This window comes from Hylaeus volcanicus, chromosome 5 (assembly GCF_026283585.1).
Source record: "Hylaeus volcanicus isolate JK05 chromosome 5, UHH_iyHylVolc1.0_haploid, whole genome shotgun sequence".
In the NCBI taxonomy this organism is placed as follows: Eukaryota; Metazoa; Arthropoda; class Insecta; order Hymenoptera; family Colletidae; genus Hylaeus; species Hylaeus volcanicus.
The window spans coordinates 30,137,576-30,425,933 of NC_071980.1; the positions used below are offsets into that span (position 1 = coordinate 30,137,576).

Here is a 288,358-nt window from a genome sequence, read left to right on the forward strand (position 1 = left end):
TAGAATTTAGGAGTGGCGAGACGAGGCGCGGGAGGGGGGAGGGGCTACACACCAGCGGAGGGGGAGGTCGCGAGGAAAAAGAAGAAATCCCCACTCGTAGCGCGTAGATCGGCGGTAGGTTCGAATCGTACTGTCTTGTCGGTACTCGCGTCTGCGTCTGGATGTCTCCGTGTGTTAGTCGCCCCCGGAATCGTCCCGTTCGGCGTCGTCGGTGGCAGAGGTTGCCGCTTGGTGGGGAACGTTCGCTGGTCTCTCTACTGTGCGGGGGGAAGGTTCGTAGGCGTCTACGCCGCGAGGTTTCCGTCCAATGAGGACAACTGCCACCCCGGTGGCTCCGCCAACCGGATACTCGGTTGCGCGCACAGAACGCCCATCCTCCCCGTTCCTCGAGCTCCCACCGATGTTTTTATTTATTACATCTGTGACTGGGTAGGGAAATACTCCCGACTCGACCGAGAGAGCGTTTGCCACTTTGAGAACGAGCAACGCGCGTTCCTGCGAGTTACCGCCGCAGCCGCTTTCATCGTTGTCGTCGTTGTGATCGTTGCCGTCGTCGCGTACGCTGTCACCGTCGACAGCATCCTCGTCGGCCGTGGTGTACTTAGGTGTGCGTCGCGCGTCACTCGTCGTCGCGTCGCGTCGGTTCGTTCGCGTCCACGTTGGTCGTCGACAAACTCTGTCGCGACATCCGCGTTGTTCCAGTCACAGCTTCGCTCCGGTGTGCTCGAATTTCGCGAGTGAAAGAGGCTAGCAGCTACGCGTCCGCTAGGTACAACTCGGAGTTTTTGGGGTGTCGATCGTTAGGCGAGGGGCAGCTCGGCTGCTCCTCGAGAGTAGCTGCCCGACACGCGGAACACACGGACCAGTCCGCGTCGAGAACGAGCACGAGGTCGCGAGTAGAGTGACAGAGTGACACCGGCCGATTGTCATGGACAGGGCTGTTGGAGTGGTTGTGCACAGTGAAGTTGTTGTCTGCGCGTGCATGGCCCAATCTGCTACGTGAGCCGCGCGACAGTTTGGTTCAAGTGTGCAGTGACGTTTGCCTGGCCGATATCGTGGATCGAACGCGACGCGACGCATCTCGTCGGCTGGTTCCGGCAGCCGAGCGAGAATCGGAGTAGCGAGTCTAGCATGCGTTGACTCGTGGCGGCTAGTCGCTCGTTTCCCGTGGTGTCCACGTGGCGCGAGACAACCGAAACCAAACAATCGAAACACGTAGAATCGTTTCAGATCGCCGCAGCTCCGACACAACGTCTTCTACTAACGGATAGACGCGCGCCTTTCGGACACCCCATGGACCACGGAGCGATGGATAGCTCTTCCGACCACAGCAGTCGTGCCAGTCCCGTAACCGGCAGTCCGAAGCATCCCCACAGCCCATCGGGTCAACAGAGCAAGCAGCAGCAGCAGCTTCACGGTTCTCAGCATCAACCGCCGCCGTCGCACCAGCAGCCCCATCCGCGGGACCAGATTCGCGAGCAACAATCGCAACAGCAACACCGCGGCGTTCCCACGCCGGGATCGCCAACCAGAGGTTCGCCACCTCAAGGACTTCCGTTGAGTCCACCGCCTCTTTCCGCAGGAGGAGCACCCGGTGCACCTCCAGGAATGGTCCCACGTATGCCAGGACTACCGCCACCGGGATTAGGGTTGCTGGGACAGCTCGGCGGCATGCTCAGCGGCCACCATGGCTCGCCGCTCGAGCTGATGGCCGCGCATCACGCGGTTCTGCCTCCGAGGTCCTACAACAGCCCGCCGCCGATAAGCACCAGCGATCCCACCGCGAACGAATGCAAACTGGTGGACTATCGCGGTCAGAAAGTAGCCGCGTTCATCATCGCCGGGGACACGATGCTCTGCCTCCCCCAGGCCTTCGAGCTCTTCCTCAAGCACCTCGTCGGAGGTCTGCACACCGTCTACACGAAGCTGAAGAGGCTCGATATAGTGCCGTTGGTGTGCAACGTCGAGCAAGTTAGGATTCTACGGGGACTCGGAGCCATCCAGCCTGGCGTCAATCGGTGCAAGCTGCTCAGCTGCAAGGACTTCGACGTGCTCTACAGGGATTGCACTACAGCCAGGTAAGCGTAGACGAATAACGTTAGCCTAAGAAGATTTCTTGTCCCGTTCACGAATGGGGAGGGAGGCCGAATAGCCTTTCGAATAGTATTCGATGACACGCGACGATAACAACGTCGGTACATAGAGCCACCTACGGCTGATCGTCGGTTTTGTAGCTCCTGCTGCCGCGAACGGAAGCTACGATCCTCGCGTGTATTAATAACGCCCGGTGTCGCCTCTGGGCAGCACTTTATCTTCGACCAGCTACGTTACGTACGGCGCTACCGGTCGACCAAAAAATATTTTAATCGCGCGTCCGCTTCTTCTCGATGCCCAGCGTTTGCTTGCTACCGAGATCGTGCATTTCTTACAGCTACCCCTTTGCTACGTTTTACGCCTCCGTTTCGAGTTTTCTTTTCTTTACTGGACAGACTCTATTCGAAGCATCGATTTCGATCACGTACGATTCCAATTCAATATTCTCCATCCACTCCCTCGATCGCGTCCCAAACTACGGGAAGGAGATTCGGCCAGAGGCACGTGCCCTTGGCTCTCTGGAATTGTCAACGGGCCTCCGCGCCAACAGGTGTCCCTTTCACGGCAGTTTCTCTGAATGAATCGTCCCCACCGACGAGACAGAGAGAAGTGGCTGTAGTACAAGCTTACCCCACCCACGAGTCAGACGGCAGACGAAACGGAATGGTAAACGGAACGAGGGGATCCAGCGTTATCCGGGGAAAATATTGTCCCCGACTTTAGAGTCCTCCGACGCTTCGCGCGACCAGAGTGTTTCCCGATAGTCCTCGCCTCGGGGATGGTTCCTTTGCGTGGGGAGTCGATCGCGTCGTGAAATAGAGATCCTTTGAGAGGGTTGCGTCCAGAGAGGATCGATCGAGAGGTAGATTGGTCGTGGAGAACGACAATAGTATTGCCGGCGGCCTGGCACGCGGGTGGCAGTCGCAACGGAAACGGATTCAGCGCGACACAGAGAGGGCGATGGAGAAAGAGGGTCGAGGGATTCTGTGCTGAGGGAACAGGGATAGGGCGAGACAGAGAAAACGGGAGGAAAGAGAAAGCTGTAGGGATAGGGATCCAAATAATCCCAGTCGCAGTCACAGAACAGAGCTGACCGAGCCGTCGCGACGGCTCGTGCCTCGGTACCACTATATGTATCATTTTGTGTACATTCTTGGAATATGATGTAGAGGAATTGAACAGTGCTAGGAAGCGATAGATAGTTGGAAAAAATTATTCAAGTCTCAGAGTTAGGGAGGTTATTGGTAAAATTGCAGTAGTCCGGTAGCAAGATCGGTCCAAGAAAGGTTAATATAGAGTTAAAATAAATTAATTTTAGTACTGCGCTTCGATTGGCACGACTGTTATCGATATTGAACAAAAGAAATCAGGTGAATGCCATCTGTATTCATGAGGTAATAACGAAACAATTGAAAATTTGCAATTTCCCAACCGATATGCATAAAGATAGCCTCCCCTAAATATTAAAGACATATTTCCACGAGTTCTCGTTTCGATCATGCAAATGGACAATAATTTGTACCGAAATCCATAGAAAACTAAAGTACCTACGCAAGACTATACATTTTACAAAGAAACTGAAAAAGCTAAGTGGTCGAAATTGCTGCCCTCGCGCCGTATAATTTCTTTCATTTTTTACGATCATTCCCATCTTGTTACATACTCTTTCGTAACGTTCTTTTCATTTCGTCGAAAAGAGACCCTTTCAGTTATACTTTTGACGTTGCGCGCGTTTCTTTTCCATCCAAATAATGGAAGGTTTCATAGAACGCCCCGCGAAAGGTGGAAATCTGACGGAGCAACGTTGAATAATGGCGAATGATCGATCATTCTTGCAACGTTTCCTTTGCGACGCGTGGTGTCTATTGTTCCGTTGGAACAGAATTCAACGTCACGTATAGCTTGTGTTTCTTTTCTGGTGTCAATTTCCAACTCTCCAATTGTTGATATTTTATTAGACTAATTCGTAAGGGACGATTCCGTTCAGGCTTCTTTACAAATTTCTGATTCGATACCTTTACATCAAACGCAAAGGTTTATGTTATGCTTGTCCACGATGCCAGATTTTGTCTTTATAACTCGAGGGATAATTTTACAATACGAATCCAAGCAACAGAGGCCATCGCGATTTCGATTTGATCGTTTGCTGGACTTTTCGTATCGATTGGAAAAAGGACGGGCGAGGACGAGGGCGAGGGCGCGGGTCGCGGACGAGAGAGGGCCGCCAGGAAAAATCGGATGATTAAGAGACCGCGGTATGGTCGTCGTGCGTGCGGTGTCCGGTGCTGGTCGCGTGTACCGCTGACGTCGTTACATTCTGATAATGCACGGGCAGTGGTAACACCGGGAACGGCTACACACCGATGTTACGCCTCTACGCGCGCAACGTTTGCGCGCACAGTTACACGCTCCTCTGGCCGCTTCTATCGCCATCGATGCAACAGCATGCACCGAGAACCGCACCGATAATTCAGGGGGATTTTTCTTGCGGTCCCCGCCGCGGCGCCGGCTGCGTCGCATCGCTCGCGTCGCGTCGAGGGACCATCCTGTCCCTCTGTTTAAGAATCTTCAGGAGAAGGGAGCTATTCTGCTTTCGAACGTTAAAAATCGCCACATTTTCCAGCATAAATGATGCTTTGTAGGCATAATCATACTTTTTCACTACCAGTCAACCCTTTAGCCACGATTCATTCTTAGTTTTGTAATTGATTTTTTTTTATCATATACCCGTGCATCTAGAACCACGTTACTTAAAGATGACCCTACGAGTAAAAATTCCAGTAAAAATTGGAACGCTCCATGTTTAATAGCGGAGAAAAGTAGCGATGAAAGGTTATTATTCGCGTGCCAGTGTGTCTCTCTTACCGCGATCTCTCGATGATCGTTGACCAATTAAGTTATCCAGTCGATTAACTCGTTCGTCCCAAAGTCTCGGCGATCGTAATGGCTGTCGCTTACAAATCTCAGGCTTCACGACTGCCCACGCGTCGACCGATCGGCGACAAGAGAATCGTCCCCGATTTGCTCGTCGAGCACGCTCGTTTCTTCTCGGACACGCCTAATTGATGCCGTATACGTTCGCTAACGAGACGGGCCAATTATCCTCGTCAATTTACCTGACCACGGACGATCGAACTCGACGATCCTTGGACTGTCCAACTCGAAACCATCCTCGAAACAAGCTAAATCCTCTCATGAATTTTTATATCCGTCTCGAAACAGAAAACTTGGCTTCGAACGAAGGAAAATGCCTGACCCGTCTTTCTAGATCATTCACCTAAATTCACCGAAGAAATTGCGTGCTCGATAGAAACACGGTCCTCTCCTTTAATCCTCAGGAGACGCGACTGCTGCAACCGTGGTCGATAAATGCCATTAGCCGATCAGATCGATATCTAGCAAACGTACGCTTGTACTCGTTCCTCCTTTTCTTGCTTCTACCCCCTTAAACGCGCGTTTCGCGACGTATACGCGTAACCCACGAACGCTGTAGGATACGTGGGAGTGCGAGCGGCCCTGGACTATAATTCCATGCGCTATTAGCCGTTTAATTATAAAATTGTGCATAGATTAATTGGCTCCCGTAATGGCCCTAACAATGCACGAGACGCGCACTTGGTGAGCGAGAGAGACAGTGGGAGTCTACGCGACGGAGGGGAAGGGAAAAGAGCAGTCTAGTTGCAACGAGGGAAGCGCGTCGGGGAGAGAGAGAGAGAGAGGGAAAGCATCGTTATTAATATTTATTTTCTTGGCTCGTTCCTCCCGAGCTCCTCTCGTCGTTGTTGCCGTGCGCTTATGCACAATCGCGGCGAGTATGGGCGCTCGGTTAAATGGGTATGCGTTCGCAAACGCTCGAAGCGTCTCTTATGGAAAGCAGTACGATTTCCAAATCGGTACGCGCGTACAACGAGTGGATTTTGCGGACGTGAATCGTTCTCCATTCGAGGAAAAATTACGAGGGGAAAATATTCATATTTTATACTTCTTACGCCTCTTCCTCTTAACCAAAGCTTAGATCTTCGATAATGAATCGAATTAAATTGAGAACCCGTAATTAGTTTCAGTATTTACGGGAGCAAAAAGCGTAACATTCGTGGAGCGAGATAAACTTATCGCCTGATAAGGAAATAGATTAAGAGTAGCTGTCGTACGCAGTGCGAGTCTTGAGTAATTCAAATTTTAACTGCGTTACATATGTATATACTCGGGGGGTACTTATCGTGTAACTAGATAGTATTCCTACCTTTATATGAAAATTAACCAAGAGTCGTAAGAGTTGTAAGAAGTGTATAAATATTTATAATGCGAGAGTGAAAGAGAACTGGTTAGTATGCGGTATGGACATCTTTATGACATTCTCGCAATCATTTGGAGAGTACATTTGCAAGTATTTAAAATATCGAAGAGGATCAAATACTAGAGCTACTTGAGGGGAGTAATGAACTATTTCTACACCGGAATGATGCTCAACGAACGATGCTCCATAAAATGCAATCGAATACGCGATAAACCAGCCACAATGCGTTTCAAAACAATCGAGGTTCAGCTTGTTAAAGCTACCTCCACTCTAGAATTTACCTTCAATTATTTATCCATGAGCGATCTATTGTTGCCAACAAAAATACCGGTGTTTCTATATTTGTGCAGAGACGCCGGAAGAAGTCGAGGCTCCGCGAGTGGAACGATAGTTAACGAAATCGCGTTTTCCCAGAGACTATTCCCGTTGCTTGGAAGTTCCCGCGACGATCGAGCCTCGTTGCTTCCATTTATCTTTCCTAGAGAACGTATCCACTTTGCCGCGATTGTATCGGATCGTACATGCCGGCAGCTGCCACGGCCGTTTCAGTTTTTTTGGGGGGTTTCATAACCCACGCGCTCGCTCAACTGGCCCTGCTACGCAGCTTTACGTTTTTAAGGGCTTCTATTATTGCCGGTGGGCTGCTTTTGACATAGATACGCGTTCCGCCGCGGCGCCACGGCCACTCTGCTCCCTTCCATCCCCTTCGCTCTTCATCGTGCTTGCATCGCGCTTGCATCGTGCTTGCATCGTGCTTCTTTCTGTTACTTCGTTATTTGTTTAATAATATATCGAGTTAAATCGTTTCTTTCTAAATTGTGCTTACGTTGAGCAGTCTTTACAGAATCAAAGAAAATTATGGATTATGTTTCTTTTTGCCTTGTTTTCTTTTTTCGAATTCAACAGAAATCTACCAAATATTGTTTCCGATTTTCATTGCTTTTCGCGAGACGCGGAGGAATCGATCGAGACCAGCTCCGATGGTTTCTTCCTTCTTCTCGCCACCCTTCGTTCGAACAACCCCCCTCCCTCGGGCGAGTAATTCTCGGTAATTAATAATCCGCAACAAGTAATAATCGAGGCAGTAATCCGGGCGTAGCGCTGCGACAACCCAGCGTTCTTAATTCTAGATAATTAACGTAAAGACAAACAAGAAGGATTAACCGAACCTGCTGCCTCTTTCCTTTATTTTCCAACCTCCATCCCTCGCTTTAGCTCTCCGTACGCCTCCCCTTCGGAACTTTTTCCAGCGATCCGTGATCGTCTCTCTTCGTTTAACCGTCGTCGAGGAAGTTCTCTCTCCAGGATGCTTCCAGGAATTACTTAATTCTTCCTGCCGGAGGAAAAAGTATCCGATTTCTCCCGTTCACAGGAAAAATTCGAGTCGCGGTCGGCTCGCGGCGCCATCCTTCGTACCATCTAATAATAAACGCCGGGAGACGATGAAATCATTGCTCGTAAACGATGAGAATTCACCAGTGACGGTCTAGGTTGAAGAGAGGGGAGGAAAAGCGAGGAGGAAGTCGAACGAAAGCGCCCGCGGCCAGGATCGCCGATTCCGCTTCGTGCAGCCCGATACGGATGCAAGTCATCGTCAGGGTCGGCATTGTATCGGTGCGGGCGCTAGGCTCCCGTTTCGTGACTCCTCGTCTTTCTTCTCGGTTCGTGCTCGAATCGACGATGGTTCCATTTATTTAGGTGTCCATGGCTCTGTTTATCGACGCGGAGGTTCGCGGGGTCCGAGGTGCTCTAAAGAGAGGAATAGTAACCCTTTGACTACGGTCAATGAAAACTTAAGTATAGCGTCAGGAAGAATTAGGGAATTTTAATTGTTGTTCTTATATACTGGGACGTTGTACACATCCGATTGCAACATTTAGAGACATTATGTGTAGAAATTCGTAACGTTCAACTTTAAGAGCAATCCGCGTTACAGTCCAACTTTTCCACCATTTCAGAATTCGTTCGTATCCAGCATGCTCAGAACTAGATAAGTTACGCCTACCGCATGAATATGCATTTGCTCAGTCGTGTACGTGGCCCGTCGGCCCAGGAAATCGTGTTTCGTTTCGTTTTACCAGAGATACGTCGATCTCGCGATTCTTCGTCGAACAATAATTTGCGAAACGAGTCCAGCGCAAGTTTCTTCGATTTACATTCCGTAGATTTGACAATTTGATAACAGTGACACACCGTAATTACGATCCACCTTTCAGGTACAATTAACGACTCTTAGAAAACGCGGAATCATAGCTGTGTCGCTTTTACGCAAATTACAGAATTGCTGTGTTACGTGATTTGACACATTACTACGCTTTGAAGTTTCCTAGATTAGAAAAATCAGATAATCGTCGTTGTCTTTCATCGAGGACCATCTTAAGCTATTAAGAAAAGTGCCAGTAACTGGGCCCCTATCGTATGGATCTATAACAATGCAGATTTATTGCATTGCATATCCGTCTATATGTTCCGCAATTATACATCCTAGGTTCTTATTTAGTGGTTTTCATTTCATTTCCATTTGCATTTCCTTTGCATATTCATACAAATCAGGTTTACCCGACCTATTTTCATGCTGTATTTCTTTAATCCTTGTTCTTTATTTCCGTTTTATTTTGTCCAGGCTATGCGAAATTAAAGCTAATTTTTTGTTTATACAGATCGTATACAAATACCGTACACCAGAGGGACCAAATAATTCCAAACAAAAAGCTCTATGCTTGCACGAGCGACGTCATTCACATTTTCCTCGCATCTCATCCGACCGTGTCGAACAGCTTTCTCAAACAAACCTGTTATTACCGCCATTATGAATTCGTCGTGTCAGCGCGAAGGGGCACGAACATGGGCGCAAGAAGAGGAACGAAATCTGTTGGCGACACCGACGCCGCCCATCCGTTGGACGCGAGCCGTTATTTTTCAAGGCATTGTTCGCGCGAGTATAAATCATGGCCGAGCCGCGTCGAATATTTAGCGCGGTGATCATGGCGAGGCCCTTTCAGCGTCCCCTCGACGTTATCGCGATCGCGTAGATCGTATCGAAGGGCTCGACGAAAAGTGGACGAGCGGTTCGAGTGATCGATCGAGGGAGAGATCGCGTCGACGCGAGAAACGACGCTCGCGGACAGCCAGCTGGCTCGCAGCTTGACCCTGCTGTTAAGACATCGTAACGTTACGATATCCTAGATTCGCAGATTCTCGAGATGGAGTCGCGAGTGTAGAGATTCGAGTTAGGCCGGAAATCGATCGTTTCGCAGGAACTGGTGACCCACATTAAAACAGCTGACTGTAGAGACAGGGTATCTCGGGGTCCTCCACCCTCGTAACAACAAGGCCTACCCTTCTAAATCGACCCTTTCCCAAAAGACAACCACCCCCTCTCGATACTTTTCCCCCTCGAGCCCCACGTCTTCTATGTTCCAAGGTCCCGCGAACTCTATTCTCCGCTCGGTTAATTATTTTTCAAGCGGGGGTTGGAACTATCCACGTCTTTGGGAGCTAAACGTTCCCACTGCTGAGTTTTCGAAGCAATTGGTTCACATGGCGCTACCAACCGAGACTTTCGGATGTAAAACCTTTGAGATTTAAATTCCCCAACATCGTTTCCTTTGAATACACTACTCCACCAAAATTCAACCCTATCCTATGTCCGATCCAACTGGACACATGGCCCACAATTGGGAAATTTGTACTGCAAAGGGTCGACGAATGGCGTCGATCAAAGCACAATGGACAAGACGGATCCAACGAGAGGAACAGGCTCATCATCCCTCCTCGTTGGTCCGGCTTGTGTACCGGCAATCGCGACGATCATTGGATCGAAACGGCGAGAGTGGAAAAGCTTGGCCTGTAAGGCGGAGCGAGGGGTTGCTCGCAGGATCGAGGCAGGAGGAAGGCTTAAGGGGAAGCAGGGAGGAACACCGGGTGGGGTGTGGGTCGCAACGGTACACGGTAATTTCGAGTGATTCGTGGACGACGTAGAGCATATCGCACCCCCTTCTCGAGAGGGGTTTCGTGCGCACGGCAGCCACTCGAACTCGTTACACACGGTAATTAAACGACGCACGAGACCTCCCTAGTAGACGGGGTATTTTAAGCCACTGTTAAAACTCGATCGTTCTTGTTCTTAACCGTCATCGAACGATGATCCCCTTCTTGGACCCGTTATATACTCGCCAACGACGTTCGTCGAAACTTTTGGCCTAGAGATACCTTTCGTAACCTAATATTTGGTGTTCTTCTTCCAAAAACTAACGCAATCATTATTTTATGTACCTATGAACTTTCTGATTTCGATACAGTTTTGTCGAGTCTGACTCGACATAGGTCCGCAAAAAGTCCAAGGGTGAACCATACATAAACTCGGTGAAATTTTATCTCATTGCACCTGTAATATATGCGTTCTTCACTTGCGTAATAGAGACGCCCTAATAATAACGTAATTAGGAATAGTTCCCAAGTCGAATGGGAGTAGGGCTTCCCTGGGTTGATGACTATTGCTTACATAATTATCGTACAACGTTAACATGCACGGCATGACGCGAGAAATATGATGAAACACGGTACACGATTAGAACCTGGTACTTCGTACGCGGAACGTAGCGATTAGACGCGGAACCTTTCGGACAGCGACAGTATATTCGAAACAGTAATATGCATGGCACAAAGAGTAATATTAATACGTTACTTACTTAACAAACCCTGCCTTGAACCTGTTAATCGTTCTACTCGACGCTTTAATGCTACATAATTATTTAACCAGATTGATAGCGTGTAGAACATGATCTGCTACGTCTTCATCTTAAGGAAACTATCAACGCCACTGTATCATAAATTAACGCTAAACGTACCACGTTGGGTCTATATTAAAATAGTATAAAATTTTGATTTCTGACACAAACGTGTTCCTCGATGTCTAAAGATTCATATAAGCTAAGGTATACTTTATAAAAGTTAATAACACAAATCTCTTAACCACTTCTCTCTAAATTGAAAGTCCCTTAAGTAGGGACCCTTGACGAGCTATCGTACGTTTTATAATGAATATTCGGTCAAGTGTCGCGGATAGGAATCGTCTGACGACCTGGCGATGCTCCGAGCACGCCCCTGGAACAGGATGCTCCTCGCGATGATACGTTTGGGAGTTGGGCAATCGTAGGATCTGAAATTGTCGGAGTGGAATTTCCATAGCGCACGGGAGAGTTGCATTCGCGGGTTTACGACAGGGGAGGGGGAGGTTCCGGCTCGAAGCTACTCGTTCGAGCAGGTAACGTCTCGACGGACGACTGTAATCTAGCGATCTCGGTAGCGGGCAGGATACAGTCGGCACTATAATCGGCGCGGTGTTCCGCGGCGGGATTCGCGGGCAAGAGTCGGGAATGGAGGGAATCGTGTCCGTGCAAGTACCCCCGTTACCCCTTCGGCTGTGCTATCTGGTCGTAAGTCGGGATTGTTTGCCAGTTACCGAGGCGAAATCGCTACCAATCGGGAGCGATGTCGAGGCCAAGCACGTTTGCTCGGCTCGCGTGCCCCGTGAGTTTGGAGCAACGTCGCGCGTCAATCAACGCTAGCTCGAGCCCTCTCACGGACTCCCTGCGAGTATAACGCGATTCTCGACGTCTCGAGTCGATCCTTTCGTACATGGACAGCCGTGTGATGGCTGCCGACATACGTAGACTTCGAAGGGTAGCCCGGTTACAAGTAGACGGAGTCCAAGTCGAACTCGAAGTCGTTCGCTGCTCGTCAGGAGCCATCTATACACGCGTGCGGTCAGCTCGCGTGTTGCACGCACGTCTCTGTTCTCTGTCACTTCTTTCGGTGCACGTCACTCTCCGTTTCAAAGGTTCCACGAGGCGCCAGGCGGGGTTGACTCGCTCTTGACCCGTGGCCAAATTTTTTATTCGCGTGACCGAAGGTGTATATCGTTTTGCTAGATTTTTAGGACAGTTTCAATTACACTACCTATACGAATTTACAAACTTACACTCATATAAAAAATCATTTTCTAAATTATTGCCTGGTCGAAACTACACCAAAAGAACCCAAAGACGAAGCGCGTAGAGTATGTACTCCATTTGTCCAAGTGCTACAAACAGACTCGAACCTACAGGCGTACAGTTAACTGCAGAGTGGTAGGGTAGTCAGGAGGCAGGAAGATAGATCATTCGTCCGTCGATCCACCGACTCAACGTGTGTCTCGCGCGTAACTCGCGCTCTATGATACGAGCAATCGAGATAATTGCCAGCGACGTTGCAATTATATCATTGTACCGAATTACCTGGCGTTTCCCCGGTCGTTACGGTTGTGGACCTCGAGGAACTCGGTTACGTGGTGTTATTAAGCGCAGGCGCGCTATTCGTACATCTAGTCCTGGTTTGCAATTAAACATTTTTTTAGTTTGCTCGAGGCTCGAGAGAAATTTTAGAGAAACCGTGTGGTTGACCTGTTAGACTAGCGATAGTTTTAAAAACCTAGTTTGATACCTAAGAGTACATTAGTATAAATACTCCGATATTTAACTAATAAACTTGGTAGCAAACGAGGGAAGAAGGAAGACGAGTATCTTTACATTTCATATTCCGATGCATCAAGATTTCCAGCCTCATTCTCGATGCATACGGTGTTGCGTTATCGCGTAACAAGATCGGTTTTCGCACATTCGCGCATTTCTTAGGTTTGTTTGTGTTACTTTGAGCGTACTTTCGTACTACCACTGAGCAGGGATGGATAAAATCCTTACGTGGATAAAAATAATAAAACGAATAAGAAGTGAAAAATTCGTGCTGTCTAATTAAAATTACTATCTAAATTACCCAATAAAATAAACATTGCAAATGAGGTCTGTTTAAAACAATTCTAATCGTTTAATCTGACTTCTATCCAGAAGAAATCTCTCCACAATTTTCGCCCTACTTTACCGAATGCTTTATAAATACCTCAGGCTCTCCTGCAGCCGTGAATAACTCTAACAACCAAAAGGCACGAAATATTCCTTGCCGGACATCCTGAATATTTCGTAGTCCAGGGATAGGACAACGTTTCGAATCCCTGTTTGGAGAGACAGGAGCTCGCGGCGGTAAATGCACGCGTGATCCTTGAATTATGGATGAAGAGCATTCCGTACGCGGGTAATATCGTTGTTTCGACGACGAGGATAAAGATGACGCAGGGGTCAGAAGAGAGAGAGAGGTCTACGGCGATCGTTATCGTCTGACGCGAGCCATAAAGTACATTTTAATTCGAGCGCAGCCGCGATAGATAAAGCACGGAACGACAGGCTAGGTGAACCGCGCGCGCGTAAGAACGCGCGGATCGCACGTAGGGACAATCAGACTTGCAAAAGCGGGCCTTAATTGGCCTCTTAGCCGATGATTAATTGGCGCAGAGCCTGCCGCGAGGCCGCCACAAAAATCGCCGCAACGACTTGGCCGAAACTTCTCCGGATAATCCCTGACACAAGTGCAAAACTAGAGTAACCAGATGAACTAGAGAAATGCTCGTGCTTTTGGGGGATTATTCTAATTATTTACACTTAAAGGTGTCTTTGACTTCAACTGTCTCAACAGTGGGAAATGTGACGCAGGAACTCGGTTACTACCGTGGTTTAACTCCTATCACTGTTCTACGAGAATCAGATAGAATTTTTTGACGTTTGGTATTTCCAGTAAATTTTCCTCCGTTTACGAATACTTATGGGACCGACTATTTGTACATCGCAACGTGTATAAACCGCGCGTGGAACGTCGATGTGTCACTGGTTTCTCCAAAAAACGGTAAATTGATTTTGTAGTCGGCGGGTGTATTTTTTTGTCGGGCGCGTGGCTGGAAAAGAATTACATTTGATTAGTTTCCCCCTGTTGACATGAAACTATTCAGGACGTTTCATGGGAATAGATTGCATTTCGCGTGTACAGTTTTCACAAACGTATTTTTCATATTAAACGCAAATAGTGCCCGCTCGATTTTTCCTCGCGATTCGACAGGTTCTGCCTACCACTGGCATCTGAAAATTCTGAAATTCGTCACTTTCAGTTGCTAGAATCTACGGCAAGCTGCGAAGCGGCACAGGTCGTTTCGCCAGTCGAAAAAGTTTGCAAACGAGCTGCCGTTAATGAGGCGATATTTCAGTTTTTGAATAACTGACCTAGCCTGGGTCCAGACACACGTCGAACCGGTTTCGAGAGAAGTCTCGGGACTGTCTACCCGTAGAAACATATGTCTCGACCGCCTTCTTTCCTCTTTTGTCGAGCGTTTCGCGCTGCTCCCCGATTTTATCGCTCCGAAGCTGGCATAACCGCGACCTCGAGCCCGTCGACGTTGGAATACGCGATCACCTCGTTTCTCTCCGTCCACCCACTCGATTCGCGAGCCATCGAATCGACGCCTATCTCTCAATTAGGCCCGTTCGTCGAGTCATCGGGAGAGAATCGATGGGGAACGGGGATGAAACTCCCGCGCGGGGATGAAAGCCGTAAAGCAGGCAATGGGGCTAGGGGGAGGAAAGGAAGAAGAGATCCATCGACGAATCGAAATGAAAACCAAACAAGTCCTCCCCTCCGCCAGTGGTCTGTTCGTTCTCTCGCCAATAATTGATAGAATAAATTAAATCATTTGTCTTGGCGGGAAATTAAAAATGTAATTTATATACGGAGAGCCGGGGCGTACCTGGTCCGAGTCCCTGGCGAACAGGCGAACACGAGAGAGAGAGAGAAGGACGCTCGCGTACACCTACACGCTGGTTCGTTTTCTACCGTGGAATCGGACACACGGAGAAAAGGGTCCCGGGATGCATCGGGCGCTGGGATTACCGCGAGGGCGACGAAAGAGACGGCGCGAGCGATGAACGTTTCTCGGACGAGGACGGAGAACAAAGTTGGCGGGGTGGGTGGGAAAGAGGGGAGGACGTCGGCCACGAAGAGAACGAAAAGTACGCGGCGGTGGCTCGTTTTGTTTTTGGTCCGTCTTTCGATTTATTCCACGCTGATGAATCAGGTGTGGCGCTCTCCTCTTTCCTCGCCGTCTCGTTCTCCGTTCAGCGCGGGGTCGAGATTACTTTTGTGGGCGGAACGCTTTCTGTCAGTGCCTCCGAGGGTATATTCAGGTATAGAGACTCACCTCGTACGTTCCACTCGGCCGTGCATACCTTCTGCTCCCGTGACTCCTCGCCAGCGAACCCGAAGCATCCGTTTCTGCTCCCTCTTCGTGGACGCGGAACGCAAGCTTCGCGATCGGGGGTGGAATGAGCGATTGGGGCAAGTTTTGGTGGAGGAGGATTCCGAGATGCAAAAATACTCTTAGTTTACCAGAAAAATGCCACAGACAAGACTAACGCAGTGCAATAACTGAAGTGATAGTTATGCACTTAAAAAAACCTAAGCAATCTTTCATGCTTGTTCGCGGTTGTTCGGCCGCCCACGTGTTTGAAATCGCGATAAATATCGGCGGTAGGATCGGGAAGCGTGTTTTGACAGATGAAACGTCGAGTCGCGTTCGCCAGGGGCCCGTCGTGGCCTCCTTCGAGACCTACCCGTGATCGCGGCCATACTTTCGGCACGGCGAACCAACATCCGCGGCGCCGCTAACGATATTGGCTTAGGAGGATCCGCGGAGCGTCGCCGATAAATAACGCCGTTGCCTCGACGACGAGCGGAACGAACTCGTCGTCGGGACGGGGATCGCGTTACAGCCTCCGCCTGGACGGGTTCGGTCCAGACGAGGAGAGAATAGACGCTAGCCGGAGAAGGGGATGACAAGGAGGGAGGCCAGTTTGACGGGCCAGCGTCGGCTGCCAGTCTGTTTTTTCAGACAACGCCAGCAAAACGAAATATTGGGTAGGCACGCCGTGAAATTGATGTTTCTTCTTTTTCGAAATCGAACTTCAAAGGCGAACTGTCGTCTCGCGCCCTAGACGCTTTTGCTAGGATAGACACAGACACAGGAGTCGGTTAATTCTTATGGGACTGACTGTAACTCTTATAAGAAGAAGTATCAGAGAATCATTTTTCCACATTATTGTTCCTCCGTTTCTCCACGAATCTCTCCGACCTAATCTTCGTTGCATCCATTGTTACATCTTAATAAATAGAAAAACTAGGTATGGTGTAGCCACTAGTGTATCTAGTGATCGTTCACGCTAAGGAAATCGGCTCAGGTCTCCGTCGATCCGTAAAAAAACGGTGGTTCGCGATGATTGTTGGAAACAATGGTAGGAGGCAACGAGGAATAAATCGGGAAGCGGAGAAACAGAAAGAAGAAACAAAGCTGGGCCCGAAGCGGCAGCGCAGGACGATTTGTTCGCGCCGCGGGAGTCCGGCTTAACGAAAATAAGCCAACTTCTCACATAACTCACTGGGACTTGGCTCTGGGGGCCCCTCCGGTCCCCTTGGTCTCCTCGCTAAACGAACCAACAAACGAATACAAATAGAAATCATTAATGGTTTTGTTTCATGGGTCTAGGCCTCGGCGAGAGCCAACGGTAATGATTCGTTAATGATTCTCCCTGTAACCTGACCGACTCGAGCGTGTTCGGTTCCGAGCTTCGTCGATGGGAATATCCTCCTCGTTGTTTCGGAAACCGCGCGAGCGGAATACGTCGCCGGAACGAAAGCGAGATTTCACGCGGTATCGGTAAACGATTCGTTGAAACATTGAAACGCAGCGGGAGGGATCGGTTAGAGAAAATCCGCAGGTAGCCGTCTATAATTTCCGGCGTTTCTTTGAAGCGATCTCGAGTCTCCGGTAATCATCGAGTACGCGGAAAACGGGAGAAAGAGAACCGATCGTTCGATATTTATCGCGCGACACCGGTACGTCCACGATCTCGCTTCGTGCTCGCGCTGGAATATCCAGGGGGGCTTTTTCCCACTGTAGCACGTCGGGAAAACGACGTCGTATCGATCAATGACACGGGCGTTTCGAACAATGCAACCCCGTTTCTCTATTACGGTCATCAGTCATTCGGTATAAATATTAAATTCGCTAAAAAACTCGCCGACTCGCTGGGGTCGAAGTTGCACCGTCAGCCGAGTATACAAAAGGCGGGGCCAGCTGATCGACATCCTCGATCGAAGGGGTCCCGATCTCTACGGCTGGATCTCCCGACGCTGCTTCCTAGAATCGATCCTGGCCGATTCTCGCTGTTGATTCGACCACTGAATTCGTTTGCACTCGTCACTGACCTAGTTTTTGCACGTTCACGGAACCAGTGGAACATTCGCATCGAGTAAGGCCTAGGGTGTCAAGCTTGAACGTGTCATATGCTTTATAACGTTCAAATGCGAATAGAAATGGATAGGGAGGAATAGGTTACGTGTTTTCTAGCTTCTTTAGTCTGTTTCGTAAAAGTTCGAGTTGCACATGGTATTTCAGTCTCACTGGAACAACGAATTAAACATTTCCCACGCGTTACTTTGATTCGTTCGGTTACGTTTCGAATGCATTCGAGAGTTTACAGCCCCTACAGAGGCGCTTAGTACACCTAATCATCTTCTTGAGACGTACCGAATCCAAATGCCGCCATTTTTCCTGATCATTTGACAGGAAATTAAATACTTGGCAAACGCGAGCTAGTCGCGAGCAGACGTTTTGTTTCTGCTCTCGAACATCTGCTTCTTAACGAACAACGCTCCTCCTCCATTCTTCCACTCGTGCTTCTTCGTCGTGTCTTCGAGAACGCGAGCGAGAACGGGCGCTCATTGTCGCCGCCGCGGGAACAAAACTAATTTCGCAGGAGGGCCAAAGTGGTGGTATAGGCATTGTCGTCGAGGAGAGACGGTTTAACGCTCGATAATGAAGCATATCTCGGACAGGAGGATCGAGAGCGTCCGAGGTCCGCAGCCCTCCTCTCGAGAGGCTTCGAGAGCACTTGGACCCCAAGGATCGAACGGGTCGTGAAGAAACACGCAACTCCCCTTCTCGTCTCGGACAATGCGTTCGATTATTGTAACGCGTCCTAATTGCGACCGCGACCGATTACGAAGAATGGAGGCTCTTTCGAGAAGCTGCTTCTCCGTTTTCTTTGATTCGTTCCTCTTAATCGCCGTTTTCCGTTCTTCTTGCCTTGTGTCTCCCGGTCCGATCTACGCTCGCTGGAGGATGGTTCCTCCCGTGACGATGGAAAACAGGAAACAAGGCCGGAAACGCGGAATCGAAGCGCCTAAAGCAGTCTCTCTGACGCGTCGGCGGCACCGAGCGAGTAAATCGCTTCTGCAGGCATAAGCGAGCACAATGAGACTCGGCATTAATTAACGAGGAAATTAGCATCGCCGGGGTTAGCGAACGGCAGTGATTACGTTTTAATGATACTAACCGTCAGCGGTAGGAGCAGAGCTTGGCGGCAGGAACATCAGCCGCCGGCAACAGCGACGTCTACGATTCCTCGGGTTGTTGGCTGCGCGTCGACCCGCTCGAGGATCTATATCTAACATCTATGCCTCTTTTTCGCGCTATGCCTTCATTCTTCGCGGCGAGCACGGGCTTTTATCTCTACGCGATTGTGCGATTCACGCGTACGCGCTCCACTCCACGGTTCTCGACGAGATCGCGATGTTTGGAGGACGAGGAAAATGAGTTACACCGTTGTGTGCAGAATGTGATCTGATTCTTGAGAAGAGGAGGGATTGATTCTGTGGGAATGTGCTCCTCTCGGGTTTATTATTAGCTCCGTTTAGGATCCGTTGAGGAATTTATGTTCTCGAGTAGATTCTTTCATTTACAGTCAGTTCCATAAATATTCATACCCTTTATACCTGTTTTGGTCAATAAGTGTCACGTCGAAACACTTATCGACGACTCACTGTATCAATAATTCTGATTACCATGCTTTGTTAGATGGACTTTGTTAGCACCGAGTTATCGTTAGAAACGAATGTCAGTTGCAAAGTAGAAATGCCTTTCAACGGCTGGATTCGAAAGGAAATCGAAATTCGAGCGGTTTTCGCCAAGCGATTAAATCGCCCCGCGATCAGTCACGCTCTTTCGCGCGCTCGACATTTCGACGCAACATTTTGTGGCACGCGAGTATCAGCAATTCGAGCGATTCGCGTGCGTTAGGCTTTATTAGGTTTATTTATTAGGTTTCATCATTTCAAAACCATCAATTTTGAACTGACGCATCTTTGAAAAATCTACACGAGTCACAAATTGATCGCGTTAGATATTCTTGGGAAATTGGAGTTTTTCAAAGACTTTTGGCCTTATTTTCGTGAAAATTCGCATGCGAATCGTGCGACTGCGAGTCGCAACCGGACGGGAAAAATCGCGCGCTGCCGACAGGAAGGTCGGACAGAGAAATCTCGCGGTGTGTTCTTAATTAGCTTCCTCCGCTAAAGGGAAATGTAGTAGCGCGTCTCGCTTCGTCTTGTCTCGCGCGCTCGTGCGCTCATTAATATACGAGAACGCGTGAGTCGGGAATACGTTAACGCCGCGTTAACGCGTACGCGGCTACGCGCACCAATCTGCTCGCTTCAGCTCCGCCGAAATGGGCTATAATTTTTATTTGCTTATTTACTCCTCTATCAAGCTAGCAGTTATTTTCAATCCGACATATTTTTTCTCGTGGCGACAAAAAGTATTTTCAATCGATAGGAGCGCGCACACCCTTAGCCAATGTTTCTTAGTTCGAGAAAACTGTCTTATTTTTGTAGAAATACTCATATCGAGTATTTCCGAGCCGTATACATCAATTTGACCAACAAAACACCTAAAAAGAAATAACACATTGGCACAAACATTCTCCGCAATGCTATTTCTTAAAGCTACGAATCGACAGGCTCGCAGCGCGTCTTTCATTTCCTCGAACAAAAACCAAAATCTCGAACGTTCCAACGTTCGGGTTACACGTATTTCTTGCTTTGCGCTCTGTATTCAACGATAGAATTGCCGCGCGGCCAGGAATTACTCCGTCCAACGGAATATCGATAAGAAACGAAGTAGAGACATTCGCTTCGCTCGGAGTGGCACGCTATCGCGAAAGAGCAGGCTGGAACGATCGTAAAACAAAAGGTGGAACAGCAAACAAATTGAACAATGGAGGACTGGTGGGATCCCACAGCGGGAATAGTTGTCGAGGACCCGTTACGCGTGCCGCGTTCTCGGATATCGAGACTCCGATCCTGTTACTTGTTCGTTTCCCTTGGCGCCTCTGTACACGTACTTTCGTTCCGCGTGTTCCTCTCTGTTTTTTTTTTTTTTTTAATTTCAGCCACAAGATAATCGTTGGCTGGTAATTAGCGATTACGCTGCCCCCAGCTCCCGTACGCTTTGTGCCCCGGCCCGCGACGCTCGAAGATTTTCCGCTCGAGCCGCAAGACGGAACGCGCGGGGAGTCGTGCGTAACGAATCGCATGCTGGAAACCTGTTTGTCACCGTGTCGGGAGGGACGTATCCGCGAAGAGGGCCGGAACATCGTGTCACCGATATACCACTCTTTGCATGCATTATGTATGAGCGTCCTCGGCGTACCCATTCTCCCCCGGCTCCCCTCGCCATCAGACCGACCAATTTTCCGTCTTTTCGTGCGGACGCCTGGGCTCTCGATCTCGCCACGCACGTTCGACCACTTTAACCCCCTCAGGTGACGGCGGTACGTGCAGATACTCGAGGTGCCCTCGAACGGGGTAGGAGCTAGAAGGAACTTTCATCTGGATGGCAATTTTTTGGGTAACGAATGAGAGATATGCGATTCTTTCGTTCCTAACGTTACTTTGCCTTATCTGCCTCCTGAATTTTTGGTTTGTTTAGTCAGAAGTTAACTCTTGGTTCGCATTATCGTAACAGAACTCCGTAAATAACATTCCCATCCAATGCATGTTTCTGTTGGGGACCACCGACTAGCTCGGATACCTCGGGATCGCTAAACCCGTACTGTAGCTGCATATTCGCATACTACAGCCCCTGAGGGCGATTACAGTTTCGTTCGACCAACAACACAATTTATCGTTTCTCCCATACTTGAAACGCACGTTTCGAAGAAGACATTGGTCCACCCCTCTTTACCCTGGCGTATTCCGTGTAGAGCAGGAGACGTAACAGCTAATGTAGTCCAGGGTTGTCGAAGGGCTAATCCGACGTTTGTTCGTAGCATCCCGTTGCCCTGAAATTTTTTGCGTCGCGCCACGCTCGACCGTGCCTGAAAGATCGCGATGTGTAATCGCTCCGCGGGTGTCGTTCCGCGTCCCCTGTCCAGGAGAGGTGGCCAATTTCTCGCCCCCGTCGATCGCGCGACGGGTGGTAGACACTTTCGTTTGGCAACAAACGCTACCGCCGGTGGCAACTGTTGCCGCGGACAAACGTGCCCCGAAAATGTCCCGCGCGAGCCCTCCACATCCTCGGCCCTCTTTTTTCGCCCTTGCTAGAATCGCTCACGCCCCGATTATCGCGGCAAATAGAGCCAGAAGGATTTCACGCATCCCCGAATTATTTCAGACACGTCCTCGCGCGACCTAAACAGACGCACCCCTACCCCTCGTCTTCTGCTCGACAGAGAACGACCCGAAACTACTTTTGTCAACACTTGGTGGACTTGGTGTTAGACTAGGAGTAATTTTCATTTATTTTTATTGCACAAATATAGTAAACATAGATTTATAATTTGGAAGTATCGTCCAGTTCAGTGCCTACTCAGTACTTGAGAAAGATCGATGGGTGGTTATCGAGGTTACAACACTATAGGATTTTTTCACCTGACTATGAGATAGGAAAAGCGAAGACACGTCGAGCACAAGCGACAAGACGGAGGGCTGAGAAATAATCTCGCTCGCTCGCAATTTCATTCGGGATGCTCGAGTTTTTTCGCGAGGCTGCCCCTTTTCTCTTTGTTCGCTTTCGGGAAACGAAATGGAAATGCAATAAAAAGTTGTAATCGAGCCTTGGGGGCTCGACGAGAGCGCTGACGAGAAATGAATATTCGTTTTCTTGAGGCAGAGGGGGGTGGATCACGGCGCGAAGTCGTTCTCTATCGCGTACTCATTATGCCGACTCGAGGAACGCTCGACTCGCTTAAAGAGATGGAATTTAAGCCAATCTGATGGCAAAGTTGGGTCGAGTTTGACACGTGATATCGTGCTACCATTGGAATACCTAAATACAATTCCAAATACAATTCCCTTTGTTGGACCTACTTCTTTAATTCATTCGACTTGGTAATATATTTTACTCTTGGTTAACAAACCTTTCCTTGAGAATTAATCATTTCTTTAACATTCGTACTTTTACTTGTTTTAAAAAATACAGTCGAGCGTTCCCTAATAGAATACCCTTCGTTAGTCCTCATAAAGATCTCATCAACCCACTCTCGAAAATTAGACTACAACTTCCGTGCCTATCGTGTTACGTAACGTCCCGCGATCTCGAGATCGACGGAATCGCTGAAATTCCGGGGCTGGTTCGTATCGTAGCGCTTTTGGGACGCGCGATCGAACGTCGGTGTCGTCCAGCGCGTTCCTCGAACGGACGCGTTCCTGGGATCGGCAAGGACGTCGTTGCGTTATAATGCGACGTTACACCAACGAGCTGGCGTTTTCGTCGGGTTGTAATTTATTCGAGGCCACCCTGTAATTAGCGGGTAGCCCCAGAGCGTAATATCCCCGCTACGACCGCGTTCTCGGCATTCCATTTATCACGAATCAGCAGCTGCCTCTGAAAACTCGTGGAGCGGCAACCTTCTCTGGATCGCCTCGGTATTCGAGTGTCCAGCGACCACGGAAGAGAATCGCCGATCTTCCGTTAAAACTTTTCGCGTTAATCGAATCGTATAAATAACATTTTCTAGCGCAATTTTTCGTTTAGAAAGGTAACCGAAGTTAGCTATGGGGGAATGTACTTCTTTACGTGCAGAAATATTAAAGGAAAATTAAACGTTGTTTAATATGCAAATGTATACAAATTGTACGTACGAGTTGTGCATAGGGGTATGCATGTGCCTTCGCCTGCCTTCGATTTTTTATTGCGTACACGCTGTAACGTGAAATCACCAGTTGTAGTACCTTTAAGATTCCTTTTCTTAAGAGAAACTGTTATATTTACTTTACTTTATATCTGTGACGAATCACTGGACCAAGTGATTTCTTCTTTAGCTCACCACGTGGTTATATAAAAACGCGATGCAAAAGATATTGTCCAATTTTTGCCTGAATCTAAACATTGCTTCAGTAGTTGACGCATTGAGAGTTGCAGACGAAAGTTGCAGTACTTGACACTTTTTGTTTCAGTAGTGGACTCTTTGGGAAACCGCTGAGAAAGTAGGTGGCATTGCATGTTTTTTAGAACGGACTCTTTAGTTCTAAGGATGAAAGGTTAACTAGGCAGCTTAAGTCGAACCATTAACACACACACACACACAAGCTTTAATAACGTACGCTGCTATTTTTTTTCTCATATACAATCCTCGCTAGAGTAGTTTCAGGAACAGCTAGGGGTCACGAGAGTAATAGGTTTAATTAAATGAATGGTACGGGTGTTTTCTATTCTAATAAAACCTGCATATTCGCATGCTACAGTTCGCATTGATTCGAGAAGCTCCCACGTGGGAGTAAATCGTCCGACGAATTCGTATCGCGTGGCAATCGTCGGCGAGTGCAAGCGAGCGAATGCCTTCAATTTCCTCCAGCCCTCCACAGGCCCACCCCCGTTTGGTGGTGCGCGTTGTCCCCTTTCGTTTCTCCGTTTCTCTGTTTGACGCGGCCGCAGAGGGCGCAACGTAGCAACAGGTGTCCGCGGGGACATTCGCAGAAACGCGGAGGGTGCGAGAGACGGTGGAACGGTGCGGAGGGTGGTTCGAGAGCAGGGCGAGAGAATTCCTCCTCTTTATTTATGAGCTTTTTTATTCGACTTGTTGAGCGCGCCTTCCTGCTCTCAATCTCTCGTTCTCCGCGTTCTCTCCCCCTTTTTTTCCATTCGCGGTCCTCGAGCGGTCGCTAATTCCGCGTGGATCGCCTGGAACGACCGTCACCAATGGAAAAAGCCTCTTCGTCACCCTCTACGCGTCGAGAGCGGCACTCTCTCCGCTCCAGGTAGACACGCCGCTCCCAAAAGGGATGCAGGGAGCGGATAGACACGATTTGGGGCGTAATCTGTCAAAGAGTTCTTTCAACGTCCGTCGGAACGATTTATCTACGATCTCCATTAAAGTTCAGTTAACGCCCTCTTGCCTCCCTTCTTTTCCTCTTCGCCTCTTTCGCTCGTTTCACGTTTTTTCATCGCGCGCACTCGGCCGATCCGCTTCCGCGGAAAGCCTCTCGCGCCGCCTTTGGCCAGCCGAGCGAATCCTAGACAGAAAACGATCTCCCCTTTTAACATCGGCTTTTCGGATTCCTTTCGAGATCTCGACGCTTCGGCTAGTTGGGAAAAGCGTCGATTATCCTAGAGCTTTCGTCGCTTCGGTCAAAGATCATCCGATCTCCGTGGATAGGACTCTTCGGAGTTTTACGCAACGACGAGCTTCTTCTTACGCGGGTGGCGGACCGTTTTAACGCTTCATAATCGCAGCAAATCCGACCTCCACTTTGAGATGTTACTTGGACGAGAAATTGAAACAATCTAAATAAACTCTAATAAATTGTATTTATATTTTGTCAACATAATTAATTGTTCTTTCGTTATCAAATTGATGATACCGCAAGCTCAGAAGTAAAAATCGACAGAAGTCGTCCAACGTCGACAAGCATTTCCTTTTGGGTTCAATCGTAGCTCTCTTAATGTCGTTTTCAGCGGGAAAAGAGTGGGCAGGAAAGCCAACGTAGCTACGAAGAGCGATCTTCGACGAGATACAGAAGTAGCGCGCGGTCGCGCATATCGTGTAACGTTACGTTCATTAAAGGTGGGTACGCGTGTACGCGCATGGTTCTCTTAGTTGGGGGATACATCTCTGGCCACCCTTCGTTCTTACGTTAGACGTGAGCCCCCTCGAAAGCCCCGCCGGCTCCCCTTTCTCCCCGACCCTCCATTCGAACGCCCTTTCTGCCTACTCGGAAACGTATCGAGTTACTCCCGACATAATTCCGTTAATTATGATTTCGTAAGACTATTTTCCCTCCACGGAACACGCGTTCCCGCGAACTTATCGTTTCGCGCTGCCATGGAGATTGCGGACGTCCGACGGCTGGATCTCCGAATTAATTCCTTTTGGGGCAAATTTACTCGATTGTGATTGGTTTTAATGTAATTCTTATCATGTAGTGACTGAAGTCTAGTACTTGATGTACAATAAGAAACTGATCAATCAAAGAGACCATTCCTCGTTTCTCGTTAATTACTCAAGAATTTCTAAGCAACATACTTTCGAAATTTCTATAAACGTATCCCATATGATTCAAAAAATTCAAGTCAAACTCAGCCGTTGGCGCGGGCTGGACGCAATTTCCTGGACGTCTCTTTCCCCGTATCATCATAGCTCCTAGGGTTGACGCGTCCCGCGTAGCGAGGTGATACCAATAAGACGGTAGGTGGTAGCAATTTAAACCTCATAAATGCAGAATCGCGCGATGATTGCGTTCATAAAGGAGCGAGGCTGGCGTCTTCGCGAGGATCTCCTTCGGCGCGGGCATCCAGCGCGGCGCGGCGCGCCGAGGTAATTTACATTGATATTTATGCCGTGTCATAACCGGGGCTTCGCCGCCCGCAACGGAACGGATTGGTATCGCTAATCCCCCGTCGTGCCGGGGGGTTGTTTTAATTGAAATCTTACTCGTTGCCTCGACTCGCCTCGACGATTCGCACGCCGCGCCGTGGGGCGCGAGGGAGGATGCCGCGACTCGCATCCGCGCGCGAAAGGGGTTAACGAGGGAACGTTACACGTGTCTCGGGGTTCCCCGCGAGACGAAGCATCCGCCATAGCTCAAGAACCGGAAGCTGGCTTCTCGTTTCTGCCATTTACAACCAAGCAATTTCTAAATCCTTTATACACCGTTAAAATTAAAAGCAAAGGCCAAGGGGTTGTTTTTTTCTCACTCCAGGGTGGCAAAAGGACGGTTAAAATTTAAAAAGGGAGACTGAGATACTCTTTCTTACCAATTTATAGGGTTTCAGATACGGTATTGTCAGTATTTGAAATTATAGAAAATATGAAGAGCGACACAGATACGCTACGAAGACAAAATATCTGTCCCTAAAACATATTAATCTACGTGTTATCGACAAGGAGATTATTCTGAAATTTCGGTTTAATTATTTCAAGGGATGATCCTTTGTCAGGCTAAGAATCGACGCAAGTCGGATCTTGGGAACGGTGCGCAGGCGCGTCCATGCGTAATTCATAATGCTCCCGGCGGATATTCTGGCTGGGATTCCGTTTTTCGGAACGACGAAAGTTGCGCAATTCCGCGAGATCGTCGCGCGAGCCGAAATGTCAACCGCGAGACCACTAAAACGGGAGAAACTTTTAATTCGTTCATTTCGCCGGGCTCAAAGGGTCGGCGAATGAGGCTTATTAAAATTTATACGAGCCACCCCCCCCGTCAGGCTTACTTTCTACCCTTCCCTCGTTCTTCTTGGAAATGCTGTGTTTTTACTTTTCTAACTGTTATCGAAGTACTGTTGTCATTGATCATTTGATCCACGTTAATCTTTTTTTCATTGTTTTCCTTGATACTTTGATGTGCCTCGAGTCCAAAAGTGTATTTTTATATCTAAAGATCTTATTACTACATTCAATCTCATAAGTGGACACGCACACCTCTGCGGCCGATGTGTGTCTTTACCTTGAATAAGTAACTTTTAGAATTAATTTGTTTGCTCGTTTATTGAATGCTTTTTTCCCCGATTCAGCCATTTCGCGAGCGAAGTAGAAAACTGCGATTTGTGCCCTCAACGTCAGACGTTCGTCCTTTAATCCTCGAGACAATAACCGAAGAGAAAAGGAGATCGAGAGCAAAGGGTTGCGCGTTCGCATCGACCCCGAGGCCTCGTCTCATCCCTGAGCTCTCCTCTCTCTCTCTCTCTCCGCAGAGGCACTTTCCCGGGTGTGCTAATATTTTTCGAAGGGTTGAAATCTAATTTTTTTTTCAACCCCTGACAGGATTCTTCCTCCCCGTCTTACCCCTATCGCGGCAAAAGGGAGAAGCCTTGCTCGAGAAGAGCGGTTCGCTCCCAATAGACATAATAAAAACGCCATCTGAAATATGCATCCCTTAATAAAACTGTCCAATTAGGCGAAAATGGAATTAAGTATTTAGGGGGTGTCTGCGGAGACTTCTCCAGACGGGTTCTCAGGTGCTCCCGGAAACCCTTTTGCGAAAAGATTAGGTTCTTAGACTTCCCCCTTTGACCGCTCGACGCGAGAAAGGGAATGGGGAAAAAGCAGAGAGAGCCTCTCTCTCTCTCTCTCTCTCTCTGTCGAAAGAGGCAGCGCGATGCAAAGGGGGTTGCACTTGCTTCTCTGGACGGGAGTTGAATTATTTATGGGGAAACAAAATTCTTTCGTCGGTGTTCCTCGCATTCGCTGTCCTCGACTTCGATTTATCGCCCCGATCCCGTTTGCTTTATTTACGACCGCTAATTTGCCCCGTGATTCCGCGATCTCCGCGGCGACACGCTCGCCGACTGCAAAACGCGTGCCGCCGTTCGAATCGTCGCTTTCGGAGCATCGAGGACGACGTTTCGCCCCAGAGGGATTCGTCGTATTTATTTCGATCCGTCCCGAAAGCGAGCCGCGCGAAAGTACAAGGGACAAGATCGATGGAGTGGCGGGTCAGACCGCTCCCGTTGGCAGGGACAGGTTGGTCATTTATAAAATTAAATCCCTCGAATATTTCAGTCGTACAAATCCCCAGTTGCTGAGAGCGCGGGACGGGGGCAGGCAGTCAGGCAATCGTAAAAATTCCACAGGGTCTGGACGCATTGGAAATCCGCGTAATTAACCGAAGGAATTCCCGGGTATACGCCGGGGGGTCGATTAAAAACGCGAGCAACGCCTGCAATGGAGGGAAGAGCCTTTCTCGCTCGTCCCGCCACGTGCACTTCCTCCGTCAGCTCTTTCTCTCTCTCCTGTCTTCGTTTTTTTATTTCACGTTTCCGTGCCGATCGTTCCGCTGTTTCCTCGACGAGTGTATGGAGCCATGGAACAACCACACCCCCGCACACCTGCGCTTAAACATTCTGCAAGAGAGCGCGTGATAACATTTGCTTAACTTTGGAGATTTTTTTTGGAAGCTATTCGATACTATTTTAAATATTCTTGATTCACTGGAAAAATGAATCGTGGCCTCGTTTGATAGAGGATTCGATACGATCTTTGTAGGAGAATAGACAACTGACCCCCTTGAGGTTGGGCGTTCCTCTGGCGCCGCTTCGGCGACGTACGTAATGCGCACTATAACTCAGGTCGAGTTTAATTCATGGCAACACAAGCTGAATGAATGGAACGAATGAATAAAATATAAAGTGTGAGCACTTGTGAATGCTTGTGGGAAGAGGGAGACTCGTTCTCAGCTGTTTGCGCTGCTTTCCAGTAATCTAATCTATTTACATGAAAAATGACGCGAGCAGTTACATCGTGCGTTTCCTTCATGGAAGCGTACTGTTTGCAAATAAAACGCAAGTGTCCTATCCGTTTCTATAAAAGTCTAGCTTAATATCGTCGATGAATCGATTTTTGTCGATCGTTGAAAAGCATCCCTTCTCGTTCCTGGAGGTTTTCAAGCTCCGATTTGACCGCGCGATACCGGAAGCTGATTAATACTCGCGCGATCGAAGGACACGTTTATAATTTACAAGACGAGGTACGGTCGCCGCAACGACGTCGTTAATTTCGGACCGCGGGATACCATCGGGGCGACCGTAATTAATACAAATCGTTGGCATACCGGGCGCGAAGTAAAACGCGTGAGAAGAAGAGCGAGGGACGCGCGGCGGGGACGGCGTCGCGTCCGTAAACGAATCTAACGTCGTTCCCCCGTAGTAAATTTATACGACTAATACACGGGGACTCGAGGGGTCTTAATATCCAGCGGGCGTACGATGAAAGCAGGCGAGTTTAAAAAGTGCAATATCACGGAATACATAAATGCGAGATGAGGCGATTTGAATGAAAACGAAATAAATTTCGCTGCCGCGACTCGTTCGCTTCGTTCGCTCGTTCTGTGCGCCGCTCGTGTATCCAATTTCGCTTTCGCGCCGGTTTCCATTTATTTTATCCGGCCCCGTCACGCGTCTTCTTTCTTTCCCGGAGATTTCCTCGGTCTTAATTGCGGCGTTCGCGCGCGCCAACCCATATCTCCGCGGAGTCTTGTCTTCGATTCGCGGCCCCAGGCGGAAACGACGCCCGATCCTCCGTGGAGGTCGTTAACGCGATCCCTCTACCTGGATCGCACCCACTGGATCCTCAAAACTCGAAAACACAGCACGCAGTAACGTTTGAGTTAGCATTTACTTGAAAATATTAAACCTATCATTTAATTTAGACAAATTTCTTCAACGGACATAAAGGGTACGAATACTTATGGGACTGACTGTATATGCACAGTCCTCAACCAGGTGTAAAAAACAAATCATATTTCATCCTCTATTTAGCAAATCGAAGCCATCCTCGTTTGGAGATACGTCTACCAAAGATCATTTATTTCACTTGCCCACCTCTGTGTCCACGGCGACGAGAGGGCGTGCATTGAGGGTGAAGGACGCGTGTCGTTGGATTTCGTAGATTCGGTAGATTTCGCGCGTTACGTTCGACGAACCCCTCCGGATCGCGAGAGCGTGCTACTTTCGATGGATGCTCACTCGATACGACGAGATACGAGTATTACGGGGATCGAGATAAAAGAACCGAGTGGGTAGAACGTGACGAGACAATGGATCACCGGTCCACTAGCCATAATACAATCGCATCAGCATCTCGCCGTATTGTTTGCCTTGCTTTGATATCAGCCCCGGCGCTCTCGATTCTTTTCCTGACGCCCGCGCCTTCTTCCACCAAGATCGTCTCCCTCTGCTCGATGGTCTTCCTCTTTCCGATCGTCGACAGTCGATATCCGACAGCTAGACATCTCCCTTTTCTCGACAGCTTTTATTTCCCGACGAATCGCCACCGTTTCCATCGCGAACGGTCCCGAGGACGCTCCTTCGAGGACCGTCCGTTTCTCGGAGGCGAGGTTTCGATACTCCTTTCGATCGCCTGGAAGGCGATACAAGTACCGTGCGAGCAATCGATTGGCCCTTGCAGATATCAATCTTTTGCAGTGGGTACAAGTTTTCGAGAGAATAGGACTCTAAGCAGTTTTCCGAAACAAGCCCTTTCACACACGCTTGCCACTTCTATTTTATAGCCGTTTTAGGGAATTTTCGAGCCTCTTAGACAGTATTCACTTTTCCCATCCTTTACTTTGACTTTTTATATTTTTGTTGCTTTCTGCGAAAAGGTTCCTGCGAATAAATGAACAATGGTTAGCGAGGTCTTTCGAGTGCAAAGCAATAAATTATTACGCGAGATCGAGATTTCGATGAAGCACGAGCGGAAGCCGAGAAACGCGCAGAGGTGTCGCGGGTGCGGTTCGCGCAGAAAGGAGAGCAGCAGGAGGGAACGAAAGAGCCAGATAGTTAGCGAGTTCGTATAGATGATAAGCAGCGATAAATTCGTAACGTAACCGCGCGAGTATCCACGATGTGGGCGGGCCGACCTCGGATACTAGCGCGGAAGTAGCACGCTTCGTTGAAAAAGACTATTAGAAACAATTCCAACTGGCGCGTTACCTTCGATTCGAGTACTTTCGTTTCTACAAGCTCGATCAAGGTCACTCTACATGCCACACGGTTTCAGATCGATTTCATTTTTATTTTCGCTGGTCGTTCGATTAGGACGAGGCGAATTGTGAAGAAAATTAGGGGAGAGATCAAACGAGTGGAGGCTGCTTTCTCACGGTAGGCTGCTCCTTGCGACTTCGCGATCGAACCTATCCACGTCCCACCCCCGCGAGCAGCAGCCTTCGTCGGAGATTAAACGATAGAGAATTCCGTGGGCCTCCCTCCATCGTCGTTTTCGCGAAATCGGCGGCTCTCGACAAATTAGTACAATTAGAATCCCTCAAAGAAAATTGATAAATTCCGACGGAACAATTTCCCGACTCATTTCACCCGGTGCACCCTTCGTCGTGGCTCGGGTATCGTTCGTATACTTCGGGGTTACTCGCGCGAAAACTTGTAGGAAACGGTACCATTGAAAGTCGATCGAAAGACTGTCTACCTTTTCAACATCTAAAAATATTTTGCAGCTAGTTTGGTTGGATGAGTTATTAATTTCATTAACAGCGTGTAGATTTGATTAATTTCGTAAGTGTAGCTAGAGGAATCTTTCTGAGCAGTCGAGGGTAAAGGATCTCATTTAAAATTGAAATTCCCTGCTCTGATAGAGCCATGACGGAACCATTTTGTATTTTGTATCGTACACTACATGTATACTACTCCATTCTCAGGATTCTAGGCCTTCCAACACTCGAACAGACTAGATCTATAATTGATTTCAAGGTAAATAAAATTGAGACCGAACAGCAGACTTTATGTTTCGCGGAGCTTGCGAGTCCAAGCGAAGAATTCTTCTGAATCGCGCGCGCTCGTGACCAGATACGCTCTTTTCGTCGTAACGCCAGAGAAACAAAGACCTTTGTTCCTGTGGCGAACGTGAAAGTCGTTTGTGTATTACGGTAGCGCGATGCGTATCTCGACACGACTGTCTCGGCGAGGATTCGCGAGTTTCTCGATAATCGATGGGAGCATGCTTGAAATCGGCGCGTTTCTCGACCGTAGGAAAGAATATCTATATATCGGGGGAGATATTCGTCGGTTCGCACCCACGGGATTCCCGGGCGATTAATTTTAATACCGTTTCCGAGAGCGTGCGAAGCAGCTAGTTGTTCGCCTACCGTGCGAATGCACCGGTAACGCAGTCGAGAAGTCTTATCCGAGCGAGATCGTCGGCCACGAGTGGGGAGGATAGCAGGAATTAAAAGAAACATCCGACAATCGTCCTGGTTGCGAGTGCGCGCGTTCGAGCTACACTTCTGGACAAAATGATACCACCGAGCCGCGTGGTAATTAGCGCAGGAATTAATTAACGTATATTCCTTGACGTTTCGGACACATGCTTCCGCGGCCTTCTTCAGAAAATTACAATGTAACGTGAAAAGTGACGGGGCACGAATATTACGTTCCAAGAATCTTGTGGCACCTTCGTTGCGAGGATGATCGAAGGATAACAGCGAAAGGGATGAATATTGAATCTGTGAGTGAGAAAAATGAAATATATCGTAGAAAATTAAGAGAATGTTGGAACGAACCCATAAATCTACGATGGATAAGAAAGAACACATAACCTTTCTCCAGTGGTTAACACCACAAGATGAAGACTCTCCATTTCGTTCCGAAATACTACGATACCTTTGAAGTAAGAAATATTCCACGAGTACCACTGCCTTATCCAGCATTTCAGTCCAGTTAGTCGAAACGCTTTGTACTCGTGCAAAGTTCCTGGAGTTTCTTTCTCTAAATAGTTTCTGTAACCGAAACTGGTTCAAATTATGGGGCGATTCGAAGGAAGAAGCAAAGGCTGGCACGCGAGCTTCTCTCGGGCCCTTCCGGGGAACCCTTTTCGCTCTCCAGGGTTCCTCCACCCTTCCGTGGGTTTCTTCAGTCCCCTTCCTCCTCGCTGTTCAGCTTGCTCTCCGTCTGGAGTCTCGATGCTCGTTCAGCCTCGCTTCCGCGAGCCACCGGCAAGCATTAAGAGCTCCTAGATTTATTTATAACTACATTTACGCGCATGCCACGCTCGCGCAACCCCTTCGAGCGCTGGGAATTATTGCGTTTATGCCAACGGCGTGGGATGGGCCGCCCCTCGCGTTCTCGAGGCCCTCACCCTCTCGGAAGAACTCGTCGAAGAAGCCCGAGAGAGGAATAACTCCCACGAACTTTCCACCGAAGCTCTCGTTTTCGATTCCAATTTGCGGTCGAGATGCTCGGGGTTTATTTTAAATCAGCGACAAAACGCTCTCATCGACACCGTTTTATACGAGTCAGAACCTCTAAGGGAACATCCCTTAAAACATCTCTTAAAATCAACATCAAACGAAGTCTACGAGCTTCTAGATTCATTTCTCTCTCGTCCAAACAGTACACGTTCCCCAAAAATTGTGGTAGATCTACCTCAGAGTTATTCCGTACAAAACAAATAAATGTCGTCGAATTCAAAGGTCCACGGGTCTGTTTACGCGGACGGGATAACGTGATCCGCGTGTCTCAGCTTCACGCTCGGACGCGTGTGTGTGTACGCCGTCTCGCGGGGGTTAGTGAAGGACGGACGAACGTTAAACAACGTTACCTTTACTGCGTCACGTACATTTGCCCGAATAAACTTTCCACTTGACAAACAGTGTGGCTCACGGTTGATATATACGGGAGGGGGAGGCGTGTGTACGTATCGCCCTGCTACACGAGCGTTCCTCGTTCGTGGAATCAGCCTGCCCTCGGCTGCAATGGCGTACCTTAGGCATACCGTCCTTTCGTCGAGAATTATTCGGGCTTTACGTCAAGCCTTACGACGTCCCTCGAGCTAAGGAATCTAATTTGAGCGATGTACGACTACACTTGCGCGAACGGATCTTCCTTACGTCTTTCTCCCTCGTCCTAGCACCCCCTACATCTACAAAGGTGGTTCTGGAGCGTTTGGTTGAACCTTCGAATAGAAACTCCTAAATAGTACACTATTTAAAGTATCAATCCTAGACGAAGCTTCCCGATTTCTACACGCATTCAGACTCATTTCTCTCGTGGCCAAACAGTACACGTCCTCCGAAAAAAGTGTCGACGAAGCTTCCAATCGAACCGAAAAAGAATTTTACTTACTTTCAAATGGCCTGCGCGTGTAATCCTTTCCTACGTGCCGATCGAATGATAAATTCAGATTTGCATAAAGCGGTAGTGGGAAACAGATGCGGCTCGACTTCTGGCGTCGAGCTCGATAAGACGTCCCCTCGAAGCAGTCTGCAGGGTTTAAAACTTAAACGACTCCGGGAGTTGCGGGCACGCGATAACGACCCTCGAGATCTCAAAGACAAACGGAGAGTCGATAATGATTCTTCTATTCCCCGAATCGCGGAGGTTTGGGAGGATTTGCGTGATGTAGTACCGAGGATGAATGGTTTTTCTTAATATTTGGGTGTCTCGGGAAATATTGCACTCGACTGTTATTTTTTAACGATTCGCGATCGTTGAAAGACGAAGCAGTCTCTTCTCGCAAGACGGCCGAATCGAATTTCCAAACTTGCAGATTGGATTCCAACTTGCCTATTATAGGGTGCGTCTGTTCCGGTTAAAAGCTGGGGGCAAGGGAATTAATGTCGATACGCCAAGGAAGGCCGGAGGATTACTCCAAAGGCTCGTATCTCATTGTCTTAGATGTTGCTCCCTGCCCTCTAACCTTCGCTTCTATCTCCACCCCTCGTGGGAGATCCCCACTCCTCTATCCCGTCCCGCTGTGGCCACGTTTCCTCGACCATCGTCATAGTTGAACGACTTTGTTCCGAGCACCGAGCGTGGCGAGCTTCGTAACGTCAGCGAGATTATTGCGGGAGCGAAAGACTTTGGCCGTTCAAGGCCACCCTTTCAGAGGGTGGATTATCAAGGTCGCTCTAAATAATCAATAACAGGCAGCCTTGTTAAAAATCACGAATCACAAACTTCACGTTCCTTGTCGCTAACTTGAATTTTTTCTTTCTGTTTCAGGTAAGTCACGAAATCTTAAGATGAACGAATTCAAGACTAGTTTCCTAAGAGATCTCTCGTCGTAAGGTATTTATCGTAATTCACTCATCGATGACAAAGGAGGATAAGTTTTTAGCTTTTTATAGAGGGAGGAAGGAGTGTTATTGTTCAACATTGTAGGAGTTTAAAACGAATAGGGCACCGAGATTTGAATCTACGATCCTCGAATCCACAACTTTTCCTACACAATCAATCGCGCACCCTGCGATTCGTGTTCTCGTTTGACTCCATATTCTCGGAGAACCGCGATACTACATAAGATACGTACGTATATCTATCAGTCGCATACCTCGCGAAAGGTTGCGTCGATTCGATTACCAAGACCGCATCCAAAGTACACGTACTTAAACTGTCCTCTTCGCGGACGAGAAAACCACCCTTCCGAGAGCTTGAATGCTCTCTGCCCTTTCTGCTTCTCTTCTCTTCAGTTTCGAGTGCTCTCGAGACACTGTCTCCACGAGTCCTCCTTTCTCCGTTTGTCTGCATCCGAGGCAACTTTGTAATGCGTTTTATTTATTCACAAAGGCAAATACTCATTTACCGCGGCGCCACCGGGGTAAATGTCCGCGAGAGCGTCGTCTTCCCTTTTTCCAAAGCGTTTTCGCTGCGGTCCGACTGGCTGGCGGTGGAAAGAGAGAAAGTCCAGGAAACCCTCCATTCGCCTCAACCCTTGTCGCCGCACCGTCATTAGCTTTCGTCGCCGCTTCACCCTTGGCCGCGCAGCGTCGCGGCGCCTCGCCAGAGCCGCTGCTGAACTTTGAAGAGCGCAACGTGTCCCATCCCTTTGATGGAGTTTCTGTAAATGGAGCGGCGGAGATCGGACGGCGGACCCAAGGGTGAGAGGCGCCCTTCTTTCCTGGCTCTCTTTCAAACGCCTGCGGAACCTTTAAAAAACGCGGGCATTTTTAATTTCCGAGGATTACCGCGGAGAACAGAGCAGCGCGATTCAAACCCCGCGTCCTTTCTTCTCTATTTGCCACTCGACTTTCCGGTAGCCCTCGAGCGACCGTCTCGGGACTGTTAGGTGTATGTCTAACGTAACGAATCCACCATTTTTTTTATCGAATTCATCACGTATTTGGGGGTTTTTATGTTTTTTGGCTAGAACACGTGAGTTTCTTGTTTTTCTTTGATTCTAAAAAATAATATTCCTCGCGAGTCTCAGGTTGTAATTACGTTCGTATGTATCGAATATAAATCAAAATATTTCGAATTCGAGTTCCTCTTGCGAAACATGAAAAAATATACTGTCTCAAGGTGGATAGATGAGTGGTTTCAGAGTCGAAACATCCGCTTGCAGCAAGTCTGGTGTTGCGTGGCAGGTTGAGAGGCGCTGGCTGGGGTCCCGGCGGTAGCCTTTCATCGGGTCTTCATTAGGCCGCGGTAAATGTATTATGACTTCTGATTGAGTGCCGCCGCAGCATTACGCGTGTAGCTACGGGCACACGAGCGTGCGTGCGTGCGTGCGTGCGTGGTGAGCGAGCGAGAGTATGTATCGCTCGCGTAGCGCTCACGTTATCATTTTCCGTTGCTCTTTTCAGTGGTTTCGAGTTGGCAGGCTCCTCTAGTCGAGTCCATTCGAAATTTTTTCTCTTTTTCCACCAAATCAGTGGGAGGTCGTTCTAGGCGAGTTTCTCCGTGTCGAGGATGGTCTCACATTTTCTAGGAATTTTCTTTAGTAGTCTCCAAGTCTCCAATTATAGTTTAACTCTAATCTAATTCTAAAACGTATCGAAAGTTGCCTTTCCTTTCATCGTCCTCCCCCCCCCCCCCCCAAATAATTTCATCTCACCTTTGATTCCTCAGTATCCAAGAATTGGTTCATCTCCCAGCGTTGGACGGTTTTTACGTGAGAGTGGCGATCGATGTCGAGGCAAAGCGGAAGCGTAGGTCGAAAGGCGGTTCCTGGCGAAAGGGAAACCGTTTTCCCCGGGAAAGTGGCGAACTTTTGTTCGGAAATCGCGAGAATTTCGTGGACGATCCCGAAATCTCGGTGGCGAAACGCGGGGTTCCGGGGGTTGGGTATCGTTGACACACGGTACGTGGGCGTATATAATAATTAATGGTGCTCTCGCGTAGGTGTGGGAGAGGCGTGTGCTGGCATCCAGAGAGAGAGCGAGAGAGAGAGAGAGAGAGAACGCGCGACGTATATCTGCACGGGCAAAGATGCGTAATTGCGTTACCCATCGAATTCAGTTATACCGGCATGGCGAGTCTGATGCATAAAATGACGGGGCCAAATTCAGTTATAGTTCGCTTCACAAAGCGAACACGGTCGCGTCGTTAATATCGCGCCGTTCCGAACCAATGTGATATCGTTACGACGGAATTTCCGTCATCGAAGTGGGCTGGGGGCCAAAAGTCATCGAGAGAAACGCTGCAACGTTTCCAACGTTCCATTGGAGGAGGCAGGGTTTGGAGGACCAGGTCAAGATCTCATTTGTCGATTTTTTAATTTAACTGCCATCCTCCGCGATAATAAAAATTCCGTTTCGCGCTAGATTTCAGAACGGACCAGGGTCTCTTTGGAGCAATTATCTTCAGTTCTCGCTAAGTTTAGATCCGCCATTGATCTCGGAGGATCTCGCGAGGAAGACGATCCTGGGTATCCCTCGAGCGGATACGTCTCGAAGTAATTTTTCCCTGGGCTCGCTGGAACAGGGTTTCCTTCTTTTTTCGTTTATATCCAAGTTGTAACGGCCAGAAGGAACAAGGGCGAGCATGAAGGGGGAAAAGGAAAGCGTCGAAAGCGGGTGCGAGAGAGAGGGAAATCGATCCGCTTTTACTCTTATTTTTCCCGGAGCTCGCGACTTAATTAATCGCATAACACCGGGCCTAATGAAATCAGAACTCCCACCCCATCTCCGAGTCCATTCTCGCCCCCTCGTTGGCCGCCGTGCTACCAGCGAAAAAAACGGGAAATATTTGCCAGGAATACTTTTCCACCCCCGACTCTCGCTACGCCATCGAACATCCCCCAGGGCGTGCGACGCTTCCGAGGAATTACCATGGAAGTCGATAACTATTGCCGGCGATCTTGGCGACTGCCACCGGAACGAAGCTTTAGTAGGTTGTGTGGACAGGTCTTGATCGGGACTATTGCTAGTTTCACCCTAGCTGGGGCCATAGATAGGTTAGCGTCGAGACATAAGAAGCCCTCGCAACCTAAATTATAAATACATAGTTCGTCCACGTATTTCATAATCAGCGATACAATAACGATTTCTAGTCAGTTCTGGAGATTCGATCGCTGTTCGACGACGGAACTTAATCACTGCAACCCTCGTAGCGGGAGAAATCCGCGAGGAAGTCGAGGAATGCCGGGTAGTCGGCGAAGCGTGCACGACGAGGCAGCTCGACTAGGATATCTCGAGTTCCTTCGGGAATCATGGGAGGGGGGGGGGGGTACCCCGATTCGTTTGCCGATTGCTTCGCTGCGTTTCGCGGCGGTGTATCGAGGGCAAAGTAATTTCTTCGACGAGAAAGTCTGGATTGCCGTGCAAGAACCCTCCTCCTTCTCTCTCCGTGGGCGCGTTCCTCCCTTCCCCGAGGCTGTCTCTGTCTCTCCGAGGGATTAATTAAAATCTCGAGCGTGCCGCCGATTAATCAGCGGTGCTCGATGCGCCGAACAGCTTCGTAACAGCGATTAATAATGTACACCGCACCGCGTGGCTTGCTCCAGCGCGCGAGACCGACTTCTGCTGCGAGTTGTTTGTCGTCGATCCTCCCTCGAAAGAGTTCTGCAAAATTCCACTTTAGTTCTAACCATTTATCCATATAAACCACCATTCCTTTACATATCTGCTGGGACTCACTGTAGCTACAGTCAAACATCTCTACAGCTTTCGAGGATGAGGGTACAAATTAACAAATCGCTTCGTTTACGAGCATTTAAACTCTAATTGAGTTTCTTTTGCTTTTTTATACAAATTAGAGCTACCAAGAGCAAAGCACAGAATTCATCGAGTTGAATTCAAGTTCCATAAAATTGAAAGCGCAGATTTCTTTTTCTATCGGCCGCCAATTTCCTGCGACGGTCTCGAGTTAGGGGAAACTCGAGGAGTCTTGTGTAAGCAGAGTCGCGTCTAAAGGGGTTTCGAACGGCACCGGCGTCGTTCCCAATGAAACCGCCTAATCACGAAATTCATTAAACGGCTCTTGACGGCGATTGGAACGGTTTGGAAAGGCGAGCCGTGGCCCGTAACGCGGGACGACACGCTTTTCGACCACCTGACCGATTCACACGCGTTTAACACCGGCTACGAATTTAACACCTATGCTCGCACCGACAGGCATTTTCGACGTTCCCGCTTGAAATAATAAACGACGCGCGGCGGGCGTCGAGGAGGAACGAACCGATAATACGCCTTCGGGAACTATCGAACCGGTATCGCGCGCGATCAATTTCCCCTGCCCTTTCGGGATTTAGGGCTTTGCTCGGCCCGCGGCCACGCTCGATCCCAAGCTGTTGCGATTTTTACTCCTCTATCGATCCCTCCGTTTTATAGCGATTCCGTCGAATCGAAGATAGATAGCTGGGCTTGATTTATTGGCCTCGAGCGGAGAGACACGAAATAATAATGCGTCGCGATAGCAGCCGCCGACAGACGTACGAACTTTATCGTTTCGAGTAGGAATAATCACATCGATGCCGACAGATCTTTAGAAGCGTTCGTTTCTTCCGCGAAACAGTTTTACTTATTTGCATGGAAGGATTGTGGCCCAAAAATAACAGCGGAAATGGACGATCGAACCCTCGAGTACGGTTGCGTCGCTACCGTGCGTTACATCGGCGATAATTTGACTTATCCATGGATCAGTTAACGAGATGCAATCGCGAAAAGTTTGTCGCCGGTCACAGGTGTCGCGAGAGATCGACAACAGGTGATACGGGCACGGTTGTAACCGCTGCAACTGGCTAACATTCTCCTTAGTCATCCTGTATGTACAGAGATGGGCGAAATTCTTACTCGGATAGACATTTTTAACGATTAATAACGGATAAACCATTTACTGTTCGTCCATTACTGATTTTCTCCGCGATAACGCGTACTTTTTCAAACCAGAGAACGAAAAGACTAAAATTAAAATTAAAAGAATTAAATGTCACAAATAAATTGGTATTTGTTGTTAATTATTGGATTAGAATGTTGCCCATCTCCGGTCCCTGAATCTTTTTACATTCTCTCTCTGGTTTCCCTGTTCTTCTCGATTTCGTGCGATTTTAGATCGGTCGATTAGCGACCGATAAAGCTCCCTCTCGAGTGTTTGCGCTCGTCCAGGCCGGCAGGTAGATTGATTCCAGTCGAATAATAACAGTCGATAAGGTTCCCCCCGTTTCACCGCGTAGCGTGCTCGTTGTATTCGCACCTGGACGTTCGCATCGGTTTCTTTCGCCGATTGGTCGAAACAATGTTCTCGTTTGTCGCGGGAATATTATGTTTGACACCTGTATCTGTCTGTTGACTTTGCTAAAGCGAGCAGAGGATGTTCGCAAAAGAATAATCGTGGCAGACCTTACGTTTCTATTAAAAATATTCAATATGAGAATTCTTATTAGAATTAATCAACATTCATCTGATTATCGAGCCACCTTGGTATTTATTAATTACAATCAGGGACTTACAAGCAGAACAATTTCTGTCGCTTTATATAAATAATATTAATATTCCAATAAAAAGAAAAGTGGAGTCGAGGTCAAAGATGAATATCTCTGGACACCTCTCGACGTGCGAGGGAGTGAGAGAAACGACGATATTTTCTCCTTTCTATAATCAACCAAACAGGAAGTACGACTTGTTCCAATTACGTGACTCAGCCCGTTCGATACTCTCGGGTAACGTACGACTAGATCTAAATGCAACGAATCGTGAAAACATGCCCTGGCCTCTGTCCAACTCGTGTTCAGAGTGGATGCAATAACACAAATGCACAATACCGAGCGTGATTCTCGTCGAGACCAAGAATCGCGTGTTGACTCCTCGCGTTTCTCCACTTTTCCCTCCTGTTGGATAAAAATACAATGGCCGAAGTTCGGGTTTAGGATTACTGCCGCTTAGTATGGGCTCATGGAGCTGCTATTACTCGAGAAAGCCTTTGAATCGACCAATGTCCACAGGCAACTTTCACGTGAGAGAGAAATGAACATTCTTAAATAGTTGAAATTTACAAATTTACAAACAGAAATCTTTAAACTCCATCGAAGATATATTTTTAAATTGATCACCGACGATTCCAATTAAGGAGTCAAAATTAATTTACTCGACCACGCATTTGGCCAATACGACGATTCATCATTCAGGATGAAACGTTGAATCGAAGAAGCGAACGATTAATTTAACTGCGAGTGGTCGCGAGCAATTTCCGATTGATTCAATCGCCAATGGTCACGATCGATTAACGATTCCCCGTTGGAACCGTGATCGTCGATCGTCGCTTCGATTACCTTTTGGCCAACGAAGGCCTCGCGCACTCTGGCGCTGGTTTACATGCGCGAGTGCGTGCACGCGTGTTTGGCCGTTAAGGCTGGTTGACTCCCACTGGTCCGTTCGCACCACGGTATGCAGGGAATGACATTTCGCCGCGTTGTATGCGCACGCTTTCGCGCGAATCGCACCTGCCTGGTCTCGCTTCGAACCAGAGCTTCCCAGTCCAAAGGTGAGGCCGAGTAGGAAAGGCACAGAGGTTAAACTTTGTTTATTTCAGTCTGAAAATGTCACTTTAGTTATTGCACCGAATTGCCTTATTTGGCTTTTGAATTTTTGGCTTTCTAATACTAGTTTGGGCTTCTAGTGCTTCTAGTCATCCACAAACGTGAAGCAAGGTTATCGAACATTTCTTTTCGTCACTCACCCCATCAACTGAAGACGCCACCAGGGGTTGCTCTAGCCCTGGAGATCGCTGGTTTAATTAAATAACCATCAAGGAACCAGTACGGGTGTTTTAACTCGTTCCAATAAAATTTTGCTTACGCGTGACGACGACCTTTCCTCCTTTTTTCTTCCTGAGACTTTACGACATCGACCGCCCGATACGCCACGCAATTTCGTCACTTAACAGCCGTGAATACATTCGATCGGTCCATATTTTCATCGTTCGACGAGAGAATTACGAGGGCGCGTTAATCCGGTATTCTGACAGGACTCGCGCGGTCGCGGACGCGGCGTCAGGCCTTTTCCAATCCCGACACACTGATTGTTCGGATTCAATGCGCAGTGGCATTTGGCAGTTGGCAGTTCAGGAGGTGGGCAGACCGGTGAAATAAGCTGTCAGAATGTTGCACGCCCGATGAAAATTCTCTGCAAGGGAGAAAACGCTCCGGCGATTTCGCGTCTCTCTGTTTCACCCTCGCGCACCCTCGTCGTCTCGCTTCATCGCGAGTCTTGCGTCTCCTCCCCCTGCTATTCCTCGTTTGTATTTTTTCATTTTTATTCTCATACTGGATTCGTTTTGACGCACTTTTATTGGACAACGTCGACGCGTCGGCAGCAGAGGGAATAATAAGCGCGAGTTCGACGCGGTCAACTCGACACGCGGAAAGGCAATTTTTTCAACGAGTCTTCGGGCTCCTGCGTCGCCAAGTTCAGAGTAATTAACCCGTTTGCACTCGAAACCTTTTTTTCTGGTACTTTCTTAACATTGTGGTGGCAACAGTCTCGCGTTTCCGCGTCAGGTCGAGTCTACGAGGCTGAAATCGGTATCGATCCGGCATCGGTTGGCAACTACGTTCCAGCGTTACGTTGTAATCGCGTCCCTTCTCCGAATTCCGCGTAACTATCGGGTTCTTCGCGCGGGGCTCTCGATGAATCTCGAGTTAACTAACGCTACGGTGGGTAATTAATCGAAAGAGCCCTCCTCCTCCTGTGGACGTCGTCCGCGTGGCCCTAGAACAGAGGACGGACACGCGGGCTCGTTTCCGTTGGTCACCTCCGGGCTAATCATAGACCACAAATCCCGGTTCCCTTGGCACTCGACTCCTCTTTCCTGTCCTCGCGCGCGTTGCGCGACCTGCACAAGGGTGTCTGATTGTAATTACTTTACTCAAGTGCGGTAATTAAAGTTCTCCGGTAGCCCGTGTCCGACGATACCCCGCCCCTGTCTCCGCCCGACCCGCGATAATCCTAGGCTCGATTACTTTTCTTTTCTGCGCTCCGAAGAAGAGCTCGTTAACCCTTGCATCCACGGCCTTTTCAGACTTGGGAAGTACTTTTTCGTTAGTTTTGGAACAATTTTCTGGAGCGTAACGATCGTACAGAGACAAAATCACACCTAACCAAACCTACGCTGTACCAGCCTCTAAAAAAATGTGTAGTATCCACCTTAATTCCAACAAAAGCCAAAAATTCGTAAACAACGTTGAAAAATTTAGCGCCAGACGGATTAAAACAGCTTCAGATTTACGCGCCAGATTCGTTCTTCCGGCGAGCGAGCAGTACACGGTGCTCCTAGCCCCGCGTTTTAATTATACCGATTTTATTGTCCCCGCCCGTGAATTTTCGCAATTACTCCTCCGCCGTGGTCGTAAAAAAAAAAAGAAGAAGAAATGAAACTAATGGACGCGGCAGCTTTTTGTTGCGGCTTTCCTCGTCGCGCGTTCCCTCAAGTATCCAGGCGTAATTATTATCGTGGAAGAGCGGGCTCGGCGCGGCGTTCGGCACGAGCGCGAACACGACCGCAGATCGGACAGATAGAGCGTTCCTCGCCTCATCCCTGTCCCCGTTTCCCCTCTAGCCACCCACCTTTATCTCTCTTTTTCGCTCCTCACCTTTACGTCTTTTTCCCCCTCGACCGCGGTTCACGCCCCTCTCCCCTCGAACCGCGCTCACACTTTCGCTTTTATTACCAAGTAGCCGAGTATTCGTAGCCCGCAATTCCAGAGGGTATATCGCTCGTCGTAAACGCTGCTCCCGATCCTAGTAGCTACATTCTCACGTTAAAAAAAGAGAAACATCCCTGCCACCCACTCCTACGAGTTTGTCGCGAATTGGATGCAGTTCGCGCGGTTTATTGGAAGCAGGCGTCAAACACGTAAACAAACTTCTTGAATCGAGGTGATCCTTGGGGGTGAGCGAGGTTTGGAACATCCTAGTTGATCATTTTCGTCGAATCCATCTTTAAATTGGTCGATCGCGGCACGGCGATGAAGTCGTCGTCTTATTATTAGCTGAAAACGGCTCGGCTTACAGGTAATTTAAATCCCATCGAGAAATAAAGGCTCGCCACGTACGTAAGTACGTAGGTACGTATGTACGGTTACGATCAGATTACCAGGCGAAGCGAGGCTGTATTTGCATAAGTCAGCTTGTCAGTCAGACTGCGTGGCAACTGCACGACCCTCTTGCCCTCTCGCGGCCCGGAAACAACCCCATGAGCCAGCCTGAGGTCAGCGCCGCCAGGAAACGGGCCCGACATTGCTGCGCGCCGTGCTTTACAACGAATCCCTTGAATCTACTCGCTTCGCTGGACGCAGACCGGGCCAATCGAAGATCTTTCCTGGATCTGCGACCGAAAAGGGAACGGACATGCACTCCCGTTCCCAGGAACAATTTCCTCGAAGCAAAAACTAGAAAACTATCAGAGAAAATTCTATCTTATCTCTCGACGAAGGTATTTCCTTTAAATAAATCACAATGTCCTTCTTCTCGGAAGGCCATTTCGTAGGGTGGACGTCGATGAACTGCCCCGGAAATAGACATCGTAGGTGGTCGTAGCAAGCGTTGATCGCCGAAGAGGAGGGAAGAGGCCCCGTGAAAACGAGACCCGAGCATGGTCGATTAATCATACTTTCGTAGGAATTACCCTTGTATATGCGGCGACGTTCGCGAGGTCGAAGGGCAGTCCTCTCTCTCTACCGCGGTTCCTCCTCCCCTGGCTGACTGATCCACGGTTTTGCCCCCGCAGCTCTTACACTCGAGCAGGCCTCGTACACGCGAGCACGCTCTCGGCCAGACACGTGAATTACGTAAGGGTACGTCAGCGTGTACAGTCCCGGAGATTACGATATTCTCCGATTGGAGTGGGTTGACACGAGTTCAAGAGGCCGCGCTGACGGCAGGCAGGCACGCACGCATGCACGCACCTGAGTCTCCTCGCGCGTTTTTACTCTCGGTCTCGCGGCGAGGCGAGGCGGTACGTCTCCTGATTCTCTTATTTCCTTCTCGCCTCGACAACGTCGGGACGAGTTCCTTCTCGAGCCCCAAACGTGTTCGAGGTCCACGAGCACACGGGAAATACCTCGCGGCGGGGTACGGAATCAAAAAGTGGACGTTGCAACGCTGACCGCAGGAAAGAGCTCTCGTTTTGAATCCTTTGTGTGCTGTCGAACAAATGATGGGAAATTAGGAGGGATTACAAATTAGCGTTGTTATCTCCGTGGCTTCCATATCCAGGAAGAAGGACTCGAATGAAGATTCGAATCGTAGTGCTTTGTTTTTTGTTTACACTTGTGGTGCCTAGACTGTGGATTCCAGGATCGCGGGTTCGATTCTTCGTGCCTTATTCGGATTCCTACGATATTAATAATAATTGAGTTATCCCTAAGAATCTTTAACCGTCTCCCAGGAATCGCTGGGATGTCGATTCTTCCGTTTGTAAGATCTTGAAGTCAGGAGTTCGCAAGCTAGTGGAGGGACTGTTTCCGTTGCAAGCATTTCCTTGTTCCCGGTGGTTTCAGTACTGTTTGAACACGAAATGGACGACATATGTAACAGCCGTGGACGCGGCTGACCGATCGCCACGGGGACTCGGTTCTTGCCGAGAGAAAATAAAGCATAGGAAGGGGAAGGGACACGCTGGAGATGTTTGCCGAGCCATCCGCGCGATTGCTCGCTCGACGAGCTTCGATCGCCGCTCTCCTCCCCTTACTGTCCCGTGGATTCGTTTCGTTCCATCCTCTCGATTTCCCATCCTCGTTGCCGCGTGTTCCCGCCGGCCGCGACTTCGAGGAAACGCTCGCGAAACGGAATCGTGCTTCAAGGAAGCGCGATCGACAGCGGTTTGCGGTCGAGATGGACGCGTATCGAGATCGACGCACCCAGTGGCGGTTTCTTGCACTGTATGGAGGTGCTATCGAGAGTCAGACTCCTCGGTGCAAGGATCGATAGTCTCGTTTGGGGAGAAGATTGAATATTATTTAATTAAGAAATAAGAATGTTAGATCTTCTGGTTCCTCGATTCTCAGTTTGTTTTTGGCCACCTCTGGCCTCGATACCTCATATTACGTATATATAAAAATTTCTAGTGTTCCGGAACACAAAGTGAAACTGTCTCCTATTCCTTTCAAGGAGTTTCCTTTATTGAAACCCATTGAATCGACTTCCAAGCTGAGAAATGACCATTCGGCACCTACTGACCGTATATCTCGATTATTGGCTCAATTTCTAAACCTCTTTCCAATAATAATCGAGGTGCCACCTTGCCAGACCCCCGAGAGTCACCACCTTCTCGACTGGACACCAATTTTCTCGAGGAACTTCCTCCTCGCCCTAAATTTCAGGCTTCATCCCAGCGCCGGCAGTTACACGAAGCGTTCCGGTGATTCGACGCTGGGAGGGTGGAGCAGGGGCTAGGGTAGGGGAGCGCGAAATCCGGGAAAGCTACCCCGAGATACGACACCAATAACAAAAATCATAAACACTCGGACCGTTGATTAAGTCCTTTCGCGAGGATCTTCGAGGCTCTTTCCCCGGGTCGAGATGAGGATCGTATCGTAGCCAGGCGGGCGGACTATCTCGTCGGGTTCATTTCGCGTAATACTCTCGGGACGCGGCGGTGTGTGAATGTGTCGGAGAGCGAGGAGTCGTGTCGTGTCGAGTGGTGCGCGAGGCTCGCAGGATCTCGCGTAAGAGCGTCCATCGCGGCTTCGCGTCGTTCGATTGCCGGCTGTAATCCTGGCGTTACGACCTCGATCGCGTAAATACGTACAACGTAGTCTCTCGTCTCTTATCTACCGCGCTGGAATCGCGCGTGAGAGACGATTGGCTACTTCTGTCCACTTTAAGGAGGCGTTCGACAAGGATCAGGGAGAGACTCGCTCTTTATACGAAGTCGTAAGTGGGTAGAAGATATGAACTTTGTAAGAAGAGTTTGTAAATTATTTTATGCGTGTATAATGCAGTTTCTTATGCGGTAGGAGAATTATAACAGCACGTGATGACATTGTAATGCTGTCTCTTCTGCACGGGTGTATCGGTTATCCCTCGCGGGCTGTGACAGTCACTACTCTCAGCTTATCGATCGCGGCACTGTGCACGTCGGAGCCAGTGGTGGACATTAATCAATCGCATTCTCAATGAATCGATCAATCACTCGAAGAATTTCTCAGATTTCATTTTAACGGGGATTGAAAAATCGGGCTTGAATTCCAATTAACCTTAAATTCCAATTGACCTCAATTTCAATTATCTTAGATACGAATTCAGTTATTTACACCTTCGATTACAATCCAACCACTCGTAACTACTGCCATCGATAGATTTTCACCTCGAACGACAAATAGTTGAAGACCAATCGACCATGGCCAGTTCAATTAGATTTCTCCCGACACCGTGCAGAGCCCTCAGCATCCTCGGCGTGATCTCGCGCGGCCAAGGGACGAATCGAGCCGAGGCCGACGGTGCACGAGCAGAAACACTCGAGGGTCTGTCGAGAGGGCGACTCTTGGAGTAGGCAGGCCTAACAACGCGGAAACAACGGCGTACATTGTCGCGCACCGAGGCCGTACATTACAACGACACGGCACCCAGAGGACTCTCGTCTGGTTTTCCGTATTCGGTTCTCATGTCGCTCGGGCTACGCCAACCGTGACGAGATAGATACCGGGGACGAACGCGCAGCGGTGGACAAACTTTGGAATATTTGCGTCGACGACGACGGTGGCCACCGCCGTGTGTGCGTACCACGCCAGGATAGGCTGGCGTCGTCGACGAGTCAACGTCTGTGTACACGCGTCGGCCGAGCGCAACGCGTTCCGCCAACTGGCCGGTGCCGGTGTGTACGCCGCGTACGGACGATGTGCACGCGCATAACGAATGCAACGTACGGTACACCGTGTCGGGGATAATTACATCGGTCGAAAGAATGATACGGAATTGCGCGCAACCCGATGCCACCGGCGAGATAACGCCTTCGCGATGAATTTGTTACCCGTGGAAAAAACACCGGAATTTTTCCATTTTTTTTCCTTTTCGTACAAAGGGAAACGTACACGCTCGACTGTATCGCTGCGGAATCGCTCTCATACACTGGAGACTCGTAGTCGCCTTGAAGGGTCCTTTGCAATTGCGAGACAATAATCGAGGTTCTCTATCGCAGAAGAAATTTCGTCTTATCGAGTTCTAAAGGTAATCCTTGAGAATTCCGCTATCGTACATCTCCACATCCTTATATTCGGAAAATAATTTCCCTCTCTAGGAATTATCTCCCTAAAAGACTCGCGTTTCCTGCAGCGGAGGTCTTGTTTTCTATTTAGGTGCATCGCGAGCCTCGAGTGCTAGCCAGCTTCCTCGGTATCTGCTTTTCGTCCCCGAAAGAGAAGCCGGCTGGGACTTCTGGTCTTCTCGGCGCATCCAAAGCGACTGGCGCCACTCGAGGCTCGAGACGTGGCCTGTCAGTTCTGTCATTGTCCCAAAAGAGACGCAGACCCTTTGCGATAGCGGTATCCTTTACGAACGGGGCCCGTGGCCGAGGGGCCCTCCACTTTAGCTTCTTATGGGTCGTGAACTTTGTGGGCGGTGCGGTGAATATCTTTTAGGTTCAAGGATATGTCGGAAAGATATAATGTGTATTAAAATATGCATAACTATTATAATATATATTTTGTGTGACGCCAAATTCAAATTGTGTTCAAATCCAAAGAAAGATCACGCGACCTTCGTCCCTTCTATGGTCCTCCAATGCCAGCTTCCATCGCGAAAAGCTGATTTCTAATCGTGGGAAGTGGAGAGCGGAGCATTCCATTTTAAAAACGGAGCGATGGGTTTTCCGGTAGACGGAGCAACCGGGTGCGCGCGTCTTCCAGTGCTCGTTTGCATAGCCATCGCCGCGAATAATAAATAACGAGCTGGAGCGAGATGGAGAGAGAAAAAGAGAGCGGCGACAGTGTGTGCGTGCGACTTTGGCGAGCGTTCATGTACCAGACTACAAAGCGATCTCACAATAGTGGGAGCAACCGCGCGATATCCCGGCTGTGTTTCCGTTCAAATAGACCCGGAGTTCGTTCTCAAGGCGCAGGTGTCAACCGCGTCGCGCTTCCGGGCGAGATTTGTGCCATCGAGAACCAACGAACGGGGGTGGGTGGAGGCAGGTGTCTACAACGGAACCAGAGATACCTGGTTCCGCGTGGGGAGAGGTAATTACGAGTACAAAGGACGATAAAGGACGAGCCTTCGGTTTATCCATGAATAAGTTTCAATTTCCTTTGCTATCCTTTCAGCAATTTGTCCAATGCTAAGAATAGACTGATCAGAGTTTTATTTACGTATCACCAATAGAGAAGGCAATTTAGCTTTTTAAACGATCCTTAGTGTTTTCCTGCGCGAATGGAAAAAATGTGAAGCCGTGTCCCTTGCTCGCGGAAGCGGCGGTTCTCGAGAAGTCTCGATAGACACAAGTCCCCTTCCGTTGGAGTGGGATGGGTCCAGTCGAGTGGCTGCCAGAGCACACAGTGTCAATACTATCCTATCCTTCGGAGAGCGAGTTAACACCGTGGCTTTTAACCTTCCCCGAAGAGAGTCCGGCTCGATTGCCGATCTAGCTTTTACGATTCATAACTCAAATATAGCTAGGCGAAGGAAAAGGGAGCCGAGGAGAGGAAGGATCGTCCAGACCCCGGACATAAACCGTTTATTTATATGTTCTACATAATGTTCGTTCGTTCGTTCGTTCGCCACCCCACGGAATTTATTTAGTACGGCTGCGCGTCAGCGACGGGCTCGAGACGCCTCGAGCTTGATCAACCGACTTCTATCGAGGCTTAGTATGATCCGTAGTTTTCGTGGAAAGTCTTTCAAGCATCTGAATTTTTAGAGAAAAAGAGGACCAAGAGAAAACATCCTAACCCTTCAAACTAACATTTCTCAACCTTCTACGACCTCGCCCAACGATCCGGTGCAAATATGTCCAGATACAGAAGACGATCCACGAGTTGGAAGAGCCAGTCGCGGCGCGAGCCAAGCATTGTCCTCGGGACCAGCAAGTCGAACGAGGACATCGGAGACCGGCGACGCGGGTTCGTAGATAGCATTACGCAATGAAATCTAGTTGTCCAGCCAATGGATCCGCATCCTCTGCGAGCAGATTCACGCATCGGAGCCGGTTGCGCGCGTGATTCGAGCTAACCGGCTTTAACGTCTGTCACCGACGGGCTAACCGTCTCCTCTCGGTTAACGACGTCCACTTAACGCTAATAATTATTTTCATTGGGGGCCTCGTGTACACGGGGCTCCCCCATCCTACGGGGCCAACTTCCTGCACGAACGGATATAAAAATAGAGCTGGTACCGCTCGGACATTCTAAACGGGCAGACGCTTCAAACGATTTGTTTTGCTGCGAGCTGCCTTGCACGGACACCAGAGATAGAACAGGATTATACGCAAGATTATTGGCGCCACTGAGACTTGGGTCAGTTTTCTTACAAATGAAAGTTCATTCGACTTCCTAGTCTACCTCTGTTTAAGCCTGATTCAGCGCTTAAATCCAACCTGTCCAATACCACAGATATCTGAAATTTCTATTTAAAAATTGCGAAACGTAAACTTTGCTCCTGGAAACGTCTTTTTCGAGAATCTCTTCTTCAATCTTGCGTATTCACTGGAGATCGAAATCATGTTCCAGTAGTCGTTCACGATTCATCCCGCGACACGTCCAAGATGAGTTTTCCTCGGACGAGGGAAGGAGAGAGAGCAGGGGATAGGCTCGTAAATTATTTAGGAGCCCTGGCGGAGGTGTCGAGGCTCGTCGCCTCGATTGGGCCACGCTGCCCGATCCGGGAGAAAATTAAATAACAACAAAACGATAAAAGACAATTGTTTCTAAGTTTTATGACCCTGGTTCTCGCGGGCTGTCGGACAGCCCGACGAGACGAAGGGCGTTTTATTGCCGCTCGGGGTCTTTCGGTCCTGGACACCAGCCACCCCTGATCCATGGTCACTTTATTTAGGAGGAAAACGATTGGTGGGGCGACGCGACTGGATTTTTCTTCTCCGCTCGATTCTTCTCGCCCCTCTCCATCTTTAACGCGACTCCAGTTTGTCCAGTGTGAACCGGAATCGCGAAAATTTGCGATCACCGACCTCGTAAAACGCGTCGAGATTTATGCTGATTATCGGGTGGTCGCGCGATGACTGGCAGAGACTGCTCGGAGGCGGCTCGTCTCGAACGTTTTTCGAGGAAAAGCGATGTTCGATAAATCAAAATTCTCGATGGTAGTGTACACACTATCTCTGAAACAATTCGAGGAAAACAATTTAGTAATAGGAGTCGTAAAGGTAACGATTTATTCGATGGTAGATCTTGATGGATCGTGCAACGACTCCCCCCATCTTACAATTATCATTCAAACAAGCTTACATATCTATATGCACTTGTACAGTCGGCACGATTCTGGTGTTCAGAATCTTCTTAAATATTCCTTAGCTGTTTATTTGACTCCAAAATTAAGATTAAAATACGACAACTTCTGACAACCTCGAACATGGTCTCCAAGAAGCGTTTCCGACACCTCCCACGCACGAGTCCACGCCACCCAACAATTCCTCCACCCCGTGGGCTTTTTCCTCAACTTTCCTGCCGAGTCTGGTCGTGTACGAGCCAGCTCGGGCACGAAACGCTCGGCTAAAGTCTCTCTATCATCGCAGTCGAGGCAATAAGAGAGGGCTTACGGTTCTCGCCATATATTGCGACCACATTTTTATTTTGACACTAATAGCCACGTGGTATCGAGCACGAGCATGACTCGAGTCCGTCCGATCGTGCTAATCCCGACTCGATATTGCCCGTATAAATCCCCAGGACTCGCAGGACGCGCACACACACTCCCGAGACGGCGTGGAGCGCCTCGGCGAGAAAGAGATCGCGGATCCAATACGAAGTGGCGCCTAATGCTATCCTGATTTATCGATCCAACCGACAACGCTACCACCGGGGCCGTCTCTCGGCTCGAAGAGGCGCAGAACAGTTGGAATTAGAAGAACCTGTTCCACAAATCAACGCCCTTTCCTCTTCCACTCCATTGTTTCTTTTGTTTCGACGTATCTCGTGTGTTGCTCGCTTTGCTCCACGATCTCTCGTCCACCGACGAAACTTGCGAGTAGTAGGTGAGGTCCTTCGAGTTTCTAGGTCTGATCGACGCTTTAGCGACGTTGCATCGCGAGTGAGATTAATTCACATCGCATAGCACCTTGAACCAATTGAATCCTTGGAATACTCTAAATCTAATACTATATTGCTTTGGTGAGGTAATTGTAACTTTACGAAGAACTCTTGTTTCATCAGTTCTAATAGATAGATCCTTCAAATTAATATAGATTACTACTTGTACGTATGGACAGTGGGTCCGAAGGATTTTTGCCAGTGTGAAAGAGTCCTTATTAACTCGCAAAAGTAAAGCTCTCTGAAGCGAACGTTTAGCATATTCTAACGACTCTCTTTTCTGTTCCAGGTATGTATCGGATTGGACTCTGTCTCGTACCGATGCAGAGGCGACGTTTCGAGAACACGAGGCATGGTTCGCGGGCAGAACACAAGGGGACCGGGCAAACGTTCTACAGTCACGCGAATTCGTCTCACCGATGCGGCTGTGGTTTTCTCATACCCGGTAAGCGACTTTCCGGCCGTTGAGCGCGTTTCGGGGAGTCGAACGCGGCGGTGTCCTTCGAGTGGTACACGTATTCCCCCTCAGAGTGTCGCAAACTATTTATTTATTTCGACAGACTACCAAGAACTCATTATTGTATAGACATGTAAAGGTTGTAGGGCTGATGTAGGTTCTCGTTATTAATTAACATGGTAAACGTACAAAAATCATACATGATATACAGTCAGTCTCATAAGTATTCGTGGATATACCCATATGTGGAGCATATACACATTTCCTGCATCGTAAATGCTTCAATCTGTAGTTTACTGGTTCCGTATTGAAACGAAAGTATAATTATGATCAATTATTATTACAATATCATAGAAAAGCAAAGCTAAGAGTATAAGATCTAGTTTTTCTTTAGATATACAAATCATACAACACACTTTTCTTCACATATTTATCAAAAAAGAATCCCACAGTTTTCATCCCACTAATAATTGCTAATCATCCCACGATACAATCGTCAGAAACTCATAACGTCATAAGATAGCCACCGATCGAATATCACCCTCCCCCAGTAGTAACTCGAAGGACATTACCGGTGCTGGCCACGTCGCAGGACATCGTGCGCATAAAGCGCGGCGTCCCTCGGCATCCAATCATCTAAATTATTCCATAAGACGGAAGCCCAGTCCCCGGTATCGCTGTTGCACAACGGAACGAACGACAAGAGAGTTAGAGACCAGGCGGAACGGCGCTGTCCCTCGAACAGAGACCAGGGTTTACTGCTTCATAACTCGACTCGAGCAACGGACAATCGCCCGTTATGATTTCGTCTGGTATTTTGACTGCTCTGATCGCGGTGGGTGGCCCCGGGACAACAGAAACGCTACCAGAAATATGCTACCTCGTAAACCGCGACCCTACGCGCCGCGCGCCGCGCCGTGGGCTTTCGTGGACTGGCGCACGCGTTCGTTCGCCTCTTCCGTTTCAGCTCTGACGCGATTACAGACGACGCTCGTTCCCGACAGCACTCTAGGAAGAATCGACCGGCTGTATACACACGGAACGCCCGTTCTCTCGATTAGTTTCTAGTCGATGCCCGTCGATCGATGGACCGCGTTTCCCCACGGGAATATACCGGTCACCCCCGCTCTGTGCCCGGTAATAAATTTGTCCGAAGCAGTCTCGAAATCGTTGCGTAATAGGTATCGATCTCTCGCATCGCAAATATTGCTGTCCCAGCGAATACGGCGGGGGAAGAGAGGCCCTCGTTCCGCTGGTAATCAGCTCGATGGAAGACCAAGAATTCTTTGCACGATAGGTCCCGTGGAACTACGTACGATAATGTTCTTATTCCCGTCAGACTCGAGGGTTGGGGGCTTTAAACGTCGTCGATATTCCATGCTTTTGAATTTCGAGACGCGCCGAAATTGTTGAGTCCAGCACTTGCAGGAACTGGCGAGGAAAACTTTGTGAGGGGAACGTGACGAAATGAAGAATATGAATTAGAAATATTTATCATGTTCACAATTCATGTACCAAAGACTTCTTTTTCTTGCAAGCTTGATGAGATTACTTGATACCCTGCGCATAGGTTGCTCATAACTGGTGGCTATAACCCAGGTCGCCTTTTTTTTTATCTCCCAGCTAGTTGGCGCTATCCAAAGGAGACGAATGGTCGGTCAGCGTCGACGTTTAACCTTGGCTGTCGATTTTCCCGGCGTAACGTTGGCGTTTAAGCGTGTTAAAGTCGCAGTCCTGGGGCAACCACGGCTGGATCCGTCCGCGCGCGCACGTCGACGCTAAATCATCGGTTAACGTTCCTCGCGTAATGCTGCCACGAGGGCCAGTGACACGCCTCGACCATAAAAGACGACCTCACGGTATCCACGATCCGCGACGTCTCGCAATCCTTCGTCTTCGCGACAGATTTTGCCTCCCCTTATCGAAAAATTCGTATAATATTAAGAACCACTAAATAATTCAGAATGAAGTTCTAGGCTAGCAGGGGACCAACTATGAACCGATTGTTACCACTGCGAACATCAAAAGGTCCACTTTTTCGCTTTGGGCTCGAGAAACGGAAATTCGAATGGGAGGACTGTACATCCCGAGGGAATTCTCTCGCGAGGACCTCCAGGGCTAGGTTCCCTCCGTCTATCCACCTTGTCCTGTCTCTCTCCCCTGGTACAATTTTTTCCCCCTCCTCGCGGTGCTCGCTTCCTTATAAACTAATTTCGCGTCGGGCGCCTCCCTGCTGTCGGCGCGGAGCGGTGCTCTCAGTGTCGAACAATTGAATTCTCTCTTTCCATTTACCTATCCGTTTGTATCAACATTTACATTTATATTTGAATAATGGGGAAAATAAAGAGACCCGGCGTCGTTTTCGCGTCCGACGATTCCGGGGCTCCTCGCTATTACATTTTTAAGCGTTCGTTTTCGAGCCCGCGGCGGAGTCGCGCAACCCTCCGGGAAAACGGACTCGGGGGGGTGGAACACGAAGGGATGGGCAAAATTCTTGTCTACATACAAATTTCGAGTGACGAATAGATATTAGCGAGTGGAATTGTAGAATAAAGTTGTACATTAAGTTGAACGAATCGCTGAATTATTCCAATTGTCCGATTCAGATTCATTTAATTCGGATTGCAAGAAAGTATATTATTTGAGGCTTTCAAGGCTTATACATATATAGATTCATACATGCATTGACTACCTATAGAAATTTTGCCAAATATAAATAACTAATTTTATCGACATAATTCATTATTGAATTAGAATCAAATCTAGACCTCTTTTTCATATACTTTCCTCTTAATATTTCAACCTTACTTCAACTCCTCAGGACCATCACATGTGTGTATCAGTGGCAGTTGGACGTTCAAACGAGGCTAGTCCCCCAATCCTCGTGCTTCGCCAATTCTGTGCGTGACGTTCGACGCCAAACCTCGTATTAACATTTAGATAAAGCTTATGTTAATATTATTTCCCCTCACCCACACCTTTCTCTCGCCCCTACGGGACGGCTGTTCCTCCTTCGAGCTCGTGGCGGATATCTCAGCGACGGGAACGTCTCGAGCGAGCGATTTCGCGTAACGACGTTGTCGCGTCGAGTCTGGGAGAAGAATCTCGTCTCCCGAGAACTCAAACTTTTCCGCGATATGGCCACCGACCGTCTGCTCATTTCGCGGAATTTTACTATTCAGAAATTCGAGAATCGACGATCGAGTTTTGGGATCATTTGGTGAATGTTATCTAAATTTTTGGGGGTAGTTTTTCTTGCGTTGAAAAGTTAGCATCTTTGAGAATTGATTCCAGGCGAACGGCCTTCCAGGAGAAAACAGTCCAGCGTCCGTCGACGCATTCCACGAGACTCTTGGCAGGAAAGAGGGTGGTCCGGTAATATCGTTCTGTGTACGCGCGGTTCTCGTGTTACCCCCGACATGCATTGTTCTCGCCCTTCGGGGCGGCATTGTGCCACGGTGGCGTGGCTCGTGGAACAGGCCGAGTTGGGGTTGCACCGACGCAGGGTGCATATGCGCTGATAGCTCGTAATGCCATCTCTAATTCCATGCAAGAGCCGATTTGATTTTGGCATTAAGATAAAGCGAGTCCCCTTCCCCCTCTCTCTGTCGACTCATCCCGAGCGCTTCAACCCCGGGGTCGCTCGGTCCGTTTCTATACCGACGATCACTTTCGGAACTCGAAATAATACCGAGGGATGATGAGTCCTGAAACTTGAAACGCGATATCGATGGCTGCATTAACTGCGTTACCGCTTAACCCCATCGGGACCAGCGTGCTGCTGGCTCGCTGATACACGCGCTTGGATTGGAAACCTCAATAACATCTTTTATTGCATGGAAAGCTAGAAATCACGAAAAGGTGATTCTTAATTACTCAAGTAAACAGGGTACCAAAAACTATAAATATCATGTAATGTCCACGCAAGATTCTACAATCACCAATAATTCAATTTTCTATCCACCGGCACGGTTTTTCCTACTTTTTCCTCACAGAAGTGTCCAACAAACGTTGAAATAAGCATCCTAACGATCTTTAAGCGATTTCTGAGTACCATAACTTAAAAAAAAAAAAAAAACAAAAAAAAAACGGATTCCAACTCGTGTCCCTCTGGAGGGCGCTAACCGAGTGGACGATTCGTCCCGAAGGATGACGAAGCGATATACTAATCCTGCTCGATCGCGTGCCTCGAGAGGGCGCGAAAATCCTCCGTGCGATCGCGCTCCGAACGATCCTCTCTTCCGCTTGGGCTCCTCTGGACACGACGCTGGCTCCTCGTGCGATCAACCGCAAACGAAACTCGCGACCAGCCGGATTCTTTCATCGATCGAACACCTTCGCGCATACCTGGGCTCTTGTCTCTCCTGTAACAGATCCATCCCCGCTATCGCTCTACGACCTTGCGCTCACGGACCTCCGAAGGGTCGACGAACCTCTTACTCGAAAATTGGCCTTACGCGGGAGCGATGGTGGCAGCCCTTCGATGAATTTATTGGAAACGGAAAATTCAATCTTGGACTTTTGAGGCACTGATATTTCTAGATGTGTAGATTCAAAGGTTTGACACACTCGTGGGCTAATCGAGTTGGAGCAGGTACTTCACCACGAGGAATGAAATCGGAATTATGGACAAACACGTACCTACATACGTTCATAGCACTCGGAAGGTTAAAGCCATCGGAATGACAGCCCCGTTCAACCTCCTTCAGATTGAAACGTCTTTCCGTCCTCGCGTTACGTTTTCAAAATAAATTGCGAAGGAAAAAGTTTCGGGGCGAGTTATGCGAAAACTCGAAGGAAATTGCGTGCCTTTGAAGTCTGATTGAAAGAAGCGACAAGCTCACGTGCGCACCGAGCTAATAATAACGTAATTAAGCGAAGGCCGTAACTCAAACGGGCGCGACGTCGGGCGACGTCGCGGGAAGAATAATTAGGGAATTATTTTGTTTCCAAGAGGATCTCGAGATCCCATCGAACGGCGGGCCTCCGTCGGGGACAGCCCCCGCCGCCGCGCTGCTAAATTATAATTAAATATCAAACGTTTGCAATTACCGGGTTGCACCTGCCGGCGCGTTTCCGCTTGGACGCCATGCTGCGGCCAGACCGACGAATTTCGCGACGGAAACCGGTTGCGCTCGTGTGGATCCAGTGGCGTCACTAGCCTGCGTGTCACCCGTGCAGTTGGGCCACTCTTAATCTCCTTACATATGGGTTCAAATCCTTGGTATCACCATTCGATTATTTTACAATGTTTCATTACATCACGAATCCATAAGTAGTTAGCTCGTTTAGGGCAGTTATCACTTGTGCTTCATTCTTTTAGTAGAAATGTATTTTACACCGAGCTGACCAATTATGAAACATCCATGTCCAATAGAAAATGTCCCTTATTTTCACAACAAATAATTCCTCTGATCATTTTGCCACTCTTTGCAGCCCGCACCCTGTAGAGATCTGGTCCCAGCTCTGTCGCGGATCAGTCGGGGAATGCTCGCTATTCCGAGCGAGGAAATTCGACGTGGTCTGTCTTATTCCTCCGGCGGTCCTTTGATTGCGATGGGTGCGTGATTGGACGGGGTATTCGGGTTACGGTGACGCGTGCACCGAGGTCGAGAGCGTGTGCGGCCTCGGGCCTCCATCGAAGGAGCCGCAGAACGCGGACAGCCGAGAGAGAACCGACAGAGCGCGTGGACGTTGTCGGTTTGCGGTTGACCCGTGCCATGCCACACTCCGATACCTCTGCGGTCGCGGCCAAGCCGACACACCCGGGCTACCACATCGCCAATAACGATGTCGACGCGCGCGTTCCCTCTAAGAATCCCCATCTTCCGTAATCCTTTTTAAGAATCCCCAGTCGATGCTAGCCACCAGCAAACCCTTCACAGTAGTGGTCCTTACGGTGACAACGAAGTAAGACCGCTAGGATTCATGGACAGAGGCATAGAGAAGACATAGAAGTCATTTTTGGGTTAGGTCTGTCTAGGTAGAGGTCAGGATTTGGTGTAAATGATAGAGATACAATTTTCTATCATTTCTCACAGCGCCCGGGGGGTGAGAATATCTTCAAGGATGGTTCCTCGATTCCAAAAATTCTCCTTTGTTCTTCGTACCTCGATTTTCACGCGGGAGGATCCATCGCGAGGAATTCCTCGTTTTAACGACTCAATAAGAGGTCCGTGGCCGTGGTCCTGCCGCGAGAGGACGGACGGTCGGAGGGCCCGGTCATGACAAGAGCCAGGACGCCTCGAGTCGTAAGTCGGCGCGAGTTTATGCATCGCGAGGGGAATACCCCCGCCACCGTGGGCCCGTTGCTTATTATTTCGATCGGGCGATGCGTGTAGCTATGCAACTCGCTCGTAAAAGCCTCTGGACTAGGTCGTGGAACGGGTGGCGAGTAAAAGAAACTGCGAGAGATACCACGAACGGCGGCGTTATTATTTATTCCGTCGTAAGTCGTAAAATGGCCGGGGCGCGGATTTATCGTAGAAATATTGAAATGAGAGACACTGCTTTCGGCGTTCCCGCGCGTCCACCGACAAAAAGCTGACCACCGCCGACGCTTTACGAGCGTCGATATATTTTATTCCGCGCGCCCTGCCCGGTCACCCCTTCGACCGACACCCCTGCTAGCACTCATTGGGTGTAAACCGATGCTCGAACCCACCGAAACGCGCCCGAGAATAAAATGTCTCGCGAACGGATCATAATTTATTGCTATTTAACGATGAGACGAACTCGGACCGTAGGAAGAGGAAGACTTGGGCATAGATAGAAATGCTCGTTGGGTTCTTGGCTGGATTCTCGCCATTTACTTTCATTGTTTCACTTTTCTGCTCGCAAGTCCTTGTTTCTTTATTTTATAAGGGTACCAACTGTCTAGGCTTGCTCGTTACAATTCACCAGTCCTCGACAGTGTTCTTCTCCTAATTCTTCCAGTCAAAATCAAAGTTTCGCAATCGAGCGCGTTACCCCCTCCTCCTTGGGTAATCCGCGGTCCAAATTGCCAGGATTACTCGTTCCGAAGACCGGGCCACGTCCTCGAGATTGGCAGGATTACGCCGCTGTAACGCGCGCTTCGCGTTCCGCCAGCCGCGCGCAAATACAGGCATTATCGGGTATTACGCCGAGTGCGTATCGCGAGCGTGAAGGAATGTCGCCGTCTCGGCTGGATCTAGTTGCCATAGGAGATCTCGAGGAACGCGTTATCGTCGCTGCCGAAGGACAAACTTGGAAAGTCTCGCGGGGAATCGGTTCCGATCGTGCGCAGTCGCGGTGAACTGCGCAGGTTGTTTATCTTACAGCTGGGCATCCCAGGCCAGAAGAAGATGAGCATAGAGAGTGACTAGATGGATTTTGAGGTTCCTTCATTTTTTATGTTACAGCAGTGACAGTTTAAAAAAAGATTCATGAGGCTCACATTGAACAGTATTAATTTCTAATCAATTTTAAGACATTTGAACACGTGTGCAAAGTTTCATGAAATTGTAGTAGACTAACTAGAAGCAACCAGAGAATAGCATGGTTCCATCAGTGGTTTTGAAATTGAAACTGGCGTACGAGCGAGCCGCGAACACGAACAACTTTGGAAAAGTATTGGCTGATCGTCGCCAGCCCCCGAGACATCTGCCTCGCGCGCTTACACGCTTCGTATCCGGATTAATCGCGCATCTGCGCGAAGCAACTTCTCCTTGTCCGCGTCTTGCTCTTCGATCGACCGGCCCGATTAGTCTTCGCGAATAAAGAACACGCCTCGAGCGAACCTTCGACGTTATTACGCTGCTCTCTCACGCCGCAGCCAGGAGCCAAGGCTCATCCTGACTCGAGCAGAGCATTCTGGAGCTCGAGGACGCTTTTCGATTTGGTCAGAGGCGGGAAAAGTCGGTGCTTGGTACGACTTTTACAGTTTAAGCTCGGGGTCATCCAGCTTTTTACTCTTTGTAACAACAAATATTTTTATTTCTCCAGAATCTTAAATTTTCAAAAATCGACTGTCTCGTATCCACCAACCGAATCCATTCAGAGATCGCAGCTCCAAGTCTTCCATTCCCGTTTTAATTTTAGCTCCGACTCGTTTCACCCAGTTTATGCCGGTTAGCAGTCGTTGAAAGGTTCCATTTAACCTCGTCCACGTATTTCCCAGCGAGGTATCGCGTGCGGCGAGAGCGTGCTGGAGAAAGAAACGGCGCGTCAGGTGTCGCGATTTGCTTAATTCCATCGCGGAAGCGGCAGCGTCGGATTTTCCGAGGAATAAGGAGGCTAATAAGCGGCTCGCGTTGCCCCGAAACATAAATAAGTAAGCCATGTTGAAATCGTAATGCTCCCCAACGCGGCGCGGCATCGAAATTAAAATTAGCCTCCACGATGCCTTGGTTCTCGTGGTGGTGGAGGGAACCGGAAGGAGGAACGGAGAACGAGGAGCGAGGGGGTGGGTCCGCCCCCGAACGAATATTATGCAAAGCCGCGAGCAATAAAAATAACGTATTGCGACCGAGAGAAGCATAAGTTTTAATCCAATATTACTAAGATAAGTCTCGACCCCCCCCTGGGTAGCAAGAGAAAGATTTCTTTTGTGTAACGCACCCCAACTTTACATCGTGGTTATTAGAAAATGCTCTCTCTCGATGGTGCCGCGTCGCGAGTAGGGGAGCGTTGGTCTCTTTTTTTCTTTTCCGGTCTTTCTTTCCTCAGTCGGCTCGATAGTTGGCAAAAACATTGCTGGAGAGATAGGTTACGCGGTTGGAAACTGCGTAATCTAGCATTTCTCATGGTGGCTCATTTATTAGATAGCATAACTTTGGAATTCATTTTTTTAATTGCTTATCAAAGAGCTTCATTACCCATATATGGGTGACGCGAAGCAGCAGTATCGTTAATTCTTGTATGGTAAGAATGAAAAGAAACATAGCAGTAAAAATCCTCAACTGAGAGGAAATGCTGTATACGGAAAAGGGGAGTACACCCTCGGATTCTTTGTTTCTCGACGTAGGAACGAGAACGAGCGTGAAAAGGAATAATATCGCTAGGGGTTGGTGAGGGTAAGGGAAGGGGGTGCCGCGCATCCAGACCCTCGCACGTTCTTTTCCACTCCTGGCGCGAAATCGGACAAATCCAATCTGACTGACGGGATTGCCGCGATCCAGAGGGTAGGGGGAAACGCCGTGCTCGAAGGGGGTGCGCGCGGGCGTCGCCGTGAAGAAAAATAATCGAGAGAAACGGGACGCGAGGCCTCGTAAAAATTTATAATTTGGAAAATGCCGCTCGCGTCGGTTGTTGGATTTCGGGACGGCAATCGAGTTTATAAAGCGAGAAATCGAAAGGCCAGGACCGATCCTGTGGCTGAAGAGAGAGAAACGATGGGACGGATAGGGACAGAGGGATGGGGAAGAGGATTGGACGGTGACGGCGGCGACGACGATAACGTCGAAAGACTTTTGACGAAAATTGAAGTCGTTGTTATGACGGGAATTGCGCGCGACGACGCTTTACGGGAGGGACGCGCTTCCCGTCGACGCTCGCAACTTTTCCAAAAAAGATCCATTGGGGTTTGGGGTCTCGCCCCACGGGCTGACGTGGACGATGGGGGTTTAACTTATTTTTGAATCGCGGTGACAAATGCATTCGAAATTATTACAGTTCCTTTTTGCTTGTGCATACAAGGTAATGTGTCTTGAGAAGGAGCACGAAGATGTTCTTTGGAGATAATGGTTCGTCGAGGTAGTATTTTCCTCGTATAAAAATCGTCGCAATATCAATGTACAAAATGGATCTGTATACGAAGTAAACGTTTCGATGATGTAAAACAAATTCCTCGTCGTTAACATTGAAACAGAGTATGAATAATTCTACTTTATATATTATTCATATTCTACTAATGAAGAGGTATTTGTTTCACACCGTCAGGACGTCCGTTCTATTATTTATTTCTGTGTTTTCATACTCTACTTCGAGGCTAATGAATAGCACTCGTATATATTCATGATGTGATTGAATAAACCATTATGCGTGCTACCTATGCTCATCATCTTGAAACAAGTACACACATTCCATTTAGTTACAGCAAGTATCTTGATCTTTCAAACTATACTGCAGCGAGAAAAGTCATATTTACAAGAAATAAAACGGCTATGTAGAACGCACGATACACTATGAGTAGATATATACAATTTTTGCAGTTTGCATATTACTCGAAGAAAAATTTCTTTTCGAACTCCATTGTCCAATAAATACAGATAGTTTAAAAAAAAAATACTTAATTTGAGAAAACATCGAACGGGGTACTAATTCAGGCTACTCGAGGGGTGGGGGAGAGATACGAGATCGTTTAAACCCGGGGAAAGACGTAAAGGCGAAACTGACAATTAGAAGCCGAGCCACGAGCGCTCGTATTATTCGTTATATCGTTTTACGACTTTACGTCCGCCGCGAGCCGCGCCGCGCGTTAAGCGGTTTATAGTTTTTTTTTTAATTGCCTAAGGGCGTAACATGTTACAAGTGGACTCTCCGGCGCGTCCGTGGAGAAAATCTGTATTCATTTCGTTCGAATAAATGCACTGCCTTCTGTATGTCACAGGCCATTACAACATATTCTTTGTATGAAGTGAACGAGCCTATTTATAATCTTTCGGATCCAGTAATTAGTAATTACACGCGAGGACGTATTAACTGTGTGGTCAGTTGTTTGTTTACTATACTCAACTTGACGAACCAGACATCATTTTTATACTGCACTATTAGCATTCTTTTCTAAGCTGAAGACAGGTTCTAAATAGGTCGATAAATAAAGTGTTGATACATGATACCCCACAAATAACAGTTGATCCAGTAATGGTAAACACCTTCCCAACACGAGAACGAAATGTTTCCCCCCCGTGACAAACTATGCCTCTACAAGGAAACAAACGTGAGAGTTTTGTAGAAAAGTGTATATTACTTATAATCAAGCTAGCATCGATTGCAATTAATTAGCCGCCCTGTTTTTCTCGGAACGCGCTTACACGTACGGTAGCTCTTGCTACCGACTTACACGTCTTGTTAGTATTCGCGTTACGCTGAGCCTTACGATTGTTTCGCGGCAGTAATTAATTCAAGTATAGGCATCGCATTCAAACTTAACCGTCGCGTATTATCGACGCGCGGATGCGTTTTCCATTAACTCTTGGATGGAAACTGCAATGCAATCGCTACCAATAAACTTCACACGGCTGCCTTCGTTTGGGAACTTTCGTTTCCGAATCATCAGGGGGATCGTTTTAAGCTGCGGTGCTTGCCAATTATTTGAGATCGAAATATCTAATTTATCTTCCTTTTTCGTATGGATATGTGCACGTAAATTTTTAAGCTTGAAAGTTTCGTGCCTAACGGTATCTCAAGGCTACGAATAAAAATATTTCTGTCGCATTTTTAATTATTTTCTCATTCGAAGAGCGTTGGCCAGGCAAGTGTTCGTCCTCGATTATTTCCCTCGGCGTGGTTCCCGCGTTTTCGGCAGTATGTTTGAACGGCGCAGAACGGTAGCAGGATGCGATAACGCCGCAGCGTCGTAATTCAAAGATAGCGGGTTGTTTAACGCGGTAACAGTGGCTCCTTTGTCGTGGCGAGCACTGAGATCGTGAAACGATCTGGCTTAAGAATTCCACGGTGCGCGAAGGCCGTTGAATTCTCCCCGGAAAATCCGGAAGTGAGTAAACGCGGCAGAAGCAGGGACGAATCAAGCCATTGGACTTTAGGGGTCACTTCTACAGATTAAATTACATTTATTTCACGTAGGACACTTGTACAGACTGAATCAACATATAATTACTCTTAATTATTCGTTTAAAATCTGCGAAAAAAATAATATTCAATAGAAACTATCATTTTCTCTGAAAACCTAATATTACAGAAGGGTTGAACACTTTGGACAACGCAATTGAATTCTTTTTGAAATACTACTATTGGAAAATGCATATGCTAGAGATTGTTGAAGAAGAAGACGTCGTTAAAATAATAAAATTCAGTAATTGGTCTTTGCTGTTCTCTACTTTGAGCTGTACCATGCATATGTACATGTATCATGAATTTTATTCATAGATTTTATTGAATACATGAATTTTTTCATAAATTTTGTTAAGCATACAAATTTTATTCATAAATTGTATTAAATACATGAATTTCATTATTCTAAAAATGGTTCAATTAACGTGTCACGTGTGTACATGTACTGTTTACATTCTGGGGTGGCTGAAGGGTGCACCAAATCTAAATTCGGAAATCAGGGAGTGGCGCTCGACTTGAAATCGGGTTCTGGTCGCGCTCGATCCGCGCGACGACTGCTGCAACAACATCATAGAGTATTTAATCCGGAATTTCAAATGGAAGAGAGAAAAAGAGAGAGAGAGAGAGAGAGAGAGAGAGAGAGAGAGAGAGAGAGAGAAATCGTATCGACGCAGCCCCGAGCGATAGATTCGGCCAGTGCGCGAAAACGGGGTTGCAACCCTCCGCTGGAAGTGCACCCTATCCCTCGCCGGGTCATTAATAATATACCCATATTGGACACAATTCACCTTGAAATTAACCGGCAGCCGATTGGTAAGCCCGGGCAAATTGACTTCGAAATTGACAATTTATGGTCGTTCGCTTCGTCCTAGCTCGCGATTCTCTCGCTCGCGGGATCATTTTTCTCAAAACGGTCCTCATTTGCTGAACGATCGTTCTCCTCGATCGCTTTTGCTTAGCATGGAGTTGGAACGTTGAGTGGAAAAATGATTGATCTCGCGATGTTAGTTGTTTGGAACGTTAGGAATTGTAAGAAGTGCCTTTGGCTTTGTTGTATGGGTTCCTTAGAAATTTAGCAATTTAAATTTTACATGTACATCTCCGAATTAACTAAATATTTACAATGCATACAATAACATTCAGTCTTCGATGAAATATTAATAACAATCACAGTTCGGTATAAGTATTCATTAAGCACACTAATTGTGAGAAATATTTCTAAATTTTAGACTCTTCCCAAGATAGCATCGAACAGATAGATCGTTTCCAGAATAGCAGGCACCGCGCATCCGTCGATTGGACCTGTTCATAATCGATTCTTTGTCGACCGGACGAGCCTCGCACCGACGAAAGTGGCTAAACGGCTCATCACGCTGAGAATTGGTTGCAATTTATTCGCACAGTGTATGGACCCTATTCCGGTTTTCTATTTCTCCTGGTGGCAGGTCTCTGTTCGAGTCGTTCGAACGTCCGTCCAACGGCTTCTCAGCCGCTGGTACAACGATCATTAAGGCGGGCAACGATCGGATCGAAGCACCTGGCGCGATCATCGCGAATCCCACACGCGATACTCGACCGGACGCGGATCGAGCGCATCGCGAAACAGACTCTATATCTAATCGATCGATCTGCCGTGTCGCAACCTCGATCGATCTGGATCGGGGACCGCCTATTCACGAGTGACTTGTTTATCGACCAGAGACAAGTTCGTTTTCGACGACGATCCATCGCGACTTTTCGAACGACACTGAACTAGACTGTGATGTCGCAGTGCGTTGTAAAGAAAAAATTGGCGCCAAAGAGCCAGCAATCGTTGCGTTAAAGTATCCTTGTCTCGCTATAACCGATCGAGGAATTAATTTCGTCGAGTCGAAACGAAATCTGGTAGCTGCGGGGCCGCCGCGCCGTTGCCGCAACCTGCGCCGATTATTACCGATCTCTCGCTCTCTTGGCCAACGATCTCCGCGCCCCTTCCAGCGCGACGATTTCGCAACCAGCTTTCTCGATATCCGCACGATTTTCCCCGCGAGTAATTCGTTTCTCGATTTACGACCGCGCGCCAGGAAATTCCTGAGCGTCGCCGAAAGCGGCGTTGCTTTGGATAGAAACCGAGAAGTTTTCATTCGAACGAGATTTACGGTTCGACAGGCATATATACGCGTGGTGCAAGTTGAAATTAGAGGTAAAAACAGGGCAGAGTCGATTGTATTTTTAGGGGAAGTTGTAGGAGGACGTTTGGAAATAACAGAAAATGGACTCGGAAGCATCGTTTCCCCGTCTTGGGAAAAGTTCGATATTTGATATATCTGGAATTTATATTTCCACGAATTTTGAATCATCATCGAGTTCCATCCATCCCCGAGTCCCTCTGCAACTGGGGCCCTCCATTCCGTGCCCCAAGATGGAGGCCACTCAGGAGAGATGGTCACCTAACGACAATTTTTAGCGAAAGGGGTTGGTGCATCGTGTTACCTTGACTTTGAAAGGGTCCCGACAGTGGACGGTGACGTATCCAAGGCGGAGAAGAAAGGAACCGCCGATCCGTTGGCGGTTTTCTTATTTCGCTGGTAGACTCGTACGCAAACAAGTACGTATTATGCAGGTCTAAGCGTTCGAGAGTGCGTTCTTGTTTTCGGTGTAACCCGAAGCTAAGCGGTTTAAGAGATCAACGCCGTATAAACCGGCCGTCTGAGAATCGTCTGCAGATCCCGTGCGTGAGAGAAGGCGGAGGGACAGAGCGAGGGAGGGAGGGACGGAGAGCGAGAGAGAGGGGAGAGAAGGTAACGTAAGAAAAGAGAAACGAGGGATGCTGGGAGTGGGAGGGCGCCAAAGGAACGGAGAACGAGAGATCGAGGATCGGGAGGATAGAGAGAGAAAGAAGCACGCGGTTCGGCCTGGGGTAGGAGGGCTAGGAGAAACGTGGAGTTAAACGATGGATGAGGAGAACTCTGGCCAACGGAGGAGCAAGGAGGGCAGGCAGAAAGACGGGATGAAAAATTAGATTTACAAATCTGTCCTGACTACTATGAGATTGCTCGCTTACCGGGCCAGAGATGCTCAACGGTAGGGATGCGATCCTTCTGGCGCCTAGGCTATAAATATCGAAGGGACTTGGAGTTCTCCGCTGGGAGATTCGATTGTACTCGCAGGCCCAGTTCTGCTTCGGTCGTCGCTTTCTGTATCGTTAGTGGAGACCACTGTACTCGAATGTTGACAAATTAGGGGTTGAAAGTTGATGTAATACATGTTTGAGTATGTCTCGACTCGTTTGAGAGCCACTGGTAGCACCAGGCGCTATATCGGGAGCGTCGGAAAGGATCCCGCCGCGGGAACAACGAGTCCCGGGCGTTTTCACCAAAGCAAAAGCTTGAATCACGCGCGTAAGCGTATGTACACATTGCGCGGCGTGTGTCCGTGCGTGACGTGTGCATAGAAGCGCCACTCCGGCGCCTGCTGCCTATGAAAAATGACTATTACTGCCAACCACAGCGTCTCCTCTTCGAGGATTGCCTTTGAGATCCTCTGAAGTTTCCTCGCGGCGACAGTCAGCAACCTTCGATCGCCTTGCATTCAACGATCTTTATTTCCTTAAACAATTTCCAAATTACCAAACTATTTACTTAACTCTCCTCCCATTTTCACACGATTATATCTCGGTTAGATTAAAATTTGCCTTTGTGATCGCGTCCAACGAGAGCCTCGTAGCTCATGTGAATATGCGCAGCCTACATGGTCCGCCCCCTCGACCCACGCGCACCTTTATCTTCCCCTCTGTTAGGTTTATCGCGGCAGCGTCGCTACGTATTAGCCGGTATCTCCGCACCTCGTGACACTTTCGCTCGCGACGACGTGCACCCTGATCGCGAGCTCCACGTTCGCCTTTCCTCGCCACTAGAACCAATTCTCGAAACAAATGCGTCTCTGCAGGCCGATGGGACTTGAAACTCGTAAAACTTGAGCATCGAGTTCTACCTTTCGAGCTCTCCTGAAGAATCAAGTCAAGGAAAGCTCGAAATTATTATAGTCCAACCTATGACTTTCAGTAGCTTGGTTATAGCTTGGTCGCGTGGTTGTCAGAGGTCCCTATACGTTCCAGTTCCACCCTTCGAGCCCTGCCTCTCGAGAAACCAGCCCATGGAAGTCTCGAACGTTTCGAACCTCGAAATTATTCTCAAACTCTCCAACTTTTCAGTAGTTTATCCGCGCGTGATTATCAGAGACCCTTATACGAACAGTTTAGCCCACCCCCTGGCATGTATCCGCCCAAGGCGTTTTTTCTCGCGCGAAACTAACCGTTCGCGGATCGGGGTAAGACGTTACCTCGATGACAGGTGTCTCTAACCACAGTAACTCTCTACCACTGTACAGCTCCAGGCCAGGAAGACCACCAAAGAGAGCCTCCGTCGGTCTGAGCCTCGCAGCCAGCCACCTGGCCGCGGCTACCGGCCACCACCCCCAGCACTCGTTGAAGAAGCACAGAATGGACAACGGGGATTACTACGAGAACGGGCATTTGGGTGAGTGTTGAAGCTTCCTTTAGTCGATAACTCGACGACCATCGTCGCGTCTCGATCGATCGAACCGGTCGTCGGTCGCGGCGCGCTTACCGCGCCGGTTACGAGCGCGCGAACGACTTTTCGACCATTTGCGGTCCAGAGTTCCCTCGCGACCACGACGTTCGTATTTTACTAGCCGCTGCTCCGAGTCTCCGTGCACGACGTTTTATGGAAATGGCGCGGATTTGACGACAGTGTTGCTGAAACTCGGCTGGTTATTTAAGCCCGCGTTTGGTAACGACTTGGTTTCGGTGTTGGTAAGTGGGTTGGAACGGCGAGAACGACGCACTAAAATTTATATTATAATAAAATATTGTAATAAAATAAGCGGTCGAATTTTCGGAATATATCGCGCTCGTGAAAACGCGGATGGGTTTCTTGGAATCTTAGGGCACCTGTCGATGTTCATACAGTAACCTCTTTTAGAAGACAATTTTTTTTATAGAGCAACTGCACGAGAAGTTCATTTTGTAGAAGACGGAGAATGTCCTTGTTGTCTCGACTATAGCTACCATAGATTCTTAAGCTCGATATAAAAATAACAACAGTAAATCGAATCGGTCCATTTCCAAATTATCAAATTAAAATAAAAAAATCAAAATCATCATTATTAAACTACGTCGACGTAAATTTCTGGCACGTAGACATCGATATCGTCGTCGTTGCTCGAACAACATTTAGCGATGTACTCGTCCCAACAAACGATCCGGGTAGACCGATCGAAGCCGCGGTGGAGCTTTTCTCCGAGGCCCTGGCGACATCAAACGCATCGAAAGACATATCTGCTTGCCTGCACGCCAAGTGTGTGCTCGCGCAGAGGCGAGTAACCCTGGTACCAGGGGCACGCACTTGATTACTGCCATCCGTATACGCGCCGGGCCACGGTGACCCCACCGATCAATTAATTAGGGGAATCAAACACACTTGGAGTGAGCAAATTAACTGCAACTGCACCGTGGCGTTGCGCGGCCTGTGACAGCGGTTGCCGATACCAGAATATCGGCACTAACCGTGACCCGCGTGCATCGCTGCTCTCCAATCACTTACCTATCCTGCTTGGTCGCTGGCAAAAATTCTCGAGACACATCTAGTTGCTCAGCTCTCTGAAATCGGCAATTACACCTGAATTAGGTTAGCATACTGCAACGCGATTCTAATGTTGGGGAGTTTTGTAAATCTTCGGAGTAAGATTTCGATGATTTTTTGTCGCAGAGGTATGAGTATCGTTCTTCATTTCATCTTAATCAACCTAAATTGTAAATAAAGGTAATTAAAGACACCCAGATCGGTAAAGGATTCAAATTTTATTAGGCTCGTAGACATAAAAGTCCAACCAAGTCAACTAACGTGTCATTCCCCTGTAGACTCTTTGAAACTGTTCCTGTAACGGGGTTCCCATCCAACTCGCTTCTCGAGAATTTTTCCTCGGCAAGCCTCGGAGTATATTGCCGGCGCGAATCGTAAAATCGCGTCGATATCGCCGTGTTCGGAAATTGGTTAAGCAAATAATCGCGAATACGCCGGCCGTTCAATTTTACGGGCAAATACGTTTGACGGTGCAACGTTAATGAATTAATGCCGCGCGGACGAGCGCGAGCGCGAGCGCGTCGAGTTTCGGAACCGCGACTGCAATCGGGGTAAACGTGGAAACGGCGAGCAATTAATTACGAGCCCGCGGTAATTGTATAATTGTTTTACGACTGAATCCCCCTTTGCAAGTACGATTGATCGAGGCGGCGCGACCCTGTCGAATGCTTGCCCAGATTTTCCTCCAAAAATCCGTCCGAAGGATGTTTATTGGGTTTTTTGGGTAGAACGCTTTCCAAATTATTTTGGAGAATATTTTGTAAAATTTCCGAACACCGTTTCCCCGTTAATATTATATTTCTTTATACCATGTGTAAGCTAGACAGTTGAACATACCAAGAGAACTTTCGATACACCCGTTGCAAAGATCGCGTCTCCTCGTTGGGAGCAATAAATTGAAGAAGATGGAACCACGATCGACCGCAGGAGTTTTTTCAATTTGGATCGATAGGCGAGCAGGCGGACAGCACTTGCCATAACGCAATTAATAAACTCAACGAGCGAGATCCGATCCCGATAGCGGCGGCGTAACATCCATTCGGGGACGAAGCGGGGCACAATGGCCGTGTATACGCGCACGCAGCGGCGCGGACGGCCGATACGCATCTATGTTGTCTCTACGAAATTAAAACCGATGAGAAAAATAAATAGCCCGCGGGAGAGGGGTTTCCCACAGAGAGAGAGAGAGAGGGGGGGGGTGGGAGGTTGGAGCGTCAGGAAGTAGCCAGGACGTGTGCGCGCCGTGTGTGCCCACGATGGGAAAGCACGTTTCCCTCGCGCCTTTTTCGACGTCGTCGCGGCTTACGTTTCAACGTCGATCGTTTTCCGATGGAAACTATTCCCGTGCCTCTTCAACTAGCCCGACCCACGTAATAAACTAATGACTATCGGCTAACGTCGAACGATTCGCGCGCGTTCCCACTCACGCGGCAGCGTAATTATTTAATGCATCGATTACCGAAATAGCATTAATCAAATTGGCCGGCCGCAATTTATATTATATGACCTAATGCATAGCGAATCGTACATTAATGCGCAAACTAAATAAATTATCCAAGCACGCGCGTTTACGCGAGGGGCCAAGGGATGGGAGAAATTCTTATCTGCGGAGAATGGGACGCGTTGAGGGTGCAGGGTCTGCTTTAGTCGATGCACGGTGAGGGAAAAATAAATTTTTGATTGGTGTACAGCCCTTCGATACACACCTCTTTCATAGGTACACCTACCCCTAAATTGCCAAAGAGTAATCTTGGTTCCTATCCTATTTGTCTCCATTAATTTCTAGCATATTCAAACTCTACTATGCGAAGGTGGCCAAAATTCTTCAATCCACGAGGAGGTTTCTCCTCGGTAATGCGTCTAGTTTGGACAGGAACGCACCGCGAGGCGAACGGGTCGCGGTTTTCGAATCGCGGAACGGCAAAGGGGGGGCTGGTCCGAGCGGACGCGCGCGAGAGAGTGTGCGGCCGAGTGGGTGGCAGGGTGGTTTGGCCAGTCGCGGCTGCAACGACGCTGTACTGGCGAGCGAATGCTCATAAAAGCATTGATTAACTGTTGCCGGTCGTAGGTCAGCCAACGCGGTTGGCTCGTGTACCAATAAAACCCGGTTAATAGGGGGCCGACGTCGCTTCGATATCGCGCCATCGACCGTTCCCCGAGACCTCTCCACTGCCGCGACAATTTTCACGCTTTCGAGGGGTCGACAACGGGTTAGCCAGAGAGACCAGCGCCCCCTAAAGCTCGTGGTTGCGACAGAGAGCCAGCCCTCGATATTCGAGGCTATTAACATATTTAAAACATTTAATTTTTTGGAAAAAAACGCGATTAAGGGAACTTCTGAGAAATGATCGCGAAGACTTGTCTAGGTTGGAATACTTATGGGACTGACTATATGTTACATTCGTCTGTTAAAACATTTATCTGAAATTGAATATTCGAAATCATTCCTAAGCCAGAGGTCAACGCAACGCCAAGTGTCGGAGAATCCAATCCAAAGGGGACAGCATCGATTCTTATAAAATACCAGGACGTTTCCCTCTCCCGTCAACAAAATTTCAGAATAGAGTTTGGAAGCCACGAATTTGCGGTCGAGACGGAGCCTCAGGATCGGATATCCGCAAGAAGTAATTAATGAATCCGGTGGCAAGGGATGAATCTCCTGGAGGAAAAGGACTCGCGTGTTCCTGCGAGCAGAGGTTCTTGCGGTGCGACGAGTATCGTCGATGGTGAGATTGGGGGAGGAATCTAGCGAATGGGGCGACGAGAACCACTGGCTTACGTGGAATTTTCACCCTGCGGTCAGAAATTACGCGGGGTGGACACGCTCGGACAGCGAGGGACGCGAAACCGAAGCCAAAACCGAGCGGACCGGGGAGATTTGACGCGAAAGTGAAATAATCCTCGCGATTAAAGCGATAATAACGTCGCCCGAGATTATTACGCGGTCCGCGTTACAGCGACGCAGGGGGTCGACGCCATAACGCCGAATGGACGCGCGTTCATCCGTCGATGTGCTTCGCAGATGAACATTTTATTCGAATAACACGTAAACGGACGCAATTTCTATGTAATTGATTTGGGAGGTTATTGGGATACGCTTTTATTCGTTGAACGTGAAACGTTACTTGATTAGAGAGAAATTGATTGGGGAACATTATTGGAAACGTCATGATACTTTTCGATGCATTGAGTTGAGCGTTGTTGTTATTATACTAGGTTAATTTAAATGTAACTTCTGTTATACATAACATAATCGCTATCCTTGATCGCAATCTATTTCCGTGTAGCAAGCAGCATAAATTATTTGTGAATCAACCTAATGGAATAATCAGCTTGAAAAGCATCGTTTCCAGCCTTACAGTTTCGACGATAGGTACGACTAAACACAAAAGTCTAATACGGAGTTTAATTGGTCAGTCAGATATGAAAGTCGACGAAAACATTCCCCGGCCAGAACGAGTTAAAGCATGACATTCAAATACGAGTAACTCCACACAGAAATCCAACGAGCAGACTGAAACTTTCGATTAAATTGGTTACGGTAAAGGTATCGAATTAGGAGCAAGTAAGTGTATTATTGGTGAAGCAAGAAGTAGAACGACGCCCGAGGAATGCTTTATGAAATCGATTTGACAGTGAACGTATTAAGACACGTAGGAGAAGTGAAAGCAAAAGTGCATTTTATAGAGATATCCACGTGAAATAAAGTTTTAACGAAAATTAAGTTGGGATAGATTAGAATCACCCTCTTCAACATATCTGCTTCACTCTGGGATCACAACATTTTTCTAAACTAGAAAACACCACAAACAAGGGGGTGTTTCATCGTGATTTCTTAAAGAAACTTCATTCTTCATTAAAGAGTAATACTCCATACGTAATTACTCCAGCTATTCAAGGAACGCAATGAATTCGTCTAGCGCGTTCCTCGTTCGCTGTAAAATATGTATATACGTTGGCTTGAGGAGGATCGAGGATTCGGTCGCGGATGATCGCTGGCTCGCGGGGCGGAGCCGCTCTGTACAGCGAAGCGCGGCTAGGCTTTTGAGGCGAGTGACGGCAATTTCCTGCGGTGAAAACCGAGGCTAATTGCTTCAAAAATCTGTACTAATTTTCCGGCTGTTCCGTGGACGACGGAGAGGAGAGGGGCTGCGCTCGCTCGGCTCGCAACGGTGTTCACGGGCATCAGCGATGGTGGTAGTCAACAATTTACTCGTTAGCGGCCGGCGAGTGCCGCGCCGCTCAATTAACTCGCGAATCAACGAGCGGGGCCGCTTTGTCCGTTCGCGAGCGACCAGCCCGCTCGCGAGTATTTTTATAATTTCCATCCAGGGCTCTCCCCGGTCCGCCCTCGTGACCAACAAACGAACCTCGGAAGTGCTTGGAATAATGGAGGGAAAGAAACACGCTCGGAGTGAGAGAGAGAGAGAGAGAGAGAGAGAGAGAGAGAGAGAGAGAGAGAGCAACGGGGTGGAACAACGCTGCAAAAAAAGCGCGAGGGAAATGAAAACCGACACCACGGATCGTGGCTTGTTTTCTGCCGATGAAACACCCCTCGACAAGGGGTAAATGTCTACATTCGGAGGGCGGTTGTTCGTTTACACGAACGCATGTCAAAGGTTCTGGTTACAACCGTGTACCCACGCGAACGATTCGTGGTTTTTTACCCGGTGTTATTTATTTTCTTTTAATTTCCGATCTCGTTCGGGGCTTGAAAGCACTCGTCGCAGCGGGGGGACTGCGAATCGACACACTTGAATTCGCGTGGCCCCGGTACACCGCGGTCGCGGCATTAAAACGCGCCGTAAAAACCTCCGGCGCGCGTTTAACTGCGTGTATCGGGCATCACTTCGGAACGCCGCCCCCTCGCGCGTATTTCTTCTCGGCGGGCTTCGATCCGTGTTTACATCTATTTAGTGGCCTGCATCTATTCCTTTTCTTTTTTCGAGACTCGGGAAACTTGGAATTTCGCTCGAGAATCTTGGAAAAGCAATGGGAGGCTTGCATCTGTTTGAGAGGGTGAGTTTGATGTGTCGTACGTACATTTGTTATAGGTCACTTTTGGAAGAGACGCTCTCTCTCACAGCAAGCTACATAGTATGTAGTACTCCGATTACTATTAGAAAGTGCTGTGTGTTTATCTATTTATTTCTGTAGAAACGGACATTCCCCACTTTTATCAAATTTCAAACCCCTTTTCCTTCATATACAACAAATACGCTCCAACAAATAACAAAGCAGACCAACGAGCATATTTCCAATTTCATAACCCACGAGTTCGAGTAAAACGCGATCGATTCATCGTGAATCGAGGTGACAGCCTCTCTGCAGGGTCGTGCGAAATCGACGCCACTCACCTAGGGAGGATCGTGGATAATAAAAATCCCGGTAGGCATTGTGCGATAAAGGAAACCGGTATCGAACCGATCTCCGCGTTTCTTTCTCTGTTTCTTTTTCCGAAACCGTTCCCCCTGGGGCCGCCCTCGCTGGATCTCCATTTCTCCTCGTCGCACCGCAACGATTCCGCATCGCTCGGTCCCGCTCGACGCAGCGCCAGGCTTATATACCTTTGGCGATGGACAAAAGTGCCCCGTCCCAGCTTCTGGGCCCAGCCAGTCGGAAGATATTAATAACAAAATATGATATAATGGGAGCATCCCCGGCGAAATACAATACAATGTTTATGCAGAGGATTAACCGATGTTAGGAGCACGTGAAAAAGTATCGACCCTGGCGGGGCGAGGCGATCGGTGACGGGGCCCCCTGAGCGAGCGGACTATTGCAACTCGGCTCGGGTACGCTCGCCGTGGCCCTGCCTACGGGCAGATGGCTCCGAAAACGCACGAGGCTCCGAGGCCTCGATTCTCGCTTTTGATTAGCTCGCGGGAAAAGATTTACTTTCGAGATTAGCCCCCGACATCGATTTTTCGGCCGCGACCGATCGTTGAACGCGGACGCTTTCATCGACTTCCCCCTTCGTTCCTGGCGCCCCCAGGATCTTGTACCCTTTACAGTAGAAATAATAATATCGAATATGGTGTTCGAGCTCGTTTCTTACGACTATTGCATCGAATTCCAACAACTGTGCGTGGTGTTCCTCGAGTCGATCCCTCCAATTTACGTAGAGTGTATCCCTCGCGTTGATACAACTCGAAGCGCCAAAGATACGACGAGGGACGAGCGATTGGCGCCACTCTTCGTGGCTTGGGATCTTCCCGATACCAAAGAGAATAAACCGAAAGGCGTCCAGGAGAAAAGAGTTCACCTCGAAGGCGAATCGCCGCGATAAAACCGAAGGATGGCGTGGGCTTTCATGCGTATCATCATCATTTCCGAAATAAAATATGCGTCCCTTTCTCTTTCGACGAGGCGTCGGTCGTTGCGTGCTCTTCGAGGGCTAGAGGACGCTCGAAATCCGAAATCTGGCCCCCCTGGCTACGCGATGGCGCGTATAACAGGCTCTGGCTCGGAATAGATAATTTCGCGGGGACGATGCACGGCCCGTGCCTTTCCTGAGATCGTATCCAATTTTATAAATTCGCGACCGTGCGCAGGAGGCGCGTCGGGACAGAGAAAAACCTGGAGGAATCGAGGGACGCCTCTCGATCGATGCTGCGAGTTCAAGTATCGCCGGGTAGCGGCGAAACACGAGGAGTCTTTTGGAAAAACGGGGATTCGACGATGACGGTGCCGAAGAGACGAGTCGGACAACCGCTCCGGCAAGAAGAGCACGCGAAACGAGTAAAAAAGCGTGGCTTTCAAAGGGGAGAGGCGACGGGGGACGAAGGAGCGAGACAACCGACTACAAACCACCAGGAGTGTAAATAATACTAAGGCTGATTGTGGGCGTGGCTGACAGAACTCTAAAAACCTTCGACTATATATCAAAAGGTTTACTGCTCTCGGATGATGCGAACACCCGAGGAGACCCTTGGAAGAACAAATACTGGGCTGCTCTTTCGCGAGGCGACGCGTGGTAGGTGAGGCTCCTCGAAAGAAGGGACTCCAGAGACAAGAACTCGCGAGGGGCTGTTCCTCGGAGCAAGAGGGGTCCACCGAGAGGTGGCTAGACGCTTCGCGTTGTCGTCGATTACGAGGCTCCGCGAGAAAGATCGACCGTATCTTATTTCTCCTCGCCCTCCTTCTATCGCCAGCTACGTCTTAATATTCTACCGGAGCTTCCGTTCCTCCTCTTTGTTTGCTCTTGCAAACAGAACAGGATTCCATCGCCCTAGCGAGTAGAACCAATCTACGTTGATCATTTTCTATGCGCTGGTTCGTTACTTTCTTCAGGACGCGGCAAGAAGCTGGTAGAAATTAACGACGCAGCGAATATTAAAAGAGTAGGAGACGCAGCGTGGTATGGCGATACGGTGGCGTTCGACAGCGAGTACGCGTACGAGAACAGGAGTTACCTTCGTGATATTTTTTGTTTCTTTATTTTATAAGGACATGTAATCGGTTTTACATCGATTATTGTAGCTATTAGCTGTTTAGCGAGGCCCGACAAAAATCCACTGAAATCAGAAAATTTAGTCTGCAAAGGGTTAAATCTTCATGTGCCCCAGAATAACTCTAGATCTCTTCAACCTGTCCACGTCGCATCTGAAAAGTAAAATTCTATCGTCGGTCGCGAATATCGTCGAATGATAAAGTGAGCATCGCGCAGCGGAGACAGGCGCGTACGTCTCAATACGCGGCGATACTAGCCGGGGCGATTAAGAAGAATGGGTGTGGTAAAAGAGGAAAGCAAGGAAAGAAGAACCAGCGAACGAAGGAGGAGCGAGGAGGTGTACATACCCATGGCATCCACTCTCTCCTCGATTCTTTCCAGACTGGACGCAGGGAGCTGCCTCGATGGCTGCCCGCCTGCTTGTCTGCCCGCTTTGCCTTGGCCGGGGCTGCTAGCAGCGAGCCTCCTCGACTCTCTCGATTACTTGAAAAACCGGATTCCTCCTGCGCGAAACTGTGTTTCCCGTCTCGTGTTTATGTACCAATACACGCCGGGGAACAATGTCGGATGCACGTGCACGGGATACAGGCTAACGGAGCGCTGAGATGGATCGGGAATCGAAGCGACACGAGGAAGCCCGAGGAAAACGCGTCCTGGAGGAAGCAGGAAGAAAAAGAAGTGGGACAACGGGGTGTCGCGAGTGCTGAAGTGTATCTTTGTGGGGAGATAGGGGTACTTTCTTTTGAAAGGTCAAGCTTTACTATAATAAGTAATCGCTATGTTAGGCTACTGTACTCTGTCTGAACAGAAAAGGAGCCCGCAACGCTAGGATAGAACCCACCCCTCGATAACTCGATGGAAGAGCGACTGCTACTCGATTCAGAGGTCACAATTCCGATTTCCAGCGTGTACCCTTCTTTTTCCTCGACTCCTGCGATACTTAAAGGGCCGCGATGTCATCGTCCGTGGTCGGAGGGTCGGTGTTCGAGGGTTAAATCCAAGGGTTTTCGAGGGAGTCAGTGTCGAGGGTAAACATATACATAGCTAAGCGCAAATAACGCGCGCGACCAGAGACGAGCGGTGGTCGGTCGATTTCTTCGTCGTTTGCTAAGAACAATGGCAGGGAGAGAGACCCCCGGGGAGCATCCCTCGGACAAAGGGCAAATTTTCCAAATAATTTCACGTTGGCCCGTCTCGGTGGTCGCCCGAGCGAGCAGCGATGCCGTTTCTCCGTCTTTGCTGGCGAAAAGAAGTACAAAGGAGCAAGAGTCTCCATCGATTCTGCTCAGGGCGAAGATCGAACGGTGCACTCGCGGTTTTCCAACCCATCGTCCTCCCAGTAAAGTTCCGATGGCTGGAGACGCGCTTTTCTAGTTATCACGGTGACGAAATGACACTAAAGTCTGCACCAAACGTTTCTTAACGACTTTATCGGGAGACCTGATATAACGGTTGCGTACTAACCACGAGGAAGTAACCATATCCGAAAGTAGACGTCCAAATACCTGGCGGTACTACCGATACGCTCGTCAAGAACGCAACTACGCCTCCTCATTCCGCGATAAGGCATCGAACGCATCAAGCCACATCAAACGAAAGAATCCGCTTGATCTCCGTCGAGGAGAACTCCTCCACCTCTTTCCGCCTCGATTGCAACGGCATTCAATAAAAGTAGCCACCGACTCGTCAGAGTGGGGCTCCAGTTCCTGGAACCTCTTCCCTTAGCCCTATGCGCTACATGTCCGTCGCGAGTGTCGGGGAACGAGGTTGAGGAGGGCCAGAGGAAAGCTCGTTTAGCCCTGGCAATTTATTCTCGCGTTTTGTAATTAACACCAGAAAAGAAGTAGCGCAGATCGGTCGTTTCTACGGGCGCGAGACGCACGAGGGTGGAGGTGTCCACGGGTCGGTGGCCGATCCCTCGTTTCTTTCTCCGGTTCCCTCGCGGTCTGCCTCGATTTCGCTACTCCACCTTCGTCCGGGCCGTTCGCCATGCGAGGAAGAAAACACGCGTATCGTTATTAAGCGGGAAGTCGGGAACCCGCTGGATACCCCGAGCCGTGGATGAGAAACCCGTGGACGAGGGGGCGGGGATGAAGGGTAACGAGAGAAAAAGTGAGATCCGCAGATACGGAGGAGCGAGGGAGGCGAAGTGGAAGAGGGACACGCGGTCGGTAGGGCTCGAGAAGTTGGATGGAGACGGAGAAAAAGGTGGAGAGGTGAGGACGACGAGGAGGAGGATGATGGAGGCCTCTCTCCGCATGCCACTGCAGTCAGGCCAGACAGAAAGCGGTCTGTATAATTATGGGTTGTCACCTCATCAGCCACGAGAGGGGCGAGGAGGTGGCGGTGCCCGTCCGCGCGCGGACCCATGGGTGGGAAGTTATAGGAGCGCGGTCTTTAGCTCAAATTGTGTTTTATCGCCCGTCGCGTTCGCTTCTCGCGACGTCCATGGGATAGGGCCAACCGTTCTTAGCAAATCTCCCTTCTCCCCTGAATTCGCCTAGACTTCTATCAGATGAGAAGGAACGAATAAAGGGAAGTACTAGTGAAATACTGAAATACCAGTCCAACGAATCCTGAGGTGTCGACTCGAGTCTCGACATCGATGCCCTTCGTTTTCCACCACGACTTCTGGCTGCCAGATCGCGATCCCGATCACCGAGGTCGCCTCGAAACGTCTTCATCGGTCGTGAAGATCGCGACCTGCGCAAATAGCTATTGTCGAGGTTATAAAAATCTGGGAACGCGCGTTTTAAGTATCCTCGACGATCGGAACGTGCCGGGCCGACTCTCTCCGCTCGGTTTCGCGAGGCCCTTTCGCTTCCCCTCTTCTCCACGGTTGTCGATCGCTCTCTCGCTCTTACCGCGACTCGCTCACGGGCTTCTCTTCGTACACACGTAGCAATCTGCGAGAGAGCGCATACGCAGGCGAGACAGAGGGAAGGGTACCCGCGCGAGAAGGTACTGAGGCTAAGTGGAGAGTTTAGAGGGATTTCATTAAATCATATGGATTGGGGATAATGTATGTTATTGAGCGGAGCGTTCAAATCGCGCTCTATAAGTTGTAATAAGTCCAATTTTAGGGCCGGTCATGGGCCGGGTCTCGCAGTGGTTGTCAAACCGCTCGAAGGCTCCCCCTGGCTGCGGTTTTACGAGTACCGGGGTCGTCGCGGGGGGACCGACAGTCACTGGTCAGCAAACCCGCCACTTACTCGTCAAACGGCCAGCCGGTCCGCCGAAATCACTGCCATTTAGATAATTTGTAATAAATAGGCACCGCTCATTTTCTATCCCCTCGCCCCTCTGCCAGCCCCCGTGCACCGTCTCCGGCCCTCACCCCTTTCTGTCTCCCGTTGCGTTCGATCCTCCCAATCTCAGTCTCGCAATAGCATCGTCCAACGCGTCATCCTTGCACGAATGGAATCCCGAAACGATTACAGAGCCTCTCGGCCCGATCTCTCGCGAATCTCCGATCCGAGAGACAATGTTCTCGTGGGTTACAATCTCGAGCTGCCTCGCCGCGCCAGGTCTGGAGGGCTTCTTCTTTATGGGTTTCAGCGTCGCGAGCTTGGCCTCGGGAGGTGTTTGTTTTCGCGGCGGAGCTGTCTCGGAGTGGGTCTGGCCTTGATAGGGACAGACAGACGGATAGGGATGCAGATTACTCGTGGAGGCTAAGAATCAAAGAATTCATTCGTTAACGTCATTCTAGTTTCATCTATTGGGACGTACGTGGAATCAATGTTTTGAGATTCCATTACATAATCGGGTATCGTCTTGATTTGGCGGACACCAGATGACACCAGCTATGCTTTCGTAATATTATTGCTAACTCGGGACTGAACGATCTCGAAGAAAACTCCAATCCGTAAGAACTGTATCATTTCTATTGTAATTTCTGTGGGAAACTCAAAATAGTATCTGCTTATCAACCTACCCGTCCCAATAACCAAGCTATCCCAAACTCAGAGAGACGTCGCGTCGCGAACAGATATTTGTCCGCGACCAATCGCTACCCCTAACAGCTCAGACCGTTGACGAAGATATATCGCCCTAGGAAACCTCGAAACACCGAAAATCCACGTAGCTGTCGGTCGAATCGAGCAAATATGCCCACGGTATTTGTCGCGGGCACACGAGCGCCCGGTTCGCCATCGTTAGCTCCCTCGACTGGAACGTTCGCTACATCGTACGATTCCCTTTTTGCTTTCAGACGTGCCGAGGATGGAGAAGTCTCCGTTGTTGGCGAACGGCTACAATCACCCGCCCACGCATCTCAGTCACATGCAGTTCATGCAACTGGGTGGACATCCTGGCGCGGGACACACCGCCATCCTGTCGCCGGCTAGTCTGCCTCATCACCTGCAGGCACAGGCTCAGGCGCGCGCCGAGCAGGGATTGAAAGTCAACCCGAACATGTCCAACATGGAGGCTCTCGCGAGGTAAGCTTGGTGGATATTTTACGTCAAAGATCGGGGAGAATTATTAGTTGATCTCGATCGCGTTCACTAAGTAAAGAAAGTTTTCACCGCGTTGCAAGTGCGGCTCAATTTTGAAAATATACACATTTTAATACGAAACACGTGCAAGGCACGTTACTTCGGTCTTTCACGAAAGCCTCGTCGTAAACTGCTATTCTGTGACGGGAATTTCTGAAAATTCCTATTCGATACTCTCATAATTGACGACTTCGCAGAAGACAGAGTGTCTCCAATTACTTTTTACCCTTGCGCCAAGCAGCTTGAATGACGTCGATCGACAAACAGCAGGGACTTTTCAGGATAAACGGTATGGGAGTCGGATTGGGAAATTGGATTTGCTCGTTTGGAGCTCTTCCGCGGAGGCAGTCACGCCTCGTCCTGTCCGGGGTGGTCGCAACGAAGGGCCAGCGAGGCCAAAAGAATACAACTTTAAGAGGATTTGAAGAGACGGCGAAGCCGTGGAAATCCAAGGGGTCTCGACACTGCTTGATCTTTCCTTCCCTCCTCGTTCTCTGGCCGGTAGCGACAAAGTCCGTTTCCTTGGGCGCGTCGCGTTCCTTCTAGGTCGTTTACTCGGCTCGAGTTACGTGCGACCTCAACCGAGCCGATCCTCTTCCGCGTGTCGCGACGTCGACATCCACGATTCACCTTTCGCGAAGCAATTCCGACGACTTTGCACCATGCAAAAATTACGAGAAGTGCGCCCAACTCCTCGTTTGACATTGAATCGAACGTGAGATTAAAACAATCAAAGTGAACTCCAATAAACTTTAGAGCCTAAAGAGTTCTCGGGAACCGGTAAATCCTCGAGGCGTTGCGGTTCGAAGACGTATATCGCGGATTAAAGCTCTCGGCTGAGTCGTTCCGCGTTCTGAGGCACCGACTGGGAGAAACAGAGCCAGGGGTTCCACGAGTCGTTGAAGGAGGATGTTCTTCGGAGAAGGGTAGAGACTGGAGCTAATCCTGGCATTTGTTAACGCGTTTCTAATAGATGCTGTAGGCGGGAAACCCTACCGGCCTACAGTAATTAGCAGACCCTATTACGAGTCTCACACTTGGTATTTCTATTTTAACATGATTGTTTACAAATTTCTCCAAGTAAATAGTCCTGAATGTTCGAAGATATCTGAGTATTCTCGCCAATTACTCTGGATCGCCGTCAGTCCGCTTTTTCCTCGTTCTCTCGCGTTATCCAACGCTTCGCGACGTCGGCGTCGGTCCGCGTTTAGAAAATTCTGACGAGGGAACACAAAGCGTCGTCGACGTTGGGATCGCGTCGTCGATTCTTCTTACCGGCCTGGGGGGAGTAATGCGGAGCAGGGACCGTGTCCTTCCGCATCTCGGCGTCTACGTGCACGCGCAACGACGCGACGAAGGCGGCGCCGCACGTTTCGCATTATGATTTCAGCGCTTTGCTTTTAATTAAAATGCAAATCTATCGTGGCAGAGAAGAGCGAGAGAGATCGGAAGGTAAGACGGATTACGTCTGGGGGCGGCACGACAAACACCGGAATATGATTAATTCAACGCAACCCCATCCTGGCGCACCGCCGTCACCGCTGCCCTATCGCCACCCTCTAATTCAGCCCCGAGCAAGGGCTCCTCGTCGAACGCGCGACCTGCGAGCCTCTGCCTCGCGTACTTCCTTCCTGCTCGAGGTCGCGACGTCCGCCGTCGATCCACCCCTAATCGCGGACGTCCCTGGATTCCGTTTTTCTCGTTTCTTTCGGTTCGACGCGTACTCCGATGGTGGAAGCGTTTTCGACGGTCGATACGCGTCGAGTAAATTAGCCGTGAGCACGGGAGCCAGGCGACGTCTTTTTTAATCAGCGACTTCAAAGCCCCGTCCTCGGCGTCTTCGTCCTCGAGAGTCGGGACAGGCACGGACGAGTCAAAGGACAAACGAAAGACGAGACGGAACGAGAGGAGGACTCTTAATCAACCCCGCGGATCCACTTTCCTCGGGGATATCCCGTCGCAGGGCTTATAATTAACCGATTCGGTTATCAACCCCCGTCCCAGACTTTTTCTGGCCATTCGAGTAAGGATTGCAGGATTGGAAATCATCCCCCTTAGATTTCTTTTCCCCGTCACTGACGGGTCTCTTGCTCTATTTACATCTCACCATCGCTTTTCTGATCCACAGGTCCGGGACGGTTTGGGAGAACTGCCGAGCAGCCTACGAGGATATCGTCAAACATCTCGAAAGGTAGGAGAATTCAAATATTCAAGTATCGTTAACGTTAGGCCGAGCGAAACGCGACTCTGACCTCGCTTAAAGACTCACAGGTGCATTTCTGATGTGATTTCATGGCAATAGTCAAGACCGATTAATCGCGACGCGACATCCCTTTCGAACTGTAATCTTAAGTGTTGCGTAGGACGTTGATCGTATAGGTAAAACGGTCGACTGTGAATCCGAAGATCGTGGCTCATTTTTCGTTTAGACTCCTACAGTTCTTGTACCATCGAAGTTTATAACAAATAACAACGCCGGGGTACCGTCCAACAGGCTCGGGATACAGCAACACGCTCGCGCGCCCATCGCTTGCTTCCGATAAATCAGCATTACCGTCGGCATCGAGTGTTCCGCTCGCGCGACACGTTGAGTCCACGCTTGACGCAGTAATGCCCGCGTGATTTGTACGGTGCGAGCACGCACCGCCGTCCTCCGCCACCCTCTCGTCCTCAAATCTATCCACAGGCAGCCTGGGTCCCGTCACCGATACGACACCACCGACCTCGACCACCGACGGTCGGCCGCCATCAGCCACCACCGTCATCCGCCACCGAGGTTTCCCCGTGATCCTAACCACTTGTCACTTCACGGCACGCAGATCATCGTCGCGACGTGCCCGTCCATCATTCGGGGGATTAAATCATTCGACTGGCTGGGAAACGGCCGCCCCCTCGTGGCAGAGGGTTGCGTTCCTTTTCCAGGGGGAGGTCTGCGCGCGAAAAGCGGATCTCGCGCTCCGCGGGGCCGCGAAATCGCTCCCAGACAGACCCCTGGTGCCACTCGCGAGCTACGAGTTGGTCCTTAGTTGACAAGCGAAGAGTTTGCTAAGGGTTGCTCGGGGGAAATATTATTGCGAGAATCGATTACTTCCTCGGGGAAGGACGTTGAAAATAAATCATATCTTTATGAAACTTAGAGGCTGTTTTAGTGAATATTTGGTGATAACAAATAATTTTGTTCAATTCTAGAGAAATGAATAATTCTAAGTCTACATCCCTTACAGAAGGTTTGGTGTCTCGATCAAGGTGCCAGAGGAGACGCAACCCTGCGACGCAGGGTGTCGAAAATCGTCACTTGACCGTCCGAAACGTAATTTCCAATTCAAAGGCAATGACCATTGCCCATTCCCCCATTTCCGGCGCCCCCGATGGCGCGCATCCCCCAGCTCCGGAGTTCTCTGTCCGTCCCGTTCTATTTGCTTTCCCAGCGAGTCGACTTCGTCAACCGGACAAACGCGTATTGTGATTTCAGCCTTTGACTGGTAGCCGTTCGATGGATATCACAGGGGGTGGCAAATGGTCGCGGACTCGCGCGCAGACCGACCGGGGGTGGAGAAACAGGGTGGTGAATTGGGCGCGCGCGATCGCGCGGAGGCTGGAAGGGACGGACGAGCGAGCAGCGTGAATATTCATGCCCGGAGAACCCTAGACGAATTCGGACTTGTTGCGACTGACACTGATGTAAACCTTTGTTTATCCTGCGTGCACCGTAACCCTCGATCGGTCCCGTCCACCCCCGCAAACGCCTGGCAGTCGGCGTCGAGCCATCCAGCGACCCGAGTATTTAGCTGCGAGTTAAATTCTGATTAATCGTCGGTGGCCGGGGTTATTAATTGTTTGTCCTTTTGATTTTACGAGCTCACGCCCCGAAATCTCGTTCTCCCTCTTCGACGTCCGTACGTTTCTCTCTTTCCGTCTTCTTTCGCTCTCGATTCTCTCCGTTCTAATCCCGATGATTTGTTGTCGTTAATCCGACGGGACCCGAGTTCCGTCGCGGAAGTTATTCCGCTCGTTTGTCTTTGCGTCGCAGTTCGGTCGATTAAATCTCATAAGCCGCAAACTTACCCCTCCCGCGTGGAAAAAGAACGAATACACTCGGAGACCACGCGTTTTTCGGGGACGTGAATTCCGACTGGTTGAAATTGTAAGTTTTGTAGAAGGGTGGAAGGGAACCGAATCGCGGAAACGAGGGACGGATTCGTCCACCCCCGCGGCTCTAGCCGTGAACTAAGTAATATTAATGGTCTCCCCGATGGTAGAACGCGCTCGCGCGGTATCAATGCGCTAATGTCGGCTTCCTGGCTTTAAAACTACCCCGTCATTCCGGGATAATTCGCGCGCATTGTCGCTCGCCATCCTGCCACGTTGGTTTTGCCACCTTCAGCACCCTCGTCGGGGGTTCCTTATCGTCTGCTCGCCCTGGACCGCGTTACTTCTGAAATTTCTCACCATCCCCAATCCCTTGCTCCCAGCTTCTTTCGCCCCTGGCCTTTCTCCTCTTTCGGGGAATGTTGCGAAGACGTCATTAATTACGACGACGACGACAACGTCGACGAGCTTCTATCGTCGGGGACATCTGCTGGAAAATAATATTCATAAAGTTGAGCCCCGTCGTTACGAACCTCGTTTCTATCCATCTTCGACGCGTGCTCGTTTCGTCTCCTGTCCACGAGAGCCCTGCGACAACAGCTTTCACCACCCTTACGCTTGGTCCTTTAGGTTTCTGATGTTTAAGCTCTATAGGTGGATAATTTTAATATCGGTAAGAGAAGTAGATTTGAAAGCAAATTGTATTCGTAACGCGTTACAAATACTCCTCGTGTCCAAATCACTAAATATGATACCACAAAAATAACTATCAACGTAGAAATTAAATCCCACCTTTTGTACTCACGTTTCTCAACAATTTATTCCAAGTCAATCGTTTTATAAGCAACAAAATTATACATTATTCAGCTTTTATTTTTCTTTCGAATTCTGCGCCTCGCAGAGTTAATATCCCCATGGTCGATTCGTTCGCGCAACTAGGGAAATTAGAGGCGAATTTGTGACACGTACGAGCGGATCTTAGGCGTTTCGTGGCAGTGAACACGCGGGCTTAGAGTCGTCCGGTTAAACAAGGATAATAAACGAGCTAGTCACTGTGTGACGGTATTAATCATAACGCGCGTATGCGGACGCGGCTTAGATGCGCGCGTGAGGGCACGCGTGCGTGTCGTAGCGCTGACAGTTCGTTTGAACGCAATTAGCGTGCCGCATGATAGTTGCCAGCTTAACACGTTCGCTATCGCGACAACGATCGTCGAATCGAATTAACCGTTTCGTCGCGTTCCTCGCCAAGAAGACGAGACCAGTGGACCGAGGCGCGACTGCGTCCTGGATTATCTACGATTATTTTTATTCAACGTTCATTCTTTTTACCCATAATGCGTGAGGTAACTTAATCTTTGATTCCTTGGTTATTCCATTCGTAAAATACTGTTTCGCTATCTGAAGTTAGTATTTGAGATAATTAGAGTACATATATCACAATATAGGTCTCTGTGTGAACCTGATAATTTCACGAAAATTATTGGAAATAAGACGTTCACGAGTAATTCCAGGTTCAAAACGGTGAAGAAACTGGTTAACGCGATTACCTCCATCAACTTGGATGCAAGTTGCAGTAGAATATCAAAAGAAGATCTACCTTGTATATAGTTAGAACCAGTAAGAACACGTAATACCATACCATCATCGATACTTACAAATACCAAAATAAGTGGAATCACCGAGTAATGAACAGACATGTCCGACGAGTCGTGATCACGCGTGCTTCGAAAATGTTTAATTCAATTTTGTAGGAAACAGAGCTTCTTTTTTATTTCGTACTCTACATTGGAAGTGTCGTACAAATGAATTTTATCCATTTTATTTAATTTTTCTTTGAGCATTAAGTAACATCACTCGCCCTATTATGTGAGAATTCTCTGTCCTGAACATTTTTGCCCCTCCAAATTAGTTTATATAACACAAATTCCACTATAATTCTATTTATATATATATATTATTTTTCGACGAATTTCCGTGTTCCTAGCTCGAGGGTTGATTTAAATCAGTCCCGATCGTTTTTGTTCGCGTGACGCGATTATCCCAGGGGGAAGGGGACGATCGTCTAGACGATCATCGTGGATCGCGCGACAGGAGGATCCATAACGTTCGACGAATGCGTAGGATTCGTTCCACGAAGTCGTCCGCTCGTGCCAAACGTCCTGACCCGAAAACGGACCCTTTTAATGACCCTATTGCGAAACGATATGGGCTGGATCTCGCGACGATCGTCGGTTGCGCCACGATCCTTCGATAAATTGATCCCTGCGTACCATGTGGCCCTGCGTCCGCTGGACGCTCGTTCGATAAATCTAATCCCTTGTCCCACTTACGGTTAACCGTGCAGGCCTGTCCACGCCCTGTGAATTTGCTATATTAGAGGAAAGCGTAGATTCCCCTTGCAGATATCAACCCCTTCGCGCTACGCGAACTTTGACGTTACCTTTCACCGCGGAAGAACTCATTTCCCAAAGTAGTATAGAGTTTCAACACGTTCACTGTTAGACTAATACTCTCTTTCTAGTGTGATTAAATTTTGTTTGTAGACTGTTGGAAATTACAAGATGAAACATTCATCGTGGTATTCATTTTTGGAACTTTATGGAGGAATAAGAATCTCATTAAAATTTATTTTCAACTCAACTCTTCGCCTCCTCCATTCAACGCGCAGACCTGCCAGCAACCCCGTTATCAATTTTCTTTCCTCGCTGTTCTTCTATGTCCACTTCCTGTCTGTCGCGGAACTGGACCGCGAAGCGTCTCGAGTCGCATAAAACGTTAAGAGAATCGGGGAACGAACGCTCTGGACGATGCGTTAACGGCCCCCGCGTTGCATCAACGGTAAATCTTTCGACTCGTAAACCTGCTCGTGGGCGAGAATGGGGCGACTCGCGACAGGGTGCCGTGGCTCGCGATCGCGAAAAAAGAGCCGTCACCCCGAACCTCGCGTTTATTTTATTAACTCGATAGGGGCGAATTATTTATCACGCGCTGCTGGCCCACGTGGCCGCTGGTCCAGGTGGAGCTGGTGGTGGTGCGAAAGGGGATAATTAACGCCAGCTCGTTAACGACCGGTCGCTTTTTACTCCAGCGCCTCGCTCGACTCGCGAGGAGACGTTATTTTTAGAGAACGCGTCGCGTCGCGCGGTGATGGTTTCCGGGTCATTTGCGCCGACGTAGCCGAACCCAACGGGATTATTTCGATAGTCGTCGAGTCGAAGGAAGATAACGAGGAAGCCACGTCGTCCTGGGAGGGCGGACAACGTCGTCGACTCGGTTCGACGAACGTCGTTATTAGCGCTGCCATCGGACGACGTCAACAACGGTAACGAGCACCGTCGTGTAAACGTTAGCCCCGAACCGACGAAACGATGATTAATTAAAAACATAATTAGTCGCGGCGCGGCGTTCGCGACACCGCGGATCCACCCATCGTTCGTTAATGTACCGTGAAATTGTCGACCACCTTGTTTCTCTTCCGTTCCGTCGATGCTCTACCGATTTTTCTACGATAATCTCGTTAGGAGTGCGTTATTTTCCACGGGGAGTGTCGAAAGGCGACAACTAACGAGCCAGCTTCTTCCAATTTGTCTCCAGAAGCTACATCGTTACGGTTTTGTTCGTGGAATTGGAATTGTTTATTGGACAGATGCGAGTTTATATTCGGTATAATACAGTGACGATTTTATGTCTCTAAAAGTAGCGCCCTTAAAATTATAGATAGACAAAAATGTAACATTTTCCAAGTTTCTTTGATCCCAGAACTGGATGCGTCCGTTCTTGGAGAAGATCCAGCATCAGGGGCGGCGTTAATCCGAGAAAATACCGATTCTAATGGTAAAATATCTTTGCCCCCGTCGTCCTTATTTCGACGCAGTTTCGCGACGGGCGAGATATATTGTTATTAAATGGTCTCCCTTCGGCGGTGCGCGCACGCCAGTATATTACGTGGCGGGGCACCTCGTGCCCTCGCACACGCACGCACAACGGCCCGCACGCAGCTCTCAGCCCTCGCAGCGTGCGGATCCTCTTATTTACGGATCCGAGGCATGCGATTCGGTCGGCAACTTCCGCTAGACGGGTTCCGTCACGCCGCGCGACACCTTTTCGCAAATAAATCCCTTTAAATTCTCCAAAAGACTTTTTTTTATTAACGACAACTAGGTCTGTGTCCACCTAGAATTGTTGTGTGCTGAACTATCAAATAAATTTCGCATTTTTTTGGAGCGCCGTGGAAAGCTGTCCGTCGAAGGAGGCTACGAAGAGGAAGAGGTGGGGAGGTTAATTGAAAAGCAGCGGAAGGGTGTCGTTAAATAAACCGCGGACGAACGTTCCTGCGGTTCCGCGCTACCGTTTCCAGGCCCGGTTTCGCCGCCACTTTTGGTAATGAACTAATATTTGCAGTGTCCGTCCGCTCGGTGGTTTCGACGCGTAGCACGTACCTTTTGCCTCGGCGAGAATCGCGTATCCCTACGCGCGTCGAAGGGTGCGTGTGTACGCTCCACCAGCGGGGCCAGCTTTCGACAAATATGCAACCCCTCGGGGCTTCTCCGGTCCAGGTTTAAAGGTTACCAATCCAACCGATACCGCGAGAAAATTGTACGCGCGGCTAGCGAATGTTGACGCGACTTTTATCCGCTGTCCTACCATCCAGCGTGGTTTAAATTATGCTTGCTATCGTTAAGTGGCTATAGTTGACAGAGGAAAACATCAGGCCTTCCACTAACCAACCTATCAACTCCATAGACAAAGGAGGGTCTCGACGGGTCATTTTTTCAAGTTGTCGTCGAGCATGGAATCGTCAGCGGAGAATCGAGCCGCGGAAACGTCGATGACAAACGATCCGAAACGGTCACTCGAGGGGAGTAATCGTTTCTCAATTGAAATCCAATAGCAAACGGTATCAACCGCGCGCGTTCCTCGCCCCTCGAGACGGCAGTGGTCCATTGATCATCGGTCTAAAGTGTGTCTGACGCGAATTATGCGAAAGGAGGCGGAAAAAGTGTCGGGCGTCCCTCGACAACAACCGTGGACGGACACGGACCGCGCGATGGCGGGGAATTTTCCGGAATTTAAATAATATCCTTTTATATTATCGAGCAGCGCGCACTGAAAGTAGCAGCCGCACGCTCTCTCGTACGTTCGCGCCGCTGCGACCATAAATCCGGGCGCAGCGGCGTCGGGAGAGAGAGGAAATCTACAATTCTAAAGCTTTCCATAAAACACTCGACAAAACGCTTCGCCCGCGGTTTTCGAGTGGCCAACGGGGCCCTCCACCGCCGCCTCCCCCTCCAGCTTTTTCCCGCGTCTTCCCTGCCCTCGTCGAGCCCCGTTCCGCCCCCGCGAATCTGTTGAAATATGTAAAACCGTGTAACCTCTTCGATTTACATAGCAACGCGTGGGCGATCCCTCTTCCCTCCCCTCAGGGGACGGTGAAAAGTGCCCGATCCTCTCCTCTTATTAATTGATCGTCCGAAATCCGACGATCCACTTTCCACCCTTTCGAAAAACCCTTCCCTTCCACGGGATCGCCCCTACGACTCGCTGGCTTTTCAATCCCGCCCGAGCAGACACGCGAGACATCGATTTCATCGCGCGATACCATTTTCCAGGGTGTGGAACTATATTCTCGTAAAAATTGCTAAGAATGAAACCATTGGACCCTAATGGAGACCGTAGCAAGAGTTCGTCTAACGCAAACAATGAAAACGACATCTCCCTCGTAGCGTGAGACGAGTGGACGCGAAAAGAAAGAATCCGAGCCATGTCTGAGGAACGTTGTCTCACGTGATAGACGTCCATCATCGCGCACGACGAAAGCCTTAACGTCGCGGGATCGCGACACGTAAATACACGTGTGTATCGCCGTTGATACAACGATCATTTTTTTCTCTTCCTCCCCCGTCGACGGTAATTGCAGTCGCTCCGTTCTTTTTTTTCCCCCTTCCACGGTCGACTCCACCTCCGTCGCTCGTGGCACTCTCTTCGGGGCGCTATCCGTGATCCAGGGCGACGGCACGCCGTTGCCACTGGTATTTCGAAACTCGCTGAACAAACAAGCGCCGATAAAAGTACCGCGGTATATAGTACATCTGGAAGTAGGGACCATCAGTCACGGCGCATCTGCGAACCACTTTCCTTCCCTCCCCCTCCCGTCCCTGCCACCCCCGCGGTCCGTCTATCCCTTCGCTCTCCCCTCCTGGGTGAGTGCAGCGGGTGTCCCGAACTTCTCCTCCGTCCACCCACATCCGCGCCGCTAAAAACCATTTGTCATCGACGGCGTAAATATGTTCTCGAGCGAAACGTGCGTTCGACTTTTTTCTCTCCTCCGTAGGCGTTGTTACGCCTCGACTACGCTCACGGAAACTCGAGCACGACGCGATACCACTCGTCACTCGAACGCGATCTTCCGATGGAACCGTACCTGGCCAGGACAAAATTCCAGGTCATCGAACGCGATAAGAGGAGCTTGCGCCAAAATGGAAACTTCAGCTATCGAAAAGAATTTTATTTGGCAATTTTTTCTGAAGATATCGACAGATTAAAGTAAATATTTTCTACGTCTTTTAAATGTGAATCTTTGGATCTGTGTTCCTATCAATTTTTAAAGGAATATGTCAATCTGTCTGGAGACAATATATTTATGGAAGCATACATCGAAGCCAACTGAATTGCTGAGGAATTTTTATATTTCGTTTTGGCATGTTCAATCGAAGACATTCCTCCGAGTCTGAGCAACTCCTCTGGATTGGAGAAACATGTTGAACCCATAACGAGGCTATCCAAACTTAACCTCTGTTGTCGTAGAGTGGATACTATACGTTCTGTGATTCCTCGCTAAGACGGGCTTAGCGTACTTACTGATGCATCGCAATGTAAACTTTTCGAAACGTCTGCTCGATGTATTTCCATAATACTTTGCGATAATTGTAACTGTTGATTTCGACGAATATTTATGGGACTGGCTACGTGACTGGATACGTGAAAAAGAATATTCTCTATTAATTCTCGAACCAATAATCTCTCATCTTGTTTGGATTACCTAGGATTCTTGCAATAAACTACAACTGGAGTTAATTCAACACGTCGTCCAGTCGACCCCCCAAATAGAGGACCTTCTCCTACGGAGCCGATGTAAGAATCCAACGCAATCGTGTTTCGAGGTTCGCGTCGCGTCGCGTCGTTGAAAGGAACAAACGATCCAGGACGGTAACGGGAACGAGGTTACACGCAGGGTTTATCTTTATTTCTTGTAAGCTCCGCGTCTCTGTCGGGGGAGTAGCTTAAAAAGTTGCTCTAATAAAACCCCGGAGCCATTTGTCAAGGGGTGCGTTGCGCCAGGTCCCGGAGGTCGTCGCGAAATGTATGTAAAACACATCCCAGTTTCGCGACGACGACGTCGACGGGAGTCGTAACCGCGCGCGTCTCTGATGGGCCGACATCTAAAATAATAAAAGTTGCCTCCGTCATTTGTCAACGCTTCCTCTAAGGACCGACTACGACTACTTCCAGCGGCAGCTCGTAATTTCGCGATGTCGCAGCTGCTAACCCTCCCAACCCCCCGTTTTCTTCCTTGTTCTTCTTCTTCCTCGAGTTACCCCAGAAGACGTTACGCGACTCCCAACCGCGCGGTCATGGGGGTTCCTTAATTTCACCGACACCCGTGCCACTCGCTCCACTTTTCCACGAGGACGCGATTTGTCCCCGCGGAGACACGCGGAATACGAATTCTGACGATGGCAGCGATGCCAAGACGGATGGAACTGAGGATGTCCCGTCGATTTATGGTAATGGAGAAACTTGGATCGAGGAGAGTCGAGAGGAGAGTTTTTGGTAGATGATGCTGGGTCTGCGGAATACTGTTTATTTATCGGGGATGAATAGTGAAATTATTAGATATGTTACAGATGCACTGCTTTAGATCAACACATTTCGTCTTAAATCACGTTATATTAGCTCCCGGTGGACCACGCGTACGACTACCGACGCTTTTAAACTTAACCCAGCTCAACAAGTTCCCATCGATCCTACAGGAACTTGCAAATACCTTCTCCTACGTCTCCGGCAACTTTTAAAGCCAGCCTCGCCTCTAGACGGAGCCAATCGTTAATTAGAGCGCGAGCGGAGCCCGCTTCGAAGGAAATAAAGGCCAGCGGTCGCGCTCCCGCAGAAGGTGACGCGAAACGAGGCTCCCGGTTCTTTATGCGAGTCCGCCTTAATCCCTCGTCGAAGGAAGATGCGTCTTAAAGCGAAATAATAAATAAAATAATACGTCGAGTGGCGGCTCGCGCTGCGGGGCAATAATCTACGGGAACGAATGTGCCAGACGACTTTTATGAAATGGCCCAGAACAGGGGGGCCCCCTCCCTTCAGCCCCTTTACGTCAAAAAATAAAATCCTAACCCTTTCGCTTTCTCCCGCGAAACGGGGCAGAGGGATAAAAGCTTAAATACGACCGCTGAACACCGGGGGCCGACAATAAAATTCTCGTAAACCATTCGCTCGAATAATAATGCACCTGCTTGACCGTTACAAGCCGACTCCCCCGTCCCAACCGTTTCGCGATTTTCTCCGACGTCGGGGCGCGCGCAACGACGCGATTTACGATTCGCGCAAATTGGACGGCTTTCCCGCCCAACGGCCCTCGCCGCTCGACTTGTCGAGTCGCGAATTAAGATTGAATCTTTTTTTAAGCCTCGCTGGAACGGGTTTACGACGTAGGCTAACAGTTTTTCTACGGCCATTCGGGAAATAATAAACATAGTAGCCTGGCGTAGACACGAGTTTCCTTTTAGGGAAGAGGGCTATCGGGGCCCGTGGCTCGTTACCGACCACTTTTTCTCTTCGGCAAAATGTTCTCGTGGAAATGTATTTGTCTGTGAGGGATGTTTATGAATTTATAAGTTGTTGGAAAGCACCACATTTTAGAGCTTGTATTCTCCAGCGATTACAAAGCTAAAAAAACGATCACCTAAACTCTCGTTAATTTCGTTAGTAGACTGTAACATACTTCGCCATCGTGAAAATCTCTGCATCGAGGATACAGGAATAGCATTCGAATATCGAGAACGACAGGAACGAATCGTCAAGTCGCGGATCTCCGAAAACGTCTCGTGGAAAATCTCGCGGAAACTCTTCGGCGGGGAGGGCAGCGGAGCGCGACGTTCCCGCATTGAAAGAATGATCGAGCACCGGTGGTAAATTCCAGTTTATTTTCAAGTAACCCTTCACATTGTGCTAATGTATTTCTTTCAGAACCGCCATTCACCCCGTCGACGTTTCAATCCGGTCCATTCAACGTCCTCCACCCGTTCCCTGGCTGAAACACTCACCCGATCGATCTAACCACGCCACCGTCTATCGTGGAAATTTTCACACGACTTAATCCTCCCCCTACCCCCGAGTGACTCGTACTTTCAGCTCGATTCTTTTCACGCTCCTCGCGAGCACTCGATCTGCCCTCGTTTCCTACAAGCCATCGAATCGGGAGTCCTAATTCAGGACCAGTTTAAGTTTCCAATCTTTTTCATGTTTTCAAAAAAGAAAACGGATGTAAAGAACTGTGCGAAGAATTCCATCTGAACCCTAATCTTTGTTCCGTAACTGGCTTCGGCTCGATATCTTAGAAACTGTGTGTCTAGAATAAATTTGAAAATGTTTGACGGAAGAGTCGATCGTTGAGTGACGTGCTGTGACAAGGGGTTAGCGCATTCCAGCTCGACTCGGCGGCTACAGATCGCCGACAAAGAGAATAGGGGGGCTACCAGGGGGGTGGGAGAGTCCGTTTGAACCCCCGTGGATCGCTAAATATTTCATTTCGTATCCCTCGAAACGTTTAATCTCGGCTCAGGTGCGCGACGCTCGCGAGATCGCGTTGCACGCGCGTTTGTGCGGCCATCGATGGAAGCTATCCGTCCATCGGATACACGGCATCCTCGGGATACTTGGAAAGAGAGGACGGTCGAATTAATCTCCACCCACCCAAGAGGAGTTTTTGATCTCTCTATCGAGGCAAAAGGTTCTCGCGCCGTCCATGGGGGAAAAAAGTCTGTCGTCGCGAACGCATCCCGATAAATCGTAGGCGTAAAACGCTCGCTCGGTTATTGCTTACGTACCTTTGTGGCTCGCGGAGGATCCAGGGAAGTTTCATTATCGGACTCGTGCGCGAGCTCTCGCCCCTTCCCCACTGGGTTGCCATCTTCGTTTACATTTATGATTTAATATGATCGTCCATTGTTCCGTCCCCTTTGATTCCGCGATGCTCGTCTCTCCCCTTCCCCTCGGCAAATATCTTTCTCTCGGTTACGTGTGTAATTCGAACGCGGTCCCGCTTTCCCTTTGTCGTTTCCTTCGCGAGACGAGGCCTTCCAAGACCGACCAAGCGCTGAAAACGAAGCCTAATTCTCCACGACTCGGATCCACCGCGTGTTTTCGCCCCAAAATCCAGATTAAATTTCTTTAAAATAAATACTATCTACTTTTTTTAATTGACCTGTATTGTAGCTAGATCCTTAGGTACGTAACTTGGAATCACTCCCACGCCAATCTCCGTCTGCGAATCATCGAATGGTCGCACGCGACGCGACGCGACTGAGGAGCACAAAGGGCGGCCGTGCGCGGAATATTAAATTCGCGCAGAATTCGAGGAACTTTTCAACGGGAGCATTATGGGTCGGCTATCTGGATGATGTAGCACCGAAGTTGGGAAGACTCCTCCGAGTCAAACCCCGGCTCTTACCGTTGTACCTTCCTCCCTCCGCCTCGCCCCGTTTCTCTGTTTCGCTTCAGCGCTCGTCTTTCCGCCCCCTCCGTCTTCGTTCGTTTCTCTAACCACCCCCTCGTTCCACGATTTCTCTCTCTCTAGGCATAGCTTCCAGGGTAGCAATCTTTTATTATTAGCGCAGGCTTTACCAGACAATGAAACGAAAGGAACGGAATATGATATTGTAGTACAGAGGCTCGGCGGAAAGGGAAGCTATTGTCGGTCTCTTTGAATTTTAAAGTCAACGATCGATACGGCTCGGGGGATGCGCCTTTAGCCATATAAACCGCTCCGCTCGCCCCCGTCAACCCTTAGCCCAGCCCTCTTTTCTCCGCGCCTACGATCCCACCCTCTCGCGACTCGTTCGCCCGACTCGCGTTTACGGTTGTGCCTTGCATAGCGTTCCAGAGACAGGCTCCGCCAATTATCGATACGCGGACCAACGCTGGACAACTTTTTCTACGTACTGCTCGAGCGTTAATCCTTCGCTTAATTAATTACCTCAAGCGTTAGCGTTGTTAGATGTTCCTAAGAAAGAACACGTTGGATAATTGAGTACCACTTCAATAGGTGGTAACGATTTACAGAAATTAATTGGGATACTGAAACTATTATTTTCTCCCACTTGTCCAGACGAATAGAAAATTGACTCCGTTTCTAATTCTGGTTTGCGCGCGTTTTCATTCCAGAGATCACCCTTCACCCCCGAATCGGGAATCGAAAGGCTGTCGGTGAAATTGTCGGCGCTAATGATAAATTGCGCCCTCGGCCCCGACGGAGCAGCCCATCCGTACGAGTCCTGGGCGTGCGGGGAATCAAATTGCAATTTGTTATTTGTAATTCCGAGTGTCGTTTAATATACTCCCGGCCGCGTTCCTGGCCGCACCCTTCGCAAGACGGGGAAAGGGTTAGAAATTAAGCGAGGCTTGATGAGAACGCGCGAAGGTGAACGCGGTCGGCCCGTCTAAAACGTTTCCACGGATCTGTCGCGTAATTAAGGACGACACCCTTTATTTTTGCGTAGACAACGTAATTGTTTTTTGGACGCCGCGACCGTGCAAAGGATTGGTACTTGTCTCGACAAGCTGGTCGGGGGTGGTGTAGACAATTTTTAATTCATTGGAATATTTTTTACGATATGGAGGTTGGTTGTTGCTATTGTTACAGGAAGATTTTATATTTTATTTTAAAGGGGTTTGAACACAGTTGTATTAGGCTAAGGTGAGACAGATGAAATTCAAAGTTTCTAACGACGATACCTCGTTCTAGACTCGGCAGTGGATTCTTCACGGATTTACTCCAGCGAACATTGCTTCAGGCGTGTATATTCCGTGGAAGGGTAGTTCGAATGGCTTCTCCACAATTTGAATAATAATTTCCCATCCATGACAATGTTCTACTTTGTGTTTCGCACTGACGTTTTTTGTATAAGATCGTAATTCGACGACCAGGGTGCACGGTTTCTATTATCCCCAGCAAAGTCCTCGCGCAACGATTGATCGCAACTCGCCTCTTCGCGGTTCAGCTCCCGCCGAGCCACGACTACCGTGAAGCACAAAAGATTCCCGATACAAAGAGCGAACTGGAGAGAAGAGATACGCGGTTCGACGCGGGGGGGGGGGGGGGGGAGCACACGGTCGGCTGAGTAGGCAAATATTCGATTTTGTCTATTCAATTTTCCAGAAAAATAGTGCGCGACTCCCCCGTTTGCGTCGACCTCGAAGCATTATCGACGGGGTCTGCGACAGAAGGAGACGCAACGACGACGGCTGGCGGAACGAAGGAAAAGAATAAGTTCGATCAGTCAGAGGGGTGGCAGTTACCGTTTCGGTTATGGCTTTCGGAAGCGTCGTCGAATCCTATTCTTGCGCAAACCCGATAAGCGCCCTTTTACGCGCGTATTTTCGCACACGCGTGTCACCCCATACGCCGCGCGGATCGGGGGCAGGGGACGGGCGCAGTTTCGCTCTATCGCGGAGAAGCAGATTTCCTCGCGAGAGATACCGGTCTTCATCGATAAACGATTGTCCCTACTCTAGATTCGATGCTTCGAGGGTCCACTGCGCCGTCCTCTCGTTGACGTGTTATTCTACTTTTTCCAAAGGTAAATCAGTAATGCGATTCCTGTTCGCCCATTTTGTAACAAGATATAACTCGGGTACCTCGGGATCGCTAGACCCGTACTGTAGCCACAGTCAGACTTGTCAACCATAGTTACAGCCCCTGCGGACACTATTCGTAAACAGAAGCTGTTTAATCAACCCTATAATTCATCTATGGTGATGCCTCCTCAACACACAGAACTACATAATGGAAGTTCAATGACCAAAGACTATAGTGCTATAAAGAGTGTAGGAATATTATACCACAGTCGAATCCATTTCGGAATCTTGGGGATGGAAGTGGATGGGCCGATTTGCGCGCCTTTTTTCTGCCTCCCTGGCCCTTTATTTTTCTCGTTCGACATATTTTTCTTCGATCGCTCCAGAGGCTGGCTTTGGAGCCTATGGATGGGGCGATAGGTCGAGGGAACGCGAAGGGGATCGGTGAGTTTATTTGCGTATTGCCTGGCGGCTGAGCATCGAGGCGTTCGGCGACAGGGAGAGGTCGAATGGTAGACTTATCGTCGACTGAACTCGCGCAGAATTCCTCGACATCCACCAAGTGTAAGAGGCGAGCTTCTACTTTGAAACCTTAAAAAACTTCATTTCTATTAGGGAACTTTTTATTCGAAAATTAACAGTAACGAGTAACGTGCAGTTAACACGTTCCGTGCCAAATCGTTTTTTCTATATGTTTTGACTAAAGATCGACAGTAAATACTTTACATTCAACTCTTTTCATTGAAATAAACAAGCCAGTCGTCTGTCTGAGAGAAATGAACAAAAACTAGAACCCTGAAAGATTGTCTGTATAAGCACGTGTACCTCCAAAGGCTTAACACTTGAAATCTCGGAAGAAATCTATTTTTTGAAACGACACAAGAGCCCGTAATCTCTCACCGATACCGAGATACGCGATCCAAATGGAATTCTCGTCAAGAACAAGGCTCGCGAGGGTGGCTCGAGGAAGGGTGGAGAGGCCATCGCGTAAAAAAGTCGACGAGGGAGCGGAATCGGGGTAAAAACAGGCGAGCGACGATTCGACGCGCGACCCCCGTGGAATCGGTCCATTCGAAACCGCGATAAGCCTCGTTGCGCCCCGTCCTCGTTCCTCCCTCGTCCCGGAAGGGTGAGATTCGCGGTCTTGGGCTCCCAGAGCGACCATCGATGGCTCTTTAATCGGGCGATCCGGCGCGAAAGTGATTTTTATTTTCCACGAATCTTGATTTACACACGAAGGCTTTTCGCCTTGGGCTCGATTCGAGGCGGAGGATCAAAAGAAGAAAGCGAGAGGGTAGCTACGGTCCAAGACTGCAGTTTCACAGCGCATACGCAGCGACGGGGTTGCGGTTGCCTTCGCTAGGGGTTGCCCCTCGGCGTTATCTCTCCGTTACGCGTTGGCAGGCATATGGCCAACAGGCTGCGGGTGTACGAGGGGGGTGAACCATCGGGGGCGAGCCAACGACGACGACGAGGGCTCATAATTTTCAGATTTATGTACAAATGTTTCTGGGCGAGGCGAGCGGAGCGGTCGCTCGCTCCTCTCGTGGGGAAGATATCTATCGTAAAGTTTCGCGGAATTGAAAAATGCTTTCGAGGCTTTCTCGCCGCGCAGAGGGGGCGAACGTCAGCCTCCCGACGACGGGGATGACGTATCGTCCACGAGCACCGCGATCCAGCGCGGACGCCTGTCTTCCTGGGGGATAAACGATTCTGGCCGACGCGCGTGACTACAATCCCTCTGCACACGATGGAAACTGGTTATCCAATTGCTCAGACCTGAAGCAGAATCATTTGCTGGCAGAGGAAATAAAAATTTGGTATTCTACTCGAGGGAACGTACCATCAGAGTTCCAGTGTTGACGAGGACAAAAAGAAACGATCAAATGCGAATAGATCTTTCTTATTCGAGATCTGGATGTACTTGCACTATCCAATATCTAAGAGAATGAAGGAAAATAGTATATAGGAGGATATAAAAACTACAATTTTTATAACTGAAAGTGTGTCATATTTATGGTACACGGTTTACGCCCGCCTTTTTTTCACTGCTCGAAACGATGTCCACGTGTCGTGACGCGTCCTGTATACGCAACCTCGAGCGGAAGGGTCCCAAGACGAGAAAGCAGAAAAAGAAGCGCGCGAAAGGGGATCCCATATAGCAGCCGAGAAACGAGAGAACCCAGCGCAGCGAATAAAAAGCGTTTAAAGCCGTGCAAACAAACAATTATTCGTCGCAGCCGGTCGTTTACACCTCGTTCCGTCGACGAGCGAGCATCCGAGACTAAGTCGACGCGGCCTCGATCCAAAACCAGGCGTTAAAACACATTGAGCGAAAGTATACGGTAAACTGTAATTACCCTGTTGTTCGGAGTGGGGACCGCTTGAAAATACTATGTCGGTGTTGTCAAAAATAAAAGTAAACTCATCAGAAACAAATTTTGTCAACATCAGAGACATTACTGCGTATCGAGTTCGGCCGCGATTTGCAACCGCGTTTACAAAGGGTCGCGCGGCACAATATTTTCCGCCTTTTCGAGCCGTGTTTTTCATTAACGCGATCGGTCCAAGGGGGGATGTGGCGGGGTGGTGTGTGTTTTTCGTTACCGTGAAAAATCAAAAGCATCGCGGGACGCGTGACGAGCGTTCCGATAATGACGGGAACAGTCGTGATTTCGAGAGTACAAAGAGCCCGAGCTGGGGCCAAATTGACGAAAGTATGCCGCTGCAGAGCCGGTTTTTCGATAATCGAACCTCGAGCCCGAATATTTCCAACTTTCATTTCCGAATCGAGCAACGACTGACCGACGCGACGTCTGCGTCGAAAAATGATTTCCCTCGTTACAAACTTTGTGAAAATATTAATATCTTGCCTTTTCAACACATTTTAATGTTGCACCTGGAACACCAGGGATGATAGAGGTACAATTGCGTCAAGGGTTCGCCTACTCGAGCAACTCGCCAGTCGACTTTCTCTCGTCCCCTCGAAATTTCTACCTAGTCGAAATAATAAACGAGCCAGTTCCGAAGAGGTTGGGAGGCGCGACCGGGTTGGTAACGGGATCCAAAGTGCGCGTTCCCGAAAACGCCACCCTCAGGACTGTGACATCCGAGGCGAAAGGGGTTCCTCCTCGTAACGAGTCCCGCCAGGAGCGAGCCTTCATCCCGCAAGGATATTCCTTATTTCGCCACGGCCTCTCCGCGCGTTACGTCGATAATTACGAGCGGAACGGTCCGCTGGCCGATCATGTTACTCGCAAAGATGGAAGAAAGAGCAAGTCGAGGAGTGGAATCGCAGGAATGCCTCGCAACAGCCATCCTGTATAGAAACGCCGAGGGTAGACTATCCAGCTTAATTCCATAGCAAAAGGTGTCCTTAAAAAGACTTTAGAATTCGATTTTTCCATTCTTGGATTTATACAGAATTTGTGCGTTTCGTTGGGATTTTTTATTCAGTTCACTCTTAAACCCCTTCGGACATCTGTAAAAACTTGTGTTTTCATAGTAACCCGAAACTTTCTCACTTGCAAAAGATGATAATTTTGTTCCGATTTCGCGGATTCGCGAGTTGATTTCAAGAGGAAGGCGGTTAAACGAAGCCAACGAGACGAGAGTCGCAGGAAATATGAGAAACATAATTCAAGATCAGAGCGCGTTAAGAGGAATAGGGATCAGAAATTGGTTTGGAGATCGAGAAGGTGGTGGTCCCGAGTCGACCTGGGACGAGTGTCAGGACCGCTGTTCCTCGTGGACGAGCGGAATAAGGGGGTCGACGGAATCGAATTACACTGGATCCTGTCGTCCCGGCCTTTCGATTTCTGTCAGATCCTCGCAAATATTATCCGACGTATCGGCAGACGGACAACATTTATCAAATCGTGCGCGACCGCTCTTCGAGGGAGCTCTATGGCCGATTCAATCAGTGGATGCCTGAGATTCCAGCTTCCTCGGCTCGTCGATCAAATCGATGCCCCGCGAATAAGATGTCCGAGCATTAATTCGACCTCTTCCCCCTTTTCGTCTACTCGGAGTTGCTCGAAGATTCGATAGAGAGCTCAACTCGTTCGGGGAAAATTATTTTCCTTTAAATAATGATTGGAATATTTGTTTGTATGTAAAGGGATACTTCCTTGTATATTTTTGAGAAATGCAGAAGCGCATTAACATCCCCAGTCTACTCATCAGACAGTGTCTCACGCGGCACACAAGAGTCTTTCTAGCATCGAAACATTGAATCCCAAAGGAGATTAATTTAAAAATGTATATACCAACTAATATATACCTACATCTCACGTTTCAAAGCCCTCCTTGTATTTCCCTCAGTGACACAAATTTTGCGGAGAACAGGCGCTTTATCGGGGCAACTCGATAAAGCTTCCGAGTAAAAATCAGCGCTCCTCCTCCTGGAACTCGTTAAAGAGCGGCTTCCATACTTATGCAGATTTGATACCGCGCTTAAAGGCGGACGGTCGCTTTGCAAAAAGGGCGCTCGCCCCGTAGCAGCTCGGTAGAGCGTTAATCGCGACGTTTACGCGAGTTCATTGTCAGCGGGGGTAAGATCCTTCCGGCTACTTACGACAACGATACCGTGCGCGAATCCTCCACGTGACAAAGCCCACCCAGGGCGAGGCAGGGTGAATCAACGTTACGCTCTACTCCCTTTTATCTCCGTTTCGAATTCCCTTTCACCCCCTCTACTTCTGCTAGGGGAAGACATTTTCGTCTAGATATAAAATTTAGAAGGATAACGTGGAATAATTAGCCATTCGTTTGCAGGATCGATACAAGTTTGATGAAGCAGATTGAAATTTTATGTGACATGTTAGTAGGTACACCAAAATAATGTATTATGTAATTATGTCTCCCCCCCTCTATACTTCATACCACCCCTATACTAATCCACCAAAATCTCACTCAAACAATTGTTCGATCTAATAAACGCGAACAAATCCCCGCAATTTTTATATCTCATTTGTTATTCGAATCTCTCCCTCTGGCGAGGGATGGACGGTCTCACGGAGGCAGCAGGTTTCTTCTCCCGTTTTCCGTTCCGCGCCGGGCTCCCTTGACTAATAGATCTCGCCAGCAGTCACGACACAATCGGGCGCAGACTACCGTTGCTAACTTCATATCAATCCGTGGATTCCAGCCCTCGGCGGGTAGGTCCCCGTGCTGGCAACGAGTCGTGATAAATGACGCCCGCCTCTCGGCCCGCCGACGATTGAGATTAATTCCTCGCTGTACGTCTCGCAGCGGGCTTTAATACGCTCGCGGTCAAGTTCATCGGGCGAGGAGCACCAAAGGGATCGCTTCGTTTAGGAAATTGCGAGTGGGGAAGAAACGCGTGGACGAGGAAAAACACGTTCAATTTCGAGCCCCGAGGATCCGTCCGGAGATGGGGTAGAATTTTATTTGAATACCAGAAGACGAGTATCTTGTAGTATTTATTTCACAAGCACCTCACGCAAAGAAAACGTCAAACAAATAGAGAAACAAATTCTGTCCTTTCTTGGTTCTTTCCTCCTCCCACTCCAGCGTCTCGCGATAATTTTGCGCGCAACGGAGGAGCGCGAGGAAGCTGGAGCAAAAGGCGAGCGAGGCGAAAGGTCTCCTTACGTTCCCCCTGTCTCGGCGTTCCGACGAACGGGCGAACCAGCTAATTATGTATCCCCTGCGGGACCCCCGCAGACAGGAAATGAGACTACCCGAGTTTCTATTCGTTCCATATACGCGCGTAGGTACGCGTAAATACGTGTACGTGCACGGGACGAGCTGTGTCTGTCGGCGCTCGAAACTGTTCTGGCTGGAAATACAGTCGGATTAAGTCAGCCCAGGGATATCAGATACGACGCCCAGCGATAACCTCCGACTTTATATCCGCGCAGGACAGCGTTTTAATTAGACGACGCCTGAGAGATTCTGCCTAGAAACGTTGCGATTGAGCTAAATTGTTTTCTCGGTGCCACTGGTTGGGGCCACCTTTGTCGTCGACCACCGCGGCTATTCGATTCCGCTTCCGAATGGGGCTTCCGAGGAAAGACAATGCCGATCGACTAGCCAGATAACCGACCGTTTAGACCAACGACTTTCCGACCCCGTGAGCGCGAGCTTGACGAACGAGAAAGATCCAAGCGTTGGCTCTCATCGCGTTGATCGCTTTACAGGCATTTCAACCGATGGAGTTTGCGCTGGGAACGTTTAGCAGCAGTATAATTTCACAGTAGTAGAGTACCAGCAGCCAGGTAGATCGATTGCTTTGGGATTTCTCAGAAAGTTTTATGTTCACAAGCTTCTTCATTGTTTCAATGTCTTCTTTTTTTAAAGAACGTTTAAACTAACGTGTCTAAATTGTATATTATATATTTTTGAAGCTCGCGAATCGTTCGCTAATGTTGAGTATCCATCTCTTTTCCATCCCTCTGCCCCGTGCATTTCGTATCGATAATTGCGCTCCGATTTTCGAGCAGTCTAGGCAGAGATGGACCGTGCGATCGCGGAATCGCAGGTCGAGCTCGCGATACGCCTGTTAACGAACTCCTGCTGGGCCGAGCGGTCGTTTCCAAGCATCGGGGAGGGAATCCCCGTGGAGTTCGTCATTACCGAATCAAAATTAAAGGCAAAGATCTGGGGAGGGGCACCGTTCGCTGGGCTTATTAGTTCCTGCGCGTATCGTAGGATACTGAATGAGCGCGACGGGGATTGATACGGTTCAATCGTTGCCGGAGGAGACGAATGGGGTGTATTTAGCCTGACGTTTGTCTTTGGACGATGTTTGAACTCCCGAGGTATACTTCCAGACCGCTTTAATCATCGTTCTCTTTCGGCATGTTAATTATGGAAGGATAGAGAGTAAATATTTTATCTTTTTTAATGTTGACTAGTGTTGTAGTTGATCCATTTTTTAATCTTCTTTGAGTCTTCTCAAGTCTCTCCTAAAATCTCTATTCTATCCAGAATATTCAGAACCCAATGGTCAACTAATTTTCCCTGAGAACTGCACGTATATCAACAGACCAAGTCTCGCAGTGGAAGCTCGCCTCCAAGATGGAAGGCGGCGCTCGGTAATTATTCGCGACTAGCGGTGAGCGTTTCCGTGCGCTGGAAAGGCACGGGCGCGCGTAATGAAATCCATGATGTATTAACGCGGTGTGTAAAGGCTGTGGCCTCGCGTCTAGGTGTCTACTCACCCGAGGACAGGTAAACGCGCTGATAAACGCACGCGGGCGCGCGTAAACGCGGCACGCAACCGTGCGGCCCGGAACCGTGAAGACGCAGACGCTCGGCGACGCTCGCCGTAATATTCGACTAATTACAAATTTAATAACCTTGGCTCGTTGCCGGTTACGGCGACGTCTCGGCGAATCGGCTCTCAATCTCTCCTCTCTGTTACTCCCTGTCTCCACTCCAGTGGTTCTTAACCTTCTTAAGGAGGTACGAGGGGACTGCCACCCATACATGTGGAGGTGGATCGAAGATCCTCGTGTCACTCCCAAACATATAAATCTACCAATGTTTCCTCCAATGTTTGTTCGGCCCCATCTTTCTCTCCTGCACATCTTGAGAGCTCCGAAAGGTTTCCGAGGAATCCACCGCATCCTCCTCGTCCGAATCCGTTCTGGTGCCGCGTAGGACCGTCGTGGAAGCTTCGAGGGCGAGGCTCGGGCGTGGGGGCGGATCCAGACACCCATCGTCTTCGTAATCGACTCGTATTACCAATTAAAATATTAATTATCCTCGGAATTAAGTCGTCGCGATATCGGACGCGTACGATACGTCTATTACTCGATGGTCCCCGCCCGCGCGATCTTCGTATCTCGCTGGAGAGATTGTCATCTCCCTTGAAAAAACCAGTATAGATAAGAGTCTTTACTTTGATATCCTTTTACAATTTTTCCAGAGAATTGTGTCTATTTTTTGGTGTGCAATAGTTACGATTTAACTATTTGTGATCTTGTTTAAAAGTAATAACTCAGGATTTTAAAAAAATGTTGCTTTTATTAGTATGAATATCATTTTGAGGGGTGCAACTACAGGTCGTACTACTACATCATTCAAACTACACCGTATGATGCCTGAGAGATACACCGTCCCGGGACGTACCGCGGGTCGTGTTTGGGCTCATTTTCATTAGAAAATCTTTAGCAATCCATTGATGATACTGTCACGAACAGGTGAAAGAACCACCCCCACCGACATTCCTCGGAATTCAGCGTCGCAACTCGAGACGCAGACGCGACGGTTGAAAAGACAAGAGGGGAGGAAAGAGGGTGAACGCTCCTCTCCTCTCCATTGCGCTTAACGCGGCCGTAACTTATCGCTGGTAGACGCGCCACAGTATTTCTCTCCGGCTCTTTGAAAGCATTTTCTCATTAAAAAATTAAGGTTCGAGAGGAGGAGGGGGCGCGGGGGCGGTCGAGGGTGTTCGCGGGCTCGCGCTGAGTCGAGGACGGTCGGGAGGGTGGTTTGCGGCGGGAGGGTGGCTCGGTAAGTGCTCTGCGGCTCCCAGATGCGCCCAATATTATGTTTAATGATATTAACTTCTTACTTAATGGTCCGCGGTTCGATTCGAGGCGCGAAGAAGCGGCCTCGGCCCGCGAGCGGAGAGAGCTGCCCGGGAAAAAGTATACCCGGGAGAATAATTTGCAGGAAGAGGAAAGAAGCGTGAAAGGTGGGATGTCTTCGTGGGGCAGCAGCGATGGGAGGGAGCCTAATCGTCCGGGAAACACCCATTTCGTTCTCACTCGACGCGCGCGCCTCTTGGAAAATAAATTCGTAAATATGCGGATGACCTCGAGCGTAAAGCGCGCGATAAAAGCCTCCCTCGGCTTCTTTTCGACCCAGCCACCTTCCTTCTTAATTTCTTCGAAAAATCCTTCGCGGACCGATAACATGTCATCTGGATCCCTCCGTTTTAGAGATCTTGGAGGAGACGAGACCAAGGACTTACAAGACACGAGGGATGATTGTACATTTAGTTGTAACACTGTCCACCGTGTTCAGATGACTTTCGTTGGCTGTGGAACGTATAAGGAGCTTCAGAAAGTTAAAAAATAAGAAAATACGAGTTGACGAGTCAAGATCGAACGAAGTTGGTTTCGCGTAGCGTTTCCTCGGCACGTCCCGCGGCATCGGGACGCGGATCTTAACGATTGCGAGCTACCGAACAGCCCGAAGGCAGCACGAGGGCCGAACAATATAGGGGCGAGATTAAAAGTTTCGCGATGCAGGAGCATAAAGCCGCGCTGTGTGCACCTTAACGAGCCCCGACCCTCGTAAAGTCGAACATTCGAGGAAACCGAAAGAAAATAAAAGAGGGGCCGGAGGCCCAGCAGCGGCGAGGACTCGTCGCCTCGTTTAACGTGTCCTTTTAAAGCGACCCAACGACACGACTAGCGTCGCGTTTCGAATGGACGTCGTTAGATGGTCGAGTGGGACAACGTGTACCAGCAGCATCTTCCACAGTAGTCTCCTTGTTTCCATACAGTTGGAATACGGTACAAGACCTGACTCCTGTGAAAGAATTTATCAGAGCGAAGACAGAGGAAACAGTTTTGGTTTACCTAGTAAATTTTTATATTAAATTCCCTTTAAATACACATCGATGTTAAATCTACACCCATGTATAAGGTTTCCCTTTGGATGATTCAGTGTAACGATCCCCTGTGGACAAAAACGCGTTTCGAGACGAAAGGCGACATCTTCCCTAGCGTGACAGATGGGGAAAGAGCGCGAATCGATTTAACGTCGATAATCGTCGGAACGTTTGGCTCGTGGAGAGACCGGCACTTATCTTCCTACGCGCGCGGATTCGCTTGGCCAGCGACTAGAATAATTATTTAATTAATGCCCTGCGCGGTCGAGTCCACCTCCGCTCGGTCGATTTCAATCCACGGTATTAATACCGAAGCTTTACCTCTGTGTGGTTGTCTGGTTGCAGGCTCCGCGAGGAGAGAGGAGACGCCGAGAGAGCACTCGCTTTGGACCAAAAACCCAGGGATCTGAGCTCGCACAATGGTAAGATAAATACGCTTACGCTCGTTTACCGTAATTACAGTAATCTGTTGATAATACGGCGAATAACGCCGAGTAGTATTACGGATACCATTAAGCGATGCGTCTAGCTAGGAGGCGCGTCGCAACGCTGTCTTAAAGTTGTAAAACCAAAACGACGATTTACCACAAAAACGTCAAATAAAAAGAAATCCTAATTCGTTTGTTTCCTCTCACCCTACTCTATTCCTCACTCTCTTCTCCTTCGCAATTACTGAATTAACAAGTACAGGCATCTCGAAATACCTATTTATCGAGTTTCCCATATCTTTAGAAGTGGAAAACCAGCGACGCGGAAAGATCCCGCGGTCGAGGACGAGTTAACCGAGCGTGGCTCGGGCCAGTCCTTTTCTCGATTTCTTTATTTGTTGGCCCGACCGAGCGTTTAGGAGGCTCCAGAGATTAAGTTCGATATCGGGTTACGGGACGCACCGCGGCTCCACCTTTCTTGTGATTCCCCGTAATATTTTAATCCGTCCGATCGAACCTTTTATCCCCGCTGGTGGCGCGGTGCTCCATGCGGTCCAGCCGTGCGGCGACAAACCGGACGTTTCGAGTTCGAATCCGATCGTGTTCCGATCGGGGGCCCCACGGAATCGACGGTCCCCCTGCGGTGATTTCAACGCCGACTCTGACCGTCGACCGTGCTCCATCGATCCTATTCCACTCGAATACCCGTCCTCTCGCGCCCGAAACTTTCAGATTGGACAATTCCAGTAAGACGAACACTCGGGAACAGAATTTAAGCACAAGATTATCGTTCTAGTCCAAATACAGTGGTCTTCGTATAGCACAGGATCGAACCAGCAAACAAATTCTAGTCGTTTCGTTTCAATTTCGTCTCAACTGTTAACAAAAATTTGGTGCAACAACTCGTACTTTCATATTTCCATATTAATAAATAAAATTGTCTCTTGAAAAGGGTCTGTAAAATTGGCAACTCGGTCGAATTATGCAAAATAGCGTTCGTTACGCGTCTATCGGAACAAAGACGTCGATGAAACGCGTGTATCGAGTGGCGGGTCAGCTCTACCGGTTCGACGGGTGCACGCCTGGCCCGAGCGATGCGTCACTCCTGGACGGCGTCGCTGGCCAAACAGTATATCTATCCACGTCAGGATTAAAATGCTAGGATATCAAATACAAAGAGCAAGGGGAGCGGGCAGATATCCGCGGAAAGTGGATGGGGCAGGCAAACAGAGATGCGCCGAGACAAATAAGATCCATCAACCAGTGTCCATCTCTCGAGAAAACAGAGATCCTCGGAGATTGTCCATCTATTATTACTATTATTAAAGGTTGTAACAAGATATACCGTGTCAAATCTTAGATTATATAGCTTCCAAATTTCAAATTTTTCCAGCAAAATTTCCTCAAAAGTTAGCGCGGAAAACAACGGATTAATTTGTCCCCGCTATCACAATCTATACCACGTATATATAACTGTCCAAAAAATAACCTAACAATCAGCCTGTCCTTTTTCTCACGATTGCAATTTTGTAGTCAAGTGTGATTCCGTCGTTGCAGGTTCCTCGAACGGTCACAGTCCCGTGCTGAACCTGTCGAAGACGGCGGGAAGCGGAAGCGTGGGCGAGCACTCCGGAAGCGAGGCTGAGGCGTCGCATCGCTCGCAGGACGACGAGGACGAGGACGATAACCTGTCCGAGGACCTCGACGACGACAACGAGAAGGACGAAGGTGAGACGATTCGCCGTGAAACGCGTTCGATCTAGGCGTCGATACGCGCACCGGGCTGAGCGACGATCGGTCGATCAATTAGCGCCAGCCGGACCGTGACGGTGAATTTGACGTGTGCCGAAAGTCGAAACGATGTTCCCCGTTCTGCGGCGCGCATACGTAAAATAATTATATCGAATCGGCTGGACGGACCGCGTTTAAAGATGAGTTCCCCGAGACGACTGGTAGGTCAGACCCTCTCATCGATCATCTCGGCCCCTCGGCGAAACGACGTTCTGGGATTCGTCTTCTCTATCGCCAGCTCACCGAGCAACTCGCCTCAGCGGTTGTCAAAACTTGTCAAAAGTTGTTCCTGCTTGGAAACTCCTTGGAGCTGTTCACAATTTCGCCAAATACTTTCCACTTTACTGTTTCACGTTCCTGTTTCGATCAAAATACATCCTCGATCGAAGATTTCTATTCGATCTCGTTTCGCGATTAGACTCGTACTCGGTGTTATCGATTCCCGCTTTCGATCGTGCTCGACTTGCACGCAAACCGTCGTATGTTCTTCTGGATAATTTCCAGCAATTTGATCCTCAAGTCCAGAGCGATCGGTAATTCGACGAGTGTCGGATTGTTTTCCCTGCGCCTATTGAAAATACGTTGCTCGCGGAAAATTAATTGCTACGAGTCCGCTGAGGCTGACGAGTTAGAATATTAATTATTCCGCGATTTAATGGTATAGTAATGAGAATAAATTTTCCGCGCGGAGAATGGTTTCGACTGAGGGCAGAGATGGAGCGAAGGATGGATAACAGTTTCGAGTAACGAGTAAGGGCTGCATATTATAATCTGTGTCGAGCAATTCATTCATTCAGCCATCTCTGCCATTTCATCCATCCCTCGTTCGTCGAAAAGATCACGACTGAAAATTGCAAGCTTCCAGGGTGGATGTACCTTCGAAAGAAGCACCACTGAGAGAGCCGGCCGGTTGTTAGACTCGCATCTTCGGTATTTAGTTTCATTTTAATAATGAAAGATGGGTCCAGATAAGAATCTCGGCCCGCGGTCCACAGCGGTGCTATCTCAGCTGTCCCGAGCGTTTCGACGCATCGAGGCGTCATAATCGCGATGATTTCTAATCGATTCGCCGATTGTCCCTGCGCCGTGCGCGTTAATTGGATATTCCAATTAGAGCCCCCAAAATCCACACCCCTCGACGCGAGCAAAAAGAAACGACGTCGTCGAGCCTCGTCGATATCCACTAGTCTTCTTTTCATTAAAAATCCAAAAAGATTCTCTTTGAAATTTCCTATCAGTAATGCTCGGTGTTAACAGGGACAGTTCGCGTTCGTATGGCTAGAATGGCGCGAAGGTTTGGAATTCGCGCGGGGCAAGGACCCGACCAACGTCTAAAAGGAACTGAGCGCTCGCCAGATTAGAGGATCCGGGGTGTGTACCCTCGAATTAGCGGGGCTCCTAAATTTCGGGAAAGACACGAGTTAGACGTATAAATTCTGAGGGTCGTGTTTTAGCCGCGGGGGGAAGGAATCCGTGTCTCGCAGCGTGTCGTATGCATCGGCTACATCCTACCTATGGTGCCCGACGCGGTGATCGAAGTAGAACCCCATCGAACGCCCGTGGGAGTGTACACGCCCGTGGAATGCAGTTCTGATTTAATGAGACGCGCGCCGCTATCTCGCTCTCGTTCCTGGAATCCGTTCTGCCGCGATTCGCCCGTTTTTCGTCGCGACTTCCTGGAGCTCGGTTCCGTCCTGCTCGCGAATTCCCGCGAGGACTGCGGACGAGTTGAAAGGACACGTCCTCCCCGCGAGTCGCGCCTCGTATTTCTCGCAAACTGGACTCGTCGAGCCCCGGGGCACGGAGATAATTGTAATGGGCCCAGGACGTGGAAGGACACACTGGGCGAAATCGACGGGGCAAAGGAGCCAGAGAAAAAAACGAGGAGAAGAGGGCAGAGGGCAGAGGAGTAGAGGAGTAGTTCGCTATCAAAAGGTGCCGGCCAGATCGAGAGTGAGAGAGAGAGGCGCGCGAGCATTAAATCGGCCAATGGCAATAAGTAACCGAATGCCGTGGCGTTGTAGGTGCGCGCTGATAATTAAAAGACGATACAATAAAGCACGTATCATCGGCCGTAAAGCAAGCCCGGGACCAAAGCCACCACACGGTGTGGGCCGTACCACCGAGCGGTCGGTCACTTAAGCCCCGGCGAGAACCCACGCAGACGTCTTGTCTCGCCACTCTCTCTCTCTCTTTCTCTTTCTCTCTCTCCGGATTTCTGAGCCCATAACCATAAGGCATCCTTTATTCCGGCCGATCCGCCTGGATCCTTCAGATTCCCCCCTTTCTTCCGACTCCTCTCCTTGCCAAACGACCAAAACCATGCTTCCAGGCTAATCGTCGATAGAGCGAGAATAACGAGACTACTCCCGCCCTTTTAGCCGCGCTGAACGCGTCGCGGGTTGGACGCACTCCGTCGCCCAGGACGCGGGGCAAAAAGGAACACGAGTTTGCCAGATCCTGGAAGAACGAGGGAGGGAAGGTTTTGTTCTTCGTCCCTCGAGGAATCTCGTTGGTTTTCCCTCCAAATCCCGCGGCGCGACACACGAGGATAAATCGCGCGGCTGGACGCTCGAGCGGTCCTCTGGCCGCGTTTGCACGCTCGTGGACGACAATTCGGTGTTCGACTTGGCCTCTCGACAAGCCTTAGCGTCGGACTAATCGCGGCCTCGGCGCCCGTGGGGCTACGGCCGTTTAATTCGCGAATTTAATTCGTCCGCGGTGACGTTAAATCAGAAACGTGGCGAAGGGTAACAAGTAGTCCGCGCGGGATTACGACTCTGAAACACGCACGCGCTGTAAGTCTCCTCTCCGCCCGAACGCGAGAGACCTCCCTCGAACGTTGTTCCACGATCCTTGCCCCGACGATTTATCGGCGACGCGGGGCCGTATACGCGCCAGAGGGACGGGGACAAAAAACTCCAGCCTCATAGGCGAACGGAACGAACCGCTCGCGTGCCATTATTTTATTTCGAGCGGAATCGAAGGAGAGTAGGCTTCGTTCGTACAGGAATTCGTAGGAAGGGCTATTAGGCTATTATTGTTACTTTGACTAGATCCTCTTAAACATTCTGGCTTCAAACTTTAATAAAAAAAAAAAACTTAAATAAGTAAATAAAACGTCTTACACAAATGGTGTGCCTTTTTCCAGATCTGTCGGACGTGCCAGAGAACCTGCCAATGGCCGCGCCTGGCTCGGAAAGTCCTCAGGCCCTGAACTACTCGCAGATCGCCTCCGCGGCGGTGGCCGTCTCTCAGGGTGGCCAGGATCCCTCGGTCTCGAGTACGGAGACCCTGCTCAGGAATATCCAGGGTCTGCTCAAGGTCGCGGCCGACAACGCGAGGCAGCAGGAGAGGCAAATCAACTACGAGAGAGGTCAGTGGCGCTTTCTTACGACACTCGAGGCCGCTCTTAACGGGCATTAGTCTCCATCCTCTTCGACTTTCCTTTCCCATTTTCTGCGTGGCTTTTCGGCTCGCCACGGAGAACGGCGTCGCGGTGTCAACCATTACTTTCGCTATAACGACGTTGCGAAATCTGCGAATTCGTATGCAGCAGCCGTTTCGAATAGTCCGAGGATGAAAAATGTCCTCTCCACGATCGATCGATCGAAGAAAGATCCGGATTGGCACCTCGGACCATGTCTGTCCTCGCAGCTGCGTAATTCCATTACGCTCTTTATCACTGGCGCTAAAACGGAGTAAACGGAAGATCGATCGACCCATCGAAGACTGGAGAAATTCGCAGCTGAAGTTTGGAACCTGTTCCACGCTCGTGTTTCTGATCGCAGGCATTTCGTGATTCCACTCGCGATTATACGAATGCTCCGTCGGTTACGACTGATTAATTATAATTAGCGGTGGAAACGGACGTCTGGACGGATCTCCTCACGGGCGCGATCAAGGAGGAGAGGAGTCGATCGATCTGGATTAAACGATCGGCGCGATTTGCATCGAGACGCGCGAGTTATCAACGGGCAACGATAAACGACGCTTAATCTCGGTTTCGCCGCGTAATCGCTCGGCTGGACTGGCTCTTACCTCTCCCTCCCGCCTCCTTGGCGTCGTTTTCCCTCTTTCGTGCGATCCGAGATATCCTCCCAGCCGGACGCGTTTAATAATAACGCGCGCGGCCGATCTATCACCCGCTTAATGAGAAAGAAGGCGTACGAACGAGTACACGCCGCCACGGTTCGCGGGGCCTCGTTAATCGCGTTACCTAGGTTCGGTCGTTTGCCTACTTAAGACGCGCGTTCCTTATCTACCGGCTACAACGCCGATATTTCAACGTGTACCAGCGCGCGGACAACGCGTGCACGCACGCCCCGCTTGGGCCGAACAGCCCGCAACGTTATGTGCGCAGACCTCGCGTGGGGGTAACTCGACCGCGAATGATAGTCTCTTCGGGATAACGAATCTCTTTGGTCACGTTCGTGACAAATTTCTGGGTTTATTTGTTAGGCGTTTACGCGGAGGTAGGTGGCGGACGGTTAGGAAGTTGGGAGGAACGAAGTTATGGTCTACTTGTGATTCCTTTGCTCCAAACTATCGTATATGACGAAGCAGCAAGCTTTTCGCAGCTTCCCCGGAAGGAGATCAGCGATCTTTGTCCGATTGGAGTGGTTCCGCGCAGATTTGACGGAGGGCCCTCGCTCTCGTTTTCGCGTCCGCGCGTATTAGAGATGCACCCATACGTGGAGGCGCGGTAACACGATAGCGGCCGGTATGTAAAACCATCTGGTGTAAAACGAGCTGCTGGCTCGTTCGAGTATTAAATCGGCCCTCCCTCGCTCCGTTGTCCTGAATCGTCCTATCTCACTCCTCATTCTTGTATCGCCCATCGTCTTTTCTCGCTATCGTCTCCTCCTCGCGAGGATTTCGGTCCCTTTATGCGGCCCCGTCTTTCCTCCTTCGATATCGCCGCGAGGAAGGGCTAAGACTCTCGGTACGCGTACACGTGGACACGAGGAATCCGCCAAGGTAGCGTGGACGTCGCGACGCGCACCAGATGAACTCGTTGCCGCTCACGTGTCGGGCCACGGACGCGCGGGACCATCCTCGGGGCCTGGACGTCCTCTCGCGTTAAACTCTCGGCTTAATCGGCCGATCGACCGCCGCAGGAACAAAGGACGGAGCATTGCCTCGAGGGGACGTTCGCCAACGAAAGAATGCCGCGGTTCTACCCCCCCGGTCCCGTTGAAAAACGCGTCCACGGCTCCGTAGTTCCACGAGAGGATCCCCCTCGTTAGAGCAGGCTGAACGCATTAGTTAACGGCCGTGGAAACGACACTTTGCGCCGGTTAATGGGTAATTAAAGTCCCGCATTTACGTTTTCGATGGAATACATTAGACGCCCTCGTCGTCGCGGATACTTGAAGCACGTGCTCGATGGAAACTGGATGCACCATGGATCATATAGGCGAGGAATTAACTTCCATCGCTATTAACCTCCAACTGACCAACTCTTCCAATGGAACTCGATAACTTTATTCTTGTACCTCCTCCGTGGATTGGCGATCTCCTCCTGCACTCGAGGCGTCGAGATGCCTCGGAATCGTCGTTAAGGCGGTCGCGAACGCATCGGTCCCGATCGTGAAACAAGACGAAGAAGAAGAAGGAGAAAAGAGGAGACTCGAAGCGAGAAGCGGTCTCTCTCCCGGTAAGTTACTCGCCGCGCGGAGAACAATATGAGCGCGCCGGATCCTGGCGAGCAGCCACCGAGTAGAGGCTGCTATCTTCGATGCTTGGCGAGATAAGAGCTGGCGTGGCGAGGCGGGGGCGGGGGCGAGGGCAGGAGGACTGCGGGAGCCGGTGCAAAAGATTGTGCTCGGCTGTTCGTGTCCACCGGATCCGGCGGAGTCCGTGGCGGGCCGCTTAAGGCCCTCTCGGGCCGAATAGAAAGAGGGGATTGAGTTGTAGCCGCGAGTGGAGGATCTTATGTAGATTCCTTGTAGATCGTGCACCCGATTCGATCGCGATCGGCTACCCGGTACCGGGTTAATTAAAATTGTACGGCCCGGACGTCTTTCTTTCCGTCTCCTTCCCTCGGTTCCTCTCCTTTTCCAACCTCCTTTGTGTCTCTCCCCGTCCCACGGTTTCCCCAGGCCTAGCTCCGTCTCCGTCGCGCCTCTGCCAGCGGTCCATTCGTCCTCTCCTTCTTTTTTCCTTGGCCGTTTCGTTCGTTGGTTCGTTGGGAGCGGCAGCAGCACGGTGGCTGCACCGGCCGGCGGCGCATCTCGCCGTCCGTAAGCTCCTTCGATTTTTGGCCGCTGCCTGGGAGGCTGCTTACGTGAAATCCTATTACCGCGAGCCACACCGCGCGACAGCGCAACTACTCTCTCATCTTCCTTGCTCCCCCTTTGCACAGCCTCTCGCAGAGGACCAGGATGCACCCGGCTACCGAGCTACGCCTGTTGCGAGACAGCTGGCCACGGGCTGCTCCGTGGCTCGTGGCCGCTTTCGTTCGAGCAGCAACAACGCTGTTGCGTTGTTTCATATCAGAGTTTACAGGACAGATGAAATTCGGCTGGCTTTTCTCATTGAACGCTTCCACATTTTGGTGCAAGGTGCTCTCACAGTTCTATTAGGATCATTCCATGATGAGTCCATGTTTGCAATTTCGAGAGTGACGTGTGTTGCATGTCTAGGACTAGAGTCTCTTCTGGTACTACTAATTCCTTGACTTCCAGAAACTGAGTCCTCCAACTTTTAAACTTCCTCTTCTGAATCTTTGTCACTCTTTGCACCAGAGTACCCGATACCATAGCCTCACCACCAATAAGCAATATCTTACCTCCGATGCGCATCTCGACACGATTCCACCGCATCGATCTGCGGTAGAGATAGCGCATTCGTGTCATCGCATGGTACGCTATAGCCAGCGAATTTACAGCTCGCCACCCAAAACCGCCGCTCGGTGCACACCGCGGAGGGGAGTCTAGATAGTTTAATTAGGTCAAACGGTCGTCCAGCAACAGAATGATTTAGACGGTCCATAACTCCACTGTACTCTCTGGAACTCCATCGAGCTTCGAGGACTCTCGACCCAAATCGCCGTGATCCAGGGATGGGGAACCACCCTGCGAACCTCTCGCAGTGTTCGGCGAACACCTTTCGAGGTGTTTTCGCATATTTTGTCAAGTATGTGTCTTCTCCGTTCGTAAATTATGCCGGAGTGCCCCAAACCGCTTGGACCCCTGCCGCGACCGAAAAGAAAAAGAGATAGGTTACTTGAGGATGTTAGGCAATGAGCGGTAAAGCTGAATCGAAAACGTGCTATAATATTTTTTATATAGAACTTTTCCTTTTTCGATATTTCTTCTTCAACTGTGTATCACCAACCTACCGCGAGCTCTCGAGACGTTCGACCGGTCGTTTCTTCGATATTCGCGGTCGAACGCAGCCTGATTGATTTATGCTTAACCCTGCCAACGAACGACCCTCCGCCCCCTGTGCCTTGCACAGCCTAACCGAGGCTATCTCTATATCGGCCAGCGAGCGGCCATTATCGCGCAAACTGTATGTACGCACACGTGTATCGATGCCACGCTCGTCTTTTTCCCCCGTTGTACACCGGGTATACGCCGTTCGCCCAGCAAGCGGCTGCCCCATCCCCCGACGGACCCTTTCGTCCCGTACTTTTCTCGCTGGAACGAGGAGGGGGTGGAATGGCGCGAACCACGGATATTTCTGTGCTCGCGTAAACGCTGACTCGATACCAGCTTTCTCCTTTTTATTTCGTGCCTCGCAAACGAGTCTGATGTGAGCTGCAGACATAGAGATTTTTGTTACCATACCACGTGGGACCGTCTTCTTGTGTTTTGGAGGCAGATCTTTCGAGAGTTTTCAATAATCTATACTTAGAATTGACTTTTTAATTGACATCACAATGTAATTGTGCTCTTAGCTTCTAGCGTATACTTTTTCAGTCCATACCAATCGAGTATTCTTTTAAAAATTGGAGCGAAACTTCCAACTCATGTACAAGCTTCGCCTTAATTGTGACTGGGATCCTTCGAATAATTTTATATATTTATATTTTTTGGACACTCGAATATTGAAATGTTACGACATCTAGGAAAAAAATTGTTCGGTAAGAATTGGACTGTGGATGTTTATGGAGTCGCAGGAAACAATAGCAATGATGGCCGTTTTTACGGTTCGTTCCCCCTTTAGTCGAGTCGTTCGGGACCCTGGGATCGATGACCGGGTTTTATCGCATGGGATGTTTGCTTTAATTAGCTTGTCCGCGTTGTCTTAGATTTAATTAAGAATGGGACTGCTTTATTACCCTGGAAATGTTCGCCGCGTGACCCTCCTTAGCGCGACGAGCGGTCGCGCGCGCACAAGCCTGTAACAAACAACGCGCACCGCTTCGAAGCCCGAAGATTCCTCCGTCGAATCGATCTTGATGCTCCAGGAAACTCCATCGAGCAGGTGTGATTCAAAATTAAAAGAGACGTAAGATACCCCGCGCACACACATAATTCTGGAAAAACTGAAAGATTGCAAGAGACAACCATCGATATCCCTGACTCAACAAAGAAACAAAAACTGGATCACCTCGTCGGCGGTGACTAAATAAAATTGTTCTCAGCGAGGATACCACGAATAAACAGATATCCAAGACATCCCGTAATCCCGAATCGATCCGCGAGCGCGTCGATACGAGACCTCGAGAGAGTCGACTCACCTCGAGGCCGGGTTCGTGACTCCTTTTATTGTTAAATAAATAATCAACCAGTTGTTGCCGCGTTAGGCATAATTTATTAGCCTCCCCGACACCAACGGGGCCCCCTCTCTTAAATTCCTTACCCCTCGTTTCCCTGCCCTCTCGACGTCCCTGTCTCCTCTCCTTGCGAGAACCAAGAAGAAACGCGAGGTGCGTGCGCGCCTATAAGCCCGTTTATTCTGCCCTTCGCGTTTCGCTCGGGGCCCCGTTCCCCTGGTTGGCCTCCGGTTGCTTCCCATCGCGGGGGACGCTGCTTTGGTGCCTTATGCTAAAAGAGAGGCCCGTGGTTTCTCTAATTGACAATCGGCCGCGTTCTCGAAGCCAGAACCCCGTCCTCCCGAAGGTGGCCAAAGGTGGGAACCCGACATCGACCGCGCCGCGCCGCTACATCGTATTGTCTCGCGTTTTTATTCCTACTTTTCTGCCACGAAGGGGAACCCCGTGAGAGGGTGGAGCCCGGGTCTCTCGTTTGGAGCGCATACCACCCGATCACGCTTGTTTGCGCTTTCCACGGATTCGCGCGAGGGACCAGGGGGCGATCGTCGAGTGGTGTGCGTGCCCTCCGTCGCGGTAGGAATTAACGAGTAACAACGGGGCCACCCTGACCCGGGCGCCAACGTGTCCCATTAAAGGTGCCCTTTTTTCTTGCTCGCCAAACCAGCAGCCTCCCGACGCTCGTTATGAAAATTCCTCGAGTTCGAACCGAGCTACGGACGGATTCGCGACTCCCAAGGAACTTCCTCGAACCGTTTCGAGCCTTTGCCCCCCCTGAAGGAACACGAGGAACACTTTACCCTCTTTTTCGCGAGGATTCTAACTGATTTAGACTTTTAGGATTTTCAATGTTAGTTACAAATGCCTCAACTCCTCGGTATTACAGAACTTTCTTAATCCTCCATTCGATGCAATATTTGCGCTGCTCCGACATCGGAAGCAGAGATTCGTTTGTCGAGTCCTCGCGAGGATTAATAGTCTCGAAGACTAATAGACTAGTAGACTCGGAGGGCTCGTGTCCGCCGTTCCTCGGACAAGGGATCGACAATTTGTAGCGCGTCCTGTGGCATTGCTGCCCAAGTTATAAACACAGATGTAAAGCCGTGCACCCCGGGAGGGTGAGCATATGAGTTGGTAGTCCCGAACATCGGAGTATCCAAAAAGCATACACGATCCTGAGCTGTAGAGACCGGTATCTGCCGCTCGACCCGCTATAAATAGAGAAGGAAGAGGGCCCTGGCTCGCGAGACTGCTAAAACGAAGAAGAGCCTCGGGAATTACGATTTCATCGTTCGCCCTAGTACCTCAACTCGTATTTCACCTTGCCCCCTCCCGATTCCGTGAGGGATTTCTATTCCTCTGTTCGCTGGACAGACGCTTGGCGGATGGAGGATGGAGGATGGAGCATTAATTTCATTTTGCCTGTAAAAGTACTTTTTTGTGGCCTTATGAAATGGTACTTGGAGGCATCCTATCTACCCTTCCTTCGTCACCTCTGTGATCCTGTCTTTCACAGTCTCGATAGCGATGCTAGGTAGTCGAGAGATCTGGAATTTTCTGTCAGATTCCTCATCTAGAGAGGAAAACTCGATAACCAGAAAGAGTCTGAACTTGTAATTGACGCGGATGAAGCGATTTCCAGGAAAGAGTGGTCGGAAAGGAGTCGTGGCCGAGACGAGAAAATCGCGAGCCGCGCGGCGATAAACCGCTCGAGCACGGCGAGGCGTGTCACCTAAATCTCAGATTTAACGGCCACGGGGACATCGATCCTGGTCCTCGATCGTCAACGATCGTTGTCGCGGCAGAATTAAGTAACGAAACGGACGACCGCGCGTCCCTAACGACGTCCCGCGATTTCCTGGCTGGAATCGAGGCGAGCGGTTACCGCCGCGCGCTCCTCCCATCGGCGACGATTATAAACCAACAATTTACGAGCCTCTCCGAGGTCTGCGGGAGGAGATCTCGCGGATTCTTTTCTACGTATTTCCGAGCATCCTGTCCTGGGACTTTGTTGCATCGCGGGGTTTTATCGCCGCCGCCGTTTTAACTGTCTACCGCGAGACTTTGTTGCCTTCCCAGGTCCTTCCACTCGCGACCTTCGAGCGATTACGATCCCACTCGATTGCTCGTCTCTCTCTTCAAATGTTCCCCCCTTTCAACGTGAAGTATTCATTTATTAGGTGCAGAAAGGAATTCCGGGCCCTTAGATTCGATCGTTTGTGTAACTTTGCACTCGAATACCCTAAGGAAACGTTCGTCGGTTTAACACGCTTTATTGGTTAGCATAACTTATTGATAACACTTTGTGTATCGAGGACCTATTTACAAACTTCCGTATTCCAGTGTCAACCAACTTCTTTTCCAAAGTATAAAATAAAATGCACGCGATAAGGATGGATCTTTCGTACAAGGACTGATACCGCTTCCTGAGTCAAGAAACGAACACCTGACTTTCTATTCGCGCCTCCTCGTCTAATCGTCCGGTTACGTCACGCGATGGAAAATTAGCCGGACTGGTCTCGCGCATAATGTTTGCGATTATACGCATTAAGCCGCGAGGGGCGTGCTTTAAGGGCCAATTACCACGGCGCTTTTACGCTCGGCGAGAAGCTCTCGCTGCGATGTGGATGGCACTCTCCAAACGGGATTCTTTAATGTCCACTCCTTGACGACGAACATCTTCGTGTGCTCAAGGGGCCGCGTGCCGCGTTGCGATTTCCACTCGAATCGAATCGAGCCGAGAGAGGCCGCGGAGTTGCAACAAAATATTCGTTCCTCGCGGCAGTAAACGGCGTCGTTAACGACACGGGCCTTCCCCTCTCTTGCCGTTGCGACGCACTCTCTCTCCCGCCACTCGCGCTTTTATTGCCGGTAAATTACACGCTTTATTCGCCGGTGCGACGACCCGAAAGCAAACTGTATAATTGAACGGTAGTTAAAACTGCGGTAGGTCAAGTTTCTTTCCGCCTCTCGACCGCGTCCCTCTCGGTCTTCCTTTTCTCTGACTTTGTGCTCGAAAATGTTGGTGACTTGTATAAAATTGAATCGACGAAATTGTAGGTTCCCGAGTGTCTCCATTTTTTCGATCAAAGCTGTGTTTACTCAAAGCTTTACCTACTCGATGCTTTGGCTACTCGAAGCTTTTTCCACTCGATGCTTTGTCTTCTCGTGCTCTCTCAACCGTGGCTATAGAATCTCTATTAAATCTGCGACTAAGTAGACAGGAAAATATGAGTTACTCGTTCCACTCGTTATTTTCCGCATTTATCCCATGTGTTCGAGGCGGAAAATGTCTTTCGAGAGGAGAAACTCGTACGACTTCCGACTGTCGCGACCGGGGAGATCGTATCGGGGTCGCGTAGGTGCCTAGCGGCTCGTTGACGTCTTATTATACAAACGTGTTATTTACGCGCCGCGAAAACCGAGCCAACAGCCGCGCACTTCCTCCGAGTCGTCGTTGGAGCGGAGATATCTGGTCGGGGCAGACATTTATTCGGCGTTACGATTCGTCTAGCTGAGCGATAATCGGCCAGCAGCCGCTTATTAGCGCGCGGCGCGTTAACGAGAAGGGCTGTTTGGATCGCGAACGGATCGCCGCGGCCGTCCAGATGAAGATACCGCGACAGACCGTATTCGTTAAAGCGATTCTTAATTACGGGCCCGAGTGACACGTCTGATAGAGCAGGAGGAAAGGGGGAGACGGCTGAACGATCCGAGAGTCGGGCCTCGATTTTACAACGTTGCCGTTTCCGGTGCACGCGAAGGCGAAACGTATCGCGTGCGTTATTATTTTTATTATCCACGGGGGAACCCTCTGGCAGGAATACGTAATACAATGTTACGGATAGACTATAAAAGGTTGCAGATAACGAGGGACGTGTTACGACAATTCGGAGATAATAAAGTAAGAGCGCCGAGTAGGGGCTGACTGTGGCATTTTTTCGCTTGGCTTTCAGCCCGAGTTGCCTGTTTGTTACATTTGGAGAATTGGCTCTGAGATTGGATTTCAGAGAATATAATAGATTGTTTAGAGTTGATTTTTCTCTGTTTAAAGAGGAAATATTTGAGGGAAATTTTTATCTGCACCGCTGAGATTCGAGATTAATGCGGTATTCATAAGAATCATCCTAGATATGAAATTAATATATCTTCAAAAAAATGCTACATGTGTTAATATTCATTAGAAACTCGGTAGCTTTCTAGCAAACATAAAAAAACTGCCAACTTGGAGCTCGATTGTCAGTGCAGTGGGTTTAGGATGCATTCAATGGTAGATGAAGAGGGCGTAGATCGCGAGGAGCCGGTACAAGTAAAGAGGGGAAGGAGGATCGATCGTCGAGGAGTCAGTCACGGGTCGACGAGGGTTATTCGATAAATGCTGGAGGATTCATGCCGCTGAACGGTTTACGATCGCAAACCATTAATGCCTTGCGCTGTGCACGGGCGGTCTAACATGCACGCGCATACAGTCGGACAGACACTTGTAATAACGATAAAGATCCAATGGGGGCGCGTCGGTCTCGTTAGAACGAGGGGAAAAAAGCTGGTGGCGACTTTCGAGCTGCGTTGGGCTAAGTTCAATCCGTAATTACGACTCTGGAGCAATTAATAATTAATAGTGGATTCCTAATCGCACTTGTAAATGTAGTTTACGGTTATCGATTAATCCGACAATTGTGAGCGATTATTGCAAAAGTATTATCGCAAAGCAATCGCCGGCCAACCGTTTCGAGTGCGCGAGAGTTCAACGACTGGCGAGATCGATTCGCCGTCGTGGACGCCGATTACCAGCCAAGATTTCAAATGTACGCAAGAATGACTACGTGCAATACAATGTAACCTGTTATGCACCCGTGCAACAACATTTTCCAACCGATTCTACGACTTATCCAACACAGCTCGAAACGAATGATCGATCCACAAGATCCTATCGAGAACCACATCACGAAAAAATAATATGAAAATAATTTAAGTGTGATCTCTGCGCGCCATTAATTCCTGTATAGCATTATTGTAGTTGTAAGACTTTTACCGGATATAAAAATCAGTAAAATCGCGTGGAGTCGTCCAGATGAAAATGTCGTCGTTAACCTTCGGATTTGAACTCGAAGGAAAAATGAAGATGGCTGACTGGAACGAGTCGAAGACGGCGATATCGTTCCAGCGGCGGTTTCTAAGCCGACGGCCGTGCAATAACTCGGCAAGATACCCCCGGAGGGTCTGTTCCCGAAGGAAGGAAGGATTATCTTGAAACGCGAAAACGCTCTCCGCCGTATCTCCGGCCGAGTTCGAGACGACGAACACGGCCACCGAAGAACCCGCGACCTCGACGACCGAGAGATATCCAAACTATTCACCTACGATCGCGACGTACGACCTACGAGCGAATCTCCATGAAGCTCAACATCTCAGGACATCAAGAAGAGGACCCTTTCCACATTTTTCACCGAGATTCTACGATGGCTTCTTCGAGTCTTTTGTTCATACTTGCTGCAGGGAGAAACGTAGATTTTTATTTTTGGAAAGGTTCTGTTCCTCTGCATACTCCATAAAATAGTGGTCAACATCGGATCCATCACCAACAAGAAAGAACTCATTCCGTAAGCCCTGGTGAATGAATATCGCACACAACACCATGATTCCATTCGATTCAATCGAGGAGTGGTAGCGTGGATCGTCCCACGATCGAGGATTTAAAAAAACGAAGAGGTCAGATTCCCGAAACTCGAGGATCTCGATGACGAAGGGATGAAGTACCGCGGATAATCCCAAAGAAACCCGACGCCTGCCGCAAACGGCAGTAGTTTTAGTGCGCGCGCGGCGAGGCCGACTAGCTGCGATCTAATCCTATTTTCGTTAGATCCGTTAATGGTTAATGGGAGGCAAAGTGGTCAGCGACCGGAACAAGGCCTAAGTCCGTCTTAAATCCTGTAGGAAGGGAAACCCTTGTAGCCCTTAGCCAAGGACCGTAATCCACGACGGATAACTATTGGCCTCTCGTCGACTTTCCGTCCAACGGAGTCGCGCAACCGTTGCACGTCATCCACTAGATATCCTTCGAGGATCACCTTCGAGGATGTATCTTTGAATGTTTCGATCGATCAACAGGTCACGAGTTACGTTTCTGAAGGAGTAAGAGCTTATACGTACAACCGAAGACTGGATTTAAAAGAGGGTACATTTCCATTCTTCGGAGAGCCAATCTCTTTGTTATGTTTCGCAAGTCTTCGGTAGTCCCAATTTAATATAATATTCGGTCCAACTTTGATTTCGAGAATTATGACCAACTCTGGTCCGCATCTTGGACGCAGACAATTCAAGTTCCGTAGCGGACAAGCATGCCCGCGGGAGAGGACAAACTTGCCGGTAGACGAGCGATCGTTACGCGTTTATAATATGCAAGGGTGGAAACAATAGTATCGTCGTTTTGGCCAGAGGCTCTCCCCCTCCAGTAGAGGAAACCCTTCCACGGGCAAATAACGCGACGCGCGGGATTAATCGGCTTCCAGCCGTTAGATTTATGAAATTCGCGCGACGGAAACGGAGATGGGACTCTGCTCGACTCGCTGCCACGATCAAGGAACTGGAAACGCTTGGAGAAAAAACCCTCCTCGAGAACGCGTCGTTTAGCCCCCAGAATTCTCGACGAACCATCTCTCTCGGTATCTCGAGGATACCGGAGACGAGCGCGAGCCCTGGGGTTGTAAATTACCGAAATAATCCGCGGGTTAATTCCCACAGGCGGTTTATTACCGCGGCCCTGATCCGTCGAAATTAAATTCGTAAACGACCGAAGAAACGCGCCTGTTTAGATTCGTGTTGGCACTTAGAATCCATTTCCAACAGGATTCTCACGTTTTAGGTAATATTCCCTGTATACAGTCAGTCCCATAAGTATTCATACCGTCTATCGAAGAAATTTGTCTAAATTAAATGACTAACTCGATGTTTCCAAGTAAATGCTTCGACATAAATATATACATAAATACACTTCGCACATGTAAATATTTATAATAAAAAACTTCGAACATCAAACCTATCAATCGATTTAGACAAATGTCCTCGATAGACATAAAAGGTACGAATACTTATGGAATTAACTGTAAGTACTTCTATGTTCTCTGGGTGGAATGATAAATGAACATATAAATGAGTGAATAAGTAAATGGAAGGAAATAGGGCAGAGTTTCGGGTGAAGATAAGGCGACAGCGTTCGATGAGAAGGCGGAACAGGCGCGTGGAAAGCGGTATCGATGATGGACGTCGCGCAGAGGGCAGCGGGGCGCGTAACACGAAAGCTACATTATACTATTCAAACGATTGCGGGCCACGGCGCGCACGGTTAAGTTGACATTGTTGTTTCTGAGGGTGGCCCGGGGCCCTGCGAATATCTTAGCGTCGCGCAGAAGCTATACACACGTACACGTCGTCGTACAAGCCCTCCGGGGATGCGAACGCTACGCTGCCACCGCCGCCTCCCGTCTTCCTGCCACCATATACTAATCAATAACCATGAATCGCTCCGGTAACAGTGGCATGCACGTTCCGTTGCACCGTTATTGTTGCCAGTCCTCGGAGTGCCCGGGCTACCGTGAATATCATTATTGCCGATGATCCTAGACTACCGCGATACCTTGCACCTACATCCGTTGGACAATTTTACTTCCTAAATTAAAAATGAATTCTCGACTGCACACCAGCCACAACGAGTCTTGCGACAGGTGCGGATCAGGCGGTATAAACGAACTCCGATCGTTGGGGAAACGACCCCGATCGAAGATAAACCCGAGTCGCGATAAGGGTGAACAACTCGCGGCCGAATCCTGCGTCGATGAAAGAAAACGAGGACAAACGGGCCACTGTATCCGGTCGACTGCGGCCTCGCGAATAACAAGCCGCGCATAATTCACGGTTTATGGAGCGACTCGCGATTAGGGATCGTCTAATTGACGCGGGAATGATGAAACGACGCCGGGACCAGCCCTCCGTTAGGGGCGCGTCGTTTTCTTACGACGCCAGCCACCGGAGCGCTTTTCACCGCGGCTAACATTAATCCCTGAAATTTTAATGGCTACGAGGCCGCGGCCGAATTTCAATAACCTCGCGCCACCCGCCGCGTCTCCCTTCTTTACCACCACCACCCCCCCCCCCTCCACCTTTGTGGGTAATCGATTCTCGCGACTTCCGGCTCGACGCGATCTTCGTCTCCGTTCTATTTCCACCCTCCGTAACTCAGAGGGGCGCGTAATCTCGCGGGCCTAAAAAAATGGGAAAATTAAAAATTCTTTCAAAGAGACTACTGTCGAACAAAGAGGTTTTAGAGATTTTACGTTACCAATAGAGAGTAATCTGCGTTACTGATAAGCCACTCCATCTTACCAAAGAAGACGCATCGTTATTTTCGTGTTGGACCTCGTGTCGACGAACCGCTACCCTTTGGATGGAGACCTAACCCAGGGCAGGGTGGAAAGACAACGAGTAAGAGGCGAGTAATCGTTAAACCGAGCCGATTCGAATCGGCCCCAGGGTTGAGCGCGCGAGGGCTGACGTTCCGTCGACGACGATCTCTAATAAAGTTCAATTATCTCCGGAAACGTTAGGTACCGAGGGAAAGGTAGCATGCGGAGGACGACGCAACGGGGAGAGGGGAAACGCGTCGGTGCCCCTAACGTCGAGACGAGAGAAAGAGAAACCGGGAGAGATGATAATCTAAACGATCGCAAAGTGGGCTGCAGAAACGCGCCGAAATTGGCAATAACAGGGTGGCGAGGGGCGGGCGCGGGGCCCTGGGGTGGAGACCAGCCAGGAAAGGAGGGGGGCAGCGTAACGTATATACGCGCAACGGCGGGGCTCCGGCGCGAACTTCCTATTCTGGTTAGCATTCAAATTGAATCTTCGTGGCGGCCGGTCGTGAAGAGTTACCGCCGTTAATGGACCTCGCAAACGCTCTCAAATTGCCGGCAGACTGCTGAGACGCGGCCCTACCTAATCTACCGGCTTGATTCTCCGCGCGGCTCATCGCCCTGCCCCCACGATCGCGAATATCGCAGCGTTTTCCAGCTGCCACGCAGATCCTATCCAGTTCCTCTGTTTCGCCCACCGGTAGCCTTCGAACACGTTTAGGTATTAGGTTTCTCCATGTTTAATGTAGACTTTTCTGATGGGTCATTCACACTGTATGTAAAATTTGCTTCGTAAAGCACCTACCCACTACCTATTGTCGAATAATTTTCATTGACGAATAGAACCTGGTTTTGGCTCATTTTAAGGCTCTAGAAAATACGTGACTGTTACAAAGGGTCGCAAAATACATAATCACTGTCTCCTAAAACAGGCCTTCGTACAGATATCTCTATTGCAACCTGCGAAGTGTCTGCAAATTGGCGTCGACCTAACGAGAGCTTATCAGCCGCCGAGGCTAGCGAGACGCGCGTTACGAGCTACGCGGCTCATTGGGCATCGACGTAATTCGCGAGGCAGACGACCAGAAACCGAGGAGGGTTGCTCTTCCCATCCCCCTGCTTTCTTTTCTTCCGTTAAACCGAATTAGCCTGCTTGATTTAAAGCCCGGAAACGTTTTACCGGCTGAAAAGCGACTTCTTTCCTTCCATGACGAAGGGCAGCTTCTCCCCCGAGTTTCGAACCAACGAACGTAATCGAGCCGGGTTTCGAGACGTCGATAATTGAGTTGGAGGCATTTCTCGACGCGACCTGTAGTCTTCCGCGAGCCACGAGATCGACTCTGGGACTTGTGTAGGGAAATCTAGACTAGAAAGTTCACGGAGCTACCCTCTATGGCTGAGATTCGAAATGGCTAATTTAGCAGGGTCCCAGGGGGATAGGGGGCTCGTCAAGATGGAGAAAGGCGGCGGTAGGTCTCGGGGACAAGCCACGACGGGCTACGTCTCGTTGTAATTCTATTAGAGGTAACTATGCGAGCCCTGGGCCGCCCATCGTCCGTTGAATTTAATCACGGATCCGCCAGACCGTGCGATATCTTGTACCGTCCTTCTGGAAGCTGAACCTAGCGGTAACTTTAAGTGTTCAGAGTTTCTCACTTTCGTGATTTTTAAGAAACAGAATTTCTCTTGTGCTTTATTGGCCTGGAAATGGAGTTAGTTCCAAGTGAACATTCAGAGTACTATTGTAGCATCGACGCTTCCTATAATCAAGAAGATCGAGTCAACGCAATCGCGTAGGAACTCTTAGACTCCTACGCTATAGATTGTGGAGCCACTTGAAACTGTCAGGGTCTCAAATTAATAATTATACATGTTTCTTTCTAGCGAAATAAAAATCTTACAGTTAAAATCTTAATTAAGTTTGACTGTCAATTGAGATGAAACGTCCATTGAAACGATTTGTTTGCTTGTGATTGCAGCCGAGCTGAAGATGGACGTCCTGCGGGAGAGAGAGGTGAAGGACAGCCTCGAGCGGCAGCTCCAGGACGAACAGAAGGTTCGAGGTGAGTACTCGATCTCGACGCATCCCGAGCGTTCGGATGAAATTCCAACGAGCACGGTTTACGGACGCCTGTCCCCTCAGGGGCGGATACTCTTTACGGCCTTTGGGAAAATTGACTCTCCGCGCGAACGAGCGACGCGTCGCGCTCTCGGCGCCGCGCCGTGGCCGGATTCGAGACGCGCGATCCTCGCTCGAGACGAACGGTTAACCCGACGATAAATCAAGGAGCCACGAAGAGACACGCTATAAACCGCGTCTGGTGGACCTTCGAGAGTATCCTATTATTCCTGGTGGGGCTAGCGCCTCTACGAACCTCCAATTCTCTCTTCCAGCTAGAAAAGGTGGATAGGAAAAGATCTAGTGGCCGTAGTTGTAATTATAGCTGAAACAAAGCTTAACAATTGGAAACGGATAGCCATCAGGTCCTTGTAACTTTCTCGATAAATCAAGGAGACGCCATAAACCATCTTCCGCGTCCACTCGAGTATCCTATTACCCTACGACGGAGATCCTCCAGCCAAAGTCTGAATTTCTACCGCTTCCCCTAGCCAGAGACTATTCCAAGCTTGTTTCTCCAACTCTCGATTTTAATGGAAGGGTTGCCCAAGGAAGCAGGGGGCAGGAGAAGGACCCTGCTAAGGTAGCTCCAAGTTTGTATCAAATGTCAGTTGGTAATAGAACGATCGCCTCACGGGCTGCTTCTCTGCGACCACCTACTCGTCGATCCAGTAACACCCACACCCCTTTGTCTGCTCGCGCTTCCTTCTTTTCGGCTCGTCGACGAGAAAAACAACGCGATTTCTCCATTGTGCGTCGATCTCGATCTCGACCACGGAGATTCAGAGGTCTAACGAGGTGCGAAATGAATCATCGTCGATTATTTCGAGTTTTATGTGTAAAGGCTCGAGTACCTTGTGATCTTTTTCAATAATTTTGACTCGGCAGGAAGCTTGGTACTCTTAAACGCTACAAAGCAGAACAACAACCACTGTTTTCTATCGATTACCGAGAAAAATCATTGCCACTGCTCGACTGGATCAAAAAGTTTGACAGTCAAAGAGTTGTCTATATCCCGAGTCCAGCGAAGGGTAAAATTTCGAAAACCACGAGTCGTCGCGTCCACGAGCCGTCGACGAATCGATTCGCCGGAGTCGACGGCGAAAGAGAGACGAGCAGAGCGAAGGCAAACGAAGGGGGAAAGGGGAAGGGGCGAGTTGGGGCGGGCAAATTCAATATCACGGATTTTCCCGGCAAAAGATGTCGGCGTCTCGGCTGACGCGAGCACAATGCGAGCCCCGATAAATATGTAAAAGTGGAGAAGACCGACGCGACGGGAGGAATATCCGCGTGCTTCGGGGCGGACGGTCTGGCCAGCGATCGGCTATATTGCCGGTGGAATGAAAAAAAATAACGGTGGCGCGCGCGCGCGCGCCCGTTCAGCGGATTTTTTTCCCTCGTTGGACTCGTTGCGCTCGATTTGCAGGAAAAACGAACCGCGCCTCCGTTTCTATGAGGAAGGAGAGCGCTACACCCTTCGACGAGTTAAAGGTAGGACATAAACCCAACTGTCATCCTCTGACGATAGCTTCATACAGTCGCAGCACCTCCGATTCACTTCGAATTTTCCTCTCTGTGTCGTTCCCTTGACCAGCGACGTGCCGTATCGACTGCAATAGAAAAAAATGCGGTATCTACGGGAGCGGATTTTTTTTTCTCCCCAGTCGCGCGAAGTCGTCGGCCGCGTGGACTCGTTTCGGTCGATTCGCAGGAAAAACGAGTTGCCGGGCCCCCGCGGTAACACGAGCCTATGACAACAGCAGTCCATTAGTCAACCAGCTCAGTGTCAATACATGAATATGACAGCCGGTCTCACGGAACAGGCCATCCATCGCTTCGCGCGCGGTTGCCTCGTCTTCGCCCGACCCCGCTTCCACTCCCGTCGCCGCCCATAATGTCAAGCGATATCGCAAATATAGGAAATAGTCTGCCACCCCCTAGGACCATACAAACCTTTATCTTTCTCCGCGAAACTTCGACTACGTCCACCCTCCCGCCCTTGCGTCTTCGGTTTCGGCGCGTGATCGATGCTACCGCGATGGTTTTCGGCTCGACGTTCCTCTCTGGCCAATGGACGACGTAGACGCAGCCGTGGACGCGGTTTTTCGAGGATTCGCCGCGAGGCTAGGCGGCGGGGAACCCCGTAAGACGATACCTAATTTGCGCGAGGCCTCCTACGGCTCCGACACCGGATGATCGATCATCCCGAGGATATTGACGCACCCGCTCGTCCGAGACCACCGTCTTTCATTCGACTAATGACCGCCGCGTAAATAAAAAGGTGCGCACGGGACGGGCTATCGGGTTATTCCGTAAGTAATGTCGCTTTCGCGCCCGTCTTTAATACATTAAGAACCGCGGCGAGGATGGGAACGGCGGCGAAAGTAAAGAGCGGGTTTAGGGGCACAATGGAAGACTCGTGGAAATTTTCGTACCTACAAGTTATCTGGAAATCGCTCAATTTTTGTCGTAGACTGTTCTCCATTGATACTTGAGACAGGATAGTCCAGAGTCTAGAATCGATACATGTTATAAGCTCTAATGTCCTCCTCTAAAAATCCAATTGTATCCTTGGCTCAATCATTCCAAGACGATTCCACGTAAACAATGGCCGCGCTCTTTTCGTCGACACTTAGCAACGTTCCGGTCTACGTGTCTTACGCTTCTGACAGCGCCAGAGGAGGCAATTTGCGCAATAAGGAGGAACTCACGGGGTGGGGGGCAGGAAGAGGCGCGGTGTTATTAGCCCGTTTAAAGCCCCGCTTGGCATTTCGGTAAAGGTTGAAATCTCCGACCCCCCGCCGGCTGGGAGGCCGTATTATCTTAGCAGGGGTTGCAGGAGCAGTAGGCGCCCGATTCTCGGCGTCGCGGGCCGAGGGACGTCTAATGGGACACGCGTTGCTCGCGTCGAACAATCGAATGACCTTTGCACGCTGACAGACGACGTCCATGTTCTTCAGAAACATTAAATTCAAACTTGTCAAAGAAGAAACTAAGTAAACAATTACAAATATTTAATCTAAATTGAGACTGCCTTTCTGCACCAAACGGATTCTCTTTCTTCGATACTTGCTCCAATTAGATCAACTCCCATACGAGTTTACCATTTTCTACAACATCTTTCCCTATTTGGACGCTTTGCTTTGAGAAGCCAAAAAAGCAACGTTTGTTTTCACGCTCCGCGTGTGCACGAGGAAGCCACCTTAGTTTTTGTCCCCGCGAACGATCGACGTTTCCCACGTTGTCTCCGAGTTTACGTTAACCGGATTTCGAAAGTCGTTAATCGAGGTCTCGGTTTTTCAACCGGGATAACGTCGTCATCGTCCGTGGCGGGGGGCTAGGCGAGCGTCGTCGTCGAGCGGATTGGCCGACGAAGCTAGGATAACAAATAGAACGCGGAACAACCGCGCGTTCTGGATTCGATCCGTAGCCGGAAACTCTGGACGGCTTCTCCGTCGATTCAGCGACCCGACGACGGCGTTTTCTCCAACAAAAAGCTCTCGTAAACCTCGAGCGCGAAGATCGAGGCGCGCACGGACCACTTTGGGAACCGACAGCTGCCTCCGTTGACGCTTTACAGGGAACTTGCGGCCTCCTTGTAATTAGCCGAACCTTTTGTCGCTCCGGACAGAAACACCCCTTTCGCTCTGGTACCCACCCCCGCGTCCCTTCGGCTTCTTTCGAGACCTTTGACACCTGCGTCGCTCTCCACGAACCGTCGCTTGGAAACCCAAGGTGTGGACATTTGACAAAAAACTGACGCGTCTTCGTTTACCTCTCGAGAATCAAAGAATATTCCAGCGAGAGGAAGTTTAGAATATCCATTTGTTTAGGGAAGGGGTGGGGAAAATTGGAAGAACAAAAATTGGCGAAAAGAAGCTTGAAACTCAAAACCTCGAAGCGACACATTAAAAGGAAGCCTCCAGAAAACGTTTAAAATTGAAGAAATCGGTAAAACAAACTAGAGGGGTAAAAATTGTTTGGTAAATTGGCTCACTGGGGGTGCAGCGATCGAGGCTCCTGCAAGAAAGGGCGAGAAGTAAATACGGGGAAAAAGTGTCGCCGACAGAGACGACAAACGGAATTGAAACTGTACAATCAACGGGACGAGATTTATACGCGACGCTCCTCGCCCCTTGAATTAGCTGGTCCGTAATGCCAGGATCGGGTGTCGGTGTAATTGGGACCCGAGGGACTCCGGCGTTTCCAACCCCACGACTCGACCACGCCGAATCGTCACGCCGCGCCGCGCCATCCCCGAGTTTTCGCAGCTATTCCCGAACAGTGTCGCTATCTCCTGCAGCCGAGAAATCGTTTCGTTGATGACAGAGCGCCTATGGCGGCTTGTCGCGAGTACGAAAGCTCCGATGATAACCCTCCCCACGACAGATGACCCCTTCAACGCTCACGTAGACTATTCCAGCCATGTAATGTATGTACAATGTGCTTATTCGTTGTTAAATTTCCGTACAGAGTAGTATAAGATATCAAGATGCTGCTGGGTATGGTTCTTCCTGTAGCTTGAACGGGGTTAAAAATGATCGAGAGTAAAATGTCATTCTGCGACATTATTCTCGCCCTCGTGTCAGCAATGACAATAAATATTGTTCCTAGTCAGCCCTCGCACCCGTGTGGGAGTATTTAATTTCACTTACACGGGTCGGAAGGGTTGACAAACACGAGATCGTCCGCGCCTAGGAATCCACCAATAACGAACCTCGCTAATAGATAACCGTTGTGTTACCAACGTAATACACGGCTGGCAAACAAGACGATAAGGTCTGCGCGTTATAAGATCCTTGACACGATATTGCGTCAGCGATATTACCCCGCAATTACCAACGATGGATCCGCGTTCAGATAAAAAAGCTCGTCGACGCCGTGTGCCCGGTGAGGTGTCCACCGCGACCAGCACGCAAAGGAACCCGTCCGCAATTCCGATGCGTCGAGGCGTTATCCTCGAACGAGTGGAAAGCTAATTCTCAAAAGAGCTCTGGCGACGACGACAACAACAACAGCAACGGGTACGGACAACGATGACGTCGGTGCTCCCGTGCGTAACGATAGCTGATTTGCTTTGAAGTGAACGTTTACACACACCGATCTCCCGGAACCCTCCGGCATTGTAACTGCGTGGCGAGCTCAAGGGGTGGCGAACCGGGGATGGAACGTTGCTCGCCCTCGTCTCCGTCTAACCGTCGGCAGTCGACGTCGTTTCGCTCCTAGACAACGCCACTGACGCGCGTCGCGCACGGAAACCTGCCGATTACCACCCTTCTACCTTTCCTTCACCTACGAATCCTTTGCGAGACCATTCTGATTCACTGAATCAACCCCTACCCCCGGAAACAAGAAGCGAGCCACCAAGCTGGACGAGTGGTAAGTCGCTGTCCGGAAATGGGCCATTCAGGCGAGAGAGAAGAGTATGATTCAGGCGAGTTGACAGCGTTTTCTGCGTTGGGAATGTTGACAGATTCAGGACTTATTGTCCCACCTTTGAACACTCAGGGGTTAATCAAGCTTTGCAATTTTCACGGTATCGTTTGTTTTTTTAAATTGAATTTTTTGAACTCTAACCATTTTGAAGAAAAATGCATAAAATTGAGGAGGAACGATGCTTCCCCCTCGTACGTTCGACAACTAGGAAGGCGAAATTCGATGGAGTCGTCGGTGGGCACACAGCGAGCCAACGGCTGAGATGCGTCTATTTTTATGGGAAGGGGTTGGCATACCCGTGGACGCGCGTACAGCGCGTAAACGCTGCCCGAGGCCCATCTGCGCATTAACAATTATATTACGGAAGCTCACTGTTATGCGCGAGCGAATTCATACGCGTGCCTTCGGGGGCTGCGTGGGGTGAAGGCAGCCACCGAGGGAAAAAATACGCCACGGGAAAGTAGCCATCGGGATCCAGAGAAGCCTGGAAGCCGTTTCTATCTCGGAGGAGGAGAACCACTCTCGCAGGATGCTTTTCGCAACGAGGGATGTTCGCCATCAGAAGAAACAGTCGATGCTCGATTTCTCGGTTTTATTAAACGACGAGTGAGATTTATTTAGAAGGGTGCGAAGTGGTATAACTCGACTATAATACTACAACGTATTTCTTCTTGTTCCATTGTACGATATCAATGTATCATTCGACTCCTAAAGGCTACCGACGCCTAGGTTAACATCAACTATAGTTACACGAGTTTCTAAACACCACTATCAGAGAATTAAATCTATCAGCAGATGTCCTACACAGAAACCACCTTTCTCCTTCGCCTGGCGATTTTCCGGCAGCGTCCTCTGCCGTTTTGGGATCGCAGACGAGGCGACGACGGGGTCGCGGCTCCTGCACCCTTTGGCTTTGTTCTCTGTCGCGCGCGCGACGCTCATAAAGGGGCGAAGGAGGAGCGAGCACAGACCCTCGACAGCTTCGGTTACCCTTTGGTCGCGTCGTAACAGTGGCTGTGATTTAATTTTTTTCTCGCTGTCCAAGAGAGAAAGAGCGAGGTAGGGACAGAGAGGGAGTAGGGCCAGTGTCATATTCACGACACACGAGGTCTCGGGGTGGGTGGGTGCGGGCGCAAAGCGAGAGACGCGGCTTTAGGCCATTGAAGGGCCAACGGGAGAGCGAAATCAAGCGGGGGTTCGTGCTCTCTTCGCACACAACGTGGAGCCCCGAGGAACGGAGAGGGACAAAGGGAGGAACGGCGACGGAGAGGGAGAGAGAGCGAAAGGGGACGAGGACGAGTAGTCTCGGCGAGACTTAATTAAACAGCGGGCAAAGCCAGGTTAGTTCACAAAGTGACCGCGGCACCTACCCCCTTGTAGCCACCAGCATCGGCTCTTGGACGATATAGCTACCTTCTGGGATACGCTAGCCGCGTATCGGCTTCCAACGGGAAACACCGACCACCCTGGCTCCCGCTCGACCGATCGAACCTGCCTTCGATATCTGCCGCACCGACTTTTCCAAGATTTTCCAACCATTTTTCCAACCGAAGCTGCGACACACTTTGTCGTCGACGTGTCTCGATCGCGCAAAGGCTCGCGGCGAAGCTGACGCGTCGACTCGACGGTAAAGGCAAAGTCTCGACCTCGTGGCCCATTCGAAAAGGGTTTCGCGGAAAGTCTCCGAGCCCGTGGACAACGGTGACGCCGACGACACGTCGGCAGACGTGTACAGCCAAAAGACCAAAAGGGTTGCACCCGTTCGGTGGCGACACCTTTGTCGTGGCGTGCGCGCCGCCACCCCCGCGACGGGGGCAGGAAGGGTTTTTGTTTTCGCGGAGGGGATCGCGGTGACAGGGCAGTCGCCAGGCGGCAGAGCATCGCCACACGACGTTCTTTTTATCTCAAAGCCGTATCCCTTTTGCGCCTCTTCTCTATTCCTCAATTTCCAATGAGTCGGAATACGACATGAAACGCTAAACTGCCACAAAGGGGGTAGTAAGCCTGCCGCCGAGCGGTCGAACCCTTTGCCCGACCTGCTCTCTCGCTCCTCGCAGCGCTCAGCGAGCTCAAACCTCCGTCCTCTCTTCCCTTACACCCCCTGCGATTCTTTGTTACAGCCTATTACATCTGCCTTTCGTTTGCCTCTAACGTAGATCCGCGGTATGCTGACGTCAATCGTCCTCGTGAAATTCTCGAATTTCTCAGGAATTCGCCATTTATCCCTTTACAGGCCAGATCTCCCTAGGCATTTTTTTCATTTTTTTTGTGGATGAACGTAGGAACTTAAACATACAAAATTCATGCTCCTTCCTTAACGGTAACAATGAGTACCAGTGACCTATAAAGGGTTATCTATAACCTTCCTTATTGCAAGAACAATGTCCAAACTATTTTCTCGCCAATGAAACTACTTACAAACAACCACGATGTTACACACCCCTACAGACCCTTACAGTCCACCCAGTTCCTAGGATAAGGAAGAACAGTCTCGCGACGAAAGGTTCAGCCATCTCAAAGGGAGGTTCATCCACGATGAAAGTCCCACGACCAGATGCGAATTTCTCGTTTATCTGGCCAAGCGTGGGCGTCGCGAGTAATATTCTCAGGGAGAATATTCCACGAGACGACGCGGAAAAGAAATAAAACGCGGCAGGTTATTTACGCGGGAAAGCGTGCGAGCGGCTCCGTCGGGAAATAGACGGTGGCTCCGGGTTTTCTTTCGCGTACACCCATTCTAGTTACACTTACACCGCGGTGACGGGGGTGAAACGAACGCCCGCGATCCTCTGCCCGACACCTTGCGCCCTCCGAGAATTTATTACCGCAGGAAGAGACCAGACGAGGCACGATTTCTTCGCGAAACTCTTTCCCACCCCCAGGCGTTATTAACTGCTGCATCCAACGCGACAGTTACAGCCAGTGGTGCATCTTTCAGACCGGTCCCTTTGGAAATGGGGAAAAGATGGAGCAGCCTTGAAATTTTATATTTGCAAAGGGTAAAGGTCGTTGTTATTCTATCAATGTTAGGTTGGGCAAAAAGTGCGTTCGCATTTTAAATGGAGAAAAATGGAAGATTCGTTCTTGTCGTCGATATTTTGGCCAATCTGATAGCGTAATCTATACAGTTTCAATGTAAATAGAAGCGGAAGACCGTGCATAGTGGTTCTCGTGTCGCGCGGAACAAAGCTGGCGTTCCACGTCGCTCGCGAGGACGAGGCTCCGGTACGCCCAGAATTTTCGCGAGCGTTTCTCGTCTCGTGCAGCCGAGACGGATCCCAAACGTGTGTGGGTCTGTGCGATGGAGGGGCCCCTGTACACACACGGCCAACGGACGCTCAAGTAATTCGCGCAATTTCATCTAAATTCCGCAGCAACGAAATTTCTCGCGTCGGCGTCTACTCCGCGCACGCTCACACAGGCTGATAGGTTGCGTGCGCCCCCCCCCCCCCCCCCCCCGCGATATACGCTCGTACACGGAAGAGAGTCGAGGTTCCATAATGGTATTTCTTACGCTCTTTGTTTATCACGGGGCTGGCAGCGCGCGCACACACGCCGGCTCTCGACGTTATTATGAAATACGATTAGGTCGGTACACCTCGGTACTCTCTTCCGTTTCTCGCCTGCGCGCCCGTTCCCGCCACGTCGAGCCTTCGGCTATTTCGAATATTCGGGCGTTCGACGGATGCCGGTGCTCGAAATACCGTGCCGTGCACGGAATCAACGCCCTGGAACTCCGTTTCGCGCCTACGCGAGCTGGACGCGACACGAAACTCCAAAATCGCCACGGGTTACCACCGAACTGGATGCTTGAACACTTTTATGCATTTAATCAGGTTTAAAGTTGGAGGGATCGGTGGAGATTTGAAGCAATCAGCTCATGAACTTAGGAATAATCGAGTTTCAGGGAAATCACAGATAGAAGCAAAGCCTCGAATATTTAATCGCAGCGAAGCGAGCAACCACCGGTAGTCCACTCGCCCACGTTTCGCACTCTTCCAGACTCTTTTGCCAGCGACCACGCGTTAAACGTCACGTGTCCTGACACTTTCTCGGCGTCCCGTACGCGACGCGAACATTAATCCACACCTCGCGACGGTTCGTCCCGAGGATAACTCAGAGCGCGCCAGGTGGGCGTAGATAGATTCGTAAATCGAAAGGTTAGGCGTACGCGACAGTTCACTTTTCTCAAAAGGTCCCGCGTCTGCCATAAATACGCGTCGTCGTCAAGGCTGCTGTGCTCCCCTCCGTAAAAGGACACTGCATGGAAGCTCGACGCACGGATTTTTTTTCTCCGATCGCCAGCGTCGACCAGGCTGCGTTTAGAAGCGATTTTCCCGAGGCGCGAACGAAACCTCGAATTATGCGAGATTACCCGACGCGGACGGCGTAAATAAATAAATGTTTATACGTAACCGTTAACCCGTTATTACGGTTCGGTGTCACCCTACTCCTGGTGCGCTCGACCAAACACGACACCCGGAGACCCATCCTCCGATCCTCTCTCCCTCTATCGTTCGCGAGGCTTTTCTCGTTCGTCGCGCCACGCTAACAGGCCGTGACGTCAATGCGGAGAATCACGCTAAGCCGAATTCCGTAGCGTTAGCATTGTGCACGCGTTAAAGTAACAAAATTAAACCGACTACTTTAATCTCAGAGGGCTACCAAATGTTCTTTCTACTTCTTTTGATCGGAGTTTTGCGTCGAAGCATTGTTGTATCGCGAGTACATAAATGAAATGTGTAGTGGCAACTGCAATTTATTTTATTTAATATTTCGATCCACCCTGTGTCTTGGAGACGGAGTGATAGTTGGGAAGCTCGTGCCTATTGTTACCCCAAGGGGTTGAAATGAAAATATTGATAACAATAAGAGATTCGGTGGACCAGTGGCAATAATTCCTGCTCCTTCCAGGATATGAAAGAAAATAGGCCGACGAGGAGTGCTCACGTGCGACGTTGGAGGGCGCTAGCGCATGAAAGACGCCGAATCCGCAACCCTCGTAATACACGAGTCCTCGTAAAGTAGCATTCCCGTGTAAGTCCTTCTGTCGGTCGGTCGACTACCATCTACGGCTTTCTATTATGCATGCGTCCCTTATTGGCAGTAAACGTGCTCACCCTCCTTTCGAGGCTACCCCCTTCGCCGCCGCCGCACCCCCCTCCTTCGCCCTCCCCTCCGGTCCCCTCCGCGCCCCTGCGCCCCCGGAATTACGGCCGTAAGCATATTTCTAATTATAACGTCGCGAGGAAAGGCCTCACGGACAGACGGAGAATCTCATAAATTATGGAGCAACGAGCCGATTTCGAGAGAGAACGACGAAGGGAGCTCGACAAGACGCAAGAGCTACCCTACCCTCTTCGCTTGCGACGAACATTCCCCTGCGATCTCGAATCTGGAAGTTGGCAGGTTTGCTGCGGACAATACGAGAGCAAATCTGTGGACGAGAGAAGAAAAGGTGTTGGAAGAGAATCTCTTTGGCTGAGCAATACGAGTTCGAGGGATACTCGAAAGATTCGAAGGATATCATAAAATTTAGGGGATACGACGTTTCTTGAGATTTAAGAGATACGAGTGTAAAGCTAACGAGCTAACGGTTGTAAATGTAATAAAAGTAACTCGTGAGAAAGAGCCTGACCAAATCCTCCAAAGTGCCTGCACACGAGCCCAATTGCTAGAAAACATCGCATCCCTCATTTGTGGGTGCTCTGAAACCCAGCCAATGCTCGTGACGCAGTGGGAGCACTCGTACGAATGATTCCTTGTCACAGAGGGGAGCCTCGCGTGCAAAATTCGACACGGGGATGCTCGTCGCGGGGGATGATGTTCCCGTTTACGTTTTGATTTGTCGTAACGGGGATTAACGGGGCCGCGCAAATACGTTCATCATCGGTGGCGTTCGCGCGTTCACGCGGTTACACGCATACATCCGTCCTCCGCGTGCCGCAGCGTATGGACCACGTGATCCGCTCTCCGTAGCCCATTCGCCGCCACCAATTTGGCATCGAGAATGGTCCATAGTCATTAATGGGTCGTACGCGTTAACGATTATGTTTCGGCTGTAATCATTGGACCGATTGTCCCGATCGTCGCGCTAATAAAGCGTGATGGGGTGTACCGGTGTACCGTCCGGACATCGATGACGATGACGGTCGCGATGATGCCGTTCCGCTGGTAATTGCTCGATCGTCGACCGCTTACACGGAATTGCCCGCTCGTTTGTTTCGCGGAAATTACAGTTTACGGTATTTCTGTCTTTTTTCCCGCACGGGTCACTCGCGGTCGCTACCTGGAGAACAGAAAATCGGCGAGACGGAATTGAAATCGAAAGACTGCGATCTGTATCGAGAGATGTTGTCGACGCAGCCCTGTGACGCGATAGAATCTTCGAATTTTTTGGGTAATAGACTCAACATTCAAAAAAGTCGAAAAGAGTTTAGTATAAGAAGGCTCCGATCTATAACTTGCAATGTAATTTCATCGAGTTGCACGAAGAACCATGCCAGACCTGATCCAGTCAGGCTTACCAAACGCGCCTTTAACCGTTCAACGCCAACAGTCGCCGTGATGTCAATTGTCGCGACCGTGAAAAGGCAATTCTCGTGGAGGGTGGGTTGAGGCGTTTAATCTCGAAAATCCATTCGGAGTTTGATCCGAGGCGACGGGTAAAGAGACTGGCTGGCTAGGAACGCGTTGCGGTGCCGTTCCGACGATTAGCAGACGCTGGCCCAGTCTGTACGCGAGTTCTCGAGCCTGGCGCCCTCCGAGGGGATGAAAATCGCGGGGTCGGAGGCTAAGACGTCGAGCCAAGACGTTCGCGGTTTCGCGCGAGGGGCCTTCGGCGTAATTACGTTAACCGCAACCGCCAAACGCCGCGAGGGGCCCCCGAAAATGCCGTAATCCGTTCGAACCAGCCTCTTCATCCGCCTCTTCATCCACCCTCTTCGACCACCGCCTCGGAACGACCGCCTTCCGCCTCCTGGATACGCGGTATCCACTCCACGACGAGTGGAGGCAAATGGGATATGCTCGAGGAGATAGAAACAACGGGATCGAGATTGACAACGCTCGAACTATGGCCAAGGACAGATGAAGTACGTTTCTTTGGAAGCAACAAGCCTGGACCAAAAAAAGACACGTTTATTTGAAAATATGACACAAGTGAAATAAAGGGTACTATATAAAGGTGGAAAAGCAGAATCAAGACGAATCTTCTTCTTGAAGATTCCAGATGATGGTCGCAATCTCTCGGGAAACCCACGATAAAGCCACCCAACCTCCATTTTCACGGATTCGCCAAGAGCTCCGCGCCCCAATCTCCCTTCGGAGCGTGGCTGGAGTAAGAAAAAAGTTAGCCACCGAACGCGTCTGTCGTCGGCTCGATAAACGTCAAAGCGGCTCCCCAAGCACTCTGGAAACTTGGACGACGACTGGAGTTTCAGGGACAGCGCGATGCAGGGGGGTTGTCGGTCCGCGACGAACGCCACGAACGATAATGGCGGCTATTAACGAGCCATGGCGGGCGCGAAGGCACCTGAGCCCAAAATATCACCGCGATTAATGCAATTACAGCTTACAAGTCCCTTCGGCTCTAAGACCTCCGGTATTACTAATTCAATGCGCGCGCTGCTGTGCGCTTCCGGCGGGCCTTCGGTTGCGGGGTAAACCCACCCCCTTCCCATCAACCTTCTCTGCTAGTTCTCGAATCGGTTTGTCTTATTCGAATCAATTCAATGTTTGCTCAAAACGTGAGCAAAGATAGATGCAAGACCTCTATATAATACAAATTGTAAACACTCGCGAGCGAGCGAGGAGTCGCGAAACCCCTTCTCGATGGCAAAGTTCAGCCAGAAAGGAAATGGTTTAAGGGCGACCGACGATAGTCGGTGTCAGCAGGGAAAGGGTTGAAGAAGCGCCGAGCGACGGTCTCGAGGGATGAGCCAGGACGAAACATTAATCTCTCGTCGTGGCAATATCGGCCCGATGATATTCGAGGCACGAGTATTATGGAGAAGCCAGTGTCATTAGTCCGCCGCATGTGCGTGCAGCCAGAACAGATACGTGCAGATACTCCTGTTCTTTTCCATACTAATAATACTATGGATAATATTTATTTTGACGAAATGAAAAGGATGAGATCTTTGTATTGTTAAAACGTGTATATACCCTTTGCTTGAAAAAATTCTCAAACTTCAAAAAACTAGCCGTTTGTAGTCCAATACATGTTTAGATTTCGGGGCAAGGTCTACAGGACCATACTTGAACTACCAAAAGGGTATTCAAGTAACCCTCGAAGAGTTAATAGTAAAAGAATTAGATGATCTGAAAAGTGTACCAATCTGGGGAATCTCCCTTTATCTCCTCGGTATCTCCGGGTCCCCGCGGTTGAACGCGCGGCCCTGTGTCCGCCGGTAGTATCGATATGCAGGACCGTGATAATCGATTGCCGCATTCCTCGAGATGGAGCGACGGTGCGCGCTTTGAATACGCCAGAGGGCCCCCGATCCCTGATCGTGCACGATGCATACGAACGCTCATCCCTCGCCACCCTGTCCCCTCTCTTTCTCTCGCGGCACGCACTTATGGATATGCATGCATGTATGGAGCGTTGAGCATCGGCACGCACACTTCGGGTCTTCTGGATATTGCTTTTTCGTCGCTTCGGAGAATTCGTTACCGGCCCGCCTCGATATCGGTGGACGCGTCCCGACGCAGGCCAGGGGCGTTCTTCCATTGATTCGCAGGCTGCCACTTGGAATAGCAGATTCAGGGAACATCTGAATGTGTGCGATCATCAATCATCGCACCCATCGATCGCGACATTTGTCGAGACTATTGGTCAGATGGTTGCCGAAAATGCTAGTGCACGGATGTCTATTGGGATTAGATTCTAATGGAAAGTATCGAAGGTTTCATTTGTTAATTTTGATTATTTTCATGAAAAATAAATTGTTGTTGGGTATATTGTTAGAATTTTGGACGAGTATCGAATACGTAGCCTTTTCTTTGTTGCTGATTAGCTAAAGGGTAGGACTCGTAATAACTCACGTCATCTGATTGCTGTTTCAATCACTTAGTAAACAAGTTCATGGATTTTCTCGATTCCTAAAAAACATACTTTTCGATTAGCAAAACTTTCGGAACGGGACCTTTCTAATTACAAGTCATTTATCCAATCCATCTTCTTTGTCGTAAAAGAATAAATGCTGGTGTTCCGGGTTCTTTCACCGTCGAATCGAATAACGATGGACGATGGACGATGGACGGTAGGCACCGTTTTCGAGCATAGTTGTTGCGGAGGTGGAGTGCAAGGGTCCTGAACGTTCGCACTCGCGCCGCCACTACCCTTCCCGTCAGCCCTGCCGCGGCTCGGTTATTGTTCACGTTAATTGATGCGTTATGTTTGATGCCGTTGTGATAGCCATTGTACGCGGGGTGTCCACTGATAACTGAGTTACCGACTGCTGCGGCCAGAGTGCACTCAAACCTAATTATCTCGGCCCAACTGCGACTGCCGCATTGCGTTGCCGTTGTTCGTCCCCGAAATCGTGCGCCGCAGTACTCTCCGCAGCGATCGACGATCGGTTCGTCCTGCTGGACTCTCTTTCTTCCGGTTGACAGATCGGATGGACCAGTGCCTCTCAAAATCCTCTGAAAGTATCAGTGAAAGCAGACAGGAGATCCTTCTTTGCTCTGAATAACAGGAGTACAAAGGGGGCTAGTCGACGGATGGGCAATGAAATGCAATTAACTTGGCGGTGAAGCAAATTTTTCTTCTAGAGCAAATTTTTCACCTAGAACAAGGGATTCTTTCCGTTTACTGAATTCACTCCTGCTCCAAGTCGTAAGAAATCAATACTTTGTGAACTTGTCGGCATCACAGTCATCCTCGCTCTCTCTACCACAGGAAGAAACAACGGACCACCCTCAAATTGTCTCAAAAACAAAGTCCCTCGCTGGTTTGGCTAGCTGGTCTCCACCGAGTCGAAGCTTCGAGCGAAGCTGAGGTCGCGTTCGGTAAATTTCACCTGGTAAGAACTCCTCACACTCTTTTTCTTGGTGGCCCGATCGCTCGAGATCTCCCGTTCTGTCTGTCCTTTCATCCAGAGGCCCGATGGAGCGGCAATCTCAAATTGTCAAAGAGATAGTTCTCGCGACACTTTTCCCACGTACACTTTCCGTCCGCGGCACTCTTTCGGAAGGCGGCGATCCGAGGAGGCGATCGACTCTTTTGTACCGGAAGTTGGCCCGTAAAGAGTGCGAAAAGAGGACGAGAGAGGAGCGGAGACGAGGCGTTCGCCCGGAACAAAGAACAAAGCCTCTTTCGCGGCGGTGGGCCGCGGCGCGATTAGACCTACCTTCCAATTAACCGGTCGAAGGTGCTTTCGGCTGCAACCCCCGTCGTAAACTCCACTTCTTTACGCCGTGCAGATCGCGGGGAACACCGCGACAGAAACGGAAGCTCGCCACGATAAATTCCGAAAATCAATTCCACCGCGAACGACTCCGCTTTCGGCTGCGGTTCCCGCGAAGGCACTCGCAGAGGAGCATTCCCTTGAAACGTCCAAGAAACGACGAGAAGGGTCTTCCAGAGGCAACCGTTTTCGCGGCGGGTCTCCTTTTTAACAAGGAATCCCCATTTGGCGCCGGTTCTTTATAGTCGCGGTGTGAAATTTACGGTCCACGTTGCATGTTTCTTTATATACGAAACGGGAGTTTGAGTCCTTAAGAATAATACAAAGAAGGTATTGGTAGGACAAAAAGATGGTTGGTTGGCCTGGACAAACTTTCAATTTCTCTCGTTCTTTCTTCCGAGATCTAGGAAAAAAACATATTTTCTAAGCCCTTCCTATATCTATCACTCGCAACAACAATATTTCGATGTAATCAGGCCAGTGGTACCAGCCCAGAAATTTCGCGATGCGGGTTGTTCGCCGCGAGCGTCGTATTTGAAAAGTGTATTTGAAAATTCTTCAAATTTTATAGCTCCAGTAAATCGAACGATACGATCCCTGGCACGGACGTAATGACCTTCGATTCCTTGTGCGAGGGATACTCGAGAACGCGGTCTTCTCGGATCAAGGGGTCGCTGCGAAACCTTTCGACCGGAGCGCGGTATTTCCGCGATGATCGCTGCTCGCCTCTCTCTTCCTCTCCCATCTCGCGTTCCTCCCTCCCACTGGGACCCCTTCTCGTTTCCTCCAGGTTTCCGTGGCTTCGACCCCCACGCTGTCCGCACACATATCGCAGAAAATTACATTTTGTCGGTTGTAAAGGGAGCGTCGTAAAAATCGTAACGCCGGCGACGCTGACTGCGGCGCTGCACGCCGAAGCGAAATTGCACCGGCCCTCCGCCTATCTGTTGCCCATCAACATTGCTCCACGCTTGATAGACCCTTTGTAAAACGTCATTCTACGGGCTTTATGCTCTCGCTCCTAGGCGAGTCCGGCTACGGTCCTCCGATCCTCGTTTCCGCCATCCGCGAGTCTCCTTCGTGGGTCCACGAATTTTACATGGCTTCTGGACGAGTCACGAATCGTTACGGAGGAAAGGTGGGTGATAGTTTGTTCCCTCGAATCGCTTCGCGACGCAACATAGACCGTTTTAATAATTGAGTCGAATATCATAATCCATTCTACCACGATCTAGCAGCATCACGGTGTTCCCATGGTAACACACTTACATTTACCCAATGTGTTTTGAATTTCCCTGGCAGAATTCATGGAAATGCCATGTATATTCATCGAGGACGCATCTTCTCGAATACAGGAGCGCCATCGTCTCCTTTTTTGCCTTTTCTCCTACGTCGCGTAATGCATGACAATGTAGAATGTATGCTGCTGCGGGGTAGTTGTAACGTATTAATTTCCATTGCTCTCGCCTCTCGTGTTGAAGCGCGACTGGCGGATGACATGGAACATAATAAATGTCCGCGACGCAGCGAGCTGTGGCTCGACAGAAATTATTCGCAGTTTGATACGCGCCAGCGTGCCATGATATTTCATGTGTCATCGGATATTCTATATCGTTATCTCAGATATAGAACTGGTGGTTCGGAAACTGTATTAAAACTTACGTACTAAAAATACTTCATCACAGTAAACTGTAAACAAATTTCTGCTTACATTAAGATAAATTGAAACCGATCGTCCGAGTTTCTAAATTAATAAAAATTCTCCACAGGGTAGACGAGAACGCACTAAATTTCTATCGCACGTCCCAAACGGCGACCTTTATTAAAAAATGTGTCCAGGCATGGTCGACGAGTCCAATACTCGTGTGTCGCGACGCTGACCGACGCCCCGCGACGTCCGTGTGCTCGTTGTCTCGGGCGTCTGTGTCGCCAGCACCGCAAAGCCCCGTAATTAAACTCGGAGAGCGTCTTAGATGCAAAACGTACTTAGTAAGCGGAGCTTACTCGCCCTCCCTCCCTTCACGGAGAGTCTCTTCCGGGGTTCCAGGACGGCCTGGGATCCTAGGAGGGATTTGTGCGAAGGGGTTCTCTCTGGACCGTCCGGCAGGAGCGACGGAGATGTAGCAAACGGAAGGGTGGAAAACGAGCACCCCTACACATCTTCGTCGCTCTTACTGCAGGGCGTTGATGGGTTTTCCAACCCTCCCAAGTGGAACCTGCTCGTTCCGACGGCTAGTTTCGATTCCGACTATGGGGATCTAGTTTCCATCGGAGGAGAAGGATCACAGGAGAGAAAGGACGAGAACAGAAAAGACCTTTACTTCTAGTAAATAGTTGGACGTGGTCATCGGGTGCTTCAGATGCTGATTTTTTAGTGAAACATTATACGTTATAGTCTTGCACTTCAGATTTCCTAATTTCGGTACAGGTCTGTCGTGTACCTCTCCTTTAATTTGTCCATCCTTCGAGCCATACAAGTCCAGCATCCAGGAGAATTAGAAACTCGCTTCTTCGAAGCTGTCTCATCCCCCTCCCGGCGTCTAAAGCAGCAACCCCATTAGAATACGTAATCTAGCAAGGCGAAACTTCGGTGTCCCATATGGCTCCTAGTCGCGTCGTTAAATCGTTATTAATTATTACTCGATTAACCGCGAATATTGACCGAATTAACGCGGAGTATATTCCCTGGAAGTCGAAGGAAATTCCGAAGCGACAAGCAGTCAGCATAACGAGGATATACAATAGCTGGAGCTGCTTCCTCGAAGGGTCGCGAGCTAATGGAGACATATTCCAACGAATTACGACGATCGGTTCACCCGGGAGTTACGCCCTGAACCTGCGTGTTCACCGCCAGGTAGCTACAGGATTGATACCTCGAATTCGAGTGTAATAAAGTAATTGGGGGTGCCTGGGAAGGCACGTTCGGCACAATGTTCTTGCAAATCACTGGTAAGTTATTGGCGATAAGGAACTCATTTGTATCTGCAGAAGGATAAGGAAGTACTTTAGAAATAGTATTGTATCAATAGAGGGATTTGGAAGCATTTCTTGGGGAGGATGATAGGATAACAATGAAGTTAACAAATAGAGAAGTAAAGAAAGAAGAAAAAATAAAAATACATGAAATCTCCTAAAATTCCCTAGAGTTGCCATCCTAGACGTAACCGTCCACAGGAAGAGTTGGAAAAACAGCGCGGCAGAATCGATCTCTCGAACGTGTCTTGGTCGTTGGGAGACGGAATTAAAGGGGTCGCCGGTTGGGTAATTGTCGGCAAATATTAATAACCACGGCAGAGAGAGAGAGAGAGAGAGAGAGGGCGAGAGCTCGTGCGAATTCAAAGAGAGCGAGAGAGGAGAGCACGAAGGAGAGCGAGGCGACTTCGCGAGGGTGAACCCACCGAACCGGTTATACTCGAGAGCAAATACATAATGCCTGGATGATTTCGCTACGACGAGGGAGAGGAGAGCCCGGTGGCGTGATTGAAATTCGGTGACTCGCTTTGACGCAATTACCGTCGTCCGTTCTTCTCCGAGAAGCGTCGCGACGGCCAAGACGCCTCGAGACCAGGCACGAGGCTGCAGATGTCGCAGAAATAAACTTTTTCTAAATCGAAATCTCTGCAGTCGTCTGCAATGCAATTTTATGTTTGAATTTGTCCTTTTATCGGCTACTGAACAGAATTTCTGGGCATTTCTGAGCCACTTCCTCCAGCTACATGCGAATAGGAATACGGTGCGAGTGGAATCGCGGCGAAGATCAGCTCGGGGATCGCATGAAAACAATTCAGGATACCTGGCGAGCGGCCTGGACAGTGAGGGGGGAGGGGAGGGTGGTTGATGTCGGTCAAGTTTCTCGAAAAAATTTCAGGGAATTCGTTACGAAACGAAGCCCCCGAGGTGCGCACGCCATAAGAAGCCCCTTCTTCTCGATATCCTTGGTGAACCATCGGTCGTATACCGGACTTATTCATCGTCGATCGTTCCCATCGCGTTCAAGATTATATTGGATCGTCCGCGCATAAATGCTCGGGTCCTAGTCATATCCGGCTGAGCGTCCGCGGTGCTTCGGGACGTATTACGTGACCGATCGCTTCGTTAACGTTTGCTACGACGCTTCTTTCCTCTTCTACAAAAATCTTCCTCGGTACTCGATCGATCCCTGAGCTTGTCACGTAAGGACGATTAGCGGGGAATGGGCCATTTACTTTTGCAGAAGAGTGACATGTCCCTCGAATTAACCACCTCGAGAATAGGATACATCCTGTGGATACCTGTTGGTAGCTGGAAGACGGGGATGTGCGCGATTTTTAACCTAACATAACATAACAGTATCGGAGAATAACTAGGCCCGAAGAGTGACTGGTTGTAAGCAACAAGCTGAAATCAGACGTGGTAAACATAATTAGCGTACGATCGAAGGACCCTCTCGATCCTCGATCCTCCAGTTTTCCCGCCGCGGGGGATCCAGCACGCGGGCGCATAAAAACCGGAGCAACGACTGCCGCGGTTCGTTGAGAAAGAGATCTCCATTCGAGTTGTTCTTTGAGGCGGCGCCGCAAAAGGGAATGTTTGCGGCGTCTCATTCCTCCCCCTCCGCACGCGTGGAATGGAAAAAGAGAAAAGCGAAACGGATCGAGTCGCGAGGGCAAAGAACCGACAGAAGTACCGGAAGGGTGGATGCGTTTCAATCGCAGACCGCAAGCGGTGGCGTACGGTGGTCGCGCTTTCTTTTCTTTTCCTCCGTTTCAGTTTCTGAAGTGGCTCTTCTCTCCGCCGCAGAACTCGCTCGGCGACCAGCCGACCCGTGTTTATACAATGTAATGGCTTGTGCCAGCATTGTGGGGCCCCGGGAGCTTCACGGTGCGCCGCCTCGTCGACTCGCTTCGCGATTCCCTTTCGGCATTCGTTTGGCACTTTATCACGCCCCTAGATTGCCGCATTAAACATCCAGCAAAGGGAATATCAACCCTTCGCCGTGCGCTCGTGCCGTCGTCGCCTCCCAGCCACCAAAATTACGAGCGCAGACGGCAGTGCCACAAGTTTCGGGGCGATCGCGCGTCCAACTCTGTCGCGAGGTGCACGATATGTTGCTTGTGCGTGCCAGATTTTCTAATTCCTGACAATTTCCTAAGTGCTGCTAGTGAAAGTAGAAGGCCTCGAAGTAGATAGCATTGGAGCACAGCGAGTACCAACTTAACCATCCACTTCGAAGCACCAAATTTCTTCCTTTCGAGACCTCACAAGTGTGAGGCCCGAATGGCCGCAATATCTGCCCCTCCTATCCAGGCCTACCCTAACCCACCCAGCGGAATTCCGCGCCTCCACCATCGTGCGACCGTTTCTTCCGCGTGTCTTGTTTCTCCGTAGCTAGAATCAAAACTCGATACCTCGAGACCTTTCCCTGTTCCTTCGTTACTCCACTCCGGCTCTCCGCCTCTCTCTGACGCTCCGGTTCGCCGTGGCTTCTCTTTGGCTGCAGTCTTTGTCGATCGATGACGCGTTTAGTAATTCAAGAGGGCAAAAGGGAAAAGGGACCAAGTAGGATACTCTATGGAATTATGGCAGGTGGAAGACGGCCGACCTCCCTGAGCGGCGATCGCAGTCTCCAATCTACCAGCAGATATACGGTGTCGCGTTACACGCGTGGCTAACGCTATCGAGCGAGACGAACCGCTCGCGCGTACGTGCTCGCAGTCGCAACGGAACGGACGCGTTTCAGCGGCGTATAGGATTGCCACACGGGCGCATTGTTTTTTTTTAAAGAGGACATTTTCCGTGGAAGAACGAGTAGACACCTTCGAGGAAGCACGGAGAGTCTCGATTGTTTCTTAGTCGAGATTCTTACCCCTTTGGGTTGGGACGTCTCTGAGAGTGGAACGAGGGGAACCTTTTACATACGTTGGTCTCCATGGTATCTTACTCTGGCACGGGACAGGTAAATTCCCATCGAGGCGGCGTCGTACACGCGCCTGACGCACGATGACGCTTTCGAGCGCTCCAAAGCAATCTTTAGCGATCTCATCCCGAGAAGAGAACAAAATGCCAAACGAAACAGGCTTCTACGGCTCGGCAAAGAGAGATCGAGGGATTTCGTGCGCGAAGCGACGATTCTCCGGCTCTCGTAGGTCCATTAAATATTGCAAGATCCGGGTAACCTCGTCGTCCTCGCTTTGCCTCGCTCTGCCTCGTTCCCATCCCTCCCCCTCTCCGGGAGCGTTTTGTCGAAAAGAAGAATAACGTTCTTTGCATACTCGGATTAAAAGGCAAACAGTCCTTTGCCTCTACAGGGGCGGAGGGGGTTAGGAGCACCGAGGATATCCGTACTCGTTGAAAGGAAATTTATGGGAATTAATATCGGTTCCCTCGAGAGAGGGACGGGGGAGGGGCCAGAGAGGTAACTCGATTCTAGATGTCTCGGGGACTCGCGGAATGCGACTCGCCGACATATACGGGAGGGAACTTTAAGAATTTAATTCGTGCATGGGGCGTTCTCCCTTTCAAGGCCCAAGGAACTTTGAAAATACGCGTCTTTACAACCCCCTCCGCCATAGCGTCCTTTCGTTTTCTTGTTCCATGAAAAAACTGGCCAAGTTTGGAACGTATTTAATTCTCAGACTCTTGAAGAAATGGCGAGGAAAGGGATGAGACTTTGAAAGTTTTGTAACTCTTGATTGTTAGGGGTGATGGAACCATTCGCAAGATGATCGAACCAGTGGACCTTCTACCATCTCTTCGGTTAAGAAAAAGCCATATTCGGTATCGGGGCAAGGCGAAAACGGCCCGTGCGACGACAAAAAATCCCCATTAAGCCGGCGCATGTCTCCCAGGGGATGAACACCGCGAGGGCGAAGCGTTAAACGCGGAAACGCGATAAGCTAAAACAGTTCCCAGCCGATGCGCACCGCGGGATCCCGTCACCCTCTTCGCTGTTTTGGTTATTCCAGGGAAAAATGAAACGTCATCGAGCAATCGTTCGACGCGGATCGCTGCAGGAGAGGGGAGAGGCGAAAAAACAGCGGGGATCATCCCCAGCGGGAAACCCCACGGGCTGCTAGATGAAAGGAACCGAACAGTGCTCAGCTTTTAGTCGAACAAACATCCGTCTGGAAATTGCAACACAGTGGAATCTCGATAGTCGCGAGAAAGGGAGTTGAAAAATTATAGTAACAATATATAGGATGAGGCTTTCAAATAGAAAAACCTGAATATTTCCCTTGTTTATGGTTCTGTGAAAGTAATCTAAGAGAATCTTTAAAATAATACAGTCAACTGTAGCAAAAGGAAAACGTGTTAAATCTGGCACAAGTTTTGTAGGAAAAAGAAACGACGTGTAATCGAGCGCAGGGTGAAAGATTAAAGGACCGAGTTTCTTTAGAGCAAAGCTGAGAATTTGAGAAAAGAGCAAGGGTGGCGCGTACGAAACTTTTCGGATCGATGGTCTACGCGTGAAAAAGGTCAAAATAGTTCCACCCTGATAGGGACCATCGAAGGCTCGATTCGCACACAGGTGGAGCCCCGGCTGTTCGACTGGTCCCGTTCGACCGGGCCATTTAAAAAAATAACCCAGTATTAGAAGGGTCTCGTTTTATTTCATCGGCGCGGACCGCGATTACCGCGATAACCATCCACCGAGCGTTTTTCGGACTGGGCACCGTCGCCACCACCGCCTTTGCCATCGGCATCGCTGCCATTATATTTAACGCGATTCGTTCGATTCGCCTAGCCCCCCGTGCTCCCCTACCCCTCCCCGTCCCGCTTATTTTCTGCCCAGCAAGCCCAATATTCATCGATACCCTGGAATATCCTCGCCGATTCCCAATCAAAATTGTTTACTTGGAGGTCTTCTTTGAATACATAAACAAATAAATAAATAGGAAGAATTTCTAACTCGAATTTCGCGAACTTGTTCGAGCGTAAAAAATGTCTGTCTGTCTACTTCTTCTACTCGAGTTCTCTGTCTGTTGGTCGAAGGAGATTTCGAGACACGCGTCGACGTCGATGGAACACATAATCCTGATATCTGTCGGTTTTCGGGCAATAAAACACGCGTCCCATAGACACGAAGCCCCTGAAAACTGCCGCTGCCGGCCGCCGATAAAGAAATGGCCGCAGATATGGATCCCCTCCGACGAGTCCCATTCTGCGCTGGCAGAAATGGCCGAAATTCCTATCTAGATAAAAATTTCTAGCGACGAATAAAAGATACAAAAACCCATCATCCGTTACCGTGTCAAAATCTTTCCCCCATCGCCGAAAAAAAAAAAATGTAACGTCACCGATACTCCAATACGAGGGGATGAAAAATCAAGGAAAATCGAAAAAGTTTCCTTCGACAAGCTGAAACAATTATTCCAAGGTACTAGATACTTAAACTAGGTGAATTTTTTCCAAGTACTTGAAAGTTGATTTAAGTGTACATTATGTAAGATTCTCGACTCTTTATGGAAGTAAAGAAAAGAAAGTTGTAAAAAGGCTGAGTTTTCTCTAAAGGTTAACTAAGAGAAAGCCTGATTATCAGTCTTTCGAAGGAAAACAATCTTTTACTGGGCTGGTCCATAATTTCGTTTCTTACAATGAAAAATTCGAATATACGCGCAACAATAAATGTACATAGCACGTAAATGATATTTCATTTGAATGCATAAATTCATTCAGTTCCTTCACCTTCCACTCATGCATCAACCTCGCCGCTCCTATTCCTTTGGAGTACCGTTTCCAGTAGTGGCGTGAAAAGTAATTAATTAAAAGTAACGCGAAACACAAAAGAGCACGTTTCCTACAAAGAACGAAGCAGCTTATGGACCGTCCCAGTACCAGCTACTGGTTGAATACAAATTAGAATTTTAATTGCACGTGTAACTGTTCAATTAAAGCAACGCCGTGAATAAATTGAACCGCCTCGCTGTTTTCTCGACGTCCGTTACTCGAATGAAACTTGGACCATCGCTGTGCGCGGGAGACGTTTCGACGGTTCTTTTTTTTCCTCTGGCCCGCGTAATTGCCAGTCCTTGTACGTAACGAGCACCGAGGTCAATCGGCTCCCGTTAACCGAGCAGCGTGCGCGCGAAACGCGTTATCGTGCCGCAAAGCCTATCATCCCGCTCCATCGACGATCATACTTATCGATAATATAATAGAAATCGAGGAAAATTAATATATACTCGGACTGGCGGATTCCTACCTTTGAAACAATTATCCGAGTACGGACGCGTTACTGACGCAACGACCTCCTTGGATCATGGATCGACTCGTCCTTGCCACCCACTTTACTACGAATCTCCCAATCATGGTTGCACCTTTTTTATATAATAGACATACAACCGTTCCGTTTGTCTATCTTTCCAAATAAAATTCTGTCCTTTCGCTCGGCACACGCGTCGACAGGGCGAAGATCCGCTTAGCAGAAGTCGTGCAAAAACGCTCGGCTATTACGTTTCCGCGCGCTGGACCGAGAGTAACCAGATCAGGCGGTTTCGAATGACCCACGCTCCAACGGAGAATAAACATTTTCGTATTGCTCGGACGCGAGAGTAACTCAAGCGTTGGTCGCAGATTTCGGGGACCCTTCCACGCTCGCCACGGACCACACCTGGACCTTCTCCGGGAAACTACCCTCGAGTTTCTCCGTCTTGGGTCGATAGATCGTGTTCGCTGCGATTTTCGGCAAGGTCTAATCAAGAAAATCATTCGTGATTACCATTGGGTAATTGGAAGTGTGAGTGAAAAAATGAATCCTGCTATAGAGTCTAACTTAAGTTACCAAACGTAACTTTAACAAAGGTAGGCTTAATTTGATTCGAATAATTAATGATAAATGACAAACACTACCCTTGCCTCCCATTCTTCGTAAATGTGGTTCTTCCAGCGAATTTCTCGCGAAAAGTCGTAAAAGATTAGCACGACTCGGTAGAAAGACATTTACGACGCTAATATTTTCGTTAGCAGCCGCCATCCCGAGTTCTTTCTCTCGTCGGTCTCATCGCGAGTGTGCCAGGTCCGCGATAAACAGAAACGCAGCGGCCACGTCGAGACGCTCTCAACGATAACGTACACAGCGGATGTTAATAGGATAAATTAGTTTGTCCTATGGAAACAAGCGGCGAGATGAAACAGACGCGCGCACGATCGTCGATCTCTGCACCCTCGAGTTTCGCAAAGAACGACAGGCAAACGGAAAGAGGATCTTTTTCCTTGGTGTAGCTTGTGCCGGATACGGGCTATCCCGATATCGGATAAAAGAATAATACGTAGAAGCGAAAAGCTTTCGACTTTACGACGTTCCGCGTGGGCGAGGGGTGGCCTGGCGATTTTAGGTTTAGAGGGTGGCTGGACCCTCCCGAGGATGTTTCCACTCGCAAACTGGATTCCGATGACCGATCTCCATTTCCATATGGGTCACGGAGGGTGGCGAAAAGTTGTCACCGCGAAATTGATATTTGAACGAGAGACGACCCTTTGGCTTGGGAAGTTTGAACTATTCTTGGTGTCTTTTCTAACTGGAATCGATATTGGAATTATTACTTGGGGTTCGTGTTAGTGTAACGGGCGCAAGGAATAAAATAGTACTTTGAGCTACTACTCTGGGTTTAAATTTGATTTTTAATGCGATGTGATTCGATTAGATTTCGAATCTTGAGTCTCGTGATTGCTACTTTATTAAATTTAAACCTGTTCGAGTTCCTAACGCCTTCGAATCCTAGTTCTCCAAAGGTCAGTCCCCGAAACAAGGAAATCACGTGTTCGACTCGAAGGGAATGACCCTGGTGGATAAGGGTTCGCGCGCACTTAATGCGTAATTACGATTCATGAAGGAGGATGAACCGCGACGATTCGGACCAGCGCCAGCGCGCCGTAATCTTGCCCCGAATACGTCCTCGAGGAGAGGAGAGGAGAGAACAGCCGTTAGCCGATGTTTAAAGGGGTTCTTACGCACCTACTCGAGACGCAGGAGCAGAGCTGGATCCTTCCGACGGACAGCATCTGTGCTCTACGGCTCTCGATATCCATACAAAGCCGTCTGTTGAATAACATTACGCTCGACCCGCGCGCACGCTCGCAACGGACGATTATGGTCGGTTACGAACGTCGATAGTAGTTAGACCGTGCATCCTGTGCGAATGCTAATTTCGGACGGGCTCAAGCACGTCTGTCCTTGGTGGTAATCGGTGAAACCGCGAACCGATGTCTTTCTGTTGCGTGCCCCCCCCCCCCCCTCTTTTTTCGCGACGAACTCCTCCAAGTCTCTTCTATCTATATATACATTATCTACAAATAATGTTTTTCTAAACCGTTTCCTTTTCTTTTTCAATTTACTCGACAAAGAAACAATGAATCATTGAGTTTGCCTAATTTTTGATTACACTACGATGACATTCCGCACAGGAATATGGAGGTCGTTGTGGGTCGAAGGTATTATTAATTTTTCCTAAGCAGATCCCGGTCATCTATGGTATCGGCCGCGGGCTAGGAACGAGCGAGTGCTGCAGGTGCCGGGAATGGTCAATATAACCTCAAAATGTAAATCATATTGGTATTCCCGGAGGGTCTGCTCTCTCTCTCTCTCTCTGCCATGAGCGTGTATTAAACACGGGCCCGGGTAAGACGACCTGCCCGTATATTAGTTTCTGCGGGTTTCCCTATTGGATTTGGCCGTCGCGTTTCCCCTGATTGTTTACGCGGCTGCCCGCTAATTCTCCGATACAGACGACTTCCAAACCATCTAGACTGGGACCAGAAATAGCCACGACTCTCATCCGAATACTACTTTCCCGCAAAAGATAGAAGATAAGAATAAACATTTGAGTAGCCACGGAAAACTCTTTGCAGATTGTTAAGTTACACGATTTTTTTTTAAATTTGACATTTTTAATAACCAAAAAAAATTGTAGGCAATTACACTGGCCGCAAGAATAGAACGTCTTCAAGTGCCTGGGCAGTACGGGTGGCCTTAGGAGTACAAAGGATTAATTGATGAATCGACAAAAAAGGGAGTCTACTTGGAACTTGTAAGAGTTTGCTACTTTAGAGCACCTGGAAGAAGACTTGTTACTCGCAAGTCATATCTACGCCATCCAGTAAAATTCTCGAAGACGACTCCTTTCAAGCGGAATTTCGCCAATCTTCGACTGCTGGAAGGAAATCTTCGCATCCGTTCCGTTCGAGCGAGATCTCGTCGATTTCGACCGCGACATCGCCGAGATCGATATCGCGCCACGGGATCGAAGCGTATCGCATCCCCTCTCGTCCTCGACCCTCCTCTCCCGAGCGTTAAACGTAGGCGGACGGCGCGGCGCGGCGCGGCGTCGAGAGTCCGCGGAACCTTCGACGTGGGGAGTCCCCGCGGACAGCGGCCACAGAAGGATTTCTGAGCGAACGCACAGCGGTAGCTGATGTATTTTGACGTGTCGGACGAGAGAGACCGTCTCTCCTCCTCCCTATCGCTCTCTTTTTCTCCTTCGAGTGCATTATCTAATGGAGCATTCTCTCCCCTCCAGTTAGGTGCCCTCCTGAGCCACCTCCACTTCTTTTCTCGCCATTTCTCGCATCTCCCTTGCATTCGCCGCTTATTTGTGCACTTTCCTTCTTCGTGGGCGTCATCTTCGTCAATTCGAATACTACATGTAGAACCTGAAGAATGTTTAGCTCACCATCTCGCAGCTCCTTACACTGTGCTTTAGTGTTTCTACGGGATTTTTGTCTTCCCAAGTACCCAATAGATGACTTAACCATCCATCTATCTATTTATTTATCTCCCGTTTCACCCGTGGAAGACTCACCAATTCAACTCCGTCCGCAAAGTCCGCCCATTCGGAACGCCGACTAAGGGTATCGGTGTTCCACTCTCGGTTCTAATTTCGCAACCACGACCGCGGATTTCTTTTCCCTGGATCGACTACGTCGTCGATCTAGGACTCTAATAGGCTGCACCAGTGTTTCTCAGGCTTTCCCGATCGCCACTACCTTGGACAATGCACCATAATTCTGTGGGTTTCTCCCGCAACATCCCCCTCTGGTTCTAGATCTTATTTTACACTATCAGAGTGGTGTCCCAAGGCGTTAAATTAACGAGTATTCTCTCAAATTTCTCTTCAATTCAGATTTGAAATTCACCTCCATCGTGAGGTGAATTCAAATGCGCCTTTGAATTCTAGACAACCGAATATTTGACTATCAGGATTCTTCTAGATGGTGTCAGCTTCCAGATGACGATTCACCAAGAAGTCCTCGCGAGCATCGCTTTGGACGACGCTGGGTTAAAGCGAGCGTCGTTCGCGCGCATTGCGGTTCCATTGTCTCTACTCGCCATACCCGAGGCTTATCGATCTGGCGTCCGATCGGAGGTGTCCTTCCTTTCCAAGATTGTCGTCTCCCTGCCCCGTGGAACGGAAATGCCCGCAGGAAGACTGGAAAGAGCGAATGGTTGCGGTACGGATCGCTGACTGGACTCTGTCCCGAGCAGTTACACGGCTGTTACGTTCGAGGCGAGGCGGAACAAACTCGCGACGAGCATCGGGAAGGAGACAGTTCGGCTTCGCGACCGAAGAACAATTGTCCAGGTGGTTTGGGTGTCGGTCGAGCGTCGAGAGCGTCTTCCACGATCGAGACGAGTGTTTCTTCGTGGACGACGAAGGAAGGGAAGGTCGTTGTGTGTTATAGTCGAGGGTAGACCATCAGGAAAGTTGGGAAGGAAGGTTCGGAATCGTAGGTGGAAATCGGGGTCTCGGGAGGCCCTGGTTCTCGGGGCAATTCTTTGCCTGCTCGCGTGTATCCTTAGTATGCAACGTATGCAGTCGGTTGTTACCGAAGGAGTGGTTTGCCGAGCGGCCAATGGCGAGTGCTCGAGCTAATTCTAGGGTGCCGCAGCCGCGCCATCTTTGCATCATAATGCTGCGTCCCCCTTCTCCCTCGTACCCCACCGCCCGCTCCTACCAACGGAGAGAACTCTGTCGTCCCCCTTCCTACCTTGTCCCACCCCACCTCGCGTTGCATCGCGTTCCTCCTCGCCCTCTCCTCTTTTCCCTGACTCCCCCCCTCACCACCACCACCACCACCTACCTCCGCACCCTCTCGCACCTTCTCCTCACCCTCCCTGCGCTGCACACCTATTCGGCTAAGAGACTGCACCTGGACGACGACTGAAAGGTCGGAGAACGTCTCCAAACCGCGGTTCTCCAAACTCGACGCGACCAAGTTGTGCAATCGCAGGGGAGGAGGGGTACCGCTGCCCCAGAAAGGGAAAGGGGGTTGTCTGCGACTAGTCTGGCCGCGAATCGATCGATTCTGACGTTGATCGACGAAGGAAAGCCCTCGAGAATCGCGATGAGACGACTCGTGACCTCTTGACGTTCTCCAAACGTTCTAGAAGATCGATCCTATCGAAGAACGCTGTTGATCTCGATTCAACGAGGATCCTGTCGGCGAAGGCGTCGACAACAAAGCCCGTGTTTCGCGCGAGATCCAGTCAAAAGGGAGCCGAGACACAATGGCCGGACGCGCCGATTCACAATGATGGAAAATAATTAATCCGTACGGAGGTGGGAGGGGGGGGGGGGGGGCTTAAACGCGCCGACCCGAGGTCCGAACGGATTCAGACTTGGGCGCCTAGACGCGTCTGACCATGGCGAACACCTTCCTGCGCGAGGACTCGCGCGTGAGATCGGCAAGGCTTCTTTGTAAGGAAGGAAACTGTAATCGGAGGTACGACGCGGGTGGTCCACTGGCTTGCTTTTATTGCAAACAAGTCTATCGTATGTCAATTTCTCAAAAAACAAGATCTCGAAACGAAACACATTAACTCTACCGTTCGACCGACCTCTTGGAATCTTCAAACCCAGTCTTCAAACCTAGTGACGACGTCTGAACACTCGTAGGACCTCCCCAGTAGGAAATGAAGCAATCAACTCGCAACTATCCTCACAGCGCATCGAAAAATTCCCCTTGTTTGCAAATTGTGACCAGCCAGTGTAAGAGGAACCGGTTTATCCGAGCGATTCGTAGATCGATCGATAACTATGACCAAGCGATTGATCGACGTCGATCCTCGGTAAGCGCCGTCGACAGGCGCGCACGGTAGCCGTCGAGACGATCAGACCCCCGCCTGGACGCGTGCACGTGGTCCGAGGCCCCCTGCGCTGGCCGTGAAACCCCCCGCGGTAGAATGATACGCCAAGATAATTTCGTTGGACTTTGACCGCGCAGGGGTTCCGCCACCTGCGGGGGAACGCGAACAGCCGTCCCGCTAAGTCGTTTTGACAGGTGTCCGTCGGGGCGCTCTCGGAAGGAACGCCGCGACACCCCATACGATCATCGGCCAATGCCGACTGAGACTCTGGGTTCTAAGTCAAAGTCGTCGTTCCTGAAGGGGGCGAACCAACTAATTAATATAAAGCACGTTAATGTAATGCTATCACTTTCATTGTGATTGAGTTCACTAGAGTTTTATAGAATTATTGACAAGGCGATAAGTGGGACGATAGAAGAGTCCGAAAATAACTCTAAAACAATGACCCGTGTAATTACGAATATCCTTAGACTAATCGTTCCCCTGATGTTTGTGTTTGCAGTGATATACCAGAAGCGACTGAAGAAGGAGCGGAGAGCAAGGAAGCGTCTGCAGGAGCAGCTGGATCTAGAGATCAAGAGGCGCGCGCAGCTGGAGGAGGCGTTGAAGGCGACGGGGGCTTCCTCGGAGCAAGTCAGAGCGATCACCGGTAAGACGCGAGCGCGTGCTCGCTGGAAGGATTATCGGTGGGAAACGGATCCGCGTTTCGGTGTTACGCTCGCCGTTTACCAGCCAGATCTTTGCACCGAGAGCCTCCGGGCTAGCGGTGATCTCCGAATAAATTAATTAATTCGCCGAGGCAGAGCAAACAGCCTGACACCCGCCGGAATACGATTCCTTACTTATCCCCCGCCGCCGGGGGAGATCCTTCCAGCCGCCCCCTCCCCCCTCGCTCTCGTGAAATCATCGTCTCGACCTCCTCCGTTCTTGCGTAAAGGTCCATTTTCACATTACAGGAAGATAAGTAATTAATAACGAAACGAATTGAAAGTTTCATCATTTTTTAGAAATATTTCCCTAGTTTGTACAAATGTCCAGTCATAATAATACTAGCCACTCTAGGCCCATCGCTCCTTCGATATTAACGTACATTCATTTGTTTCTACATAATAAGCTCTCAACAAAAATACATGCTAGTCGATGTGAGTCTTGGCGTTTAATTTTCTCACAGCGAAAGTGAAGCTCTTTCTATCCATGTATATGGAAAGAATGCGATATCACAAAATTGTATGTTTATCAATCGTGTCGCGATTTCGGGGCAACTCGCGAGATTAAAGATCGCGACCCCGTGTTACGTGAAAACGGACCTTAACGTCTAAACGCCGCGATCTTCAGCCGAAGAGAGGCACCACCCCTCTTCCTGTCACTAGCAAAACTCGAGCGGCAGCTTGAAACCCTTTAAGTGAAATCTCTTATTCCGATATACAGAGCACCGGGACCGTGGTTCCCAGCGCTCGAGTCGTTCCCGTTGATTAACCCTGTCAGAAGCAGGGAATGTAGCGATACTAATTTCAAATGAAACGGAGCACGCGAATCCGCTCTCCTCGGAGGGGTTCGTTACCTGACGCTGGGAACCGCGAGCGTTGGCTGGAAGCGATCGAGAAATCCTTGATTAACGTTTGCCTCGTCGATCGATAAAATCTTTGCATGCGGAAATTCTATACAAGGTGGATAAATAACCTCGATTTCTTGATTTGGCGTAGAAAACGTAACGGTGGAGGCGCGCACGAGTTCAGAACCACCGGAGTCTAGTCCGGTGCACTCGCAGTCGCAGCAGCAACCCTCGCAGCAGCAGTCGTCCCAGCAACCCCTTCAGCAACAGCAGCAGGCACAACAGTACAGAGAGGCACAGGTGCCGCGCCCTTCCCAGCAACCCTCCACGCCCGAAAAGCCCGCATGGGGATACGGCCTGGACCTGATTGGCAGCCAAGCCTCCGCCTTCTGGCAGAACTACCAAGGTCAGAGCTCAACTTTCTCTAAAATATTAGGTTGGCCAAAAAGTTCCTTCGGATTTTAATGCACAAATTAAAGAAATATATCTGCTCTATAATATATTGTCTATTTTGTCACAACTGTGACCATACATCGAACGAATTTTTTGACCAACCTAATGCTTAAGGGGGGTCGTAAGGTCTACCTGACTGGTATCACTGGGAAAAAGGGTTACTGGAAAGGATTGAATCGAAGGATGGAATCATGGCTCAGAACGAATGCTCATTGTTTAGAAGCTTGTACACTCAGTTTTTTAGAACTGTGGAATAGTGCAAGTATCATTCAAGAATGTCTCGTGTCTTTTAAGTCAAAGTAGGTGACCAATGTTTCTAACGAAAATTCATAGAAATAATCCAAATACCAGTATTTTCAATAACATTTTCACTTACGTCGATACCGTCTTCCTAGCGCGACCAGTACAAAGGGCAGCGAGTATACGTCGCGTTAAGACACAGGGTGAGACAAAGGTGAACAACCGTGATGACGGGGGTGGAAAGTTTCCTTTCCTCGAGGAGAGCGAAGCGGGAAATAAGCCGCGAGGGTAACAATGGGTACGTATCGGGCGAAATTTAAGAAAACCGTACAGGCCCGCGGGCACCCTTCTTCCAGGGTTCGTTGGCGGGGATGGGGGTAGTCAGGGCCGCGGTGAAAAGGAGGGCGAGGACCCGTGGCAAGCCGCTAATTCGGATAATCGCGTTCCCGTATTAGGATCCACTCAATTTTTCTGATCTTCCGGCCGAGTGGCTTCGATCCTCGATTACCCAAACAAAAAAGAGGCAGAGCACGGGGGTGGGTGGCGAGGGCGTACAGAAAGAAGAGAGGAGGGCAAAGAGGTGAGCGTCGCGTCGGTATCACGCAAAGTAAATTATTCGAAAGATCTCGGGAGGGAAAGAGAGAGAGAGAGAGAGAGAGCAATCACGCCAGGGGCAATAACAACCCCGTGTACCAGGAGGGAGGGAGGGCAGTCGGTTCTGACGAGGAAACACGAGGTATTTGAATAGGGTCCCGCAGCCACCCGGGCATCATGATGCGGAATCCATTTGCAATAAACAACGGAGATTTAGATGGGGGCGGCGGGGGCATCGGGGGTGACGCTGCAGGAGCGAGCGAGACGGAGGAGCGTAGGTCGACGGAACGTCGTCGTCTGAGGTGGGTACTTACGCCACCGAGGGGACTTCGGGGCCGTCGTGTCTTCGAGTCATGCATTCTATACGAACAGCGCTTCTCATTCTCCTTGGATGGCGACCAACTCGCAGCAAATTCTCGAGAATCAACATCACTTGGGCTATCGTACTTGAAAAAATGATTATTTTTATGCATTCGTGTCTTTTTATTCGCGATTCGTTACTCGAACGACATTTTGCCCATCTCCGATATCGCCTTGATTCGAGAAACGCGCGCCTCGATTGTCGTGCGTAAGCGTCGGTTGCTTGGATATCGTAATTAAAGGAAGGGAACCCGAATTCGACTCGAGCCGTTAAATTGCTTAAAATGATCCTCTGGAAAACGGAAGATTGCTGGTTCGAGTAGTGCTCTGCGGTGTCACGTGCGTTCCAGGACGTCGGCGTCGCCTCGTTTTCACCCTGTTTTCCAACGAGGAGGAAAAGGAGGTCTCGTTGACATTTGAGGAAAAGCTTTAGTCTCAAAAAGGTCGTACACACGCAGGTATCTAACTATAGGTAGAATTTCGACTCCATTTCTGCAATTACAAACCCATCCACTAATTATCTTTTCCTTCGCAATGTCCTTTCAATCCACCGCCACGATGCTCGTCAAAAACAACATCCCTGTCTAACGCGCTACCTTAACCTGGATCGCCTTTATCGAAATCTTGAAAATGAGTTCTAAATGACTCCAACGTGGATCGAGCATGAGCGTCACTGTGCGTAATGCAGAGTTTATGCACATCTCTGGCAAGTAAGGAAGGAGCCGTAATTTCCCCGGCGGCCACCGTGGCTCTCGGTGGCGTTACCTGTCCTCCTCCCCTCCGTTTCCCTTAAACCTTCTCTCACCCCCATCCGTCGCGAACAGTTCTCTTGCTCTCACTTTGTCTCCGTCCTCGCGCTTTCTCCCTGCCCCCCCCCCTGCCGCAGCCCGTTTTCTCTGGTATATACGCGCTCGTACTTACGCGGTCGCGCACACAACGATTCCTCCGCGTCCATCATACGGCATCCACCGACGAGTACGACGGAGCACTCCGTCACGCTTTAATATTCAGACTATATGCAATAATTTCGCAGCAACCATAACGCCCCCTTGGCCCTCCCCCGGCTGCTTTCTCGCGACAGAGCGGTACGAGCCGCCTCCGTCTCCTCGTTCCTTTCCGTTTTACTCTGTCTCCCCGCTGCCCCCAGTATCTTTAAGCAGGGATCTTGTGGCTGTAATAGGGGCTGTTTGTACTTTTAATATTTTTTTTTAAATTTTAGATTCGAGATTGAATTTATCGATAGTCATGTTTATCGATACTTTGTACGAATTCAAATTTCTGAAGGAATGTCAGGTCTGTATTTTTATGGTGCTTCGTTATGCAGAGAATCTATTCGAAAGATACATGGTGCAATCAGAATGTCGGCTAAACGCTCCGATTAGAACAGACCCGTCCTCTCCCCCCTCTACCACCGGTTGGTCCCGGAATGTGCGTCCGCGAGTTTGCACGGCGAATCTATTATACTCGAGAAACTCCCAACCATAAAACCGGAACGAACCATCGGGGAGCAGTAGGTACAATGTATGGGCGACCGGTTGTGCGTTGCAAATTCGTCGACGTATCGCAGCGAGATATCTCGGCGCCAGCCGAGCGGAGGGAAAACTATTCCGCGGGGGGAGAAAAAAAGCAGAGCACGAGATACACGGCCTGGTTCGCAGAGAAACCGTCGCGGTCAAATGGAAACGGTTACGAAACGGTTCATACGTGGAAATTCTTGTTGCGAACAGTAGTGGATACAAGGGCAGCAATTTAGCACCAAAATCTTGAAGTACGTACACCTAACAATTTCGGTATATGTACTCATCGAGAGCCATAAGACGACTTTAAATAAGTCGAATGCATGGTGCAATTAATTGAATCCTACTGGAACGTTTTCGAGACTAGCGACTCCTTCGACCTTTCTTTCCGCGATTCCGTTTGCCGGTGAAAATGCCAGGCGAATTATCTCCGTCGTTCCTGGAGCGTGTAATACGTAAAAGGCGGCTGGTGCGCGGTGCTTTGTCGCGATACAACGACCGACGCTCGACTTGCGATTTCTATATCGCCCGAAGCGTCGTCGAGTGGAGGGAGTCGAATCGGGGGATGAATCGCGAGCAGATTAAATTCGTTTCTGGCGCGTCGTCGCGTGTTTCTCGATTTGGAAGTGGAGCAGAAGGAGGTTGCGCACGCATTCCTCTTCGTCCTCGCGTCTCCGGTTTTTGTTCCGCTCGTATCGCGCCGGTTTTTGTGTCTCCGCGCTCTCCTCCGTGCACCTCCTTGATTCATACAATTTCACGGTCGGCTTGGCGCTCGAGCGCCTACGTCCCCTGGTTCCCCGGCCCCCCGCCCCCCCCCCCCCCTCCCCCGACTCTTCAACGCCCTCGCTCACTCGCCGTCGCCGTGTTCTGTTTTACATAAAGATCAGAGCATTAAAAACGCGGCGCTACACGAAATCAACCCCCTGGCCGCCAGGCCTCGTTCTTCTTCTTTCCAAGACCCTTCGAGACCCCTCCAAGCCCCCCAGACGCTCTCTTTTTCTCCTCGCCATCGCTAACTCTCCGCTCAAGAGAGCGAGAGCGTTGGAGCAATTACCGCCGCTCGGGATACGATGCCCGGAATCGGTTTCTTCGATGCCCGCGCGAGAAGATTCTCCAACCTGGACGTTTGTTTTTCACCGCAGCCCGGGGTCAAGGAGGCCTTCCTCGGAAATTGATCGTTGCGGCGTGTTTCGCGACTAAAGCGTTACTTTGAACGCTACAACCACGTATTTCAGGCGAAACAGAATATTTACATTTGAGAAGATTTGGAAATTGGAAGCTGAAGGAATTTATTGAATTGTACTCCTTTAGAAGAGGGCCCCGGAGTTATTGTTAGCCTCGAACAACTATATAGATAAGGAAAGTATTTACTCCTTCATCGTCTACACTCGTTCTACCCAATCCTACACGAGTGGTTACTTGCAACGAGTCGATTAGAAACGGGGAATCGTGTCGGAGGAATTTCGTGTCGTCCATCTTGCAAGAAATGGGCCCGATCGACGCGCAGGAATGACGTTGGGAACGTCCAGGGCACAATGCGATGATTTTTCGAGAAGTAGCGCGTTTCGTTTTATTTTCGCCGTTTCTTTTCTTCGTCTCCTCTCGGGTGGCGAGTTGGCCTTCTCGCGACGCATTGTGCGCCAGTTAATTACGTGCGGATAAACGCAGAGTCATACCGGATACAGTTCGAGGCCCTCCTTTTCAGAGGGCTGTCGGGGCCCCGTCGAAGTCAACGGGCGAAAAAGAAACAACGAGGGACCCCGGGTACGTGGGCACAATGCCAACCGTTTAGGGCCGAGAACATAAGGGGGCGCAGCCCTCTCGATCGGGCACCGGCTGAAATTGTTTTCATTGTTCGCGCGATTTGTCAGGGTGTGTAATACGGTAGCAAAACTATTAGTCGCTGGATCTTCGGGGCACGTACGCGCCCCGTACCTGGCTCCAGCCTCGGATTAAAATTTTGCAGGCCCCTCGAAGAGATCCAACGATATTTTCAAAAGGAAAGAAAAAACGTTTCGTGTCAGAAACACTCCAATATTTCTTGGCGTTGCAGGAGTTTTATATTTATCGCGTTGCGTGGTGTTGCTCGACGTGTAACGCAGCAGATAATCGTGTTAATAGTGGCAGGTACAGATCGTAAACCTCTTTAAGAGGTTAACACAAGGGCATATTAAATTGAACAAAATTATATGACTTGAAATTTGTACTTAATTATAATTAAGATCATATCGTATCGCAAATAATTTTAATTAGACTCATGTATGCTTTCTTTTGGCCTAATTCAAAATGTACTTCCGAGGTCTTCCAGCTAGCCCCACGGGGACCCATGCCTCGATTCATCCTTCATGCCCTCGTGGGCCTCTCGACTCGAGGCTCGGCCTGCGGCATATCTTGAGCAGTTAAATTGTCATTTGGATATCAAAGGGACGGAACACCCCGCGCGCGGATAAGGGCGCCAGAGGTAATTTGGCTCAGTGAAACGCAAACACGCCGCCCAACCCCCGTGGAATATAACGGTCCTGACGAGAACGCACGAATTCACACCCACGCACCGCGAAACAGCCCTCCGAGCTATTGTTGCTCAAAGCATAATGGAATCTCGGCCCCGACGTCTCCTAGTCCCGCAGCTCGCGTCGAGGAACGGGGAACGGGGAACGGGGAACGGTTCTTCTCTCGGCCGTGTGCCAGTTAACTGGGATTTAATGGCCTCGCAATTGGATTTTACCATTGCTCGTTGCCCAAGGAGGCGCCATTTCACGCTCACCGATTATACATTCGCGCCTCCGCCTCCGACCCCCTCCCAATCCTCGCGAGCGCTCTTCTTGCCGCGATTAATCCTTTCGATCGACAGATACCTTGCCCCGGGCCATTCCACCGACTATTCGGGGACCCGATTCGATCCTCTGCACTCTCGATTCACGCTGGGTTGCGTGGTTCAGACGTTTCATCTCGAGAGGATATTTTACATTCGACTCCACCCCTGTCAAAGTCCCTCACTCGAGTATCGGACACTTATAACAACACTCTCGGTTTATAGCAGGTGCGACAAGTTCTGCGTCTCAAATAAGTGATCTAGTTTGATCCCACGAGGTATTCGGACTGGTTGTGGAGATTCTATAGAAAGATTCCTTATATAATCGCAAGGGTTCCTACCGTGAAGAGGACACCATTTACGGGCTTTTTCTCACCTTCGAGACTCGGTGGCAACGGTCGTGGACCCGTTCGAAGGGACGTCCTTTCGTGAGCTTAACGAAGTAGACCGAAACGAGGAGCTCGTCCGCGGTTAATTCGGCGCGATATCATTAAAGGGACATTTTCCAGTTTTCACCCTAATCCTTGCGGAATTCAGTGAGCAAACCTGCGGCCCTTTCACGCCTGCCTACGTCCGTTATCCCTGTCTGCGTCCCTTCTCTCTTCCCCCTTTCTCGCAGTTCGCGGTGGATGGTTTTCCACTAATTACCGCTCCGTTTCATCCTTCGCGCATTTGGGTTCACGCCTCGGCGAAATCGACGCCAAGACCGCCACGAGATCGTTCTTCCTCTTCCTCTTCGGGGACGATCGACATCTTCTATAAACCAATGTTTCTGTTTCTTTGTTGTCGCAGAATCGCTGGTGCAGGAACTCGAGCTGGAGAGAAAATCGCGGCAGCACCAGGCAGCCGAGAGGGACCAAGTGAAGTCTCCTCTTCAAGGTGCGTCCAACTGAACGACCAGGCTATTCTCGGTAAATTCGTCCGACGATGCACGATGGCGACGGTGACCTATTCTACCGCGACGCCTGCCCGATGCAAAAATTACTGGCGCCAGGTGGACACCAAATTGATGGCGTCCAACATCGGTGGCATCAGTTTGAGCACTGTCTTGGAATTGATTTATTTAAAATTGGTAGAACAAGTATCGTGATATTTTGTGACTGATCGTCTTCTTGTAAACACAAGACATGGTCTTTCAACTATTTCGCGTTCAGAGGTCTCCCGAATGATACGTCAGTTTAGATTCTCTGCGGCGGCGGTAATGAAAATAAATCCAGCGTTGAAAAAATGGTAGCATTTCAAGACCTCCGCCAAAGCCACCGAAGACACGAGCTTAAATCGACGTGCTACGGTCTTGCAAGAAAACTGGCGCCAGTAATCGCTGCACGTGGAGCTTCCAAGTTCTCCGGAGAATCCTGCGGTATAATCGAAGGCGGGAAGGGGGAGGGAGGTCGGAGATAATTCGATTTTCGATTCGCCGAGCGTCGAGAGCCCCGCTCGTTCTCCGATTCGAGCGTGGCGGAGCGACGGCGGTGGAATTTCTTGCGACTAGGAACGAACTTCGGATCTTTAATTAGAAAGTCTCCGGGGGCGGTCCCGTTGCTCCGAAAGGGGTGGTTTCTTGCAACGGCGTCACCGGCACACGCCGTCGGATTCAAAACTTGCCACGCTCGCTAGCTTCGCGGAAACTTGTCGAAAGTTGGTCGAAGGAGCCAGGCAAAAACTGCACCCCGTATGCGGCGCGCGCGATTTCAATGTTCCGCGAGGGCCCGACGTGACGTTGCACGTAAATAATCGTTTTTCGCGGCGCGGGCCCTCCCCTGCGCTACAGCCTTAACGAGTGGTCCCTTAATTGGCCGCGGCTTCGCAAACTCCGCTTCGTCGCTGCTGTCGTTTTCGGTTTCCTTTCTTTCGAGTCACGAAGTTGGAGCAACGACGATGCTTCCTCCAAGTATCGGCTCGTTCCACGAAATATTACAAAATTCTTAACATCGAAGATGTTACCATTTTCCTAATAAAAATCAATTTTCCTAGCATCTCAGATACTAAGAAACAAGTCACCCAAGAATATGGTCTTACAAACATACCGATATACGACGCGTTCCATTAACTATTTGTAACCTATTAATAAAAATAGAGCAACTGGATCTCGTGGAACGAGGCGCTGCCGTTCCCTGTGAAAAAACAATAGAAAGAACTGGGGAAGAGGACGCGACGCGAGAGCCCCAGCCTCGAAGACGGAGTAAATCGAATCCGGTGGACTATTAAAACACGCAGTGATTTTCAATCATAAGCGACAGTTGGATAAAAAGTCGAGTGGCGGCTCGATCACAAAGGGGCCCTAAGGGCCGATGAGTCGACCGGTCTCGTATTTACGAACGCTTCGCCGATAGGGCCCAGAATCCTCCGTCTCTCTCTCTCTCTCTCTCTCTCTCTCTCTTCCGCGGAGAACGCGATCGTCTCCGTCTCTTTCTCGTTCATCTACGTCTCGACAGGCTCTGGATAATTAGTGAGCGGCGCCGCTTCCAACCGAACGATCATCGAATCATTCGCTCGGCGTTTCACTCTTCCTCGTCTCCGAATCACCGTTGCCGTTCGAGATCGCGTTTCCGATCAGGACGAAGATTCGCGAGCGTCGCGACGCACGGGATAGAGTTGGAATAAACTGGTCCTCCTGATTTGCAAATTGATTCGTAAGGTATGGGAGTGTTGAGCAAAGTGTAATCCAATTGGAGATTGTACCTGCTTAAATCACCTCTCGATTGATTTATAAAATTATCTCAAAACCTGAAAAGGGTGTTTCAAAGAGGTGAATCATAACGTTCTCGTACGAATTCATTCGCGAATAAAAGGTCTGCATTAATCATTCCTGCTGCTATAAGATATCAACGAGCATGAAAAGCTTGTAAGATATTCACCCACTGAACATCGAACTTTGACCACGTTTTTCTAACAAAGTCCCATCGTGTATCCAACCGCGAGACTCGTAAAATGCACTTGGATGGTGTTCTGTTTCAGAATCCCGAACGGGCTACTACAAGAACTCCGTTCTGTTCACGAGCGCGACCTAGAAGAGGCTTGACGAAGGCAGAAGAGGAGCAGAGAGGCCAGCGAGCAGCCAAAACGAGTGACGGCTCGACGGAGAGCGACAGAGAGGACGCGAGGAACCGGAAACGCGGCAAGTTCCGCGAAGAGTTGCGCGAACGGAGGAGAGACGAACAAAAGACTCTCCTATTCCAGGGAAGGCGAAACGAAACCGCGAAACGAGCCACAAGGGGTGTGTGCGCGACAGAACCGAACTTTCGGTAGTCCGAGTCTCGTACGACGACGCGAGCACAGTTTCAGCGCGAGTGTCAAGGACGACGTTCACAGTCGAAGAATCGAGTCCTCGTTTATCGGTCGGTCCACGAGGATCGACTTGGAGCAACCGAGAAATCGAACCGTCGATCGAGTCGGTGGTAACACATATCAACGAGGCGGGAACAGCCGCGTCGGGCGTTCCGCTTCCGCGTTCGATCCGAGATCGGTTTCCCAAAACTGGAGACGGGCAGTGATTCGATTAACAAACGATGGAAAGTTAAACCTGCGCTGATAGCAGTTCTCTAGGTTCGCTCGATCAAAACTTACTTCATTTCGCGGTGTAATCATCGCTCCATTTATTTATTATTCCAATCACGATTCGCATTTTGACTGATATTTGTGTAGCTCCTCTGTATCGAGGGTTCGAAAAACGTTTTTAACGAATGCTTGGAAACTTCACGCTTATTATGTACAAGCATTAAACAACGTTGCATCTATTTATTTTATTTAACGAATAAGGCTGTTTGACCTAACTCGACCATTTAATTTCACGTGTATAAAACATGAAACATGTTCTTTCATATATTCACGCCTTCTTTCACGGTGGATTTCATTCGTTACTCGAGATTTTCGTTTAGGTAGAATTTTGCCCGTCTCTGGCCAGGAGGAGACGTCCACCGCGAACACGAGGGTCGGCGAAGGTATACCGCAGGTCCGAGGGTGCATCGAGCACCCCCAGCGCGACTTTCGTCTCCAAGTTAGGCGAAACAATGGACGACATCCAGCAACCGTGTCGAGATATTTCTAAAGACTGCTTGAGAGTGCGTGCGCGCGTGCATGCGTTCTTAGAGGTACCTATCTTCTAATTAACGAGCGATTTCATTAGGTAATTGTGTTAAGTCTGTATGTGTACGGACGATCGGGCGCGCCGCCCCGGTTTCGAGTATTATTATCATTATGATAAACCGTAGGGTCGATAGTCCATTTGTTCTTGGTAAATAAAATCGGCGAGTTTCCTTGCACTTTGTCTCCTTAGTCTTAAAACTAAATTAGATAACGTTACTCTTGGAGACGTTTCAGTCCTCTAGGAGCATGGATACCTAGCATGGATGGAGATCTATGTTTGCAAAGGATTAGAGCGTCGCTAATCGAGCAATGTTACGAAACAAATTTGCTTTTAAGATTAAAAAGACAAAGCACAAAGAAACCTGCTACCGTTATCGTTATCGTTAATATCATTTCCCTGGGGGCGGTGTACAACGGGGCGCCTCGATCGCCGATCCACGATCGAGTCTCGCGGGCTCGTCTCTACCCGTTTGCGAGACAAGGGCGTTTCCATCAGAGGTGGGCAAAACTTTATTCGAATAACGAGCGAAAAGAAACTCTGTATAACGACTCTGTCGAACGCTTATTCGGATAAACTGTGATTTTAACCTCCCCCGATTCGATGCATCATTTTCACCCATAAAATGACAAACTAGTTCACCTTTCGTTTATGGAATTCAAGATTATTTATTCATACGATGTTGTCCATCTCTGATCTCCATTTCGCGAGACGCTCGGAGTCTCCGACGACTCGATCTTCTTGTATCATATAGAGCGAGAGACGCCGAGTGAATGTGCGCGCATCGCTGACCGTGAAAAAAAAGAATAACGAGGGAGAGCTTGCCAGGTGAGCGAAGAATCTGGAGAGAATCGAATCGGGAGCGTGTAGACGTATAGGGGTAGGCAAAATTGCTTGAATCGCGATAGAGGGAGACAAAGGGGGCGAGGAAGCACGGCGACGAGAAGCGTTTGCGAGAAAATCGGAGAAACAACGGAGGATCCGTGCGTTTTAAATCGTAACACCTTATTTATATAAATAACTTAGTTACTACCGTCGATAAGTAAGGCTAAATGCATAACCGCGTGTGTCCCGGCGTTTGCGTCGGGATCGACACGGGCGAAACATTTCCGAAACGGCGCGGCGAGACGTCGTCGTTTGGCGTCGCGGTGAAAAGGAAACCGGTGATGAGGAGGCGAGGAGTACCGCGTGCAAATGTTTCGCCGAGTGGGTCGATCCCCGTATTTAAGATCCATGTACAAAGTCTCTTGCCCGTAAGGTTCTTGTGTTGTAAAGTTCACATAATCATAGTGTCTAGATCGTGCGTACCGGCTAAAATGCCCGTTAAGACGACGCTACACGTAGTGAAACGAGAATTTAACCACCGATAGCTCATCCGTATTTGCCATCGCCGCCAACCAATCGATCGGGGGTCAAAATCTCGCGATGGGGAATCGACGGGGCCAAGGGAGCACGCGAGATCTCGAGATCTATGTTCCTCGAGCAACCAAGTGAACGGTTTGCTCGATCTGGCGATTCTCGATCGGCGAGTCGGGTTAATTCGCGCGAAATAAAAGAAAAGAAAATAATGAAACAAAGAAACACGCTGGATCTGGGGTGGGGTTAACCGGGGTGGGTTGCGTACAGGGGAAAGTAACTCGAGGGTCGGGGCCGTGGGTGGGGGGGAGGGGGGAGGGCGGTTATGGAAAACGCAGCATCGCCGCGCTGCTGGGTAAACGATGACGACGAGCGATGACGATTTCGCGATCGGACTTATACAATCTAGTATCGAGGCAACAAAGTGTATTCATTGTAATTCAGCATTATTACCTATAAATAAATAGTTGTTATTGTAAAAGGCTCTGGTGTGTCTCGATCCCCGTCCCCAGTCTTGCACGAGGCAATTATGTTCTGCTTTCGATGGAACTCAAGGAAATATAATAGAATATAAACAGAAATAATCTCCTTCTTATACACGAACCAATGTTCTCGATAAAAACGAGTACCGCAAACGAATTCTTCATATAGCTACTGATTCCTACCATAGCGATCCACAACTACACCCAACCAAAAACCTTTTAACCTTATTTCTGCAACTATTCGTGCTTCTTTGGATAAGCCAACGAACCGCACGAGTCGTAAAATATTTAATATTTCCAGGGACCACACTCTCATATTTCCCCCTTGTTCCAGAAATATTCACCTAGAGAAGTACCACGATTTTTACGCAGGAAATGAGATTTGCGCCTATGGCGTCGTGGAAAGAGACGATTGGACGTAAGTGATTTCTCGCGTCGTGGAAAAAAGCGTAGGGCTCGGTTGGTGGAAGTTTTTGCATCAGAATTACTGGACTGGGGTCCGATAGATTCGTTGTTGGTGGATGAAGGAGCGCGGTCTCGCAACGTCCAGATTAAAGGCCGCACCGGCGTCGCTAGCCCTGCGACGATGCATTCTTATCAATTTCCAGCCGTCCTAACGACACACGGCACGCGACGCCAGCCCATTGGTCAAGCCAGGCTCCACCCTTTCGACGGGGAATATATTTTAATAATAAATAGCGACGATCCGGCTCACGGTTCAGCGGCGACGACAGGGCCGAAAGAGTCGTAGCCGCTTAATTAAATCGGCCAGCGAACGTCTTAATAGCCGGCTAGGATCTATGCGCGCGTAGATCTCGCAACACCTGGTCACGTAACGAGTTGACGCAGAAGGGAACACGAGGCACGCGTCGTAATTTGTTAGTGATTTTAGTAAAATAAAATTGGAGTAGAACGAGCTCAACTTCAATTTAATGTAATTTGAAGTTTAATTCTGGTTTAAAAGGCTCGCTAAGAATGATTGTATGAAAGGTATTCTAGAAATGGCGATGTTCGTCGCTGCAGCTACTACCGACAAAGACCCGCTTCTTCCAACTTTCGAAAGTTGGAATAAAATTCATACAACAGAGGATTAACCCCGAGGATAAAAGGGAAAGTAACGTTTCGATGCAAATGAAGTACTTCGCTCCTCGCGGCGGCGACAGTGGATGGCTGACGACGACCACCCGTGGACGCCCTTTCTTTCTCCCCCTCGCGGTTTCCACCCCACGTCGTTCCTTCTTCGCTCGAATCATAAAGATAACCGAATTGCTCCACGACTCGACTTTTTATTCCAAGGACATATTGCCCGACAATCATTCGGGCATTTGCATAATTATCGAATAAAACGAGACGGAGTCCCGAGGGCGGTTCTAATGCCCCGAACGCCGCGAGTACGACTAATTTCATGCTCTCGATTTTTTCCTGGACCGCTAGGGTCGTTTTCCTTCTCACCCCAAACCTGTTCACCCAAGCCACCCTCTTTTCTCCGTTTTTTCTCGTCAAAATCGTCCTCCTCCTTGTCTCAACTCGGCTTCCGCGTCCCGACGCGCGTCGCCAGCCGTGGCGAGACCCTCGTTCGGTTCGTCGTGGCCGATTAGCTTAATTCGCCCCCCTGGAACGACGGAATTCCTTCTAATTAGAATCGCAACGAGCGCCGTCCGCGGCGCTCGCTTTACGAGCCGCCATTTCTCCCGTCGATCCACGCGTATAATTTATCAAAAGCAGGTTCCCGCTGCTCGCCGATCGGCCTACAAATCTTCCAGATTATTTCTTTAGGAAACGATCCACTCGACTCACGATCGTCCTGTTCGATCCCGGGACACGGTAAATCCATTTCCCCTTAATAAACGCCACGCGATTTTCCAAACGCGATCATCCTATTTATAGGTTCCACGGCGGAGTTTTGTCATCGAGCGTTGTTTATGAGACACGCAAGGTGAGCAACATTTTTATATCGGTGCCTGCGTGGCTGCCAGAATAATTTATTGCGAAATATTGCCGTTTCTCGAATGGAGAATAGTCAGGGAAAGTGCCGAATGTTATCCTGGGCAAATTCAAGCGAAACGAGGTTTCAGCGTTCCGAAATAAGTTTATTATTACTTTTCATGCGACGTTTTACAGAAATAAAGAAACCTGTAACGGAGGAACTCAGTTCTCTGCTCCTTTTGCAAAAATAAATACCGAACACGACTTCCATTCTTCGTTCCTAGCACTTGTGTGAATAAATTGAGTTTCTTCTTAAAACAACACTCCGAACCACCCCATTGACGTTCGATTTTGCATCTCCACCAACCATTTCTCGAAAACAAGTATACTCGGGAGGAAAAGGACGTCTCGAGGGATCCTCGAGGACTTTTCGCCTGACTTTTCGTCAAGATGTCAACGCGGCTAACGAGGAGAGTTAAGCTTGGGCAAAACAAGTCATTTTTGTCGAGGAGGGGGACCTAGCGACGAAAGGCGCCCCCCTCTTCGGTGCGTCGTGCTCGAATTATGCTAAACGATTTTACCAAACTCCCGCCCCGACCGCGGGAGACCAATGGACGCTTCGCAAAAACAGCCGGCTGATTCCGCGCGGAAACTTTCACGACGCCGAAGAAACGCGACCGCGGCCAATGTCGGCCAACAACAACGCAAGATTTGCAATTGTAATTGCTCCACTGCCAGGCGCAGGAAACGCACTCGCGGTTTTTCGGTAGTTTCCAAGTTTAACGGCCCGCGGGGCCGGTCGTTCGCGCGGGCTCCGCTCGCGATTTAACGACCCAAGTCTCCAGAAGAGTCGGAGACTAGAACGCGGGCAAGAAACACGCGCGAGGAGCTGGCAAAAGGCTGAGAGCCTCGGGGAAGCTGAGAACGGAATTTGCAAGCTCTTCGAATCAGGCTACAAATAGTATAATTCTTTCGAAAGTAAGTATACCACGTATATCGATTTAGATGGATTCAATTTGGACTCGTCGACTCTCAAGAAGATCATGATCAAACGTATTACTCTGGAAGATCTATGCAAAATTTCAAAGTACCTGAGCGTCTGTTAATATAAATGACATTGAACAAAAATGACATCGTTGAAAGTATACCTATACGTACATTAATGCGCGTATAAACATAAATAATACATGAATTGCTTACATATGTTTAATAGCTTCCATGCTAGCACGTATTAATACATTTAATAGCTTCCACGCTTGCATACATTAACGTATTTAATAACTTCCATGCTTGCATACATTAGCGCGCCTATTTAGTAACCCCCATGTATTAGCATATGCTCGAGGTGACTGGTTCGAAACCGCGTTACCCTCGATTCGCTATACTTTTACATCTACGATTCAACAATAATCGTTCAAAAACCCTCCCGCTAGCGAGTTTCATCTCGAATTGAATCTAATGCCTCGAGGTTAGCTGTCCTGCTCGCGGAAAAGCCCGAAAGCGGGGATTTTGTTCGCAGGGGGCGTACTGCGCCTAAGGGACGTCTCCGTTTCTGGGATGAAAAGGCAAGAAGGTCGTTTACCGACTGCCTCGTTATCTCCCGATCCGAGTGCAAACGAGCGGAAGGGAATCGTTCGTTTTTCCCTATTTCGGTCACGGTTCGACTCGATGTACGCGGAGAGGAGGTCCAGAGAGGGAGGTGGAATAGTTGGACGATGGAGATTTTGGCGAACGGGGTTGGAGAGACAGGGGAACGGTGGCCCTCTACCCCCCTCGGTTCGGTTTCGGGGCCCTGGACGCATAATTACACCGTTGCGGATCGAGACTCGAGACGGAGAGAGAAAGAGAGGAGAGAGGCAAAGCTCAACACTTTCCAGGACGCCCCGTGGTCCGACAGACACCGCGAGAGAGACCAGACACAAGGAATTTCGTAGTTTGATTTACAGCTGCTCTCGGATCCCGACGTTGTCTATCGGGTCCAGCTTTTGATTGCGCTTGCCTCTAATGGAGGGTAAACGGCGAGAGCCGTTCATGAATTTGTATTAGAGAATCGGTTCCCAGTAGGCGACCGCTCCTTCGACCAACAACCGTCTCTTTCCCTTCTCTCTCTGTTCTTAACTGGACCTTCGCAAGACCTGAAATCGCGGCTACTCCCCACGGCCGATATTTATCGGGTTCTATACTCGAAAATCTGCTGAACTGTAATCCGATGGACAAGGACATCAACAAAAGATTACACAAAAGAAAAGAAAGGATATGAATTGTAAATAATGTAAATGTAAATAACAGCCACTTTCCAAAGCTTTTCGCGACTTGACCTGTCAAAAACTGTGCACGAGGGGAATCTGTAGCATTCCGCGACGAAAAGTATCCCGACATCGGGTTAACCAACAAGGTGGAGGAGGTGCCAACGACGCGAAGAGGCGTATTTTGAAGCAGCATCGCCGCGCAAAGCGAGCCTCGCAAGAAGGATTAATTTCCTCGGCGTTCTACGCATTGGAAACACATAAGACGCTTCCCTCGGGGGCTGCCGTATTGCTAATCTGTTTAAATAACGAAACATCCCTCCAAGGAGGCCGGGAGAGCGCGGTCGAGGGGCAAAAGGAGCCGAAAGAGGGAAGAGCGACAGAGGAATGGGTAAACGAAAATCAATGTTTCCAAAACCGAAGCGAACAACGTCCTTTCGTTTACTTAATGAAATGTACCACGCGCTTGACTAGAGCTTTCCAACCGTCGGCGTCGCAACGCCCAGCTTCGAGGAGTTCTTGTCCGACGCGACGCTGGACGAGTCCTCGCCCGGGCATCACAGTATGTTCTTTTTCGATGGTCGGATTAAATGAAAGAAATTTCCACGAGCTGAATATTTAACAAAATTGGGATCTTGGAGAGGGTCGAAGGTAGATGCGTCGGTGCCAAGGGGTTAATCCATTCAGGAGAAGGGTCGACGCGTTTATAACCCAAAAAAGCCCGCGTCTCTATTCTTTATCTCGTACGAGGTGTTCTGAACGAGAGCTTTTTGGATGGAAGCGAGCACCAAACGTGGGGACCCACGAGTTCAAAGGGACCCTTCCCTGTTGCTGGATTCTGGTCAGCCATTATCGCGAAACGGACCATCGGAAATTAATTGTTTGAGGGCTTTTAGCGTTTTCTCCAAATTGTAACGTAATTCCCTCCGATGTCTCTCTGGTCGAGTTATTTTTCAAACGTAACATTCTAATAGGTGCAGCAGAGATGCCGAGTCTCTTCCTCTGCGTCGAATCTCCGTGATTTTATTATTCCCATTCACACATGTACCCATGCAACTGCCGTTGTACCTATCGTGCGAACAATTTGAAAATTTTTCCTCGTCGAGGAAACTGATTGAAAATCCCAACTGTTGCACCAGCCAGATACCCAGGCAAGCTGCGTCGCCTTTATTCGGTCACGATCTTCCCCCTCCGGGTGATGGTCTCCCAGTCTCTCTCCCTTTTTTCTCCTGCAGCCCTTCGTACTACTCGGATTACCGATGATAAGTATCGGCGCGCACTGCCGTCCGCCGAAATTACGCTCGCCGCAGCTCCCGGCGAAGCGTTTTGATATTCCGCGGCGATAACGCGCGCTCTCCGAGTCGAGTCGTCGGTTCGTTATTAAATTTTACCTTCGGAACCGATCCTCTCTGCCCTCCTCGGCGCGGCCCGGGCCTGCTTCTGTTCACCCAAGGAGAAATTCGTTCTACGCAACGAAATCTTGATGCGCAGTCGGAACGAATTCTTCCCCGTTTCCAGCCGGAGGGATCGTCGCGAGTACCATTTTCTCTGAAAGTTTCATAGGGCAGAGGAACCAGGAACGAGGAGTTTCTCACGGAAAGGATTTTTCCATCTGCACCGATTAAACACTGGCTGACCACATCCGGCGATCGTTATGAACCGCGATGTAACGCGGCGCATTCTCGCGTGTAACTCTGTCGAAACACGAACCCCGACGAGCAGAAGAAGAAGCACAAGAAAGTGCGCGGTGCCTTGTCAAGGTCTTCGAGGCGCCACGGTTGGAAAAAACGATCGACACCTCGACTCGAATACTTGGCCGCTTAAACCTCGATCCGCCACCGGACCGGACACCCCTAACCGTGAGAGCGTTATCGGCGAACGAGCAAGCTGTAATCGTTTACTGCGTTCGCGAGAGGCGCTCCTCGTGGTCGTGACTAGTCTTCTTTCATAGGTTTTCGGAAAGCAACGTCGCAGACTACTCGAATTCTTCTCTGTTGGCAGGTTGCTAAGTACTTGGAACTAACTCACAGTGATGCGTTCGAAATCTGCAAGCTATAAGTGACTTCCATCTTCTTCTATTTTCTTGGTAAAACTTGACATGCATCGTTGGAGAGGTCTTTGTCCTCGTAACACGTCTGCTACCGAACCTAGTCCAAGCAACGCGTCTTTATCTAAATCTGGATTATTATAAAAAAAAAAAGATCGATTAAAGCCTAATCCCTCAAACAACCCTTGTAATATCATCGAGCGTTCTACTTGTGAATAACGACGTCGAGAAAGGTGCACGGCGCGTGCACACTTGGAAAGTATCGAGAATCTGGAGGAAGTAGGGAAAAGAGGCATCCGGCGTAACACGCGTGGAAATCGATTGGAAGCTCGACGAGCACGGGAGGCGACGAGGCTGAGGGAGATTCGTACACGATGGCAGGTAGTAAGTAGTTCGTTGCTTCCTTTGATCTCTCCGTAATTGAAAACATAGTTCATTCACACCATTAACGCAACGAGCATTACACCACAATTAAGACGTCAGAGCGAGTCTCACGATCCGGCACTGACTTTGCGGACTAGATTAGATCGCCACGGTACATTTACGCGCGCGCACCCGGTTACGTTTCTCTCTGTACTTCATTATTTTCTTTTCTTTTTCAAAAATTAATTCCATTTAGCGAGGAATATTCAAAACAGTGATGAAATAATAATAGACAGAGCATATACGCAGAGGAGGCAGGCGCAATTGCGCCACGGCTCGGTGCGCTTGATCTTTTCCTGTTTTTCAATAAAACTGGAAATCGCGTCTGGCTCCTTTGCCGAAGCATCAAGGTTACTACGACTCATTAATGTTACATTTATTACCCGCACGGCAGTTGCGTCTAATTAACCATTCGCCTTCTTTTCCCGCCTTCGTTAACCGCTTTTTCAAACACACCGGCAACGCGAGACCGCCGCGAACCAGAAAACGCCTCAGAGTCGTCGAATCCTCCAAGAGCTGAACTCTTCAACTCTTCACCCGACTCTGGAAGGTTGCTCGTGATTTCCCTGCGAACTCCGAGGACTACAATTAAGGAGATGCGAAAGCTAGATAGAGCATTTGATGACGTCAACGACTCTCTGCGCTAGTTCGAGTTGGGGACGTCAACTTATCGCGATTATCTGGCAATTGATTATCGTGGAACTATAGGTTTAAAAAATTCGGACATGTGGGAATTTATGTTCTGAAAAATGAATTCCAGATGATCGGTTCGCTAACTTTCGAATAACGGAATGTTAGACTTGGAAGAATTTTGTAGAATTTGTAGATCGTCTCGAAGAGTCGCGATCCTCTTCGAGGAGAATGATTCGGTGAGGATCGATCGGGCCACACGCCAACTCCACGAGAGAAAACGAGGAGATCGAGAAGATCGAGGATGTCGTTCGGTGGACTCAGCTCCGATCGGACCATGGGGGGCAGATGGGGGGGGGGGGGGGGGGAAGGCCAGGTGATCTACGAGAGTTGTACGGTAATGGAATAACCACAGGGACGACGAGTAATTGTAAGAATTAACTAATAACACGGCAGCGAAGTAGGGTCGTGCGAACGGCCCGTATCCTGGCCCGTAACCTGTCATTCCTCGATCCCTCCTCCGCCATTGAGGGATCTATCAATTACTTGGCCTAAGTGGATCCTAGATCGGGACAATAGAATTGGCCCTGCCGGTTTGTTCTACGCCGCTGGATACACACGGGACTCTCTCGGGCCCGATCCCCCAGGATTTGCATGCGCAATTAAAAATCTTTGTTCGACGCGGAGCTACCTGGTTACAGACACTCGTGGCCAAACAAGATGTTCCCATCGTAAACAGCAATTTTCGTTCGAATGACTGAGTAACGTCGAGTAAAATTGAGCCGAGGTTTGTTCGAACGATGCGTTTCCTGATTTCGAACCTAACATACAGCTGAATTTTTATTCGATTCTCTCTAAAAACTTTTGTTGTGTTTCCAACCTCCTCGAAGACTTCCTTACTTAGACAGATATATTTTTTCTAGACTTGAAGAGTGATCCATCAACCAGTGATCGAAACATCGAAAAAATTCGATTTAAACAAGAAAATTCATCGGTCTCCCCTTTGGCTTCAGCCCTCGGAACAGAACTGAGGGAACTGAGGGAAACAATGGGGATCGGAAACTGCACGGTATCGGTCTCGTCGATCCGCGAGTCGAACGATTGTGCGAGCCTGGAACCTGCAAAAATTACGTTCCCCTGTCAGCCGTCGCTTTTGCCAGCCGTTACATTTTTAAGCCGACAATTCACCCCTTGATGTGTCATTTAATTTCCGCAATAACGCTTTTGTTTCCGATTAAAACAAAAATGGGGAAAAAAGAAAGGAGAGGAAAAAGGAACGAGACGAGGCGCGCCAGGCGATGAGAATGCAGACTATCGCGTACATAGACGAGTGAAATTCAGAGGGGGAAGTAGCCAGAGGTGGAGAAAAAGAGAAAGGGGGCTCGGAAAAGCGAGAGGGGAAAACGACAGAGCGGTAACCCGTTGGTTCGCGAGCTCTGCATTGTTTCGCGCGTACGCGAGCTCTGTCGCGGCTAAATGCCGTGAAATTGTCATCCTACGGTCACAAAGGGAATTCACTCTCGCAGCCGGTGAAATATAAACGCGTTTTTCCGACCGCCGGCCGCTTTTCCAGCCATGATTGTTATTTGGGCTGAATCCGTTGTTCCCCATCGACGCGCCGCGATTTTCCTACTTTTCCCTCCGCTTTGCGCGCCAGTTTTACCTCTCCATCCCCATCCACTGATTCGGGAGGCTAAAACTTTACTGTTGTGGTAGTCACTCGCTTAAAGTGTTGGTACTTGTTTTTCCTACGATTTCTACACAGAATTAATTAGGAATGAATTCTTTCAACAACTACCAATGATTCACTCGTGTTTCTCGCTCGTACTGGTACATTTTTGAAAATGGATAGGCGAGGACCAAATTGTATACTTATTCGTACATTGCAGTCGAAACATTCAACTACCTACGCAAGGTTAGACGTTAATTTGGATTCAAAGTTTGCTCCAACTCCAGAATTTCCAATGCGATAAATACGCATACGATCATCGCCTTTTTGTGTCTTTTACTGAACGGGGGGAATCGGATAGAGGCTCGGTGCAGGAGATTTCGTGCGGAGAATCGAACGCGAAAATTACTTTCCATCTGGCCGCGCCAGAAAACGAGAAGGATACGGGCACGAACGGGTGAACCGCGCGGTTTCGGAGCGATCTCGTTCCTCGAAGCGAATTAAAAGATTATCCGTCGTCGACGGACAAAACGTTTCGAAATTGCTTCTTTATTTCTGGGGCAATGCACGCGAACCTTTCAATCTCGATTCGGCGTCCGGGAGTGCACGATCGATTAGGGAATTTCGAAGCCCGAGACGACGTGTCCCTCGGGTCCGTTTAGCCCTCTACCTCGCCCGAAACCCCCGTTTTCCCCCGACTCGGAAATCCAGCCGTGCGTGATCCGATGGAGTATCTTTCTCCCTTTTCACCGCCACCGACCCTCTTTGGTCCCTTTTTGTCTCAGCTTTTCCCCGCCGTTCCGCGTAATATTGGAAAATAATGCACTGCCGCGTATGGCGTGTCGGCTCGGGCATACCTTAAGAAAACTCTGTACCCGCTCGTGACTCGCAGTTTATTCAACGTCGTTTCTTTCCTACACGAAACCCTTTCGTTTTCCACAAACATAGAGCTAGAGATGTATCGACTTTGTGTCCAAATCGAAGCGAATTGCACTGGCGAATTTTCACGCTATATTATTAGAAGACTCTATCGTACGCGTTTATTTATTTTAATATACTTTGGGTCCTTTACTTCCCTCTTATGCTCTAAATCCTGCCTTATTACATTGCCTTATTACAGATGTTAAATAAGAATATAAATGAAATAAATGTGTTTCGTGCAAAAAGAACATTTTTTATACTCCAGCGTAAAATTCTATCTTCTTAAACAGAAATTTTAGTAAGAGAGCGATGGAACTCTGGGTCAGAAGCGACCCAGGGCTGCGTCACGCTTGCTCGCGGAAGCTTTCATCGCAACTAGTTGATCTGTTGACGAACGTCGCGTCGGCATAGTCTACACGCGCGTCAAGACGATCCATCCGCGGCGCGTACACGCAACAGCGATGAAAACCCGAAGGCAATTAAAGGAGGAGCTAACAAGCCGGAATCACTATCGTTTCCTCTGCATCTACCCGCTGAAAGGATCCACCGTCGCGTAATAAGGTACGCGATACATTCAACGTCCGCCGCTGCGTATCTTAAGTGCATACTTAGGCGGCGTAATGCGTGTACTGTATGACCGACAATTAGGTCTCCGCTTTGAGCAGCTCGATTTCAAGGCCGATCTCTTCGAGCCAAGCCGCGAGAAATCCGCCACCGCTTACCGGCGATCCACGACAGGAAGCGATCGATCGTCGATACACGCCTCCGCGAACCTCCAAAAATTAGCCAAAAGTGTTCTCGAACCACGCGATTCGAGATTCGTAACGATTCATAATAAATCCCATTAAGATATCGGTGAGACAAGTCGAGACACTTGACTTGCACGATACTTCTACGACTCTTCGGTAGTCAGAGGAGTAGTTAGATCGCTAGAGCTGTGGTTCGTGGAGGATTTACAACGCTACCGGTTTCTGTCGACGTCGAAGAGATCGGTGCTCGAGAAAATTCAGGAGGGGCGCGCGACCGCGTTGCAGCCAGGGGGCAGGAATCGGAAGAGAAACGAGCCGAGAGGGACGATCAATGGGGATGAGAGAGGAGTAAAAATCGATGGAATCGAGGGTAAAGGAGAAGAGGAACGATCGAGGAGGCGCTGGGCAGCTGTCGAAAGATTAAGATAACCCTGAAGTTAAGCGAACCGCGGGGTGTGTCTGGACTGTGGATTTAAGGTGATTAAAGGCACCTGATATCGAGAATTATTATACCATATATTTGGCAGGGTCGAAGCCATATTCTGACTGGTGCATAAATTTCGAGCAACGCTGCCATCGAGGGATCGAGAGACGAAACTGTCCGCGTGCTCGAGTCGGAAGGATTCATGTCGACGTCCATCTTTGGGTATAAACCGTGTACGCCGTCTGAATGGCGACTCCAGTGGTACGTTTCTGGGATCTGCGTTTAATATAGTATAGTCTCGTATAGTTTGTACGGGGACAGAGGGTGAGAATCGTAAATCAGGTAGAAAAATTTCAATAAGAGTAGCCCTAGAATAGATCTACCTTGCATCGGGCCCGACCAAGATCCTCCAACATCTCCTCCTGGTCCTCCGCAGTAGACCAAGATGAAAAGTCGAGGACCAGGAAGAGTAGGCTTAAACTAGCGATCGTTAATTGGGGTGAGATCGCATCGAACGATGCATCGAGAGTGCGCTAGAGGTTTTTGTCACGAGCCTACCGTCGATGGGGGCGCACGAGCGGACGGCCTCAGGAACGTGACTCCGAGACGAGAGGAATTGGTGAACCCGTGATCCCCACCCGATCAGATGATCCCGGACGACTTCGTGACTTCGTATTTGCTCAGCCATTTCCAGCCCGAGCTCTATCCGTTCCGCCATCGATGCATCCCTTCCACGATACATAATTATATTATAATAAACTGTAACGATACGAGGCCTGGCTTTCTTGCCCTTCTGGCTTCGCCACGATCCGTGCTCCGCCTGGGCGTTCGCCAGGTCTGCGACGCGGACCTCGCGAGGAGATCCGAGGGAGGAGAGAACGAGAGAAGGAACGAGAAGGGTTGCCGCGAAAGTGAGAGGCCAGAAGGAAGAAAGAACGAAGAGGGAGACGCTAATTCTTCCTGGAGCTGCTCTCTCCGACTCGAGAGGGACCGCCGTGTCAGCGGGTCGAGTTTATCACTGTCATCTCTTGACGCCGGAGCTATGCCGTCTTAATAGGTTTAATGCCCGTCGTTGCGGGCCCAGGGCCCCGTACGGGTATCCTTCTCTTCAACGACACCCTCTATTAGGACTCTTCCACTACTATTAATGCCACCAATTGGACATCTTTACCTTTAAGGGTAACAAAACTACAAAATACGGAAACAGGTGACGACAGGAAGGAGAAAAACTTTTCACCTAATCCCCATTAGCATATATTTTCCATAGGACTCTAGGACAGCATCCTGCCTAATTGCATCCGTCCAGGAGTCCCCCAGTCGATGGCCTCGCTGGCAATAAAACAATTTGCAAAGTGCGAGGGTCTACCTGCGCGTCGCCGCAACAGCGTGAAATAAAAAACAGGAAAGGTAATGAGGAGCCCGTGGGGTGGGTAGTCGTTGACAAAACGGATTACGCTAAGACGACGAGGAGCACCGAAGGAAAAGAAGAAGAAGAAGAAGAAGAAGAAGAAGGAGAACGGGCGCCGAAGAATGAAATGGCCCGGGATTCGAGGCGCTGTCCAAACAACCCTTTTCCTTAATCATTTAAGTGATTCGGGTAAGCACTCGGCTGGCGTCGAATCGTTGGTAACTCTTGTGTAAACTCAACCCTTTCTTGTAGGAGCGTCCCACGGTCCCTTCGTCCGATAATGATAATACCCGTTCGCCTCCAGAGGGGAATATAAAGCTCCGTTGCTTCGCGTTCCGATCGACCCTCCACCTCCGTCTCCCTCAAAGCTCCTCAACTTCGCGACCCTGTCCGAGTAATCGCGAGGCCGCGTTTGAAAAAACAAGCGGCCATGGGAATCGCAATCTGGCACAGGCTCTCAAGAAGAAGAAGCCACCTCCATGGTTTGCTAGAAAAGTTGGCTACAAGTTAGTTTTCAAATCAGGCTATTGGACTACTTGCCCGTTTCTCGTATGAGAATGGGACCAATTAGAAATCTACTGTAGTTAAAATCAGCCCTTCGGTTAGACGAACCGAATATAATTTCAACTACAGTATCTTCATAAATCAAGGCATGAAAATAATAACTTTTTCCAACCTTTCCAACGCGTCAGTCCTATAAGCATCCCATCAGACTTTTTCGACGATAAGCGGGAGAGTTTTATTCCGGTGTGCCACCATCCATCCAGCAGGGTATTTTACAACGGAATCGGTGCAGCAGGGCGCAGTTCACGAGACTGTGGAATCCGAGGCGACGGGTCGACGTCGAAATCGATTAATTTTCCGGTCATTATTTTTTACGACTCCTTATCGCCGGCTCAGCCCTAGGCCGTGAAGCGTAGGCGGATTCTCGATAGGGGCCAGAGACCGAGACATCGCGGGATTTTCCTACAAGGTCCCTACATAAACGTCGAGGATGATCGCCGTGCCTCCTAAACATGTCGATCAAGCGAGATCGAACGAGACACCTAGTCCTGGACAATGTAAGAAGAAGAAATATAGAAATAATCTGTTGAATTTATATACTAAATATTAAACAAAAAGTAACTACTACGATAACAAAACGATTAAAAAATTTCTATTCAAAAGTCGGTTCCTTTGTCTCGTTCTGTTAAACAGTGTCCCGGTCAGGCTGCTCTGCTACGCCTCGCACGTAACCGAACAAGATGCACCTGTCGTGTTCTTCGACTCGTGTGCTGGCTCCGTCGTGGCTGCTCCTCCCAGTTCATTCAATGTACGCGTTTTAGCATAAGCAGAGCATCTTTATAGACTTTACACACGGAGAATCCCGTGGATAGCCTTTTACAGGCATCCGTTTTCATTCCCTGCGATCGCTTCGTTCTCACGTCCAATGAATTGTGCGATGTATCACCTCGATATTCAAAAAGGGTACACTTGATGCTAGATTTACTAGAAGATTTCCTCACAAGTTATTTAAAATTAATTAAAAAGCCTAGATAAATATCTCTGGAAAATGTGAATAGATCCCGTAACCTTCCTCGTTAAACTCAAAATGTGTCAAGATTCTCCCGTAAATCTACAACTAATAGTCTACACTTTTATTTCAGCCTGCTTCCACTTTCTCGCAAACTGTAAACCCTCCCAAGGAGGACCTCTGCGCGAAAATCATTTAAGACTTCCTGCCAGGACCCAACAAGGACGGGAGTCGCGTCGTTCAGAAAAGTCAAGTAGCGATCCACGACCATAATTTATACCGGTAACACAGTCATTATATCGAGAGTAATAAGCGGCCGCGAAAGAGAGATCGACCGATGGAAATTGAAATTTCGCGAAGCTCCGCGCGCCGCGGAATAAAGCGTCGGGCGGATCGGTTTGCTCGGTCGTCGGGTCGATAATCACGATAATAGTTAATTACAAGAACGTGGCAGTTCCGCGTAAATTACACAGCCAAATAAACCGATCGCGGTGGCTTCTGGCGCGAGTCCTCCCGAGGTTGGCGCAGAAGACGACCGGTGCGCGCTAAAAGGCAAAGGAGGGCTAACGAGAAGCTCCAAGTGTCTCTGGTTCGCGATAATCGTAAATTCGACCAAGAGGCCCCTTCTCCTCGACTCCCTTGCGCGCTGGAGTCGTCTTCTCGGTTCGTTTTGACGTCAAGTCCGGGTCTCTTTGGCAAGTTCCAACCGAGCGCAGGGAGGAGCTCTGGAGTCGAGCTGGGCGGAGCCTGCGAACCACAAAACAGCCGTCGACTCACTTCGCGGCTCTCTGGCTACTATTAATTATTTATGCTGCGAGTGTTGCGCCGCTACCAACCCTGCCACGATGAACCCGCAGCACGATGCACCGTGAACGGGGCCCGCTGGCTCGCTACCATCGCCTATACACGTCGTTATACCTGGTACCGATACGGGACCGAGCCAAACCGAGCCAATCCTATCGAGAGCCACAATCGATTCGCCCGGAATAATAATTATGATTGGATTCCCCGTGGTTCTGGGGGCAGGCACTCGATGCCTTCTTTCCTTCTTTCCTTCTTTCCTTCTTTCGTCCCTTCCCAGCCTTTCTCCCCAGGAGCATCGCAGCGTGCCCTTCGATGGATCGAACATCCTTCGTCCTGGCCATGTTTGCGTCCACCGCGAATCTTGAACCGTTACAACTTTTTGCTAAAGCGTCACCGTTTCGTGGATAGAATTTCCAACACGGAGAGAACCAACGCGATTCCGTCGAAATGGAAAGAGAAACGAGTCGAAAATCTCCAAAAATTCGCGACACGTTTAGCGTGGCACTATCGAGGGATAAAAGGACGAGCGGAGGCATGGACCGAGGACGACGTGGAAGGAGACGAGGGAAAGAGAGAGAGGCAAGAGTAGAAAAGGAAATAAAGGAGCGTCAGCGAGGCATTTTTCTTTGGACCGTGGAGCAGCCACCGTGTGATTACCCGGGACGAGGGGCATATATGAGTAATTTGTATTCAGCCCGATCATCCGTATCGAAATTCGAATCTACTTAGTTCTGAGAAGCCATGGTACCTCGGCCATCCTCCAGGTTCGATCTCTCCTCCCATCTCTGTTCCTCTCGCGCCGTCTGGCGCTCTTCCTCTCACGGCTCTCCCGATCCACTATTCCACCCTCTCGGGCTCCCTCCCGACTACAGCTTAATATAATATTATTCCCGGTTTAGTTTAATGGTGCTGGGCGATTATTACGCGGCCAGAGTCCGACCGACTGCTTCTTCTCGGGCCTTGGGTACTCGGTCCTCTTCCCTCAGACCACGCTTTTTCTTTCTCTCGGATCTCCTTCGCTCTCTCCTCACACACGGAGCATCCTCGCCAGCCAGCCAGCCAGCCAGCCAGCCAGCCAGGCTTTGACGGCAGCTTGAGAGTAATCCACCGAACAAAAAGCACGAAAACAAAACGCCATTATGATTAGTCCGGAGAATGGGTGGTCCAAATTACCGAGGCTTGCATTCCACGGAACGAGAGATCGATACACCACGAAAACGGTACCGAGGTCGACTTTTCGAACACTCTGGAGGTCGTTCAAGGCTACGTTTTGGATCAGCAGTGGTCGTTGGTATTTTTCTGATAGTCGAACGAGAGTAGACTTCGAATGTACTCCAATTTGGTCTATCGCCACCACTGCAACGCACCCTACCGATTCTATCCTATCTACAAGTTTTTTCCAGGAATCCAACAGGCATCGTGCGATAACTTATCCCAAAAAGAGATCGTACCGATCCATCGTAGAATTTTTAGAAATGTTCTACCAGGAAGCGAGGATTGAAACGGATCGGCTCGCGCGGAAGAAGGGCGCGCGCTTATGAGACCGCGTTTGAAACTCGTTATATGCCGCGTAAGAGTCATTAAGAGTCGAATAATTACTCGTATCGTTCCTGACTTGATAGATCGTTCGATCGTGGCCGGGATGACCCACGGTCGAGCGTAAGGCGAGAAACGGCCGGCTCGAAAATCTCCGGGGAGAGCGATCGTGCGAACCGCCTCTAATGGCGCGTACACGCGTAGGATCGTAATTGCTCGCGAGCAGAAGCGTCCGTTCCGCGGGTTTCACGCGTCGGGATCTACCTGCATCGATCAAGTCGACGTCGCGAGAACTCGGATGACGCCGAACCATCCGGAGGACATCGAGAGGAAATGGTCTGTCCCCCGATCGTAGCTTGGAATAGACGCGCATGATTGGTAACGAATAAAATGGACATCGACGGAGTGGTGAAGGAGGATAAATGAAGTTTCCAAGGAAATGTATGCTAGAACGATGCTATGAACGAGGCTAGCGATACCAATCTCTGGATAATCTAAGTGTTCGAGCGCAGAGGGAAGATTTAAAGTCCGAGGAGCGTCCGAAATCGTCAGAACGCGGAGAAGGCCGAGCTGAGGATCCAGGATGAAGAGTTTCTGAAGGAGGAGGAGACTCCGGGTAATCTACATAGCCCGAGTCACCGGTCGAACCTTGCGCCCGACAAAGGGCCAGCTCCCCCTCATTTTTCTCTCATTTGAATATCTTCATTAATATCCGACCGGCTCCACCCGCCTCCGACCGCATGCATTACTCGACTTCTTGCCACCATTTAATCGATCTCGGCCCGTAAGTTGCGAACCCACGGGGACGATCTGTCGTTCGATCGTCGATTCAACTGGACGGGTTATCTGGTTCGCGATTCTTGACGAGGTGACGCGCGGAAATGATCGATAAAACTCCACGAAACAGAAACGGGTAGCCAGATCCTTCTTAACGCTAAAACTGCTAGATTCGACGCCCTTTGAATTCTCTTCTCTAGAATTTGTTGCGTTTGCTAATAAAATGAATTATGTATCGCAAGACTTGGCAACGTTTCGCCTTCTCTCGAAGGGTGGTTCTTTTAATTGACAGTGGAGCCAAGTCGAGTGGTCCGCAAAGTGGATCAGCGACACGGGGAAAGCGCAAATTGGGGGAATATCGTTAGGCGCGAGAGGTCCGCCGAGGCGAACCCGATCTGTCATTAGCGGGTTGCTTAATTCACTTGTTTCTTCAGTTTCCACTCGGATGAAATTAGAGCCGCGGCAAGGAGGCGAGACGGGAAGGCGGGAAGGCAGGCAGGCGGGCGGACAACCAGTCAGCCAGTCAGCCAGCCCAGTGGATGTCATTAAGAGCCTTTTAAATCGCCCTTAAGACCCGCCGGGCCATTAGAGGATCGCGGGAGGAAAGGGCAACCCTTGTACGTATCTTTTTTCCCTTTCGTGGCGGCGTCGCCCGCTACCGTCGACTTCTCGCCAGGAACCACGCGGTTCCCTGTTAACGACATTTCCTGCCACGACAATCCTCGTCTCGGAGCCTCTCGACTACTTGCTACTCTCCAGGAGTTGTCTACTTTAAGCTTTTGTCCGGTTAGTCGCGACTAACGTTCTTATATACTCGTCTTTGAGCGCGTTTCTCCGGATCTGCTGGACGAAACGGGCCTTGGACCTTTCACTGTTCCGGTGGCAGTTCGAAACTGACACGTGGATCTCATTTCAACACGACTTCAACAACCTTTGTTTCTGATTTCATAGTTCATCTTTTTGCAACCATTATAATCTCTTCTCACGAGCTCCAACAATCTCGATCTACCACTACAACTCCAAAATCTTTGCCGTGCTACCGTTTTCGAAAAAAAGAAGAAGCCACCCGCGGTGGCGCCACACCGTGTAAGACGATAGCTCCGGGTTCTCGCGTCCCTTGTCCCCTTTCGACTTGTTCCTTCTACCAAGGGATATAGAGGACAAACAATGGCAGCGATCGACCGCCGCCTACCGTCCCAGTTTTAATTGATATTTCGTCGGCCGGCGAGGCTCATTGTTTCCTCCGTTTCCATTATCGACACCTTTGTGTTCCGCCGATACGGGCCAAACGTCATTTTCGCTCCCCGTCCAACGTCGGCGATCTTATTTGTCGAGTCATTACGGAAAGATTCGTGTATGCGTACGTATACCTGCTCGGAGGTGATCTACGACTCGAGGAGGTGCCGCGAACTGGTCCAAGCAACGAAACAAAAGATGATGGACCCTCGACACGGTTCCATCCGACCAGATGCGCTCTCGTTTTTCCTGAGGAAGCTACGTTTAGGGTACAGCATCTTAATCAGCCTCGAGAACAGAATGAATAATCTAAATCGGCCTAGTTTCGACCGATTCACGAGTCGACTAATTGACTTTCTCTAGAGGAACTCGAACGTGGAAGCGATTTCGGCCAATATTATGCTACCATCAAGTACGCGCATACAGTGTACATGCATCGTAGAGTCGTATCTAACTGTCCCACTGTTGACAATCCTACCCCGATAGCCCTAAACTTTCTCTCATCTCGCAATAATACAATGCTTCCTTCAACAACGAGAATTTCAACGAGGTTCTGATGGAAAACGACCAAGTCATCGACTATGGGATTACCGGTTTGGCAAAAAATACAGCCGCTGGAAAATCACGAAGACGAGAAACCGAGGAGGTAGGGGGGAGGGTCTACCGAGGCAGGAGTTGAGATAGTCTAGCGGTGATTAGCGGCCAAGTAAATACGCGGGATTCGCGATAACGCGGCCCAGTCGCGGGAGGTTAAGTCCTGCGATACACCCGATAACCCTATCTCGCGGAGTACGGTAAATCATAACCTTGGGTTATGGTTAGGTGAACTCGGTATTTACCGTCCACGGTTGCCGTAAAAAATTGCACCCAGGTACCTGCGAGGGGAATAACATTTTTCCAGCCGGGGACACACCGCGACCCGACTCCACCATGCTTTCCCACGGATAATTTCCAATGTGATAATGGAACGGGATAGACGATGGTGAAAGCCGTTTCGCGGTGGATTTTACTTTTGCTGGAATCGACTGCACCGATCGAAACTTGGAAGGGCAACGAGTTGAACAGAGTGTTGGAGAAGATGCTTGTACGAGTGCTGACACAATGAGGCCATAATAAGTACAATTTTTTGTAAACGAATCCTCAGATGCCTTCCTGACACGCACGTTCCCTAATGTATCGAAACCTTCTCTAATACTATTGTTATAGGTACCTATGATTCAGCATTGTGTTCTAAGAAGTCCCGTCGATGGTAATAAATAATGATAATATCGGACAGTTTTCGAGTCACGTACCTCTGCTAATTACCACGCTCAGAACTGACTAATGAGTGCCACGCTGATCACTATTTATCAGCGCGGATATCCTAGAGCAGGCATGTCAAACACGACGGGCCGATCCATTAGATTTTGCGGCCCGCTTGACCTTTTCATTAGAAGCATTATTAGCCGGAGCGCAAATTCATCGGAGTTTCAGAGGCCAAGAAAAATTAAATTGACACTGTTTAACAAGGGACACAGTCATTTTGCACGTATTACTTTAGACTTTAAATAGATAGATCTTCAAATATTCTTTAAAGAAAAAATGTAAAAAATACAATTCTTCATTTCATCTCATTCCACCATGTTTGATAAATAAATATATCTCTCTGGTTATATTCATAAAAATTAGGTATCGTTTTCAGAATCGTTACAGGACAACGCAGCACTACCCTAAGCATCTACCCTAACCCATTCTCCACCTCGCAAGTTTCCTCGATGGCGCAAGATTCCGCCTGAGGTTCAACCAAGCTTTCTTGAGATCTAAAATCCGCGAGTCGGCAACGACCAAGTCGCCATTAGTCACGTGGACTCGACGAACAGCTCGGCAATTACCAGGTTGCATTAATCTAGCCGGTGTGCTGATTATTAAGGCGACGACAATAAAAGTAAAGCCGAATTAAACGCGAGGACCGACACGTATCGCCGCGGGAACTCACCAGTTAATTGTTGCACTCTATATGCTAAACGCGGCAGGCCGCGTGTGCGATATCGCGACTCGAGTCTCGAGCGAGTTATGGCACGGTCGCCGCCTCCGTCATGCGAAACATCGAATCGCTTATCTGCTCTCGCTCCCGAGAAGCCCTGGACGGCCACTGGGCATCGGCCATCGTTCCGTCCAGCTACTCGCCGAATTAATTAATCCCTCGAATTTCGTTTTCGTCGGCAGCTCGTTCCCGCTCATTCCGTCTGTACCGACGTCCAGCACGCCCCGCGCGAAATTAAGATCGCGGACGTCCCCCCCAGCTAACACGCGGCTCCTCCACCTTTTTCATCCGCGAGGAAGAAGCTCGGACTCTCCAAGAAAATGTTTATGCAGAGTCGTATTTTCACGTGCATGTAACGTGTACGATATCGTTGATATTTTGTACATTGTTCCATTTCTTTCATTTCCCACAAACTCAACAAAATAGACGTTAGCTCCCTCGACGCACCAGGTCTCTTGGAAACATGTTTAATTAATAGATCAATTAGAGGTCGAGCTCTGAAGTGATCTTCCTTCGCTTCTGCTCTGAATCTATCACGCATGAGTAGTCCACCAAGGAATGTACACCTCTCCTGTGTTTTATGACGAAAAGATTTATTTTCATTATTTCATCGAAGAAGGACATAATGGTTGGGAAACACGCGAGAAGCTTCCCGATCGACGGCAGGGGCTTCGACACACTGAAACGTATGCTTAAGTTGGCTGCTTCCTGTGTTCCGTCTTCCGGTCTCCATGTGCGCGCTTGCGCCCAGGTAGCGTTAAATTGGGTAACGCAATATTTCTACCGTACATGGATTTAATTACCATTAAGAAATTTGACTTGGCCTTTATCGCGTTCTTTATAACACTTTATTACATGTCTTGTTTTCCTCGGGTTTACATCTTCATATTCAATAATTCCATTCTATCAGAAACTAGATCGTAATTACGCCTCTCGGCAACCGTGAATACGAAATCAACGCGGCTTTAATGGTTGTACGGGTCCGATAGTAAAATCTGAATAAAACATCGACCGTGGGAGCACGCAGATCAATTTTGCATACATTCTACTTTGACCAATCGTCTGCGAAGACACGAAACGAAACGGATACACCGAGTGGTCCATATACGTCGATGTGGGAACGAACAGTTCGCCTCGAGTGTCAGCGCGGAAACCAAATTCCGTTCGGCGTCACTCAATATTCAGCAGCGAAAACGAAGAGCGTAGCAACGACGCACGGTCTTTTGTTTCACGATGCGGGCAGCACAGGTGGCATTGCCAGCATCGAGACAGGAGGGCTAGGTGCTTACGCAACAAAGAGATCCACCACGAGCAATAATAACGCATCGAGGACGGTCCCCCGCGATCGTTGCGCCATAAGGGTAGTATCGTGTGTCGCATTGTTCGATCGATAAATCATCCGACGAAATCGAGAGAATCTAGGTCCAGATATCTCGATTCACGAGGCGACTCGAGAACTCTGGACCAGGACACCTTTGACAGATGGTGTCGAATAATGGATACTAATAAAAATGTGACTCTCAACGACCAATTCTCTGGTTGTTTGTTTGTGGTGACAAAAAACAAGCTACACAAAGTATCGTGGAGTTTAAGCGGAAACGCAAACGCGTGCTGGAGACGGGTATCGCGTGTAACGCGATATCGGTCGACTCGGAGATCCTCTTTAGTTGACTAAAGCCACGAACGCGGAGATCGGGAAACGCGAAATCGCGGTGGCACGCACCAACGTAACCCAATAGCGCGCGTGCGTGCATCGATGCAGACGCCGCTCGAATTAACCGCTTTTAGATCGGTTTACGTTAAACATCGCGCCCGAAGTAATCGGCTCGAGCCTCGAGGGAGATCGAGAAGCGCTCGAGCTATGAAAAAAGAGCCGACCGTGGTCGCCCTGTATACCCTCTCCTCCCCATCACGACCTGTCGCTTCGCTTCGCGAGCAACGTCGTTTTCGAGCGCGACTTTAGAGCACCGTGACACTTGGGAGGTCAAGATACATCAATTTTTCTAATTTTTCGTTTGGAAAAGGCTGAACTTACGGTAGATGGGTTTCGTACAAAAATTCCGAGTGGATAGATATTCGAACAATCGACGCGAATAGGAAACTCTTACCGATGTGATTTGTTTCTCGTTTCGATTGAAAATACTGGAACATGGTTCCAACACCTCTTACGATCGCCAGTGGAGAGTCACGGACTCGACAGGATCTTTGCGGAATCACAGGTGGACCGGATGTGGAGGGAGTTTCGCGGGCGACAGAAAAGAAGAACATTCTCGTTACTAACTTAATCAACGCGTCCCTCGATGTAATCGGAGCAACGAGAGAGAATATCGAGCGAAGAACAGAGGAGTTTGGGGTGAGAGTGGGTGGTCGGGTGGCGTGGCGATGATGTCGACGAAGAGAGCGGGACAGCGGGAACGGCGAGGATGACGAGGCAACGATAATTGCGATCGGAGCCGATCGGTGAAATCCTAATATAATGGCGCGGAAATGCATCGAATATAAGCGCGGCTAGGTAAGCCGTAAGCCACTAGTCCTGACGGAGAACGACGTAGAAGGGAGAAGCAGATCAGGGCAAAAGGGGAGGGAGAGAGGGATGGACGGAGGGTGGGTGGTTGGGACGCGGCCGAGCAGGTATAACCTATTGTAATCAATATTAATTACTCGAGACAATGGAATCTCATTGGACTCGATCGTTCGAGCGGGCTCGCAACGAGATGGCTGCGGGGAAGCGGCGATAGGGTGGAAGAGGGGTTGCTGTGGACGGGGGCGGCGGAGGACGGGCGTCCAGGTTATGTTTGGCTCTAACGGAGGGCGGTAATGTAACGCGCGCTTACCGCGAGTGTGAGCGCGCAATACGTACGTGATTCTCGAGAGCGAGCCTGCTCTATGTTGGAGCATAATCTATTGTTGTTGACGTTATGCGTTGTGCACGCGCAAACCTGCCGCTGCCTAGCAGCCTCCGCTGCGCTGCCTCCGCGTCGCTCTGCCTCTGTTACCGCTCTGCCTCGATGGCTTCACCGCCATCCAACGGCTACCACCCCCGTGTCCCTCTTCTCCATACCCCTCCTACACCTACGTCCAACCACCTCCACCACCTCCTCCTCCTCTCTGGTCCACCGCGCGGGCAATGGACGCTCGAGAAACGACAACAACGAGCAACGCTGACAACGCCAACGACAATGCCATCCGATGCGAGCCATCCTCCTCTGCTGATACTCCACCGATCGAAACTCGACGCACATCGACGCTCACCTTCCCGTTACGCGAAACCCATCTTCCGACTACAGCCTCGTCATTACCGCGATACGTTGTCGCTAGAAATTAGATATTACGTACAGGCGATCGCGTATCGCTTTCCACGGAATCGTCGCGTCGTTATCCTCGCGAGTGTTTTACCAACTTTTCTCATCTTGTACGATCATTCCATGCGGTACAAGCTGACATTTTCTTTCATTTCCGTAGGAGCCTCAGAAAAAATAAGGCACGATTCGAAGCGCGATCCTCGGATCCACAGCAGATAATATATTTGGAATGTCGAAACTACTATATTCCCATGCACGTTGAACATTCCAAAGCGATCAGAGAATCGGAGAGTCCTGTTTCGAAAGAGGACGCAGATCCCCCCCGAAGCGCAGAGTCACGATCGGCTCCGAGACAAGGCGCAAGAAGCCAGGGACCACCGTGCAGGTTGTCGCGCGAACGAATCTATTAGGTGGTTGCCGCGACAGGGGTGTGATTACCAGCTCGCGAGAATCGAGGAAAGTCACGATAACACTGGCGCAAACGGGATAATCGGTAATTATCGGGGCATTAATTAATTAGCCGGAAGGGTGCACAGAACTCGGCCGTTCGACGCCTTCTCGAACGATAGTGGGAGAGAGGACAACGAAGCTGCCGATGACGACCGCTTTTTGCGTACGACTACCGGCTGAACGAGCGTCGCGGGTGGAAATTAGTTCCCAGAAGGGATCGGTTTCGCATGTCCACCGCTCATCAGCTTCTCGGTGCGTGCTACGACGTTATTTCTACCGTCGGCGTTAGGGACCTCGAGGGTTCCGTTCAGGGGTGGCGTTTCAGAGATTCGCCCGATTCACCCAAATACCGAGGGGTAACACCGTCTTGGCTACTTGCAAAAGTCGAAGACTCTCCTCTTGCTTTGCGCGAAATAATTAAGATAGCGTGAAAAAGGTTCAAATCGAAACATTGGTTGTAACGACACAAATATCAACAATGATAGCGATGTAATATCGCTAAAAGATTAATCCTTGCGCTGTTCGCGCGGCTATCGACCCCGTGAGGGGAAACGATTAATCGGCGTTTCCGAAACGCAGAAAAACGAAGGAACACGGAACTGGCGTACGTGGTCACGTAACCAACGGCCCTAGTCATTTTCTGCGGGTAGGTGTTTGCAAAGTAGCCGCCGCTGCGCCGCCCCGTGTTCTCCAGAGCGACGGCGCAACCCCCTTAACCGTCTCGAAGGAAAGGCTTTCCTTGTAGCCGGACACCTTCCGGCGCGGTATCGTTTCCGTTTTGAAAGCGAGGTTTCAGCACGTATTACACCGCGTCATATACCGCAGACACGTGGCAATTACCGCTGCGGCGATAATCACGAAGAGGTCGTTGAAAAACCGGTAACCAAGGCGGTATATATCGTCGATGCGGCTCATTAGACTCTCCTCGATCGCGAGAGCGAAAGAACGACCTGAAGATAATAATCAAAAGGGAATCCTTCGATCTTAATTTTTACTTGTAGCCCCTTCGAATCAAGCGCAGTCGCCAATTCTAGAGGACGTCGAATGTAATTGCAGCCCCACTGAATACGCGGAATCGTTGCTCCACTTTTCAGGGAAAATAACGATAATTTCTTCGTTTAACGAAGATACCTTTTCTCGCCTGTGACAATAATTATAATCCGCAGGTCCCTGCTAATCTAAATCGAAAGATCTTGTTACAATTCCAACTGCTACCATCCTAGAAAATATCGTTATTTTCCCTAAAAAGTGGAGTTGGTGGGCCGAATCTGGCATCTCTACGTCTGTGTCCCGGGCAAACTGGCAGGTGCCAAAGGCTTTCGATTATTTCAGCTTTGATCGAAGAAAGAGGAGAATAGGGAGGAGAGGCCACGTGTAATGGGGTTTCGCTACATTCACGGTTGCCATATGCCCTCCGCCTAATTTTTACGGTGTCGATCTGCTCTCCGTGACGTACGCGTATACACCTCGGGCGACTTGGCTCGAATTTATAGGTTTTCAGCGCTATTCTCCACTGGCGCTCCCCCCCCAGACCTCAGGAAGTTTCGAGCGCCGGCAAATTTGCGTTGAAATCCGTACGCTCGGATAGTTTATTATCGTTGGGCCAAACGACTGCCCTAACTCGATCGTTCGAGGGACGCAGAAAAGGAAACATCGACGAGACTCGACTGGAAGAGAGTTTGTCGATCGCTGTGCGTATTCTATGCTCGTTTCGCGGATGATTCGTAGCGTCTCGAGTTCGCTCGAGCGTCGATGGCGACAGGAATCTCCCGTCAGAATACGGAAATGGCACGCACGATCGACGCCATCGGATCGACGCCACGCGCTTCCTCCTAATTGGCTAACTACAGGATCTGATTTCGGTCGTAATCGCATTAGCCCCTGACATGCCATCGGATCGTTTTGCCGTGCGAGTTCTCGCACTTAATTTCCTTCGAGCCAATTTCTCGCGCCTCTCGTCTTTCACCCTCCTCGGGCCGCTCTTTCCTCGCAACTACCAGCATTTTCATAGATTGCGATCTTTACGAACGCAAAAACGCGTCGCACTACACGAAGCGCGTAATTAAAAGAAATTCTCGTCCCTTGGTTCGAGATCGTGTTGATCGGTTGGGTCTGATGCCAGAAAAGTGCAGGCTTAATGAAAAAGATACTTTGTTCGTATCTCGTTTCTATGTAGTAGCACCAACAGCCATCTTTCCTTGTATCGAACACTCGAGTGTTGAAACTTGCTTCTGCGTCGCTAACCATCTCCAAGTTGAGACTCTAGAGGTAGATGTTTAGAGGTAGAACGATGTCAGCCCTTAAAAGAAATACGTATCTATTAGTTGGACTGATTTCTTAGTTCTAGTTATGGGAGGTGCTTCGAGAATTTACTCGAAAATAATGGAGGAAATTTGGATCATCGAGGCGATCGCAATTTTCGCCAGTGCAAAGACAACGCGGTCGGTTGTTATCGGGCGGAGCAACGGCGCCCGTCGTCTCCGATAGCATCGGGCATCGTTGCTCGTGCGCGCAGCGAGATTCGACCGCGACAACACTTTCCCGGCGTGTCTGAAAACTATTAGAGAAGATACGAGTAGTTAATGCACTTATCGCGGCCCGAGATAACGCGACCGACGCGCGACGGAGAGAAAGGGAGAAAGATAGGTGGGCGCAGACGACGAGCACCCAGTCGCTTCTAAACCGTCGTTCTATGGACGCGTTAGCTATGTAACGATTAGGGCTATCGGATACTTTTCGGAGGAAACAGAAAACCGTATCCTGGATGGCGACCCAGGAAAATGGAGAATTTAACTCTGAATTACGACAGGTCGAATGATCGTTTACAAAACGTTTGTGAGTAGTTCTTATGAAAGAAATAGGTAGAAATGAAATATCGGTACGTTTAGTGTTAACGAGGAAGAAGTTACACCAAGTAAAATAAGTGAAACGTGAATTTCATCCCTTATGATATCGATTCGTATCGACACTGAACTCGAACAAGATTTCCCTGTAATTTATACTTTTCATCCAATAGGTTCTCTTTTTGGTTTCGTTACAAATGGCTATTTCTTTTCTAGCCTCACGCGTTTACACTGTCGACGCATCAAATAAATCATTAAAATGCAGTGTGGTTGTTGCACCGCGGCCAGGATTAAATGGACAAAATGTAATTTAACCCGAAAATGAAGCTAGTTCCGCGAATGTCCGATGGAAACAGCTTTCGTGCATCTTTGTGGAAGCGGATCGTGGACGGGGTTCGATGTAGCGAGGGTTTCGCGACGATCCATGCGATCGAGCACACTGGATCGAATCCGGCCACGGATCAGGGATCACGGATTTCCGTGTGTACGCAGAGGCGGCTGGCCTCTACGGCAACAAGCCCTGCGGGCTCGGACGACGGGGCAATAATTAGAAAATCGTCCCGCCACCGAATAACCGGATCCTGTCCCTTGTCGAGCCACACAAGCGACAGGACGCCTCTATCTACGCGCACGTCCGTGGCGAGAAGAAGCATATTTTCGCAGGCTTGTTAATCCGCGAAAATACTCTGACGCGATTAATCGGCCTGGCTGTCGCCATCCAAACTGATCGTCCGATGGACGCGGAATTTCTTCCAATTTTGGAGAATTCTAAAAGAATTTGTTACACAGTGAAAAAATCATGGACCGATTCTGATCTTGAGGTGATTTTCTGCTTTTGCATCATATGTGCTTATAAATATATAAGCTAAGAGTATTTATACTAATTGCGTGGTGATCTAACGTCAAAAATAATGTTTACGTTTTTTAGTCTACTGTAATCTTTGATCTCTTTAAAGTTTGTAAAATTCTGTACTCGATTCTCCACTTATTGGCGATTTTACATGTTTTCTAACCGATCTCTATTGCTATTTAAGCCTGTCTTCCATACATTTTTTCATGTTTTAACGTTATTTAAGAAGAGGATGGAATTTTTCGCGCAACGCGACAGAGCACGAAACATTCGCGAGAACAGCAAGGGTTGGACGAATCCCGAGTCTCGGGCTCGTTGATAATAAGGTTCGGTTTTGATTAGCACGGAGACTGTTTAACGGTTTGATACCTCGCCGGTAATCGAATCCGGACCTAATCTCTCAAGTTATAACCAGATTATTGCCTCCTCCATGCACTTGCTCTCTGCAACGTTCTCTACGCCCTGTTTCGTACTGTCGGCTCGTACCGTCATCCACCCCCTTTTCGCCCTTCGAATCACCGTTCCTCGCATCTTACGTGCCCCCCTAGCTGGCTGAACGACATCGATCCACGATAAAACCCTCGTAGAATCTGGACATCGACAGCGAGAAACTCGTACGATACATAGTAACTGGCAGAAGGCAACCCCTTCAGCCTCCATCGGGTAGAATTTTATTTTATTTAAACGGTAATATTTATGATAGAACGATAACGTGGTTCTCAAACTAGTAAAGGGTGCTTATGGCTGGTACGGACGAGAAAACTGTCGTTGCAAGGAAACTGGGAGACCTGGCGCTCGCGACCTTTGAGAAAATGGCGAGGAATAGGTACGAAGAAGGCGATAGGCAATCGATCGATTACCGAGGCGGAATTCCAACAGGCAAATAAAAGACGGCCGTCGTCGGGGGAGGTCGATGGATCGATCGCGCGATCAACGTCCGTACGTGCGCGTTGGCGATGCTCTTTCATCGCAACCGGACTCGCAGGCATTCCCAGCCATCGTCGTCGTCCAATTTATATGGCTGCCATCTTGGATCGATAGTAGTCGTACAACGTTGCGCGTTATATGCACGCGCTGGCCCTCGTTGCAGGTAGTCGTGTTAGGTTACAGTTTTAAACGCGGCCAAATTACACGTTTGCGCGCCTGCGCGCGCGCGGGGGCACGTTTAAAATATTCCAGCGTCGGGCGGCGCGGGAAAGGGCAAAATAAATGTTACGGCATTACGATGGACAGCATGCACTTGCTCACCTGTACCTCTCGGCCCCCCTCGAGCCCACACCGTCCTTCTCATTCTCGTCCTCCTTCTTGTTCGTACGCGTTCCCTAGCATCCTCTCCTTCGATTTTCTGCGCTCGGTAGCCGTCTGAGTGCGTGCGTGCGTGCGTGCGTGCGTGCGTGCCTGTTCCGCGTATTTGCACGTACACGCGCGCTGCCTGGCCCATCGGTATCTATATATCGGCAACAACGTCGTTCGCCACGGGACAGAGAGGAAGAACCTGACGAAAAAGAGCAAAATCTTGGGAAGAAGGAGCAACAGACGCCGCAGGAGAGACCAGGACGAAGAGGAGGCGAACCGAACCGGGAGGAGGTGGAGTAGGAGGAACAGGAGGAAGAAGAGACGGAAAAAAAATAAGTGGAAAAAGTAGCGGGCTTGATTGGTGGAAATGAATTCAAAATGGCCGACCCTCGAACCCTGGTAAAATGGCGTCGCGAACGTTAATAGCCCAGCTATTGCTCGCGGAAATGTATCGACGTTTCTATTTCATTAGAACCGCGAGGATCTGCAAGGATCTGCGAGGATTCGTGAGATTCGCGACTCGACTTGTCCGATCCACGAATCCTCTGCGCTTCCGTAGCTGAGAATCTGGTTGCATCCTCCACGAGCCTGGAACCTTGCAAAAAATAACCACGATTAGTTATACGGTTTTTCGCAATCGTTTTCCCTAAACCTGGTAGACGATCGGGTGGAAATCCGGTGGATCGCTTCCGGGATGAAGATGAAAGTGCTGCGTGGGTGCTCGAGAGGCTCGAAACCGCTCGAGTCCGCGAAAGGGTGCACCAGCTCCGTAGTAGAAAGCGTGTGTTATAAAACAAAGACGAAAAGAAAGGGAGTCAACCCTCTTCGCCCTCGAGGCAGATTCTTTTACCTTCTCTCGGTCTCTGAGCGGCAGGGGGGGACCGAGTATCAGACCTCTGTCCCCCTCGTGCTATCTCCCTCCTACTCGTCCTCTCTGTTAGCGTACACTCCCGTCCTTCGAGAGATCGCTCGACTCGTTCTCGTTCCTTTTTTCCTCCACCCGCCCTTTCGCTCCGTTTCAGCCAGCCAGCGCGGATTCTTAATCGGGACCATTATCTCCGTGCGATCATCATCCCGAAAACTAATTCGTATTTTTTACTACGAAACCGAAAACTCATAAATCAAAGCTCGCTGCTCTTCCCCCCCCCCCGCGCGCGCGCGCTGGCCCCGTGCTTTTGGCTCCTTTTAAGAGTTGCGAGCTGGCCCCGGTCCGGTCCGTCGTTGTAGACAATGGACGCGCGTCCATTTAAGGGATTCGAATGGACGCAATTTTCTATGGGGGTTTGTAATTATGGGCAGTTTGTTGGCGCAGTCGGGGCCCCAGCAACGCGCCGCTCTCTTTGTGCCCGTGTGACCATAAAAATTCTCCAATTAAATTGAAAAGCAGACGCGAAACATCGCCCACCACGCTCTTACGATGCAACCGAGTTTTCGGATGGGTGCGAACCTTTCTCCGAAAGTTTCCGCGTGAAAGACCCTCTCTATTTCGAGTGGCGATTCAACTGAAAGCTGAGGAAACTTCTGTTTCGAGAATCTAACCATTTTTTTATTTCTTCAGTGAAAAGCACTGTCACCCATACATGGGTGTTTCAGAGAACTGTCTCAGCCTGTACGATAAGGTTATGCGATTTTCTTCTAAAATTTCCTCCTCAAAAATTTGCGAAGTGTCTTCCATAGTCCGAGACAAAATTCAAGGCGTACCCCAGCACGATCGTCTTCGTTCAGCAAAGGAGTCGGAGTCTCTGCGTTTAATTTCAAGCCATCCTCGACGAGCACGGAAAATTGTCTCGTCGTTGCGCGAGGCGTCTTCACTTTTCGCGAAACAAAATAGCCGAGAGAAAAGGCGTCGTCTACGAGGAATAAATAAGAAGGGAAAAAAGCGGGAAAAGGCCGGTTCCTTTGTGTCCCCGTCAGGATTTAAGAAACACGGAAACCCTTTCGCTCTCGACGCAGTAGCGACGGTTTTTAATTATCGCCAAAGTAGCGAATAATCGATAGTAACCCTGCGGCGTTATCACGGTCCGCGCCTTTGTCCTGGTAATAACTGAAGCAAATGTAATTATCCGAGCGGGGAAACGAGCGAGAGTCAGAGACAGAGGGTCTGTTGTAAAAGTACGATGAAAACTCTTGGCCTCTTGACGTCTCGCCGTCTTGCCGTCTTGTCGCGACTCGCGAGGCGAGCCGATTGCCATTGGTCACGGATGAACGACGCTCTCGAAAGGTCACGGAGCTCGTCCTCTCGAAACTCGAGGCTTCGATGGTAGCTTACAGCAAACAATTGTTTGATATTTTAGAGAAATTCGTATCGCTACCGAGATGCCATATACATATATATGTATGTATAAGTGACGTGGCGTTCCACGTGTTAAACGCCTCTCTTAAAATTTAAGAATCGGAGATCCTACTTGTTGAACAATCTTCGTTGGATTTAATTCGAAAAATGGCCCAGTTTCCTCCCTCGGTGTATACCTCCTCGAGTGGAGACGATTATTACGCAACGAAAGGTAGACGCGACGACGCGTGATGGATCCTGGCCGATCACGAGTGCTTATGTTTATTTATGCAGTATCGTGCAATCCGCGGAAGCAATCAGAGAAGGCCCCTGGGGTTGCGCGAACTGGTCCCACAAGATTTATACGTCGTAATGAGAAATCATTAGCCGCGAGGTGTATTAGATAATCACGGTAATTGCCAGAAATTGGCCAGTCGTCCTAAAGGATTCGCGAGAGCCAATCCGTACGGTCGTAACGGGCTCCGAAAACCCTGGCGTTCGGGACTTGAGAGAGGGATAGCCCGAGGCGCGCCGATTTTGCTGGGGCCCCGACTTGATAGTTGACGAGTAAAAAAGATATTCCGAATTAAACGAGAATGGGGAGTAGGATCCATCGGTCGTTTCACGATATTAAAAATACAATGGAAACGCGCGGAAACGCCGACGTCTCGATTAATCGAGACCCCGCACGATACCGACCCTAACCATCGCCGACCATCGACCTATCCTTCATCGTACAGGCCATGAAACGCAACGAAACAATTCTGGCGAGAGGAGACAAGAGAAGATGACCACAAATATCTTTTCTGCGAGTACTCTCGGCTGATCTCTGAATGTCTCAAAGTTATTAGTACTCCTTCTACGTATATCAATAACTGTTAAATCGGAATTACTAGGTATTTGATATCCAGCACCGATAAGTCCACTAATAAATCTAGAATGAAACGATGCAGCCCTCTTCCAGGCACCCTTGGCCAAGCAAACCGCGCACACATTTGCATAGGTCGATGTAACAACGGAATCGTGGGGATTGGACAGATATTAAAGGAAAAAACGGCGATGAAAAAAAAAACAGAAAAATGTGGGAGAAGACAAAGAAAAAGATAGGCAACCCTCGCGCAAACCGAGAACAACATGTGCAGCCGGCCACGTTCTCTGGGGTCCTCGAGAGCACGGTATAAAAATCAATCACATCGGATGACGGCCGGTCTAGGCGTAAAAACACCGAGTGCAACTCGTCTTGGACGAGAAAATGCTCAGCAAAAACGGAAGCTGAAAGCTTTATTCGAGACGTATCGTTTCGTCTTTGCTGTACGCGGTTGCGATATTAGTTTGCTCGAAGGGGAACAACGAATGTGTAATAGTTCCGTTGAGGACGCCCAAGTGTACCGATGCTTTGTTCGTTAACGTGTTACGATACCTCTTAGGTTATCTTGCTGCAAAGAAGGCGAATTATGGGCCGATGAAACGGAATCGGTAAAATCGGGGGTAACTGCCATCGAGAGGCAGCGTTCGAAATTAAAACTGCGGCCAACCGTATCTCGACGAGAATCTGCATATCATACTAGGCGTTCCCAATCAACTAATTAACAAAAAACCGTAGAACGAGCCATTAATCATCGTCGAGCCACTCGGAATACGGGCGCGTACGAGGTATCAGATTGGCGAACCCTTTCGGATCCGCGCAATCGCCAAAGACGAAGAACCCTCGGTACCACTAATTTCCGAGTGACCCCACGGTCTCTTCGCTTAGTATCGATTATACCGAGATATCGAGTCTCCGCGGCCGCGCTATAAATTCCACAACGCGAGAACAGTTACCAATCTTTGATCCAGCAACGAATACACAAATGTTTTTTAAATGAAAGCTACCTGGCTTTGAAGTTCGATCGAAGAAAACAACGGGCTTAATGTATGCGAGTGCATGATGCCACGCGGTCGTTGGATTAAAACAAAGTATCTTGCATTCTCGCAGCTGCATGTGCCAGAATAAATCTCTTCTTTCGAGATGTCTGCCGCATGCCGGTGCATAAGTTTCGCGGCAAATTGCACTCTGCCGAACGTACAACGGTACTTCTCCCGCGGACCGGGCTGCCGACCTCTCCCTCTCTCTCTGTTCTCCATCTTCCGTCGTTCCTTCTCTCGTTCCGACTCGTCATAATTTCCGACTATGCCCGCGATTCCCTTTTCACCTCCTCGTCCTCTCGACACTCGACTCCCGATCCTCGAAAGAACGATACTTGCCGTCGAATCATCGCGATGCATCGCAATTATCCCGTTGCAGACAGAGTTCAAAGAGGTTAATTCCAGGACTAATGTATTCACCCCTTTTTCCTCGAACCCCGGAGATTTCGTATGTATTGCCAATTTTGCATTTATACGCCGCCTTCCATCCAATGAATAAATTCATCTCTCCGCCATTCGTTTCGCGTCGCACAATTCCTCTCGGCGATCGTTCTTATTCTTCTTCGATTCTTCAGCTTTGAGATTCTTCACGGGAAGACGTTGAGCGTTGGCGTACCGAACGGTATGCAAGGATTATTCGCCAAACGAGTAGATAACAGGCGACGAAACAAAAACTATCGTCGCAAACTTTACCGTGTAAAATTACCGGTCAACAATGTGATAACGGAGACCATCTGTAACCAATGTAAAATTGATTCAGCTAATGTGTTAATTACTCCAGCGTATAACAGAAAAAGAATTGAAGAGAAAGCGTAGAAGATAGGGAGAGAAAATGATGGGTATCAATCAGAGCGGTGTCTTGCCCACGCGACTCTCCTCACCCCGGAAACATCCACGATAACCCTCGAGCAGGACTCTCACGCTCCTTGTCAACCGCCCTCCTATCCGATTCGGAACAGCCCTGCCAGCGGCGCGCGTGGGGGTGGCTCGGAGAAGGGGGTAGGGTAGGTACGTGCCATTTATCACCGCAGGGGAAAAAGTGCGCGTCATCGCCCGTACCGAAACCCGGATGACTTCGTGAGACGCCTGTCAACAATATCGTTCCCTTCCGCAGGACGAACCGAAAGCCACCGCGCGCATGCTGAAACGCCACCGCGTCTCCCATCCTGGCTTCTTCGTAGAGCTAACGAATTCGAGATACGTGGGGTTGTCGTGTAAATCCTGTGTGATTCCTCGATACAGAGGAACTCGTGGTTCGGGAGATAATTTGTATTTCGATGTAGAGTCCAACGAGGGGGTGGAACGTTTTCATTCTTCATTGATTTTAGGTTTCGTGCTGTCATATATTTCATCAACTTCTCCATGTACGACACAAGTAAAAATTATAATAACATTCTTGCAAAGCAGGTTTAACTTGTAGGAATATTAGAGAAACGAGAATACTCGGTAGGAGAGTGATTAAAATTAAGATCGTTTCGGGGTCGGCTTTTAAGAAACCGCCAGATCCGATTCCCAAAGTCAAGTCGAGCCTGCGTTGCCGCGGGGATTCGGAGGAGACTTTTCCTTCATCCCCTTTATCTCTCTCTTACCCTTCCGTGGACAAATAGTTTGGGAAGCTGTTCGAAGAAGCCGCTCTCGGTATCTCCAACCAGATTTCAACCTGTCGAAACTCCGTCCGGGGAAACTTAGTCAATCTGCTGTTGCTAACTCACCCCCCAGCTCCGCTGTCCGCCCCCGATCGACCCCTAAAGCCTTGCAACGAACTTGCCAGTCGATACCTCGAAGGTAACAGATCGTATTTCGGGAACCCCCTTCTTCTTGTCAAAGGAACAACTAGAGCCAAAGGAGGAGAGGGGGTGAATTCTATAGGAAAGAGCCGGGGGTGGCATTTTGGTTTTCCTGTGAAAGCGTCGAAACAACAGGGAAAGGAATTTCGGGGACGTGAAAGCGTCGATGCACTGTTTTTGCAAAAGCATTGTTCTATTATTAGATTAAGCGTTGATACTATGGTGGTTAATATGACGCACTAGTAATTACAAGTAATAGATCCGCTCGAAATATCCTAACCAGAAACGGAATAGAAAAATAGAAGAAACTCCGCGTAAAATGACGAAAGAGCGCAGCGATGCAGCTCGGAAGACAGTTCTGACCAGAGAGAGCAAGAGAGCAGGAAAAGCGGAGCAGGAGAGAGAGAGAGAGAGAGAGAGAGAGTGTGTGTGTGTGTGTCGGCATACCATGGTGTACTCGCGGTGGCATAGTTGGTAAGAGACGCATTTTTCTCGAGCATAAGCCCACGGCGGCACTCGGGCTGAAGGGTCGTTGGTAGGGACAAGAGTAGTAGCTGCTCGCGGCTGGCTAGAGGACTCCGTGCGAACCCCTGGGGGAGGACAGGATGCCTTCCGGGACTCAAAGACATTCTCGTCTTGCAGACTGTGAAGTTTCAGCCATCCTCGATGACGGAGCCACGAAGGAATCTCTGACCACACGATATCCCGGGGGCACGTTTGCTCGACTTAACGTCCCACGCATCGCATCATCCGCCGCGACGGAGGTGGAGAGGATTTCGCCAACGTCTCCGGTTCTCCAGGCTCCCCTGTCTCTCTCTGGCTCTCTGGTTTAGGCGCGGGTTGACCCGTCATCGCGCAATACCAGCCCGAAAAGTCTCCAGGCGAGCATTTTATTGGGCGCTGCCCTCGAGAGGGAGAAGGTTCGCCAAGAAGCAACAAAAAGGCTCGCGTATGCCGGTTGCGAACGAGACGCTCGCCCGTTTCGCTGGTTTAATAATTGATTTGCATAATTACGTATGTGCATATTTATGAATTCAAAGCATACCGCGCGGGTACATCGCGGGGCCCCTGATACGTTTTACCGGTAATAGCAATAAGTTTCTACCGGACCCGCCGCCATCCATGACCCTCTCTTTTTCTCTCTCTCTCCCCCGCACACACGCACACGCGATCCCTCTCGCTTCCACTCTCTTTCTCTCTGTTCTCCCTGTACATCGTTTATCGATCGCGCGACGTATTTACGGCGTATCGAAATATAATGCCGCGCGCTCCGTCGACGACTCGAAACATTCGCCCAAGCCGAAGTAACTCTGCCCGGGCTTGACGGTACACGAACGAGCTGTCTTATTACGATACGTTTACGTTGCTGCGACAAGCCGCGGCGACGGGCTTTTGGCGGTTGCTCCGAAAACACACGGGGAAAATGTCCAATGTTGGAATGCGTCATTCGGAGGAAGGAGAAAACCGCGATGTAAATGGATGATGTTTGAAATGAGAAAAGCTATTATCCTATCATCAAAATTACTCGAATGTAGTTTTTTATATTTAAAAATTGTATAACCTCTCGCAGACAGGGTCAGCGACTAAAATTCTTGAAAAGGACTACTTGGAGCAAATATTTTCATTGGGGGAAACGCGTGTCCCGCCAGAGGCAACGTCTATCCAAGACTTGGCGAGCACCAGTCGTCTCCAGTGCGGAAGACCACTGGAAGAGGGTGGAGGAAAGCAATGGTGAGTAGGCGCGCGAGATAACCAAGGGAAGAAAATGGAAGGAGAGAAAGGAGCCGTAAAGGCGAAGTTATGGGTTTTCGCGAGATTCGCTCGCCTCCGCCCCTAATAATGGATAAAACGATCATAAATTCGACGAAGGATGGGGGACGAGCTTTTCGGCCTCTTAGGAAATATTAATTAAAATGTAATTGTTCCGTACGGAGAGTCGGGAGCGCGGGAAAGGGTTACACCCTCCCCGTCCCGGGCCTTTTAGATCTTACATCGCGAGGAACCTCTTTGTTTTCGCATTCGATAACTCACCCGCGCGCGCTGCTCCTTTTATCCTTTCCCGCCGCGGTCCTGAGTTCTCCTCGAACGCTCTTCAAATGCGGGTATAACTCTTCGGGGCCATCGAGATTTATTCGCGCCAGTCGAGTGGTACGTTCTTGTAATTGTTGGTAGCCACCTACAAACAAAAGTCGAATGTATTAGAAACGTAAGGAGCGTGAATCTTTTATAGCTAGCTATAGATGGCTGCCATTCGATGAAGCGTTGGAAAGTATATTCTAAAATTGACCATCCCTAGAGATCGACAAGTTAACTAACCTCTTTGAAATTTCTTCTTCAGAGATGCTTATACACCTCGGGATAATGGTAGCCAATGTCTGCAAGCATTTGCTTCGTGCAGCAGTCTGGTCTGTCTTCGTGTCGCGATCGAAAACTCTTTGTTACTGGACGACTGGCGCGTCGAGGTTGGCCAAAGGGTTGGATCGCGGAGGCCAATTGCCGAAAACAAAAATTTTTGACACACCGTTCGGTTTCTAGCGGCTGGGTTTCGGGCGAGGCCGGCTCTCTGAAGTCCGTCGGGTCGAGGTGGACATCAAAGAGAGGACAAACAAACGGGGCGGTAAGGGTCCTACGATGCGATGCAATTCGGACACGGGACACAAAGTGGTGACGTCACCAACCGGCCAGAAACCCTGTCGTCGTCGGCCATTGTGTGTTCAGTCGCTGGTTTACAAGTTCATTGCACACTACCACTTTATACGTTGCAGCCTCCGAGTCTGCTCCTCTCACCCTGGATTCATCTCGCTTCCCGTTAACCCTCAGCGATCGAAACGCGCCGTTTGGCTCGCATCGATCGCTTCTATCGATCTCGAGGAGCTGGATCGGTCGTCTTACTTGGAGAAAAATTGTAAATTCTTCGACCTTTCTCGTCCCTTTTCCAAGAGGTGTAAAAACATAAATGAACGTTCCAGTAGCCGTGCGCCATTTTGAAAGTTAAGTCGTAGTCGGTCGGAAGTCTAGCACGGTGCACCCGCAGCTGCCACGGAACCTCATATCCGTCGATCGATCTGAACGCGTGCACGGACTCGCCATTTTGCAAGGGCTTAGTTCCTCGTCGCCATTTCTTTTTTTCCCTCTTCACGAACGAATATCGGTCCGTGTCACGAATAGTCGCGAGCCAAACCGGCGTTTGATCCCCGCGAAGATCAAGGTCCCCACCGGCAGACGAAACCATTCTATGTATATAGTATTCACCTTCTTGGATCCACGGAGATCCTTCAGACACCACCTCCAAGTAGAAACTCTGAGATGTTTGGAAAGATGAATACAGGATTCGAAAGGATCAAAATTCCAAGGATTACGTTTGTTTTCCAGATCTGTAGGGGGTGCACTCAGATTCTACATAGCCTAGGTTTGGACTCCTCGTATTCGTAAGAATTGGGAGACAGAGAGGTGGTGGGAGGAAAATGATCGCGAAATGAAACGAGGGCCAATGGCCACAGACAGATGAAAAGAGGGACAGAGAAACCAGGGGAGGATGAGAAGAGGGAAACCGTGGTTGGGGAGGGAGAGAGAGTGGACAACGTCGAGCCGAGCGTACCACCCAATTACACTGCAGTTCAAACACATGCAAATCCGGAGAATAAGCTTTATTTGTTGTGCAAATTAGCCGCATATTGGCGCACCGAACGAACGGTTTTGTTACCACGAGAATGAGAGGCCGCCAGCGGAGTGGGAGGCGAGAGAGGGAGGGACACCGTGGGAGCGAGAGAGAAAGTATCGTGGGTCAATTGCTTATTTTGAGTTGGGCCGGTGTGCCCACCGGCCTGTAAATATCACACTCCCTGCAACACCCTCCCGTTCCGACGGCCCCACCCTCCAGGACCCTGGCGATATCGCGCAACGAAACCATCGAAAAATATTGATAACGATAACGGTGACTAATTTTGGTTCCTAAATTACTCCATTCCGAAGGGAAAATCGAAAGGAAATGATTTATAGACAACGCGCCAGCGCGGTCGTGCTCTGCACCGAACGCGATGAGACTACCTACTCTGAACCTCGAATTGATAACCAGAGTGGTGAAAAGGGTGTTTTTTTTTTCTGCTATTGTTTCGACTTTTCAGGTCAATGACAGCGCTAAAGAGCATCGTCTTATCCTTATTCATAGCTTCCTAGCCCCTTCCTATTATTCCTCAAATCCTTGTATATTGCATTTCTTTGTCCATCGTTCCAAAGGACCAAGGCTCTCTGACCAATTCTCGGCTTCTACTTGGAAGTCCACCTTCGATTCTTAAAAATAAAACATCAACACTCCCCCGCGAATACAGACCACGTATATTCGAACAATTGACGACGAGAGCTCGATTACTTGCGCGTGTAGAGCCTTCTATTTTACCGCAAATTGGAGACTCACCTCCGCGTCGCGCGACGCAATCGATCCCCCTACAAAAATGCATGCGAGTCGTAGCTCGTGGAATAATCCAGAAGAAGGTAAAAGGCTGGCCACCAGGAATTGGATTGTAATCGAAATCAATAAATACATAGACTTTTCCGCCCCCGAAGAGAACCGCCTCGAGGCGGTCTTTCCGCCGTGACGAACGAGCCAGTCTCGAGGGTTCGATCTATCCTCGGAAGAGGAGGAAACCAGGACGAGGATGAGGAACTTGGCGATAGCCCCTGACCCGTGGCTATCCTTCACGGACATCGAACTCGCGCATCCCGCGGGATCTCTTAGTCAAGACGCAGCGCTTGCAGGCGCCGCTACCTACGATCTTACCCCCGTGTTCCAAACATTTGTCTGCGAGGTAAAACCTTCTCAAATGCGCGGAGAACAATGTTTTCAATGGTAATTAACACTAAAGCTACCACGAGCGATCGAATGATCGTTTTCGAACATTTGTGCATAGTTCTTAAATTACAACTTAAATAAAATGATACGCAAGCAATTAGCTTCGCAAGAACTGTTTCGCAGTCGAAACCAAAGTAGACCAGCTGAGTTTCGACCAGCCCCTCGCCTTTCGATTAGATGCTCGGGCCAAGTAAAAGAATGGCGGCTCTCGCGGCGAGAGCTTTAGCCCTTCGGTGTAATAACCGTAAAGTAGTAACGCGCCCACCAACCACCTTCGTGCCTCCATTCCTCCCGTTTCCTTGCCGCTGCTTTCGCCTTCTCTCTCCGTCTGGTGTTGGGCCTGCTCTCGCCCCTTTCTTGCCCGCCCTCCGAGCCAGGCTTGCACATATGCACGCACACGGGAAACGGAACCCCCGTAGGAAAAATCATAGCTTTACGCGTCAAATCGCGTATGCATATAAAGCGGTATTATTTCGCGCGTTGACGCATCGCCGAGTGCGCCTAACCGATACACCTATCCACATCGCCGCTCTATTATGGCTCTCGCTGTACAGGCTCCCGCAAAATACAGGTCGCAGTCGGGTAACCACGGTCATTCTACTTTGGAAAACACCACTTGGTGATTTCTGCAAAATCGATCCACGGTAGTAGACGGCGGTGGCGATTAGGTAGCACGCGTATCTTTGCATTTTTATTGTTAGCTTTGCGCTGGTACCCCCACCCCCCTCCCTCGTCACCAAAGGGACAACAACCTACAAATTTCCCTACGAGTCTCGAACATCTCCAGGTCAACAGTGATCTCCAAAAAGAAGAGATCCGCGTGAAAAAAAACTTCATTTCACGCTTTTCCATCCAAGAATCACTCTCCACGCGTTTTACGCTCGTCGTTGGAAAATACGACGGCGAGCGTAGTATCCAAGCTCTTGGACGCTTTCAGCTTCCAGTTTCACTCTTACTTCTTCTCCTGCTCGAGGACTTCGAACCGGACTACGGGCCGAAATCACGATTATCCCCACACGCGTCGCGTTATCGACACTCGGAAGTTTTAACGAGCTTCACTCTCTTCTCCCACTCTCTTCGGGGTTAATGTCGTCGATAATTTTCGAAACTTTTAATCGAGTGCATCCTAATTGGCGTGCTCGAGACAACATCGCCGGCAGCTAATTCGGGGACGGGCGCATCGATTAGCCGTATCCTCGCCACAGTGAATGTAACGAAAGCGAACTTGATGCGCGTTGATTTATTCCTCGAACGAGAGCGTAACTCGTTACGAGTTCACTTTCCCCGGGTCCTGGCGGAACCACGAAAACGACCAAGGACTCGCCTACGCGGCTCGCTCGCCCCGTCGAGACGGAAGAGGCGAACCAGCGCGCAGTCGGCCGAGGAACATCAAAGAGGACCGATGGAGCTTCCGTATAATTAGTGTCAGTCGTATTTGCATATTGATTGAAGCGAACGTGTCGCCGCGACGCTCGACTCACTGCCCTCTTTTCGCCGCGACGCCTGCGCTACCCTCGAATTTTTAAGGAGAGGACTTCCCAAATAAAGCGTTGGGGACTCCATCGACCTCCTGCGCTGGAATTACTCACAGAGACTCTACTCTTATAAGTTGAAGAGAAGAAGCCGCGCGATACGTGCGTGCGTGGTCAGTTATTATACGACAAGATTTCAAGTAGACTCTCTTGGAAAATTTCGACTGAATTGGAAAGAACATTTCGCATTTCTCGTGTAACATTTGCCGATATATTAATCTAAGATTCCCCAATCAAACGTCTCTCTCTCTCTTTCTTTGTCCAACCCTCGTCACCTATAACCATCGACCAAGTTCCAACCTTCCAGTCTTTCCTCGTCCGTATTTCCAAGTCACTTCTTCCAAGGGGATAAATCGAACAATTCGCGAGAGGGACGTGAACATCTTGGCGCGAGAAGTGGCTTGGAAAATTCGCTGGGTCTCGCGGTTCGCGCGTTCCTGCGTCGGACGGTGGGCTGGCACGAGAAGGAGCGAGAGTTTGTCGAACCCCTTCCAACCCCTGGCTGGCAGCGGGCTAACATATGAGCGTTTGGTGACTCCACGATTTTGCGGCGTCGATTCAAATTCAAGCCGGCACGGGCGAAATCGGTGCGGATTTAAAAAACGCCGGGGCGGGTCGCGGCGGTGGCCGAGGAAGCGAGCAGGGGTGGAAACGAGGGAGGGCGACGAGGATAGACAGGGAAATCCATCGAGAGGGACTGAGAGACAGCCAGTCGGCAGCGGAATAGGAGGAGGAGCGGGGGAGTTAACAATAGCCTGCAAGTCATTGGATAAACGACCGGGAATCGTTAAAACGCGACGCGGTCGTGACTCTATTTTGATTTCCTACCTTGTATCGGCCAGATACGACGATAGAGGACAAAACCTCGTGCGGGGCGATTCTAATTCAAACGGTGACTCTCGACATTCTACGCGGACGATATGACTCGCTTTTCGTCTCGACGGATCCGTAGAACTCGATTTTATTTCAAAACGTTCCAGGATAAGGATGAAACAACGAAGAGGATGCCTTTGAACTTCAAAGTCCTATGATGAGATTGCAGTAGCTTAGTATGTAGCTTATGTTTTGGTTTTTTTAAACAATCAAAGCTGCGTTACATCTTCTTTCTAAATGTAGGAATGTCTACACCAAGTTCGCAAGTAACATCCCTTAAAAAGACTCCTATGTATTAATTTCCTTGTAAATCTATTGTATGATTTTCCGGATGGATTACCTATGTTGACACAGATTGCACAATTGCGCCGTTATTACACGAGACAGCTCGCTAGAAAGGTCTGAAAGCCGTGAAACGTTTCTCCTTCTATTCAGAATGTCCGCGGATTATTATACTTTGCAGTCAGATACCATCTGGCGGTGGGTTCGTTGATTTAGTCATTTCACCAATCAAACTATCAATTACTGCGCGAAAGAGTTGAGCGTAAATTCTTCGGATTTGCAGCGTATAATTTGGGACGGCCAATGGACAGATGGGATCGTAATTGCGCGGCGACCGTGAAATTTGCGCGACCATGTTCGGATCCAGTCTCAGGTTATCGGTTTCTCTTTCGTATTATCACTCACGGAATAATTATCTGGAAACCTTTAGACAACTTCGTAATATTTTTCGCGAGACACCTACTACTATGGGCATTCAATTTATTCGAAATAATAACGTGCAATGCTTAACTCGCAGCGTTTAAAATAACGTATGACCAAACAAAACGAAGGCTGAGAGTTTGAAGAATTTTCGTTTTCACTGAAAATCTACAGAATCGTCAGAAATGAACTTCCAAGCGTTGGAAGTTCGTTTTAGAGTGCAACGGACGTCCAACGCGCCGTGGAAAAGAATATAACTCACGGATCGGCCGATAATACGCTTATCGGGAGGGAATCTACGAGCGGCACAGGTCGATCGAAATATGGAGTCGTACGTCCGTAAATCAGCGTAGTTTGGTAACCATCGCGGCGTCGGCGTCGCGTCGGTGGTCGTCCGCGTATTTGCATAAGCTCTATAACCGTAAAATAATGGATTAAATGAGAAGGGATTTCGCGGGCGGCGTTTGATAAATGCGATCCTCGAAATACAGGCGCGATAGAGGAAGGAGGAAGTCGTTAGGAAGCGTCCAAACACTTTCCGGGAAGTTCTCCAAACTCGGGGAAGCACGGACCCACGTCAAGGCATCTCGGGGTCGTCGGGACCGGGACCTTAATCTTGCCAGCTCTTAGACAACGAAACGTGGAAAGTGCCGCGTGTACGTGTGTGCGCGCGTGCAAGGAACTCCTAGAACGACAGTCCGCCTCAAACCCAGCCCGCCTTCTCCTTATCTCGGGAGGCCGAGTTTCCTCGGACAGTTTACCGGCGCTAATGAGCTGGCACGATAATTAGCATTATGTTAACGTGTGACGCTCGGTGGTGCCGTCGGTAGCCTCCTCCTTGCCTAGAACTAGCTACCGGCGTAACCTAACCTCCGAGAAAGCCTCCGGTTCAACCCCCGTTCGCCACCCTTCCGGCTGGCTTCCTTCGCGTTTCGACCCTGTGCGATCCGACTGACTTGGAATTCGTGAAATCTGTTGTGCTTATATTTCAAAGTAATCTTTATTAATAACCAACGAGCTACCACTGACAAAGTAATGGAGCAAGGTAAATCCAAGCCAAAGGTACTTGTCAACGGTAGCTTTGGGTTCAGTCACTCTAACAGAAGTGTGGCGCTGTGCTATTTGACCTATTATAAAATTGTGACTATCTAAGATTGAGAAACAAATAGACCACCGGACTAATAAAAAAAGAAAAAAAACATTGAATTAATTGGTCGCAGAATCTTTTCCTCGGCAAGTATAATTCCATTTGGAGTATCGTGAAAATGTCTGCGCATGAAATTGTCTGAATGGTCTCGTTCCGTATCGAGACTACTTAGCCTCCCCAACAGAGTTGGACGAGCATTAAAAACGAGAAACTAAGGACTCTTGCTGGTATCTAAAGTAAACCTGGCCGGGATCTGTGGAATCGCAGAAGAGGTGCGTACGCGCACGCACGACTTGGCGAAAGTTAATATCCAAAGGGTGGTCATTCAGGGTTATATTTGCCAACCGATAGGATCGGGGAGATAGGATTGTACGTTGGCCCGCGTCTCGTCCTGGCCACTTGTATACTCGCGATAACGACCGTTCTATCTCCCACCCCTCGTCCACCATCCACCCCCGAACCTGTTTGCTCGATTCATATTTCATACGACTACTTGGCCAGGAGTCGATCTTCATTCGACTTTTGAATCCGCGATGAAAGATTCGTCCAAGAGCGCGCTGCTCTGGACGAGATTCCAGGAGATATCGCGCGAAACAAAAGCGCCCTGAGACTGGTTTTCGTTACGGATTAGATTTCTCCTCGGACGTTCGTTTCATAAATTACGACCTGGCTGTTTTCATTCTGATTCGTGTACAAAAGTCCTTCGAGTTTGCATCCTGCGCTCTCTACTTGTAAACGGGTGTATTAAGATCCCTAAAGAAAGCGAGGCTTGTTGTCCCCATCGAGCTTGCGCTCTTGCGTTGCTATTGCAGCGAAAATAAGCTCTCCCCGAGTGGACACACTCGCGAGCGCTTCGGGTCTTTACCGATGATCTGAGTTATGCTTAAACTGTTTCTTTAAGTGTCTGGAGAGGCATCGCTGGGCCATCGATGGCAGCGATCATCGATCCGCGAACGGGAAGCGTGACGGGCACACCTACGCGCGCCGTAAACCTCCGGCGTCCTAACTAGCCCGGGCTAATTAATTAATCATGCGGCTCCTTCCGAGGCTCAAGTTGGCCTGCTTATCCGGAAGCCTCGCCGAGCTAAGTTTACCGCCAAGTCGCGTATCTTCGGTATTGTCGGCAACGGTTCGGTCGAGGTGTCGAATCGCCACGTCCTTCCTCCCAGCCACCCCCTCGACGTCTGCCTAATATCGTGCTAGCCTCTGTCTATCCTCAACCCCGACGCTCCACCCTTTTCGTCTTTGCCCGTTAGTTCTCCGTGGCTCGACTTGCCTCTCATTATCTTGATTAATTGACCGATGGCCTCTCACGCGCCTTCCTCCTCCCACGACGGATCCTTGCACCTTCTTCCCTTCCACCCTCGCTGCCCTTCTTCTTACACCTATTTATACAAAACCATCTCGTAGGTCTTGTCATTCGTCGCGTTTCTGCAGATCATTTATAGCTGAGACTAGTACCTTCTAGCCCTCTGTATCTAACCTTAGTACCCTCTAGCCCCCCGTAATTTCTATTATCCAAACCATCATCTACCTTCCACTGTATAGGTTGCACTAACCGGTCTCTATACACAGAAAACCGTGTCGAAGAAACATACTCCAAGAAGAGAGGCTCCAGACCCCGGAGCAGTTAGGACTCCGCGCGAAAAAATTCATCTACCTTGCGAGATGGGTGGCGGGCGAAGGACGATAACTCGTTACCGGGCTGGATATCCTTATTTTATTGTGAACGTTCCCGCGAACACGAGTAGACAAAAGCGCGGGAAAACTTGGAGCGGCCCCTGCCCCGGATCGCTTCTTTCCGGGAAGATGATTCAGCCCCGCGCCACTCGCGGCAACAAAGAGGCAACCAGGTATCGGACGAGTCTTAATTTAAAGTTAAAATTAATTTCTCGCGAGCCCCGCTGGCCGACGGGAACTCCGTAGACTCCGCGCTTTTACGTTTGCCGGTTCTCGACAACTCGAGGCAACCTTTTTGCTACAAACACCGCGGACTGCGGAATAAGTAAAGTGTGTTTGCAAAATAAGTGATCCGAATAATACACTTTCATTTACGCTAGACTACTTCGATTCCCAATTGTGATTTGTTTACCACCTGCAATTGATCAGCATCGAAGCAGAACTGATTAGAAGAAATCTCTGATTAGTCGGACGAGTGGTCCGAGAAATATTTGCTGCCGGAATCGCGGGGGCCAAACGAGCGGGCGACGACGTTTAAATTAAGAGAGTCAAAGGAACTCGACGTAATTAAATCGCGATAATGATGCAAAGACTATCGCCTGGGCTTTCCCTTCTACGCGCGTCGACGAACCCTTCGACCGCTCTCGACTTTGGTTCGCTGATTATTTTGTCGAGTGCTTTGATATCGACGAAACATGGCGGCCCGCGAGCTTCCCGTAATTATCAGTCTTTAAGACGTCTCTCTGAGTCTCCCTAGGGTCGCCAGTGAAACGTCGCGATTTCTTTCGAGTTCACGAATTCGCGCGATTTATTACCAAAGGGAAAAAGGAAAAGAAGATTTGAAAACAGTGCCCCAACTACTCGTCCTAGTTACTCCTGGCACGCTCTCAAGCTCCGCTGGGAGTATCGAGAGAGGCAAAATCACCGCTGGAAGGAATCATCGTGCAGAGAGCAACGTCGATTAAGTATCAGACGAGCGAGGAAACGATTTCCATTCGATTTCCCGAAGAAGTTAGGCGCTAAATGTCTGTACGTAAGGGTCGCAGCTCCCGAGAGCACTGGGGAGCAACAGAGAGACGGGGCGAGAGGGAGAGAGCGCGAAACCCCATGCATACAAATGGTATGCTAACAAGATACATTTGTCTATGGTGGTGTGCGGGCTGGCGTTAGTAGGTGCGCTCGATGTTGTCGAGTAAGGTAACTGGTGGTGGTGCGGAACCACCCCCTGCTCGTGAACGTGCCCCGTTGCTACACCCTCCCCCCTATCGAAACCTTTCTTCCCTGTAAGCAGATTTATAGATCGATTATAGACTTCGCTTATGATTGGAACCATTTGCATGATGTAGGTATATACAGTCGGCAGCCTCTTTCTTCTATGACCTCCCCTCTCGCCGTCTCCACGTTCCACCCCTCGCTGTCGACTCTCTTTTCCTTTCTCTCTCTCTCTCTCTCTCTCTGACGCTCGTCCGCTCTCCCGACCATCATGAATCATCCGCGCCAACTGCTCTCTTATGGTTTCACGCGATAAACGTTTGATGCGCGGTGAACGATGCGTGTAACGCGGTTCTTTGCATATTCCACGTTTCGCCAGCCGGCCTCCCGATATTTGACAACACGCCGCCACCGCCTACTCGTGCTTCTCGCACTGATTCCCTTCAGGACCAGCGAGGACACGCTTCCCTCTGACAAGCTTCGAAGAGCTGGTCTGGTAACCTCGAGCCAAAAGTCTATTCTTCCTTTTTGCACGTGTTGTTAAAAGTTTGAGGCTTCGAAGTACTGGCGTGAGACTAGGAAGGGTGGTCACCTGTTCTTTAAGTGATACATCGTACTAATCAAAAAGTACTGCCCGAAAATAGCAGCTCAACAATTTCTCGTAGTTTCGAAAGTTTTTTAAATATCTCCTATCTTCTTCTAAACGTCTCCTACGTCTTTGAACACGTCCACGGTTCACTGTTCTCCTCGAAATACTAAATATATCCGCCCAATTCAAGTTAATAGCTTCCTAATGCTTCTCCAAAAAGAAGAAATCCGCTAAAGTACGTATCTTTTTTGCTTCCAAAGGGGGGAAGGTCCTCGAAACGCGACGACGCGTCTCTCGACGCTGAAGCTAATTGATCGCTCCACGAATCCACCGCAACGTATCCGATAGACAGGAGTGTAAGAAGGGCTGCCTGGTCGCGAGGGGCTCCTCCAGTCCTCCAGTCTCTGAGACTCAACGAAAGACAAAACCTGGTCCCCAGCCACCCTCGTTCCCGCTCGTGATTGATTAACTTCCTTTTTTTCTTTCTGCTCGGCCGAGGACGACGCCCGAGAAACCGTAATTATAATTTTTATTCATTACCAGGCCACCTCGTCGAGGGACGCTGGCTTCTCGGACGGGGATCGTTTCGTTTGATTTCCCATTTAGAGGCACTCGCTTGCGGTCTCGAGATACGATTCTTTTCTGTGCACGGACCTCCGCCTCCCGCGGTGATCAATATTCATTTACATCACGAAGGGCGCTCCGAGGGATTAACCGTCTACGAGACACGCTAATCAGCGACATCGCGTGTCTTTTCAAATAGGACCAACTTGAGAATCCTTGTTTCAAACGCGACGAGAGATTCCAAGTACGAGATACCTACGCGGTAGTAAAAGTTGTTGAGATTAGAATTGGAAACGGTTGGAACAATGCCATCAGTTCGTTCGTAGACGTCTGCAATGTCACCCACGTAATCACCCTTGACGATTAAAAATATTAAAAGCTACCCTTCCCTTCGCTTCGTCTCATTCTCGAATCTTTCCATCCGAGCGCACCTCGATCGCCATTCAACGCCGACACTGCGCACGTCTCGCGTTACCTTTTTCCCGCCTATTTTTCTCTCTCGTCCTCTTATCTCCAGGGTGTCTCCGCGGGATTCATTTATCTTGCAATTAGTTCCGATAGCCTTGCTCCATCCACGACGCTCCGCCAGAGAAACGACAATTCCAATTGACGCAAAATGAAGACCAAGAATGAAATTTACAAACTCACGTGGAAAAACACTTGTATATTAAATTGGAGACTCGTTTAACCGGAAGAGGAGAGTCGAAGCAATTTCGACGATCGCGGGCTCGCGCCTCTGGCAACGATTCGTCGAGGACGATGATTCCACTCGACGCGAGCAATAACTTTAAACCGAATCGAACCCCCGAGACATCCGGGAGTGGCTTATTTACATACCGACCTGAAAATCCCGCACCCTCTGTCATTCGAAGTCACCCGCTCGACATAAGGTGGCCTCGTGCCCGTTCTCCTTCCCGATATCGTCCTCCCGCCCGCCCATGGTCCCACCATCTCCTCGCACCCACACAAGGGCGACCCGTAAAAATACAAGCTCATACCCTGCGCTCCCGTAGCGCTCTCTTCGCGATCGTTTAGCACTTTGGCGTAATTTTTTCCACCCTTAACCTCACCACGGTATTTGCATAGGCCCGTGCGACCCCCTCGAAAACGACCTGCGCGCCACGATAAAAATCGATGCGGCCTAATCGAACCAAAACACTCGACGCTCATTATTTTTGTATATTCGAGCCTCCCTCCGTGTCGCAGACTCCTCTGGGAACGAACGAGAAGTCGAGTTAATCGGTTCGACTCTTGGGAGGTGCGCGTTTCTTTCTTTTCTGTAACTTCATCAAAATTCATGAATTTTATTTAAGTTTATTTCCTTTGATGCCTAATTTTCAAAATTCATTTTTTTACTTCTTCAGCGAAGACCACCGTCACCCATTTACGGCTGACGCGACGATCAACGTGCCGAGTCTCGTACGTAAGGTTCAAGTACGTAAGGGGTACTGTTTTGCTTTCCAAGTGGATACCTCCGCGTAGAAAATCCACGGGAGCGTGTTTCGAATAAATTCGGCCCGTGGGCTGCTAGGTCTCGAATATATCTTGCATCGAACGCCTTTTTCCTGGGCGAGGAGGAATAGGAACGCGAAAATATATCCTCGAGGAGAACGCGCGCGAAAGAACGCCACGAGTGCTCGCTTGTAAGTCAAGGTAATGCGGGATCTCCATCCTCCTTCATGGGAGCATAAGAGGCGCCTAGCGAAAGAAGCTTCGCTACAATCGATGGTCCATCCCGGGCTACCGTGGTTTACTGCGACCATTACTCCGCGGATAACGCCCAAGGAATAAAAATCTTTATAACCTTACCTAGTTTTCCGTCCGTTTTATTCCAACGCAGCCACCACTCGATGTCTGCTCTCGAAACTCCTCGCGATCATGGAAATCCTTTCACGATGACGCTCCTTGGCCCAAAGAGGCCCTCGAAAGGCTCTTCGCCACTCGTGGAATGAAGATTAGTAAAAGGTACGATGATGCTACTGGCTGCATAATGTTAAGAGATCATTTATAATAATACGTTATTGATTAATCTTTCGACCAAATTGTGTCCATAGTCACCTTTGACATTAAATAATTAATCGGAATGATACGCAAACATATATGCAATAGCTTAAAGTTTCACAACTGACTGATCACCTGATATTATACCAAGTTAGCAAGCGTTCTCAGAGTATAGAAAACAGAATAAATTGTTGGGTTAACGTAAATTCGGTATCACTAGTAGACAAGCATACGTACAAATATCACATATCGGCAAGAAATAATTTCGTGTACCGCCAGAATTCGATTATTCGATATCGTTCGTGGATCTCGCGCGCTTCCCACTGCCAGTAACGACATCCGGTGGCGAACGAAGAGAAATACGACAAAGTTGCTCCGCTGATACACGACACTCGTGAACACAGCGCGGGACTCGCACGCAAAATTACTAAAACTTCAGGAAAGAGTAAATTGAACGAAATTCTGGCTATACCGTCGACATCGCGTCGACAAGGTTGTTCACGAAAAACCGATCAACTTTGTTTTCTCATCGCATGCATTTAAAGCACACGTATCGCACACGGAACATACGTGCTAGAAGCGTCAAGATTTATTCATAGAGAAGAGCATACCTATTTTCGGATACAGTAAAACAGTTATGCAAATTAATAATAACAAAAGTATAAGTAAATAGATCGACGAATGATTATACTGGGGATATTAATGCAAATTTGTATTTTTATGGATTCAAATAAGTGAGATTTAAGTGGAAGTATGTGTCAACTTTTAAATAGTGTAATATATGTTTTATTGTTTATGTTTTACGTATTTTAGCGTTCACGAACAACCTCATATATTCTTCCATACTTTTACATCCCCGATCTAATTATCACTCGGTTTACTTAATACTCGAGACAAAATGGAAGTGTGCATTTCGATTGCACGTCCGAATCTTTTTTATTAAACAGCCTGTATCGACGAAAGAAATGTTCACGATGGTGGTGTCTTCCCTTAATCTCTCCCTGCGACTTTTTCCAAACCTCATACAATCCTAAAACATTGAAACGTAACAATTCTGCGAAATTTAAGCCTCCCTTAATTCCAGACACCTACCGGTGTCTGACCAGGCTTAAAGATCCAGCGATAGGTGAATCTGGTAAACGGCGACAAAGAACAGGCTACTCTTCGCCCGTGTGAATCGATTCAAGAGCGAGGACCGAAGGCGATTCCGTGAAGCGTATGGAACCGGTCGTCTGGCCACGTTCTCTCCACTATGAGGGGGCGAAATGGCTCTTTCACGCGCGCACACGTTCTTTTGAAAAAATAAAGCGAAGTATACCGAGTTCGCGCCCAACGTCGAGTCTGTTTACTCCCAGGAAAACGATAGAGAATCGCGGCACACGGTAGGGCCGGCCACGCTCGACGAACACGGAAAAGGGGGTTGGAGGAGGACGAGATGGCGGAGGCGACGGAGGTGGAGGCAAATGACGAAGCTGCCGGAGGTTGAAGAGGAAGAGCCGCGAGAAGCGGCGCGGAGGTGTGCAGAGGCAAGACTCGAGGGGCTGGGGTGGTTGGCGGCGCGGGTGGAGGGCGGCGGGTCGGTGGTGCAAAGGCAGACGCCTTCCCCGGTTTCATTAACCCCACGCATTCATAATCTCGAGTGTGTTGGACGTGCGAATATAGATTGAGATGGGAATGAGACCGTTTTGTCTGGCGGATACTCGAGGCGCGAGGCGCGAGGCGCGAGGCGCCAGGAGTGCGCCGTTGAAAAGGGATGAATGTGAAAGAGGAGACCGGTTGCCGCGCTCTGTTTGGCGGGTAAATAGGCAGTCGATTGGTCTTCGCTCCCCCGCGAACACTGGGAACTCTTTCCGCGTCTCGAGTGTCGACGAACATCCATCCAAGCCACCGGGGATCCTACTCGACGCTTATCCGACGATCTAAGCGAATTTTCCAGATCGGATATGCGCCTAATCGACGGGAGGACGAATCTCCGAGAGCCCTCGAACTCCAGATCCAAGGATAACGATGGCTCGCTGGCTGCCTCTTCTCCATCGGGTCGCCACTCCGTAGGCCAATTTACCGTCCGTAGCTGCCGTCGTCTGGACCGATTAAAAGGAAAACAACGACGGTGAACGACGCTCAGGAGATTCGTGATTCTCCGTGGAGGATCGAGGATGGGCCGAGATACGAAATTTCTAAATTTCCCGGCAACTGGAGCGTAAAGTGCATCGCACCGCGCAGCGCCCGGACGAGGAGTTTCGTTGCCCTCGCGGAAAAAGGACCAGACGACGGCACAAAGACGCCGCGGATCAGTCCAATAGAAGATACGACGATCCCCCAAGATGGAGAGCGTCCAACTACCCTTGTATCCCGAGGGATGGACGGTAAAATCGGAAAACACGCTGGTACCTGGTAAATATGACGCATTATTATTCAATTATACATGTTATACGTAAAGTATAACGTAATACTGGAATACTAGAAAACACATTTCCCAAAGAGAGAAATCCTCCTCGACGCTAGTCGTATTTGCCATTGATGGTGTTCGGGAGTTGTCTGCTGGGGTTTGGCTCGCGATACGAGAGGCGGACACCGTAGGAGAAGGCGAAGAAGGGATGAGACGGGTGGTTGACAGAGGCAAGCGAGGGGGTTGGGAATCGAGGCAGCTAGCAGATCCGAACGGAACGCGGAGACGGAAACGAAACGAACGAGAAGAACATCGGGGGAGAAAGCAAGAACCGAAATGCCTACCGTGGAAGGGAACGCAAGACCTGGTGGAACTACGAGCGAAGAGGGAAGAAGAGCCAGAGCTGAGCAGAGGTGAGCGTAGCTGGGACCAAAGAGAAGAGAAGAGACCGACGGTTAGAAAGGGAATGTGTGGAATGGGGTTGCAGAGGGGGTGGATGTCGGCAGGTGGGCAAGAGGGTGAGTCGGAGAGACGGTAGAGGAAGAACGTAAAGGGTAGGGGAAGCGAGCAGAGCGAATGCACGAGGAAGAGAGGGACTGGCTTGGGGTGTGCTGTATGTAGCCGGGTCGATTCAGCCCCGGGCACTCGACTCCAAGCTACCTCTATCTGCTGTATTCCCTCTATTCTCTCACTCCCCGCAACCATCGCCACGGTGTTACCTACCGATCGTATACCTCCCTCGCACTCTTGCCCTCGACGTCCGCCTCCTCCTGCGCTCCTCCGACCCAACCTCGACAACCGGCCGCCTTTCCAGCCGTCCACCCTCCTGCGGTTCCGCCACTGGGTCTCCGATACAACTTCCCCAACGACTACTGCTCGCGTGTTCCTGCTATCGCCGCTACCAGCCAGTTCCGCGCAAGTGTCACGTGCCAGACTCGTCCAGCTACGAGATCGGGGATATACCGATAGACGAGAGTTAAGAATTCACTTTACGAAACCTGGCCACCGTGCGGGAACCCCGAGATTCCGCTGGACGCGCGCCAGAGATGGCCACGTTTGCGTTCTATTAGGGACAAAGGTGGGCAAACTTTATGGAGAATAGGAATTCTAGACGTTTTCTCGGACCGATGTTTTTCAGTAGAAACTATCGATTCGTATCGTACGAGGACTATGAAGGCTGTCGTGATGAGAAGGTGGTCGAAACGTTGGTGTATCGGAAAAATCATCAGGTACTATAAAGCTTCGCAAAGGTTCGCGTATTTTTCTTGTTCGATGACGCGGCGAGCTTCGACCTTAACCCTCTGCAATTAGAGACGGGGACAGTTTTTGCCGAGGTAAAAGTTTCGGGTAACGAATAAACGGTACCTCGTACGTAATAAGGAAGAATCCTCCGCCATTATCATACATTGAATTCCTCCAATTTCTCTAAATGGTAATCTTCATCGAACAAGCAACGTATCGAGGATTCTTCGTATCTTATTCGTTACTCGAAATCTTGCATATAAGTATTTTGGCCATCCATAGCCCGAAGGCAGTCGACTATTTCCCGAGCAGGGCTCCAAGGATCCTCGACCTCGAGGGGCGAGGACAGTTCCTGGGGTGTCCGGATTTCGCAAACGGAAATGGGGAGCAATGGCAGCGGGGGTAGTCGCGTCGGAGTCAGGCGGGACCAAACTCGGCCCCGCGACTATCAGAACGCGAGAATCGTCCGAATAGGGGCGGTTCTCCAAGCGGGTCCGCTCGGGGGTGGTCGAAGTACTCGGTTATTTGTACGCAGACGTAAGCCACCTGGCCTCTCGCGCATTGGTTTCTACGTCTGTGCCGTTTGTCTGTACGTCTGATGACGTCGGTTACGAGGCTCCACCCAAGGTGGCGGTGGATGTGTCGGGGGCACCCGTTGCCTACCTCTGCTTCCGCAGGGTGGCAGAACGAAGAGGGGGTTGTAGGGTGGTAGCCGTGTCGGTAGTGGTAGCGACGCTGCTGGCGGCCGATGGTGGTGGTCGGAACGGTAGATGCTAGATCCTGCAAAGGCGCTTGCGCGAAACCGCCGGATCGTTTATTTGTATCTGTCATTGCCAGCTAAGGGGAAGAGGAGGGAGAGGCCACTCTCAAGATCTCCCCCTTCCTTTTATTCCTCTTATTCCGCTTCTCCGTCTTTTGCGTCTTACCCCCCGTCAGTGTCGCCTACTCGTTCGCCACGTCGCGACGCCATAGTTCCGTCGAGTGGTCGCGGCTACCGGGCAAACCAATTTATTTCTCGCTATTATGGAACGTTTACCATTCTCGTCCGGTTCGGTAACCTCTCTTCCTCCCACGAAAACGGAACCGGGAGACTGACGAGCTATTTCTATTTCAGGAGACTAGACTGACCTGCTCCCACCTACAGTTTTCTCTGAAAATTAATTTCGAAGGAATTAATGCAAACTCTGGTCCTTTTATTTCGTATCTAAAGCAATAGATGCAATAGATGAAACCCACCCGAAGGTGACAGATTTGTAGAATGACAAACGGACGCCAAATAACTGGCTATTTGTACCAGTGACTACTGGTGGAGGTTCTTTCTCTAACGAGCCCCCCAGGACCACCAAGAACGGCGTGAGGAAAAATTAACCCTCCCTGATAGGTCGCTTCATCGAGGCAGGTACTCCAAGTCCTAGTAAAACTCTAGTCACACGCACTTGCAAGGAGTGAAGTTTAATGTTTGAATGATTGTATCTTTTTGGGGTGCCATGAACAACAACTCCCCGCTATTTTATCTAAAACGATTAGAAAGTATTGGTTAAAAATGAACAGCTATGTTTCCGCTACATTTGCGTCACGGTTGTGACTCGAATTGTGGCCTCGCGAGAATGCATCGCGAGGTATGAGTAGGTCGATGATCGCGGCATGGATTCCATGCAGAGAGCGAGAAAAGGTCAGAGGTAATCTCCTCTCACTTTTTATCGTCGATGGCCGATAAGACTCGGCTAGTGTCTCCAGCGGAAAGGTCGCAGGGACAAGTTCTTTCCCTGGCTTCGCTTTTAAGTGGCGTCGAATAGAAAACTCTCAGCCAGCCGGCCGACCGATCCTGCGGTCTAGACTAAAGGGTTTTAACCCGCGCTTGCCCTCGCGCCTCGCTTCTTGCTCCGACGTTGGTTAGAGGAACGTCGAGGCGAGAAAGATTAAAAGGGTGAAAAAAACACGAGATCGACCCCGATGAACGACGCGGAGGAAGCGAGCCGACGTCGAAACTGTGCACCGAAGTTGGCGTCCACGGGAAAGAAAAATACCGCCGCGAACCGACGTCATTTGAAATTCAATTAGGCAGAATTCCCTTCACGGAACACGAAGAACAAACGAATGCCTCGAAAATCTTTCTCTTAACCCTCTAACCTATAACGTTGTGTGAGACTCGAGTTCCTTAATATTTTTCTGTCACCTCTAATGTGATAAAAATAAAGTAACCTCTTTTGGTTCGGCATTATGCGATGCGTGGAAAGATGTTTCAGCGAAGATTGCGAAACGGTTACATGCCAAGCGAAAAATCAACGGCGCACGTTTCCACCCAGCGACACCGAGAGATCGCTTTGATGAAACCAATTAGCTCGTTTTTAACGACGCGCCGTTACGAGCCCTCCGGTTTATAGGAGCGGGAGAACAAAATGTCAACGCCAAACTGTTCTCGATTCCTGCGGCTGAAGGCACGTACAGGTGTTAACGCGACCTTGACTTATAAAAATATAATGAAACGATATCGAACGCTGAATTAAAATAAACTCGGAGTGGTTTCTCTTTGCTCCACGTTTGTTCGCGATAAAAAGTGTAAAAACGGATGTGCCTTTGTTGCCTAAGGCTTTAATAAGCCATAAATATACAAAAATAAATGCGGTCAGCCCCTGAAATCCGCCTAGGGTTAAGCTAATTATAACGTCAATGGAAGCTACATAATTCGACAGCTCTTAAAACTCTGCATTCTGGAAACTCTAAAAATTGTACAGACGATAAGCAAGACATTTTTAGTTCCATATCAGTGTCTTTTCTTAAATCTTATCTTCGTCGATAGCAACTCATGGCCTTTGACCTCATTTATCTGGCAAACAAGTGGCCAGTTGCGCTTATGAGAGGAGTGTCTCTCGAGCTACTCAATGACTGTGTGACGTCAACCATGACGTGTCCTTCCGAAAGAGAGCTTGACGAAAGCTTTCCGTCTAAAACTCGGTGAAAGTAGAATGTAAAATTAAATGTATATAAACGTTTACGAGCATTTATCGTGTCTGCTCGTTATGGGTCATCGTTATCGAAATTCTGACAGACAAGTAACTTTCATGTACGAGCGGGGAATGATTACACCGGAGAAGCTCACCGTCTTTGACAATCGATGATGCCACGTTCCGAAGCTTGTGTCCCTCCTCAAAGAGTCCGCTTCGAACAAATCCTCTGACGTGTAACTTTGACCTGTAGACGAGGCATTCGCTAACCCTGTGCTCGCACGGTATTTCATAAATCTGGCGAAATAGCTATAATTCCACTGGATAGATCCGTGAGGAATAAGCGAATAGATAAAGTATGTTACATCGAAAGGAAAAAGAAACTAAAGCTGGAAGACTCGAGGCGAGAAATCGTTACGTTTATTCCTGATCTTTCTCGGATCTTGGCGAACCATGATCGGTGTTACCAAGGTGGAATGCTCGGGAATTCATATGTATCGGTATTAATGAGCGCGTCATTGGATTGGTCCCATCGCTAGATGGAACGGATAAAGTAGGAGCGAGGGTGGGCGAAAGGTAGATTGCAGGACGGAGGGAAAAGAGCGGAGGCAAAGCAGAGGGAGGAGAGTTTAAGTGCTACCGAGTGTCTACCACCTTGTGGGATCGAAGCCAGGACTCACTACTCCGAGCTCTGTCTGCGTCTCTTTCTCGGATCGAAGCAAGGCGGCCCTCCCCTTCCCGCGTTCTCTCGTCTTCGTCCTCATCGCCATTTCCACTCCCCGTCGCCGTTTTCCTCCCGGTTTCCCTCTCGACCTCCTCCCAGCGTCGCACAGACGTCCCGTGCACGACCACCGTTGCACCGTACACGGACAAAGACTGCGAGAGGGAGAAACTCCCTCTCCGTGCCCTCCCTCGCGGGCTCAGAGATAGACAGAGGGAAATGGGCGAGGAATAGGGGGGGGGGGGGAGAGGGACGGCCGCGAAGGGAAATCTCGCTCCTTTTCTCGTCTCGCTCGTGCTTGCCCCGTTCCTCTGGTTCCTCTCTCTGTTGGCCGTTTCCATTCGGGGCGTAACCAACCCCTCTAGAATCCGCATCGCGGGCACCCGACAGTCGGCATTCGTCGTGCCATTGGCCCCGACGACACTCGGAAACCCAATGGAAAGCGCAAATACGATGCCGACTTCCGGTCGGTGAAACGAATACGGGAAACTCCCGATCGCGCAGGACTGGTTTCAGGCTCTGCTCATCCCGAGGTCGACGCTTTTATATCCCACCCCCTGCTGGGAGGATCGACCCTCTCGCTCGCGCTCTCTCTCTCTCTCTCGCAGCACCTGTTCGCAGTCGCATCCGAATGCTGGAAACTCGACGATTGGTCCGCGAGAATTGTCCGCCTCGGTTTCATTGGCCCACGCCAGTTTGCCATCTTCCGTCACGAAAAGGAAAACGTTCTTCGACGATTCCGGACAGCCTTCCTGGAAAGGAGGAGCGAGGATAGAGTCGTGTTTGTCGTTGACGTGGGTGGGATTTGAATTTGGTGCAAGGGAACAAGTAATTCGCATCGGCAATGTTAAGGTCCTATACAAACCGAGGGTACTAGTACTTTCAGACAGTTCTTAAATTCGTTTCCAACCAATTTCAATATTTTCCACCATCGGAGGTAATATCTTGCATACCCATTTAAACAAATAAATTTCACAAGGAAATTGCTTACACTCTATAGATGCTCCTCCTGGTATTTGATTCGCAGTCTCCTGGCGCTTCGTCTGACGAGAACGAAGCATTTCCACTCGTCCCCAGTAGTATCGATGCTTTATAAGTCCGACACTGCGAGAGGAGCGTTTCATTCGCAGGAAGCCACGACTTCTCTATCCATCAAAAGAAAAGAATTACGACAAATATCTACCTAATGTTGTTTCTCTACCGTTTTGTTACGCATAAAAACCAATCACAGATTGGAACAAACCTCCAGTACCAAGTTGCTTGGAAATTCATTGCCAGAATGACTCGTGTAGGAAAGTTTGCAGTCGAAATAGTGGTTGGTGGAGGACGATTTTTTACTTGTAAAATAGGTGCACCGAAAGATGCCGGAGGTGTTGAATGCGATTGCGTTCCCTATCGATCCTGGAACAGAGTCTTCTTAAAGAGATGTAGCACTATCTTCCTCCGCGATACAACCCGATACACGGCGGCCAACGTTTCGCCTTAAAGACGAGGAACGAGCACGGGTATGGTTGATGTAACAAATACAGCGAGGCACTCGAGGCGCACTCGAGAGGTTTGTTAAGCGATAACCTTGATACGATACAACCTGCCAAATGTGTCTCTCCCTGCTGGGAGGATCCCTGTTGACGAAGGGAGCCACTTTTATTTCTTGACGCGAAACTTTGCTTTTTCATATCACCAAAAGTTTTCGGGCTTGCGGGGGACGTCGTAACGTAGGAATTTTAGGTACATCGAGAGATTTGAGGGAGCGAAGAAGCACTCTCAACGATCAGACGTGATCATATGGAATGAACCATTTCATTGATTCAGATATATTCGAGGCCTTTTTTAAGTTATCATTTGGCTACTCTCACAAATGTTTATATTAAATTTGATTCGAATTAAAACGCTAGATAACATCAGGCGAGGATCCTGGTTCGGTATCGATAATAAAGGGGAGCATAGTCGAGAGTCGGTGTTGAGAAAAAGCTAGCGTGCATAATTCTTTAGCGATCCTTTCGTTCGGATGGTCGCGAATTCTCGTGGAGAAACACGGTGCCGCGGGACGAGGCACGGTATTGGATAATACCAGAGGCGGTCGGCTTCTACGAGAGAACCATCCATTTAAAATGTCTCCCTTAAATCTCCAACACCACCGGCAACCACTACCATCGCCACCGCCGCCGCCGCTGCCGCCGCCGCCGCCGCCGCCACCATCTCCGACCTCCACCTCCAACGACTTTCAGCAGTCGCCTCCAACCTCGCCCTCCTCCCGTGACCGAGGCGAGGGCCTCCCTTCGCGCTGCCACCGGTTTCTTCCACCCCTCACTTTTATATCCACCTAAATCCATCCATTTTAAATGACGGATATTTTCTCCGAGCGACTGTATGGATTTTCATACTTTCCTACGAAGCCGTGGAGCGTGCACACAACACGCTCAGCGACGCACCAGGTCCGTTTTAATATTTTCACGGGGAAGGGTTCCTACGTTCGCGCCCTTTCATCGAAACCCACCGGTGGCGCGCCCACGGGGGGGTGCATTCGTTAGTTGTACTTTGAAGAAACGCTTGAAATAAACGTGGAGGAAAATTGAATTTTATGTCGAAGAATCGTTAAGTAAACTTCTCCATCATTTCCACCACCTCCGTGTACTTTCCTCCAAATTTCCGTTTCCATTGGACAATCGTCGTCGAGTTGTGACACTTGGTCGTTTATCGTTCTTTTTTTAGACGTGATGGTCCGAACGATACCCATGGAATTTTAAACGAAGCTTATCTGCTCGCGAGGTCGACGAAGAATCGAGAGGTCTCGGTCGCGGACAATGCGTCACTGGGATCCTCGACAATAGGAAACGTCGAAATAGAGGTCACATGCGTCAGTCGCCCACGTAAGCGCCGGAAGATACGGAAGAGGTCGCGATGGGTCAAGAGGTGGAGCAGGTATTCGACGCTTGTTATGGATACGTTTGCCGCCAGACAGTCTCCTTCCTGCCGCTCTGTTTTCCGTTTTCGATTCCTGTAATCTCAGGATTCTCAAGCCAATAAAATAATAGATTTCCACTAACGTAGCAATGTAACTCTCAAGAGAATAATTGAAACCTGAGAAACAAATTTCAACTTCTTACATCTCGATAACGAAGCCGCAGTTTGCAAATTGGTTCTATTCTAATTTAAAACGATTCATTACGACTACGAGACGAGTGTAGAGTTTGGAAGTTAACATCTAACGGTCCATCGACGCCCTACGTGAAAAAACTACGTATCTAGAACTTCAGATAAGACTGAACTACGCTTCCAGCCCAAAGTTCATCGTGCCTCGATAATATCGAGTGGCGTTCTACGAGCTGGCAGCGAGCGGAGAAGCTGTTCCGCGACTAGGAAAGGTCAGCGTGTAACCCGCAATAATTACAAGTCCGGTACATTATGCACGGTCGGTCGAATGCGGAAGGAACGTCAGGTCTCCGGCGTCGGGGCTCCTAGAGTCGAGTTATACGAAGGGGACGCCGCCTTCTTCCATTAATCTCGCGGCAATCGAAATTAGCATAATTGACGGAGCGGAGAATAGCGGCCTGTTCGACTCCGAAACGCCATCTCGTATAATCTCTCCATATATCTCACTCAGTGGTTTCCGATAAAGCACGCATCCGCGAGAGAGGCCCATCGACCCACTCGCACTCCACGTCGCGGACCACCGCCGCAACATCTTCAGCGACCAAAAAACCCTTTGTACCAGCTTGAAACTTTTATACGAAACTAAATCGAGTAAACGTAAATACAGGTTCAAGATGCAGTTTTGTTTTCCATTGACCAGTCAGTTGTGTTTCACGACTATATCCGTCATGGAGAAATGGCGGTATTTTGTGTCGCGACGACTACATTCATTTATCCCTATGTATATGTATATTTTTGTTTAGAGCCAGGTGAAGTTTGAGAAACCCTGATCTGGTTCATCCTCCAGGATTAAAATCCTGCGGGATTTTTGCTCGATCGCGTATTTCCTCCCGCCGCCCTTCCCCCTTCGTTTCACGAGCGCGCGTCTTCTCGAGCAAGACGTATCGACGCGGATTTTTTTCCGCGTCAGTCATTTATCAAAGCCCTTCTCGTTCTCTCCAACGCGTCTCTTTCGTTCGATACGCAGCGGAGAATTTAGGCGAAACGGACCAGACGGACGGATGCGCTCAGAAAAGAAGAAAACTGTTCACAGATTCGAGTTGGTAAAAGAATTTTCTGTTAAATGTAGAAATTTTCCTGCTCTGCTGCACTTGTCACAAATGTTAGGCCTTCTTCTTTAGAAGGACACAAGATATAATCGATAGATCGTGTTCGTATGACGTATTCGCGCTACTTGCAACGTCAGACTTCTATTTAAAAAGATATTTCTGGCTAACTTTTGGGATTCTACCCCATTGTGCGCGATGCTGAAGTATCTGTGTGCGCCACTGGCCGGCACTGATAGAAGATGTTCCCGAAGAAAAGGTGCGAGAGGTCGCGAGGCAGAGGCGGTCTCTATCTATCATTACCCCGCGAGTTTCGCATCCATCTTCTTTCTCCTCCTCCAGCCACCTCGTCCTCCACCCCTCGCGACCCTTTTGGCCACCACCTGCCGCCATGCTGCTGAGTTATTCTCTCCTCTCCTCCGTCTCTCCGTTTCTCTGTCCGTCGATCCATTTCTCCGTCGCGAAATAGGATTCTGGGAGAGTAAAATCCAAAATTGCCAAAATGACGTATCTATCGGATTTTTCGCTGGACGTGCAAGAATAAAGACAGGCAACGGGATGCTCGATATTTACAATATGGCATGGGTTTAGAAATTCTGGGATTCAACGGCACCTATAAGCTTCTCGATGCAGGGAGCGCTGAACAGATCATCTACCTTCCATTGAACGTGGGAGCCCTAATGCTGCGAGAACTAGTCCTATGTCTGGATACTCGATGCCCCATTCAACGCTGGTCTCGAGCGTTGTCAAGGACGTTTTCTATTGGGTTTTTCTTACCGGCGAAGCTTAAAGCCCAGCAACACCAAGGTGCCTAACCCGTAGGTACAGCAAACGGAAACGTCACACACAACCGAGCACCATAGAGAGAACACCCAGTGTGCATAGACGGTGCTCGAGGGTCGAGACGTGTGTCCACGCATACGCAAATAAGGCGACGTCCTAAACGTAAATGCGTGGCCTACCCAAGATAACGCTGTACCACCGAAAGGGCCGACTCCAGTCCTCCCTTCGATCGTTGTCCTCGATCGCCACGGATTGGTTTAGAAAAACATTCTCGAGCTCCAGTTTAATTTAATTTATTAATCACGCGCCGCGGCGCGAGAGGACGCGGAATATAAAAATAACGACAACGGGCGCGAACAACGCGGGTAAATACGGCGTCGACGCGAAACGAGAATATATAGGACGGGGAACAACCGTCGGGATAACGAGGGCGGCTTTTAATCGAGCGAAAAATATTATACAATGTTTGCACCGCGACAGTCGACGCTGACGGTTCAATTTCCTAACGACACCTTAACGATCTGCCGCGTAGGAGCGGCGAAGAACCCCTCGACCGACGTCCAGGTAAATATTTGCGAGACGCAGCCGCGAATGGAAGGAATAGCGCCGAAACAGCTGCCGTCGCGCGTCGTTAGAAACGCGTGTAATAACTTGAACGTAAAATATCTTAGATATAGATCATCGAGGAATGGAATAACAAATGGATGATTGTTATCAACTATCCTTGCCATCAAAGGGTTACGGAAATAAAATACTCTTTCGTATCCTTGCCCTAGAATCAACAGCTTCGTAAAGTTATCGCCGCGCACAGTAACAACAAATTGGCGTTATTGTGACTCGTCACTTCCACAAACTAACACGATGGCAGACAGGTGAGTGTCAAAACACGAGGGTTCGATAGATATAGATCGATCCTGAGACAAGGCTACGTACAGTTCAATTCTCTGTAGCTCTATGAAGAGAAGCGTGAGATAAAATCTTTTAACGCATGATTCTAGAGCAACATTAGAATCTATAACATTTGTTCGATCTCTCTTACAGATAACAAAGAAAAACTGCTATTTATCCGTCCTAATACCGCGAAAACCTAGGGCCCAGCGTAAGTGGACGCAATGCGCGGCCCTACGAGGGCCCCGTGGCGGCCTTCGAACTCCAAACGGTCCCCCACCTCCGCCCTAAGAGGTAAATGACCCTCGTCTCTTCCAATCTCTGAGAGGCTCGACATCGAATTAGGACTCGCGAGCCCTAACGCATTCCAGCGTTCTTTATTATCGAAATAGAGGTCGTTGAACCGCCGAACGCGACCATCGGGTTAAGAAGACAGCGCGACGGGCGAAGAATTTGGATATTGAGGTAGGTACGGCCGGAAGGGTGATAGGGGACGGGATCGAGAAGAGGGGGCGAACGGAACCGGGCCAGCAAAAGAGTAGAGGAAGAAGAAAAAGGTACTAAACACGTAGAAAAGAGAGGGGGAACCTTTGAGGCAAGAAAACTTGTTTGTACGAGTCGCCGAATATAAATATCAATTCGAGGCCAAAAGGTACCAGTCTAAGATCCGACTGGGCGTCGAGTCGGTTACGCGTCCACCGAACTCAATCGTTACAACTTCCTCTGGCCGTGTTGCAAAGCTGTCGACAGTGACATTTCGCGGATCGAGCGAGAACGTTCGCGTACATTCGTCGAAATCGATAGAAACGCGACTCCATCGAGTCGGTCGCTTCAAAGATGAACATGGTCGAGGAGTACGTCAACACCAGCAAGCTCCAGTACCAAGATGCGATCGACATCATCGACGAGTTCCATAAAGAGATATCGGAGACTAGGGGCAAGTGCATCGACGTTGGATGCGGACCTGGAGACGTCACCAAGAACTTGCTCTTACCGAAATTACCGTCTGGAGTGGAGGTAGTTGGTAAGAGAGTAAAAAGAATCGCGTTCGAGGAATTATTTGGTAATATCCATAGCTGAATAGAATTTAGAAGAACGATATTTAGTTATGGCATTTCTTGACAGGGAATCCAAGTTGTTGATATCACCACCAAATAATTCAGAATATTCGTGATAACTACTAAGCTCGTTTCACATTGTTTTTAAAGGTTCGGACATATCAAAATCGATGATCGAGTACGCGCGACAGAAGTATCAAGGCGAGAAGCGATTATCGTTCACGTGTTTGGACATTCAGACCGAAGAATTGCCAAACGAGCACGTCGAACAGTACCATGGCTTGTTCTCCTTCTTCTGTTTCCACTGGTGCCAGAACATGGGGTATTTAATTCTGTTGACTGGACAGGACTACAAACAAAAATGAACAGAAGTCTGTCCAAAAATAAAATAAAATATAAGACGAATTTAATTCGTAACACGTCAGTGAATCTGTTTTAAATGGATCTAATTTTGTACATATTGGATAATTTGCTGCATAAAAATTATTATCAAAAGCTAAATCCAGGATCTAATCATATTTCTTACCAACACTAGGCGAACCTTCGAGAACGTGTGGAAGATGCTACGTCCAGGTGGGACAGCCTTGGCCATGTTCCTAGCTTCCACCGAAGTTTTCAACGCTTACGAGAAGCTACACAAGAACCCACGATACAAACCATACATGCAGGTTGTACAAGGATCTCGCGTCGAGGACTCTGCTCGAATTCGTACCATTTACCCTTTTGGCCTGTTTTCCAGGACGTGGATCGTTTCGTGCCTTACTTCCATCGTTGCAAGGATCCCAGGGCTGCCTTTAGGAAGATCCTGGAAGACATTGGTTTCGAAATCCTGCATTGCAGCAGGAGAGACAGAACCTTCATTTTCCGAAACTCGCAGTCACTGAAAGGTACAGACTCGGACTATACATAGATTCGTTCGAGTGTTTCCAACGAGTCTCTCTTTGTCTTCGATAATGAATCCTCGTTACAGATTTCATGATCCCCATCACGCCCTTCGTTTCGCGGATCCCCGATCAAGAGCTTCAAAATGAATTCATGGATGCGTTGATGCGTGAAATAACGGTCATGAAGATTCAGTTCTCGGACGAAGACTACAGCGATCAGCGAGAACTGGGTATTCTGGGCAGATACCAGCTTCTGGTCGCGTACATTAAAAAACCTTGCGACGTGCGCTGAGAAAATATAGGGAACTCTACTCTGACAATTTTTGATAAAAATATAAATATTAATTTTTCTAGATGAAACTTTGTACCAATAAAAATAAAAGAATACTTTTGTACAGCTGTAATCGAAATTCGAGCTGCAATCGGTGCGTTGACTGGACAAGTCAAGGAATTACTCGAGGAAGGAACAGTACTCGCGTCGTTTCTACGCCACTAAAACTTTATTGTACACTATATATCTTTGATTTTACAATACGGTACAGCCATTTATAGAATATCGTTAAAACTCATATATCGTCGTACGGGTAATAAGTGGATCTGTTGCGGTGCTTACGGTAACCATATACAGGGAGTAACAATTTTCTGTCTAACGCTTCATTCTAAAAAATACACCCAAGTTTATAAGACGGTTCACGGAAACAGTCGACATCGATCGGTTTCGGTACTAAGACGCTTCCTCGAGGCTCAAGGAACGCGATCACAACATACAACCACGAGACGTGGTGGGGGGGGGGGGGGGGGGGGGGGCGGGGCGCTGCGGACGTCTTTCTCGTCCGTTCGGAACAGCTGGAACGTACTGGTCGTCGATTCTTTCAACGAAACCGACACCGAAACCCTAAAACGAAAGCATCTCAAAACTCTGCCGCGCTTCGCGAGCTCTTCCAGGCCCGTTCGCCGGCATCAAGCCTTTTCAATTGGGCTGTAACGAGCAAGAGCAAAGTAAAAAGGGGAAGCATTACGCATTTCCCCTCACTTAGGACCACTGGCTACGGTAGAACCTCAATTAATGCATGAAATTTCGTGTGAGACGTGTGCAATAATCAAGATAATCGATTCAACTACAACCTCCAATCTTAATTATCGCTTGGTAACTATTTCCTTCACATGTAGGCTCTCTTGCAGTAATTCAGGTGGTACTGTACGTTAAGTGTGTCTTGCAAAACGGCTCTAATCATTTTCAAGCATTGTTGCTCTCGGAGCTTAGCGTTGTTTCAGCGGCAAGCAACCAGTTGAACAGGCTGGCTAGGAAGCTTCAGCTTCGCGCGGCTTCTACGCAGCGTCGGATTAGGATCGAAGCCCTGGGCTACAGGTATTGTCAGGATAATATGATCGAAATGAGCGAAAAGTGAAAAGCGAAAAATGATAACTTGATCTCACGCAACCAAAACATCCAATCAAAACTCAAGCATTGAGGAAGATTCCTCTGAAACATGGCAATCATTAATATTCTTCGTCTCGGAGAAACTCTTTTCTCTCTAGCTATCCTAAACGTAAATGAATCTCTAGCGAAACGATTGTTAAATACCAGAAACTTGTAGTCTCGGATGCTTGAGCTTATCGAATCGCTTCCAACTGATCACCTGTAGCCCTCAATGGGTACATCTTAACTCCTTGCGGTTCCACGTCGAGCAAAACTCGACACAAGTGTACTGAAATCGTTAAATTTGTACCGCAAAGAGCCAATCCGATCCTGCTTCTACGGACATCGTCCTCGAATACATCTAACACAGATCTATGTTCAAGCGAAACAATGTAAATGCGTCGAAATCGAAAAATACTCCGAAACGTACGAAAACAGTCCAAATGGGAACGCATCGAAAGGTCGTTTCGCGCGAGCTCTCGCGACGCCGATAGGAAGGCGGAAGTATATGTAAAAAACGGCTCAAAAAATTCTTAAACTTACGGAAGTTCTGTGCGAATTCGCCGATAACGAGGACAGCGTCACCTTGGACGCGTGGCAGCGACTGCAGCCAAAAACTGAGGACGACAGCTGCAAATAGTCCAGTCACTCGAAACTACATAGAATACGAATACAATAAGAAAATTCTTATGGAACTGATTTAGAGGATACACCTTTACCAAGACGTTGCAAATGGTGTACAAAGATCCAGGGAGTGATTTTCATACTATTTGCAATGGATTAATAGAATTAAATAGAAAAAGTTGGCTTGAAAAGAATGCTTCCCTAGTGAAATCTAAAGAGACTGGACTAGAAGTCCTTGCGGATCGCGAGGACACGTCGGTTGTGCAGAACGTGCGATAAGTGACAAGAAGAAATCGAAGACAACGGAACGTTTGTGCGAATCGACTCGTGGCTGACAGCAGAATGCGATATTCCGTTCGAGTAACAGCGGTGGAATAACTGGCCATTTCTGTTTCTGAAATTGACCCCAGATCACAGCTCAATTTATACGTTTCGTAAACAGTTAACGAATCTAGGAAGACTAGCATCTGATGTCGTAACAATTAACACGAATTTTTGGTTAAACTAATACTCTTACTATATTAATCCTACTTAAAAAAGTTACAAATTCCCTTGAACAGGAGATGTATAAAATAATACAACACGAAGCTGTAATGGGTCACCGTGAGAAAGAACATTAGTTTCCATTTATATCTGATTAGTATTCGGTGGTACATAAACTCGACGAATATCGAGTGCACCGCTGACGTTTACCAGAACAGAAAATCGCGTGGTATATCATAGCCGTGCACCGTTTCTTTGTACGTAAAGCGATGGAAAAAGAGGAGCTGACCTCCGTGGAAAATTGCGTTGCCACGCTTAATCAATTGGCGCGCGGCGCAGCGGTCCGACGCGTTTAAAGCTACTTGAAATATGTATCGGTTGAAAAATCTTGAGAACGTTACGATAAATAAATTCGCTGTCGGTCGATCTAACGTGGAAGCGACTCGTAAATTGCGGCTAATAGGCGGGCGCGCGGTTTTGTACGAGCAATTAACAGCGAACCGTCCTGGACGGCGCGGCGAGCGAGAAGATACGGAGCCCCCCGACTCGCGGACGACGAAAGGACGAAACCCTTAATTTTACCCGGTGTGTTGCGTGACGAACGAAGGAAAATCGACCGTGGCGATGGAAGCCAAGGGAAAACAAACTGCGATGCGTCGTTCTAATTTGCAGAAGAGAAACTTGCGCGCGCGCGCCTCGCGGGACAAACGGATGAAGCGTTACTAATCGTCCGTAAATATTCCACTCGGATCGATACCGCTGCTTCTTACGCGATACGAAGGGAACAATAAATTTAGCTCGAACAGCTTCGAAGAATAAACGCGTAAATGGAAAGAAAATATATGCATATATACACGCTGGCGAACAGCTGGAATAAAATACTTTTGGCTTTCGTGGCCTAGTCCGTCGCGGCTGACGCCAACTCTGGCTTCCAGATGAAAGTCGCGTGGTAACGACTCGGAGCTGGAAGTCAAGTCAGCGTCATCGAGCTGAGATAAAGCCAAGTCGAACGAAGAACGTCGATCGCTGGTACGTTCCGTGTCCCCGCGATCGGACATGGAAAATCGCGTCCCAGTGGAAGGCAAGAACTCTGAATACTTGGCAAGACCTATAAACGACTATAGAAACGTCGGAAACACAACAAGCTCGATCCCTTGAGACCACTTCCGCGGTTACTCTTGCTCGCCAAGTCTAGATCTACAAAAAATCGTTGCGTCTCAGGAGCTCATAACGCTGTCAACTCCGTCGCGCATCAAAACACAGAAATGCACTTCCTAAGACGTCCTCGAATGTCTGCATTCTTCCTGCGACGAGTATCGATGATATTCGTCGCACAATCAAACGATCTATGTATTCTATCCAAGTGTCTGTTAGCCTCCTTTCATCGTTGTCGACCAGAGTCGTTGAGCGACTGCTAACAAGAAGACCTCTGGAAGCAGCGTGGAAGCGGTCTCGGTCGATGACGAACGAAATGACGAGCGCAAAACGCCGCGCACACGAACAACGAATATGTCGCTAGAAAATCACATTTAACATCAACGAATATATTCGAAGCATCGAAGAATTGACAGCTGACGATCCCGAAGAGAACAACTCGCACGCGCGCGGAAAGGAGAAAGACAAAAGGCGTGTCCCCGTCCTCGTCTTCTTTTTTTCGGTAACAGTTCGGTGGACACGTTATCACATCGTTGTCACAAGGATACACGCGCCTGTCCTTGTCGCGCGGAAGCCAAAGGATTCACGGAATACAATAAAAGACGCGCGAGATTGGAAACTACGATCACGACAGAGACGGGCAAATTTCTTATCTAGATACAAATTTAGAATAAAAGACGAACGACCGTTTACCCGTTACCCGTTGCATGGAAACTTCGAATTGCAGAATGAAATATTGCACTATGAGCAAATCAAAAATTAACTGTTCGATAAAGTAAAAGTCGTTATGTGGTACTCGAATAAAATTTTGCCCATCTCTGATGCGTTCGCCAGCAAAGTCGCTCAAGAAGAGAACGGGAACGTCCCTTCGGAAACGCACGAGAACAATGTTGAGAGGAACGTGAGCGACGCCAGAACGCTACGATCGTCGATAGGCCGTTTCAAGACTACGTTTACAACTTACAATACGCGATACGCGTCCCTACTCGTTCTTGTATCTCGCGATTCGGACGCGCGAATCAAGACAGCAAGCTCCTATGTGATTGAAACTTGAAACTTTGAGAAAATGTAAAGAAATTTTGTTTCAAGTTCTAAGCCAGAAGACGCCCTTAATGCTGGCCAGTTTAACTCCAGTGGTTCATCTGACGTGTTACACTTTTGCCATCGATCTATGTATACAATCAGATGTAAAAATCTGCGTATACCCTATCAATTGTAATATCGTGGACATTGGACTTTGTATGGAGAGGGAGTTTATTCCTGGACAGCACCGATTTAAAACGTGGAAGCGTGGCTTCGTAACGCTCCCGTTTGCAATGGGAATCGCGCGTCGCATCTCGCGATATACAAGCAACGCAATATCTAGTCTCGCATTAATTCTACAAACAACGACTACGCTACTACTGCCACCTTTTTCGCTATTCTACCGTTAACAACATCAACAGCAACAACACATAATATATCAACGTGAATATATATAATATCTGTCCTCGTAACCTAGTCTTTACGCTTATACGTTAGGTACACGTGTGTAATATACATAACGCAGGTAACCAAATACGTTTAGACGGCTTTCGGAGCGCAAATGCGTGCATTGCGCGGTATGTATATTACAGGAATATAGGAAGAGGACGAAACACTTCGTCCTGAGCGAATACGCTGCGTCCGCGCAGTGAACGCCGCGGAAAATAAAATATTCGAAAGAAACAATTTTTGATGATACTTTGAAAGGTTGTCAAAAACTTGTCCCAAATGCGCCAAAACTGCATGTACGCAAGTTTGATTTTTTGACGACATTTCCAGCACAATGGAAAATGGAGCTGCACAGTGAAAGACTACGCGATGGACAAGTTTCTTTACACAAAACTGCGTGGAAACGTCAGCAAAAAATATAATTCGCAATTTTAAAATGCCGCGACTCTAACTCCTTGCCACACCAATTAACATCTGGGACCGCGAGTGCCATAGTTAGGTATAAAATCGCTTGCGCACTTCCGTACCACGAACGTCTAACGCGTTCTTCTAGACCAAGGAGTTAACGTCGCGTGAACATGCAGCTCGAGTACGAGATTCAGACGTTCTGCACGTCTCGAATTTTGTCGGCGTTCGAACGAAAATGTAATACATAGCTTGGCTAATCGAGGAACAGCTCTCCCAGTTCAATTGTTCGTAAACGTTTCGATCTCGGCTACGAAGCGTTGGAAGAATTGGCACGCCCTCGCGTCGCCGCGATATCCACGCGCCTCGCGATTTCGTATCTTTCCCTTGGGTTTCAGGTACTGTGAGAACCTCGGTGAAATTCTCAAAGGGAAAAAGATAGTCAAAGAGAAGTTAAATTTATTTTTACAATGACAACAACGATTTACTTTGCGTAATTCCAACTGTTTATAATTTCTCAAGGTCTTCGAGGTCTTTGGACTCCATAAAATACGCAATTTAAGGGAATCGCGCAGGTATCGCGGCAACCGGCGACGCGGGGAACGTGCATCGTTGCGAGTACACGATGGGAAAAACATCAACACGCACACAGTATGCATACAAACGTTACATGTGCATTCACGTACAGTTATATGTATAGAGCGATTCTTACAAAGCGATCGATCGGCTTTGTTTGTAACAAAAAGTTCGCGGTCATCCTACCGTAATTTTTCTACTTCAAGTGTTTACGTCACGTTAACATGGAATTCATAAGTTGATGTCCCAATTGAGGCAGAAAAGATTGAGCGAGGTAGGATTCAGGAACTGCTGAAAGAAAATTAATATCAAGAAAAATCATGATCTCGATGTAGAAATCACCCCATACGTATATCTATGTACATATATATATACATGCATGTTATATATATATATATATATAAACATCCGATAATCTCGTACGACTTAGCATAATGTCCTATAATGTATTGATTTCCTTTGCGGTGAAACGCAAAAGGTAGTCCAGCACGCCTACAGTTACGTTATACATACATATATATATATATATATATATATCTCATCGTCTACAGATTATCACTGTTTCATCCCAGTGTGCGCCTCTACGACTCCATAGCTTTTCCTCTCTTTTCATTCATGGAACGGGGGCAAAACAACATGGTAACTCTTCGGGAAATGCAATCACGATAAACGAAAGGGTAAAACTAAGAAAGAAATGGTAACTCGTCGTAGGTACGACCGTTTCATCCAGATGGACGCCTAAAACTATGCTCGAGCAGAAACTTTGGCTCGACTACCTAACGCTAAGTTATCCCTTCGCTCCCTGATACGTAAAAGTATGGTAACACCATCCTAGAGTAACTAAAATGCATGTGTCGGCGCCTAAATTAAAACAGCCGGTTTTTACTAATAATAGCAATGCATTTCCGTGACTCTGAGATTTCTCTTTACTCTTGTTACTCCGCGCGTGTTCTGTCTCGACAAACCTGATGCGTTGTCTGGTTCTCATTCGTGAATTAATTTCTTGCGCGAACGTGTGACTAGCTTCGCCGCTGAATACACTGTAGACAGATTTATGGAAACTCTAATGCCAGGAAACCAAGCGTGGATCGCACTGTCCCTGAATACTGTCCAGACTCGCGCAACCATGTCGTATAAAAACAACAATCCCGATTATTTAATAAATAAAGCAACGGTGGCGAAACTATCCAAAAATAGTTTATCAACGACTCAGGATCGGGTTCAGTCTCTAAATCGAAGGGAATTAATCTGAGCGTAACCCCTCGACGCAACGTAAACGACGACAGTATACGAATGCGTTTGAAAATACGCGGTAAAACCCGAGAACAGACGATTGCTCTGGAAGAAAAATAATCAAACCGTAGAATAATGTTCTTTTCGCGTGAGCCTTCGTTTACGAGAAAGTGCATTTTGAATATACAAGTGCGAACCCTTACCTAAACTTTGATTTCACGAATCTGCTACAAAGTAATTGGTATTTTTGAGAACGATATATTCGCGATCAGTCGTCAATTATTATATCTACACATTTTATACAAATTTGACGCGCGATTCAAATTGTACTACTATACACTTTCGAGTCGATTGTTTCTTGTTTCGAGAGGAATCATCTCCTATCGGGTTCCACAGCATATTTTTGACCACGCTTATAGTAGCAAAGGTACCCCTTTTCCTTCGCGTTGACAACGATCACGCTCTAATTGCACATGTGTGTGTGCGTGCGTATGACGTACGTGTACGTATGCGCGTACATATATCCGTGTGTCTGTACATGTAACACGCCATACTTTGCAAAAAGCTCGCAATTCTCGGATACTTGCCGCTCATCTCGGCGGGATTCGTTTACGAAATAAATAATGGGGATGGATCACACAAGAGATTTTACAATGCTCAAGTGTGTAACTTTTAATCCTAAATTTGTAATAGCTAATCAGAATATATATATATATATATATATATTAAGATTTATATATATATATATGTGTGTGTGTGTATGTGTAATATCGAGTTGCTTAAAATATCATACGATTAAAAACAACAAGGACAATGTTACGATGTAACATTTTTTTGATTGTCTTCCTAGAAAGAGGCTCGCCTCAAATCGAGTCGCTTCGGCCGCAGTCCGAAACCGCGGTACAAAAAAAGCTGGAAATCATTCCCGTCAATATTTCCTCGTTTTTTTGTTTTTTGGTTTGCTTTTCTTTATACAATACGAACTCTTTAGCATTATAGATACAGGCTAACGTATCGAAAAAATGTCTTTATACGGAGTACTTTCAGTCAGAAAATATATCAGATCACGCACGCGCCCAAAACTTAATTCTTCCTCAACCTCGAACGCGTCACCTTTATCCTCTAGGCCAAAAAGAGATTTCACCCTCGTCGCGACGTACGTTATTTCTCTCGCACTCTCTCACTCTCTCCCTCTCACGTTTCGTGCTTCCTGAGGTCCGATTATTATGTAGCGATCGATCGATTCCTGCATCGTTACGAGTATAATATTATTAGTTTTTGTTTAATTCTTTCGGAACGCGCGACTCGGCTCATCGTTTCGCTAATTAAATAACGCCTTATACATATAATAACAAGATTAAATAGTAGCACTTAGAAAGATTATTTTCTTATTTAGAATCGTGTACCTCTTCCGCGTGATCGTTCACACCCGCGCCTTTCCGAAGTTTTCGTTAAAGAAAACAAAAAAGAAAACTTTGAGAACGTAACGGAAATATCTCGATACCAGCGGTGACGGTATTGAGCGAAACGAGAAAACAGGTGCGTTTAATACTGTGCGTAAAAAGTAATATCGAAACCGGAAAGAAACAAACTCGAGCGAACTTTATCGCTAGCAGCTTCCCAATTCTCTATGGAACGCAAAGCGCGTCGTTATCCCATCGTATTGAGATCAAAACGATCGATCCGTGTATCGTAGGTCTTCCAAAGGACTTCCGAGTAAATAGGAGAATCGTTACGCGAAATCACGTAACCCTCCGAAAAAGTTAGTACACGATCAAATTCACAAATGTGCACGTACGTACCTATCGTAGATAGATAATCATAACGCTGCTCGTCGTCGAGGTATCTCGTGTCCAGAAGAAATTGCGCGCGCGAGATGTTTATCAAATGCTTCGCGGGCAAACGAGTTCTGCTCGTCTGGAACCTCGGCACACCGCCCTTCTAAATGCTGCTGTACACGCTTGCAAAAAAGACTTTCACGAAAGTGGATAAAATTATGTTAGCAAAACACAGGTAACAGCGTAGACATCACCAATTCCCTACCGTCATCGTTACACGACTCCCCCTTTCCGGAGAAGTAACGCGCAATCCGTTTCTTTGTCATGTTCGCGAGCCAAACTCGCACCCTCTGGTAAAGTTCATTTACCGCCGTGGGTACGCGAATCCGCGGTAACTGTATCACTTGGAGACTTGCAACGCCAAGTCATCGATCGATAGAGTCAATATGTATTCCCACTGAGCGATTCCGGCATACTGGTACCACCGGATGGCGACAAAGACAACTCACCGCTCTCGTACTTGCTACATCGACTGCTGTACTCCGCCATCAAGGATGCTTTCACCTGGAACACGAACGAGACAACTGAAAACAGTTAGAGTAGTTGTATAAAAAATTGTAGAACAAACAGTAGGCGATGAATTCTCGAACCTTGGCCCTTTCCTCTTCGAGCCTCTGCTTGACCTCTTCGTGTTGCCGTTCAAGCTCTGTGCGCTTCTTCTCGTAAATTTTAGCCAATCGTGTGCACTCGTTCACTCCCTTCTCGACAGTTGATTTCGCGACCTCTCTCTTCATACGATCTAATTCCGCTTTATCTTTGTGGACCTTTGCCAACTGTTTCACCTACGATTAACCGCAAACAAATATATAAAGCGTCTGTAACACTGAATGGAATACCAAACATTATCACAATGCGCTATTCTGAACTGATATTTAAAAGAATACGACGTCTAACGAGAACAACGCCACCTTTAAGCGACCTTGGGCGATAATGTTTATATTTGCAGAACTGTAATTCGTGTTGGAAATGGAACTTGCTTCTATCAAATGTCACGGATTGCTAGCAGCATGGAACGTGTGTTAACCATCTAATATTAGTAGCGAACCCACCTCTCCGTGCCTCGTAGCCTGAAGTTTTCTCATAACGTCTGCAGTCTCCCGCTCCAAAAGCACTCTCAATGTCTTTATTTGATTGGACTGAGAGGTTTTCATCACTTTTTCCACAGTAACGAACAGGTTTTCGTAATACTTCTCTTGGAGCTCGCGTTCCTGTTGAACGTGAGCCTTGCACACAGCCAGTAAACGTTCGCTTTGACTTCTGGGTATTCCCTTCGGTGCTCCCCCGTTTCCTTCGCGGTTCTCCAGATCTGGACACTCGGACGTCTCCGCCAGAGCTAACGTACTCAAACCCACTTCGCTGGAGAAGCTACGCGGAAATCATAAATGTATAAGCAACAAGCACACCGCGAGGTCCCTTCGATAAAGGTTGACTTACATATTTCTGCTCGACAGTCGCTTCACCAGTTTATGACTCACGTAAAATTTCGACTTGTGCTTTTCACCGTCGATGGAGCCCTTCTGCGACTGAACCCTCATCTTCTCTTTTTCGTGCTTCTTCCGTAGTGATTCGAGCTTCTTCTCCAGCTCCATCTTCTTCTCTCTGACGAGCTTGTTCTCCATTAATTTCTCTAGAGATTCCGCCACTATCTCGTCGCTCGCTACAAGTACAATATAGGATCCAACGTTCAATGATAAGACTTGTTTAATTGTCAAAGCCAAGACACTAACCGCTGCTGGCGTTAACTGGGCTTTTATTCGCAGAAGAATCTACTACTGGAGCCGTGGGGGTTGGCGCTCCCTCTTCAGCTTCTTGAGTATCGGAAGTATTCAAGCCTGCAATCGATGGTCTACCATGCACGTTGGTAGAAGTTGGAGCAAGCAATGGCAACTCGCCCACGGATTGCAACCTCTTCGCTTTAACAGTTTCCTCCTAAAATTTAAAATTGTTAAAGACACGCCAATATAAATTTTGTCGCATCAGTTAACGACCGTCAACTGACGAACTTACAGGCGGCTTAGAGGAACTTGCTCCTTCGCTAATTTTCGGCTTATCCTAGAAATGTTAGTACGCGGCTATTAGCATATGTCACACAGTTAGTAAATAAGTTCGCAACGTTTCAAACCTTACATCAACTTCTTCCGACGGGTCTTCCAAGCAATCCGTAAGAACAGACAATTGCTTTTCCCTTTTATCAACTTCACTTTGATATTTAATCGGATTCGACAGGGCTTCAGCGAGTTCGCTCAAACCGTCTGGAACGTAGTCCTTCACTATAACGTGTAGAAACAGGCTTGCCAACGGCAACGGTTGGCCGCACTCTGTTCTGAGTGCAACGTGTCGATATCCTGGACACAAACCAACTACTGGCACCACCCTGTGACCGATCAAACGTCCCGACTCCTCGTACGCGGCGATCCTGATCGCTGCGAGTTCAGGTAACACTACCTGAATCGACACACGAACGAGACTTTGTTACGGGAGTGTTTTATTTTTTGAAAGAGTGTTCTATTTCTTTCTCACCTTTTTAAATACGAAGGGTTCTTCGTCGTATACAGGATTGATGCCATTGTTCGGAACAATTTTCGTGCGGAATTTCTTTCTCACTGTGTCAGCTGGTAAACCGTACATGTCTACCTCGACGTAAGTACCCACTCTTTTGTCAGTTAAAAACTGAGCTGATATCACATGTATGTGAACCGTACCAGCTATGATACCGTCTACTGTCGATTCAGCGAACGGATCCAATCGTCGATCTCGCCTTCTCATAAATTCCGGTTTCAAAAGGTATCCGCAACGCTGATTGTACTCGAAAGTACCCAAATTCAATTGCATCGCGAGATCTAAAAAAACCAAGTTAAAACGATAACCGCCCACGCAACATTTGATAAGAATGAAATCGATATAAACGCGGTCGTACCGAGCGTTTGATAATTTAATGCGACCAGCTGACAGCCTGCATTCCAAAATACTTGGGGCATAAAGTTACTGGAGTCAAAACGTGTGCCTGCTGGATATACTCTGGACAACTGATGCTTGTTGTAATTTACAAATTCTAATGGCCTTTCCTTTAATAGAGTCGTAGCTTGTTTCTCGTCGAATGACGACATCTCGTACATACGATTTTTTTCTGCAGATGTAGAGGAGATTAAGGGTAATGTAGAGAAGAAGAAGATTAATAATTAATATCGTGAACGTACTTTCGGCCGACTCGAAACTGTAAAAATGAACAGGCTGCACGTAATTGACTAATGCTGAAATCTCCGCTCCAGCTTCCGTTTCTTTAGCACTAGCTGCTTTATCAGGCGCAGGCACTTTATCCCCCATTCTTAATTTGATATCCTCGACATTCGATTCCTCCTCTTCTGTGCTCGATTCCTCTTCGTCTTCTAAAATCGTATATATTTTTAATCCTTCGTTCACGTTTACGCACGTTTATCGATTGGATACTAACCATCGTCATCTTGAGCACTGTCTTTGCTGCCCTGTCGTTGTTGCAACATCGGGGGATGCGAGATATCTCCGTTCCCGATTTGCTGATCGTTATTCTCATCTTCAGCGTTGGGAACGTCCGCTGGACCGTTTTCACCTTCAGCAGCTTGATTTACTACACCGTTGTCTTCGTTTTCTTCAGCTCCCTCCTCGGAGTCCGCTGCTGGCGTTTGCTGCTTCTTTTTGTGCTTCTTGTGATGATGATGGTGCTTCTTTTTATTCTTAATTATAATCTTACGTTTCAGCAAATTGGGAGGTGGTAATTCTTGACCAGGCTCCAACTAAACAATGAACAATTTTCAGTTTGTAAACTGGACGACGATAAATAGTCATTGCCGTATTGGAAAATACCTGATGAGATTCGAGTGGTGCGTCGAGTAACATTTCACCGAACAATTCTCTGCAATACTGAGCTATTTTAGCTTGCTGCCTTGGATTACAATGATTTTCAAAGCTAAGAATGACAGGATATTCCGACGTTTTGAAAGCGCTTTCGGCAATCGCTTCGATTACGTCTCGCGCATAAATTTCAGGTACAAATGTATATCTGAAAAAGACGTTACGAAGACCTATACAAGCAGTCGAATAAATTTACATATATCGAAACAAAGATTCTCTCGTAAAGCTGGTACCCATGAACAATGACGGGTTCGTCAAATTTTCCATTCCAAAAATCCAATTCCACGCATCGACAGCCGGCGAGCAAACATTGACGATATATTTCTACGGAACTCTTTCCGGTGATTTGATGCCCTATAAATATATTAGAGAAACGTTGAGCATGCCTCGATTTAAGTGTACCTTGTTTAATGAACAAGATCAGGGAAGCTACAAACCTGTTAAGTATGTATTGTGACTAGAATTTATGAAGTAATGCGCAAGCGGTTGGTCCATATCATCCGATAATTCGAGTTTTGTGACAGCAACGATTGGATTATCCTCGCTCATCAAGTACCTCAGGAAACCATCGAAACTCAACTGGCCTCGATTCGCATTACATTTATTTGGTTCGTATTGACTTATAATATCTTTTGCTCTCGCCTCGTTTGCGTACGGATACAATATTTCGTTCAGGCGTGGATCCCTTTGCGTTTTGTTCAAAAAGTCAACAAACTGTGTAACGGACATTAATCTACGTTTGTTATTGCCTACGATGCTTTCGAAAACTTTCTCAACGTCCGACCGCTGAGTAAGTGACTTATAAAAGTTGAAGAAGTCTTCGAATTGAAATTTTTGCAACGATATTACGTCATTCTAAAAATAAAGGAATAAGATCGTACAGCATACGAGTGTAACGTTTACATTAAACGAGATCGTTTACGAGAGATCGCACTCACTTTTCCAGATGGAAAACCCGAAATATCCAGTGCTTTCTCGACACGCTTGCGATCATCTTTATTTTGTGCAAACATTTTTATTATGCTGAAATAACAATATATAAAGTATATACGATTCTGTATACGCGTATATTAATTTTATACAAACTGTGCTCACTTCTTCACAGGAATCTTTTCCGATTTATCTGCTGTAAGTGTAAGTTTGGTGTGTGCTTTCTGCAAGAACATGGTTGTGCTGGTATTGAGCAGTGTTAAATTATACGCAAGCTGAAAAATTTGCTCTGTCCAATGCTGAGCGATTTCCGCGCGTGTCGTACAAAAGTTGATGAAATTCATGTTGACAAAATCAGATCCATAACAAATTGTTACTGTCTTTTCCTCTAAAGAGTCTTGAGAGCCCATCGTCACCAGAGATTTCAATTTAGGATCCTGAAAACCATTCCTTTGTTCAAATAAGTTCTCCTCCAACACCTAACTACCAAGCGTCAATATAATGATCTCACATTATGTTAGAAACAATAGCTTATACTACAATAAGCTATTGAAACTATATGCTAAGCTACTTTGTAAACTGCATATTGATTTATAGGAAAGTGGGCAGATAAGAATTTGCTCTCCTTTCTATGCAACGATTATTTCTATTGTGTACAAAGATAGTGTGACTGAGAAAAAGTGCACTACATCGAGGATGTAAAGTAGGTAATATTCTATTAATAGATTTGTCAATAATTATCATGCGATGGTGGTGCATTGCGTCCTTAGCATCCACGCAAAAGCATGATATAATTATAGAAAGCCAAGACACCTATGGTTCTAAACAATTACATCCATTGTGTAGTAATACACAGAGCTAAAGAAACATTCTACTGGCTTCTCTGGTAGCTTAATCGTGCATATGATAAACATAATTAAATACCTTTGGTACTTTAGCATATTTTCCAGTTCGAGTATCCCTTATTATAGCAATATCCAACATTTCCATTTCATTGTGCTGATCTACCCAGTGCAGGTAAAATCCAAGCTTGTCTACTCTCAATGTTACAGGAGTAGCTATACCGGAGTCCTGTGCAACAATACCATATCCAACATAATAATGCATCTTACAGAATAAAAACTAGCCACGCTATAAAATCTTACCTCGTCCCACTTGACAAATTTTTCTCCATCCTGCAACTGCTGAGAGACCTCGACAGGTCTGAATTGCAGGACGCTACCTGTAGCCTTGTTACCTGCCATCCTTAACGATACCGCGAGCAGACTAACGTAGAGGCAATGGCAAGCGGTGCAGCCTATTTACGCCGATATCAACAATAACAAGCACGTTGGTAACCACAACGAAGATGACAGCGGCGAATGGAACGACGACGACGTCGTCGACAGCGGCGGTGGCACCAGCAACGACAACAATAGCGGCGGTGACGATGGTAGGAACAGTGGCAACGACGACGGCGAAAACAACGGTGACGACGACGACGACGACGGCGGCGACGGCGACGTCGACGTAAGCCTCATCGAGAACCTGTTAAGCATTAGGGGCACCTCGTGAACCACTTTACCTCGACAGGTGCTGTTGTTCGATCATCCATGACAAAAGACGCGCGCGTGTCTCGACGACGACGTCGTCATCGTCGCCGTCATCGGGAATTTCTGGCGGGTAACGTGTCGCGAGTATCGACGAGAGACACGTCGTGTTTTCGGTGCACATCGACCACCGTCAGTGGCAGGTCCGGTTTGATCGAACGGTCTCGAAAGAAAAACAACAGTCACGGGACTCCTGAAGCACTGTCAACGTAACACAAAGCCAAAGAGCAGAGAGAGAAGCGGACGAGAAGCGACACGTTTACTTTGGTACCGCGACAACGAGTATTCTCGCAATTAATATGCACCGCGAAAGTTTTCGTACCCGCGAGCACTCGCGCACTCACTTCTTGGTCCAGAAAAGCATCCTTCCGCGCGCCCTACCGAACACGATCCGAGCAGATCCGAGCACGGCCACCCGTTGCCCGTCATCCGTCACCCGTTTACCCCGTTTACCCTGGTCGCCAGGAGGCGCTACTCTGTGTGTTATCAAAGCCGCCAGCGGATCATGCCAGAACGCACTACACGTGCGCCTGGTCGCTTTCAAATTGATTTTAACGCGACGAACCCTGATATTCAATGAATTCACGCCTAACGATCTTCTATTCTGATCGACGTGGTTTATCGCGACTATTTTTCCTTTACGTTTAATCGCGCGCAACGGTATCGACAACGTCAACTTTTCTTTCGAATGTTTTCGTTATGTTTACCACGACCTCGGAACGTAATTCGGAGAATTCGAGCCCGCATTTTATACGTCGCGTATTTACTACATCTCTACTTTCATCGGCTGTGTTATTAAACACAACAGAGAGGAAGGCTGTTGATCGAAATGTAAACTCGCTACGCAGTTTTTTTTCCCATTTCTAGGAAGGACCTCTGTTTTGCTTCGTATCTCGGGAAGTAGCTTATCGGAATGTTAGGTGTTTGAAAAGTATTAACGGAGTGGGGACTTATCAGTACACAATGTACCGTGACAAGTTTTGAACAGTAGATTGATTACATTGTGTCTAGGAATTTCTCTACTCCAGATAAACAATTTACAAAAGCTGAAAATTAAGTCAAACACTACGACTCCCAAATTGTAAACGATTAAAAACAAGAGTACACGAGTAATAAAGATTTAACACTGTATATGGAATACACTATGAAATCAATCCCCTACTCCTGAAAATCTAAAAATTGTTAACGAATACAAACGAGAGTGCACAAGTAAAGCAATAATTAATATTTGATATCCTTTACTGGCGCGAAAATGAACGGTTCCGATCTGCACCCCATTGGAGATTTATAAGTCTGATCGCATTACTTTGTCGCTATCTAATGTTGGTCTTGGCTAAAAATAAACATACACCCTACACACGCAGAAAAAACTAATCAACTGCACCGAGTTCATTAAATCGATCCAATATTGTCCCGCACGAGTCAATTTGATTTAACGCGCAATGAATAAACGAGCCATTGAGTACTTTACTGAACCTCGACGATGCCGCGATATTTAAGGTTTTAACCTATTTATTGTATAAAAAATCATATTAAGAATTACGATCTTTTATATTGGATGTATGTAATATGGGGTTTGTAATAATATTAGACAACTAGCATCGTGTTTGTAATTTTTTTTTTACAATTTCTGTGTTGTCTAGGCGTTTGTAACTACAAAACTGATGTTCGTTTCGCGCACTTACAATCTATAATATGAATACATAATTACACGTGAATTGACATAAAATGCTCTACAAACTCTTGGAAGTCTTGTAGTCATGGAGTCTCTATTCTTAGAGATACGATATGAGTTTCAAATAAACGTGATTGTACGGTGTAATTTCTTTTTATACACATCTTAACAAAGTTCCATTTGGCATTGGTGACGTAAAAATAAATAAACAGTCAAAAGTGACTAACTAACTTAAAAAACTTAAGCATATCAAAATTTAAATATTATTGGTAGTATTATCACATATTTGTCTCAATCATATCTGCTTCATTCCTATTGATCGGATCTCCTTTTAATAATGCAATGATCATGCTGAAACGTGAAAAGGAGTGGCAATAGTCATTAGTTTCTCATTTTGACTCACACGCTTACGATGTACTTACCAATACAGATAAATAAAAAAGAATATAAGATAGTATCCAAGATAAATCATGCAATCTCTTGTGTGCCTCTTCAATTGCCCACGATTGTGAATCTCTGTGGGATCATAAACTCCCATGTTACCACTGGGTACTCCAAAATATTCAAACAGTAACCACAGAGTCATTGGCAAATTTACCAAGCACAATATCAATTGACCATGGGTTAATAATAAGATTTCTAAGAATGTATGTGCTACGAGCTTTGGTACCACCCACTGTAAAATTATATATACATGAATTTGAGGACTGATACAAGTGATTCATTCCTACTTGTTAAACTGATAAAAATATATCGAAATTACCGAGTTTAAATTCGAACAACACTGTTGAGCATTCAAATAGTCACATTCTAAATCTGATAAAGTTATAACCTGTATAGTAAAGGTAAGGAAAGTAACTGCAACTGTTAATCATTAGTAAAGTGTTAAGTATCTCCTCTCGTAGTTTAAATATGGCGCTATTGCTATCTTATCAGCACAAAAACAAACGTTATACCACCAAAATCCCTAGATACATTTTTCTAATAACGCATTTTGGTTTCGTCGATCGAATAACAGAGTTAAGTAGATAAAATAAAAGCAACTACGTAAATTGTAATTTGAGTATGGGACGTAAAAGGATACGAAATACACCAGAACGAAAAGTACCGAACCGGTGTCGAATAAAGCTAGTACGAACAACAACGGCTCGGATAATAGACACATTCTAATAATCTATCAGATATATGAATGTTAAATTACATTAGGATCGAATCTGATAATTCATAAGTGTTTTCTTTGTGAATCGATACAATTACAATGCTTTGCACGTATGAATGTTAATAATCCTGACGGAAAACTGAATGTGACCGATTGTCAAAATCAACAAAATGAACAACTCACGATGCTGCCAACTATTCGGAATGATTACGAAGTTATATATCGGAGTAAAAACTTTATACGAACTGGATACGAATATCCCTAGTAATCGGTAACATAAACAGAAAAACTGTTTGTAATGGCTGTATATATGTTGCACGATCGAAGAGATCGATGTTGTTTGAGCATGAATTTTATATAATTAAAATGAACATTCGCAACATGTCACTTAATACACTAGATTTTGCGTTGTACTTACAGATGTAAATAAATTGTACATGTATATATGAACCTTACCAGAAATAGTACAGAGCAAGAGGTAACATACATATATATAACTTCGTCAACTAAAAATATAGTTTGCATTTACTTATATTTGTTACTTGCACTGGCACGTATAATCATGGAATACCATCACTGTTACAGAAATGTTTCGAGACACACCAAAGATTGTTATAGAAGATGGATCTTCCCCATCTGCTTCCTATGTTATGTATATCAGAATGGAAGATTTATTAGAGAAGTTGAAGTTGTTAAATTATGATACAGAATTCTTATCAGAATTTAAAATAAAAGCTATAAATAGGTAGATACAATGACTATAGATAAGATTTTCAAATTCATGTTCTATGAATATATGTTAATAATGTATTTGTTTAGGAATTATTTTGTAATGCAGACAAATCCAGGAGAACAATTTTATACTTTTACATCTTTAGCTGCGTGGTTAGTCAGGAAAGCAGGCAGAAGTTTCGAGCCTCCTCAAGAGTCTGATGATCCTAATTCCACGATAGCTATAATATTAGATCATTTGAGAGACCTTAATGTATCTGTTGAATTTCCACCTAATAAACTCAAGCAAGGCAGTGGAGAGCATGCTATTTATGTTTTGGATAATTTAGCAGATGAAGCACTGAAGATACAAAAATTTCAGTGGAAAAAGTAAATTTTATAAATTACATTTATAAAAGTTATAACAATATTCTTCCATAAATTAATATTTTCAGAGTAGAAATACCACCTGATGAACCAAGTAACGAACCAGAAATAGAGGAGGATGATGCAGAATTAATTTTGGAAAAAGTGGAAGAAGAAATGATGGCTGAATATGACGAAGAGGATGAAGATGTTTTACATGTTGATGATATTACGAAACTTTACGGGCAGAATTTTGTGAGTAAAAATTCTATGTGGAAGTATATAAAGTATGGAAACCATATGTATAAGTACTCAACAATTATTTCTAGAATGAATCACAAAAACTTGATGATATTTTGCAATCTAAAACAAACAGAGAGGAGTGGCAGTTGGAACTGGAAAGAGTTTTACCTCAATTAAAAGTAACAGTCAAAACAGGTACAGATTATTTACTAAAAGTTTACAAAAGAAATTTAACAACAAAAATTGAAAATATAAAAATTAATTCTAGATTCAAGAGACTGGAGATCGCACATAGATCAAATGAAGCAATTCCATACAAATATATCAACAAATCTTACTGGAACTAAAAGTCAATTAGATAAGTTACATATTGATATATCAAATACTCTGGATAAAATAAAAACAAGAGAATCGTATTTAAATAGACAACTTGAACCTATCTTAAAAGAGTACCAAACACTTCAAGAAGAATTGTCGAAAATTAAAGAGCAATATCGCGATGTTAGCGGGGGTGTAACGGAAAGAACAAGAGTTTTTAATAAAATGTCAGAGGAATTAGAACACGTGAAAAAAGAAATGGATGAAAGAGGATCGAGCATGACAGACGGAAGTAAGTGTTTCAAAATGTCTCGTAATACATAAATAATATAATATTTACTTGTTTGCAGCTCCGCTTATAAATATAAAAAAGACGATTACCAAAATGAAAAATGAAATCTCTGAAATGAATGTTAGAATCGGAGTATTAGAATACAGTCTAATGTGTGCGAGAATACGAGATCGTACACAGTTACAAGAAGATATGAACAATACGAACAGTATCGCGATAACTTGAAGTTTTTACTATCGTTCCTACCGTAGAGTAAAACGATTAACATTATCAAACACGAAATTTGTCTCTATCGAAACGTATCAGTATTTGTATTACTTTTTTACTATCCGCGCGTACGTTTGATGCACTGTTTGGTATGAGTTATAATTATCGATCATTGTTAATAAGGGTCCAATATAGCATTTGTCTCCTGCATCGTCATCGTACAATTTGTACGCACAGACGCAGATTTTACTTGCAAAAATTGATTGCTCAGTCATATATTTTTCACAATGGAATCGTGATGAATAAAATGCAATAAGTGAAAAAACTTTTGTACTTCTTTCTGAATCTTTTAGAGTTTCTTTCCTAATTTTAAATTTACTCTTAGCATCGCAACAAAAATTCACTCGTGCCTGATTTTCTTGGTAACTAACTCATCCTTGTTTCAAAGAAGACCCTTAATCGGTTTTCTTCAATCAAATTATCTCACAGGAGCACGGTTCAAGAGAGTATTTAACAATGAAGATTCTTATGTTCCCGTTCACCTTGCAACATGATGCGCCCAAGAACAATGCATTGTCTCTGATTCCGTTGAACTATTAAGTCCCTTCACGTATATACGCAGTTTACGCTGCGTCAATTTTTAACAAGAATCAGGAGAAATTTCAAGGTTTTCAAATTGTATTTAGATTTGGTACTTTCCTATCCATAAACGAATGGAAATGTGGCGACGCGTGTATACAAAAATTCTTAGGGGAGAACTTATAATACTATGAACTACAAATATAATACGAGCATGAAGCAACTTATATTTGGATTTTATATGAGGGAAAAAAAGAAATGAAAATGTTCGTTTTAACTCGAGTTATAATTTTGCTCTCAAGTAGACCACACGTGATTGGAATGTTTGCATCCTAAGAAGGCACGTTTGTTTTTCTGTTGATCTCACGGCCAACAGTTTCAGATTTTAAAAATAGCGAAGATGATAGCGATCGTTATCATGATCCTAGTCGTTTTCCAGATTCTCAACGGAATTGATAAAAAGGGTAGCCTGTATTCGCATGCATTAACAAATACGTTCCTCCACCACCTACCGATCCCTCCACTCTATGTAATATCGCGGTAGGTCTTGTTTTAGCGGGCCGCGAAGGTTCGCGCAGGCCAGTCGTCGTGAATCTTTCGCGTTTACGTTACCATTGGTCGTGACAGAATCGTTTGCGCGCATTTCAATCACTTAACATCGTTCCATGACCAGTGATAACGTGTCGACAAGGACAACGAACTACGACTGGTCTTCCAACGAGGATCATCTAGCCAGGTTTGTAATTAAAAAGATACAACTCAATTCACGCGAGCGGCTACTTCGATCGGATGGATTTGCGTTTGTATTTCTACCTTTGCGCGCGTTCTTAATTTTTTTTAATAGAATTAATCAAGGGACGAGCTGCAAGCGACCATTTTAAGAGAAATAGTCTTCGAATAATTGAAAAAATAATAGATAGAACCCCTGCGCATGAACATCATTACCATCGTTCGCTATTGGCATGCTTCAACATAATGCACGATTAATGACAAATAAATCCAATATTTTTGTACCTATGTATATCCTATTTTTGTTTTCAATATCTGTACGTATAAATAAATCTGCAAGGGTAGATATTCCTGTAATTTTGCTCTTTCATGGATGTTTTGATTGTTTACCGATACCAAAGCCTAAAAATAACTTGAAGCAAACTAGTATATTAAATTTTTTTTTTTCAACGAGATACACCAATAATTTATCTGCTTGTGCTTCCAGAGAAGCATTGGATAATATCTTCTACAAGGAATTAAAAAAAAAAGTAAAAGTGTTTCTAATGTTCACTCGCCTCAGTTACCATTATATGTATATAAAAAAATTAACCTGCTATTTTATAACGCAAACGATGATCAGCTAATACGGTAAATAAACTCGTCAAATAAAATAAATAAAAATGCGTTGCACGTATTTAATTCTGATTAAATCGCGTTGCAATCGTAAAGTGCAGTCAAAGAGTCACTGACTTTTCTGTCCGAAGAGAGCGCGTTTCTTTTCCGGTTTGCAAGATACGCATTTCTCGCACATGCCGATCTTTCTCTCAACTTTCACCGATGTTTCCACATAATTATGCCTCGATGGGTAAGCACTCTTCGTTTCAATGCCATTCCAATAAAATATCGTTTTCCCTTACGCCGCGAAACGACGTGCAAAGATAATAAGAATCACGACAAACATTATTATATTTTCTGTCTTTCGAAAACATGGTGTGCAAAGGTAAACCAGCGTTCTCGACCTTTTCGATAAAAATACAAGCATGAATTTGTAAGAGGCAACCGTGCACATATGTATAAATAATGATAAACGACCGACACATTCTCATTTGTGACGAGTTCTCCGTAAATGGATTGATTATTCATTATGAGATGAACGAGAGCTATGAAATCATCAGTTTCTCATGTTTTATTCTGTTCCGTTTGAAATGCTGAATCAAGAAAATATCGTGCGATTCACTTATTATTTTCGAGCTCGTTAATATACATTTCTGCAATGCCTTAGTCACTTGTTAACTGATATAACACGAAAAATAAACGTACAATTACGCTGATACGGTAGGAATGGTATTTTCAAGGAGTCTCCGCAACTCTCTACAGGTAAATGTATTTGCGGACAATATGACACAGGGAAGAACTATTGATTTTTAAACATTTTGTATCACAAATTCCGTGATTAAGCGATCATGTGTCCGACGAGCTTTTGAACTTTGTTCGTAACACGATAACGAACAACATTGTACCAGTCTCGAACTCTTTACTTTTTATTTCGTTTTCTCGATTCGCTCTTACTGCCTGCTCTCATAGAGTGTCAAGTTGCAGTTTGTTTATCTCTTGAAATGATTCACTAAATCATCCGATTAGAGTTCATCTAATGTCGCTTAAGCGATTACACAATTGATACATGATCAAAAGTATTACAACTGCATTGTTAATACATTAAACTCCAATGTCGGATGAAAATCGAACGAAATCCGTTATCGATGAAGATAACGTGGCTATTTACTTCGATGTACAATTATCAATCATATTGTGATTGCTGGTGTGCATTTCACGACGCTGCTCAGGGATTAGTTAAAATTAATCGATAAACAATCTATCTGTATAATTATATAACGAGAGATTCAAGATGGTATTCTTGTCAAGTATTTTGGAGTTTTGGAATTACCGATTTTTGAACCTTGAAGATATGCCTCCTTGTCTAAACAAATTACAAAAACATAATTTAAATTCATCTAAAACTATCCTCGATTAAACAATATAAAGAATGAAATATCAAATGTCTAATTGCTCTGACAATGAATTCAAAAATTCGCGCCTACATGCTAGCGTAACGCGCAGAAGCACGTGGGAGATGTGTGTATCTCGTCATTCATGAAAGTGTTTACAAATAATTTTTTCCTTTTCGAGTAGATTGTTTCCTATTAATTTATGCCGTTAATTGCAAGCTGAATGAAATACCTACAATGTTTCCCATGCTTTCAATTGTTTACGATGATTTTCGTTGTTTCAACGATGGTGATCTCTGATATACTCGATGTTACATTATAATCGCGTGAACGTAAACTCTTGACCTTGTTCCACCTGTGTTGCATACCATTTCATACCTCTGATGACACTCGACCGAATCATGTATTTAAGTTTGGACATATCACTAATGTAATTTCATGCTTGCCAGTATTAGATACACTTTGTTTAACTGTTTACAAGTTGTACTATTAAGGTTACGTTATGTGAACTTATTAGAGGGGAACAAATTGTATAAACTTTCAATGGTACCTTTAGGAAACTTGGTGACTCTGTGATGTGTGTACTCAATTTTAATATATTCTCTGAGAAATACCATTTGAAGAAAGAAATATCACCTAAATAAGCACTTAACATATTTCATTCAATTTTTTTCAGGCGAAAGTTTGAAATATAATCATGAAAGACCGGGTGAAAATTATTATCATACTCTCAGTAGGTGCAGTGTTAACAATTTTCGGACTGACAATAGGAATACTTTGGTCTACAATTTATGCAGCAATCTTAGAAACAGTGAGTACAAAAGCAATGTTTTCAAGAATTTCTAACTGGTGCCTAATTATTGTATGTATCTTGTCTCAGCAACTGCCACTGACACCAACATCTCAAAACTATGAACTTTGGAAACAGACTCCAATCCCTATGTATTTGAAGCTCTATATGTTCAATTTGACTAATCCAGAAGCATTGATCTCACCTAATGGAACAAAGCCTAAATTTGAAGAGATGGGTCCTTATGTATTTAGGTATAGTATTTACATTAAGTCCTGTGAATGTTATTGATACTCTCACAAACAAAAATTACTTGTTACAGAGAAGTTGATTACAAGGTGCAACTAGTATGGAATGAAAATAGTACTATAACATATCAAAGGAAAAGAGTATGGCATTTTGATGAGTCTTTGTCAAAAGGGAAATTGTCTGATAACGTGACTAACATAAACCCAGTAGCTGCTGTATGTGTTTCTTTGTTAATATTTCATACATGGAATAATATGTTTTTATTGTTAATTTTTTCTAGAGTGTTGCATACACATTGAGATTTCAAAAATCAGTGGTTCGCGATCTGGTAGATAGAGCAATGAGTGCAGTAAATGAAAAATTAGTAATCACCAAGACTGTTAATGAGTTGCTCTTTGAGGGCTATGATGATACTATGCTAAAAATTGCTCGAAAACTGAATGTCACAAAGATTCCAATGGACAAATTTGCTTGGTTTTATGGGGTGAGCTTTATGTTTGTACTAATATCGTGGAAGAAAGTTCACAAACATAAAAGTTCTATTTAAAACATTTAGTTAAGTGTATATTAACATTTTCAGAGAAATGATTCCGCGACATACGATGGAACATTCAACATGCAGACTGGTGCATCCAATCTTCTTGAAATAGGAGTGCTGAAGAATTGGAATTTCGTAAATAAAGTTAGTTATTATCCTGATGAATGTGGAGAAGTCAAAGGAACAAACGGTGATTTGTGGCCACCATTGCCGGATAACAAAACTGTTTCGTTCTTTGTGTCTGATATTTGCACGTGAGTGCAGTTTTTTTTTTTATTGAAAATGTAGAAAATCTAAGAGATCAGATGTGCATTTTAATTCTTGAAATTTTGGTTGTTTATGGAACAGGAGCATGACAGTGTCATACGAAAATACAACGGTACAAGAAGGTTTATCGGGCGTTACATATGTCAGCGACGATACGATTTTCGATAATGGCACAAAAGTACCATGGCGAAAGTGTTACTGCGAGAGAGAACGGAACAAAGAATGCATACCAAGTGGAGCCTTGAATATTTCGTTGTGTAAATGGGGTGCGCCGGCGTTTATTAGTTTACCACATTTTTATCTGGCGGACCCGAGTTATAGGGAAAACATCGAAGGAATGGAACCTAATAAAAAGAAACACGAACTCTCGATATCCCTAGAACCGGTAATTATCTCGCGATAATACGTAACAGCTGATAAACGAACTACGTTGTATTATTGCTATTAATTTTTGTAGAGAACTGGTGTTCCCTTGAAAGTGAATGCACAGTTACAATTAAATTTGTTACTTCAAACCGACAAATCTATGAGGTAAGTACTTTGCTTTTATGAAAAAGGATTCCAAAACCATGAACGAATTTTAAATTTAATTTCAGCATGTTCAAGAACATCAAGAGAACATTTGTCCCAATGTTATGGTTCACACAAGAAGCTTATTTGACTTCCGATTATGCTAGTAAAGTGAAATTTGTCATAATCCTGCAGTCTTTGGGTAGTATAACGTGCTTCGGTATCGCTGCTATTGGTATTTTACTAATTTTTATTGGTTTTTTCCTAACCATTCGAACCAACTTGGGAAGAGACGATAAAGTAGTTTTATTGTCAGAAAGTGATCACGGCGAAGTTGCTGCTATCGGGTGATGATAATTTGTACTCGGCCTATAAAGTTATTAAGATGGAAAAAAAGGATATTATAAAATGAATATGTTGTTTGAATTGTTTGTGAATGTGCTTTTAAAGTATTTCTATGATTTCAATCTTAATCAAGTGCCTCGTTATCTTAATAGAAGTGGACGCCCAAAAACGATAAAAAATAAGAAGACGTCAGTTATATTAAGGATAATACATATACATATACATATACATATACACAACAATTTATCGTCAGTACATGGTTGTTGACAACAAAGTATAGAAACTTATTTTCAATCTCTTTAAAAATATTTTTTTAGCAACTCGAACTGCGTGTGATAATCCAGGTAACGCATACCTGTGAAATATCAAAAGTCGTGATAAGTATTACAACCGCATTAATTAGATTCTAGTTCAAGATCCCGTTATTCGTGTAGTCGCGTAATTTTAGTATTTACAATGTCATTACAGCTGTGATAACTAGACATTTCTTCCAATGTAAATATAATGTTCATTAGCAATAAAAGAACATTAATTTTATATATCCTTGTCAATAAATTACTCTTTTTATAAACCACGCTATCCTTTTCTAATGTACACAAATTTCCTTACAATTATCCACGTAACGCGTACTAGTCGATTACATTATTATTCTACAGATGTCGCTACCAGTTAGCTGTTAATGCAAAACAACTAAATTAGCCCAGGCGCGTTTGTAGTTGAAGAGAATCTCGAGTCGCTTATTTTCTACTATAGCGAGAATTTTCTTTCCTATCAAGGACGTGAGAACGAAAAGTAAAGGGTGAAATTTACTCGTTGAAATACGATGCTGAGCTGTGGAAATCTCCTAAAAAATGTAGTCTTGTGTAACGTACTCGTAAAAAAAAATGTCACCATTTCATTCAAAAAAGTAGTCGCTCCAATTGCACTGTGACCTATATCTAGTACCCCCAGGCGATATCGAAGTCGTCGGTGGTAGTTTCCTAGTCCAAACGACCGATTAGGACCTGTAGAATATTTTCTTGTACTACTAGTAATAATATAAATGTTATATGTATAAAACTTGAAACTTTTTCTCGAAGCTCGCGTGTAAATAATTGCGTTATCCGTTTGCCTTTCGCGTAAGTATTACAATATTTATAGTAGCCTGAGGGTTAATCTCTGGAGGCCCTCCAGCTGGCGAAGACTCCTGAACTCGTAAAACTTGCCCCGTAAGAGATTATTGTACATTAATAGCGAAAAGAATCGTCAGTATAGTCTTTTGAACTCTAGTTTCTAGATAAGGATGTAAACGCGTATTTTCCAGCGCTCGTGCGGCACCAAGCCGCATTGAAACGGCAATGAACGACCCGCAGAAAAATATCGAACGACACAAGGAACAGTATCAATTTGTTGTACGCTCGCGGCTCGCCGCGTATTCACACAAAACGGAACAGTTTGCTTTGTGCTCATTAATCATGGGACGCGCGACTTTTCCGTAGGTCGCGCGCCGTTGAACGATCCAAACATCGCCAGCCACTTTTGCGGAGAAGCGACGATCGATCGTTCGTTTCGTCTGCATTTATATTTCCCTCGCGAACGTATAATCACAGCACGCAGCTTCGACAGTGAAGTGCTAGTTTCAAAATAATCTGTGATAAAAAAGAAAATAATACTGTTACGTTCCCCCCTTTTATTTCGAGAAGATCCCGTGGTGTATGCATAAAAGAGCCTCGTTGAAAGGATCTCAAGTGCTTCGAACTTCCATTCACCGTTACCAACGTTCACCTTATTCGTCGTTACACCAACAACTTTGATTATTGAAGAAAAACGCGGATGAACATCCTTGCAATAATGAAAGTGTAGCAAGTTGGACAAGTAGAAGGCACACGTGGTGTAACATTTCTCTATCTATAGGAGTCTTTCTTAAACTTATCCCAAAACGAATTGGACGCGATAGGTAGTCGAGCATCTGCATGCAAATGGCGATAAGGGTTGCTCGGTAGCCTCAAGTAACGAAAATCTGTTGGTTTTGTTATAAGTAATGTAAGTCTTAATCTATTTGCTACGACGAACAAGTTATACTTTGCAAACGAAATTCAAAACCTTCTCTTCGTTTATGGTGTACCTCAACAGGAAAGTAACTTTGGATAATTAACTTTAACAAGGGCGGAGGTAATTATCGCCGTGAAAGATGCGTTCGCACGTAGGCCAAAGGGGATGGTGAGATAAATGGCAGTTTTCCCACGGACTGCCAGTGACCAAGATAAACACATCGGCATGGAGACGAAAAGAATGACTCTGAAAAGGTTGTCGGTCGCGGGAATGATAAATGAACGCGCAGCTAAACGACGGAATGTATGCGGCTGGAATCTCTGCACCCTCTAACGGGTGTTTGGAAATTCAAAGAAGGCGATTTTTTGTGCATTCGTTTTTTTCGTTTGAGATATTAACACTCCGTCTACCTGGGAGATATTATAGGCTCTACTTATAGACTTTTTAACAGGAGAATATATTAACTGTTTCGTGGAGCCGAGACATTCTTCCCGGCAACGATGAACTTGTCGCAGCCCACGCTTGCTCGAGTTCTGCAATTAAACTGCATTCGTATAGCAAGTATTGCAAAATGTCAAAGTATGGTAAATATTCTGTAGAAGTTTGTACGAAAATTACTGGCAGTTTCCTCGTTCGCTGGAGGATAACACCTTCGCGAATGTTCATCCTCACGGAGATACGCGCTAACAGCGATCAGTGAAAGGTATTTCCTGTCGGAATTTAATACTCTTCCCCCAGTGATCTTTTATTTTCGAAGGATCTCCGACGCTCGGAACAGATACGTCAGCTACCTCAAAGTTTACAATTTTCTAGCTATCGAAAATATAAGATCCCAAGGAAAGGATCTCACCAACAGTTTCTTCTATCGCAAACCCATTGCGAACAATGGCCACTCACAGTTGGATGAAAATATCTGATCCTATTTCATTGACTTTCATTCGATGGACCTCGTGTCCCCCAGCGAGCAACAGTAGGATGTCTTCAGGGGCTGTGCTTTGTCTCAAATCGTCGTAAACTACCGACAGCTCGTAAAAACAGAGATTGGAATTTAATTCTAGCTGGACAGAGTTTACGCCCACGGAATCTGAATCCTCGAGGGCAACATCGTGTTGGAAAGAAAGAAGGTGACGGATCTGAAGCACGTGTTGGTTTTTATACCAAACAGAATTCATTTTCTCGAGATGGCTCAACGTCCTGCACTTCCTTCCAGAAGCCTCTGCAATATTTTGCTGTTTGAGACTTTGGCCCAACCATCTTTTTTTCTATCTGATAGCGAATTTCTCGAAAAACTTTATTTTTCCGAGTCGGTATTAATTTTTTCTTCTTCATACTGTGAACGCCAGACCAGGAGCTTTTATTTATCAGGTTCTTCAACAAATGCTCTCTGGTTTGCTCGAAAAAGCTACCATTTTGCGGTACCTATAAATTGCCTGGAGTAAACCTCGATAAATTGAATTAAATGGGAGATGTCCGCTCCAGTTGCAGTGACTTTTATCGGTCAGCCGAATAAAAAGTTTCTTACAAGTCTTCCTCGCCTTGATAACGCACAAAAACCATTCGCATAAACGCAACGTCATTGCTAACATCTGTTGATTCGAAGGCTAGTTTGCTTATTAATAACCGATACAACATGATCTTTAATGTCACCAAACATATCCAACATATGGATTACGTGGACAGAGGAATCGATTCAAGATATCACGTAAAAGAGAAGCAGTGCATGTAAAGTGCACAAAATACATTCCTTCTTATGTATACCTCTAAATATGTATAACTAAAAATGTTCGTTGGGCCATCATTTTGTCCCGCACTGTACCTGCACGATGCTCCGTTCCTCCCAATTTACCGAGGTGGATAGTTCCTTCCTTTTCGCAATCACGAAGCCCCAGGAAAGGTCGAAACTCGCGTCGGGTTCGTCGTGGTCGAGGGAATCGGGGAAACTTTAAAACGAAACGTGCCTCGGCCCCGGCATCGCCGGCCCGCTGCACCTACGCGCTCGTTAAAACGACGTACATACCTCAGTTTCGCAGAGTCCGTCGTCGCGTTCACATCCCTTTTCCGAACCAGGATCCTCCTACGTTCGCCCGACACGACGCGACGCGACGCGACGGACGTACCGCGAGACGTCGAGCCACGTCCTCGACCACGTGAAACACCCTGGTGAAAGACACGAGACGCGTGTCAGAGAACAGACCCGCGACACCGCGAAACTTTACACGGTGTCTCCTTCGACGAGCGATCCGCGTCTTGAACCGTGCGACGATGCTCCTCCTCTACGAGAAACGATAGTTCGACGAGCGCATCTGACGGCATGGTTCTAAGAGAAGTCGCGAGAAAAGTGACCACGAGGAAGTCACGTCGAATCTAAACCAACGAGCGAAAAAGTGACATCGATGAGATTGGTAAATCACGGGCAAGGTGCAGAGCGAAGGAAACGCGTCGCGTAGGAGATGAGACAATTTCTCTGCGTGCAAAGTGAAAAACGTTCTCGTGGAATACTTGTAGGATTAGGAAAATGATTCTTAAACATTGGACGCTGTGATGTTAAGACGATGGCCCTGAGAGTTGCAATGTTTACATTGTACAGTTTTTAAAGTTGTTACGTGGTTTGATAGAAGGTTTGATAAAAGCTATTTTCTCTGAAACACACGACGCTTTACACTTTTTCTTCTTGGATCATTTGGATTTCCTTCGGTGAAACATGGTAAAATAGAACATCAACTTGAAATTCTTCTCTCCTTCCGCACCTCGTTAGTTGTTCCTTGCTATGTTTCAACCAATACCTTGCATGCAAACTGCTCGTTGCATTGAATTCCGAATATTTCTTAAACAATGTATCACACTGAATTCATGTATACTAAAGTCAAGAAAGATCACAGGACCCGTCCACCATCTTATTCCTTCGAAATTGTGTTGCGAGAAAACGATAACCTTTCCTTAACCAGCGTCATGATTTTAAAAATAAAAGACTGCGTTGGGAATTGAGGGAGGCGTGCGAACGATAGTTGTTTCGAACCGATCCGATCCCTCGGGCGCAGAATGATCTAGTGTTTCATTAATAGAGATCACAGAGGGACGTCTTTAATCTCCAATACCTTCCGAACGCTCTGTGTATTATTAAACGGTCAATGGGAGCAAAAATATGATGAATCGACGTTTCGGTCTAATTGTGGAGCCCCTTCAGAATTTGATCGCTATCCGTGGTGCGTTAGCAAAGTTACTCGAAGAACACTATTGGAACATGCTCAATTTTCCATTTGTTTATGCCATCATCAACTGCGACGTGACGTCAGTTTGACATATCTCGATTAGAAGTTCGTTTTGTGTCACTAGTTTTAATGCTGTTGATTGATGCATTCGAAGCAATTCATTAAGTCTTGATTGATTCTAATAAATAAGGAAATAAGTTATCCAGAAGAAAAAGGAAGAGAAGATGAAGAGAAATTTCACAGATAAAGACTCCAGTTGCGATTGACGCTTCGAGGAATGAAACAGTATTTCGTTTCCACTTTGTTCCCACCTTATTTAAACATCACCCAAGACGCTACTATTGTTTTCCTTCGCGCTGCAAACATAAGAAGCGCGACTTTGTTTTCCAAACGCCTCTATGAAAGATTCCAGTGAAATTGAAGCGATCTAATTGAACATGCAACTCCCGAGTTTTCAATTGGTCCAGACTTATCTTTATGAACCGGAGATTCCCCTTTGGAGGAAGCAATCTGAAGACATCAAACGAGTGGGGTAAAATGCACCGGTATAAGAGTAATACACGATATTGTGCGTGCTTTACATTTCAGAATCGAACGTTCCCTGTATCGATGATGCGCTTGTTGATAAGGATGTATCGTCGAGGGAGTTTTCCAGGTCCCTCTATAATTCAAAAGACCGCCGTTGTTGGCCGATAGTTGGCCGTCGTCTAGGGCACAATCCATAAATCGGTCCCCGCAGGAACTAATTTATCAAACACACAGTTCTAGTCGCTTTTTAGCTAGGGTCTGACGCCTCTAGCCCAGAGGTAACGGATTAAGTTTTTCAGCCCTAGTCTCCGGTTCGTTATAACGCGCATCCGGATTTGAATTTCAATTTCGAAACATTTCACCAGTAGATTGTTTCGCGTTCGTTACCGTGTGCGCCTTAAAACCTTTGATATTTACAGTTTCGGTGGAGTCGATCTCGTTTTCCGTGAAAGGATTTACCGGTGAATTTTACCGTCTTGTGTACACAACTTTCCCTGAAATTTCTCGGGCTCGTGGGGGAGGAAAGGGGTTGGCGGCGGATGTTCACGTTTTCCCTTGGAATAGATTGAATTTAACCGTTTTCTCCCAGCAGTCGTCGCAAAGACGTTGACGGGAAGTCGACGGATTTCGCGATAACACACGAAACGTCACGTGTAGGAAGGGACGCTGGAAACACAGCGTACGTCATGTCAGAAGTATTTCGGACATCCACTACTTGCTGCAGCGCGATGCACGAGTAGCACTGCTCAAGATTTCGACCGAGTAGACACGCTGGGGTGATGGGGTCAGGAAAATGTTCCAACGAATGGCTTTTTTAAGATAATCGTTTGCTAATAAAGACTATATTTGTGTGGTGTACACGTTTTGATGCTTATTTATGCGCGGAACGGATATGCTGATTAAAAAATTGTAATAATTCACCGTTCACCGTAACAGAATACAACAGAACACTTGGATTCATTGTATAATAATGTATAATAATGATTAATATACCGTGAATGTAACGTAAGATAATAAGGGTGGTATAATGTAATTAAATGTATTAGAAGCACGAAAACATGTACGTTATACTAATATATAGCACTTCTTTACAGGATCTTCAAAAAACTTAACGTGCAAATACTTTATCGGCCAACTGTAAATCACGACCATCCACCGCATAATCTCACCGTATAAAAAGAAAAATATGGATCATGAGCGGCCAGTCGATTTAGTATGATCGCCTATGCGGTTCGCGCGAGTTCTGCATCACGAACACATCGAGGACAGCTAGAGAATCGTAAAACGCGATGCGGAAGGTACAGAAACGGTTGTGACAACTTTTTGATTAATTGAACGGTCGGTTGTCGGTGCCAACGCGGTCGCGTTCTGGTAAAACGCGCAAGATTAATTGGATAATTGAGGGTTTCGTTTTTCACAATTAAACTGACCGCTGGTTGGCTGGGAAAAGATTGAAGGACGTTACTTATCGAGAGTTTTTTCCCGCGGCAAAAGCAAACGACGCCCTCGCGCCCGTCCACGACCCGTGAGGTTCATTAACGTCGATTAACGAGTTTTAGGAGAACAGGAGGCCGATCCAGTCAATTAATAGACGTGCAATCATGTTACCGAGTTAGGTTCGTCAATTCCGTCGCGACGCTACCGTAAACTTCTAACCGTGTATAATGAGAATTTCAATTAGGTCTGGAATCCATTGGGATCCTCTGTTCAAGCGGTAGTCGTCATTCTCGAGGGTAAACACGGACCACTCTGTGTGCCATTTTGCTGTCCTCGGAAGTAGTTAACAAATATGCATTTAAATTTCAATGATTCATTCCAAGCTTTTAGGATGCATGAATCTCATCGATCATTTTGTTTCCAATGTCCAGAACCAACTGAGAGCATGGCAAACAATTTTCCAAGTGTTACCCAAGGATCTTGGAGTTTACCTCCGTCTCGAGATCCTTTGGCGTCGATCGAGTATTTATCGTTTCTCGCGACCAAAGGAAATCCGCAATCTCGCATTCAACGTTCCTTAACGCTCACCGCGACTTGCCGCGACGTTCGAAAATAAACTCGGTGGGGCTAGTCGTTCGCTTCTAATATTAACTTCCACAACGAAATTCGCTTTACCGATTCCCAAACGATTTTATACCGCCACCGCAGGTAATCGAATTCTATTCGGAACTCTTCGATGCGAATTCGAAGGAGCGAGGCTCAAAGTAAAATCGAAACCGTGGAACACAAGTTCCAGCGGTGCGAGATAAAACGCAGGGAGTTGCTTCGAGGTGGACCCATCCACTTCTTGTTTCAAGAGATGAAACAAACTTCTCTATGTATCGATTCGATAGCTGAAGGCAATAGTGGAGAAGCTCACATTTTTTAAAGTTCTTCATCCTATGAGTATCCAGGAATATAAAATCCTTACAAGAGATTACAGACAATTTAGCATCTTCTTCGTATCTCCGTCTACTAATATCTGAAAAAGAACTGATAACACTATAGCAGAGAACCAATGTCAAAATTTCAGGAAACTAAACTCCCCCAAATTTGACCCTCCCTCCTTTATCATTCTCCCACAGGCCACTCGAGGCTCGAGGGTGACAGATGAAGAAGAACCCCTGGCCAAATTGCTAATAATTTCTTATCAGGCCGTCAAGTGTCGAAGCATTTGTCAGAGGGAAGTTCGTTAACCGGGACGACACTTGGGAAATCGCAACACGCCGCGTCCAAAACTTTCCCCAAGCCTAACTTTCTTTCTCTCCTACACGACGGGACAAAGTTTCCGGGTTCTTGGATATGACGCGTCGAGGTCGCGTGACCAGGGGGTTGGAAAACATCTCTGGGAACTCGCCTCGCGATCCACTTGGCCCTGACGACCGTTTTGTTTTTTTTTTTTCTTAATTTTTCTGGAGGAGGAGCCGCGACGTTAATCGGATAAAAAGGACGCCGCCCTCGATGATCCCTGGACACTCTTCGGGTTATCGAGTGACGCCAATGGGGAACGGACGGGTAAAAGACGATGAGAATTAGCTGTAATGCTATGGAAATTGGAGCGAAGTGAACGACATTGGTGAAGCGCAAAGAAACTGGCAACTTGGTGGAGCATCGCGACGCTGGAATATCTTTTCGTCTTTGTTCGGCCGTTCGACGCTCTGTCCTGCGGGACGTTCATCGTGGAAACTTTCTCCAAGTGGTGAAATCGAGAGGATGCGAGCTGAACAGATTCGTGAAACAGAGTCCAGCGGAGAGAATCGATTTGCTACATCGAAATTTTCAAAATAACCAGACAACAAAAGTGAATAATCACTCTTTACTTCTCCGTTTCTTCGCCTCGACGCTTTGGCGCAAAGTTGCAGACCCTCGGGAACAGTATTTTCCACATTGTTGCAATTGTTCGTTCTACCAACAATGGCCTTGGTCTAATAGACCTGAATTAATCTATTTATTTTCTCTCTATACGCGCGGACAACTCAAATTACACGTACCTTTCCAGGTTGATGTCAGAGCTCAAATTAAATGTTGCAAAACATGTAGAGGTACTCGTGATGTCAACAGTTCGTTTAATAAAATTGCGGGCGCAGCCAATTTTTTTTTCTCAACTTTTATCAACGGAACGTTAAATGTTGGAGGCTGGCCTTTAATCCTGGCTCTTTTTACGAGGCTATGATACATTTTCGCAGATTTATGGCGAGTTAAAGCGAGCCCTGCATTTCGGCTCTTTCAGTATGGAACCGAGTACAGGCCGCCAACGTTAGTGCCACTCAAGATGCTTATGTACTCATTCTATGAGGAAGATTACAGAGCAGAGAGATCTTACTTTGAGTCTTGATTCTGGAAAACCTAAAAGTGCTCTTCTGAAAAAGAACTGTGCTAGTAAACACACTACAAAAAATATGCTCCACCGAGCATGAGAATCAATGTATAATTTGAATTTACTAAACTTGTAAACTGTTGTTTCTTAGAACACGCGAACTTTACGCCAAAGCGTCAGAGCGAAGAAATTGTTTGTATCGAATTCCTGCACTAGCATCGAGGAGTGATTGTTTACTTTCCACCTTTGTTAAATCTGACCAGAGCTTCCAAGAAATCCCATACAACAGCCTCGACGATAAATAACAGTCTACAAAATGCCCAACTGCAGCAACCTTGATTTCCTCACGGACGAAGAGTACAAGGAGTGCGTATGGGACTACATATTCCCGAGTGCCCTGGAGTGGGTGCTGATCGCGTCCCACGGCGTGATTTTCGTCGCTGGATTGCTGGGGAACGCGCTCGTCTGCATCGCCGTGTACAGAAACCACACGATGAGAACCGTCACGAATTACTTTATCGTGAACCTGGCGGTGGCTGATTTTCTGGTGATACTGCTCTGTCTTCCCTTCACCGTGGTGTGGGACATCACTGAGACGTGGTTCCTTGGTCTGGCTCTCTGCAAAACCGTCCCTTATCTCCAGGTAAGACAATCCGATCGCCAACGTGACTTTCACTCTTGATTAACTCGCTCTTCTCACGCGCGCTCTAATTGAAAAAGAACGCGACGTGTAAACGACGAAAACGTCCCCTGGGCGCGTTTTAAAACGGATTCACGTAATTTATCTCCACGCTACAGCTTACGCAACGTTCGTTTCCCCAGCATACCAATGCGGATCCGTGGAATATTTATTTCGAGGGCACGCGGCCCGCTTTGCCAACGATTGCATTCGAATTCGGGATAATGGCGGGCGAGACCGCGCGGTTAGGGGTGCAGCGACATTCTTATACGAATTAGCATCTCGTAGAATGAATAAAAGATGGATTTACTGGCGAACGCAGATGTGGCCGAACATTAGGGAAATGTGAATTTAGTAGACAAAGTTACGTTGAGTAGAAATTAGTGATTTTTTTATTAGGTTGTACTTTTATTATTCTTCTTTTTTTCTGAGTTTCGAATTTCATTTTCCAGGTGCCGTCTTATTAATTAAATCTGACAAAAGTATCGCAGGACACTGGTTTCTCGTCGCAAATTGCGGCATGTAACACGCGAGACTCGTTTGAAAAACTAATTAATTTTGACTTCCTTCCTGACCGGTGTCTTTTTATACAAATCCAGCGCTGCGCCATTTTTTATCAGCATTTATATTTCAACTGCGATAACCTACCCAAATACGAGGTTAATTGAATTTACCGCAAACTCTCGTATGCGCAAAAGTACGCGCCACGCAACATTTACTTAAATTTATTTTCCACCGATATACACGCGAGGATAAATTGCCATCGTCGACGCGCTCCTCCTTTCCTATCTCACAATTATTGTATCAATTCGGCACTTAATTAAGTTGACTATATATATCTATTCAATTTCCAGATTGTCAATTTATACCACACAGAATGACGAACACAACAAACACTGTATTATAATAATGTGAATAACATATGTATATATTCTACTCTGATCTATTTCACACTATTGTTGCTTGAATAAACTGGAGGCGTCGGTGCAAAAATTGGCAGCCAACAGCCTCGCGTTTACAAAAATTACGTACTGGGTATGTCTTGATAGCCATACCCCGCCACCACGTTATTGAAAACGTACTGACGCGCTATTAAAGTAGCGAGCACCCTTTTTAAACGAGTCCGTTCTCTCGCAGGTCTTAAGTAACCTTCTCCTCGCATCATTTCATGCGAGAATCGTCGTCATCCTTTGGCCATCTATAGTACGATGGTCGAACTACAACGTGATGTATGCGGCAGTAGGAAATTGTGCAATTTCTCGGTCGATTTGGAAAGATAATTTCCACTGCAACTGAAACGATTCTCTAGGACTGAGATCCTTAAATTATAGATCAATACCCATTAGAGGAACCTAGAAAATATGATTCTAACTATATTTAAATATCTGAATATTCCTCTAGTGATTATTATTCGACCGAGTTGTATTAATTTGTAATATTATCGTTGCAATCAATAGTATCAATTCCAATAATTTCATTTCGTGAAAAGAAGTTGGGAACGACAGAAGTTTAAAAAGTACTGCTGTAAAATATACATTAATATCATCGGTTCGACAAATTATTCGAGCGCCAATCCGCGGGTGTCACCCGATAAGAAATTTTAATTGGGAAATTTCAATACCGACGACGTTATCGATAATTCGATTCACACTCGGGTCTTTCCAATCGCGCCACAGAGCTGAGAAAATTTCGAAGCAAATGCGATATCGGTTTTCCAGTGGTTAGGGGAGGAGGAGGTCATCGTTAGTTATTAGCCACGCGAAGGGATTTTGTAATCGAGTTAATTAAAACTTGAATAAAGACATTTGTGTCTGCGAAGGAGTTCTGTTTGTTCAAGAACTGGTCCGAAGTCGTTGATTGACTTACACAGACAACTATACAGCAACGATTCGATTATTAAAAAGGAAACGCAATTTTCGCACCTCCCATTCCATCGAAACAGTGTTCGAGCAGATACGAAGAAATAATACGCGGAACGAATATGGGATATCCAAATTAGGAATAACGACAGCGACTTATGAATTTATTATTGGTCACCCGTTCAATTCGAACGCTCCAAAGGGACGCATATAATTATAAAACGCGGAAAAATCAGCTTTCAACGCGGTAACTTCTTTGTTCCCTTTTGAAGTTTTTCGTGAAAATGCCTCAATAACGAGCCCGAGTAAAAAACTAACAGCAAGCGGGATATACAAGCAAAACAAAAGGGGCGCGTGTATTTACGTAACTCATTTGTACCCGTGCTAAATGTTCTGAATGGCTGTCGTGGGACAAATTTCCGTTTTGAGGTATATTTGGACCTACAACCGAAGGTGTTTGGGTATTTCGATCGGGAACGTTGCAGAATATCATTTCAGCCACATCATAAACGAACATTCCGTAATTATTTCGGAATTTCAACTGCCTGCCAAAGAGCGAGGTGCCAAACGCTCGCGAAATCCACGAGGGCGAAGAAACCTGAAGAACACGAGATGCCGTGAATTGCTGGGAGGTATAAAACGACTCGGTTAGGGATTAAATCGCAGATTTAGTCGGGAATGAATTCAGCGAATGTCGTCAAAGTCGCTTCGAGAATGCGTTTAGTCCCGCAATTAAGAGTGCCTTTCGACCTTCCAGAAATAGGCAAAATTTTATTCGAGTAATAGATGAGGAATTAAACCAACTTGGAGCAATTTATTCGATGGAAGAGTCGAATTTCGATTTGTGTTTCGAGAAGGGAGAACTTTCTGGCTCAGAGAATGTGCTATTTCGACCAATTGTTTAAAATTAAGCTGATAGCAATTTAAAGTGAAATTTTAAATAAAAATACAAAGTTTATGGTACTCTAATTAAGATACTTTATTTATATTTCTAATTGCTTGGTCTCGCTACCACCATTCCTCTACATTCGGGCCACCACCCTGGGGATCGTATTAAATGTGAATTAGCAATGAATTACTTCCAACAATGAATTAACTCATTTATATTGCAGGTATGGTCGTGCTCCAGGAATTTTTAACGAGAATTTCCAGAGACGTAGTCGCGATACCGATATAAAATACTTCCTTAACCATTACTCTCTCAATTTTTATCAATAAAGGCTTCTCCCTCGAGTGGAAATATTCACCCTCTATTATGGTACGTTAAAGCATCTATCATCATATTAATGAAACACTCGTTGAAAAATTGTCTGAAAATGGAAAGCATCGGTGGGCACTTCCCCAAGTTCATTGTAGAAAGCCACAAAAGTACATCGATCTATCGATTCTTATCAAACTTCCTGAGCCACGTGCTCTACGCCACGTGGAAAGGTGGCTTTTTCTTCACCAACTAGATTCGTGACCATCCCTATCGCGAGAGGATAGAAAAGTAACTTAAAAGTGGGTGCGGTAGTGCTCGAGGTCCTCTGACTCCCCAGAGGTCGTTCGAGACCGCGATTTCCCTCGCACGCGATTGTCGCGGTGTCGTGCATCCGGCCGGAATAAATATAGCAAAGGTTGGCGACCACACCCCTGTAGCAAACGAACTTGGTAATTCGACGTTATTCCACTCGAAGGATCCAAATGCAAATTCTATACATAGCAGCTGTAAAAGTTGGTGGATTACTGGTATCGAGAAATAACATTCGGCTATCGATGCATATTATTATTGTATGCAACGTCATTGTAATCCTGTCAGGCTTCGTAAAACATTTTCGATGAAAATTTCAACCATCGTCCGTGAGATTAACGTCTGCGATAAACATCAATCTTGTGTAATATCTACGATAAATAACCAGAGGTCATTGCGTCATGATACCCAAGGTGAGTATTATTTGCTCGAATTGAAAAGAGGACATTCTTTCGGGGTATATCTACTCTTGAATTTATGAATCAAACTTCATAGCCGGAAGCCACTCTAATAAAAGCTATACGTTAAAAATCATAAAAACGAAGAGTTAGAGCAGAAGAAGCTTCAGTGGTGGCGAAACGTCGGAAGTATCTTACACGGAATACCTTCTCGGTTAATATCAACCATGAAGCACCAGGGCTGTGAAACCCTCAAATGTCTAAATAAAAATAAACCTGGCTCTCAATTCTAGTCGCCCTGGAATAAACGACGTGTTATTTTGGCAACAGAAACAAGATTCTATGTAGTATTATGAATTAAAGCGTGGAGCTGACGTTAGCAAATCGACCTGAAGATTCCGAAGGATTCGCATAAGTAGCGACTCGTACAGCGAACTAATAGGATTTTATCCTGCGATGGAATTTAATAAGATTACGAGCAACTGGAAGAGGGGGAGTTTACTACGTCACGATATTATAAAGAGACTGGTTACAAAGATCGTCTCCCGTATCGGAGTACAAGGCAATGTTACGCGAACTTGCTTTATAGCCTATTGTTAGGGTATTGTTTCAGGGCTTCGGCGTTAGCAGTACGAAGACGTACGGGCAAATACGCGGGGAGAATCTACAGGGTGTCCCAGCCCAAGTGACACAGAGCACTAACTCCAAAACTATCGGCCGAATGGAAAATTTCAAATATGGAAATTGCATGGTAAAATGGGGCTCATGTTTCAGCAAGAAGGAATTTTTGTTAACTTTGTTACTTAACATGATATGATGATGGTCAAGTTTCGTTTTTCAAATGACTTATCTTACTAATCCTTATTAATTATTTTTCGATAATTCAATTTTTGCACGCGTAATATTAGTTACACTATGCTCCCCGACGTTGTCGACTTTTATTCGCACGCGAACTTTTAATCAGCGCTTAGAAACGCATCAAACAGTTCGCACTGTCATGCGACGCGAAACGCATCAATCAGTTCGCACTGTCACGCGACGCGAAACGAAATCGCGATACGAAATTGATTCGATGTTGCTTTTCAATCGCTATGAGAAAATACGAATTTCATCCTTGATTTGTGTCAACAATACAGCTGACACCAATCCCGTGAGGTCAGAAATAGAGTTGGAACGTTTAATTAAATTCGATGCTTGTTTGGACCACCAAATTTTTATAACTACTCTCCTGTTATAATATTTGCCGTCATGTAGGCAAAATCATTGAATTTTAAGGAGCTTTCTGATCTTGACTGAGGCGTTCTGAAAAATCATAAATTGTGTTGGTAGAAATTGGAGTTGTATCAAAAGTACGCCAAAAATGAGCAACCAGAGTTATAGTAAAAAATGATTTACCCAAGGAACCGGAATACTAATGAAATGATATGGACACTATGTATCGTTGCAACCTGTAGGATGTTTACTTTATAATACCAATACGAAGCTGTCCAAACAGACAATAAGGGAACAGAGTAATGAGTGTGTGGTATACCGCAGTGTCTCTCATAGTTAATGTTCGCGCGACCAAATTAGCAAAGGAAGACTTGCAAAGGACAGAAATAAAATTCACGAAGAAAAAGCACGACAGGACGAATTTGGAGTATAGAATAATTTTGCTTGCATACCATGTCGCGCTTCTTATTTTCTATGGAATCTCATAGATCTCCAGGGATCTAGTGATCACTGAGAAACACTGACAATGAGACAACGTGTGGTATAATTCCTCGACATTAACAATCAACGTTCGACTACCAACGCAGCCTCAAATTAAGGATCGAAGCGTTTATGTTAACACTGGAACTACCGAGTCAGTAAATTCCAAATTTCTATTTCAAACTACGCAACGAGTAACGGTACTTTTGGCTTCATTTTCGATACAACGATTTTTCTAAAAAGCATAACAGTTATGTGAACAAATATAAGAGCTCTCCAACACTATTTTATTTTCATCATAACAGACCACGAATTCGAAACATACTTGTTTGTCAAGAGCACAGAGGTGGATGAAACAATTAAATTAAATAAACTGCGTTCAGGGTACACGTTTGTTGTAACGTATCGTCCAATAAAACAGCTCGAGTAAGCCTGTCGCGTGAGTTAGAGCACCATTCGAACATAATGCAGAGTGGATCGTTCGATTTACGGGTCCGACGAACCGTAGACGGTCAACCGATGCACCGTGGAAGCACGTGCGTTTCTACATCTACTTAAAACACGATCAGCTGTATTACAATCGTACCAGGAGAGCACAGTTGCGCGGAAATATCGTTCAGCTCGTTTATCATGGATGTCCCCTGAATATGTACGCGTGTACCACCAGCGTATGTGCAAACTGACAAACTGCGCCTGCTCGTGCCCGGTAGCCGATGCAGCTACACGGTTGCACGACCAAGGTACCTCTCAGCCGGTGACCAAATCGCATTATCTTACAACGTGTTGTTGCACGCCGTTTCTCCCTCGATAACTTGCTTCTAGGTTCTCAACTCGTTCCCAGAGTTTCTAGGTGCCCAACGTGCATCCTTCGTTCATGTATACCGACTGAAACACTGAAATCACTACGAAAGAGTGAGGAATTAGAGATCTATGACGGAACATCGTGTCTACTGTCTCTAATAACTAAATGAACGCTTTATCCAAGGAGAACCTATTTACAGGATTTTTAGTTCCAATGTTTACCTTTTCAAGCCAAGTAGCCTTACATTACAAATGAATTAGTATATACTAATATAGAAAAGTCTCTAAGCTGTAGATTCTTTCTAGAGTTAAATGGTTGCAAGGACTACGTCGAAGACAAAATATATCGTAATGTTATATTTTCTATGTCCAATTTTTTAGCAAAGGACAATCGCGTCCTTTCCAACGAGAACCGCCGCGTCGCGGTCGCATCGAAGCAGTTATAGCGAAGACCGCACATGGCGAGGGCGACGTTGTTTTTAGCGCGAGAATTATCGCGCGAGCTCGTCGCGTGGAATACGACTCGGTGGTGAAATTCTCGCGCGAAGAAAGAAGAGATACCTCGTGAATACAGTGAGCAAAAAAAAAGGAGATGAACCAACACTCTTGTCTGCAAACGTACAGGAGCCGCGTGTAGGTGAATACCTTTGCCGGAAGTACGTGCAAGTCAAAGAGACGGAGCACAACGCGTAACGAGAGTTCGCGGACGCGAGTTTACCCTCGTGCGTGATTTTCTTCGGGGCGTAAATCGCAACGCAAACTCGATATTCTTTCAAAATTGTCGTTGACAGTTTTTTTTAATAAGTATTCCTTGAAATTCGAGGGGCTTCCGTTTCTTTACAACCACGAATAAAAGGTAGTTCTTGAAGAGCGGATGGAGCGGGGAAGTACCGGTGGTAGCAAAGAGAAGAAATTTCCAGGTTTAAGAAAATGTGTTTTTGGAAAAGTTTCTACGTGAAAAGGCCAAGTTGCACGGGAAATTGAAAGCTCGTATCTGCTCGTATCCACGGTTTGGAGCTGCACACGTTACTTCACACGTGGTTAACTTCCAGAAGACACGTTGGTAACGTGCGCGACACGTCTCCCTACCAAATTATACGGTCTCAAGTACGGTCAATAAACTGACTTTCGTTTGTAAAGTAGCTCTACAATTATCCCCCGCGAGTACTAGTATAAAATCACGCAGCGACCGAAGAGGTTTACGAGGTAGCGGAAATTCGAGGTGGAAACTACCAACAGTTCCCATCTGTGCTCTGAATCTCCGTAACTTGCAAATATTACAGTAGACGATCCTCCAGGAAACCAATTATACATCGACTTAATCGCATAAGGACTTTGCAGTACGAAGAGGAAAGCCCCGCGAAGGATAGACGAACGTAAGATACAGAAAATATGATTTGTTATTCGTTCGATAGGAATGCCAACCTAAATTATACGATCAAGCAATGTTTCACGTTGGAATAAGGGTCGAACGTTACGAATAAATTGCTACACAGAATTGATATTCGTCTAAACTCCTAAGAAATAATTGTAGGTAACGGAGATATTCGAACGAATCCATAAGATCCCCTTTAATTACTCTGCGGCCCGTGTCGATTATCAAAGACACTCGTCTGAAATAGGAACGGTGTAATTACTCGTGTAATCAGACCTTATTGATCATCAGAAGCAAACTAAAGGTTCCGACCAGTAAACCAATAGCAGGACACGAGCAACAGGCCGTGTGTACCGCACTTGGTCTACCTGTTTCCCGCTCTCATCGTGTATTCATATTCATAGTCGAGCGAGCCCAACAGCGAATGATTAAAATCGCGTATCCCAATGACTATCTCTCTTTATTTTAACCTGACTTTCAATTAGTATCTTCTGCATTAATTTCACCCATTTCATTCAACTTTTCTACTTTGTTCTATCGTGTACAATCCTCTACTCAAACTCCCAATTTTTGCTACAATGTAACGTATTGCCTCTCAAGAACAAAAGAGACCTCTACACCCACGTCACGTCTCGGTTCTTTTATTGCACGATCCAGAGAGAAAACCGTGTTACTTATCGGCCGATTGAATAATTGATCCCACGCGAGGGGCAGGATATATTTTTGCATATATTTGAGCGTCCCCGGGGAAAGCGTTCGATAGATACTTGTATGAACGACGACGTTGAGTAGTCGAAGCCCGCGGGAAATACCCTACCAGCCTCGGGCACGAGATGTTTCCGAGCAAAAAAGGGACGAAATGATGTCGTGGACATCTTTCGACTTTTAATCCAATCGCAAACTAGCACGGCCTCGTTAGGAATCAGGGAGCCTAGAATTCCGAGCTCCATTCGAGTGGCCTAACTTCCAGAAACGTATGGAGATACCGTCGCTCCCCAGGGTATGTACGCTGGACCAGTGTACCAGAAGGAGGAAACTACACTTTTACAATTTTATAACATAAAAATTATTTATGATATTAATCTGAAAGCTGAAGACCATCGGTGAGAAATATCCTTCAATGTGCATACTACTTTGGTCTAAAAAAAAAGTACAAAGATCCTCCATTAGGTCGTTTTTATAGCACCCCCAGTACATCCCCTTAAAAATTTCATCGCGTGGATGGAAAATATGTGGCGTTTAATCTTTGCGTTGCCATAACTCTGTTCCACCCCCCTCATTGGCAGTGATTTAAACGCCACGCGGGACAAGCGGGTAAAAGTTTCAGGTTAATCGCCGCACCGCGACCGATTATGCTTCTTTACGACTCGCGGCTGCATCAATCCCGTGCACGGATGGCAAAATTGCCAGGGTTTCGCGACCCGTGAACCGTGTAACGACAACGACTCGGGATTTTGTTCCACCGGCTCGTAAATGTATTCCGTGTCGTTGAGTGGTAACGTTTCGAGCTGGGGCTTTTTCTCGCGGAATCCACGCGGAATCTCGAGCGTTTCGGAAGAAAAGTGGAACGACGCTCGTTACTTATACATTACTCGTCCCAATTTGCTCGGTTCTCTTCGGAGATCAAACGGATCGTTAGACAAACACGCGATGGTTGGACGTGAATGTTAGGTTCACTGTTAGGCGAGAACCTACCAAAACTGCGTACAGAGGGTTCATTAGGCTCGTCTAAGACACCTCTTTAAACAAATTTCTTTCCTACACAACTATTTTGTGGCAATTCATGTCTTGAATCTTGATGAATTTAAAGTGTCGAGTACAATTTTTTACTCGTTAGAAAAATTGAGAAATGTGGATGAAATTTCCACGATTATTAAAATAATACTAAACAGTGTCTGGAAGTATATGCGAACGAAAGGAGTCTACAAGACAAACAAGTCGGTGTGTTCGACTTGATGGCCACGTGTGTGATTGTGGTTATGTTTCCCGTTAAAGTGTAACGTGGATCGTAAAAACGCGGAAAGTTTGAGCAAATATGTAATTTGCACGTTCGAGTTATGAAAGTCACACGTAATTATCGGAGACGATTGCATCATAATATCGTGTGACACGTGTCGAGTATTACTTGGCGGAATTAAAGATGAATAGTTATCAAAACGAAAAGAAAAGAATCACAACGAATATGTTAACCGTGTTGAGAATAACCGAAGATAGGGAATTTAAGATTTCGAAACAGCAAAATTCAATCGAATGTTGAAAATTAAAGGGCAAATAATACAAAGTTGGAATAACTGGGGAAGTATAACATGAAAACTGTTACGATGCAATTAATATTGAGCGTGAAAGAGGCGGACGAAGCGCGTTTCGTTGATCCACAACGTCGGGACCTAAACCCGGAAGACACGAGACCGGCTGGCTAGTGATATAAAGCTTCGCGTGTCGTGTACTGTATCGCAACGGTAAAGTAGTCGACCCTAGTCAGCCAGTAGTTTTATCTAGGTGATATTTCACCTAGAATAACTCCTTCTCGTGACTGCGTTGATCGCATAATTTTTTCAGAATGCCGACCTAATGCCGTTTCCTTCGTCCTCGACCAACGATACCATTCGAAGGGACGACCACCGAAACGATAATCTCACTGATTAATAGGTAGCTAGGAACAGCAAAAACAACTCGGAGAAACGATTTCGATACCCGATGCGTTATCATCTCTGGTCTAGTTCTCGTCGATTTAATGGTGACGGGCGTGATCGCTGGTGAACGAGACGTAAAGCGGCAAGTGGCATTGTCGCTATCACGCACAAGTTAAGCTGCCGTGACGGACGCAGTTGCGCGTGCGACCGGTAGATAGCCCAGATTTAATTAAAACGTGCTCCGTGTCGTCTAGCGTGGCAAACAATCGTTTCGCACCAGATAGAACGGGCGTGAAAAAAAGAAAACAATGCGTTTTGCTTGGTCGACGAGCGCAAGCCATCCGTCAGCCTCCTGGCTACCAAGCGGAATTACTCGATCCGCGACGTGTTTCCTTTCCGTCAACACCTCCGTGTCCGAGACTCGAGCCAATCGAATCGAGCCACCTAATCAAACTAATTTCGTCTGTGCAATTTTCAACCGTGACATCTACCTCTGCGTGTACTTGGAATTGCGTCTACGACGAATACATTAAGACGTATTTCCTTCTCAACGGTTGAACCCCGGCGGCTAATTGCGCGGAAAGTATCCTAGATACGGTAACGACCAGCGAAAGCTCGCTTTGGAACAATTTGCTCTGGCGCATTAAACCCAGGAACTCCGTTTTCCAACGGATCGATTCGCATTACACGCTGAATATCTTCCCATCGAGTGGTCCTTGACCGACTGTAATTATTACGAGCGCGGCAGATAAGGATCGACCTTTAAAACCTCTATGAATATAAAGTTTGACGCGCCTCGAACGCGATCTTCGAGTCCTCGCGCCACGCGTTTGCTCTCTTGGACGACGGAAATCGAGCAACTATTACAAAAGGAGAAACGGGGACACCCGTGAAAAAAAAACAACTATTCCACCGTGGCGAGTTATTTTCAGAGGAATTAACTCCTGTTCGGTTTTATCGCGAATTACAGCGTTCCCCGCCTTCACTCGTCGCTCGCGCTCACGAAACAAAAACGTTGGGGGAGTAGGAGGGATAACTCCGTTGGCCCCAAACGGGGAAAAATTAGTTGCGCGACAGCGCGGAATATTCGCTTTGCAGAGAGCGGTGATAAGCGAACTCGAGGGCGCATTGTAAAATTCTGCGGACCGAGTAAGCTAATATCGAAAGTGAAGATTGAATGATAAATAATGTTGCAGGAGGGTGTCCGTCGCGGGGCGAGAATTGAATCATCCACTCGCGGCTTTTCTATTAAAACAAAACACGGAGAGAAAATGATAAATCGTCCGCCGCGAGAAAGCTACGTC

General features: G+C 48.0%; 7 protein-coding genes and 1 non-coding gene across 18 annotated transcripts in view; 5 read left to right on the plus strand and 3 right to left on the minus strand.

Moving 5' to 3' along the window:
• The first annotated feature begins 414 nt into the window (after positions 1 to 414).
• Positions 415 to 173,643, plus strand: LOC128876512 (dachshund homolog 2). 5 transcript variants are annotated; one of them, XM_054122939.1, is made up of 12 exons: positions 415 to 2,078; positions 69,077 to 69,225; positions 82,014 to 82,242; positions 84,428 to 84,490; positions 109,190 to 109,266; positions 110,830 to 111,000; positions 114,215 to 114,439; positions 130,170 to 130,253; positions 161,724 to 161,870; positions 162,925 to 163,179; positions 163,622 to 163,764; positions 169,542 to 169,618. In XM_054122939.1, the coding sequence occupies exons 1-11, from the start codon at positions 1,294 to 1,296 to the stop codon at positions 163,756 to 163,758; spliced, it is 2,322 nt and encodes a 773-aa protein (XP_053978914.1). In that variant the 5' UTR covers positions 415 to 1,293; the 3' UTR covers positions 163,759 to 163,764; positions 169,542 to 169,618. The 5 variants fall into 5 exon arrangements, with proteins under 5 accessions (XP_053978914.1, XP_053978917.1, XP_053978918.1 ...); XM_054122942.1 differs by lacking the exon at positions 163,622 to 163,764 and adding an exon at positions 171,708 to 173,643 and having other exon boundaries at positions 416 to 2,078; positions 169,542 to 169,660; XM_054122938.1 differs by lacking the exon at positions 163,622 to 163,764 and adding an exon at positions 171,708 to 173,643 and having other exon boundaries at positions 417 to 2,078; positions 169,542 to 169,628.
• Positions 173,644 to 238,568: 64,925 nt separating this feature from the next.
• On the plus strand, positions 238,569 to 240,388 carry LOC128877617 (juvenile hormone acid O-methyltransferase). Its single transcript, XM_054125070.1, has 5 exons — positions 238,569 to 239,048; positions 239,233 to 239,404; positions 239,618 to 239,750; positions 239,822 to 239,969; positions 240,053 to 240,388. The coding sequence occupies exons 1-5, from the start codon at positions 238,862 to 238,864 to the stop codon at positions 240,256 to 240,258; spliced, it is 846 nt and encodes a 281-aa protein (XP_053981045.1). The 5' UTR covers positions 238,569 to 238,861; the 3' UTR covers positions 240,259 to 240,388.
• Positions 240,389 to 245,108: 4,720 nt separating this feature from the next.
• Positions 245,109 to 256,953, minus strand: LOC128877613 (1-phosphatidylinositol 4,5-bisphosphate phosphodiesterase classes I and II). Of its 2 annotated transcripts, XM_054125064.1 has the most exons (18): positions 255,137 to 256,953; positions 254,916 to 255,062; positions 254,157 to 254,428; positions 254,000 to 254,084; positions 253,499 to 253,916; positions 253,295 to 253,415; positions 253,014 to 253,209; positions 252,625 to 252,943; positions 252,371 to 252,559; positions 252,091 to 252,300; positions 251,694 to 252,013; positions 251,301 to 251,618; positions 251,181 to 251,225; positions 250,901 to 251,102; positions 250,608 to 250,830; positions 250,223 to 250,538; positions 249,764 to 249,955; positions 245,109 to 249,677 (listed from the first exon to the last, which is right to left on the minus strand). In XM_054125064.1, the coding sequence occupies exons 1-18, from the start codon at positions 255,233 to 255,235 to the stop codon at positions 249,555 to 249,557; spliced, it is 3,795 nt and encodes a 1,264-aa protein (XP_053981039.1). In that variant the 5' UTR covers positions 255,236 to 256,953; the 3' UTR covers positions 245,109 to 249,554. The 2 variants fall into 2 exon arrangements, with proteins under 2 accessions (XP_053981039.1, XP_053981040.1); XM_054125065.1 differs by lacking the exon at positions 251,181 to 251,225.
• A 228-nt stretch (positions 256,954 to 257,181) lies between these two features.
• Positions 257,182 to 258,592, minus strand: LOC128877618 (protein cornichon homolog 4). The gene is made up of 4 exons (XM_054125071.1): positions 258,340 to 258,592; positions 258,019 to 258,087; positions 257,678 to 257,931; positions 257,182 to 257,606 (listed from the first exon to the last, which is right to left on the minus strand). The coding sequence occupies exons 1-4, from the start codon at positions 258,418 to 258,420 to the stop codon at positions 257,534 to 257,536; spliced, it is 477 nt and encodes a 158-aa protein (XP_053981046.1). The 5' UTR covers positions 258,421 to 258,592; the 3' UTR covers positions 257,182 to 257,533.
• Positions 258,593 to 258,709: 117 nt separating this feature from the next.
• LOC128877616 (intraflagellar transport protein 57 homolog) lies at positions 258,710 to 260,892 on the plus strand. Its single transcript, XM_054125068.1, has 7 exons — positions 258,710 to 258,892; positions 259,000 to 259,159; positions 259,234 to 259,515; positions 259,581 to 259,746; positions 259,821 to 259,929; positions 260,003 to 260,344; positions 260,403 to 260,892. Exons 2-7 carry the CDS (start codon positions 259,002 to 259,004, stop codon positions 260,567 to 260,569), a joined length of 1,224 nt encoding a protein of 407 aa, XP_053981043.1. The 5' UTR covers positions 258,710 to 258,892; positions 259,000 to 259,001; the 3' UTR covers positions 260,570 to 260,892.
• An 808-nt stretch (positions 260,893 to 261,700) lies between these two features.
• LOC128877615 (protein croquemort-like) lies at positions 261,701 to 267,085 on the plus strand. Of its 2 annotated transcripts, none has more exons than XM_054125067.1 (9): positions 261,701 to 261,866; positions 264,524 to 264,658; positions 264,728 to 264,891; positions 264,960 to 265,101; positions 265,167 to 265,370; positions 265,467 to 265,678; positions 265,773 to 266,076; positions 266,149 to 266,222; positions 266,288 to 267,085. In XM_054125067.1, the coding sequence occupies exons 2-9, from the start codon at positions 264,545 to 264,547 to the stop codon at positions 266,550 to 266,552; spliced, it is 1,479 nt and encodes a 492-aa protein (XP_053981042.1). In that variant the 5' UTR covers positions 261,701 to 261,866; positions 264,524 to 264,544; the 3' UTR covers positions 266,553 to 267,085. The 2 variants fall into 2 exon arrangements, with proteins under 2 accessions (XP_053981042.1, XP_053981041.1); XM_054125066.1 differs by lacking the exon at positions 261,701 to 261,866 and adding an exon at positions 263,970 to 264,424.
• A 3,524-nt stretch (positions 267,086 to 270,609) lies between these two features.
• Positions 270,610 to 288,358, plus strand: part of LOC128876462 (orexin receptor type 2-like) — a 23,792-nt gene continuing 6,043 nt past the window's right edge. Inside the window, exons 1-4 of one of the 5 annotated variants that reach the window (XM_054122873.1) lie at positions 270,610 to 270,979; positions 273,409 to 273,612; positions 275,209 to 275,591; positions 276,371 to 276,750. In XM_054122873.1, coding sequence (XP_053978848.1) covers positions 276,424 to 276,750 — 327 coding nt within the window. In that variant the 5' untranslated portion in view covers positions 270,610 to 270,979; positions 273,409 to 273,612; positions 275,209 to 275,591; positions 276,371 to 276,423. The other 4 variants (XM_054122870.1, XM_054122871.1, XM_054122872.1 and 1 more) reach the window with 4 other exon arrangements.
• On the minus strand, positions 277,761 to 277,901 carry LOC128877719 (U11 spliceosomal RNA). Its single transcript, XR_008457298.1, has one exon. It is a non-coding gene; the product is annotated as a U11 spliceosomal RNA (small nuclear RNA).

Excerpts from the sequence above, each read along its gene's own strand:
- LOC128876512 (XM_054122938.1), top strand. The coding sequence starts at position 1,294 with ATGGACCACGGAGCGATGGATAGCTCTTCCGACCACAGCAGTCGTGCC. Across the intron at positions 163,180-169,541 it reads CTTCTGGCAGAACTACCAAG|AATCGCTGGTGCAGGAACTC; the intron begins GTCAGAGCTCAA and ends TTGTTGTCGCAG. Across the intron at positions 169,629-171,707 it reads AGTGAAGTCTCCTCTTCAAG|AATCCCGAACGGGCTACTAC; the intron begins GTGCGTCCAACT and ends GTTCTGTTTCAG.
- LOC128877617 (XM_054125070.1), top strand. The coding sequence starts at position 238,862 with ATGAACATGGTCGAGGAGTACGTCAACACCAGCAAGCTCCAGTACCAA. Across the intron at positions 239,405-239,617 it reads CACTGGTGCCAGAACATGGG|GCGAACCTTCGAGAACGTGT; the intron begins GTATTTAATTCT and ends TACCAACACTAG. Across the intron at positions 239,970-240,052 it reads AAACTCGCAGTCACTGAAAG|ATTTCATGATCCCCATCACG; the intron begins GTACAGACTCGG and ends TCCTCGTTACAG.
- LOC128877613 (XM_054125064.1), bottom strand. The coding sequence starts at position 255,235 with ATGGCAGGTAACAAGGCTACAGGTAGCGTCCTGCAATTCAGACCTGTC. Across the intron at positions 252,301-252,370 it reads CAGTTTCGAGTCGGCCGAAA|AAAAAAATCGTATGTACGAG; the intron begins GTACGTTCACGA and ends CTACATCTGCAG. Across the intron at positions 250,831-250,900 it reads CCCAGTTAACGCCAGCAGCG|CGAGCGACGAGATAGTGGCG; the intron begins GTTAGTGTCTTG and ends TTGTACTTGTAG.
- LOC128877618 (XM_054125071.1), bottom strand. The coding sequence starts at position 258,420 with ATGTGTCTATTATCCGAGCCGTTGTTGTTCGTACTAGCTTTATTCGAC. Across the intron at positions 258,088-258,339 it reads TTTTCGTTCTGGTGTATTTC|GTTATAACTTTATCAGATTT; the intron begins GTATCCTTTTAC and ends TTTACTATACAG. Across the intron at positions 257,932-258,018 it reads GTTGTTCGAATTTAAACTCG|TGGGTGGTACCAAAGCTCGT; the intron begins GTAATTTCGATA and ends ATAATTTTACAG.
- LOC128877616 (XM_054125068.1), top strand. The coding sequence starts at position 259,002 with ATGTTTCGAGACACACCAAAGATTGTTATAGAAGATGGATCTTCCCCA. Across the intron at positions 259,930-260,002 it reads AAAAGTAACAGTCAAAACAG|ATTCAAGAGACTGGAGATCG; the intron begins GTACAGATTATT and ends AATTAATTCTAG. Across the intron at positions 260,345-260,402 it reads ATCGAGCATGACAGACGGAA|CTCCGCTTATAAATATAAAA; the intron begins GTAAGTGTTTCA and ends ACTTGTTTGCAG.
- LOC128877615 (XM_054125067.1), top strand. The coding sequence starts at position 264,545 with ATGAAAGACCGGGTGAAAATTATTATCATACTCTCAGTAGGTGCAGTG. Across the intron at positions 265,679-265,772 it reads TTTGTGTCTGATATTTGCAC|GAGCATGACAGTGTCATACG; the intron begins GTGAGTGCAGTT and ends TTTATGGAACAG. Across the intron at positions 266,077-266,148 it reads TCTCGATATCCCTAGAACCG|AGAACTGGTGTTCCCTTGAA; the intron begins GTAATTATCTCG and ends TAATTTTTGTAG.